General features: G+C 44.7%; 5 protein-coding genes and 1 long non-coding RNA gene across 10 annotated transcripts; 3 read left to right on the top strand and 3 right to left on the bottom strand.

Annotated features, from left to right (window-relative positions):
• Positions 1–41,210: 41,210 nt before the first annotated feature.
• Positions 41,211–46,951, bottom strand: ALG10 (ALG10 alpha-1,2-glucosyltransferase). Of its 3 annotated transcripts, none has more exons than XM_054187855.1 (3): positions 46,666–46,830; positions 46,151–46,348; positions 41,211–43,467 (listed from the first exon to the last, which is right to left on the bottom strand). In XM_054187855.1, the coding sequence occupies exons 1-3, from the start codon at positions 46,828–46,830 to the stop codon at positions 42,412–42,414; spliced, it is 1,419 nt and encodes a 472-aa protein (XP_054043830.1). In that variant the 3' UTR covers positions 41,211–42,411. The 3 variants fall into 3 exon arrangements, with proteins under 3 accessions (XP_054043830.1, XP_054043831.1, XP_054043832.1); XM_054187856.1 differs by lacking the exon at positions 41,211–43,467 and adding an exon at positions 43,478–44,222 and having other exon boundaries at positions 46,666–46,951; XM_054187857.1 differs by lacking the exon at positions 41,211–43,467 and adding an exon at positions 44,234–45,965.
• Positions 46,893–50,289, top strand: TPRKB (TP53RK binding protein). Its single transcript, XM_054187859.1, has 5 exons — positions 46,893–46,962; positions 47,183–47,363; positions 48,090–48,212; positions 49,147–49,323; positions 50,169–50,289. The coding sequence occupies exons 2-5, from the start codon at positions 47,223–47,225 to the stop codon at positions 50,253–50,255; spliced, it is 528 nt and encodes a 175-aa protein (XP_054043834.1). The 5' UTR covers positions 46,893–46,962; positions 47,183–47,222; the 3' UTR covers positions 50,256–50,289.
• Positions 50,290–55,039: 4,750 nt separating this feature from the next.
• LOC128917805 (uncharacterized) lies at positions 55,040–58,928 on the bottom strand. Its single transcript, XR_008469370.1, has 3 exons — positions 58,732–58,928; positions 57,061–57,158; positions 55,040–55,809 (listed from the first exon to the last, which is right to left on the bottom strand). It is a non-coding gene; the product is annotated as an uncharacterized LOC128917805 (long non-coding RNA).
• A 161-nt stretch (positions 58,929–59,089) lies between these two features.
• Positions 59,090–70,955, top strand: GTSE1 (G2 and S-phase expressed 1). Of its 3 annotated transcripts, none has more exons than XM_054215315.1 (12): positions 59,090–59,156; positions 60,115–60,198; positions 60,914–60,971; positions 61,052–61,670; positions 62,849–63,019; positions 64,393–64,540; positions 65,770–66,147; positions 66,342–66,414; positions 66,828–67,076; positions 68,272–68,452; positions 69,461–69,601; positions 70,583–70,955. In XM_054215315.1, the coding sequence occupies exons 2-12, from the start codon at positions 60,120–60,122 to the stop codon at positions 70,664–70,666; spliced, it is 2,181 nt and encodes a 726-aa protein (XP_054071290.1). In that variant the 5' UTR covers positions 59,090–59,156; positions 60,115–60,119; the 3' UTR covers positions 70,667–70,955. The 3 variants fall into 3 exon arrangements, with proteins under 3 accessions (XP_054071290.1, XP_054071305.1, XP_054071296.1); XM_054215321.1 differs by having other exon boundaries at positions 59,110–59,144; XM_054215330.1 differs by lacking the exons at positions 69,461–69,601; positions 70,583–70,955 and having other exon boundaries at positions 68,319–68,407.
• A 1,933-nt stretch (positions 70,956–72,888) lies between these two features.
• On the top strand, positions 72,889–85,560 carry TRMU (tRNA mitochondrial 2-thiouridylase). The gene is made up of 11 exons (XM_054185896.1): positions 72,889–73,010; positions 73,412–73,577; positions 76,569–76,675; positions 77,229–77,351; positions 79,194–79,366; positions 80,338–80,391; positions 80,936–81,002; positions 81,805–81,905; positions 82,971–83,115; positions 83,357–83,439; positions 83,795–85,560. The coding sequence occupies exons 1-11, from the start codon at positions 72,926–72,928 to the stop codon at positions 83,939–83,941; spliced, it is 1,251 nt and encodes a 416-aa protein (XP_054041871.1). The 5' UTR covers positions 72,889–72,925; the 3' UTR covers positions 83,942–85,560.
• Positions 85,561–99,648: 14,088 nt separating this feature from the next.
• CELSR1 (cadherin EGF LAG seven-pass G-type receptor 1) lies at positions 99,649–274,479 on the bottom strand. The gene is made up of 35 exons (XM_054218028.1): positions 271,244–274,479; positions 201,995–202,633; positions 179,791–180,013; positions 175,412–175,527; positions 172,272–172,360; positions 150,917–151,074; positions 149,611–149,774; positions 148,106–148,231; positions 143,062–143,228; positions 142,430–142,615; positions 141,989–142,102; positions 141,490–141,664; positions 140,636–140,777; positions 138,544–138,664; positions 137,129–137,312; positions 136,235–136,336; positions 134,318–134,412; positions 133,786–133,995; positions 130,385–130,568; positions 127,952–128,095; positions 126,566–126,767; positions 126,055–126,222; positions 123,536–123,662; positions 122,934–123,134; positions 117,833–118,007; positions 113,116–113,228; positions 111,740–111,819; positions 110,347–110,473; positions 108,229–108,354; positions 107,784–107,920; positions 107,170–107,273; positions 106,178–106,345; positions 105,051–105,293; positions 103,817–104,081; positions 99,649–101,897 (listed from the first exon to the last, which is right to left on the bottom strand). Exons 1-35 carry the CDS (start codon positions 274,428–274,430, stop codon positions 101,873–101,875), a joined length of 8,787 nt encoding a protein of 2,928 aa, XP_054074003.1. The 5' UTR covers positions 274,431–274,479; the 3' UTR covers positions 99,649–101,872.
• Between the last annotated feature and the right edge of the window lie 13,879 nt (positions 274,480–288,358).

Below are 288,358 nucleotides of genomic sequence, written 5' to 3'. Positions count from 1 at the left end.
GGGATAAAGTCACGGTGGAACTAAAGAAATGCTTTCAGGTGACGTACAGTTTGTTGTGTTTGTCTAGGAGAGCTGGGATGCCATGGACCAGGGAACCCTGGCAGTGTCCATGGATGGAGATCACACTGAGGGTTTCTGGTAACAAAACCACGGACCTAAATAACTCGGTATTACAAGTGGACGTTTTGAAGGTCTGCTTTTTCTGGGATTTCCATCAAATGTATAATCTCATGGCACCAAAACAAACTATTATTTACAAAACCAAACAATTTACTTTAAATAAATAGATGATAATTAAGTAAGAAGACAGTTAGGTGTGGTAATCCACGGAGTCCTCCTCCCTTCTGGCTGCTCATCAGTGCAGAGCCCTTTCAAATCAGTTGTCAGCTTGTCTCCCTACCAAAACCCCTCTTGCAGTATGAAGCGAAGGGCAAAGGGACTCATGTTGCACCATGGGAGAGACAGCAAATTCTGGAGTCATGGGCCTTTCATCAAACGCTGGGACCTTCCAGGTAAATAAGGTAGCACCATTTCAGATGCTGCAGCTCCTCTTCATTTGCTGCTTGTTGAGAGAAAGGATTCCATTTTCCCGATCATTTACTAGACCAATTCCACTTCAGGCAATGCCTGTGCATGTTTTTTCATACGGGGGTAGTGGGGCATGGCAGGTAAGGGTTTACAGGTTGTTCTATTTACCTCTGCAACTCAGGCTCTGAGATCAGAAATAAATCTTTCTCCAGTGAACATAAGCGGCTATTTCAGAGTTATTTTCTGCTGTATGCCTCAAAGTGTAGCGGGCAGGTCATTTTTCAATTTGTTTAGATTCAGTTGGCAGGGCTAAGTGAAATGTGGTTGATGATTTCAGCCTCCCTTTTGGGTGGTGTTCCAAAACCCTGTGATGGGATGCAACGGGTAGTCCTCGTGCAGAGAAACTGCCGTGATTAAGGCAACATATTGACTGAATTTCCTATTACCCTTTAGGCAGGTAAAACTGAGCATGTACATGGCACAGAGCATAGAAAAGCTCAGGCTTTGGCACTTACACTGTGCCTGTCTGGCTGTCTGCTGTAATAGTCTCTTGGCTTTTGTGAAAACAAATATTTTCTCAATTTGTCATTTTCTCCCATGAGCTGTGAACACATGCAAAATTAAGATAAACATCAGAGGGCAAAGCAAATTCTCTTTGCATGCTGCAGCACAAAGTAAACTAAAAAATGTAGCTGCCAGACTCAGAGGGACTTCTGTTAGTGCAACGCAGTTGCTGCCGCACTGACCATCTCATGGTTCACTTCACCGTACACCAAAAACTGCAAGCTCAGGTGAACGCCCCAGCTGCCATATGGCGTTAGCTCTCATGTGCTGCAAGATCGACTCTCGGCATGAAGAGATGGGATCTGTATTACGCTTCACTTCCCTGTACAGGAATGCATAAGAAGTCAGCCACTCTGTCAAAGCTCCCTTCAGCTGTAAAGAAAAAGGTTTTACTGATGTTTCCATATTTGCTTCTGGACACCATAGCACATGGTGTGGGCAGGAGCTCGACTGGCTCCTTGGTCGGACAGGATGGTGGCTTGGTCTCCTGTATCCCCAGGATGGCCATAGCTTTTATATCCCTCTCCCTAGCTTCTCCCCAGGATACACTACGTGGATTACAGCTGTCTTTCCAAACCTCTTTCTTTCTCTACCTTTTTTTTAATTTTCCTGGGGTCCTCAGCTGGGCTGACTCCTTGTAACAACCTACTCTGATCCATTTTTCAGCCAATAGCCCAGTACTTCTTCATCCCTAGATTTTTAGCCTTTTTTCCTACTAAAGATTCCCTTGGTCAGGAGAGTGACTCATTGCTGATCTTGCATCCTCAGGAAGGAAGCATCCCGTGCTTTCCATGCTGAGAAAAGGGAAGGTGTTTGCCCTTTTCTCATCCCAGATCTCTCCCTGTGGTGCTTCCCCAGCCCATCTCCCAAGGATGCAGAGGAGAGAAGTATTTAAGTATCTAATCTCCTTCCAGAAATACACTAAGCAAAGTGACTGGCACCTGTCACATCTCCGCACTTTCCTCTTCTACCCTAGGGAAGAAGTGTGTGCAAAGGAGTATCTTGGCTTTGAGCCTGTTTATTTTAAGCTCGATTTTCTTAACACAGGGTTTATGCATGTCATTTCCCCACCCCAGACACTACCAGACCATCTGCTCACTTTCAATCTAACTTGACTGAGGGACAATGGTCTTGAAGACAGGGTGCTATGATGAGAGCCAGGCAGAAGAGAGACATGAGTGTCTCTCATCTCTCATCTCAGGGAGAGTCTGCGGTAGGATTTCATCCCTGGTCAGATGGTGGGACCTTGGTTCCAGGACACCAACTCTTGGCAAAGAAGACTTCATAGATCACCTTACTGAGGTCTGTGACGGCCCTGATTCCTAGGCAAACCCTGTCTACAGTTTACCATGCAGATGAGTTCTTTCACTGCTGCCATGGACTGTCTCAGTTGAGCAGGGTCACTGCCGGCAGTCTTCATCCTGGTCCTCTAGCTCATCTGGTGGGTACATAGGCCTCCTCGTGGAGCAGCCCAAGGCACAGAAACTGGGAAGATGACGAGCAATTCCATGGGAAGACATTTCAGGGATGATGGCGGCAAGCCACGCTGTAGCCTTCTGTGCCAGATGGTGTGCAGGGATTGCTTTCGGCTTCACACCAGGGATGTTGCATTGATATAGGCAAATCAGGAGGCCTGAGGTACTGAGGCCAGGTCACTGCTGTGTAAAGTTGTTTGCTAATGAAAGAGGAGTGTGTTGCTCCTAAGCATTGCTGCAGAGCTGGACATGAACAGCAAACATGAGAGAATTGCTACAGCTGAGGCTCATGCCGAGAGATGTACCTTCAGACAAAGGCACTGTGTGTGGACAGATTTCTTTCAAAACACTGCCCTATGCCTGTAACCCCCATCCTGCTTAGATCTCAGAGAAGATGATTCCAATTGCATTGGCAATCCACGTCTCAAGACCTAAGCAAGAGCCTCAAGACCTAATTCCAAGCTGTTCTTCCTAACCTTGAGAAACAGAAACATATCGTTTTAAGGTAAAGCTGAGGAATGCAGCTAATCACAGAGCTCTGAGCGCTCCTTCAGAAATGCACCCGATGCTGTATGGCTCACTTGAAGTAAGAGAATTTGCCATCACCACGTGCTTTGTTTCTGGGTAGCCCTCTGTCATGATTTCGGCTGGGGCAGAGTTGACTGTCTTACTGGCAGCTGGTGCTGTGTTTTGGATTTGGGATGAGAATAGAATTGGTAAAACACTGATGGTTTTGGTTGTTGCTAAGCAGTTAAGGCCTTTTCTGCTCCTCATATCACCCCACCACTGAGTAGGCTGTGAGTGCACAAAAAGCTGGGAGGTGACACAGCTGGGACAGCTGACCCCAACTGACAAAAGGGATATTCTGTGCCATATGACATCATGCTCAGCATATAAAGCTGGTGGAAGAAGGAAGGGGGGACGTTTGGGGTGATGGTGTTTGTCTTCCCAAGTAACCGTTATGTGTGGTGGATCCCTGTTTTCCTGGGGATGGCTGAACACTTGCCTGCTGGTGGGAAGCAGTGAATTAATTCCTTGTTTTGCTTTGCTTGTGTGAGCAGCTTTTGCTTGAGTTATTAAACTGTCTTTATCTCAACCCACGAGTTTTCTCACTTTTATGATCCTTTTCCCCATCCCGCTGTGGGGGGAGAGTGAGTGAGGGACTGCGTGGGGCTTAGTGCCAGCTGGGGTTAAACCACGACACCCTCAAAGCAAAGTGCTGCGGTGGTGGGTGTCTTACTGCTGGTGTAGGACACAGCATGAGGACAACACTCTCACGTGGCGTTTTTGTCAGCTCGACCACAGCCGGTGCACAGCACACAGGGACCAGGAGCACCTCTAAGGCAGCCATCGATCAAGGCAACCCACACAACTGATAGCTCCTCCAGCTGCTCTGTTGTGAGGCCCAAACATTTCCAGAGCTTGCGGAGGTTGCAGGAGTGAGAGCAGAGGGGGGCTGCCTCCATAACACCCCTCCTTGCCCGTCTGCAGTGGGGAGAGGCTGCGGCTCCTCCCCAGGCTGATGGGGAAGACCCGCGGGACGTTAACTTAGCTAAATGTTTTCTGTCAGATCTGTTCTCCATTCCAAGCATTACTTCTGTCAGGAAGGATTAATGAAGCGTTTCATTTATTAAATGGGAGCATTTGGCTTCAGCAAACTCATCTAGTTGTTTACTATTTGTTTTTGACAAATGTTTCTGTTTTAATCTGTACATTTGCTATAATCTCTTCCTTTACCTCAACATTTTTCAAAGTTAACAGCATTAATAAACATTTATATACCACATGCTGAACAAAAACACCTGCCCACAAACACTATTTACTTAATTTGCTTAAGCCAGTGAGTTATTTATTTACCTGGCATCCAGCTAAAAGGGATAGCAGACAGCTTTCTAGCTTAACACAATGTTGGCAAAAAGTATTGACTTAAAACTTATACATAATGCATTTGATAGGAGTGAAAAGCAGCTCTCTGAAATAATTCTGAGCTCCCAAATACACTTATCACCTTATCTCACATTTTTGGTCATTTATTTTCTGATTTTTTTGTGTCTTGTTTTAATGTGCGTAGAGGATGCAGAAAAAGAGAGAGGAAAGGACTTGTTTTTAAAACTCTACCTGATTCTAAAGAACACTTAATATGTGGTGTTTTTTTTTTTCCTTGTGATATTCCTAAGAGCTGTTGAGAAGACGGGAAAGTGAATTTATTGGATACACCAGACTGTGAATACTTACCCATATTTTATTTGAAGAGGTACAATTCGTACTGCTGATGTGAGCAGACTAAGAGGGGGGCTGAGGTGATAACTGACTGATGAGTTACCTTTGCGCCCGCCATTTGGTACTTGCTTTGATTTAGGCTTTCCTTTTTCTTTCACTGTCTTTCAAAATTAGAAGAGGCTTATGAGGCCCAGGAACTTTGGGGTATCCACCTGTTGCTCGGGTGGAAAAATAACACTCTCTGAACATAACTTCTCAAGGAAGCAAAGTGTGGTCAGCATATGGATGTGCTGATTCTGAATCCTATATTAAGTATCTAAGAAAAAATATAAAAAACATGTAGGAGATAGCAAAAAATTAAAAGAAAGGTGGGTGCTATACAGCCAAGATGCTGATGGTCCTAGTGACAGAGAAGGTCCTCGAGGTGAGCTGCAGTAAAAAGCTATCTGTGTTATTCCCTAAGTGGCAACATCTTGCTCATCTGCAAAATACCATTTATCTCCGAAGTTCTGATTGTTTCTGTCCCTGGACATCAAGACTGTTCATGCATTTCAGACTTCACATTTAAAAAAAAGTCAGGAACTAATCGAGAAATCAAGGGCAAAGCTCTGGTCTGCTCTCTCCCAGGAAACCCCCCATCAATGAGGTTAAAGTTCTACCCCTAATTTTTTCCCATTGCATGTCCTGTTGCTGGATATATAGATTGGTCAGGCTGGCTCTTCCGAATCCTCTCGGTCACTACAGTTTTCCTTTCGGAGCTGTGTCTTTCCATAAGGAAGGCATAGGAAGCCAAATATCAGCTCTCTGAATTACCCTGCTGCGCATGGTTTCACACTCTAAGGCTTCGTGGAGAGCACAAAAATACCACAGTTCATATGCAGTGAAAAAAGCCTCTGCATTAAAATGTCTTTTAACTGTGTGTCTCATGTGGTTTGCCTCTCAGCAGCAAGGTAGAAAACACTTACTCTTCTTCCTTTTCTGTAATATTGAAGGTGCTAAAGGTTTCCCACGAAAATCAGACTGGCTCCGTGCTACTCAAACAGCCAAAAGACAGCTCTTGCCTGAAGAACTGGGCAGCAGAGGGATGGAGCTGGGGAGACCAGACAGGGGAAACAGCAGAAAGAAATAAAAAAAGATGGGGCAAGAGAGAGTTTCTTACCTTTTGTGTGAGGACAGAGGGAGGACAGGTCAGAGGCAAGTTTTGCTCACATTGTAAGCCTAAAGATTGGAGCTGAACAGAAGTAACCCACCAGCAAGCCCCGGAAAGGCTGGAAACCAGACCTTCTCCCACCTCTATCACATTGTTGGCCAACAGGATCGCAGCCAGCTTTTTGGAAGAAAAGAACATGTCTCTGTCATCTTGTACATTTCTCTTTTGGAGAATCAGATGGAAAGGCTATGGAAGATGCTGCAGGAATGGGGTTTCAGCCCCCAGCCGAGGAGATGCTGTTAGTCCCGAGGAGCCGGGCGCAGGCAGCCGTGCCTCCCGGCAGTGCTATGGAGAGCCTCAGAGCGTGACCCCGGGGCCTGGTCGTCCTCCCTAGATCTTACAGCGACAAAGATTTAGGCACCCACATCACTTTGATCTGGTCTCAGAATAGTGAAAGAGTGAAAAAAACCCTAAAGTATCAGATTAAACACTGCAGGTGGGAATCAGACAAACTGCCTATGTCTACCCTCGAATTTGTCACCTACTTCCATGACATCCGGAGATCTGGGAAACGGTTTTATGTCGAATAGTGAATTCATCAAGACACGCTAATTCTTTTTCCAGATGGAAATTGGCCTTATCAGAGTAAAGTCTTAAAAAATTACAGTTTTGTTTCTTTTTAATTTTTGTGTTCCAGCATATTCTGAATTTCATTACAGAATGACATTTCCATTCCAAAGGTGACCTAAGGTTTAAAAAAAAAAACCTCAAAGGATTCAGTCCTCTAAACCAAAACATTTGGTTTCCCATCAGATTAATTATTATTTACACAATTGTGTACCCAAGTTTTGATGATGACTCTTGAACACAGACTGTACTGGCTGTCACCTGCCAGAGAAAAGCTTTCCATAACAATCCGATTCCCTCACACCAACAATTTTACGCTTGAAATTCCAGCATTAAGGACAATTTTAATTAGCTTATGTTTGCCCCCATTTATTGCCTTAAACCAGAACTGCCCTTGTCTGATAGTGAACTTCTGAAATATTTGTTCTCTGAACTCTTTTCATGCAAATGTCCCTCCATTTGAAATTAGAATTTGTTTCAAGTGGAGATTAGGACACTCTTTTAGAAATGTGTTGGTTTGTTTTAACAAACTGTGCCATCTGGCGAGGTAATATGTCCCTGTCACAGTGCTTTTAGCTTTATTGCATTAGAAACTTTCCCAGCATCTAAGACCGAGTCTGGGTTGTATATTAATCTGTGCATATTAATTGCAAAGCTTTAAACATGTATCTTAATATCATGGTAATAATTTCTGAAGATCCTAAATATGCGTCTGGATGAATGGATTGATAATGAGTTACTTTATGCTGACATCAAGTGGTGTCTCTTCGGTCAAAACACATGAGCGGAGCTGCTGTATGCTGTAACCGATTTGGCATAACAGCAAAATATTTGTGTTCCCAGCGCAACTGAGGCAGCGCTGAAAACTCGCTGTGTGCAGAAGGGCCACCACTCAACTGCTCGGCAAAACCGTGGCTCCAAAGCTGACGCAATGTATTTTCCCCTTCCCTTTCCAGCACCGTACTGGTGTTCCGTGCCCTTTGCCAGTGGCCAGCAACAGTGGTCTGAGCAGGATGTCCCCCATGCACAGTTCTCGGGGAGCGACCTGGCTGTTCGTGGCTGACCCTGAGCGAGGCAGGGTGGGAGGGAGGACAGCTTCAACGTGCCCTGAGCAACGCTGATGCCCATTTGCATCCCTCGGTTAACGCTTCTTCTGCCAAAATCGTGCTCCACCTGTGTCCTGGTTTGAGGTAAAACAGAACCAACTTTCTGTTCAGTGATTTTACTTCTTAGCTAGGCCTCTTCTCACTCTCCGAAATTAACAGCATGTTGTGTCAAAACCAGTTCATTCTCAGAGTGATAAGACCAATGTTTACAGTTTGTGCCAAGGAGTGGCACGCAGAGGGGCTCTTGCTTATACTTATTACTATAACAACTAAGGTCTGCTAATTTCATTATTTGCCCTGTTGGAGGGTTGGAAACGGAAAAGCATAGAGGGGTCACACCTGCAGGGAGGAGCGGACAGGACAGGTGACCCAAAATTGCCCAACAGGGGTATTCCATCCCATGTTCGGTATAAAAGCTGAGGGATCTTTCTTCAATGGCCAATGTCCGAGGAGGACCCTGTCTTTTCAACTGCCTTTGATCCTGATCCGTGGGTTCGTGACTCCAGCTCTGGAATCTAGTTCCCACCCATCGCTGAGTCCAGTCTGGGACTTTCCCAGTGCCTGCTGGTGACGTCATCCTGGGAGCTTAATACGGTTTTGTATATACTGTATCTATTTCATTATTTTCCTTTTTATTTTATTATTAACATTTCATTGAAGTAGTTTAGTTTCTTCTAAACTTGTAAATTTCTTTATCTCTCCTCCTCCTCTCCATGTACAAGAGGTTGGGGGGGAGCATCTGTTGCTGGCCACTTGCCAATTTGGCCAAAACCACGACAACCTGGCAAAGGGGATGAGAGGAAAGGGAAGGGCGGTGATGTGCTCCCTCTGTGCCCATGCTGCCCTGTAGCTGTGCAGCGCAGGTGGCCCTGGGGCTTGGGCTTGGGGGATGGGTTCATGTTGAGGTCCAGCCACTCACTCCAGATCACGACGCAGCTGTCTTTATTCGTTAGATGGAGAAATACGACACGCTTGAATTTTCCACGTAGGCTTCATTTGATCAGAAGAAAATGGGTCCACTGTATCATCTTCTAAATGGCTCATTATGTATATCACCCCACATCCCGCTGTCTCCCTTGCAATTTAAAAAAGACAAATTTTTCTACTTTCCTGAACTTTTAGACCAGCAGATCTTTTGCAGCACAGTGATGAAAGCGTGGGAGCAGTCTGGGGTGACAGCATTGTCTGTGCTGCTCCTGCACCTCCGGCTGTCCCTGCAAGCTCCCACCACCACCACTCCCACCACGGGAGGGTGGGAAGATGTGGTGCTTCAGTGGGTGCGAGGACAACCTGGCAACAGAAAAGGGACAACCGGTGCCTCGCAGAAACACACTCCCTGTGCTTCCTTTTTTTCCCCCTCAATGCGATTTGTCTGTGTCTGGAGAGATGGGACCAGGGGCAGGTGGAGGTGGTTAACGGGAGTTTAACCAAAGGCTGTGCCTCTGGTTGTGAAGTCCTCTCATTAACTGGCAGGTTTCCTCGTGTTTGGTTCCAGCTGCCAAGTGGGTTTGAAGGCTCAGAGCCCTGCTAAGGGTGACACAACGTGCTCAGCTGGGGGGAAACACCTCTCCGAAAGCCGTGACTCAGGCGGCCTTCGGCACGCGCAGACGCGCTGAGCCACCCCGCGTTCATCCAGCCTCGTTAAAGCCCAACTTAAAAATAAAATCATTCATCATCCGTGATTAAATTAGCGCCCCTATAAAACTTTAATATGCCTTCTGAAAATTAGCCGCATTTAGAAAGCGCTCTCCTAAATATTTCATCAAAAGCTTCCCGTGGCAGTGGCCGCACAGCAGATCTTTTTTATTTACAAGGACAATGTTTTAGTTTAATTGCGGTGTTTAAAGACAATACGAGTTCTCCCCTGAATTGCCTCTCGCGCGGAGGCTCGCGCCCGCGTCCCACCCCTGCTTCCCGACGAACGCCTGTGCCTCATTGTGTTTTGAAACACACATCATTTCTTATGCAAAGATTCATAATTTGGGGAAGTTATTTTAAGGAGTCTGAACAAGACGCTGTGGGAGCCGCGCAGGGATGATTAAAGGCATTTGTGCGTTGCACAATGCCGTTACTGAGGCACCTCGGGCAGTCACTCCGTTTGCAGCTTAGACTGTGTAGGAGGACATAATTCCTCTCTGTGTGTCGTAATGACCGGGATTCGCAGTTTAAAACGGGGCCCGGGTTTTAAACCGGTCGATGGTGCAACTCAATGTAAAGAGAAGCATAAAGCGCAGGAGTACAATTGTTATCATTAGCGCTATTTGTTAAGCGTTAATTATATTCTAGGCTTAATGCAAGTCATGAAACAACAGTCCCTGCTCTGAACTGTTTGCAGACTTGGCTAATACGTGGTCTCCATCGGGTCTCCTTCACCTTCCTGACGTGGGGTTTGCCCTGCCTGGTGCTAGTGGCCAAACACCGACCGAGCCACACGTGCCCTGTGGGTCCTGCCAGGGAGAAGTCGCTTCTTCAGCAAGTGTCTGGTACGAGAGAGCAGGGATTTGGAGCTGGGGTTTTCACGTACTGGGTGAATACTGTCGGAAGAAAATTATAAGGTGATTTTAAAACAGGGATGTCCATTTTCTTAATAAATTCTAAAGAATCTTAAACTAATTCCCACGTGGAAAGGAAATTGTGGTATTATTAATTTGTAATGACTAGTGAGGACTCCGAATTGGAGAGCAAAACTTGATGTGCCTCTACACAGGGCACAGGAGCAACACTTTAGGGCTTTTTGTTATGCTGGTAACAGCAACCAGCATTGGCTTTTCTGAAACCGGGATATTCCCTGGGGTGCTGCCTTGCATTCCAACCCTCTGAAGAGCTAGTTATTCCTTCAGGAGTGCCTTTGAAATCTCAGACACTTTCATGCTTTTTCTTGCCTAAAAATATTAAAAATATGTCTCCTTTCCTGAAAAAAAAAAACAAAACTGTCTCCTGAAAGCTTCGTTATTTGTTATGCTCAGGAAAATACAAGTGCTCTCTGATTCATTTTTACTCTGGGGAACTCAATTACAGAGCTCCAATAATGAGAGGAACTTTTCAATCTTTTAATATAAATAGATGGGTTTCTTAGGCTCAAGACACCGACCAATCCTTCAACAAACATCCTACTGCCACCTTTACAGGAAAGAAGGGCTCTCAGTTAACAGGCAAAACCATATTAGCATACATGACACACGCAGCACTTGCATTTTTAAATGAGGTTAATGCGTGCTCAGCAGTAGGATGAAAAAGCCATTTTGCAGTCTCTCGTTTTCTAATTCGTCTAAAAATGCTCTCAGGCTGCCACAGTTTCTCCTCACCTTCAGGAGGGCCTTTGGGCAAGTCATTCCAGAGCTGAGAAGAGACAAACCAAATGCTGGTTCACTGATGACAAGTCTGGGCTGCCCCACTAGGTATGAGTTTACCTGGGGGACTTGGGTTTACCCAGAGACGTACCCCATCAGCAGCCGTGGCAATCGGCCACGTGCACGTGCAGTGAGGCCAATGCCCCATCTCCTTTGGGCAGTTCACACAGCTGCGGCCAGGCCAGGTACCACAGAGCTTTCCAAAAGCGATGCCACGCTGATGGATGTGGGTGAAACCATGGAGGAGGGTGATGGGCTCAGAGGAACTAGAAACATCACTATGTGCTCATGCAGGAAAAAATCGCTTTTGGGTGGTGTTATATAAAAAAGGTACATCAGCAATAACTCTGAGAAGCGAGAAAGCTTTAGGGAGCTACTGAGACAGGCTCTGCAGGGATTCATAACCCAGGAGATGGAACAGACCTTTCATCAGAAGGAAAAACAAAGTGCAAAGGCTTTGTGAAGCGCCAATAGCAGTGCCTAGAGACGGTGTTCTGTAGAGAGGCTGTGGTCCCAGAATCTCCTCTCATCACTTAAGCCATTACCATTAGTGCACCAGAAATGAAGAGGACAAAATTAACAGTGTGAAATACTGCAAAATAGGTCATTCAGTTTCTGAATATGTTGAAATAGAAAATGCCAAATGAAGAGTGGTTCCAAGTCATCAGCAAGCTCACTAACCTAGAGACAGAAGGAATGACTGATCTCATAACAAGAATAGTTGCATCTTTGAAGTTACATGAACACAGAGGGATTCAGCCATGAAGGATATGACTCTATGATATCTGTCGTAAGACAGATGCTCAATTTGGAGGTCTGCTCCCCATCATGCACAGATGATGCAAGGAAAAACATTTCAGGTGACCCAACCACCTACTGTTGCCCTGGCTAACTGACCAGCCTGCAGCGGATCACCAGGTGCTGAGAGCTGAACTGAGAGCAGCAAACAACCCGGCCTCTGGGCAGGCCCCGTGGCAGGTGAGGACACCTCCACGTATGAGACGGAGTGAGTTATCTCCTCGGAGCTCAGAGCTGAAGCAAGATTTGATCAATATGCCTCCTTGAGGCAGACGCCGCTTCTGTATAATTTCAGCAGTACAGAAAGAAGACTAAGCTCATTAGCCAGGCTGAAACAACTGATGAACTCCTCTGCCAGGATGCAGCCTTTTCAGTTGCACACAGGAAAAAAATCATCTGTCAAAGTGTGCTTAGGTGCCATGTGCTTTGAAGTCATCAGGAGTTAGCACGGATCTTATTTAAATCCCAGATAAACTGGGAGACTGCATACTTTGCTGAAGAAACTGCTAAAGCCCTTTTCCTCAAGAAGTTAAAATGAACCTCAAATCAAGATGTTTTCCTGCCAGTAGATTAACTCCTACATACACTAATGTTACTTGAGGAAACATCAATGAACAAATGAAAAAAAGACTTTTTGTATCATCTGAGTGGAATTACCCATCAGTCTGCGTTGCCTGGATCACAGGAAGATGACTGGGCATCTACCATGTGTGACATGAAGAAGAAGAGTCTGGTGTGGACCTTCCATACTTAAACACCAAACTGAACTCAGACAAGATGGGGTTCAATTTTCTAACTCAGAACTATGTCTTGGAGACCCTGGAGACATGCCTATGATCAAGTCCTTTTCACAAAAATGTCATCACCCAAGGAGATGATGCAAACCAGCCATTGCAGACCATGCAAATACAGTACTTCCCAAAGCACTTTTGGGCTTGACCCAGGTCTTTATCAGGAATGACACAGAAGGATACCTTGTGTTTCAAAACCTTATTTTCAGGGCATTGGCCAGCTTAAACCAACGCAACGCTTGACTGCTGTCCAGGATTTCCTCCTCTGCCCAGGTTTCTGTGGCTAAAAATTAACCCCACCAAAACCCTGCTAGATCAGAGGCGGAGGAGCCCCATGCACCAGCTCAGCCGGTTGAGCGGGGCGGGCAGCACACAGAGCCCTGGGGAAGGAGCACAGCTCAGTCCAGGCCAGCGTCAGCTCCCGGCAACGCAACCTCCCAGTGGAGTCTCTGCATCCTTCTGCCTGCCACTTCCAATGTTTCCAGGGCCGAGGTGTGGGACCACTATGGGCAGGATGCTGTAGCCTTGCCCAAGAGCTATCTAACAGATGATGAAAGAGAATCATTGTAACTGTGCAGTGAAGCTCCATAAGGTTTCTTATGAAGCCCTTCTTGCATTAGCATGAAAAGCATTACTTCTCTGGCTATGGGATAATTATGCTGCCAAGCATCCCATCGTCGCTTGCTGGAAGAAGTGTTTCAGTATTTCAGCGATGTTTGTGACAACATCTGCTGGGCACAATTCAACTCAATCCCTTTTAATGATTCATTTTCATGAATTGTACATCTATTTTAAGTGCACTGCGGTTACTTCAGAGGCAGTAGTAATGAAAAACTTAACATTTTGGATTTCTTACACTGGCATGGTAAGCATGAGATGCAGATCATTGCAGGTACCCAGGGTAAGTGCCTTACCAGAGCTCAAATATGCTTTCTTAGGAAATGAGCCAGATTATTTATGGTATAATTAAAGGTATGGTATAATTATTTTGTAATTCTTCACTTGCAGTAAGAATCTCTTTTTGATTAGTAAATTTGTAATGCTTAAAGTGCTATTATGTAAAAATATATTTATCATCAGACAGAGGGGGTGTCATCATTAAGTACATAATTACAAATCTATAATTATAGGAAAAGCTATGTAGGCAATGTCTAGAGACAGAGACGTCTTCAAAAACATCATTATAATTTGTGCTCTCAGGGGGCACAAACAGCTGAAACGTGCACCTCTGGGTGCCAGGCAAAGCGCCCTGCGCCCGTCAGGAGCTGGGGATGGCCCGTGGCACACGAATGGTGTTCAGCTCCCCATGACACTCGTCTTCTCCACTGGCCTGTCCCTGATTTAACTTGGAGCTGCCACCTGGCCCCGAGCTAGCAGAGTGTGGAGAACTGCCTAGAAGCCACCTCCCCTTCTGCTCTTCTCAGTGGCACTGGCTGGAAATTAAGCTGTGAAATGGGCTTAAAACAGAACGGCAGAAGGAGAGGACATGTCTGCTTGGAGAGCTCACCTTGCAGGTTGTGCAGTGATTTAAGTTTTGCACCAAGGAAACAAAATTGGTGAAAACCGCTTCTTCCTGAGGCAGGTCACATCTCAGAGCAACTTCGTCCTCCTTTTAGAGAGGCATAAATCACCTCAAGACATACAAAACAGTAGAAAATCAAGCTGTTTTGTTTAAATTCTCAGGGCCACACTTTTCCCCTCTGTAAGGTGGGTGTTGGAGGTGAGCTGCAGAGCGTGGGACAGATAGTTGAGATAAAAATGTCAGGTGCCAGACGGTTCTTTACCGTACGACACTGAAGTGCTTCTCTACTCCATTTGCTGCACACGCTTTGGTGCTCGTTCAGCGCGTGCTATCGGTATAGCTGGATAGGAACCTACTTCAGCCATTTGGACCTACAAAGTGGCCTCCAGACATTTTTTAAAAAATAACATTCAAATGCTTGAAACATAGGCACAAGAGGGTTTCCAGATAAAAGACACTAGCTGCTCTCCTAAGCCTTCCAGAGATTTCTGATACTTCTTTTTTAACATTTTGTCCGTCCATCCTTGCTGTTTGCGAGGAAGCGGGGATAAAGGCCATAAATAAAGTCCGTGGTGCATGAGCTGCATTTTGAGCTGGAAGCTCTTGCTCCGGCACAAAGAATCATTCCAACTTCTCTAGATAATATTGCGGAGCGCCATGTGTGTGACTAATGGTAACAAATGGCTCCCTCCCCTGATTTTGTAGAGCACAGAATTTATGTGAGCGTTCATGTAGGATTGGAAATGATTGATTTCTATGCAAACTTTCTAACTGGGCTTCTCCAATTAGTCCTTACAGAGGTATTGAAAATTTGTTCTTGTGTCATAACTGTTCAGTCCAGATATAAAATTTTCAAATGTTTATCAAGAATAAATTCTCATTTACTGTCTACTTTTCAAGGCTAATCTAGCAGAGCTGCTCTGCAGGTTCTGAAGAACAAACCTCACTTAAACTAAAGAAAAGCACCACAGAAATGTCACTGCGAGGGGGACGCCTGAGATACAGCCAGAGATGTGTGTTCCCAGCAATGAAGAGTCAGAAATTGCTTTTCTGTGGGCCAGCCTCTTGCAAAAAAACTCGGTCTTTGCTTTTATACCCATCATATAAGACACTTGCAAAGTAACGGGCATTAGACCAAATGTCCAATAAATATTTAAAATGAAGTCAAGCGGCCCTGACAAAGCGAGAAGCAGCTGCCGCAGGAGCAGAAGCAGCATCTCAAACCCAGTGGAGCCACAAGAACAGAGGACGACCAGGGGAGTCAAGGGCTTCATGTGCAGCAGACCTCCCCCGGCAGAGACTGCAGAGGCGCTGAAATAAATTTTCTGCCGCCTGCCTGCGTCTCTCCCCAAGGAGAAATCTGTAGCACTGCAGATCTCCACGTGTCGGTGCCAGGAAGGCTTTCACCCGCATCGCCTGGGCCTCCGCCAGCCAAAATGGGCATCGCCCACCATGTCCAAGCGTGTGATGAAGTGACCCCAACAGCTCTGGGGAGGGACTGCACCGTCAGATCTTCCCCGCCACCTACTGCAACTCCCGGTGTCTTGCTGGAGCTAGGGAAGAGCATTACTTCATCATCCGAAATGCCAAGCAAATATGCTTTAATTTGATTCAGTGCTGATCGTAATATTGATTAAAGTTGGAAGATAGCCTGTGCTTCTCTGTGCATACAAGCAAGACATATTTGGATGAAGAGGAGTCATTTGCAGATACCCAGGGGAGAATAATTCTAGCTATAAGTGATGCTTGCCAAAATACATTACCTGGCATTATAGACAAAGGGGATAAATTAATATCATGATTACCTTTTTTAAAAACTAATAAGTTATCCAGGGCTTGCAGTGAGGATTCCTTTATGCACAGTCACTGTAAATGAGCTCCAAGATATACAGTCCTTGGCGAAGTCCTTATAGCTAAGGAATGTCCCTGAAGTCTAGTCATAGGATATGCATTAACAGATGGGGTCTTTTTCATTATTTTTCTGTCTCAGGCTATATTTAGGAGTATGTAAGAAGCAGAACTGAATTTTCTTGCTCTCATTTTAAGTGAGAACAAATTTGGTGCAGTTACTACTGATATATGTTAATACAAAGCTCTGGAAATGATGGGTGGATAAGAAGAGACAGGTTTCTCCCACATGCTATTAACAAGCAAAACAAGTACATTCTCAGCACTGATCCTTATGGGAATACAAATTAACTCTGACATTGCAGCTATAAATTCTGAAGTGGTTTGCACCAAAAATTTTCACAAATATTTTAAGGTGTTTTAAGGAAACAGAGAGAAGTTTAAGGGCTATTATGCCCTACAAGGTGGTTAAAGACACAGATATTTGTCTGGGTGCAGGAATAGCACCATATACTAGAGGTTAGCCTTTCTTCCAAGGGAGGATTAAGGTGAAAGTTAAAGTTATTGGTCATTGTCTACCTCTTTTACCAACTAGCAGCCACATTTGGACCTCATCAGTACTGGGGCTGATCCTGATGAATTTAACTTGAGTTTAGGTAAGTTAAATGATGGGAGTGCCAATCAGTCTCTGCATGCAGATTCTTCTGGGTGGGTTCAGCCTGGCTGGCAAATGTCTGGGGCTGGGAAGAGACAGGGTTATCAATAACATTTAGACATGTGGTGGGATTCATCCCACCCCATTCAAGCTTCAGAAGCTGCGAGGGCATGTCTAAATTGCTAAATGAAAGCGGGTCTGATTCCTGGCTCTGAAGGCAGGTGATTCACACCTTGAGTATTGTGTCCAGTTTTGGGCTCCTCAATATGAGAGAGATCTCGAGGTGCTGGAGCGAGTGCAGAGGAGGGCAACGAAGCTGGTGAAGGGCCTGGAGAATAAATCTTATGAGGAGTGATTGAAGGAGCTGGGACTGTTTAGTTTGAGGAAGAGGAGGCTGAGGGGAGACCTCATCGCTCTCTACAACTACTTGAAAGGACATTGTAGAGAGGTTGGTGCTGGTCTCTTCTCACAGGTAATTAGCGATAGAACAAGAGGGAATGGGTTCAAGCTGCAGCAGGGTAGGTTTAGGCTGGACATTAGGAAAAAACTCTTCACAGAAAGAGTGGTTAGACACTGGAATAGGCTGCCCAGGGAGGTGGTGGAGTCACCATCCCTGGATGTGTTTAAGACTCGTTTAGATGTGGTGTTAAGGGATATGGTGCAGGGGAGAACTTTGTAGAGTGGAGTTGATGGTTGGACTCGATGATCCCAAGGGTCTTTTCCAACCTAAATGATCCTATGATTCTATGATTCTATGATGCAGATTATCTCAATTCATTTGCGTCGGGTCAGGATCTTCTGGGGCCACATCAGCTCCACATCACTCAAAGCCCCGAGTCTCTGCTGGACCCAGTGTTATGCATCTGTGGACCTAAAACTTCACTATTCTTTTGCGCTTGTGTTTTTTTCAGTTCAAAGGCTCTGAAGTAACGTGAGGGTTGTGCTGCTGCCTGCCTCTTTCGTGTTGCTATAGCCCAGCACCATTAACACATCTTGTATGCTCTAGGGTGCCATGAGACACGCGGGGCATTTGGGGTTGCAAATTCCACACAGATAGCACTGGGGAAGAGAGGAGGATAGCGCGAGGCAGGCCTGCTGCAGTCTTGTTCACTCTGACACCAGGAAGCCATTCCTGCAGGGAATTGTCCAGCAACCGTGTCCAGGTTGTCCATTAAAGAGCTGTCAGAGTGGCCCAAAGCAGAGCCAGGGAGCGAGCCAGCAGGTTGAGGAATGTGGGTGATGGAGAGTCAGATGCCAGTCAGTTGGCATCAAAGGCAGAGGATGGTTCTGAGCACATTCCGTTTGCTACCACAATTCACTCCCAAGTGAACCAGTCCTCATCAAGAAAGTACCTAAGTCTTTGCTAGCCTCCAAAGGAAGATGCTCTCCATCTAGGTTCAGGCACCTAAATGGCATAGACCTGGTCTTACTGTTATAAATAATACGAATGTTAAATAATTGTGTTTAAAGTTCAACATACTTAAGCTATCAAGGGTAAAATGTTAAGTTTATAAATAGCTTTTAAGTTTGCAATTCCTTTTAAAGTTGTAAAATAATTAAAAATATATGTATACATTATATAGAGAGGCACATAATTACAAATATTTTATATATATATATGCACACACACACAATGTTGCTGTTATTGTGGGTAGGTTAAGCACTGATAAAGTAGATTGTAGGATACCCAAACGGCATGGATGCCTTCTACCCAAATGTCTGAGTGTCTTCCAGATTCTGTTAGCTCATATACAAAGAAAAAGACAAAGAAGCTCTGTGCGTTGAAAGAAACAACAGATTTTGTTACTTACTATATGTTGAGTATTGACAACGTACTCATCTCTGAAAACCTTATCTCCAAGCATCTTACCAATGAAGGACTGTGATCAGAGCTGAATACAGTACACGAGAAATGAGTCACAGGGCTAAGTAGTAGTAACACACCAACCTGACTGTGTTCTGTTTGGTTTTTTTTTAATGTGAGAAGTGCTAGGCATCGTTATGTCTTGTTTTCCGTGTTTCTTGGTTAGTGTTCACCTGTTCTGCACAGCTTGTTTCTCTGACGCAGTTTTTTGAACAGTAACTAAGACTTCAAAATGAGTGCATGCTTTAGAAACAAAGTAAGCAAATGGCACATTTGTGCAGATTTCATTTGCCTTTAAATAGGCAGAATCATTCAACACGGTCTTTTTACAGGTCAGCATGGCGTACCTCTCCTGTTTATTTTGGTTTATTAATTAGTCTCCTATGTTCTTCTGGAAATCAAGATACACAGTCATCTGATTTTTGATGTCAGACAAAGCCTGAAAAAACCCTCAGATATTTCCTTACTTCAATCTCCTCATTTAAATGAAATGTAATTTAAATAGCATCGGAAATAAAGGTATGCAATTGGCTGGGAGTAGGTCATGATTCATAAGCCTTTCATAAACAGCAGGGAAATAACAGCTATTCTGACTGCTATTGCATATATTTTTGGCTTTAAAAACCCATCTACCATGCCAGTTAATAGTAACTATTTGAGCCAAAAATAACTGTCACTTTTTCATTTTTAATTACTGCATCTGTTATCCCATTTAATCTTGGCATAATAAGACAATGGGACATTACCAAAAATAACCCCACAAATTATTTCCAGGCTCATGAAGGAACTGCCAGTGCATAGCAAGAACGCAGGCCCACGGAAGGCTTTGCAGTGGTAAACAATGCTTTTTCGTGCGCGTGAATGTTTCCAGTGAATTACCAGATGCTTCTCTGACTCAATATGCCTTATTGGCATCCCTTATTTGACGCAGTCACCAGAGATATCCTGGTCCATGAGGGGAGGTGGGACAGGAGCTGGCGATGTGCCTGGGCAGCTCATGGTGGCAGACTCATGGCGTTGGCACTCTCCACTAACCTCCGGCACTAACGACACCAGTGGGATTGCCCAGCCCTTGACCATCTCTCCAGCAGGTAACGGTTGCATTTTCAGAAGAGGTCATACCCTGAAGTGCAAAAGGCCCGTTCACGTGATGCTATGTTGCGTGTACGTGGGGATGGTCTGGAAAGGCTGATGGGAAGACAGACACCACCAAGAGTCCAACCTGCCCGGAGGTCCAACCAGGCACTGATCACGAAGGGGTGCAGGCAACGGTCCTCGTTCTCCGGTCTGCTGTGGGAGAGACCCAGGAGACCTGGCAGAGACAGAGAGAGAAATGCGAGCCCTTGGGCTGGCATGGCAGACGCGTCTAGCAGCCTGCCGTCAGGCAGCGCTGAAATGCTATACGTGAAAGCATGGCACAAACGTGCCTCACCGCAGACGGACAGACTGTATAGACGGTGTCCTGTCCCTGGTCGAGTTGGTAGTGAAAACAAATGGCATGATTTTAGCAGAGGGCGAAGCTGAAGAGAGAAGAATTCATAATGAAAAGCAGCAGTTCAGAGGGCTCCTCCGATTTCTCTACTGTGCTGCTACTGAAGAGCTTTCTATCCAAGGAAAATTTAGGAAACCTTTTCCTTTGCTTTTCAGCACATGAAGACACAGCGGAGTACGCGGGAAGGGTAACAGCTGTCTTTCCTAGCAATTTGAAAAGTATTTTGACAGAACAACTAGCAAGAGTATTGCACAATTTTCTGAGCACAGTTTAGTTTATCAGTAGTTGCTGGGTTTTTATATCATTTTAAATGAAAAAATTCTTACAATAATTTATGGCACTTTGGTTTTGTCTGCCTTGGGGTTTTTGGAAGTTAATAAAATCAACCCGCATACCTCAGTAGTTGTTTTTACAGAAAGATAGGCTGTAATTCAGATTTCTGGCTTAATATTGTAAGATTACTGTCTTTGATTGCTCATTATCTATCCTAAGCATTTTCTTTTTGCTAGAAACTTCAAATAAGTTCACAGATTTATCTGCACGTATCAAATATACAGGATAAAATGTTTATTTTCCCTCCTATTAGGATAATAAAATCTCTGGGGAATGCTGGAAGCTGCTTTTTGAGACGTAGCAGAGCAGAAGCAACCAGGGGGGGAGAGAAAGCAAACATTGAGAGGGTGGGGAGGGAAAGAGATTGAGCTTCGTTCAAATAATTGGCTCCCAGTGGCAAAAAAAAAAATATACCAAACAGAACCCTCTTGCTGACAATTTAGAGGTAAAAGCTTTGAGAGAGTTGTGCCTTCTTGTAATCTTGATGTAGGTCCCTACGTGCTGAAGCCAGCTGAATTTTATGGCCCTATTTTTCACACAAGCAACACAGCTGTATCTTTTGCTGAGTAGTGAACTGTAATAAGTTGATGCTGGATTTGAATGGACTGCTGTAAGGTGGCAACATCCCAGGAAAATAAAACATCCACTAGCAACCAAGGCTAGTATGTCTGACCCAATCTTGCTTTTATAAACATTCTCCAAAAAAATTCTTGTCTTGATTTACAGCAATATGAAAGCTGCATTTTCTATTCATCAAACGAAATTTTCAGAAGGAAACTACTTCAGATAAACACATCACTTGAAATGCTGATGAGCGCATTTCTGGCATTCAGGGAGCATTTCAATCAGCGGTGAAAAACATACCCCTTTTGGGTATATTACAAGAGAGATTACAAAACTCCTTTACCATGTCATACCGAGAAGACAACTAATATATATTGGATCATCTTTGAGAGTAGTGGCAATGTTATGGACTGGAGATTAACTGGGAAAACATATTTAATAAATGCTAGAGGCTGTGTCTGTTTCAAGAGAACATCTTTGGAAAAACGAAGATGCATTATGGAAACAAGATGCTCAAAAAACTCATTAGTTTTGAGCTAAATTGATCACCTGCTACACTGCACAGTAGATGACTGGAACTATGCCATGGCCCACATCCTGGCCCCCTCGAAGCCCATGGGAGCTGGGCAATTCATTCAGCAAAGCAGGAAAAAACCCCCTTGTTCAGGCAGGGCTGTGACAGGGCTGGAGACCAGCACCCTACAGCATTGCTGGGGCAGGGGCTGGGGGGAAATGGGGGCCGGGGCCATGGGCAGGCTGTGGGGAGGTCCCAGAAGGGTGGGCAGGGACATGAGTGCCCTCAGGACCGTCACACATACTCTAAGTCCCTGCCTGTCACCGCAAGACTATAAAAACGGGATAGAAAACATGATCTTTTGCCTTTGCCATAGAATCAGCAGTGCCCGCCCTTACTTCCAGGACATGAGGGAACGCAGAGGATTATGGAGGATTTTGCAGTGATGCTACCTGACTACCTCTATTTTCTTCACTAAGTGATCCCTTTTTAAGCTACTACATTTCATTGATGCACCTTCACAATTCTATTCCTGCCTAAATCCGCTCTTCTGTGTGTCCCGCTGTTTCCTTTCTTCCTTCTGGCTGGACTGTTTGATCCATTACTCCGACAGTTCAAACTAAAGGGTCCTTTGTAGCGCCCAAGTTGAAAGCGTGGCTGCTCACAGAAAACGGCTTTGCCAGGCTTTATCCATGCCTCTGAGTTGTTATTTTTTCTTCTTGGCTTGCTAGTCTATTTAAGAAGGATTTTTAATCTCTCGCTTTACCAGGGTTGCATAACGGTTACTCGTCCTAACCCATTTCCTACCTGGAGAAATAGCAGGACTTGAAAGCCATAAGTTGCTTCTGTGGCCTTTGCGGGGAGACCAGAAAGCCCAGGCAGGTGGGTCCTTCTGCTACGAGACAGTTTCTCAAGACATTGACGACGACTCTGGGAAAAGCCGAAGTTTAGAAAAGAAAAGCATTAATAAACAGCAGAGAAAGCAGAGGATTCTTGACATAATGAAATCACTCCTTTCATTAACAGATATTTTTCTTGGTGACATTTCCCACATTTTGTCCAATGTGAGATAAACTAATCTAGAAGAGATGATTTTTTTAAAAAACTAACTAATGGGCTGAGGCATAAGAAAGTGATTTTTACTTTAAATTGTTTAAAGAACAACTTCTGCACTCAAAAGCTCAAATGCCCATTAAAACACTAAACTCCTGTTGTATCCTTACCAAGGACCTACAGTATAAATATTCTGATTACTTAAAGGTTGGCATTTATTTTGCTGGGAGCAGGGCTATGGAGGACATAAATATATCGCCTATTACCATGGCTGTCGTAGCAGAATGACACTGAACGGTGCAAACGTAGACCCATAGAGTATATATTTTCTGGTCTTTTCACCTCCTCAGCTTCTACATGGATTCTGTCACAAATGAATAATACTTGCTAGACAGGGTGAGCCCAGAAATACAGACGTCTTACCTTTTGCATTACGCGTCATTCCACCTGCAATTTTTCTTTGCTTTCATTTTTTTTTTTTATGAGTGGTTTGACTGAATGCCAGTTTGGCTTGTGGCCGTGAAAACACTGGTGCGTTTTCCCTCCAAGCTCACCCAGCCAGCCAGATGACCTACGGTGAATCAGTGCCATCACACCACAAGTGTTTGCACAAATCACACCATTCTCACCAGCAGTTAACATCAAGAGAAACGCAAAAGGGAGCTTTGAGGGGATGCCAGGTGCCCACCAAAGCCGTTCTGTCACTGCCCTCCTCGGCTGGACAGGGGAGAGAAAATATAACGAAAGGCTCATGGGTGGAGGTAAGGGCAGGGAGAGATCACTCACCAATTGTCACGGGCCAAACAGACTTTACTCAGGAAAATTAGTTTAATTTATTGCCAATCAAATCAGAGTAGGGTAATGAGAAATAAAACCCAAATCTTAAAACACCTTCCCCCCACCCCTCCCTTCCTCCCGGGCTCAACTTCACTCCCGATTTCTCCCTCTCCTCCCCCCGAGCGGCGCAGGGGGACGGGGAATGGGGGTTACGGTCAGTGCATCACAGGTTGTCTCTGCCGCTCCTTCCTCCTCATGGGGAGGACTCCTCACACTCTTCCCCTGCTCCAGTGTGGGGTCCCTCCCACAGGAAACAGTTCTCCACCAACTTCTCCAACCTGGGTCCTTCCCACGGGCTGCAGTTCTTCACAAACTGCTCCAGCGTGGGCCCTTTCCATGGGGTGCAGTCCTTCAGGAACAGACTGCTCCAGTGTGTGTCCCCCATAGGGTCTCAAGTCCTGACAGCAAACCTGCTCCAGCACGGGCTCCTCTGCACAGGTCCACTGGTCCTGCCAGGAGCCTGCTCCAGCATGGGCTCTCCATGGGGTCACAGCTGACTTTGGGCATCCACCTGCTCCGGCATGGGATTCTGCACAGGCTGCAAGTGGATCTCTGCTCCACAATGGACCTCCATGGGCTGCAGGGGGACAGCCTGCCTCACCACGGTCTTCACCAGGGGCTGCAGGGGAATCTCTGCTCTGATGTCTGGAGCACCTCGTCCCCCTCCTTCTCCACTGACCTTGGTGCCTGCAGGGCTGTTTCTCTCACATGTTCTCACTCCTCTCTTCTGGCTGCTGTTGTGGAGCAGTTTTTACCCCTTCTTAAATACGTTATACCAGAGGCGCTACCACCGTCGGCTCATGGGCTGAGATTTGGCCAGCAGTGGGGTCTGTCTTGGAGCTGACTGGCATTGGCTCTGTGGGACATGGGGGAAGCTTCTAGCAGCTTCTCACAGAAGCCACCCCTGTAGCTCCCCTGCTACCAAAACCTCGCCACGCAAAACCAATGCAGAGCTGTATAATACTACCATTAATATAAAATAATTTAAATTACAAGATACAGGTGCGGTAAGCTCTTGTATTACTAATACCAAGAGATTTAAATCAGGTTTTACAGGAAGCCAGACTAGAGTGCCTTTGGAATAGATGACTCCAATTGAGTGTGCAGACACATCTTCCTGGTCATCAGGTCACCAGCTTTTTTAACAAAAGATTGTTTTCAGACTTTAGGTAGAGGAGAAGGAAATTAAAGGCAATAAAAGGAGAGGAGAAAAGGCAATACAAGGAAAGGACTGGCCGTCAAAATGCTGATTGCCAGTCTGTGCAAGTGTACCAACATGAGTCCAATTGTTGATCTTTCAGGCCAGGGCGTCACATCAAGTTAAATTATTCCATGTTGTTGCACATCCCAGAACTAAATCCAAAGATAATTTTAAGATTTCTTGTATAGATCCCATAGACAGTTTTTTGAATTTGTTTTAACACACAGCACTTACTATAAGGTCTATGGAATCTTCACATTCTGTACAAACATGCTTAAGGGAACGCTTCTTCCACAGAAACGTGCTTGTAGTCTTAGATGTCTACTGGCTTGTCCAAAAACTACTTGTAAAAACAAAATTTAGAAAATCTTGGAACAAGCTGAGCATGGGATGTGAAAATTTTGGAAGCCTGTAGCTATTCAGGTTGCCACTGAGAGACCAAGCACCTGTGGCTCTTTGGGAGAAAATTCACCGTATGGACCAGAACTCAGTAATCGGGTGACCCTCTTCTTCTCTTGTATGCCCAAAGGCAGCCAAATATTTGTACAAATATGCACTGTGTGCAGCTATGCAGGGAAAATGTAGCACACTCAGGTTTTGAAAGCGTTAAGTGAGCAGGGTGAAACATCAGCACAGGCATCTTAGCGTGCTCTGCAAGATCTGCTCAGAAACTGAATTTTAGAAGGATTTAGAAGGATCTGGTAAACCTGAGAGCTGCCAGTAGCATATGACATCCTTTTAGGACAAAACACCCAGCTCCGAGTCACCAAGTCAAAGCCTAAGTGATCTGCTTTAAAGCGTTTGTAGTAGAACAAGCTGTTAGGAGGAGATGTCGAGCAAGTAGGGAGGGAATATCAAGGAATGGCAGGAGCACACGTTTCTGTCAAACACAAAGGAGTAAATAGTTTGTCTCTGTTGCAACAGTCTTGAGTTGAGTGATTAAATCCATGCTAAAAAACGTGATTCGTAAATAGATGGCTCCACAATCCTGCTGCTGCTGCCTGCACATAAACAACACCAAGTACCAACATCAGCAGGAATAAGTTTGTTTCTCTGGTCTTCTTAACGGAAGGTCCACTAGAATAATAACAAATGGCCTGTTGGTATATTCAGCCCTCCTTACCCATATTACTTAGAAATCTGATGCCACCCTTCAATTTGTTTATGTTTCACAGGATGACATGTAGCCTTTGATTCTAACTGGAAGAGAGGCACTTCACTACAGATCAAAAAAAAGTTGGTTTCAGGGTGCTTATTTTAGATTTGCAACCACAGGCTCCACAGGAGCAAACCAAGAGCAGGAGGAGTGGCTTTTAGCCGGCCTTGTAGGTAGGAATCTCACCCAGCTGAGCATCAAAATCAGGAGATGCGTACCACCACAAGAATGAAGGCAGCCAGATGTTCACGGTGACCCAGACGGTCTTAGAAATAACGTATGTATATTGAACACACTTTCAAAAATCCAGAATTTGCTGTAGTTCACTTAAACAAGGGTAACTAGGTCCCTGGCCAAAGTTGATCTGATTTCTTAGGTTTGCAGGAGAGAGACTGTCATTCCCAAATGCAGGTTGCCCCTTGGGACATCTCTCTCCTTTTTTCCATCCAACTCTTACAGCAAAATGCCACTTTCGAACTTTATAATAATCCAGAAACGCACTCACTGACCTGCGTGTCCTGATCGCCCCCAAGGAGGGATCGCCCTGTCCCCAGTGACCATACCAAGACCACCAAGACCAGCTTTCCATCTCCTTCTCCGGTTTGGGACCCTGAAGACAGAGAGCATGAAACCCTCCTAACTGTGCTGTAGACTCACACAAGATACTGACTCATTTTCCCAAAATGAAGGATATCTATGCAAGTAGATATTCTTCCTGACCCATTTCTCCTGTCAGTTTACTGTCTATCATCATATCTTCAAGCCAGTGCCCGGGGTCGTGGCTGCGTTATTCCTGTCTCAGCCAGCGGAGAACATGAAGCAGCCTTTAGAAATGAAGCAGCTCAAGTGCCAACATCAACACAGACTTATTTCATTAGTCTGTATAAGCTGTCTGACGCTATTTAAAGCTCACTTTGGCAAGACCTACGGACAACGGGCAGGCTGGCAAGCGGAGGTAATTTAGAAACACGTCTTCTCTGCTCTCCCTCTTTCACCCAGCAATCCTGCTCCAGGAAAGCCCTGCATCGCTCCCCTGTCCCCATGGGGCAAAGCCAACGCGTCCTTCAGAGCGCTGGCATAAAGGCCAGTCCTGGCACAGCCTTTTCGCGTGTCCTCTCCGTGGCCCATGGAGAGGATGGTGCCTTCTCCCATCCCAGTCAGGCCCTCACAGGAGGTAGCCCTGGGGCAGGAGCCCCAGTACAGGGGCGATGGGTCGCACCTCCTGCACCTAGAGGGGCAACTGGAATGCTCAGCAGGTAAACACTCATTAGCAAGAATACAAAAATGAAAAGCAAACTCCTCTCTACATCCTTATTGCAGAGATTGGGAAACGGAGATGTAAAATCAGGTCTCTCTGATACAGCTCCCCACCTTATTCACGCATTCTCGTCAAACCCAATTCTATTTTCCTCCACTTGATGCTTTTAAAAATAGCTCTGGGAATGTGGCTTTTAAGTGTCGTAGAGAAGATGACTCGATACAATGCAGGGCACTGTTTTCACTGTTTTCGCTGTTTTGTGGATGATTAAAATAGAAGATCCAAAGCACTACTTACTATAATTTTAATCTCCCACACAAAGACTATTTATCTCTCCTCCCCCAAAGCAAATTACAGGGTTTGTTACTAAAATAGTGAATCAATTTGTAGATGTACCAGAGTCATTGATCACTTTGCAATCTTCTAACCCAGTTAGGCTTATTTAGTGCGTATATATAGGCTCCCAGTTACTAGGCAGCATTTATATATGAATTCGTAGCTCTTGCAAGTCTTTGTTATTTTTTATTAGGAATACAATTTTGAAAGCTACCCAAGTCTTCCTTTGGGATCCTGATGCTATAGATGTATTTTTTATTATTTTGGGGAAGGTGTGCTCTGTAGAAAAATAATACTTTGGCAAAGTTTTGGCATACGCTATAGTAAAGAGAAGTTATAGTTTTGAAAGAGAAACAAAAAAATGAAAATACAATTATTTTTTAATTATAGAACATAAAGTTTCTCTTTGCACTATGATTGGTACTAGATTTAGGGGTCGCATAAGAACTTGCAATATAATAGATAAATTAGAATTAGATACAGTTTGAGCCAGATACAGCAATATCCTGTGAATCCTTACCAGCGAGCCTTCGGCAAATTGATTCTGATGGATGCTCAGAACATTAACAGTGAAACCCTAGGACTTCGTTGATCGCTGAGTGTGTCATCATCAGCTTCAGTTACAATAATTTGTCTCTGGTCAGGCGGATCAAAATCTGAGTGATTTTAGCTATGAAAAATGTGCATGCCTTCGACTAACTGCTATAGAGATTCTAATCAAAGCTGCACGGTTTGAATAAGACTATAGTCTTTTGGTTTAAATCCCGTGGGATCAGAAAGCTCTTTCTCCCCAAGCTACATAGTCACAATTATTTGTGAGAGACGGATATACTCGGAACAGCTTCTGATCCATTGACACGTCTAATGCATCAAAGGAGGAACTAAACACAAGGAGAAAGGAGAAAGCTAAACTATCCTTTAAGATTAATTTCAAATAACCTGCTATCTATTAAACAATTTCTTTAAAAAAAAAAAAAAAACCAAAACAACAAACCAAAGCTTTTGGAAACCCGTTAAGTCATCGGCTGTTATCTCTCCCTGGATTCTGACCAGAAGAACATGACAGACTTATTTTCTTTGCATCTTCTTTAATTAACATGCCTTTGGAGGAGCAGTGGCAGTGGCAGCAGGGACCACCCCTGACACTCACCGAATTCCAATAAGCATCTTCTGTCCTCCTGCAGACAGGCTTTATTTGACAAGCTCTTTCTGGCTGACTAATGCGCCTTGGGTCATGTTTATGGTTAGCATAGATACTTGTCGAGCAGATATGACTTATTACAACATGTGCCACTTGTAATGAAAATCTCATACTCTCCAGGAGAGGGAAAAAAAGAAGAAACAAGCAACAGCTTTATAAGGGAACATCTTTCAAGATGTTCTGCTTAGGCAGTACCGAATTCCAAGCATACCAGCATTTTATTTTCATTCAGACAGACAATGATTACTTTTTGAGGCAGGATTGCTTTGTGTGAGAGAAATGCCATAATAAAATGCAGTGAATTCCTAATAGTAATATACTTTAGAAATGCGGGGTATTTAAAAGCAACACAGCCCTATTTGCAATTAACTGAAAAACTGCAACAGCAGAGTCAGTGCTAAGGTCTCAGCGTTTTCCTTATTATCCGCGTTGTACAGTAATAGGTGAGGTGAAGAACGAAAAATGTCATTGTTTGAATCAGGAGCTCTCAGAGCTGTGGCTTTCATCAGCAGGTCACCTACCTGCTCTCAGGTTTTAAATTGTCAGCAATTATTTTAAGTTTCTGTGAAGGAAAATTGCCCCAGATAGCCACGAAAAAAGGAAAAGTTTACATTTGCTAACACCGCATTGTACAGTTTTGTGAGTTTCTTGAATTCACTTTGACTGGACATCAGATTTACGTTATCCCTGTATTGCCATTAAAATAACACTTGGATGAGAATCCTCTCTTTCACTGGTGGTTGTACACCAGGCTAAATAAAATCTCCACTTACACGTGAAGTTTCTCCCTGAGGGTCATACCGCTGCCATGGGAACACCACCCCCGTTACTGCCCTGCGCTGAAATTCCTCATTCCCACCCCATGACCGCCTGCTGCCCCTGGCCCTCGGACACAGCCCCTGTGAGCACAAGCAGAGCCATCTCCACCTCTCCCCACCACCGTGTTGCAGCGATTCCCACATTTCCACGCTGCCTTTCCGAGTGGAAACGCGTGCGTTTGCCCCTCGCCGTGCACAGCTGTAAGCCCGGCGTGGACGTGATGCTCCCGACCGACTGCCCGCACGCTGTGGGGTTCATCTGTGCAGTGCATGGAGGTTTCCAGCTGGTTTGCAGATGTTTTTCCAAGTAGTGTGTAAAGCACCTGGAAATCCTATCTATTTTTTCCAAATCCTCTAATCTAGGTAAAGCAGACTTTCAACTGCAGAAACATGATGTTCCCAGGAAAATTCAGACATGTGCCCTGTCTCCTTATTCATCTGGGCTCCTGCATGAACATCAGTCCCTTCCAAAAATATTTAAATTTCTCATGTATAACTTGATTTGTGGGGTGAGTGGTGGTAACAGGTAGATGCAGGTACCCTTATAGCAGCTACAGGGGTCGCTCCTGTACCCCACAGAGTAGCCATGCCCTTTTATCAGTAGGCAGCCAGCGTGCTCTGAGGGCAGCAGTTCAGGAGCTATTGCAGCATTTTTAGGTGATCATTGTAAGAAATCAGTGCCAGAGCTTATAACCATGACGAATTTTTTAACAGGGAAAGGTTGAGTAACAAATATTAGAGGAGAGGAGGAGCATGTGGAGGGAGCAGGACGTGTTTCTCCTCTCAAGTTGCCACCAGCAGCTTCAACAACATCTGGTTCAAACCACAGCACTGTCAGGCTCCTGTTTCTTCCCCTTTTATAGCTCCCATTTTTATGTATAGATATTAGCAAACATCAGCCGGTCTCTAAGTAGGTCTCCTTTTCTTTTAAATATTCAGGGTCTGATGAGGTCCAGTTACCGACTTATTCCCCTTGGTCTTTTAATTGCTGCTACATAGTCCCCTCACTCTGCCGCAGGCTGGTGTGGTTTGGAGCTGGGGTCTTCTGCTCCTCACTCAGCTGCAGGATACTGAAGGTGTCACCCATTTCTGTGACCCTCTGACATTCTTTAGCAACATCAAAGGTGCAAAGAGCAACTTTACTACCTATGACAGCCTTTTTCACTCATCTTTTGCCTCATTATACATATGCATTGTCTCCACTTGCAAGGACTTTCATTCACATGGGTATTTATGTAGTACATTTTATATTTGACCGTTACGGTGTTAATAAGAATTTTTATTGTCCATTTTTGCCACCAGTTCAAAAAGTCCAAATCCAAGCCTTGGAGGTGCTGACCTCTTAGCAACGTTCATTAGGCATTTTACCTTTTTTTAAATCTTCTTTTATAGTTGTTCTTTTAACAAGCCCGGGTAGCCCAGGCGCTCATTCGTTACTTTAAGTACTTTAACTTCTAACAGTGAAATCATGATTTACTGTCTGCCATCATTAAATGAATGTGCCACGCTAGTAAATACAGATTTCATTCTTGACATTGTTCATTTACTAGAGTACGTTCTATCAGTGTTATTTCTGAAAAGTAGGAATAACAATCCAGAATAACTGTATTTTTCTGTTAAAAAATACACAACAGCTTTGGTTTTGATAAATCTGGAATTCCCAACGGAGGCTGCTCCTTTTCAGTAGCTTCATTCACCTCTAAATGTGACCAAAGGCTTGCCTGAACCTTTCCAAAGGTTTGCTGTAGAGCCCTGATAGGAGCCCCATAGTGATATACGAGACCCCATCACCACCGAGTGACTTGTTTCCAGGTACTGGTTTAGCCCCAGTTCCAGTAGCAGATTGTGTAATTGACCAGTACTTAGCTACGATGGCGCAGTATGCCAGATAAGATCAGAAGCTACTATAAAAGAGCCAATTGGGTAATTTCCCCGAATCAGGGTGTTGGGGGAGCAAATTGGGCATATGGCCAGAAAAGCCAAAGTCCGGGCTCAGGTGGTGGGAGCTCAGGTCTTCAGGATACAGAAAGTATTGCAATGGATGCCTTGACTTCTTCACCACCACCACGGCACCACCACTCGCTCCTGTGAAGGACCTCTTCAGACAGAAGGAAGCAACCATCTTCCTAAAAATATGGAAACTTAAAGATTCCTGTTGATAAATACTTAGTACCCTGGCTTCTCCTCTTTGTTTGCCCACTTTGGCTTTTTCCTTGTCTAAAAAAGTTATTTTTATTTGTGTTTTATTTGCAAGTTATTTATTTAAATTGAACTATAAAGGGAAGGGTTAATAGGAGCAGCAGGAATTAGAGGATATTGACTCTTGCTGTCCAAGAGGGAAACCAATCTCTGCTTTGTGAGTGGAGCCAAAATGTAAAGGTTAATTTTTACAACTCTATTTTAAAGCAAAGTCTCTTTTATTATTAATGATAAAAGATTAATCTTCAGTTGAATGTTTTTCCTTCCATGAGGACCTGTATTTTTTAAAAAAACCTATAAAGAAAGAAGACTATTCAACACTTTTCCTTCAAAAACACTGGTTATAATTCTTTGTTGGGTTATGTGTATTATTGGAAATATATTTATCTGAAGCAATTTTTAAGTCTTGCAAATAATTAAATAAAGTATAGAATGAGAGGACAAGGCTGGTTCTACATAACTACCTCTTCTCTTCTCTTTATAAAAAAACCTTTTTTGCCATAAGACGCAGGGAAAAAAAACAAAGGCAACACATACAAAATTGAAAAATATCCTTATCCAATAAGAGGAAAGCCAATGAGACTAATTTGCCATATATCACAGATGAAATACAAAAAGAAGAAAGCTATTGGAAATGAAAGAAAACAAGTCATTTACAAGTGCCACGTGACCAGTAACGCCAGCTGCACCCATGCATTTGGAAGGACATCATACTGTAACGGGCCACCAGAGAACCTGTCTCACCAGCCGAAACCAGGATGAGGTCTTTTCATCTTTTACAGGGACACGTGTACATGGAAAGCAGCGAAAAGTTCATTTCATTCTGTAGCCACACATCTAGGGAAGAAATATCCTTTCGTGCATTACCTCATCCAGTCTCCGCTACCTTCATTGGGAAACCACACAACAAGAAGAATGGAACAGAGTGAGTGTTACAAGGTCAACTGGGATACTTCAGTTTTCCATACCCATTTCACTTCTAACAAAACTACATTTACTGTATCTCTGAGTACAAGAAATTAGGAAAGCATGACAGAAATTGCCTCTCCTTTGAGTTTAAATCTCAGGACTTTTGGAGACTGTATCATAATACTGAAGTGCTAGTGACTGGCAGGTCTGCATTTGTGCCTTTGAAAACATCTTCCATAGGTGACACAATTTATATTGGCTCTAATAAGAGTCAAATAGTTTATAAGTTCTGAAAACATCAATAAGACACCTTTGGCTGTTGGGTTGCTAAACAGCTATCCATTCCCAGGTTGATCAGTGCTGATACTGCAACATCTCAGACAAGGGAGCTAGGCTGGGCTGACGACTGATGTGTAGTTTTAGGGCTGTAATGCTCCTTGAGGATGGAGCGATGGAGTCTGCTGAGCTCTATCACTTTGTAACCGTTATCTCAGGACAAGGCAAAAGGGCTGTTAGCTCATCCTAGCTGAAATGAATCAATCCTCTGGAGAGGCCATACTACCGGTATGAAAATCAAAGCAAGCAAACCTCCCCTTGGTAAATTTTCCTTCTGACAACCAGGGTAGAATTATGACACACTCTTTCTTTCTTTTCCCAGGCAAGTCTTTTTGGTGCCATTCCACCAAGCTGATGATAAGTACAGCCTACTTTTAGATTTCTCAAAATCCTTGCCTGAATGAGTGCTGAGTTTTGTTTTTCAGCAGCAAGAACAAGGCAAAGGAACAGTCTCAGCTCACCAGGGCGGCCAGGACAAAGGCAGTTACAACTGCGGATAGTCTGCGGCACGCGCTTACGTGAAGAAGAGAGGGTGGCACCAAAGGAAGAATGGTCAAGCAAGAGGAATGGTCTACAGTGGGAGGGATGGGTTCCGCCACCCTAGAGAGATGAAACTGGGGGACTGAGGGGCCAGGGTGGAGTAGGGTTGCCATTACCATAGAATTTATTCCTGGCCCAAGCTCCCCGTAAACGCACACAGCATTACTTTCATCTTTCTTCTCCATAGGACCCACCAGGCACACTCCTCACTCTGTTCTCTCATTTGCTATCAAAATACAGAAGTCCTAACGAAGGTTCAAAGAAAAGGATCAGATTTATACAGGTATTTAGGACCATAAAAATGCAGATGAGCACCTGCACAACTAGATCCTACCTTTTCAGATATTGTGCACTGCTGCTTTCTACCTTACACAAGCTGGTAACAGAAAATCCATCACAAGAAAAGTCTTTTCAGCTTTGTATTTCCCTGTATTGCTTCATTGTTGTAAATATCAAGTGGTAGCTTTGCAAAACAGTAGTCACTGCTTCGAGTTTTATTTTATTTTTTATCATTATGCATTCTACTGTATATACCGAATCCAAGAATCTTTAAGGCCTTTATGCCTGTTCTTTCAGGTTGTAAGATTGAGAGCATGCAGCTGAAGTGTTTCAAGAGGGCATTATTATTTCTTTAGTCTGTAGTTCCTGTTGATTTAGATCCTCTCGATAGTGTCCTTGGAGAATGCAGTACTGAAATGAAAATAGATCCAACTCATGAAGTTGTATTTACTACTATTTCAATTAACTTAGTGTGTGGGTAATGGAAAAGAGAGTTAGATTGTAATTACCTTCTTCAACTCTGCCTTGGAAGTGTGTGTTCAAAGCATCAAAGAAATTGTCAATATCTATACATTTGCAGAGTAACATGAAATGTTAAAATCTGATACCAAATTATCCTGCTTATTTTATCCTAGGTTTAATGACAAAATGAAGTATTCAATGTATTCTGTCAACACGCACTGTTTCTGTATTTTGACTGCAGAGTGTGGGTCCATTTGGTCCAAGTACTACTCGCTACTTGTGTAAATGTATGCGCTTCTTTAACTTAATGAAGACGCTCAAATCAATTTTTCATCTACAAGCCAATAAAGCCAAGATCTAGAAAGAGAATCTTACATTGTAAAAGAAAACACAAAAAGGGCTGAAGAACATTTATCATGAGATCCATCACCGCAAAAACTACCAGAAATCTTTTAAAGCTCTTTACTAAAAGAAAGGCGTTGACTGCAAGCCGATTTTGACATGCTGGTTTTTGCCAAGTAACTGCAGACTATCAAGACGTTATAACTGACTTTAAAGGTTTTTCTTGTTTGTTTGCTTATTCGCTGACAAAATGATGGGCAAAAAAATTCAAGAGCATCATGTACTCTATTATGTGCGACTTAAATAGCAAGGTAGAATCTTTGCAGGTGTTTAACATCTTCGACTCAGAGTCAGTCACTAACGTGCATTAACTGATCTTTGACATAATTGTATGCTAAGGTTTATAGAAGCCTTAATTGCTCGTAGGATTGACATTTATTTTCCAGAAAGACTCTTTATTCACAAAGAAGTTTTAATTATAAAACTAGGATTCCAAATTGCAAGAGTAATGTGCCCACCAGTTTTGGTGGCTGTGTTTTTAGAAATCAAAGGCTTCTGGCAAAGTTAGCTGCTCTGATAACCTTATTAAAACAAAAGGTAAAGCCCTGTAAGGCCCTCAAGCAGACTGACTCCACGGGATAGAGAGTAGTCAGAGCCCCATCAAGGCAACCACAATTTGGTTTAGTCAACCTGAGGCAGAGGAAAGAGGGCCTCCTTCCAGAGCCACCCCATTCTCATAGTCTGAACACCTCCATTTCAAACCAAACAGAAGAGGAACATTCTTGTGCTCAACCTCCATGAAGAAATCATGTCTCAAGGCAAACATAGCCAGCTTCTCAATACAACAGCGAGCTACTCAACTTAGCCCTGCCTTTACAAACCAAGACTGTAGCCATTCAACTAAATTTACCTCAATAAGCATTTAACTTCAAGGAGCTGTAGGGGAAACAGACAAATCACAAACTGCTCGGCCAAACTGAAACTTCACATGCCCTAACTCTGCTTGCTCCTCCCTGGTTATTCCCATCAACTGATGTGCATACCTCTGGCCACTTCTCACTGACAAAGATGAAAGCAGTCATTATGGGAACTGTTAATATATTGATTTGGGACTGATTTTTCCATTAGCCTGACTTTAAACGTCAAAAAGTGGTGCTTCACCTACAAGATAGCTAGCACGCGTTTCAAACTAAGGGTAGCCATACAAGGTGCCACTGAGCTTGCTTTGGCTAAACGGAGCAAGGTACTTTATATCCAGGTAGATGATACTTTTAAAAAAAAAAAAAAAAAAAAAAAAGAAGAGCTCAAAAGTGTTGCGCAGTCTTCAATTCTGGTGACCTTACTTCTTTACATGCTGAAAAAAAAGCTGGAGGAAAAACAACCTGGAACACATGAGTGCTCACATCTCTGTAGGTCAGTAGGTTAAGAGGTTATTGGGTTCTGATCTGCACACACCAATATGACTGGTGCATACCCATGCAGGTGGAAGAGAAAGGCAGAAGGTAAAAGGTACCACGCAGGTAGAAGAAAATGGGGAGAGAGGTCATTGCACAAATGTAGCATAAAGCTAATCACTAGAGAAAAAAGTTTCCTAAGAGCACGGGTAATTAATCTCTGAAAAAGCTTGTCAAAGGATATGGCAAATTCATCATTACTTGATGGCTTTAAATAAAAGTGTATTTTCAGAAAATGTGCTCCATTTCAGCTACAAAATATTAAACTCTACAGGATTCACTTACATAATGTAGAATCTAATTCCCTCCTTGGTGAAAGTTCCCAGATAAAGTTTTGTGGCCTCCTGTCAGGCAAACAGCCGGATCGGGCCACTGTAATGCTACCTCCTCCTCCGCCCCCTCCAAAATTTAAGCAGTGTATATTTTATAAGCAGTAAAGGAGGGTGGAGGGAAATCACTAGTATTTATCTTGAAGGCAAACTTAAAGCTCCTCAAAGCTCCTCTCAGACAACAGATGGTTCCAAAATCCCAAACATATTTTCTTCTTAATTCCTAAGCAAAGTGCAAGCACTTCACTTCTTTTCTTTCCCTGTTTCAGAAAAGAATGCAGAAAATTACATCTCTAGTAATAATTAATTAATTGAACAAAACTCACTGTTATTGAAGCAAACGTGCACCAGTACATTTTTAGCAAGGACACATACAACTCTGCTATCGTCAGCAAATTCCTTTTCCTTTGACATGTTCCTGGTTCTTTTCCTGGGGGACTGGACCTGAACAGGGAAGGTTATTCCACAAAGCTTCTTGCGACTATAAACCAAGTTAACACATTGTACTGGGCTGAAACTTTTCAAATTTAGCTAGCAGAGTGGCTGCCAGGAAAATCAGCTCAAAGAGGGGCCGTTTTGGCCTAAATCTCTGCTGTGAGGCTTCCCCAGCTCACGCGAGTGCCCTGCCTGAGCAGGCGATGCTCTGGAGAGCAGACCGCACTAGAAGGTAGTTTTGACAAGACGTCTGGCAGATGAATTCCCATCTTCGCTACGGACTAATGACACAATATAATGCTCTTGGTAATGAAAGGTATATAGTGCTATAGCAGCACAGGAGCGCACGGGGCAGCGAGTGAGGAATCCTATATGCAACAAAGGAAACTCACATATAAAACACCCACGCTGCTCTTCGCCAGGACTTCAGCTGTGATGTGTTTACTCCCACGCACCAACGTTGTGGCATTCGCTCCGCACTGACCCGGAGGGTGAAGGCCTATCTCTGAAAGAGGTGATATTCCTGACTGCGTCTCCTTTGTTCTTTTGAAGCTTGTCATTTCAATTTCAATTCAGCCAGGCGATGCTTTGTTTGAGATTTGATGGGAATGCAGGAAAATGCAGCGTGATTTACATGTATTAAGTTTGCAGGTCTGAAGCGGTGGCCTAAAATTAGAGACTCTTGTCAGCGATAATCACCATAAGCATTCCTTTTGCATTGTATACTCAAAAGATTATTTCTATGACAATACTTTTAGGAGGGTTCTCATGAAAATGTGGCAATCTCATTAGAGAAGAACTGAAGGTAGCTAAGGACACAAACTCGTGCAATTACATCTTTGACAAGGCGTACACTGCTACTATTAACACGAGTTCATACCGATTTGAATCAAATGCATGGAATATTAATTTACATCTACTTAAAACCAGGATATAAAGCATGTGGGAAGACATTGTTTTAAAAGTGTTTATTTTTTTAAGATACAATTTTTGCTTTATAAAAACACTAGAGTGCCTGGGCAACTAACAATTTGAAAACGAAAGCAACCCCTTCCCTATTACTGACAGACAGCTGCAGACCAAGTAAGCTCACATTTCTTGAACACTCTTATCTACAGCAGCACCGCAATGGCAATTACCTGTACAAACCTTTTGCTTCCTGCTCCTCATATCCCAACTATCCCCGAAGCTGAAGGAACAGTGTGAGGTCCTGAGCATTCTGAGATAAAGCACAAAAACCTCGCAAATTAAGAGCATTTTAACTACAGACTGCTAGCTAGGTTAGCATTTCTGTCTCGTGGAGAGATTCTTTTTGTTTGCAAAATTTGGGTCGTTAGTAAATTGGTTTGTTAGTAAAACCAATTATCTGCATTCATCTAAAGCATGCTTCTAAGAAGGATGTTTTTCTACAGAAGATGCCTCAGCTGACATACAAATGTCACTGAATCAAAAATAAAAAGCATATCCTATCTAACAAGAGATAAGCAAGGGAAGCAAAGCTTTTCAGGGGGAAAAAATTAGGATGGTGAATACAAAGAATCTGAGATAATTGGAAGCAGTCATTTTCACGGACTCTGGCTTTACACTTTTTCATTACACAAAAACTAGACAACGCATTTAAAATGCAGTATGTCAACTACTATAGGCCTAACAGACATTTGAGCATTTATATTTCATATGTGCATCTTCCAACTAAAGAGTATTTCAGGAAAGCACAGTGTGTCAGTCTCAAAAGTATAATTACTTTGGCTTCCTCAATTTGTCTTCCTTTTTTTTTTTTTCTTTCTAGACAGCACTGAATAGAATGAGTATGTGAAGAAAATAAGAATGCTGTGAAATTTAGTAATAAAACAGCAGACAGAAATCTGTTAACTTTGTAAGCAACTACACTGTTTAAAACAATGACATCATTTCAACAGTAAACTTTTAAGTTTCATTTTGTTCTTTCTGACCAGACATGTAAATTCCACAAATAGCAAAAATGTCAAAACAAGACATTTTAAAGATGACTAAAACTTGCTCTTCTTCTAAAACTTAATGTACGATACACGTTTAAAATTACAGACAAGGACATTTCAGCTAAACCAGTTACTAAAACAAGCAATCAGCCATGCGAGAACTTGACGTTTTCCAATTCTCAGACACAGCCTTGCTAAAAACCCTGACTTTATGATTCCAAGCGGCAATTGCACGAAGCAGGTGGTCACCTCAACGAGATGGCACAAAACTGCCACCTTGTGGGAAAAAAAAAAAAAAATCGGATCTGAATTAACAAACAAAAATTGTCTGTCCCCAGAAACTACAGAATACTTTTTCCTACAATATTTTTAACAGAAGTAATCCACCGGGTTTATCTACTCACAAGAAAAGTAACAGATAAAAAAAAAAAAAAAAAACATATTTCAGGAAGCACATATTGCCTATGGTGTAAAATTCCAGCTAATTTTGAACATGAACACGTGTTGTCAAAGAACTTAAAAGGAATGAAATATAGAATGCTCACAAATAACAGAAAAGGCAACTCACAGCATATAGGATTATCAAACTTCATATCTTCCCAAATAACAACCTATTTTTAAGTAAAAGTAAAAACCAATGTGTTTAATTATTTGTGGGTTTTTTCCCCCACCTCAAAACAATTTGGCCGTGCTGCAGCTGTTCAGCTCTCATTTTTATTATTCTGATAGTTACTGAAAAATCATCACCTTTCTGTCCGAGAAAAACTGAACCTGAGCCTTTATTCTTAAACAGCGATTATAAAAATGTTAGCTACGCTATTTTTGTCCTCATCTTGGACATTTCAACAAATTACTGTGATTTTTTTTTCTAAATGGATAGCTGATTAATAAAATTTACAATAAATTATCGTTTTAATGCTGCTGTAAGTAATTTCATTGCCAAATGACATCTGCTGAGGAATTAACCTAAAGTAAGCAATTACGGTTCTACTGAAACTAGAAGACCTTGGCAACATAAACACAGTCCTTTCTGCATGCCTTTAAGACAAATAGCTAATAAATTACAAACAACTACAATGGAAACATTTCAGGAGCAAAATACTAAAATCAATTTTCCAAAAGATACTTGCTCCAAGATTATAAAGTTTGTTCAATTAATTCTTATATCTAGATTTAAACAATGCTACTGCTACTTGTTAAATTTCTAAGAGATGTTGATAGAATTTGGAGACCTACCTTTATGACTAATTATGATATCGTTACAACCATCTGGATTTCTGAGACTGAATCAGGCTAACATTGAATATTACCTACAAATTCCATGTGGTTCATCAGCAAAAGTGAAAACAGCCTTACTGTAAAAATAGATTCTCCTTTCATGTTTTAGTAATTCATGGACTTTCAGCTTTAGTTTAAACTTATATCAACTCAGCGTGCTTTTAAATTAGCAAAATACGTTGAGAATAATTGTACTCTTGAATTAAAATATATAGTATCCTGACAAATCCTGTGATAAAATATTACGCCGTCTTAGAATGCTGGTTAAAAAAGACATCTCTCTACATGTAATTTTTCTTATGATGTGGAGCTCTAAATTTTGGGGGACTTTTTTGCATTCACTTTTCTTTACAAAAGAAATACATTAACAGGGTATATATTTAAACTCGGTTCTTTTAACTCGAAACACAGCTGCTAACTCTGTTAAGAATAAGCAGGAAGCATAAACATTACCTCTTAACAGTGTTGATAATCGAAGGCATTCAGATACCAGTATCAATAGACATGCTGGACGAAACAAAACACCTGCGGACTACGTAAGCACAGGCATTTTTGCAACTTGTCAAGTGAATGAACACCTGCTCCCCTCCAAAAAGCCAGGGAAAAAAGCAGATCTAGAAGACAATTCCGAATTCTAGCCAGACCCCCGTCCCTTCCCGTATTACCGTTCCAACTCACTCAGTACTGATATTTCAGGATGCAAATGAAGTTGTACTAAAACATGCGTACGATCTTGACCTTGTTTACATTTTTACTGGCCTGGCATACAGAAAGAAAATTGGAAGCAGAAGGCATGCAAGACTTCCTCCCCCCACCCCCCCCAATACCAAATCTGTCACGCTAAAACCACAAGACAAGAGTGGTAATGGAACCCGGGGTCTTTAAGAGCCACACTGGATTCTTGAAAAGCGACCCATTTCTGGTTTCTTTTGTCCCTTCAACTTGATAAAGCAAATAAATAGGTAGTGATGGAAAATGGCTTTCCCCGTGGTACGCACATTATCAATGAATTACCATGCCGGCAACAGGCTAAGATGCAAACAGTGTCCTGGCAAAGGTCTTAAATTCAATACAAATAAACCTACTCATTGAAGAGTGGCTTTAAGGTTTCCTTAGAAGAAACAGGGTTGCAAAGACATTGGACAGGAGAATCTGAGTTAACGGCACTCTTCGCAGTGTTAGCACGGGGAAAGCATCAGAGCCAGGACATTGATCTGCATACTGTAAAAGAAAAAAAATAACCCTACCGATGTGAGTAAATAACTCCACAGTACTGACCTTTTGAGAAACAATTCCATTTCAGAGTGACTGGAGGGGCAATAATAAGATATGTTTGCATAGATTTGGCTGCAGTATTTTCATTACAGAACAAGAAAGAAGAGATGCTACACAGTATGTGAAGTTTTGGATCCCCCCACCACATAATTTATTTGTATTTATAAAACTGATTAACAGTTAACTTTAGACTAAAAAATATTGATCACCTAATTGAAGTAATTTACTGACAGGAACCATTATAGACTTCTTTTATTCTAATGATAATGCACTAGATCCTTTTAAAAATAAATAAATATACATATACACATTGCATTTTACCTTTGTAAAACAAAATACATACTCCCTAGTTCCACTAGATTTGTACATATATGAAAAACATTTAAAAGAACAATTCAGTAATGCCATTTGTATTTCTTTAAGATTACACATCAAAGATGTTAGAAACATTCGGCTGAACTCAGGAGTGCACTCATATCCCACTTCAATACAAAGCTGTGAACACAGAACCTCAGGACATAAAAGCCTGATTATTTAAAAGGGTATTCATTAGACTGCATTCCACTGTGCAACGACACATTTGGGTCTGACATACATAAATTACTCCCCTGCTAATAGGTCACATCATCAACTGCGATTTATCTTTTGTTGTGCAATAACATTTACTCCCCAAAGAAGGTACACGCACATAGCCTCCACTGTATTTTCTAAGTATCAGTTTGAAATAAAATTTTCAAAATGCTCTAATGATTTGAAAGCCTACATTGTGTTTGCAAAAGTAATGTAAGCATTTATTGACAAAAAATCATGAAAATTCAGTGGGATGTAGGAGGTTCTGAAAACATTATACTTCAGTAGTAGCTCATACCTTGACCGCTGGCAAATCTAGATGGAAGTGGCCTGATCCAAGAAGTAAATATGCACCCAGAGGGAACAAAAAGATTAAACACTGAAATACTTCATTTTAAAGAGAAATCTCTGAAACATACTTAGAAACTGTCATACCTTCAAGGCCATGTTACATAATGTTTTATTATAATGAAAAATAACTGTAAACATTTCCCTTATTTCACATTAATTACAGAAAGGTGTTCTCAAATTCCCCCTCATGTTGAATTTGTTAATTCCAGGAGCTCATAAATTCAATATATGGAATATCTTCACATTACAACATACCAGATCTGACATTCAGTTGCAAGAATACAAACAAACAGCTTACTTCCCCAATTCCAACTGGGGAAAAAAGTCTTCATGCAAAACATGTTGCTTCATTCCAGAGTCCACAGTCCTGAAAAAGAACTGGGTTTTCCAAAGGGTATGAAAGTATCAAAAAAAAAAAAAAAAGAAAAAAAAGTCACCACATAAACCTCTGGATTTCATCACTATTTGGCCATTGGAATGTTTTGTTTAGAAAAAGATAAAAAGTTACGGCATTCACAACAATATAAAACGCCAACTCCAGAAGCTGTCTATATAGAGATGGAAATGGAATATTGAGCCTATATATTAAGAATGGCAAAATAAAGTAACGAAATTCTAGCAATTTTTGAGGAACTGTGACTGCTAATAAACATACAAAATACATTAAGATCCAGAATATTGATTTTGATTTTAGTGTATCAGCAAAACTCCAGCCAGCAAACATATAGACTGGAACTAATATGTATTTTACAAGCTCATGTCTTTGGAAGATTTTTCTCCAGACATAGAATGTATAATGTCTGTTATCTGCTAGTAAATACTTATGAACGTAGGTAAATTTCCAGATCAGGAATAAAGAGATGACAGCGATTAAGCTGTACTGCACAGGGTGCTTTCGTAATGACAGAAGGAATTTCCTGATTTTAGTAGGGGTCAATAAATGAGGGAATGAAAAAAAGACAGTAAAGGACAGAAAATAGAACAGCTGAGGAAAGTGCAAACAGGCTTCATGGCTACTTCTGTCACCAACAACTATTCCATCATTGACGAAGACAAAAACAAAGAACACAGTTACTAATATGATGTATGGCCAAGTTAAAGCAGTAAGTGTAACTAAGTTTTTAAGTGATATGAGATATTTAATAAGAAACCTCAATATTCTCATCAAATCTGAAAGTGATCCTTTCCTGGAAGAAATCTTTTCATCTTTCTTTTTCTGTAACTCTGTCTTCCAGGCTTCATTTAGCTTCTCTGCAACAACGTTTCCAGCACAAAAAACTGTCCACACAATATTTGTCTGACGAAACATGAAGCCACAAAATCCAAGCAGAGCTGAAGTTTTATGGTTACCGTAAAGGCACATTAAATAGGCAAAGAGAGTAAAAAATACTGATCCCGGGTCCGTATAATAAAGGAATGTAAAAAAATAAAGGGTGGGAAACATTGCAAGAGTTAATGTAGACAAGATTCTCTGGAAACCAGACACAGCCTAGAGAAGAAGCAGAAAAATGTAGTTAGAAACGTCCAACAAAAATAAAAATAAATCACAAAAAAACACAAACACAAGCAAACAAAAAAAAAAGTATCATTCTTAAAAACGCCATTAACACAACACAACATCTCTTATGCTCTTTGGTTTTATTACTGCACAAGCACGCATGCTGTACTTTTGTTAACCTCCTGCTATGTTAATACAGAGTGTCAGACTATACAACATTAAAAAACAAATGAAAGTACAGAACATTATTGCAAGTGAGTTAAAAATACGGCAATGGAAATACACCAACTTCTTTCATATGTCAGGTGTTCACGTATTTGTGGCACTAGCATCATTGTGAGAGTATAATTGCTCCCACACCTAGGATAAAAGAGATACACTAATGGGAAGAAGGGGGCGGGGGGGCGGAAATCAATGTTTTATGCCCCTGCAATCTCATCATCAGATTCTGTTTATTTTTGAGACAGCAAAACACATCATTCTATGCTTTTACTATTGCCTCTTTTGAAGCCAGTCCACTGAGTGGCCAGTTCCAAGTTCCTGGTCTTTGGTGCAGCTTTTATTGTTTATCTTCTTTATAATTCATAAGTTAGAAAAGAAACTTTAAAGAAGGTGGGAGACCATGCAGTTAAAAACTCCTCCCAATTATCCCACTTGCTACGTGAGACAACACAATTCACAATGTTAAAAAATGTTGCATGATGTTTCTGAATGATGTAGCGTGGGGGGAAACAGCCAGTCAGCACCTTAAAGAAAAGGGGAACAGAGAAAACGCTGAGTTCAGAGAAGTGCCAACAATACAACTACACTTCCTAATGCTTAGACTACTGTCATGAAACCTTTTGTTTTCTTACATTTGTATTTCCACCTCCAAGCATAAAATTAAAAGTGTTCCAAAAGTGGAAACACTTTATTGAATTTGACCCAATTCTGTATAGTCTTATCATGTGCTTAAAAATGAAGTCTCCTGTAAGAAAATACATCAAAAGAAGTTTTCTTTATAGTAAAGGAATCCTTCAGTTATTTGGGAACAGGAAAAAATGTTCTTATGGTTAAAAGTGAAACTAAAGAACTTCACTAAGGTGAAAGACTTTGAATAGGCCATTAAACACTGAAAAAATTACCTACTGCAGTGGTGGATGCTGCATCACTTTAAACACACAATATTCTTGTATCCAAATTGAACTGTTATGGTCTGGATGGGTGGACAGAGAGACAGGCAAAAACTGGATGGCTAAGTGGTCACACTCCATCCAAAGGTAAGCATTAACAAGCAGAGTATCACAGGGATCTACACTGGGACCCGTCCTATTTAGCATATTTACCAATGACTTGAAGGCAGTAAGAGTACACCCTCATCAAGTCTGCAAATGACACTAAACTGGGGGGGGACAGGCAAGATGCTAAAGAGCAGAGCTGCCATCCAGAGTGACCTAGACAGGCTGGAGGAATGGGGCAACAGAAATCTTATTAAATTCAACAAGGACAAATGCAAATGCCTGCACCTGGAAAGGAAGAAATCCCCACAATGATACAGGCTAGGCATGGAGTACGGGAGGAGTTGCTGCTCTGTGTAAAGGGACTTGGGGGTTTTGGCAGATACGAGGTGTGAACATGAGCCAGCAGCATGCCCTGGCACTAAGGAACGGCCACAGCCTCCTGGGCTACATTAACAAAAGCATCGCAGCAGATTAAGGGAAAGATTATCCCTCTTTATTTGTTAGGCTGCACCTAGAATACCACACCCAATTTTGTGCCCTGTGATACAAAAAAGGCACTAGTAAACGGGAGCAATGGCAGAGGGCCACCAAGGCAGTTGAGGGCTGAAGCACCTGCTTCAGAGAGCACTCGAGGCTGAGGGAGCTGGCCATGTTCAGCCTGGAAAATAGATGGCTTGGTGGGACCAAACAGCAGCCTACCAATACCTGTGAGGATGTCAACAGGTAAAGGGACTCAGGCTCCTTGAAGTGCTACCCGGTGGGACCACAAGAGACAGCAGTCATAAACTGAGAGGTTCAGACTGGATGTAAGAAAAACCTTCTTCGCCATAAGGCCAGTCGGGTAAGGAGCAGGTTGCCCAGAGAGGCTGTGCAGTCATTCTCCATGCTTGGAGAGTCTTCCTTGTTCCAACCCTAAGCAACGCAATCTGATCTCAGGGCTGGCCTGCTTTGAGCTTGGAAGGTGGACATCCTAAGGTCCCTTCCAAACTGAATCACTCTTCAGTTCTTTCCAACTTGATTTATTCTCCAGTTCTAAATATTGACATCAAACCTGGTATCTTTCTAAAACATACATTTTAGTTTAAATGCAGCTCACAGGGCTTTACTCAGGATTCACACGTTGAAGTTTTGTGGAGAGTCTCAAGAAATTCCAACCAGATGAGCATTTGGACTTTGGATCTGATCAGTAGGTCTACACGTGTACTAACTTTAACTTTTATTTCCATGGGACTACTTATGCACAAGAGTAAATTTTTAGAAGATTGCACCCTGCGAGAGAAAAAGGATATTAAAAAAGATTTAGAGAAAAGGAATGTGCCTCCTCGGCTAAACTGGTAGTAGTATTTGCAGTTATACAAAGCTGAGAACAGCTCACATATGTAGTGAAGCAAACATACGCAGAGCCACCAAAACTGCTTGTACAAGCACATAAAATTATTCTACTTTGACCGTACCTTATTCTTCTGATGGATCTTGAGCAGAAGTAAATACAGTAGATAGAAGTTCCCGGCACTGAAAAGGAGGTTAATGAAGCGGAGCATTGCCGCAGAGCACACCACGCTTCCCGTCCACCCGAAGAGCCAGGCCGCCGGCTTCACGACTCCCACCGAGGCCAGGTACAGGCCCGGCAGCGTGGTGATCATGGGGTCCCACTGGGGAGAGAAACAGGGTTACGGAGCTGACACCACATAAAAAAGGGACCAGGGATGTGCGACAGGTATGACATACCATCCCCACCCATGCCCCATTTTGTTAGCTTGACATTTAGTGAATTTCTGGCATTATGAGACTGAAATTTTCGGAAGCTTTGCATCCTGCCTGGCGCACTACTACACCAGAGACGGCAGACACCAGCGCTTCGGACAACAACGCCCACAAACGATTCCCTTTTCAAAGCACCCGCGGTATGTTTATAGAAACCATCCATCCTGACTGGAAAACACCAGCTGGAAAGGCTCCCACCCAGCACCTGCAGGAAGCGGCCATGGCAGTAGGCCTGCGCCTGGGGGACGTGGAAGGCCTCGTCCATGTAGGGCCCGCGCTGGCGGCGGTTGATGGCCGCAAAGAGCAGGCACGACAGCAGAAAGGTGCTGCTCATGACGGCGGAGAAGCCGTAGGCCTCGCCCCGCTCCATGCTGCTCTCGCTGCTGCTACCGCCGCCGCCACCGCGCTGGCCGGGAAGGGGCCGCCCTTCCGGGGAGGGCTGGGCGCCGGGAGGAGGGGCCTGGCGGCAGCGGGCTGCGGCGGAGGCCATCGCCGGGCGGCGGTGAGGGATTGGGGGGGCATGGCGGTGGCGGCGGCGGCGGGGCCGGGAAGGAGGGAGGGAAGAAGGGAGGGAGGAAGGGAAGCGCGGCCGCTGGCGGGCGGGAAGGGGTGAGGAGAGCGGCGGGGAGGGAGGCGCGGCCTGCCTGCGGCCGTGGAGCCCGCACGCGTGGGGGTTTCCCCTCAAGGAACGGTGGGGTGTTACTAAGACGGTGTTTTAACAGGGGAGAGAGCGGGTGGGTGTCCCGCGGCGGAGGCGGCGGGATGGCCGTGAGGCACCAGCTGGAGCTGTTCCCCGGCTGCGGCGTGACCCTCCTGCTCTTCGACCGCCTCAGAAACGCCGCCGCCCTGAGGAAAAAGGCCATGGAAGGATCCATGGAAGGAGCGTTCATAAACCCGGCCATGGTGAGGGGAGGGGTGTGTTGTCCTCTTCGGGCGGCGTGACAGGGCTGAAGGGTGGAAATCCTTTCCTGTGGGAACTGCGTGAGAAACGGCCAGCGTTTGTAATCCCTGGCATACAGGCTGCTGTACACCTGCTTTGCTTTCTCTGCAGAAAGGCCCCTCCTTTGATTTCATTTCAGTGCCCTACAAGCGTAAGGGTTTGTCTGTGTAAAATTGCCTTGGCAGGATTGGCCAAAACAAGTGTCATTTTGATTCACTTCGCACCCTACTTGGTGGAGCTATTTAAACCTACTTCCACCTGAAGAAAATGTGGTACTAAGTGTTTAATACTCTGTCAAAAATCGCCGCTGTTTGGAGCCTTAGTTCTCATTTAAACCCATAACTGGTTTCTGAATGTAGTCTTTTTTTGTTAGAGTTAGCAAAGCAGTAGTTAGGGAAGGGGGGGTGGGGGGGCGGAAAGGAATCTATCACTTTACTGACAGAAGGTTTATTAATGTGATTCTTTTTTCAAAAGATTTCAGTAACCTGAAATACAACTTTATGTCAACTATTATCCCACACGGTGAATAACCACATTAACTTTGGAAGAGCAAGAATGACTAAAATAACTTGCAAAATACTGTATTGTTCACTTTTATGGTTGCAGACTTAAGCAAAATTAAGTAGTCAGGTTTTTCCGGGGTTCAAAATAGCATGTTAAATTTTAACTTCTTTTGTTGTATTTTACAGATTGTAGATCCTTTTCAAATTCTCGTGGCGGTAAACAAAGCAGTTCATCTACACAAGATAGGTAAAATGAAGACCAGAACTCTCTATTCAGAAATTATTTTCAGCCTTTCACCAAACAACAATGTAAGATTTACTGAATAAATGTCTTTTTTTTGCCAGGGAAGCTTGCAAAGATCCATGCAGCCAAACTAAATATATGTATGCACTTAGCCGTTTACCTGGCTACTAATAGAAGTTCCTGTTATTTTAGCAACACCAGTTTGCTGTAATCTCTTGTAGCTCGTCAGAATTCCATTAATGTAAAACAAGTGTCAGTTTATACTCTTGGTTTATTTGACCCAGTAACTGAAAAAGTTGCTTATATGTGGTAAGAAAATGACTCATTGATATGGTTTGAGAAACCCACAACAATTTATTGTCATTTAGACAATTATTCTACCACCTGATGACCCTTCCCCACCAGGGAAGGGGAATTGGAAAAAAACAAGTAAACCCAAGGGTTGAAATACAAACAGATTTAATAGAATAAGACTAGATAATTAACATTAATAACACTAAAAAACCAATATTGATCCCAATAGCCATATAAAATACAAGGGTTATACTCAGCCCATTCTATCAGTAGGAAGCTGTGCACTCCCAGCAGTGGACAGCAAATATGGGACACTGCAAGTGCTATGGCTTGGGGAGGAAGGGAAAGGCTCAGGGGTCCAGCACCGGGGCAAGAAGTTCTCTGGACCGCTGCCATTGAGGAAGAGAAGGAGTTTCGCAGCAAACTTTCTAATTTATATTGAATATGACATTCGTGGCATGAAATAATCCTGTTGGCCAGCTTGGGTCAAGTGCCTGGGTCTCACTCCTCCTCATCCCTGCCCCTGGCAAGGCTCGAAAACACTGAGACCTTGAAACCCACACACCATCACTGTCTATAAAGTAAATATTTTCACAAATGCAGACACTGGAGTCTTCTAAAAGTGCAGTTTTCCCAAGCATTAGAAGATAAATCAGTCCTGTGTTGCTCAAACCAGGACACTCATTTTACTATTTTTCATCTTAGATTTCTGATGCATTTAAGAAGTTTGGCATTTCAGACAGTGACACAGCAGTTCTCATTGTTCTGGTTACGGACGAAGGAAAAACTGTAAATGTGGAAGATATAGCATCTCAGGTAGAAGGCCAACAGGTTTCTCTAGATGAACTCCCCCGACTCGCAGACACTGCCAAAATTAAAAAGGTATGTAACCAACCAGAAGAGATAACTAGCATAGAAAAGGGATAGTTTATTTAGTTGTCTGATTAAATATCAGTGGACATAATTCACTTAGGGCTTGTGTTTCTTTAGCATAACTGGAAACTTGTTTTAAGTGAAACTTGATTATTTCTTTCTTACAATCCCTTTACTCTGGAAAAAAATTCCAGTTGTCACACCCTGATGTCACAAATTTTAAGTCATCAAATTCTTAACATTGTCAGGAAGTTGGAACATGAAAATAAATTCCATGTTGCTGCCCACCACTTAGTCACTTTTGCTTCCTGTTTTCTCAGGCAGATATCCATTTAATTAAAAATAAATTTTCAGTTCTGAACAGTTTCGTAATCTTAAGCACATAAATAGTCTCAGCATGGGCGGCTAAAATAAAAATGTGTTGATTAGCTTCTAGGAGCTGTTAGGGCATGCGTGCTTTTAACGGATTACCATATGCTAGATCGGTATCTTGAAGCATATGTGTTCCACTTGATAAAATTCAAGTAGCTTAAATCATCTTGATCATCTCCATCAAAGTAATGAGAGGAAACATGAATAAAATCGGACAAATCATAGCACATAACGTGGAGATAAATGTGCTGTTCTAATTCGTTTCTTAGCTTTCCTTTGTCTCCTGCAGTTTCAGAATTTGCTTGGTTCCTCAGTCCCAATTTTGTCTTCCAGGCAAGACAAGATAGGAATTTCTAATGTAAAAAGTGAGGGAGAGGGGGAAATCTTTTCTTGCTGTGTATATATTTTTAGAAGATATGTGATGAATTTTTTTTTTCCTGCTTATACAACTTTGATGTTTTTCTTGTTCTTTTTCTCTGCAGCTCTACAAAATTACTCCACAGGAAGAAAAAATTGGCACCTTACTGGATAGTATTGTTTGCAGAATGTCAACAAAAGATGTTTTATGAAAATGTGGAAATAAATTTTTTTTTTAAGAAAAAAGAGGGCTTTTTATGATGCGAAAACATTTCATTGCAATTCATACTGCGTATCAGAGAAAGTGGTGCAGTACTGAGTAGTTTGGTGACATTGAGCTTTAACCGTAAGTGAGCAAGCTTGGACCTGGGGGTGATCTGAGGCGTGTTCTAAGCACTGAGAGCAACTCAGCTGTGCAAAGCAGAAGTTGCCATTGGTATTTCCATTTTCTTAACAAGAGGGAAAAAAAAATCACTTTTGCCAGTACCTTAAGTAGATCGTAAACAGAAGGCTTGGAAATCTGTACTTTTCTCTTTCACCAAAAGTTTTGCTAGTCCCAGATAAGATTCAGACATTGTAAATAAGTTTTGTTAACTCTCCCCTGATTTGTTTTGTTTTGGCACCCTTGGTGGGTACCGATACTGCTGCTGGAAAAGGTGTCTCTGTAGTACAGAGTATTGCTGATGGGCTAGAAAAAGGAAAGTTTCCATAAATGATCCCTTGTTCTGCTGATGGGATAGAGTCTCCGCCCACCCTTTGGGAGCAGAAGGGCACAGGAGGGGCACCATGGCAGGCGGCACTGGGGACAATGTGGGCATCAGAGACGTCCAGAACGACGAGTAAGGTCAGTGCGGATGATGCTGTGGTGGTGTTAGCACCTGACCGTCTGATGTCATCAGGTGCAGCGTACTGCTGAGGTACTGGTGTGTTGCTGTGGTACTCCAGTGTTGGTGTTAAAAGATGAAAGGTGCTTTTACTGTATCACACTGAATTATGCCTGGTGACGCTGACTTCCTAGGGCCTGGTTCCAGGTGCAGAATTCACAGAGAAATTTCCACCATAGATTTATTCACTTAAATTGTTGATAGAACTTACATAGCATTCTGAAAGGATCACTGAACTCGTTTTGTTGAACCAGTGTTAGGAAAGGCCGTCAATGGGAACTAAAATGAATATTGATTTCCAGTAGTCACCAGGTCCAACAGCCTTGCGTGAGTATTATTTAATCACCTCTTAAACACATCCTGTTTAAGAAAAAATACTGTCCTAATTAGGTAGAAATCCATACTGCTCTTGTTATGCTGTATGGTTTTTCTGGGACGTGTGTAAAACTATATAGCTGTCTGCATTTTGGGGTTTTTTCCCTAACATTCTCTGAGATATTACAGCTTGTGTACTTACGAAATATATGGAAGAGTACGCCCCAGATTCTTACATGTAGCATTTGGCAAATCAAAATATATTTGAGGGGAGAGGCAAGTCTGAGTTGAAACGTTACCCACTACAGTCGACAGACCAGCAAACTGACATACAGACCTAGCATTGTCTGTCTTTCTGTATTTAATATTAAAATCCCTAGCTTCTGTTTTGCATTTTGATTTTGGTTAATTCTTCCCTCAATTAAAACACAGTAGTACAAATACCATCTTTTTCTTACCAGCCAAATCAATGGCAAAATAGTTACCAAGTACCGAGGGAATTACAAGGTTTATCAAAAGAAATGATTCAGGAGAAATGGCTGTGCTGATTTCTTGGTTTAAAGATGGGTTTACAGAATGCGTCATCCTCTCTAAAGGGAAATGCGAGGCAGTGGTAAAAAATGGAGCTTGGAAGGGCTTAAGTCTTGAAATAAAACGCGCGTAACATCAGCACGTGAGAATGACCATGGAAAATAAAAGATTTGTTTTCCTTTTCTGACAGTCCAGTTGGTACATGGAGTATATCATCAGATTTGCTGGCTGAGCCGCTGACATTGTTTTTGGTAGCTTAAAATAACAGCAGGCAGGTATGCTCAAACCACAGCCTTTTTTGAACATGTGTAAAACATCGGTCTGGTCTGTTTAATATAGGAGAAGTATTAATAAAAAGATTGCTGCATAAGAATTGATACACAAGTTCCAAGCTTGTGTTCCCAGTTTCTAGTTCTTGTCAGTCTATTTCATTGGTGTAGAAACAGTAAATAGTTTGTTACTGCTGACATGAGTTAAATTATGGAATTGTGATTTACTGTGAGACCTGAATGAGCTGTTTTGATGGGGGGATTTACTGGAAGTGAGTTTGGGAGCTGAAGCCTCCATCATGTCGTTCAGTCAGGGACATGGTTTGGGTCTGCCGGCAATGAAGACTATGCCATTGCCCTGCAAGACCACAGTTTTCCCCTAGTCCTAGTTGCATTATCTAAGGTAGCCAAATTATTTATAAAAACTGGTAATAAACGTAGATTTTGTTGATGCCGCAGAGTTACATTTATCTTTCTGGACGCAGTAAAAATCAGTAAATTTGGATCTATAATGTTACTGTTAAATCAACCACTGCTGTTTTCAAGCAAAGCAGAAGTTTAAGGAAAAAAGACAGGTTTTTCAAAACATTTAATGTTCTGTTGCGGCCTCCTCTGAAGTTCCGTACCTCGTCTCCTCTATCACAAGGTGAAACAGAAGAAGCTGAAGCATTTTCAATACCTTATTTGTGTCTCCTGTGCTTCAGAGGCAGGATTATACCTGCAGGATTTGTAAATTTAACAGCTAAATCTATAATTATGATGTGTGGTCAGTTGTTTTAGCTTTTCTTTTTTTTTTTTTTAAGTGGGGCCATTGTTGGGTTGGGTTTTTTTTTTTGCATGTTCTGCCTTTTAAACATTGTGTATATGACAAAAATTGAGAAAACCAGCAGCCCGTGCTTCTAAAAGGCGATGAACTAAAACCTCCTCCACCACAGAATTCACTTTCCTGCTTGAATGCTTTGCAATACATGAGTTTCTTAGGGGAAAAAAAAAAAGAGGGGACAGGGCAAGCAAGAAACGGACTGTACAAAGCCATCTTTTACACTGACCAGCGGGCTGTTGCTGTTTGAGTTGAAGACGGTTCCCAAGCTTTCATCTGCAGTAGATCTGATACGTGTCCAAGGCGCCGGCCTGTCACACTCATAGCAGGTACACCTCCGGGCATGCAGCAGGAATGCGGACATATACTCGAGGAAAACTTGCCCGCCCTGTCGTGACGGAGGTAGTTGTCCTCACCGAGGGGAGGATGTCCAGGGGCACACCAGGGCCTACCAGCAGCCTTCACCTGCGGGCTGGTGTGTGTGCAGGATCAGAGGTGTGCCCGTCTCACGGCAGGGGGAGTGCATATTTTGGCACACAGCAAATCTCACGGTGATGTGAAAGGGACAGTCGGGTTCTGCAGGGACAGAGAGGCAGAGGGCAGGCTGCCTCACATCAGGGTGACTTCTTCGGAGTGCTCTGCGGCCGCATCTGCAGGCCACCGTGATGAACGTGGCAGCACAAGCGATGCAGATTCACAGGTCTGGCAGCTCAATTTATGAGCTACAGCCTGTGCACCTCTCAACTGTGTCTTTGATATTGGTAAAATACGTGTTTCTAAAAGTATGTTAGAACAAATACCAATCTGATCTACAAAATCTTAAAGGAAAAACCCACATCAGCTGTCAGTGATGGGTTCCAGGAGTGAATTCCCCTCACACATTGTGTCCCCCTCCCCAGCTCCATTCACTGGCTTCCTCTCTTCTGGTGTCCTGAGATAGTTTCACCTGTCTGCTTTTACTTCCAAAGCCCTTCATGGTTCACACTGGTCTCCTATAGCCTAAGCTTGCCCTCTTGCCTTGTGTTTCCAAAGCAGCAGCTTGAGGTCTCCTGTGCCTGCTTCAGCTAGCGGAACCTCCCTTCGTCATTTTCAAAATGAATGAATATTCAGTACCGCTCTAACCCACTGCCAAAACTCCCTCTTCTGCAAAAGCCTTGATGAGGGTAAGCTTCCAGTGCACTGAGGCCATTGCCCATCACACAACCCCAGTTGCCTGGGGTCTTTTGTGCGGCTGTCAGAATGTCTAAATCCTTCTCTTGGGCGCTTCAACGGTACAAGGGAGGGACCACCCTTTTGCTTTCACTTGTAATATTAGTTCATGCTATATGGTTTATGACTGGGGCCCCTATGTATTTACTGCACTAATTACCTATTTTTGTATTCCTTTGTGTGCTGTTCTTGAGAGAGCATCATCAAAGCTTTGCTCCCATGTTAAAGCATGATGAAGTGGGAGTGCTGCGTGGACCCAGGAACACCGATTCCAGCACCCACAGCTGCCTGCTAAGAGCGGCCACAGGTGTCTCTGGTGCCGCACGGTGCTTTGTAAACACCCCTTGAGGTATGGTCTGCCATGTAGGTCTTCTCGGAAACACTTCAGTTTATGTCCCCCTCCTGATTATGAATGGATACCAGAGTGGGGTACACCATACTCAAAAGAATTCTGTTGTCTACGGGTTCTATGTAATTACAAACATGTATCTACCTGTTTCTAAGTATTCAAAATGTCTTGCAGTTCTTCTTTGTTTATTAAGATACTGTTTGTTAGTTTAGGCAGTGCTGAAATTTGGGGGTTAAGCTAAGTTTAAGTTCCAAAGTCTTGGAGTATGGTTCCCTCAGAGCTGCCAGTCCATTAACCTGAGCTCATCAGGAGTAGGCCACTATAAAATTAACAGCGAGTTTAAGGGAGGCTGCCAACTGGCTGCATTTCCAGAAGGTTTGCAGGTTTCCTGAGTGGAGTTACTTCCCTAAGAAAAGTGGGAGTGTGGAATGTCCCCCATCAAGGATGGGCTGGTGTATGTAGAGGTTAATAGTGCCATGAGGTATTGATGAATTACGGAAAAGCAAGCAGTGGCTGAAGATGAATTAAATATATTGGTACAAGGTTGAAGACTGAGACAGTTGGTTCTGCAACAAAGGATGCTTACAAATACACTTTATTTCATGGTTTTATTCCTGAGTTTACAAAGGCGTTACCATAAGTTAAAAATACGCAGATGCAAGTTCCCTAAAAACTCTCTTCAGCAACGGAGATGAGAATTTGACTTGTTGAGAGGTCTTCCTTTGCCTGCAGGATAGCTGGTCTTATTATTTTTTTTCCTGTGCTGTTGTGACACGGCAGATTATTTGCCTGCTTATAGTGTACGTTTTACCACGGGCTGGGACAGGTAATCTTAGCAGAGGTAGAGACTGGACAACTTAAGTTCAAAAATGGAAAGCTGGCGTGGACATACAAAACACTGACCAATAAAAACATAAGTTGAACTCTTCTCGCTAGCGTATTGTGCTTAAAGTAAGTTTCACATACATGCGACGGGTAACATGAACATGTTTACAGTGCAACCAGGTATATGTTATTCACAAAGTCACGTTCTGTACATTGCCTATCAAATTGCTTCACAGGTTCAGTTCCACAAGTAGCAACAGTTTAAGTAGCTTCAAGTAAACTGTAATATTCTGAGACCATCTTTTGTACCTCCTGGATATGGATAATTGACACAAATATTCCTTTAAATATTTGACAAAGAAAGCATATTGATGCTATAAGGATGAATCCTTTCTTGACCAGGCTCCCCAAATTGCCATTAGAAGAATCATGACAATCACTGTGTAAAGGGTATGGACTGTAGCAAGATCATCTGCGCGCTGGTGCTTGAACCCAGGGGTGCTGTGCCAGTTCTCGCTTTTGTTCACATTGGTTTTATGTCTGTGAGCACGGAGAGAATGTATCCTGCCATAACAAAATGCAAGATTAAGATTAAAAATTATTCTTTTTTGTTAACACTTCAATGGTGTTTATAATGAAGTTCAGAGTGTGCATTGTATCATTGACTAGATTTGGGAAAGAGCTCTTCAAACCGTATGAGGCTAATAAAGCAATTTCCATAATTGGAAATGCAAAACATTTACCAGCCATTTGGTATTTCTCTCCCACCGACAAGCAGAGAGACTGGGTATGGGTTTGTTAGAGGACGCACAGTGCTCTTGCTCTTCACTGTTGATACAGATCTGTTGTATGAGAAAAACCATACCCTTTCATTTTGCAATATTATGAAAGCAGCAGGGTTTTAAAAAAATTACCAGTTTCCAAAGATTTAATCCATGGGAATAAGCACAGCATGTGCTATGTGAGTTTCCCATCCTGCTCCGATAATGTCTTTCTGTCTCTACTTTTCGGAAGGGACTTCCCTCCGCAATCTGTGTCAAGGTATTAATTAAACAAAGATACCAATGAGGAGTAACTACACAAAGCGTATCTGCAGGATTCTCTGCAATAACATTTTACATTGCTTTGCCACCTTTCCCAAATGGTTAGAAAGCAGAAGTGTTAGGCTATGGTAACTGACTGCCAGTTATTGTTATCTCCACTGAAGATTGCCTGCTAAGGCCCCGTGGGCTTCCTTTGTTGTTTTGTTGGGGTTTTTTTTAAAGAAAAAAATGTTGAATGTCCACAGTTCCATCTGAACTGGAATGCCAAAAGGAAATCAATCGGCTTGTGATTTTCCCGTAGCTTAGGAAGGGGTCTGAGAAGTATTAGCTGAATTCCAGCTCTGGTTTACATATGTTCCTGCTGTTATTATCAGAAGAGTTCAAGTTACCAGAAATGTTACCACAGATACAGTTTACGAGTAAAGAGCTTTTAAACACAAAATATATTTATATACTTATGCACACTTGGAATAGAGCTATCAAAACGGATTTGTTAGAAATGAAAGACTAGGAAGTGCGATCTGCAAAGGTAATTCATCAATAAAACAGAAGTTCTGCAGCTGAGATTTTACACAAAGGAGTTCTAGAATTAGAAATACACATTTAACATTCATATTAAAACAAGGGCTACCTCCTGTCTTGTGTAACTGCAGATCAAATAACACAGTTCATGATCATCTCGCAGCATCATGTGAAGACCACGAAAGGAATATTCTGTCATTAGTTTGCTTTCCTATTCCTACCTGGGGGGAATGCAGTATGTGCAGCTTACCTCCTGGAAGCATTCATGGTGCCTTGGCGATTGAGTTCCCAATGCGTCAGATTTCTTCTTGCAGAGAAGAAAAAAAGCCTTTTTTATCCTCTTGATTCCTTACACAAAAAAAGGAAAATCTGCACTCAGTACCAACAAAATGAATCTTTCTTTCAAGCCCACCAACTTGACCAGCGTTAATCTGGGAGTGCTTGATATGTGTCAATCAAAGTTCTCAAATTACTGGTTCTCTGAAGCTGATTTTGACATAGTTCTTCAAGAAATTCCCTGGAACAGCTCACAAGGCAAGTAATGAGTAATCCCAACGACTGGCTTCTTTTAGCTGCTGGGATCCCGCCTTATAAACAGTAGCTCGCTGCTAAAGTGTTGCCAAATTCATAGCGACACAAGTAATGCACAGATGGAGGCTGCTGGTGATGAATAATGCAGGATGAGCTGTAACTTAGAACTACTTCTATTAGATCACAGGCTATTTTGGGGTAAAACTTAGTTCCTTTCTCCAACTGTACTTTGGTTTAACTTGCCTGGAGTGAAATTTCAAGCCATCATCACTTAGATGCGCTCTAATATTCAAACATTTTTATGAAAAAGTAGGTGCCTTCTTTAATAATCTGTTGACTTTCATAACACGATCATATTCAATAAGTGGTATATCAGCCCAAAAGAAAACATTTCGACATCGCTCTCTACAACTGCCTGAAAGGAGCTTGTTGAGAGGTGGGGGTTGGTCTCTTCTCCCAGGTAACAGGCGATAGGACAAGAGGAAACGGCTTCAAGTTGCGCCAGGGGAGGTTTAGACTGGATATTAGGAAAAATTTTTACACTGAAAGGGTTATCAAGCATTGGAACAGGCTGCCCAGGGAAGTGGCTGAGTCACCATCCCTGGAGGTATTTAAAAGATGGGTAGACACAGTGCTTAGAGATATGGTTTAGGGATGGTTTTTGTCAGAGTTAGGTTGATGATTGGACTAGATGATCTGAAAGGTCCCTTCCAGCCTAGGCGATTCTATGATTTAGGGTTAGTAACAAAGTCATATACATCCCGTTCTTCCCTGACCACCTGGAGCCATTAATTAACAAGCGGCTACACCAATGCAGAAGTTCTCCCAGAAGTTATGCGTTGCCAGTTATCTGGTTAATGAAGGCTTCAGTATAATAAATCCAATGGTCCAGTAGCTATTTGAAGGGCTCGTGAATAAACACATTTAAATTTGTAGTTTGGAAAAACAGGCCAAAGCCCTTCTTTCCCAAAACAAAATGTGAACGCCTTCTTGCATCATCTTTAAACTGTAATAAAAGCAAAACCCAAACCAAAAACCTCGTTACTCATTTAACTGTCACTTTAAGCTTATTGTCACATATAATTGCTATCAAGACAAATCTGTAGTTCTGGTGCATTTCTAAAGGCTTTTGCCTTTCCTTCACATAGCGTTTATGTTTTTATAGAAATACATTGGTTCCTTTAGTTTTAGTAAAACAATTACAAATTTTCAAATACGTCTTGAGATACCAGTCACGCTCCAGAAAACGAAGGCTGAGGTTTTTTTAACTCATACATTCAGCTGTCTTTAAACTCTTTTCCATAATTAACATTTATAAATAGAGCTCTCTTAATTTCATCAACACTGTGACTGTTTAACGGTAAGGGAAGATGCACGAGAAGACTGGTACCTCAGTGTGCCTTTCAACAGAGGCGCGGGTGCTGTTTACTCCTAACGGCCATTCCAGTAAAACCAGTAACCGGCAAGGAGATAAACAATCCCTTTGAAGGCTCTTGGGTGCCATGTTTAGGCACACCCACGCAAACGCGTTAAAAACTGACCAAGGCCAGCGGACGGAGCGGAGAGGCCAGGCCAGGCCCGGCCCGGCCCGGCCCGGCCCGGCCCGGCCGTGCACCCTCACCGACAGCCGTTGGGGAGCGCTGGCCGACTACAAGTCCCAGAATGCTCCGAGGGGAAGGGGGCGTCCGTTATCATTCGAACTTGCCAATGAGAGCGCGCGCGGCGCGTCACGTGAGCAGGAGGCCGATTTCAAACGTCAGGGCGGCATCGCTGCGCTGCTTTGTGCTCGGTGGCCCAGCGGCGGTGAGCGGGGCGGTGGGTACCGGCTCGGGGTCTCGGCGGTGCGGTGTCCGGAGCCTACCCCTGAGGCCTGGCTGGAGAGGGGCCGTTGCGGTCGGGGGAGCTGGGGGCGAGGAGGGTCGAGCCCGCCTGGCGTGGGGCGGCGGTATGGCGGCCGGGGCGGCTCCTCACCCGGCTCCGTGTGCGTTCTGAGCGGCTCCGCGCACGCCGGAGAGCTGCTCCTCCCCCGGGGGTGCGTGTGAGGGGTCCCCTCGGCTCCGGTGGGCTCTGCTGGGCTGCCCCTGAGGGACGGGTCCGGGCGGGTCCGTGCTCGGCGTTAACCCCTTGGGGCAGGCCGCGCCGCAGGAGGCGCTCTGCCGGTAGGTCTCCTGACCAACCTCTCGGCAAAGCCTCAGCGGGTTGTGTTAAGGCAGGGGCTGAGTCTGCGTTGGCTCGCAGGAAAATTGTATTTGGTGGGTTCCTGCGCACAAGCGAAAGGCGCCGTCTTAAGCACAGCACGCGTTTTCTCTGTGGGGCAGAGATGCGCAAAGTCTCGGTTATGCCAGTCTCGAATTAGTGGTGTAAAAGGCTTTTTTTTTAGTCTGTGGGTTGGCAGTGTTCTGCTGCAACTGTCCAGTCGTGTTGCCCATCGCAGCTGTATTCATATAAGGAGTTTAGTTCCTGAACACAGATTTTTGCGTTAAGGAATTTCAGAAATATTAGGCATCACTGCTGTATTTGAAGGCTTTTTATGGAGGTTGCAATGCTTTACTTGTACGTAGTCTCAGATAATTTCATTCAAGAGAGGATGGTGAGATGTGTGACATCCCATAAACCACGTTTGTGTGGTTGTCCCTAAGCATAACATATAAGAGCCTTCAAAGTGAATGTTTACCTCCTTGCTAATTTGTCAGCATCATAAAATTCTGTGACCTTATTGTTGTTGCTTTTTTCTTTTTTTAACCTACTGTATAGCTAATTCTGTATTTTACAGAGACTATGGAGCAAGGAAAAGAAATGGCAGCACATTGCTCAAGTCATGTGACTGAAAAAAACCTGGGTATTTGCATGAGTAATGGTAGGTGGAGAACGTGTTGGGATATTTACCTGGTGTACCCCTTATTAAGTGAAGACCATTCAGATCAATAGTCCTCCTGTACCTGCTTTATATCTTGTTCTGTGTGCTTGTTTCCTTGCATGTGCTGCTGTTGCCAGTCTCAGATTTACAAGCCTCAAGGGCTTGCGGAGTGCTGCTGCTAGAGCGTGTGTAATAGTGACGTGATGTCATCAAGCTCTCTTCTATATATCTAATATGAGCTCCTTCCTTTTCCTTATCTGTCTGCTGCGGATTCAATTACTATTTAGTGTATGTATTGGCTAACAGGACTCAGTGTCTTCTGTTACTGTCCTGTGGTGGTCTGAAGTGGAGAAGAACTGACTGATAGGACAATTACATTGTCACGTAGCTCTGGATTATATATTCTCACTGTTCTTGATTGGAGGCTGCTGGTACCCTTTCCCACAGTCAGATCCCATGTTCCTATCATGGATGATTAGAAATTAGCATTGAGATCTTTCATGATATTTTGGCATCTGTCACAATTATGATCATAATCACAGCTGTACCTTCAGTTTCTTTGACCTAAAATATATTTTTAGTTTAATTACTTAAACTTGTTTGCTAAAACTTACTTTGCCATTTGACATCAGCTTCACCAAATTGTCAAAGCACAATGCAATCATTTTTATTGGAAATCCCCACACTGACAAAATCCTTGGTGCTATGGTTTCAGATGTTCCTCTTCTGACTGATGAAAAGTTTGATTTTGACCTTTCACTCTCTCCAGCAAGGTAAGTGAAGGGTCTACAGGTAAATATACCTTTAAAATGGACACATGTAAGGTGTTGGGCTGACTGACTTTTCTTCATAGTGGAAATGAAGATGAAGTTTTTATTGGACCTTTGGGACACAAAGAAAAATGTATTGCTGTCAGCGTTGAAGAAAAAAGAATTCCTGAAAAAAAGCATGTGCCTGTTTGTGATGATAAACTCATGTGGAGCCCACTTACAGAAGAGAAATTTGTGGAAATTTTCAAAGAAGCTCATTTGTTAGCACTGCAAATGGAGAATGTAAGCAAGAATGAACAGACTAAAATAAGCCAATCGGAAGAACAGGAAAATAAGATTATAGAACAATTTGTGGAGGACTCAAAGTCAAAATTGAACATACTGAGAAACCAAAATACAGAGAAAAGTCCCAGGTCTGTTAAAAGGGAGACATACTGTGTGCAGGATCGTCCAGCATGTCAGCTGCCACCTTGCTTTCAGAAGGAATCAGATAAACCTTTGTCAGGTGACAAGACACATGTTCTTCATACTTCTCCAAACAGAAACCCTCTTAAAATTCATGCATCTCCTATGAAAATTGCCAGTTCATCTCTGACACAAGAACAGAAAACTAAGGAAAGAAATACAGAGGCAACTGGCAAACTGCCAATGGCAAAACCTTCATCTACTCTTGGAAAAAGCAATTTGTTGACTATTGAAAAGGTAAAGACAGCTTTTGTGAAACAATGTTTTCTTTAAACATGGCCTTTATGTGTGTTAGGAATGTCTAAGCTGTCTACAGGCTTTTATTTTTAAAAGTGGACTTTAATCTTCTGATGTTTCTCTACTTCATAAGATCCTTAGGCAGGAAGCATTATATATAAAAAAGATAAGTCAGGGCAGATATTATGGTATGGCAGCCAACTAGTTTATCTATTATGACAATGTAGAGCATCTGCTGGCAAATTTCTTTTCTAGTGTCTTGAGTTTTGTGAACAGCATCATCCCTGGCTTCCATTTAAACACTGTTTTGTTGCTGGTAAAATTAACTGCACTGTTCTTAGTGACTCAATGTGCAAAAATGGCTTTGTTTACTATTAACCCTTGTTGATAGAGGTAGGGGGCAGACTCCACAATTGTTTTGATAGCACAGGAAAACCTCTTAGCTCTAATTCTGTCCACAACTTGTCTCAAACATGAAAAGCACTGATTAATGGATGTGGCTATGTGACCAACTGAAAATGTGTTCTAGGACAGCAAGGAAACAGTTGTGTTAGTGTGTGTGTGAACCCCAGTCTCTAGACAGAATATGTTCTGGACTTCATTGCTCTACTCATTATGGCTTAGGCTCCAGTATGTACTGCAGATTTTACTAAAAATTATATTGGCTTCTTGAGAAAATAGCGGACCCTTTATAGTATAAATATATTCTTGATTTTGGGTGCTGTAAGAAAAGGCACAGTTTCAATGCTTTATCTAGCCAAATTGTATCCCATTGTCTAAACAGATGGTTTGTATGATGCAGTCAACTATTGTAATGTCTCATCTTTTAGAAAGCTAGAGTAAAGCAGAAGAATATGGATTAAATAGAGATCTCAGTTGTAAGGAACAGTTGTTATGGTATGTAGGTGAACATGATTATAGGAAACCTATGGTGATGAATTGTTGCAGAACTGTCCTTGGGTTGATGTCCAATGTCTGGATTCAAGCATGTTCTAGTACTTAGCAAATAGACTCACTAGACTAACTTTAAACTATATTAGCCTAAAGACTAAGGACTTGAGTGGGTTCAAAGGTTTCTTCATTGACTGTCTTGGTTTCTTTAGAAAATCAATTTATGTAAAAGTGGTTTTCTAGTGGTTTCTAGAAACACTTTAAAAATGTTGCATTGAAATTTGCAGCCCAAACCAGGAAAACATACTAGTATTTCTACAAAAAGAGACTTGAGCAGCGTGGGATCATCTGAAGATCTAATTTCTGATAAATCTAGTGTTGCTTCAGATGTCTTTGAGTCTTCGTTCAGCGGCAGTTCCTCTGTGCAAGACAAAAAAGCCCTTCCTCCACCAAGTAAGGTAATGGCAAGCATGTGATGTTCCATAAAAAGAAAAAACTGAATATAATTTACTTTCTATTTTAAAGCTATATTGTTGTGCATAATGGTTTTAAGGAAGAGTAGTCTCTCTTCTGTAATTGCCATTCTCGAATGTGTGTTTTTTAGTCTATAACACAATGAACATACTTAAAAGCAACTATAAATGTGTTTGATTAACAAGCATTTTCTTAGTTTTTTTAAAGCAGTAGCTGCAGGTAAGTGATCAGCAATTTTCTGTAAGAAACAAAGTTTTTGATGTGTGTAACTATACCATATGAAAAGGTTGCCATAACTTGTATGAAGGTAGAATACCTACAGCTGTCAGGAGTTGTTTTGAAGCTTTAGACACCTGCTTCAGTACTGCATGCCACTTCACTGAATCACAGAATGGTTGATGTTGGAAGGGACCTCTTGAGGTTGTCCAGTCCAACCTCCTGCTCAAGTAGGATCACCTAGAGTCAGTTGCCCAGGACCATGTCCAGATGGCTTTTGAATATCTCCAAGGATGAAGACTCAACCACCTCTCCAGGCAACCTGTGCCAGTGCTTGGTGACTCTCACAGTAAAAAAAAAAAGTCTTTCCTGATGTTCAGAAGTAGAACCTTCTGTGTTTTAAGTCTGTGCCTGTTGCCTCTGGCCCTTTCACTGGGCACCACTGAACACTATTCTTTCAGATATTTGTATATATTGATAAGAACCTACTTGAGCCTTCTCTTCTCTAGGCTGAACAGTCCCAGCTCTCTAAACCTTTCCTGAGATGGGAGATGCTCTGGTCCCTTAATCGTCTTAGTGGCCCTTTGCTGGACTCTTTCCAGTAGCTCCAAATCACTTTCATACTGGGGAGTCTGGAACTGGACACAGATCTTGAGGTGTGGCCTCCCTAGTGATGAGCAGAGGGGAATGATCACCTCCCTCGACCTGCTGTGGCCACACTCCTCCTAAGGCAGCCCAGGATGCTGTTAGCATCCTTTGCTGCAAGGGCATATTGCATAAGTTGAACTTATCCATCAGCACTCCCGAGGGCCTCCTCTGCAAAGCTGCTTTGCAGCTGGTTAGTGCCCAGCATATACTGGTGCCTGGGGTTACTCCTTTTATTTAATCCCTTTAAGTCCATACTCAAGTTTGTAGCAGGAATAAAAATAACAGTCCACCTCCTAGATTTGATGTTCCAGTTCTGTATAATAACCCAGATATAATTAACTGCTTCTAAGAAAATTTACTTTTTAAATTGTAATCTGAGGAAGGAGCTTCTCTAAAATTGACAACTAAAAAGCTATTGAAACAGGAAAAACTATGGCAAAAGAATTTGGTTTGGTTTTTTTTGCTTTTGAATAAACTGTTTTCTCTGATTCAGCCTGCCTTAAAGAAGATAACACATCTGAAACTTCCTGGTGTTGCCAGTGGTCTCACAAGAAAGACTATTTCATCTTCTTTGTCATCAGTTTCCAGCATGAACTCAAGTCTGAATTCAAGTTTACCCATTTCTCCCATAGGAAAAAATGGTAATCACTACAGACTTGTGCCACAAATGAATTATGAAGTAGCATGTCTTGGGCTGCGGGTTTGGGTATGTTTTAATGGTGTTCAGTACATACAAGCAGTAAGAAATATTTTGAATGGGGAATAAAATTTTGTAGGCTATCCCAATAAATCCCTGTGGACTAAAGATAAATCTTAGACTTCTGTCACTTGTAAAAATATATTCAGGTAAGCCTGATGCTTACATGTGCGAGGGTCTGACACAGCTAGAAAGTAAGTAATGCCTCGGGAAACCTATTCTTTTAGTATGTGATCGTCTCTATTATAGCCATGTACGTGAGCTCCTGAATGCTGGAAGCTTGTCTAACTTGAATTTAAAAAAAAAAACAAACAAACAACACCAGAACAACTGAAATATGGAAGGAAGGTGGAAGGCCTAGTTCTGAGTTTCTGTAAGCCTAATGAAAGGATGAGTTTTACTCAATCAGATTTAAAATAAATAAAAAAAAACCCTCTTGGGAAATAGCTGAATACAACTGAGATTCTTCTACTATAGTAAGAACATCAATTTGACCCCTCCAGTAAGCCTCAAAGGATCAGGAAAATAGCCTCCTAAAAATACTGATAGATGTAAGCACCACAGTTCTTGTAGATCTATCAAGATACCAAGTTACTGCAAATTTTTATTTTTGTACTTTGTTTCTGGATGGATAATAATATATCAGTAAAAGTTAAAGCTTAATAAGAATTATTTTATATGATAGAAGTGTCTTGACTAGACTCATCCTCTTAATTAAAGTAATGTACATACTAAAAGTAAGAACCATACAGGAAAAGCACTTGTGGGGTAGTTCAGCCCATGGTGTTAATCTGTGTAAGTTGAACTATTACCTTGAATGCCTGCTTAAGGGAACAGAGCCAACTATGCTGTGAGAAAAATGTTGAAAGCGTAACATTAATCTGCAAACTGTTTTGGCATTCCTTGAAGAATTTTGGCATTCCTTGAAGAATATTCTTTGACTTGATTGCAGTAATTCAGGAGTTTGGTGAGGAGACTTTCTAAAACAGACAAAACTGCTGGAGAATTCAGGGAGTAACTTTTCAGTAGCTGTATGTGTTCTCCTTAAACTTGAGTTGTTTGAACATAAATGCTGTAAACTCCTGGGTTTTATTTCCTGTGTAATTATTCTGCTTAGTCAAAAACTTAGCACTAAGCGATGATTCAGAAGTATAACTTAACTTTCTGTTTCAGGAAAAACAAGCATGTCTTCAAAAGCTAGTGTGAGTGGTTCCAAGCTTTCGTCTAGCACAAACAGGCTGTCCCTTGTCAGACCTACCAGAGTGTCATCTCTGCAGGCTGCCAATGCTGAGAAATCCAGGAAGCAAGCAAGATCAGCTAGTACTCCCAAAATATCTAGTGCTTTAAGCTTGGATAAATCTTCAGCTTCTGCAACCTCATCTGAGACTGTAGGCAGTGGAATTCAGAGGCTGAGCTCTGTTCCAAATCTGCAGAAGCTGTGTCAGCAGAGTAAAGATGGAAGTGCAACAAAAGAAAGCCTGTGTCCGAAGCCCAGGGGTAGAGTTTTGTCCATTCCTACCAGTCAAACTCAGGCTCCGGTGAAGACTGGAGGTAAGCACGTACTTTGCATGACCTGTCTTCTAGCTTGGCTACTAAAAGCAAATGTTACCTTGAATGCTTGTTATTTGATTCATTATGCTTCTGTCCAGCCTCTTGGAAAGAATTAGTATTTTAACTGAAAGGTATCTGTTTTTAAAAAAAAAAAAAAGAATGTGTATAGCAATTAACAAAACTTTTCTCTTTAGATACACCATCAAACAAATCAGCACCGAAAGCAACACCATCTCTTGGATTAACATTTTGTGGCACACTTGGAAGGTACGGCTTAACCGAAAACTGAATGTACGGAGGTATACTACTTAAAATGCAACATGTTTGGGTGTTGCAACAGTCTTTAAAACTTTTAAACTTCATTATCTGGTCCCTTGAGACCAGGTTAGCTGTGTTAATGCCTATTGGAACTGATTCAAAACAAACAAAAGTCTCAAACCCTAAACTAAACTGTCCCCCACTCTCTTAAGAAGATGTCTTTCTTTGTGGTTCTAAATAGACTAGAGTCATTCATGAAAGAATTCTTATGAAGTAAAGCCCTTATTATGCTGTGATTATCACCTTTATCATGAGTAATGTTCCCATACTGACCAAGGGGAAACTGATTCCTATTGTTCGGTAGAACAGTTTGAATAAAACTGTTTCTAGAAGCTTTTGGCTAATGCGTGTTCCTTTTCTAGTGCCATGGCAGTCAGCACTCCTGTGAAATCTTCAGAAGATGGGATCTTTCAGAATTCTTGTTTTCCTGAGAGGTCTGTTTTTGTGACTCCTGCCAGTCTGAAACGGTCTGGCTTACCAACACCTGCTCGTCGTATCTCAGGATTTCCAGCAGTGACTCCTAAAACTGCACCAAGAATGGCATGTTCTCCACATACTGCATCTGTTTGCCAAAGTTTCAGCTTTTCTACCAAAAAGACTCTTACAGCTTGGTAAGACAGAAATCTCCATATATGAAATAAGTATTGTAGGGAAACTGCCTCTAAATTAATTTTAATTATGACTTTCAGGTTTCAAGGGCCTCTGCTAAATGTTAGAATAAAGCACTTGAGCATAGATGCTGTATAGGCCTAATAAAGACTTATGTCTTGTGACTAGTAAAATACTATAAGCCTTACTGAAATGAGTCAATATCTAGCATAAAAAATTATAATCTCTAATAGGAAGTTATTTGTATTTCTTGAGCCAGTGGATGACTTCAGACTTGTATCTGATGCTCTGACTGAAAACATTCGGCATTGATGTTATTTTGCTATTGCCTTCTGAAAGGAAGTAGTTTGTTAAAATACATATTACTCTTAACTTTGTTTTATACTGTTGCCAATGGTTCTGTTAAAATTACACTTTGTTAAAGCATCAGTCAAAAAGCCAAGGATTTAGTTGATTGAACTTCAGTCTCTGAGCAGGTTTACCTATGTTTCATCTGAAATAATTGCTTGCAGAATGGGTGAATCGTACACTGTTGTTAATTATGTTTGTTTTCTGTGAAAATAACAATGCCGCCTTCATAATATCAGCCCAGTATCTTCTCACGAGGGCCACATATATGTATGCAAGCTTGCTTCATGGTTGGTCGAGACGAGCACTATTAAAGCAGGAATGATTCATGGCTAGAAGATACTTCCTATATGTCATGTCACTTAGGCTAAATGTCTGAAGTAGTCTTTTTCTCTCAAGGAAACAATTACTCTCTCTATAAAGACTTTATCATACTAATCAGATTAAACCCCTGGTCCTCCAGCTCATGTCAGTACTTCCTCTCAGCAGGGACTGAAGTGGTTTGCTCAGTGATATGCACTATCAGTTCTTGTTTGCTAGTTATTTCTTCAAAATCTAAAAAAAAAATAAAATCCCATGTGTGAAGTTGAGGCTGCATGTATATGTCAATTTAAGATTAAATTTTTCATCATTCTGAAGTCATTTGTTTGTTTTTGGCATGGGCAGGCTATAAATTTATTGCAGCATAAAATAACCTGTCTTTTGCAGGATGAAAATATGGGAAGCCTTTTGGCCATTAAAACTTGGGGTAAAAAAAAGGAGAAAATGAGGTTAGGGCACTAGCTTGCTGTATTTTAGTAGTCCATGCTGATTAAAGAACTCAGTTATTGCCAATGTTTTTTTCCCTAGTTCTAAACAGACAAAAGAGAGTAAGACACAGACATCTTCTTCAGAAGATGATGTATCTCCTCCACCTGTGCTCCCCCTTGCACTTAACTTCTCACCAGAAAAAAATGATACAGAAGTAGTAGACAATGAATTAAAGGAGGCTGAAGTACAAAATCAGATGGCTGAAGAGAAAAAAACTGAGGTAAGAACTGATAATATGTTTTTCTACAGAACTACTAAGTAAACTGCTTGAAAATAAATAATTTCAAGCTGAGGGATAAGTAGGAAAACCACTTCAGTACACACGAATTTAAAATGGATTAACTCTAAGCATGTGCGTCCTCTAGTGCCTATTTTTAACACTGAATATCTGTTCAGTGTTTCCACTAAGTTTGTTCCCATCTCAAAGCTAAATGGTCAAATACTTGCAAATTTCATGTGAAACTTACACTTCTGGATAAATGCTGTGAAATCCTTGTGGATTTGATTAGAAAAGCAATGTCACAGGGCATTTCCTATTGCAGCTATAAAGCCCTTTTGAAAAAAGTAAGAAATAAAAAAGGCATTGCTGTAGCTAAATTCAGTCACCTAACAGCAGTGCAAAACTGCACAAAATGAGTGAGGATTAAACCCCAAAGCCCGTGTAGCAGTGAACTTAGCTAAGTGACATGTACTTAGTCCAGGGAACACTTTTTCCCTCTCTCAAGAATCTACTGGCTTCACGTTGGAAGCTGGCACTCTGCAGGCGTTAAGGAGAAAGGAGTGAACTGGTAGTTCTGAAATATTAACCTGTCAAAGTGGCTATGCATTTACAAATATTCAGGTGTAGAATAATCTGTAGATTAATTACTTGATGGGTACTTTCCTTGTTAGCTTATTGATGATGTGATGTATCTGTTATAGAATTGCTTAGCATGTGTATAGAACTCTTAAAAGAGAAAACTTGTTTTATGCCCCAAGGAGCTCTTTTTGCTTAGTCTCACTGCATTTTCCCTAGTTGCGATGCTAGCCATTGGCAGAGCAAGAGCTGAGGTTTTTACACTGTGCACAAACAATCCTGCATGAAAAATACCCAACCTGTAAATAAAGCCTGTCCTGTGATTATTACAGCTGTACAAGCTAAATTGACTGCCTAAATGTTTGTGAAGGAAGCATGGAGAGCAGAGGGGAAAACCCAAGCTGTGTGTGTTTGTTTTTTTTTTTTTTTAAGGCCATACTGGTAGATATTGGAATAGACAGATCTCTCCCTTGCACTTTGGAATGTGAAAGTAGACCTCTGATTGACCTTTCCAATACTCCCGAAGTGAGTAAGATTACTCCTCTAAAGCCTACAATATCAGGGCATGTAAAGGTAAGTTATATTTGAGTCCTCTGGTGCAAACATGCTAGCAGAAAAATGTCAGCTGGCTGCATATGCTCGTCTGCAGAGCAGCTCCACAATACTGTAAGAATTACTTAATATTAGCTGAATATGTTCAATATGATGCTATATGCTTAGGTGCTCTTAAGTAAAGAGACTAGGTATTTAAAAACAAACAATGTGCTCCAAACTAGAGCTCGGTGAGCAATCTGCAAATAAGAAAAGGAGGAGGATGGAGAAAGAACCAAATGCTTAAAGCACTTAAAGAATGAAACTGTTCTGAAGCAGGGAGTGGATGCTGTCTTCAGTAGACCAGGCATGCTGACTTGTTTTCCTTGCAAATTTTTAGTTCTTGGCAGCAGCAGCTCATTTGCAGCAAAAAAGCAAGCCACTCTCTCCTGTTTAACTCCTAATCCCCTCCTTAGGTGGAAGATGTACATTGGCATCTACTCTAAATTTGACAAGCATTTCTGGGCAACTGATTTGGGTTTTTTTGTACACTAGTGGCTTGAAGGTAGGTATTTAGGCATTGGCAGATGAATGGTAGTAACTATGAGGATGTAGCCTTTGACATCAGATGTCATTGGGATCAATTTAATATTAGGTCCTTCAAAGTATCTCAAAAGAGGATCATAGAAGGTCTGGCTTCTGTGGGCATGTTCAGAAGTGCTCTGCCCTGCCTGGATGACAGTGTCAGTTGAATACGTATAGTCAAACTTAGAAAAGCCTTTTAGGCTTTTAAGGTGAGTACAGGCAATAACCATTTTGTGAGAAGCTCGTTCTTGACTAAGAATGAGCTAGATGTTTAAAAATCTGAACCTAGAAGCTTGAGTGCGGTGCTTGTATCTGTCTTCCGAATACTAATAGGAATCCTAAACAAAAAAAAAAGTACTTGAGAAGACTAAATGTTAATAGAAATTATAGCTGCTAGTAGTTATGTACCACAGCTGACTACTCTTGTTTTTCTTTCAGCTAATTGATTTGAGCTCACCTCTTATCATTCTGAGTCCTGATGTAAACAAAGAAAATCTGGATTCCCCTCTACTCAAGTTCTGAGCTGAAGTTGAAATGAAGGATTCTTGGCATCTGTGTTCTTTAGAGTCTTTAGGTGTTACTCTTCACTCATACAGTTTTTTTGAAGCTGGCTACAGACTATCTGAACTGAATTAACACAATAGAATTCTAACAGTCTTGATATAGACAAACATATTTGGTTATGTTTAATGGTTTTGTTCCTGAATGTGCTGCAATGGAGGTACTTAAGCTGTGTTGCTCTAAGACAAAAAGGGGTTAGCTTTGTATTGGAAGCCTTGTCTCTATTTTCTACAAGTTGTCCTTTGATTCCTTATTCCCCATGTGCAATGAAGATTTAATTTAAAATAAAAGTTGTTTACCAAACTTTTGTACAAAATAGTAACCTTTTATTACAGGCTTTGGTTATCCTATTTTAGTGTTTCACTAACAAATGTTAAGCTGTAGGTAAAGCTAGGGGACTTTGGGGTGGCTTTTCATACAAAAGTGTAGCAAGTTTGAAAATAAATATTTTACTATCGACTGATAGTGGACTACACTAACAGCAACAGCTGAATTTGTGTGATTCGAAGGAGAAGGCAACAGCTTGTTACTGTCAGATGGTTTGGTCTTGACATTTGAAGGTTACAATTGAACTTTCTTACTCTCAAATAATAGAGAAATGTTTTCTTAACCAAATTTGCCACACTTGGATAATACATAGAGATTTTAAATACAGGGAGGTGAATGGAAATGAAAATGCCCACAGTAGTAGCCCATAAATGTTGAAGCAACAAGCCTCTCTTGAAGACTAAAGACTTCTGCTGTGTATGTACTAGCTTAATGTATTTACGAAAGTTTATCAAGAAACGGGTTTTCAGCTCTTTGTATTAACTCAAAAAGTGGTGGAAGTTGGAGGCTGCAAGTGTTTAAGTGGGAAGAAATGTTCAGGTGAGTTTGTCAGACATTTTGAGGCTGAACAAGGCTGCTGCCTTGGCTTTATCTGAAGGCACTTGCCTACCTCTCAGCACAGCTGCCTTTTCTGTGGTTACTGCAGTGCCAGGGTGTTCTGAATGGAGGCCTTTGGCCAGACTGTGAAGACTCTTCTGAGGCAGAAGAACCAACCATGTTACCTGGTCCTGTCAAATGCGAACCATAAAAATGTGGAATTTGTATAACTTCTTTGCTTGTTCCTGCTTTCATTCTGTGAAAAGGAAGAGGTCTTCTTCAACTGAAGCATTTACGAAAACTAAACAAGCACATCATAAATGCAAGTGCTCATACTACTCACTGTTTAATATCTTCATGAATGACATAGATGGTGGCATTGAGTGCACCCTCAGCAAGTTTGTGGATGACACCAAGCTGAGGTGGCGCAGTTGATGTGCCTGAGGGACAGGATGCCGGCCAGAGGGCAATGGACAGGCATGAGGTTCAACAAGGCCAAGTGCAGGATCCTGCACCTGGATCAGGGGAAGCCCCTGCTATCAATACAGGCTGGGGCATGAAGTGATTGAGAGCAGCCCTGCTGAGAAGGACTTGGGGCTGCTGGTGGATGAAAAGCTGGACGTGAGCCGACAATGTGCACTTACAGTCCAGAAGGCCAACTGTATCCTGGGCTGTATCAAAAGAAGTGCAGCCAGCAGGCCAATGGAGGTGATTCTGCCCCTCTACTCTGCTCTGGTGAGACCCCATGTGGAGAACTGCATCCAGCGCTGGAGCCCTCAGCACAGGAAAGACATGGACCTGTTGGAGGGGGTCTAGAGGAGGGCCACAAAAATGATGGAACACCTCTCCTGTGAGGATAGGCTGAGAGAGTTGGTGTTGTTCAGCCTGGAGAGGAGAAGGCTCCAGGGACACCTTGTTGTGGCCTTTCAGTACCTGAACGGGGCCTACAGGAAAGATGAGGAGGGTAGTGATAGGACAAGGGCTAGCGGCTTCAAACTAGAAGAGGGTAGATTTAGATTAGACTTAAGGAAGAAATGTTTTACACTGGGGGTGGTGAAACACTGGCACAGGTTGCCCAGGGCTGTGGCAGATGCCCCATCCCTGGAACCATTCAAGGTCAGGCTGGACGCGGCTCTGAGCAACCTGACCTAGTTGAAGATGCACCTCCTCATGGCAGGGGGTTTGGACGAGGTGACCTTTAAAGGTTCCTTCCACGCCCAACCGCTCCACGACCCCGCCTGCGGAGCTCCATCCGCAGCGACTGCCGCCCCCCACCGCCCTTGGCTCTGCCCCCGGCGGAAGTGGAGGGGCGGGCGGCCGGAAGCGGCGGTGCCGCGGCCGCGGCGGGTCGGGGAGATGATGTCGGCGGGGCGACGGGTGGCCTGCGCCGTCTCCGGCGGGGTGGACAGTGCCGTGGCCGCCCTCCTGCTGCGCCGCCGGGGTGGGTGAGGGCAGCGGGGCCGGGCGCTGACAGCCGCGGGGCCGGGCGGCACCTCACGGCCTCCTCTCGGCCCTCCTACCCGACCGGGCCCCTCAGAGAGCCGAGCGCCGCGGGGGGCGGCGGGCAGTGAGGGGTGAAGTAGGCGATGGGAGAAACCCGGCGTTATGGAACATCATCCTGTTGGGCTGCCGGAAGAGCTCGCTTTTATGTGAGCTCTTAGCTATAGAAAAAGAAAAAGTCATACAAGAACTGTGCTATAAAACTTGACAGGATGTTTGCTTAGTACAGGACTCCTCACAGCTCTGAAAGAAGCAGTTACCCACACAAGTCTTGAAAACCAGTTTTTGCATCAAGGCTGTAGGAATTTCACTTTATAAGTCGTTCTTGACTTCGTTTCATAGGCTACCAGGTGACGGGTGTTTTTATGAAGAACTGGGACCCTCTGGATGAACAAGGAGCTTGCTCCATTGACAGAGATTGTGAAGATGCCTACCGGGTTTGTCAGAAGCTTGATATTCCTTTTCACCAGGTTTCCTACGTGAAGGAATACTGGAATGAAGTGTTCAGGTAGAAACACGTTTAAAATAGACGGTCCTTCAGTATATTATTGTAGTACCGTGTTATTGTGGAAAGTAAAGATGGACGGATTGTGGGCAACAGCAATTTATTGAAGTATTACCAGTGCTAAAAGAAAGTAGCGAAACCTCTTAAATAATGGAGGAATTCTTTTTCCTCTCATTCCTATTTAAGATCAGAATTTATATGTTAGTTTTAGTATGTTTGTTAATAGGAGATTTGTCCCTAGTTATTATCAGTGTGTAGCAATTGCTTTGTTGCAGCTTGTTTCTCTGCTTCCCACATACTGGCCCAACCTTACTGCAACTTGAGAAAAAAAATTTTTAATGGGGTGCTATTATTGTCTATGTGTTTGATTTATGCAGTGCATTTTATGTTAATATATACTGAATCCTGTTTACCACAAAGTGATAATGAACTTGCTTCTTTAAACTTAAAACAAATTTGAAACTGTTCTCTAAAGAGGGTGTTCAGAGTTTCTGTGAATTTGTTCTGCTTTAAGGGAAGAAAGTTCTACATAGGAAAAGCTGAGAGTTTTTCTTGGGAGGCAGGAGAAGAAGGGAAGTATTGGTATAATAACATAAGTTATCTTTTATGCACTCAACATAAGTGCATAAAATTTGTTCCCTGGTCTTCATCACCCCCCTTTAAGTAGTGCTATTGTTACTTTGTCCTAGAAGAAACTGAGGAATAACCTAGTCATGCTACTTCTGCTTCCTGTTGAAATGACATGAAGTTGAGCACAAAACTTTTGTACAGTCAGTGAAGAAAACAGCCCTGTTCTGGGAAAGTTCATGCCATTTTTCTCTCGTGTGAGAATAAATGAATAAATGTTGTCAAAACTCTTGAGGGGTGTGGGGTGACAGTGAATCAAAGGTCATAGAAGATCATCTTTTCTTTTGCTTCTCATCATTTATTAGTGCAGCGTTCACAAATAATCTGTTGCAAGTGTCTTGATTTGTTTCAGAATCCTTTTTTCTTTAGTGTCATCACTGACCTTGAATTTACTCCTCTGGATCTCTCTTTAAAGGGTTATTCATCACAACTCACCTTTTATCAAGAGAACTCTTCCAGATTTTGCCTTTCCCATGGTTTGTGCAAAGTGTGCTTCAGATCTTTACATCAGAGAGGCATCCTTCATTGCCTTTTCTCTGGTTCTGTACTTGAAGTTCTGAACTGATGCGAGCCTGGCTTTATGCTGAGTCTTTTATGAAGCTTCCAGTGTACTCTTGCAGTATTTACAAAAGAGTATTGTGTTATTGTAAAAGTACAGTGCTAAGCCAGGAAGAGCAGCTCCTGTTAGACCCAGGTGATTTAATTACTAGCTTGAATTGTTGAATTCAGAGCTTTAAAAAGGAGTTAGACAAAATAAAAGATAAGTTGCTTTATTTTCTATTAATGTATGTAATGTGTAACACGGTAAGGAAGAAGCAATTGATTCTGTTTCAGGTGGTTAAAAGTAAAACCAAATACCATGGTTGGTGGTGTTCTTTAAAATCCAGTCTATGCCCTCAGTTCCTCTTGACTTCAGTGACTACTGAGGACAAGCAAAATAATGCAGTGATCAGACCTTTTGATATCTCAGTGCATCACTGTATGCTGGTTTAATTTCATTAGTTATTATTTCAGCGTTTTCAAGCAAATAATGCTAAGCACTTTAATTATGTGACAGTGACAGAAACTACAATGTGACCTTGGGAAACTACCTGAATTTCTTGAAGGAAAAGAAAAAGACAGGAAAACTCTATAAAATTAAGGCCCATGACTGCTTATGGCGGTATTATTGCAGATTAACTTATTGTCCATTCAGATGAGATGCAGTAACTTCTGGTGTGTGCTGTACTGCACTGCACTGTCTGTTTGAAAAATTAAACGGTGTTGTTTAATTCTGAAATTAAGTATTTAATACGAGATGAGTATACACAGTGGGCAGCCATGTCTTCCCTGAGGGAGTATTAATTTAATAAAACACAGTTACAAGATTGTGAGTGATCATTTGGCCACGTCCTCAGTGCACTTTGGGGAAAATCTTCCAAGCGTTGTTTTTTCCAGTTGCCCTGGTTTGAGGTAGAACAGAAGCAACTTTCTGTTCAGTAATTTTACTTCTTAGGTAAGCTTCCTCTAAGTCTCTGAAATTAACAGCGTATTGTGCAGCAAACTGTTTGTTCTCAGAGTGATAAGACCAATGAATGGTTCATACCGTACCTTGGTTTCTACCAGGGAATGGTTCATACCGTACCTTGGTTTCTACCAAAGAATGGTACACAGAGAGGCTCTTGCTTATACTTATTGCAGTAACAACCAAGGTCAGCTAATTTCATTACTTGCCCCACTGGAGGGTCGGGAGTGGAAAAGCGTAGAGGGGTCTCACCTGTGGGGAGGAGCGGACAGGGCAGTTTTGGTGACCCAAAACTGGTCAATGGGGCATTCTGTCCTGTCTGCCCCATGCTCAGTATAAAAACTGAGGGATAAAGGGTCAGCCCTCTTTCTTCAATGGCCGGTGTCCAAGGAGGACGCTGTCTGTTCGTCTGCCTTTGATCCTGATCCGTGCATTCCTGAATCCAGATCTGGAATCCAGTTCCCATCCGTTGCTAAGTCCAGTCTGGGACTTTCCCAGTGCCTGCTGGTGACATTGTCCTGGGAGCTTGACACTGGTTTTGTAGATATTGTATCTATTTCATATTTTATTTTTATTATTAATATTTCATTAAAGTAGTTTAGTTCACTCTTAACTCGTAAATCTCTACCTCTCTCCTTCCTCTCCTTGGAGCGAGAGTGGGGGGAGAGCATCTGTCATGTGTCATTGGCCAATCTGGCCTAAACCACGACAACAGGTTAAAATCTAATAGGTATTTTATTTTTTACATAAAAGGCTTAGTATGACTGGGTCTCAAGTTCTCATGTTTAAATGGATCATTCAGTCTCAGATAGTATTATGCAGTGTTAATAATGTTGATATATATTTGAATCTTTATTTTACAGTGACCTCTTAAAAGAGTATGAATTGGGAAGAACTCCTAATCCTGATATCGTGTGTAACAAGCATATCAAATTCAACTACTTTCTTCATTATGCTATGGATAACCTCGGTAAGGCATTTTCAAGTGTGTCAGTACAGAGCGTGTGCTGTGGAAATGCTTAAAGGATACAAACTCTTGAGAAGGTGGGGAAAAACATGAGTTCATATGCATGCCTAATTCACTTACCTCTGTGGCAGTATTTCAATATTTGCAATGTATTTGGTTTTAAGTTTGCTTTTACATATAGAATCATAGAATGGTTCAGGTTGGAAGGGACCTTTAAAGGTCATATAGTCCAACCCCTCTGCTGTGGGCAGGGACATCTTCCACTAGATTAGGTTGCTTGTATGTAGGAACAGATTTAATTCAGGGACATACGTTGACCTGAGCATTAAGTTTTACATTCTTAGGTGGTCCTTAAAGCATGGAAGCACGAGTGCTGGCATGCTGATGAATAGTTCACATTATTTAAATAGCAGGAGTACAATTTTTGTCAGTGTAAGACTTCTCTATAGGTTTTCTTCCTTTGTTGCTTTCTGCTTTTCTTACTGGATGTTTATAATTCTGTTTTAAACTGTGATTTTCAAGTATGTGGCTTTTGGTTTTTTTTTTTCCTTGATAGGAGCTGATGCAATTGCTACTGGGCATTATGCTAGGACCTCACTAGAGGATGAGGAAGTGTTTCAACAGAAACATATTAAAAGACCACAAAGACTTTTCAGAAACCGTTTTGAAGTTAGAAATAGTAAGTGGTTTCTTCTTTCATAGTTCATCCTAGATATGAAGGAGAAATTTAAACTGTACTTGGTGTCACAGAATCAGGAAAGTTTGTTACCTTACATAATGATTACCATTTAAACTCCAGCCTATGTAGAAGGTTGATAGCACAAAACAGGGGATTCACATTACTGAAAATTACACTGACTCATTAAGTATTACATTTTCTATTTTGAGAGTTGTAATCCAGAAGCAGAGGTAAGAATAGGCATTTTGGTAGTAATCAACATTCTGCAGTAGCTGTAATGTGTATTGAGGAGACAGTGATATCTTCTATACCCTGGAGAAGTATTCCAAGAAATCTTTATCACATATTTCCATGACTTACATAAAGTTTTATTTTTTAATGTTTCTTCTATTTTAGGGAATGTATTCTTTGGCTATGCAGTATATAGTATAGATAGAACTCATCATGGGGATATGCTTAAGTGGATTTTTAGAATTAAAGCTTTGAAACAATAGAATTAATAACATACTTTTATACAGTAATTGGACTGTATATTATTTTACTGGAAAAAATCAGGTTCTCATTCAGTAATTAAACTATTCTGCCTTATTTCTCCATTCTCCTATAGAAGCCTGTTTTTTCCAGGTAGGTCAAGGTTCTGCCTACACTGCAATTGAAAAGTGCAGGTGTAGCATATGCAGACATTTTTAATGATACGATTCTCACGTCTGCAGTGGCTGTACATGATCAGAGGTTGATCTCCACACCACAGCAGTTCTCTTGTTATCAGTACCAAAGCTGGCTTGATGAATGCTGGTTTGGGTGTGTCTCTGCGTGGCACTACCACAGCTTGGATGGCAATGTAGAGATTTCCCAAATGGCTCTGCAGTGGGCCATAATGCGGTAAAGTAACTTGGATGAAGCTCTGATGTATAATGAGAAGCATGCTATACCCAAAGGGAAAGAAACTTGCAAACTACCACTATGCAAAGCTGCCATGGTGGTATTTTTGTGTTACAGCTTCCCTGCTTTCATTTTTTTGTTCTGGACTTAAAGGGGTTTATTTGTTTCTTTGTTTTAATTTTATTTCTGTAAAGTTGAAATGGCCCCAGCAGGACCGACAGTCTATACTTGCGATAGACTGTGATTCACAGTTGTTTTTTGTGATGTTCTAAGCAGGCTTCCTGCCCTGTTACTGAGATTTTTGTGTTACTAGTTGTGACTGAAGTACTGGCCTGTAGTTAGTGTTCATTTGAGTTGAGCAATGCATTAGTAGAGTTTGTACAACATCAGAGCTATTAGCTCTTAAAAGAGAATGGACAGAACGTGACTGAAGAACTCTACCAATTTTATTTCATCTGGGCAATTGGAAGACTTCATCTATTTTATAGAAAAAAGTCAAACTCTCTGAGTATTGGGGATAACTCTGCAGATTGTTCAAATCATCGATAATCATCGATTTATAGCAGTGTGTTTTCAGGGCAAAACTGAATGTTTGGGGTTTTTTTTAAGAACATTATACTCTAGGATATTTGAATGTTCATTCTCTCTTTCATGTGAAATGCGTATTTCATATTGTTGATGTTCTTCCCAGTGACACGTGCAGTAGTCTAATAGATGAGGCAGTGCAAGACTTTGTAAGATGCTGTGTTGTGCAAAATCAGAATCTTTCTAGATCTTTTTAGTGGTGAGAAAATACCAAAACATTTTTCAATTGGATTTTGAAAAACCTGAAAAATGCTATCTTTAACATGTATTTGGAAATAATAAAACTAAAATGTTGATTGTCAAACAAAACACTAAAGGAAGTTGAACTATTGAAGAGGTTATGTTGAGATGCTTTATATGCTTTTTACTTTGCAGCTGTGAAACTCCTTCAAGGGGCTGACCTCTTTAAGGACCAGACCTTCTTTCTCAGTCAGATCTCACAGGATGCTTTGAGGAAAACCATTTTCCCTTTAGGGGATTTAACAAAAAATTTCGTAAAGAAGATAGCAGCAGAACATGACCTTCATCATGTGCTAAAGAAAAAAGAGGCATGGTAACACTTAAACTCTCTTGATTTGTATTTCTCTCTAAAATAGACTTTCCTGAACTTTTTGAACTTTAATCTGTGACAGCTTCGCTGTTTCCGAGCACCATAATAGAATAAGTTGGGAAGCATTCTATAGCTGTCTGCCTGTTTAAAAGTACTTCTATGAGCTTGTGGTTAGTTGTGTATTTTAGCTTGTAGATAATTTGTCTACTGTTGTATCTCAGCAGAACTAAGGTGAAGGTGTTAGGATGCTGTGAGCCTTAAGGAAAGTATTCTCTAGTACAGCAGGTGAGAAGCTTTTGAGCTTTATTTTCCATAGCTTTTAAAGGCTTCCTCACTATAATTGTTTTTCAGTATGTCTTTATAGAAATTGGATCGTACTGTTTTCCACAGTTACTTTGAAAAAAAAATAAAAATCTGTTTCCCTGGCTGATAAATAACACTTCATGATTTGATCCTAAAAAAATGATGCAGGCAGCAATTGTATTGCTGATGGTGTCTTGATTGCTTTTAATGTTTATAGTCATCTGCTGTAAGTGGTTGTTTAAATGGTTGTTTGAAGAATGTAGGCAGCAACTGAATGCAAAAGGAAAGCCTATTTGTTGAAGAAAGTTTTTTTTTTTTTAAGGGATAAATACCTTTACTACATCATTTGTGTTAGTTTTGTACTTTAATCTGAAAGAGACTTCTGTGTTTAATATACATACAATGTAGTCACTAAGGTTACTGTATTTATTTATTGAACATGCATTCTATTTCTTATTTCTCTTCTGTGCTTACAGCTTTCACTGATACTGTATAGAATTAGTTTACCTATGCTGGAGCAGATGTTGTGGTTTTGTTTGTTTTATGAGATGCCATAGTTTGGGATACATAGTTGGGGAAAAAATCCATCTTGGACAGATTATTAATAGACATTATTTCGATGATTTTCTCTGCTTTTATGGATTCAGTACCACATTTCCTTTTCAGAGTATGGGAGTCTGCTTCATTGGTGAAAGAAACTTTGAAAATTTCCTTCTCGAGGTGAGCAACATTAAATCTATGACAATCTTGATGTTCTGTTCTGGTTTTCAGTAGTAATTTATAACACTGTCTACAGAAAAATCTCTGACAGCTCATGGCCCACCTGAATTAGCAATGTCCCATCTCCCTTTGCAGTCCCAAGCCTACCCAGGAGGTGATGCCAACAGCCTGTAAGAAGTGTCTTGCCCTTCCACCAGTGAACAGTCAGTCACTTTCTGTAGCAAAAGGAGCGTGTGAACTCACACTCCTGTGGCTGCCAGGTTCTGGGAAGTGGTTGGGATGTGAGAGGGGCACATTGCTGAATCCCCTGGCATAGGTGAGGATGGGGGGAGTGAAGCACAGAAATACTGCTGATAGGGGCTGCCCTTCCTACTTTTCTCTCTCAAGCAGCATCAGGGAAGAGGCCGTAAACTGCTTGGGCAGAGTTTGCTTCTTGAAAAGCTATTTTCCAACTTCAAGAGAACATAGTGACAGAAGCTGAAATAAACTGTGAGGGTTTTTTTGGGCTGTCTTGTGACTTAAACAGTCTTTTCCTATTTGGTAGTATTTAGAACCTCAACCAGGTAACTTTGTTTCCATTGAAGATAAGAAGGTGATGGGAACACACAAAGGTAATTGGCTAATTTACCTTAATAACTGCTTTTAAATAAATGGACTAATATTGCTTATATTTGGAGGGACAGATTTTGTGAAATTACAAACCAGTCTACAGGTTTTTCCCAGTTTGATAACTCCAATAATTGTGGAAAACTTGCTTTATACAATAGTAGAGCCTTGAACTACAACCGATTCTTGATTATTTGTTCCATGTTGCAAGAAAGTAAATGGTAATTATTAAGGTTACTTTGTTGATACTAAGTGGTTGTTAATTTAATACCGAGAGACTGTTCATTGAATTCTTTCAGAATGACTGTGCTTCAGTTCCAGATGCTTTAGTACCTAAACTTTGCAGAAAAAATACACCATGCATCTCAGTGATGCACAGTAGGACATCACCAAACATGGGCAGATTACCTTTTCCTTTCCTTCCGTGTGTCCTTCCTTTGCTCTCCCCAGTTCTAGCTGCCAGAACTGAGTTCCTCTCTCAGGTAATTTATGCAAGTAGGAAGTTCTACTATTACATAAAAGTAAGGGAAACTGCTGGGACTGAGTGGTAGCAAAACCACAAACTGAAGCTGAAATAAAGAAATATTTCACAAATGAAACGGATTAGTTTGAAATCACGTGCTTTGGGTACAGATGAAAACTTTTATGTAGATGTTAGTTTAGTTTAATTGACTCACTTCTCTAAGGCAGCGTGGCTCATTGTTCTTTGTTTACTGGTAAATTTTTGGGGAAATGATTTTAACATATTTTTCTGAAAGTGAAAGATTAAATGTTGATAGCAGCATTACTTTTTTTATATTTCTTTAGGTTGGTTCCTCTACACAATAGGCCAGAGGGCTAGACTAGCAGGCCTGAAGGATGCTTGGTTCATTGTAGACAAAGATGTCAGCACTGGAGATGTCTTTGTGGTGAGTTAATTAACACTGGTATTGCAAATGACCGCTGCAAGCGTTTTGTGACTCCTGCTGTATGGAATGTGATTCTAACGTGGGCAGAATTCTGGGCTTTAGTCTTGTGGGAAACAAGAATCAACTGGTACAGCATCGGCAGATTTGAAACGTCTTGTCCAAGCTGGCTTTTCTTGAGTAGAAAATTGTCTTAGATTTTGGCATAGAACTTTTTCAAACAAAGGGCAAATACTGAGAAGAACCACCCAATCTAGTGAACTCTTATTTTCTACTCTAAACCATGAGGTTTATATTGTAGTTATTGATAAAGTATATATAATGTGTATTAACTTGATTTACGATGTGTTGCTACTTTCTTTTTCTAGTAAAAGAAGTAGTAGCCAGTAATACAGTTTTTATCGTTTGGAAAACTGAGGCAGGATATATATGATACTGTGAATCATTGGTGTCTTGATGACTAATTGTATGAGATGACTGGGAGTTTTGCGGCTTGCTAGCATTGTTAATGTTTCCTGCTGTTCATGCAGTTGTTATTCTTATTTGACACTGATGTGATTATAACGAGGTGTTCTGCTACTTGTTGATATGCCTGGGGGGAAAAAATCATAATCAAATGAGAGTTGAGAGGAAACAGGCAGGACCACTAAGAATTATTTCTTTAGGCCCTACAGTAAGGTTGTGTGTGTGCAACGCCTTTGTAGGGGAGGTGTTGAGTTGAGAAATGGGAGAAGAGGGAGGTAGCATCTTGTTGAGGTAGGATAAGGAGGGCAGTGGGCATATGAACTCAGGCTGAAGAAGGCAGAAATATGATTGGAGAAAAAAGAATACAAGAAGTGTCATGACTGAGATGTAGAAGACTGACAAATAATTCAGGCTTGCTTTAGCCTAGTTTTTTCATTAAAGGTTTCCACCTGGAAGCTGATTAAGTGCTAATAAATGCTTGCTTTCTTACTCATTTTGCTTTCCTTTTGATATGGCTTGATGCTTCTGTATTTCCTGCTCTACTTTGCAAGTTATATGCTCTGTGGCAAAAATATCAGCATTAAGTAAACATTGTGTTTTAAGGCACCATCAACAGATCACCCTGCTCTGTACAGAGACCTGTTGCGGACAAACCGAGTGCACTGGATAGCAGAGGAACCTCCTGCAGAGCTCGTTAGAGATAAGATGATGGAATGTCATTTCAGGTTTCGGCACCAGATGGCACTGGGTAATCAAACCTCGGTTTGTTTTTTGTTTCACTCAGTTTGTGAAACTGTGGTAGTGTGTTCAGTTTAGTTTTGCAGAAATAGTTGAAATGTTGTGGTTTACCTTTCTATTTCTGTAGTGTCTTTATAAAACAGTTCTGTGTAGTAATATCTTGATTTACATCTATTTAACTTAGTGATTAAGGTTTTTCTAATGTAACATAAGGATTAACTGACAGGTGTTTGGACATTTTTCTGCTCTAGTGCCTTGTGTGCTGACTCTAAACCAAGATGGGAGCGTGTGGGTGACGCTTGTGAAGCCAGCGAGAGCTATCACACCTGGGCAGGTAAGCTATTAGAAGTGATTTTCTTTCTTTTTTTGTGTTGTAGCTTATCCGGCTAATAAAAGAGAATGGTTTATTAGCTGGAGGAAAATAGATAATTTATTTGCATGCGAGAGCAGTCAACTCTATTTTGACTATTCATCAACTATTTTGAAGGAGATTGTTTCTAGTTTTAAATCGTCTGTTGTTGTCCATATAGTCTGAGAAATGGGCTTGTAAGTTTTAGAAATACATGAAAACATCTCTGGTAATCAGATAAATGAGTACGCTCACAGTCCAGCAGGTCTTGTGCAGCCTGCAGTTGCTCACTATGCTGTTTTCAGCTGCTGGAAAGACCCTCCCTGTGTTTATCTCCTAGTTTGCCGTGTTCTACAAGGGTGACGAGTGCTTGGGCAGTGGGAAGATCCTAAGGATGGGCCCATCGGTGTATACCATGCAACAGGGCAAAAACCGAGAGGAGGGGCCAAAGAAGGAAGAGACTGACAAGATAGAACCAGCAACATAACACGTGGACTTGTTTATTGAAGGACTTCAGAGAATTTGCTGCCTAAGAATAATAAAGACAATAATAAACGGGGTTTTTTATGTGTATGCTCTAAAGGTCAGTTGACCGTCGAGTCCCAGCTCTTGACTGTTAGCATTAAACAGGTTTAAAACTAAAGCCAGTTTGGTACAATTTTACTGGACTGGGTGGTGATATTTATGTTAATACACATCAAGGGATGTCTTAAAGCTGTTCTGTAATAGTAGTTACGCATACAAGAATTTTAATATAAAAATCATGTCTGAAACCATAGATCTATTTTTTTTGCATAAGTGAAATACGTTTTTTTCTTACTCGAGGATACCTTTCCCTAGGAAAAGTACATATGTTGTTTTACAGTAAATACATGCTTGTGCTTTGAACTCTGGAAGAGAAATTAATGATATTTAAGTTCAGCATTTTGAATGAACTCCGAGCAACAGATATTTATTTTTCATTTTATATAGTTTTATAAGAAATGCTTTAGATTCTTAAGATGTATTAAGTAGTGGTTTTGAGATGTTTACGTAATTCAGAATTACAAATCTAGGGGCTTAAAAACAGTCTTCGTTGTTAAATTTTTTCACACAACTGACTAATTTTTTATTAACTGCTGAAGGCAGAGACTGTTTGGTTTGTCTCCTGGAGAAGAGAATGCATTGTTGTGCTTCAGAAAAATGCAAATTCATGTGCATTTCCCTATTATGTAGCTAACTTAATATAGACCCGAAAATAGTTGGATCTTGCCATGGGTCAAAATGGAGTGGAGAGCTGAATACCCATGTCAAAATGATGTACAATTATAAGGATTGGGTGCATATTGAGGTCACCCTAAGCTTGTAATGAAACTTTATTACAAGTCAACAAAAATTAATTCCTGTCTTTCAGCATGGTAGTAGAAGGCAACCGTCCCTGAAGTACAGCTGTGCAGGAGCAGGACTTTCCAGATGGGTGTAGGTTTTTGAGATTTGCATCCAATTTGGGAGACAGGAAAGCTGTACCGTGAACTTTTCAGCAGATCTGAAGGCTTGGATGGATTACATGTACATCCTTTTCTGTTGCCTTAGCATCTTCTAAGAATTCCTTTTATTACTTCTGGTAAGAAAAGTAAAAGGTAGTCTCTTTTCTTCAAAGTGTGGAAGTAAAAGGGTGAGAAGACACTCTTCAGTGTCTACTTGCTAGTCTGGCAAAGTTAAGCACAGAGTCCCGGGAGCCCTCTGGAAAAAACCTGTTAAAATCTTAGGTATTTACTTGACATTGCAGATGATCCACTTGAGAGGGGGGAAAAAGCCATTCTTTTTCACTGCTGCCAAAATCAGTTCAATTTAGAAGTCTGTCTTCAGAGTGTCTGTCCATGTACGAGTTAACTGTAAAGACTACTCCTGCTTCACGTCAACTCCTGATTTGTCTTAGGTTACTTGTGTTATGGGTCCTGGTCATTAATTCTGTGTGGTTTTTCCTAATGTTTTCCTTATCTTTCCCGAAACTTTTGTCTTTGCAAAATATGGCATTAACTACTAAGGAGTTAATGCTCCACATTGTCCTTATCTGAGTTTTCCTGTAAATGTCCCAATTAAACACTTCACGGTTGTTTTGTGTTATGTTAGTGTGGGTTTTATTACTACTTCATCTCGCAGCACTCTCGGGTATGGTTGTTTGCTACTGTACTGGTTAGAGGAAGGTTGAGTTGAGGACATGAAAAAGGACATAGCCATTTCTGTGTCTTCAGAATTCACTTTCTTTTAAAATTCACAGAACTGCAGGAGTTGGCAAGGACCTCGAGATCATCTAGTCCAACTCCACCACTCAGAGCAGGGGCAACTGGAGCAGGTTGCTCAGAGCTGAGTTGTCAGGTTTGGAATATTTCTAAGGATGGAGACTCCACAACCTGCACTAATAAGATCCCCCTGAGCCCTCACTTCTCAAGGCTGAACAGCCCCGACTCTCAGCTTCTCCTTGATCTCCAGTTCCCACCTTGTCACCTCTTCCATATCTGTGTCAGGAAGTTACCACCACTCCAGAGACCTCCTGGACTGCGTGTGCCTCTCAGTGTTGTCCTTCCACCAGGTATCAGAGTGGTTTAAGTCCGCCATGAAGAGCAGGGCCTGCAAACATGAGGCTACTTCCAGCTATCTTTCTTCCTGATCACACAGTCTGTAGCAGATACCTACAGCAATGTCACCCTTGTAGGTTGCTCCTCTGATCGTAAACCACATGCTCTCAGCTGGCTCATTGTCCACCCCCAGCCAGAGCTCCATGCTGTTGTGCTGCTCACTCGCATCCGGAATGACCCCCCCACCTTCCCAGGCCATCCTTGGAGATCCTGTACTCATCCATGGCAGCACTTTGGCTGCGTGAGCAATCCCACCATGTCTTCATGATCTCAATGCGATCGGCCCGTGCAACTGCACACAGAGCTCTAACTCCTCTTGCGGGTTGCCCATGCTGCATGTGTAGTGTATCGACACTTCAGAGGGGCATCTAGAGAGGCTCCACCTGCTTGTTTTGTTGTTCTCAGGGTCTCTCCTGCCTGGATCACCCTGCTGCCTTAGCTTGCCAACCCAGTCTACCACTGCGTCCCGGCACGCCATCCTGGATCAAAGTGCCTGGTGAGCTGCAAACCTCCTTAGACACCAGGTTGAGTCAGTGGGTGGAGCTTCTATCCGTTGTGGCAGGGAATGTCCTACTGCTGTCACTCTGCCTGTCCCTCCTTCACTATGGTGGCAGGTTTGGGCTCTCAAGGCTGCAGGGTTTTGGGGACGATCAAATTAATCTCTCCCTGGTCACCTCTGATGTGGCCCAGGCTGCTGGCCTCCTGCCATGGCTCCTGGTGAATCAGACCCTCCACCAGTGCCCACCTCCTGCAGGTAAGGAACCCAGCTCTGGTGGGCCCTGGGGGGCTGCACCCTCCTGCAGGAGCTCAGTCTGAGTTGAGGTCACTGTTAGCATTTCCTCATTCTTCAAAAGAACGCGAGTTACTGTTTTTTAAAATCCAGAAGTTGCTGAGTAGATACTGTTGTGGTTGCCACAATGAAATGTCAGGTCTTTAGAGCTGGTAGATGTCTGCAGAACCCGTGATAGCCCAGCTGGTAATTTTGTTTAGCTTAAGGCTCTATTTGACACTAGTCAAATAGAAACTAGTCCAGCCATTAACATTTCTCTTCTATAATGAGTCCTTAACTCCTTTTTACTTTCATGTTTCCACCAGGCAGTGTTTCCCTTCCTATGTGCCTCCAAGGATTTAAACGTGGACATTCTTTTGTCTCTAAAGCTCCAAAATTTAGCTATTGCGTAGCCACCTGTGACCCCTGGGCTTATTAAAGTGTCCACAAGGCAAGTTCTCAGAGCTGCCTAAAAACAACTGCCTCTGGGCCTGCCCAAAACCCGCTGAAGTCACATCAGTCTGGGGACGCTGCGGTACCGAACTCTGCTTGGAGCGCGGGTTGAAGGAGCCAAGATCCACACGCACCCTGGTTTTAAACTCACTCGTTCTTAGTCTTTTGAACCTGTTCTGAAAAAGTTTTCGAGGCAAAAAAAGTACTTGGTAAATTTGAATAGGCTTTGCAAATACTTTCAGAACAACAAAAAAATCACAATCCCAGAATAATTTTGATAAATTTGCCTTTTTTTTTTTTTTTTTTTTTTAAAGAAAACATTCATCCTGCCCTATAGGCTTGGTAGTTACTTGTGGTTTTCTGGGTGCGAGCGTTACTTCAGGGACGGGCGGAGCTGCTGGGTGGTGGGAGCTCTGCTTTGCTGCCTGGGTGAAGCCTTGCTGGCCGCCAGCAGCCGAGGAAGCACCTCACCCTGGGGGATGGCCCCTTCAAGCCGGGCAGGTTTTTCCCCGCCACCGGGATGTGTTTCCTTAACCTTTGAAGAGAAAAGGACTTTTTTTCCCCTCTTTCCTCAGCTTTTTTTTCCCCTTTTTCTCTTTTACCAGGTGAGCTCGGTTTTACAAGTCCCATTCTGAAGATGGATCCTCCCAGTGCGCTATCCCTAGGAAAGCTTTCCTGCTGGCTTGCTGGTACGACGCCGGGCGCATCCTGAGCCCAGGGGACTCAGGGTGTTCGCAGGCGCAGAAGTTGTAAGCGCTTTTAACATCGTTATGGTGAATTTAGGAGTTCTGGCCATGAGATCGCAGGTTTGCTGAGAGCCACTGAGCCAGTGCCTCATAGCAGGGACATTGAGCCGATGCTGCTTGTGCAGAGCTGGCATGGGCTACAACGAGCATCTGGTACAGCTCCTGTGGGACGGAGGCTTTTTAACAAATGCTCCACTTCCCTCTTTTTCTTTAAGCAACCTTAAAATTGGATACAGCAACAATCCAGGATGGCTAACGCAGAAAATTCATAAGCCGACATGCTGCTCTTCAGTGGAAACCTCTCTACCACTGGTCTCAATTCACTTTTGAGGGTCAGGGACTTTGATTTTGTCATCAGAGCATGGTTCTACTGAAGATGCTTCATCTGAGGAAGAGGCAAGTACGGACAGTGTTTGGTTAACAGAAAAGTTAGTCTGAGAAGGATGGAGGCTTCTTCTAGGCTTCTTCTCAATTTCAGTGCAGCTTGGCCTCTGGCCATGATGATGAGCAAAGACCTTTGAGATGACAAAGCAATTGCTGCTGTTGCTCCCAGTGATACGGCGAGACCACTAACTAGGAATTAGTGGGCACTTGTGAAATTGAAATTGCAAATATCTTCTTGCATGGGATGCTTCACAACAGGTTGCACACGTCTAGCAACTTGAAGCTTGTGTTGCGTGTTTAAAACAGCGTTTCCAAACGGCTTGTACTGTTCGGAGGGGGTGGTACGTTTCTCTTTCCATCCCCTGTGTTTCTCCTGGGTAAGGATCTTCACAACTGACCTCCTGTGTGAGAGCCTTGCTCTTCTCGTACTTCGGGTCCCTGACAAGGGGAATTTTGTTCTGTCCTGCACAGGGACCCAGCTTCTCAGGGGAGTCTGTCAGCATGGCCTATAGAGGCACGTTTCTGCCGCTGGATCTGGCTGTTACAGGCAAGACGAGCAGCACCATCACCATTTCTGACTGTCTTCGTAAAGAGGATGGTGCTTTCAGCTACTCCAGTCCTGCTCAGCCGGTGTGCGGTAGAATCATGGAACACCAGGTTGGGAGGGGACCTCAAGGATCATCTGGTCCAACGTTTCTTGGCAAAAGCAGGTAGTGTTGAGTTGAGTGCGGTGCTTGAATCCCACGCTCCAGCCTGCCCTGAGACTTGCAGCCCAGCCCAGACCATCTCGAAAGGGCTGTGAAAATGCCTGGGGACACAGCCGAGATAGCCCGGGGACACGGCTGTGAGAGCTTGGAAACGGGGCGGTAAAAGACGGAGGTCGGTGCCTGGGGTCGGGCAGCCGTGCTCCCCACAAGGGACCATCGCTGCCACCATCGCTCACGCAGCCTCTGCCAAGGCTGGAATTTGGCCAAGGTTTGGCTTGAACTGGGTCAGAGCAGTTTGGCCGGCAGGTGAATTTTCTTTTTTTTTTTTTTTTTCTCTCCTGCAGAAGATTAGCATCGACAGGCTTTTCAAAAAAATACTGGCTTTTCACTTCTTTGTCATTTTTCTCCCACTTTGGGCAACGAATTGCAAGCAGTTGATTTCACTTTCAAGTCGTCATTAAGCTTTTCAGGACTTGAAATGTTTGGTTTTAAAGACTCAAGTGAATAACTACTTAGGGGGAAAAAAAAAAAAAGGACTTTTTCCCTTCTAAAGTAGAGAACGCGATAACAAGGATTGGAGCATATAGCTGAAAACCCACAACTCATGTCAGCTAAAGGCTGGGACTGAATTGAAATCCCTGTTGTACCCTGTGACTGTATTTGAAACCTGTGTTGCTGAGTGTATAATGGCTGAAAAATTGTGCTCCGAGTGCTGTTTTATTCCAAAAGTGCTTATGTAAAACCTGTCGTAATTGCTCTCCTGGTTTCGTTCCTTCTTGGAATGCTGTTCCTTCCTTTCGTTCCTGCCCCGGCTGGACCTGCAGAGCTGGAGGACGGGGCTGTCCCCCCGAGCAAGGAGAGCGGGGTTGTCCTCTGACTCTGTGTTCACCTGGGTGGCGTCTTTGGAGAGGTGAGACGTCGCGCAGGCGTTGCGAAGGGCTTCGGTCACGCTGCGGCAGCTCAGGATTTATGGGCCGGCAGTAAAAGCGTCGGCTCTTAGTGTTCGTGTCGGCTTGTTGGGCTGAAAGAACCTTTCATCCTCCTGCTTCAAAATCAAGTGCTTTTCACGTGCTTTCTCTCCGTAGCTGCAAACCACGGGGAATAAAGCTGACGTTGTTTTTATGGAGCCGTTTTTCCCCCTTTTTAGAACAGATCCATCCTTTCAGCATGCTTGTAAAGCAAAAAAAAAAATGATAGTTTTTTTGGATGCAGCGTTTAGTTTGCACATATACGTATTGCCATTCAGCCCCTGGGGGCAAGGCTGAGCCCTCCTCAGGAGCTGGGAGATGACTGCAAGCAACCAGCTGTGCTGACTCGCCCCCTCAGGTAATGGGACGGGACCGGAGTGAAGATTCCAGCGCCGCCTCCGCTGCCTGGATTTCAGGGTTACGCTCTTTCGGACTTAAGGATACGACTTCCCCTTCCACCTTTATTCCCAAACTTGAATTCTCAAATCTCTCTTCGTCCAAAAAAATCCTTTCAGCTTGGAGACCTCAGCACAGGAAGGTCCGGTGAGGGTCCCTGGTGTCCCCCCTTTACACGGGGAAGCTGTTAGTTTCTGCAGCCAGGGATGGCAGAACCATCCGTGGAGGGATCTCTGCGCCACCAAACAGCCTTGGAAGGCCGTGGAAGTGTGCAGCACCATCTGATCAGAGGGTTACATGATCAGAGGGCTGGAGCACCTCTCCTATGAGGACAGGCTGAGAGAGTTGGGGTTGTTCAGTCTGGAGAAGAGAAGGCTCCGGGGAGACCTTATAGCAGCCTTCCAGTACCTGAAGGGGGCCTACAAGAAAGATGAGGAGGGACTTTTTACAAGGGCTTGTAGCGGTAGGATGAGGGGTAATGGCTTCAAACTGGAAGAGGGTAGATTTAGATTAGATAATAGAAACAAATTCTTTACTCTGAGGGTGGTAAGACACTGGAACAGGCTGCTCAGAGAAGTTGTGGAGTCCCCATCCCTGGAAGTGTCCAAGGCCACGCTGGATGGGGCTTTGAGCAGCCTGGTCCAGTGGGAGGTGTCCCTGCCCATGGCAGGGGGGGTTGCAACTAGATGATCTTTAAGGTCCCTTCCAACCGAAACCATTCTGTGATTCTATGATCTGTTCTGCAGCAATGCTTTCTTCAATCTGGACTGCCTTTAGAAGATGGAGCACATAATATGGAGGGAGCACAGCAAAGTGAGTCTCCTGGTTGCTCTCCATAAGCATGTAATTCCCTTATCAGTTGCATTTATGGTACTGTTCGAATGAAAAAAAAGGTTGAGGTTTCACCACAGCTGTAAGCCAGTCTCAGAGATGAAGCCCTTCCATCTCCTGCCTGCTGGTCCTGATACTAACGAGCATTTCTTCAGACGTCTGGTGAGCTGGAAGCCAGGAAGAAGCTTCTGAAGGCAAGAGGCTGTTGATGGGAAGGGGGCAAATGTGAAAAGCTGATGTGGAGTGAGGCCATGGTGAAAACATCGTGTGTGGGCTGGGGAAGTCGGAGCCAACTGGTCTGTCAGTAAGGATGAGCACGGATCAGAGAAAGTCAGGTTGGAACTGCAGATTTCTCTGAATGCTGGTTTCTTTAAATAAATCCAGATTGTTCAATTTCTCCAAGCAAAGAAAGACCAACAGCCCAGACTACTACCAAAGCCAAAAGAACCCCAAACGCAAACAGGTAAGCAAATAAAAAAAAATAAATTGTTTTCCATACAAGAAACAGGAAGAAAGAAAATGGATGAGGGGATTGGATCTGGCCTTCTGGCCTGGAAACCATGGGTGTTAAGCGCATCATGGTAGCACACAATGTTGGGAGACGCTGGTGACAGTAGGGGAAGAAGATGCCCCACGGATGAGGAACATACTTGCAACCGTGCACTGTTTGTGATTAGCATTTTAAAAAAAAATGCTTCCTCTGCGTTTATATGCATTTACATGCTTTAATGAATTAAACACAACGCAATTAGCCATCATAAATGCCATAATCACCCCGACGTGGCACGCCGGGATGGTGCAGCGAAGCGGCGTGTTGTTTCCAGCGTCAGCAGCAGGAGGCACCAGGGCACCGCGCTCGTCCCTCCCAACCTGCACCACTCACCCTTGGGAAGCGGTGGCTAGAGGAAGAGCATCCATAATTTGTGAAGTTTTTCCCCCCTTTTCTTTTCTTTTTTTTTTTTTTTTTTTTTACGGATTTTTGCTGAGCCAACACATTGGAATAATTGTCACTCGCTGGCCTTGCTCCAGGCAGGGGTAGAGCCCCACTGTCGTTTCAGCACACCAGTGAAAAACACACGGGTGGAGAAGGAGCAACTTTTTAGAGCCTGTCTCCCGTCGGGGCTGGGCAGCCATCACCGTGCGAGTTGGGCCCGTGAGAGCCCCGGCAGCAGGGCAAACACATACTTTTTATGTTTTTTATGTAGAGTTCAGGCCCTGGCTGTCCTCCATCCCCTGCGCCGTGCTGAGCCGGTCATTGGCTTTCACGGTCACCCTTAAACTTAGCTCTTGAATGGCTGGAGGTAAATAAGATTTTTTTTTATTTATTTTTTTTTTTTTGAGACCTGGCACCAGATTCTTACACTTATTTGGGTGTGTGGGGGGTCTGATGAACGCTAACTTCTGGGTTTGGTTTGCTGAATCTCCAGGATTTTTTTTCTTTTCTCAAATGTCTTGCATTTTACTACACATACAGCATCAGCTAGAGAAACTTGAGAATGGAAAAAGTTAATGGACTCCTCATTCTATGCAATTTTACAGCATATAGAGTAGTTTCTTCAATACAAAAGAGCTTCAAACTCCCTCCAGAAGTTTTGAGGTCCTAGAAACAATGAAATCCAAGGAGAGATTCCCCTTAATCACACCCTACCTGGAAAATGAAGTTTTCCTAGGGGACTGTCCCTGTCTGATAATTCAATGGCACTGTACCCATTCAGTAGCACCATCTTTTGAGGATGCCCCAAGGACAACCCCAGCCTTGTAATTGCAGCACATCAGTTCCTGGGGGGGAAAAGCAACAGGAGACCTACTTCTAGCAAGAAGGTTCATCAAGAGAAAAGTGACCCGACTGCTCCGTCCTGGATTTCTCCAGTTGTGCTGTGGAGACTCATGATGGAAATTCCACCGGTGCTTTGCATTCCTGCCAGGCTCCTGGGTTTGTGTCTGGAGTTGCCATGAGCTGGAGGTCCTCTGCAAGCAGTGTTGGTGGCAGCTCTCACCCAGCAGTTCTGGCTGGCGGCTGGGCCATCTGGGTTGTCCTAACAAACTTCAAGTTGGACTTTTGGACAAATGGTGAATTCTTCTTTTTCTTCTTTAGCTCTGAGAAAGCCCCTAGGGAGGAAAGAGGAGCCTCAGAGATATGTAGCATGGACTTGATGGGAGCTGTTTCATCCCCCTGTGCATCCAGTTCTCTTCTGATTTTAATGACATTTGGTCAGAACAGAGACAAGAGGTTCACCTGTATCCTCTGGAGCGGGGAAGATGCTCCGTGTGCTCCTCTCCCCTGGGGCAGGTGCTGTAGAGGTTCCCTCTCCCAGTCTGACGCTTTCTCCAGGGCTGATGAACACCAGCACAGCAGGAAAACCCCGGGCCGTGCTCACTGCAATGCGGGAGGAGAGACTGAGGAGTCAGAACCAGTGATGTGGCGTTTCTTCTCATATTTGAAGGACTTCAGGGAAATTTGCATCTAAAAAAAAAAAAAAAAAAAAGGGTGAGTAGTAGCACCGGTCTCTTGCTTTGGCAATCTGTACATCTCAAAGGCTGCGGCCCCAGCTCCTGCCTGGTGGCCAAGCAAACTCAGCCCGGCTGCTATGGCTTCGTTACGCTGCGTGAGGCTTTGTATAAAATTATAAGCATCAAAGAAGGATGGATTATAAACATAAAAAGGACTGGTATACAAAAATGAGACAACTGGATATGAGGCATCTGGGGGATTTAAGATCGGTGCTGGATTAAAGGTAGTTTTTATTTTAATCTCGTAATTTAAGGTGGGTTTTTCTACCGTTCACGTATTTTTAGCTATCACTCCCCTCTGGGAGTACCTGGAGGACTCTACAGGTTGTGGCACCCCAACCAAAGGAACTCTGTTAGCAAATTTGCTATATGCAGTAAAACTCTGTGATCAACTTATTACAAGTTTGAAAGGTTTCAGGCATGGCTTTTAAAGTGAAGATCACTTTATGTACTATTAGTACTTATTGCTATTGTAATACCTATAGAAATGAATCGTAATAGCCTACACTGGTTTTAAATATTAAAGAAGGTGGTTTACGGTATAAGATTTTTTACCCTGAGCTAGTTTTACACCTAGCTATTATGATGAAGGAGAGGACAGCAAAATCTCAGCAAAATCAAATCTCAGCAAAATCACAAGGAAAAGTCTCTGTGAACTGATCAGTAGCCAGGTGTTGAACCTCATTTAAGCCACGTGGCCGTTTCATGGAGCAGGGACTGTCCTCATCTGGTGTGTCTCCTCTGCGCTGCAATACAACAGCAGCGCTTGAATTACAGGGAAAGGGGGAGAATTCACTACTGAGAGGAGAGGATTTGAGACTGATGACTTTTAAGGTGGCTCCCAGCAAGTTACCTCCTTTCTGAATCCAGAGGCTGAGCATCACTGGTGGGTCAGAAGGAACGTGTAAATGCTCTCCAAGTGCAAAAGGTTGATCCTGGGAATCAGAGCAGGCAGCTCATGTGCTGCTTGACACAACTATCTAACTCCTTAATTGCAATGGGCATCAGCCGTAACTCGTCCCCATAGCTAATGCTGCTCTGCTGAGCACCTGCCATGGAAATCCTGCCCAGTTTCGTCAAGGATCCTCTCCAGTTAGAGAGGCAGGTTTAACATGGACGGAGATTGCAGCAAATCCCAAGGGATGCATGGCATGTATCTGAACCACCGGCAGAGGCAAACTAAATGCTTTGTGAGAAACAGGAGTGCTCTGCTGCTGGTCCGCTCCAGTGAGAGGAACCGGCATTGACAGAAACCTCTTTGGGATCACCTTGGTTGCGATGGCCCTGGCTCTGCCACAGGGAAGCCATGCGTGGGGCTGATGGCTACCCGGGAAGCTGGCGTGTCACTCGCATGAGCCAGAAAGGAAATATAGAAGCTGCTTGTGGTTTGTGCTTGGCAGAACCTAGATGAGTCCAGCCAGGAAAGTGTTTTCCCTTGGACAGCCGGGTGGAGAAGAACCGTGTGCCAGGTGTGCTTTGGTGGCACGGCGGCTCGGCGCCTCCTGACCGCCCACTCGCTCCCATTAGTTTGGCTATTTCATGCCGGAGGAATGGACCCTAACCCCTAACCCTAACTTTAAAAAAACAGGGTTTTTCCCTGACTCTTTCCACCCCCAAAACCTGTTCCCCATGCAGCTGGAAGTGAAGGAGTTAACCATTCCAGGCTTTCTCCTTTGTTTTATCCAGAAAATCGAAACGTAATAAAATGTACCAATTTTTCTCCAAGTCAAATGCCTGATTTACTGCTTCACCTGGAAACTTGTTCCCTTCGCTGGCTCCCAACCGCAGCTGCTGCTGTTTTGTACGGGATTCATCGGGATGTTTCTAACCTGAAGGGACCCTGTGGAACGGATCCAGGCGAAAGGGACATTTATTTCTTTAAAACCAGGTATTCTTTCCCCTCTTAAAACATGCTGGCCTTTTGGGATCTGCTTTTATAACTAATGAAATTACTGCTGTAGGTTCTTTCTTTTTTTTTTTTATAATCTGATGAGCACGCACTAGAAATGCAGCTGTTTTGATTGAAGATCGCTCTTATCTCTTTGTACCTTGAGGGTGCTCGCTCCAGCACAGCTATTCCATTATGGGTGACTTGCCTTGTGCCATAAACAGGGTTTTTTTTTCTCCTCTCTGAGTAATCGTGTCATTGCAGAACCCGCCGGTTCGCCTTTTCGCTGCAAACCCTCCCGTCGGCTTAGGCGAGCGCCGGTGTGGGCTCTCCCCCCGATGCTTTTCTAAGGTCTCCCCTTGTCCCACCAGTCACGTCCACCACTTGCCCACGCAGAGGGAAGAGCGGCCGGGCAGCATCCACTTGCGGGGCTTCGAGGGGAGACCTGTTCCTTCCTCTGCTGCTCACCCAGCAGAGCTGGTGCTGGAATCACTCGACCGTCAGAAATACTTTCACCGCATTTAAAAACACCATAGACAGGGACCCACTGCTTCAGTTGCCCTGTTTATGCACGTGCGGGACTTCACATGCTCATTATTTCCTTGAGCGTGTGAGTATCTAACAAAAACACAGGCCCAGCACAACGTTCTTCATTTGGAAAGTGTGATATGGGCTTCACGTGCGAACTAGATCATTCAAGATGGACTTCCAAAGAGCTGCCATCAAATGACAAAAAGCAAAAGGTTCTCCCTCACATTAGCTCAAGAGGCTGGTGTTTTTGCAAGCTGTTGTATTTGCAGCCGGGGGAAAACCCCCAACCTGTGAGAAACTGATGCTGGAAACTGCCCAACTGGACGCACTTTTTTGAATGGAAAGAAGAGTGGAAGCACCTGGAAAGCTGGAGCTTTGAGTTCATTTCTGTTTCACGAGTGGCTCTGGTGTAAAATGAAGGCTTTGTGAAGGCCAGGATGGGCTCCGGGAGCCTTAGGCCATGCTGGGCAGGGGGGTGTCCCCCGTTTTGGCCAAGGATGGCCCTGGGACACATGGTAGCTGTCAGAGAGACGGGGCACTTAAGCACAGTCTTCTCTATCAGGGGTGTCTCAGCCCCACTCCACCTCTGCGGTGTCTCCTGACCAGCGCAGGGGCTGGGGGGGTCTCACAGCAGCCTCGTCTCCCTTCACGAAGCAGCGGTTCAGAGAGACATCGGTCTGAGCTGCCCTTCAAACAGAAAATACGCTCAGAGTATGTAATATTTGAGTTTGAAGGGGTGGATACCCTATTCACAGTTGTCCTTGAGCAGAGGGATGGCAGCAGTAGATGTCTGACCAAGACAGAAGGGGAGACACCAGCCCAGTACAGAGCTCCAGGGGTCTCCTGGGGGCACTTACAAACACTTTTAAGTATTTAGAAGACAAGAATGAATTAACACGGTCTCTTTGCAAGACACACGTCAGATTAATCTGATTTTCTTCTTTAATACGGCACCTGGCGTGGTGGCTAAAGGAGCAGCAGCAGATGGGACGTGTCTTCAGTAAGTGGTTTGATACTGTCCCACGCTGTAATCTCACATGCAAAACACAGTCAGCGGGGGCTGATGTTAATCCACACAAGGTAGGTGCAAAACTTGCTTGGCAAGAAGGGAAGTTTTACAAGAGCCCTCTTGGGCTTAGTTGTATTTGGTATATTCATTCATAGTTTGAATGGTGAAATAAAAGGTAGCTTGCAAAGGCTGCAGATGCTGCCAAAGGGCTCCGAGCATCCCCACAGACAGGACTAAAATCCAAAACGAGTACGAAAAACTGGAGACTGGATCCAAAAATCACGAGAGTAAAATGGAAGATGAGTCCAGTGCAAATTGCTACCTACAGGGAGGAAAAGGGAGCTGCATACAAGGCTGCGGGGCCCCAACGCACCCCAGGCTGGCCCTGGCGCTGCAGAGGAGGTTGGTCTGGACGATAATAACATCTCACCAGGGCTGCCGGGGGATCTCCTGTCTGCAACCCCTCCCAGACCTCGGTAGGAGCATCCCCTGCAGCTGAGCGAGCTGTCTCTAAGCATGACGTAAGAATATGGTCAAACTAACTCCTCGTGCTAGGAAGTGCTATTACAGGCTATTTTCAAATCTGCTGGAATCATCACTTTTAGATTTTTAAGAACATTAGACAAATCCCCGGGTATCCTGGGTCGTTGGAGGTGCTGGGCTATGTGAGCCCTTAGGTTACTGCAGGCTTCTGGTGCCATGATGCCGCCACTGCTCCATCTCTTCTGGAGTCTTTTTTCTTACAATTTGCTTAGGCCCAATGTCATTGTAAAGATTAGGACAGTAAAAGGGAATGAAATGGAGATTTTTTTTATTAGTAATTCTTTTTTTCGGTTGTTGGTAGGCCTACCGCTTGCATTTTGTGGGCTGCTCTGGCCTCTTCTTTCTCTCTGCCATCTCCAGAAAGGCCACATTAGACCTGGGAAGGGGCTGAAGAAGGGCAAGAAGGAAGGCTAAAAGGTACAGCGGCGTTTCTGCACAAAGAACAATTAGAGAGGTCTGAGCTCTTCAGGTGGAAAGAGACAACCCAAGTGCTCTAGGATGAAGCCTGTCTTCCTCTGTGACCTGGAGAAAGTGACTGAGAAACCACTGCTCGCTGCCTCTCACAAAGGTGTCCATCGCAGGGGACAGGACTAAAGCTGCAGACGAGTAAGAACTTCTTGCTGCTTGTGACCGCATCAGGCAACCCACTGCGTACCAGAAGTTTATGTGGGGCCAAAACACAATGGGACACGTTACTGGAGAAAAAAATGGGCTGCTGGAGACAAGCACAACCCCTCCCGCTGGGGACCCCTGAGCTGCAGCGTGCTGGGGGCTGTGGGCCCTGCTGGGGCCACCCGGACGTGTAATGTGTGGCGGATAATCCGCTTTTCCTAAACGTCTGCTGTTGGCCGTTACCGGAGACAGGATGACAGGCTGGCCTGTCCCGTTAACTATCCCGCTGATGTGAAAGCCTGAGGCTCTTTTCTGCTTTTCCACATTAAAGGCAACTAATAATTGAGAACAAACTCAAGTATTAGTGTTCCACCAAAAAAATGGATTTGTATAATAAAATTTAGAACAGTTTCCCTTTGAGCTAATTGCTTGGGTTTGTTCTGGCAGAGCTGTTTGCAAATCGAAGATCCTGTCTTTGATTTTGCCCCTAAATCATGACAATAACCAGCCTCTCTCCCCCTGACCTCACACCCTCCCAGTTTATTGCTTAATGTTTAGAAACATTTATGGAAAAGCTGTCCAGATGATACTGAGAAACACTTGCATTTCCAGAAAGCTGGCAGACACGAGCAGGACACTGCTGTGCCTCATGAGACGCGTGAACGAAGACTTGCACAACAGCCTGAGAAGTACAGAGCGAGCAAGACCACGGCTTGGTCTCAGTTGGCTTGGGAAAGACAAGAACGTAGCCAAGAAAAGTCCAAAAAGGTCCTTCTCACTGCAGACTTTTGTGGGCCGGGCTGGCTGCCTCACCCCGCCCAGCTCCTCTCCAAACCCTGTATTCTAAACCCAGCTCATTGCTGGCGGTGATCTTCGCTCTGGGTTAGCAGAGGGTGTTTGTCTTCCACGTGCTGTTTCCCAGGTGTGAGGAACACTGCAGGTTTGGACCGACACGCCATGCACGTGGTGGTACCCTGGACCGCATGTCCACCGCGAGCAAACCCCGCCATGAGACACCACCCGGGGCTGGAAGCATCCCGCAGGGAGCAGCTGCTGGAGGCTGATGCTTTACAGCCTCTTCTTCCTCAGCGAGAGCGATGGGCGCCCGTACGTCTCCCCCCTCCTGGTACTTTCTAAACTCCGGGAAGTGCCATTTGGATCCTCAGCATCTGTCCTGCACTTAAAATAAACCACCAGAGGAAGAATACAAGTTCAAAAAAAAAATTCTTAATTTATTGTAAATTCTCCTTTCATCTGTGCTGCAATTCCAGTGTTCTGCACATTAATAAATATACATTTGTTAAAAAAAAACAACAAACAACCTCCAGTGTCTAATCTGCCATAAAGCTTTTTAAAAGTCATAAAAATAGGTTTTAATTTTTTTTGTCATTAATACAACTGACCCTCATTTACTGCAACGATTCCGATCGCAATAAAAACTACCTACATCTCACTGGGACAAAATATACATACACAGATGTAAAAACAACTAGCGTGGGTTATACACAATGCCTGAGCACACTGCCAAGTGCCAGACCCTTAAAACATTCAAAACTTTTTTCAGTCAGAAAATGTCACACAGTTAACGTTGCATAATTTTTAAAGGAATAGCACCCTTCCTCCCTCTCCCCTGCCAAAGGCCTCCTTGATACATTTGAAAATGCATAGGAATCCAGCGAAACCAAGATTACTCTATATATTGTTTCATTTTTTTCCTCAACTCCAGCAGCCTGGTTTTCTCTTTGTTCCCTTTCACGCACACAGTTACACAAACGAAAGCCCATGTTTTCCCCAAAGGACTGCTCCGGCCAGCGAGGGGCTCCTGACAGCCTTGGTGACAGGGAGCAGGTCGCGGCCACGCTGTTGCCACCCTTGGAGTCGCGTATTCCCTCCACGGGGAGCCGCCAGCAGAGCTCTGCCCCGCGCTGCTGGACGCAAACTTTTTCACATCTTATTTTTCCTTTCTTTGTAAACACTGCAGGAAGGCGAAGATGGCGGACGGACCACGCTTAACCTTCCTACACTTGTGAAACCTGCGTATTTTTGCTGGGAAACATAAAACCTTAAGCCTTCCATGTGCTTTTTGAAACACCGAGAAGGCCGGGGCTTTGTCAAAGAGCTGGGCGGTGAAACCTGGGCATCCTTAAAGACTCCTATTCCTGCTTTGATTAGCAATGTGCTAATCAACGTGCTAACTCCAGTGGGAAAGAAATTAACAGTACAATAAAAAACCCGCGCCTGAGGCAGAACTTGTCCCACGGGAGGAGGGCCCTCTTCTCGGGACCTGCAGAGCGCTGGTCTGTCGCAGAGCCCAACCAAAGTCAAAACCTACCACACAATGACACCACTTGTTTTCTTGTTCTTGGTAAGGGAAACATTGATTTGACTTCTTCCAGACAAGAGCCGTGTCGAAATCTTAGACGAAGATATGATTTATTTTTAGACCTGAAGTTCAGTTGCTGAACATTTCAATGCACTTGAGAGAAGAGGTCAAAACACCAAGAAATGAAAAAATAAAAACATTTTTTGTAGGTTTTAGAAGAGGTTACGAAAAAAACATACCGTGTCCTTAAAGTGTTCCAAAATCTGTCAACAAAACTTATAAATTATAGTCGTGGATTTTGATGTAATCTTTACTGTATTACTTTGAAAACTGCATTGCATCTTAAGGTGGCTTCCATGCAAACCTCAGTTACTTTATCAAATGCCAAATTCAAGTAAAATTGTGCAATGTTCATATAAAAAATATCAAAACCTCTTTTAATTGATTTCCTATTATCAAATTAAGAAGATCAGTATAAATGTAAAATATACAAAGCAACTTTTTCTTTAGCAACACCATACAAAATATATAAAAGTATCTACACTTTTTATATATATATAAAGGATTTTTTTTTTTTTCTTAAGACGACGTGTCCATAGGGGGGTGGATAGAGATGCTGGCATAGAAACGAAAGGACACTTGTTGGGATATTCCTCCCCAGAGCCCAGCAAGCCGAAGGGTTCGCCCTGTAGCCGGACAAAACTCCGCAAGAGATGTCTCCTGGTGCTTGTCTTAAAGCTGATGGATTGACTTACTGTAGGTCCACTGCGATAATAACGTGTTTTTCCGCGGTTCTCCCCGGTAATAAGCAACCCCTGCAGCACTGTCCGCACTGTGAGCAGGCATCCGTCCCTCACAGTGCATCCCTGTGGCCATTTCCATGTGTTTTGGCATGGGTTCATGCCGCACGGAGCGTCCCACACAGCAGCCTCATCGCAGGCGCATCCAGGCGCTGTGTTTCCGCCGCGAGCGGTGCGGAGTCTACCATAATGTGAAACCATGCGGGAATCGATGCCCACCTCATCCTCCTCGCTATGTGGCCGCTCCGACAAAGTCCGAGGTGGGCAGGCGGCGACCCCGCGGCGAGGAGTCCAGAACCGTGCAGCAGCGATCACAGTCTCCTGATGGTTCAAATTGAAGTTTCGTTACTGCCTCTGTTAGCGAGAAGAAGTAATCACGCAGGCTTAGGGTTAAACAGGCACAGGCAAACCGCTCCACACAAACCCACCTAATCCTTCTTAGCAAGGGCTCATGCTCCCTGAAGTTGCCACGCCTTGCCAACCCAACGCTTGCGTGGAGATGCTGCCATGGGGAAGACCAACTGGGAGAAACAATTCTGGGTAGTACACCAGAGACGTGCTCTTGGAGGAAGCTCTACAGAGAGCTTGTATTTGGCTAACGTTTAGGTGAAGATGTGAGGTTCACACACACGCTGTTAGAAACCTGGTATTTCAGACGGATTCATGCATTCTGCTGTCAAACAGCAGAGTTTTGCGGGACGTAAAAGGTGTGGAGATAAAACAGTTGCTTAGCACAAGTTGGCTAGTTATCCTCCCGTGATGAATGTCTTACCTCGTAGCAGCAAGCAGTTACTGCTTGTTAAAGACACCTCTGTTTCCTGGCTAACCAGGGTATATTCCAACAGCCAGTTCCCAGCAACCCAAAGATGTACTTTCATAGTGAGCTGGGAATGGGCTGTGCACCCAGACAACATGGGTGTCTAAAGCATGGTGGGACAACATCAGAGTTGAAGCTGGGTGAGAAATTTTCTCTTGGTTTGGAGAAAGAATGAGGCTATCATTTGTGTTAATATAAGGGAGACTATGTAGTTAAAATGTTTGTGCCAACTTTATGTATGGCTGTTGTCCTCATTTTAAATGCGAGAATTATGATGAGTAATGAAGTTTCTGATGAGTAACGAAGTTTCTGAGAACACCCTTTGGCTGAAAGCTCGCTCAGGCTTTTGTTAATGTTTGGTATAGCTTACAATGGCGAATACACCGATCGCCATACAGCAGGTGGGAATCGCGCACCTGGTAATTTAGGGTCGCTAGCTTGACACGGCACTTTCTCTGTAGCCTTTGGATCTCCTGCCCCAGCAATGGTTTCCCTCTGCCCAGCTGGAAACCCACCCCATGCTCCCCCCAGCCTAGCACCTTTTCCCCCGCAAAACACTGGGCGTCCTCAGGGGTCCTCTTCACTGGGGTCTTGCCCCAACCTGCCCTCCTCCATGCTGGCTGCCAGACACCCACAACAGCTCTTGCTGGTCTTACTGGACATGCATCAGGAAGGGCTGCTCTACGCACTTATTCTTTTTCTTGGGTGCTTGGTACTGGCCACGATATAATTAACTGTACCCCATTAGTGATAATTCCTTAATGGCCCTAAGCAGTCTCCCCACTGCAAAAGGGGAGGACAGGTGAAAAACAGAGGAAAAAAACATCTGTTCCCATGGGCCAAGGAGGGTGAAGGTGAGGGGTTGGGGCAGAGGAGCAGGAGCAGGGGGCAGCCCTGAGCAGAGCACCCCTGAGGGCACGCGTGGCTCCTGGGGCCACAGGTGGGTATTGATGAGCCATCCTGGATGCCTAGCAGCGTGAGAGAGTGGAAAAAGCCCGTCCTTGTCCTTGTGATGGGCTGGAGAAGGCGATGACCTCAGCAGCTCACCAGGCAGGGAGGGGACAGATAATTCGTGTGGACGTGGGAGCCTGGTTCGCTATGACCAGGGGTCACCACACCACAAATCCCACAGCAAGTGGACAGGGCAGAGCTAGGTCGCTCTAGTCCCTAGCGTGCCAGTAACACACCAGCTTGCCAATTCAGAGCATGCCAGGGTGGCCAGTGACAGGTGTCTGTCGTGGCACCTTGCTCGTGATACTTGGGTTCGGCCTTCTCACCAGTGAAACACCATGGCTTGAGGACATGGTATGGACAAGCACTCAGGACAGTCACTGGTGAAGGACTCTGGTCCAGTCACCAAATGAAATCCTTGCTCAGGGGGAGTCTGGGTCTGGAAAGTGGAAGGAGAGGCCAGACCCACAGGAGGTCTGCCAGGCCATCCTGATGTGGCACTTACTCCGAGTCTGAGGTGTCAGCATGTCCTGTTCCCACGTGGAGGTTCATGGCCATGCCGTTGAGCTGGTCTCGAGACTGCTCCCTCCGAGCACTTTTTACTGTCACCCCCGAGTCTGAGGGAGAGCGGACCCCATCGTTTGTCCCCAGGGAAGTAGTCCTGGATGAGATCGTGGTCTGATTGTAATCTGACAGCTTTTCCCGCAGTCGATTCTTCATATTCTTATCCACCAGCGGGGGAGGGTAGGTAACTTTATTTTTTAAGATGCCTGTTACAGAAAAAGGGGAATAATGAGAATTTTGAAACGTATCAGTACTTTCATTTATCAAGCTGCACATATCCAAGAAGTGACATTTTCTATTTCTTAACCAGACTTCTAGTTTGCCGCTTTTCTTCAAAACCAAAATATTAGACTTCATCAACTACCTTCTAGCTTCCCATGGCATGTCACATGGGCCAGCAGTGTGCCCAGGTGGCCAAGAAGGCCAACAGCATTCTGGCTTGTATCAGGAATAGCGTGGCCAGCAGGAGCAGGGAAGTGATGGTGCCTCTGTACTCGGCACTGGTGAGGCCTCACCTCGAGTGCTGTGTTCAGTTCTGGGCCCCTCTGTTACAAGAGGGACATGGAAGTGCTGGAGCGTGTCCAGAGGAGAGCTACCAGGCTGGTGAGGGGTCTGGAGACCAGGTCATATGAGGAGAGGCTGAGGGAGCTGGGCATGTTCAGCTTGGAGAAGAGGAGGCTGAGGGGAGACTCCATTGCCCTCTACACCTATCTGAAAGGAGGTTGTTGAGAGGTGGGGGTTGGCCTCTTCTCCCAGGTGAATAATGACAGGACCAGAGGAAATGGTCTGAAGCTGGGGCAGGGGAGGTTTAGATTAGATATTAGGAAGAATTACTTTACTGAAAGAGTGGTCAGGCACTGGAACAGCCTGCCCAGGGAAGTGGTTGAGTCACCATCCCTAGAGGTATTTAAGAAAGGTGTAGATTTGGCACTTCAGGGCATGCTCTAGTGGCAGAGATTATAGGGGATTTCTTTTGTGTGCGTATGGTTGGACTCGATGACCTCAAAGGTCCCTTCCAACCACTAAGATTCTACGATTCTATTCTATGATCTGGTTACACAGGTTGAAGACATTTGGAAGGTGCTCTTCCCTGATAGAGCTACCATATGAACTAATTCAGGCTCACTAGTCCCTGGTCTCCCAGTCCAGCTGTGAGGCTGGGTTGGCCATGCTACCTTTCCTCTGCTCCGGCTGCTGGTTATTCTGGTAGGACAGAGGTCTGTTCTCCTTCTGCTGCCCTTCGTTCTCCTTGTCCTGGGGCGCTTCGTTGCTGTGGTTCACCTGGTTTTCCCTGTGAAGCTCTACGTTGACCTTGGTCTCGACTTTGAGTTTCTGTTTCCCGCTGGGGTCCTCACTGTCGCTGGCCATTACGCACTCTGTGGGCCAATAGGGTTTCACATGATTGGGAAGGGTATCAACTGCAATGCAAAAAAACACTAGCTCGAAAACCACTTTTGATAGGTTTTCTCAACCGCTGCCCAGCCAGTCTGGTTCCCTGTGGATGAGGAGGAGTTGTGTGTGAAACCAGAGCAATGCTTCAGATGATCCTTGCTGGACGGCACTGCCCTCGGGGTGCAGCAACACCCACAAAACACGCCCTGATGGGATGGCAGGGTGTCCAAACCCTTCCCAGAGCAAGATCACTGGCTCCATTACAGAGACGTGTGAGTCAAACCTGCTCTCTCAGCTCTGCAGAACTGGTGATCCCACCAGCTCCCTGGGGATGCTGGCTTCTGAGGGGTGGGGGCACCTGAGGCACCTCGTGCTGTGTCTGTGTAGAGCACCAGCACACAGCCTGGACATTTGTCACTCTAAGCTGACTTATCTTTAGGACAAGATGAACTGTGACAAGAAACGCCTGCACTCTCCCACACAGTATTGCTATCAATGGCCAATGGTCTCACACGCCTTAGGTCCACGACCTCCCCAACCCCACTAAATCCGTATGCCTGTATTGCATGAAGACAGGCGGGTATTTCTTCCCCCTGCCCTCAAAATAACCAGCTCCTTCCTCCTCTTCCTCTTCCTTCATACGAGACTTTCCTGGCTGCATAGCACCTGCCTGCAAACCCCACTGCCTGTTGCCTGTCTGAGAACCCTAAGGCACAGATTTGCTCCAACATCCTTTTACTTGCACTCAGTCACCCCTGTGAACGAGCCCTTGGGAGGAAGAAAAAGCAAGGCACGGTGGTAGGAATGCTGTCCCAATTGTATTGCTTGTCTGGAAAAATTGTCCCATCTACTCTAAAGCTATTTCAAAGAAGGGAATAAGCCCATTGCTCTCCCCTCACACCCGGAGTACCTTTGGGTGTGCTGTGGAGCGGGCCACGTTCGTTATTTTTGGAAGTGGACGTGTTCCACTTTTTCTCCGTCTCGAGCCCATCTTCCTCGCTGTCTGATGAATGGGAGGAGGCGTAAGAGCTGCTGTGTTCATCGAGGGACAGTTCGCTGTCGGAGTCTGAATCGTGCTCTACAAATGCAGAAAGGGGAAACACAGCGATGAGAGTGCGGACAGGAGTTGAACAAATCTATGTGACAAACACACAAGGAGAAAGGAAAGGCAGGCATCTGATTCAGGCCGTGCCAGGGATGAGCTCTTACATCCGTAAGTGTACACAGGATTAATTCCCAAGGACTGTGGCATCCATCTAAGTAATTATGGGAAGCACAACTGCTTGGCTCAGCTAGGAGGCAGGACCTTTTACGTGCATGGGAGGTGCAGAACAGAACAGGGACACTTTTTACCCTAGTCGATATGCAGAACAGTAACTCCACAGTATCTCACTCAACACAACACAAGGGCAAACCATGGTACCTAGAAATATCAAGGATCTGCAAATGCACTCTTAAAAACTGCCACAAGGCAACAAAATTTAACATCAAGACCCCAAACGAAAGGAAGTCAGGCAAGAGACACTTTTCATTTTCTTGTACAAAACACATAGCAGTAAAAGAGGATATGCCTCAAGGTCTCAAACGTTAAAAGATCTCCAATTAAAAATCAAAAGCAATGGTACATAATTCGTGAGAAAGAAAGGGGACACCAGAAACTGTCAACAGCTGTGACAGCTGTCAGATTAAAACTGAACCATCACAAGCAGCAGATATATGATATTTCCATTCTGGGATTCCCTAGTAAAGCAGCCATTGCATAGCTCATTAAGCCAAGAGCATAACGAGAATCAAACACATCGAGTTAGACTAACTATTCTTCCTATTATAGAAGCCTTTGAAAAAACTGCTGAGAAGGAAAAGATGCACAACAGGGTCAAAGCATTTAGAAGTAATTCTTACCATTGGATTTTGATGGATTCCTATGAAAAATGGAGGAATCCGCTTCAGTCTGACCAGCCCTTGCTTGACTTGAGGATCCACTGAGCTTATGAGCAGCCTCATCCCTTAGAGAATAAAAACAGGGGACAACTTTCTTGGTCACTTTACTGTTCTAAGCAAGAAGGCAGAGATGCAGATGAGATTCTTCTGGTCAAACGCAGACAGCTGCAGTGGCCGCCAGCCAGCCCGTGCGTGATTGTCAACGTGGTCACTTTTACAGCAAGACATAAGTTACCCTAATGTAGCTGTCTGCCTTTGGCCACGTGAATCGCACTCTGAAAAAGCCTGAAGTTAATAAGCTAAACCCCGCTCCTTGAGACACAACTGAATTTTAACAGGCAAGCAGCACGGCCCACATAGTTAACCTAAGAGCTATGTTAACCACCGCACTGTTGGAACCCCCCACCGAAGACGCATGCAAAAGAAAACGCATGGAAGAAAATGACAGTCACACAAACCAGACCTGTTAAGACATAAAACAAGTAGCATTTGAACCAAAACATTTCTGTTTTCCACAAGAGCAACGAAAAGGGAAAGGCAAGCACCTGAAAGCCATGCACCTGCCACCTGATTACCTGAGAATATAAGCAAGGTAGCTATTGTGGCTCTTGGCTGACCTGACGGTGCTTTCTAGGGAGACTGTGGATTCCCCAATAGTTGTGCGATACATATTTGGCTCTTCTATGTATGTGTTGTTACAGTTCAGAGATCGCTGAAAGAAAAGAAAAAGACAAAGCAATAGCGAATGATCCTACCAAAACCCCACATTACCCACATGTGCATTAAAAGTCTTGAAGGAACCAAGTGGTTTTTGATGTCGAGGGAAAAAAAAATTATTTCCTCTCAAAAGTTGTAATTAAAACAGTAATCAAAACTTTTGAGAGAGGCCATCAATAATCTTTGTACAAATCAGTGAAATCAATCAGACATTCACTTAACTATGGACAAGCCACCTTTAAGTGTATTTAAGTAACTTCTACCAGCAAGGGTATGTTTTTTCCCCAGTGTTTTTTTCCTTACAGTTAATAGCGTAGCTCTTGTAGCCGTGGAATCATCCGGAAGAGGCTTCTTTCCAGTTAAAGTGTTCTTCAAGTGCTTCCTGACTTCTTTGTTAAATACGCAGTGGAAGAAGAAAATGAACAGCCCCTGGATCATTTTAGAGAGAGGAAGAATAAATCTAAATGATTCATTACTACCAAACTGCAAATACAAATAGATATTAGAGAACAGCCCTTTTGAAATAACCCCTGAATTCTAGTTTGTAGTCCACAATTTCAGTAGCAATAACTATTTTCTGTCTTTGACTGAAATGGCGTTGATTGATCTCCTAGGACTTCCTTCATAATTTGCTTCCATGTTCAAATGTGCATAATGGGCCTGGGAAAACATACACCATGATGTGTTCCTCCAGGATTTGCACAGCAGAGCTTGTGGTAGGTGTCACCCTCCCTCGTTGTTTGGGAGGGGACGTTCTTCTCAAAATACCTAACGGGGACCTCAGTGTCCCGCTGGAAGACGCTGCAGGGGTCTTTCAGGACGTTTCAGGGTTGCACTTGCATTAAGATTTTAGAGCGTTTACACCGATGATGAGACAAAATCAATAGCAGCACATAAAAAATATCATAGCCTTTAGTGAAAACCTCTGGAAATGGGGAACTTCTGTGATAGGTGTTCTTAATACTGTTGCTTAGAGAACTTGAAAGCTTTGTGAAACGTGGAGAGATAATGGGGTTAGAGAGGTCCCAACTTTTGCCCCATACGTTCCTCGGTTCAGCAGTACCTCCTGGTGGGACAATCATTGAAATCCTCAGGGCTGGGCAGTTGTTGGCTGCCAGGAACACACATTCGCAGCTTTCGCTGGGGGCAGGGAGCACACACGTGTGTGCTTCAGATGTATTTGCTCTGAGGGAATTCATGCAGCTGCCAAATTGTTATCAATTTTGGTTGGAGATATAGTATGTAGAAGCCAATCACTCATGAATTTGCAGCTGTACCAACATCACAAGATGCCTGCATTTCATGATTTCAGCCAAAGCAATTGACTTAGAGAAACTTTAAACTTCAAGCTCACTTTCTAAACATTCAATCAAATGCGATCTTAGCTGGCATTAGCACTTTGGGATTATTCATTAATAAAACTCACATAAATGTCTCTCTAAAAATACAAGTTCAAAGAAGGCAATGACGTGAAATGCCACATACATTGTGCCTCTCTGGGCAAGTCTGGAGAATTCCAGCTACTGAACTTCCTTCCTTTCAACAGGTTTGTATTTAATTTAATTTTATTTTAGGCTGGTGGAAGCCTCGTTTTACAGCCTGAGTAGGTGTATTTATGTAAGAGCGCACCAGCTGCAGTGGCAAAATAACCTTTCTCCAGGCTGGCCTGTCTGGGGTGCTTGCAGGGCACGGACAGTCATCTCTGGAGGAGACCCATTGGACTTCTTTTTCTCTTTGGTTGCGATTTGTGGCTGTTGTGCTGCAGCTGACAAGAGTGGCCTGCTTGCAGTAGCTGTTTTAATACTGCAGGCACTTGCCATGGCAGTTACTGCCATCCTTGGTCACATTCAAGTTGTGACCAACATGAAGCTTCATGACTTCTTCTGTGCCAGGTCTCCTACAAATAACTATGTTCTGCGTCTTTAATCAAAAAGTGTGCACACTAGGACAGGCAACCTAGTAAATCCCTAATGCAATGAGTTGTATTTGAAAATCATTATTTGGCTCATTTCCTTAAACAGTAATTTAATTTGTGGAAGCCTTGAACTTGGAGCCATCCACTCTGGGTGAAAGAAAACAATCTCTTATTTGCCGTAGCAAACGGATCAACTGGTAACAATGAGCAGGCAGAAGACGGTAACAAAGATTTTTGTCTCTAGAAAGACAGGGGTGTAATTGCCTTCTGTTATTTATCTGTCACAATAGGTTACAATAGTAGAGCACTTTAGAATGGCTAAAAGTGAGAGATGAGAATACTCAAAGTTATGGTTTTGGTGAAAAGAACCCTCTCTTTGAGAAAAGAGAGCAAAAATCGTACTTGACATCTCTGTTCTCCTTAAGTTGGCTCATGTTTAGGTGGTTTTTGGGGTGCAACAGTGTGCTCACCAAGGTCTGCCATGGACAAGACGCCATCCAACTTACCTGCAGGCAGCTGAAAATGGCAAAGAGATAGTGAAACGTCATGACGTCGCTGTTCACCGCCATCAGTCCCAGCAGCCACGTGGCGCTGATGAGCAGCAAGAGCAGGAACGCCGTCCGCAGCACGGAGCTGTAAAGCAAAAACAGACAGGCATTTGCAGTGATATGAGAGAACAGCCCAACTTCTCCGCACGGGCAAGTGCCACGTGCCCAAGGATTCACCCCCTGGAAAGGACCTTTGGGAAAATTAGAGTGTTCACCACTCCCAGTTCCCAACTCTCCCGTTGCACTACTCAATGACTTAGCACATTCAGGTAAAAAAAAAGGTATTTTCATTTCAAGTTCGTTTCCAAGGTTTTCTTCAAACAAACCAGGCTGTTCGCCAAGCCCATGCTGTTCAGCCTTGTTGACTCTGAGGAAGAGATCTGGGCAGTAAATGGCCACGTCCGTCTCATTTCTGTTTGTCAAGTTCACTCTCACATTCCTTCTCAACATTACAGCCCAAGGGTTTGGATCGAGAGCACTCAGGGGAATATCTGTTTGCTTAAAAACATTACTTCCACAGACACTTTGAAAAGATGGTCATAGTTCTAGTGGCAAAAGTTTTGTATTACAAGTGAAATAGCTGCCATTAAGTAGCAATTATACTCCATTTGTTTAGGGAGATTTAAAAAAGAAATGTAAAAAAAAATTACCCAACAGCCAGGGATGAATAAATAGCTAGAAGAAGCCTTTTGAAATCTCATACAGCTACCTATTTGGAAAAAAAAAAGGGGCTGTCTTGCCACTAGCTAATCACGTTTCAGTTCACAGGTAAATTCTGAGCTTTGGGCAAAACAGACGTTAATGGGAACAGGCTGCCACAGCAGCTCGGGAAGGCGGCAGGTTGCAGCTTGTGAGGCTTTCTGCTCATCCCAAGGGGTGCGGGATGGGGGGAGGCTGGTCCTCAGCACGGAAACCTCAATGGGTCTCTGCCACGACATGGCCGGTCACCCGGCCCATTCGTGAGGGGAGACCCTTCTGAGCCATGGGCGAGCATGGGGAGACCCAGAACTATGTCTCCTCGGGTGGAGGTGAAGTGACAGTGCAGTAGGGAGTGTGATGAAAGGTCTGGAAGGACTGTAATGATACCGTCTGAGGACCAGACCCTTCCCTCTCTCCTCCCTTCTCCTGCCTACGCTTGGTGGTGGTGCAGAGCACCATGGTGGAGGTTTTATAGAGCCTCCAAGGGAACCCCAGGAGTAGGTGCTGGTTAAGCAGCTCCAATCGCCTCTACCAACGCCGACCGTCTCCTTCAAATATTTATTTCCCAACCCAACGCTTGCTTTTAGGCAATTCTGTCCCTTTATTATTCCTGGCCAGAACTTTGTCTACAGGTTTTTGAACCCAAACTTACACAACTCCAGTTTTTTCAAATGAACGTTGCCTTCGTCTGCACGATGCTTTCATTGCCAGTATAAAGATGACAGTGTTTATCTGAAAGGGAAATTGAAATAACAGCATGGATTCTTTCTATAAAGTTGTTAGGGCTCAGTTTTCAATGACAGTGCAATTTTTATCCTAAAACGGTTTGTGGTGCCAAGAATATTTTTCCTTCAATTTACACGTCTCAAAGTTCCAAGATTCATCTTGTTTCAAGCCAACATAGTTAAGAACATTCTGGGACTTGATCTGGATGAAACCCAGTGAGACAGCCCTATGCAAAGAGGCTCGAGTGAAACACAAAAACTCAGGAATGGCTGTCCTTGTCCAGACCAGAGTTCACTCAGCCCAGCATCTTGTTTTAGCTGGGCCAAAGCAAAATGTAATAACAGAGCACGCATATAGCGACAACTCCTCTGAATACTCCTCCAGCCTCCACTGATTTCCATAGCTGGGATGTACTCGGGTGGGTGGTGCGTTTGTACTTAATCATCCATTATGAACATCGATGCTGGGAATTTGTCCAGTTACTTTCTGAAACCATGCAGAGCTTTACCACCACCATTGTCTTGGTCCTGTGAGTTTCTATCTTAACTCCTTGCAGAGCAACGATGTAGCTCGTCCTGTTTGTTCTGAATCTGCTGCTTCCTACTATGAACTGTCTTGGAAAAGACACTCAACGGTTGGCTCCATGGCCATATTCTCTTGGCCACCATGCTATTACAAGCTCCTCCCCACCCCCTTCTCTGCAGCTTTCTCTTCTCTAGGCTGAAGGCTCCTCGTCCACTTAGTTGCTCCTCCAGCAGGGGCTGTCCCACGTCTCTGATGACTAGTGACCCAAATCTACACCACTTCCAGGTCTACTTCATACTTTTTGAGATGAAGAAACCAGACTTGGTATTCAAGATAGTCATACCATGGATATGTATCTTCTGTTGCTCTGTTACTGAGGGATGTTTTAAGGGAGAAGTTAAACACCAGCCAATTCTTTTAAATTCCTGAAATGGGAATTATTTAATATTCCTTCAGGACTTCTGGATGAAGGGACTTCTTATGGCTCATCAATCAACCCTTCCAACACGGAATAAAGCGAACAGGAAAAAATAAACAGGTGTCTGGCCATACAGCCATTGCTCCACAAGCAATCTCTGCACTGGCAAGCAGTCCTCTGATTTACAGGAACTTAGCTCATGTCTTATCTGTTTAAGCAACAGAAGCAAGCTTGAGTACACCAGCTTCAAATGTAAAGAATACAGTTGCTTCACATTACGACCATTGGTTGACAAAACACAAAAGAACGGGTAGCAGTAAGGAAGAGACAGCTCAGGACGCCAATGCCACCATACTTACAACTACAACAATTACGATGGGCCCAGCAAAACTCCAGATAAGGGTGTCATGAACAGACAACCAGCAGAAATCAGGGTTCCCATAGCCTTGTGGATCCAGACCAACAGCAAGCCCTGGGTCACAAAATGGAGAGAAAGTATATCAGAAAGGTGCTGTTGAGATTTTCTATACAACCAGGAACATTTTCAAATCACCGTCTGACAAACAAAATGATAATGGCAAAATGTGTTCGATAGGACAGTCCGGGAAGTCAAAATTAAGGCAAATACTGAAATAAAACTTCTGTGAATCAAAACCTTTACGCTGGTCACTCCATATCAAATGATACTATGAGTTTTGCCTACCAGAACAAAGTTCAGCTGCATAAAACCAACAATAAAGGCAAGTCCCAAATTAATTCTGTTTCAGCACAGTTTTATAGTCAAACTCACACAGTGTGATGAAGCCTTGAGGGTGAGTGACATGTTGAGGAATTTCAATAAGCCTATGCAGCAGAATGACATGAATCATAACTGAGGAGATGTCTATACTACAAAAAAAGTGCATTCTTAACTGCCGTGAGCTTGCTGTCACTAAAATAACACCAGAGACAAAGGAACCTGGGAACTCCAGGGAGTTAACCGCTTGAGCTCAGGTGGGATTCATTTGAGCTGCCATCCCAGGTACCTCACCTTGCTTTCAGCGCTGTTTGAAATGGAGCTTGCTAATGCCCCCAAGGCAATTGAGTTAAGAACACACCTTTTATTGTTTTATTTTTCAAAGCCTGGACAATTCCAAGGGAGTCTCTGAGTCCAGCCTCCACCTCCTGATTTACAGCGCTTGCCTGACTTGGTGACCTACACCTCGCCCATATGGCGACAGACTGGGATTGCTGCCTTTGACCTGCAAAGTACTGCAGAGGTCTTCCTTCTTCAGGACACAGACATTGATCCCTACGAGGCCTATGGCCAATGACATATGGTAAATGCTAGCAGCATGTTGTCTGGGCATCGGGGGCACCCATGGCGTTGGGCATATGTCCTGACTCAAGGAGGTTGCCAAGGTTGACGGCAGTGCCATCCTCCACAAGGAGGATTCATGTGCATTAATAAACGCCCCCTTTTTTTTTTTTTTTTTTTTTTAATTGAAGCCTGTGTGCTTTGATGAAAAGACACTGAAAAAGGGAGAGGTAGATGCGTTTCACTCTCACTGCTTAAAGCTGGCCCACAGCCAATACTCACATCTGGTACAAGCCTACGGTCTACGAAAATTAAACTGGCTATTTGGCAAAGCGGTGGATATTGGATCTGTTCTCTCTGAAGTGTGGAATGAGATAGGACTGGTCTCCCTTCCCTGCTCCCATTGGCCCTTCCACCACCCCCTTCTGCAGTTGCCATCCAGAAAGAATTAGCCATAAATGATTAAGGGACCATAAAATATTTTATACAGATGTAATTCTATAGACACAGCCTGTTTCCCAGGACTTGATTTCCCCATTAGTGGGACTTCAACTACATTTTGACCAAACATCTGGCTCTAAAAGTAATTGGCAGACAGCAACATTTTTTCACTCTCAAAATCCTACCCTAAAGTCCTTCATTAAACAAATGGGGCGAATTGCAGTCTTCAGGTACGCAGTTCAAATTTTACTGGAGTCAACAATATGTGAAATAACGCTTTACCCAAAGGCAGAATTAAGCCAATGCAATGTAATAGAGAGAGTCATTTTGGCACATCAGTTAAATGCTGCAGCCTGGTCGTCCTGAGCAGACTAAGCGTGTGGGCTGCGTGATAGCTCGCTCGCCTTGGCAGAACCCGGCGCTGGTCCTATGGCTGAGCTGAGCGTCCTGCGGGGACCAGCGCCCATCCTGGGAGCCCGTCAGGAGCACGCCGTGAGGAGGTGCTGCTGGAGGGACACGTTTTGAACCTTCTGAGCTCCCGCGGGCTCAGCAGCTGCGCGTGACTCAGGCAATTGCAGGTCAGCTTCACCTGACTCATCGCCTCACTTAGTATTCACAGCAAATAGCAGATTCAGAAAGTGCCATTTTCTGGGGGATATTGGTCTTAGGGCTACGTAAGAACCTGTTTTAACATGAGCGCTGCAGTCTCCATGGCAAAGCTGTTCCAGCACACACATGCCAGCCGGTTAGCGTGTTGCCACGAAGACATGCAGAACTGGAGGGTTCTTGCTGGGTGCCAAATCCAGCCCTGTGCTCCTGAGGCAAGGAAGTTATAAAATCCCTTTCCTAGATGGCTCAAACTACATTTTAAAATGAGCAAGCTTAAAGTAAATTTAAAACGTTCCACTATCACTCCCCATGGAGGAATATTCCAGATCCGCACTCTTTTGATGGCTGTAAGCCTTCTCCCAACTTCCATCCTACTTTTATTCATTGCAATTTGCTTTTCTATGCTGTGATTAAATGTGGTTCTTCCCTGCTGGAGTGTTCCCTACATAAACATTTTGCTACGTTTTTTCCCCCCCATAAAGGTCAAGGTTCCTTTCTGCAAGTAGCCTGGTCCCATCACAGATGCCTTAGGACCACTATGTCCCAGCTTGAAATGAATGTCTGTTTGAGCATGGAAAATAGAAAAAATAAATAAACATTAAACAGAGTAAAGCCACTGCTACTATAGGTTCTTTTTTTTTTATCAGGATAGCTATGAGAAAGATGAAATGGGTTAGATATTTATCTTTCAAGTAAAACAAGAAAGTCCTTTGGATGTCCAAGACTAAAATCCTTTCCCATATCTAGACTTTTCCACTATTAAGAAACATACACAATCCTTCTCTCATAAGGCAATTTAAAAGAAATTGCATTTAAGATCATGTTATGATGTTGGAACCTTTTTACTGTTCAGATATTAAAATTTAAAATTTATAAAATAAGCTTATTTAAAATATGTACAGTAACAAAGTTTTCCAGGGGTAAAATATCCCATATTGTACTATTTATGATGAAATAATTTTCTCTTCGGATGATTCCTAAACCTGGAAGGGCAAACTGAAGGCTTAGTTTCCTTTATCCTTCATTTCACAAAATCCTCTGACTTCCTCAGTAACAGACTTTTCATTTACGTGAACTGCAAATTCAATAGATTCAGAATTTAAATTACAGGAGACAGCCTGGAAGCGTAACTCAGTTTTAAAAGTGCAAAATAGTTCCATATCACAGAGAACAATATCTAATTAGAAAAATGTAAAAATGGTGTACTTGTAATATTTAGAGCGCATGATACTGCTGTTGAAAAGGTCTGAATTAATTCATAATTCAGGACAGAAACTAAACACGAAACAGAAAATCCTTCGCACAAAATTCTTCTGAAGAGTTATGCCTTCTGAAACACAAACTGTTTACTGCTATTTAATGATGATACTTTTCTACCAGACACGAGGCTGCCAACTATGTGATGGCACTTAAACATTCCTAAATACATTACAGTAGTCCTGTATGTAGTCATAAAGGTTACACAGGCCTGAAATGCTTTAGAAGTTCAAGGATGATATCTGTTTAAACCGCCAGATATATGTCTAGAGCGGCAGAGCCTTCTGGGCTGTACCTTCCACTGTGTTCTGGATAAATTGAGAGAAGCAGAAATTATGCACAAGGGGATATGGAAAAAACTTACCAGCTCTCTAGAATAAAGCTAACTTGTACTAACCTACGTTATGTTTCTGTATTACACTTTCTTAAGTCACACAGGGAAAAAACCAACACCCGTATTTTTAAAATTCTAACTTGTTCCACGGTATTTTTCCAAGTGTGTATGAGTGATAGCTATTTGTTTGATCTGATAGACATCTAAACCTCTGCGGTTGCTGACAGTATGTTGCTATCTGTGAAAATAAATGTAATTGGATAAAAGTTAACTGTCTGCCTCTGATCTGATTTCCCATATGGCAACAGATACATGCTGAAATAGTTGAACCAAAAAAACCTCGCTCCAACTGTTCTGCGAAGCGCACTTCCCAAGGAGCTGTCTGCCTGAATTAAGGCAGCGCCATGTGCTCAGGGTAGCACTGGAAATGTCTGGGTGCAAAAATAGGCATAGTGAGGGCGGAGATGGACACGCTCCTGTGGATCACCCTGGAACAGTTTAAAAAGATTACTGCCTCCAGCTTTTCATGACTTTTCCTCAACTGGAAGTTACTGCCTTTGTATCTGAAACGAAGTAAAAGGTTGCTTGAGTATTCCCAGCTCGTTTTTATGCCAAGTAAAACAGAACTGTTGAAATCCCCTTCAGGGAGCAGTTACTGCTGGTTGACGGCAGGCAACAGGAATGTCCAGTGGAAGGCAGTAATGCCCCGTGGGCAGCATCGCTGCTGAAGCCACTGCAGCCACCTCCCCAAGAGACCGTGTGTCCATATCCCGAGGTACTAGCACAGGGCAGGAAAATTTCTGAAGGCTACAGGCAAAGTTGTTAAAATGAAAATACCGTTATTCCCAAGCCATGTTATCAAGTCCTGTTTTAATCTAGGTACAATTATGTTTATGTTATTGTAAAACCCTCAGTATCACTTCAACTCGGGCAACAGACATTTGGTACACAGATCTGCCAAATTCAGGCTGACTTTTGCTAGACGTGATTTGGTGTTGCCCTCATTCATGAATACACTGAAGTGATACCAGTAGTTGAGTGCACCCATAGCTGTCTTGGATGTGTCTACTTTCATGAATCTGGCCAGTGAAGATGTCAAGGAAGGGAAACGAAGTGTTTTTGGGGTGGTTGAGGGTACCTGTTATAATGGCAGGAATGCCCCAGCCAACAACGTAGTAGAACCGCATGTGCCCGAAGTTGATGTTCCTCACTTCAATCAGCATCCGGTAGATGTGGAGCTGCTCCACGAACATCCATGCAAAGGTGCTCATGTAGAAATAATGCAGGAGGATGGCAATCACGGTGCACACAAACTGCAGAAGGGAAAGGGCAGGGAAATTAGAGTTGCTCTTCTGAATCACAACCTGGTGAGTCACTGGCTCCTCCATGCAGCTAAAGGCAAGTATAATAAGAAGGTTTTGGCAGAACAAATATACTGCCATTAATTAAGTTTTTCAGAGTTTCAGAAAAGCTGTTAATATTGTAAAAGCCCCCTTTTTTTTTTTTTTAATTATGTGGCTTGTTCTGAGTCTGGTTCAGCTTTACCCTATCAACCCAACATGCTTTTGGTCACTGCTCTTACCCTCCTAGTTCTGTGACTAATTTCTCCATGCATATTTGCTGCACAGGTGAGGCTTTTGGCTATTCTGACCAAATTCCTTGTGCTCACAGGAAGGGCAGGGATGGCAGAGCTCCTGGCTCTTTCTCCTGGAGCCGAGCAGGAGGTGGGGATGCCCCTAGGGAGGCTGCGGACCCCCTGCCCTACCTCGTGAATGAGTCGTGCCTGCACAATGCCGCTCCAGGGAATTGAGCCACAGCATGTTTAACTTCACCAGCTAAACTGGTCTCACTGCAAAGCCAACAAATTGCTCCTGAGAATGGCCACCCTCAGCCTTGTACTGACTTAGTGTCTCCCATTCCCACATCGAGGGCCATCCGATAGGGTTTTTGCGCTACTTCACTCCTTCCAGGGAAAGAGATAGCTTTCTTTCCAAGGAAGTGTGCTATTTTTGTACAGTTTTGTTTTCTCTTAAAGTAGACACTGTTTTGTGCCTGATACTAGTAGATAAAGAAGTACAAAGAAACTCTCCTTATGTTTGGCAGAGGAGAGGTGTGAGACAGATCTTAGGTCTTCAGTTTAGGACCAGGCGCTGAAGAAGTCCTTCTTGCTCTGAAAAACTTCACTTCTGTGGACAGAAATCCATGCAGCTTCAACCCACGAAAAGAGAACATGCTGCACATGAGTAACAGATGATCTATAGACCTTAACCAAAGAAATCCAGCCTTTCTCTGAGGACTTACCAGTTAAATGAAATGTCTGTCTCATAAACAGGCAAAATTTGACATGATCCTATGATCTAGCATAAGATCAGCAGACCATTTTGCCCCTATGTGACTGTGTCATAGGTCTGAAAAGGTCTGTTCCATCTACAGGCCCTTTTCTGGGACTCTTTTTTAAAAAAACCTGAAAAGCATGGATGGATCTATGGGGTAAGGCAGTGGCCATCTCTTTTGTCCTTGCAGCTCTGCCCTTCACTGATGAACCCTGCAGACCTTGTACATCTATACTTCAACAAGTCATGGAGGATGCCTGGCCATTATCATTGGACTAAAATGATGCAGCCAGAAGTAAATCACCACCTACTCCACAGATCAACCTTTTACCTGATGCCAAAATCAGAGTATTTGACTACAAAGTGGGAGAGTGGCTTCTAGGTTCTACCCATCTTGAGCAGGGGGGGTTAACCCCCTTCTTGTCCACTACAGAAAACCGCCCTAACCACCAGGCTGCAGGATATTCTGGGTCCAGAAATGCTTGGCTCTACCCTCCTCTTGAGGCTGTGCTACTTGCAGTCAGACACAGAAGCTAGTGCTGGCTAGGTAGTTCACGCCTTTGTCTGGCAACAAGAGGATGTGGAGCTTCTAGACCCAGGTCTGGATTTGGCTTTTATCCTATGTCAGCGGTACAAGGTGGACCACTCAGCTCTGCCAGGCCGAGAGCAGCAAAAATGAAGGACCTGCTGAAACTAAAGAGACCGAGTCCTTAGTGTGACTAGGATAAACAGCTACAGTGGGCAAACTAGTTGCTGAAGTCATCTTTGGGACCAAATGGCCACCTTGAAACCTCTGACCCTCATAGACTTCCATTTCTGTAATATCTGCTAACCAGCTTTCCTTCCCAACTTCGCAGTTTGATGGGTGAAAACAGGAACGACCGCGAGCATTGCACACCTGAACTGAAATACTGCAATTAACCTTCCCCTTTCGGAAGCAAAGCAAAGGATTTCACTCAGGATCTGTTGATAAGCTTGAATTAAGAGCACTTCGTGTAACCGTTCAATTTTTGTTTCACAATGTTTTACGTTGTGTTCTGCATCCTTTTGTTCCCGTGCAGCACTGAGCCTGATTTCAGATTTTGGCATGACTTTTCAGTGTTTTTTCATGGTATAATGCTCAGAAACGTAAGTTTCCCTGTTTAACTTCGCTGAGTGAAGGAATCTTACAAAGACCGCCAACTTTCTGGATTCACTTACTGCATCAGCTTTATTATAACACCAAGTGTTATTGAAAATGTTACCCACCAAATAAAAGACCTTTCTTCCCTCTATGTAAGCAGGGCTTTTTTTGTTCCTACTGGCACATGCACATGAGTAGACTGCTGCCCTGAACATTACCTTTTTCAGGTAAGAAAAAAAGAAAGAAAATAAATCACTTTCTATCAATAGTGCAGGGAAAGATTAAAACCTCACCCAGAAACGTGACTGTTAATTTACAGAAACCCATAAAAGCCAGGCTGGGTGCCAAGCAGCGTAGCATTATTTGTGCTCCAGCATTCTTTCCCTCTTTATGTTCATCAGTGCATGACTCGTTAGACAACTCTCATTCCATACAGACAGATGAATAATTGTCTCAAGCAGACATGGCTTACAGCCCTCCTAACTTCTCACATGGACTAGGTAGGCTGTAAGGAGCGGCTTTCTGATGTATGAAATATATTCTGTAACTTAAAGATTTTTGTAAGTGGGCTAAAGGTTTGGGGTGTTTCATTGAGTCCTGGTAACAATACAGGACACGATCAGACCATGAACCCCAAAGCCTGAAAATGAGAAGGAGCAAAAGAGAACAATCTCACCGAGTACAGCCATTAGTGTTTGTGGTATTGCTGTAATGAACTGTTTTACTACTCTTATAAACCTTTTCTTGGCGATTCATGATTCCATGAAAGGGATCTGGAAATGAGGAGCCACCACTTACAGCATAATTCTTGGTAAGATCCTGCAGGGATGTGGGCTTGGTGCCCTGCTTTCCAGTATTCCTGTCGGAGAGCCGAAAGAGTATAAACTCCTCACTAGTGAAATGCAGTGAAAAACTGAATGGTGTGCTCAAGAAGGCACGGGAAAGGTCAAGTTACATGGAGCGCTACGGATCAGTTGGCAAGGTGAGTTCATTTGGGCAAAGCTATTTTAATATGCAAACTCGTATATTATGAAACAAAGACAACATGGGTCACACATGATGTGAGACCATATCCCAGAGGGCAGGTCACTGCAGAAGACCTCACCACAGCGGCAGATAACTGGAGTTCCTGGTGCAGGGGAATATTGGAATGTGGGACTGGAAGCAACACTACCAGCTGGAAAGCTTCATCCAGTTCAACATTCACAACTTTCCAAGAGGTAAAGTGGGGGAAGAAAGCCCAGAAAAAAAGGCAACAGAATAACCTGAATCTTCGAAATTTAAGAATTTAAGCAGCTTAATTTTATTTAGTTCTCCAAAAGAAATACGATTGGACAGAAGCTTCCTGAGAAGACAATTTTTATAAGAGAGGTCTCTCAAATTTACTAGGAAAAGGTTTTGACAGCACCCAGTTACTGGAAGTTGAAATTAGACAAAATCTGACAGTATATTTAACTGGCATGAGACACTACAACACCTTACACTACCAGAAGTAAGGGACTCAGACAACACACCAAACCTCTAAGTCAAGGTCAGATTCTAAAAGCATGTTATAGCTCAAATGGATATCAGAATCCAGGGTGACACTTTAGACTTAAGTTATATACTAAGTGAAGCTACAGGGTCAGGCACAACAATGTTGTTACCATAACGGTGATGATACCCCACTGAATGTAGACATTTCCCCCATTTCTGCTGCTTGGACAATGTGGAATCAGTGCAGTTAAATTTTTTTTGTGTGTGTGTGTTTTCATCTCAAGATTGCACTTCCCTCTCAAAATTTAGATTGAAACATGTACAGTGAAAGATTTCCAGAATATAAATTTTCTTCGGAGCGTTCGGATAATCCCTACACTAACATTTTGAATATTCTTTGTATCTGTTAAGGACGTACTTTTTATTGCATGTCATCCCCCATCTGTCTACTGACTGGTAAAGGCGACGGAAGCTTGGCAATGCTGGAACCCTCACCTGCTTGTCTCCTACCTGACCGCATGGTAACCATGACTTTGGAGATGGATGCTACTAAGAATTAGCAGCAATACTACATATAATGCTACGCAGTTAAGATAGCAATGATGTACAGAACATACACACTTCATGTGTGGTGTGTATCTCATATTCAGTCCATTCATAGCGTGCGTTTCTTGACAAGCACATTGCTGGAGGTGCCTGCACTAAGCTTTGGCAACAGATACGATGGGCTGAAGCCAACAATCACTGTGGCTGGAAGGCACAAAGCAAAGCGACAGGTTTCCTTCTGATTCTTGGATGTAGCAAGCCATCCCGTGCCTGGCAAGTGGCTCCTCCAGAACGGCCGTGGTGGATAGGCAACATGCATATTAGCACCTGCACAGTAACACATGATTGACAACCTACGGGTCAACACCAGGAGCCGTTTGGGCTTCTGAGGTACCTGCTGCAGGAGAAACTGGAGAGCCTCCTACTGAACAGACAAAGCAACACAGAAAACATACTGATGGAAAGGAAGGAAGAAATCAGCATTCAGGGTTCAGTTCCTGCGATAAGCCTTCAACAGTGCTGCGGTCATTTATTCTCTGAAAATAAGATATAGTTCTATCTCCTGGCATTGTTATTCATCATGTAAAACACACAAAAAAAAGATATTAAAAGTCTGATGTTTTCTAGATGACTGATGAGGCCAAGCACAAGTGAAAAAGAAGAGGAAGTGAAACAGATGGGAGCAGGTAAAAGTCGCAATGCGAACATCCCGATTTAAAGCTTGACAACAACTCCGGCAATAAGCACAGAGAAATTCTTACCGGGTTTTCAGTCTGGTTGATTCCAATAAGAAAGACGAGCTCAGAGAAGAAGAGGGCAGCCACAAGGTTTTTGTGGATACTATGCAAGTTGGAACGTAGCGTGCGGATCAGGACCAGCAGTATGAAGGTGATCAGCAAAGCCACCAGTGAGATGGATACGGTTGTGTAAGTGACGATCTTCAGAGGAAGCACCTCCCCATTCTGTAGAAAGACAGATTGACAGGACCTCTGGGAGTTTTTCCTTCCTTTTCCTCCAATCAAATCTACTCCTCGGATTGTCCGTGTTTTTCATTTCTACTGAGCATATGTACAGATTTGCTTTAGGACCAACAGGAGTGGACGATGCCACCTCTTAAGTCACTCAACACACTGAGTGCGTATGGGCAGCACCCAGAGGGTGCACCAACCAGGTAAGAAGCTCCTTTCAGCAGACCCAACGGCGGGGTGCTGTCAGGCACAGGACAATGCACTCCTGACACACTGCAACATGGGATCCACCTGCTGACGATGCTCTGAGTCATGCTCAAAGCTTAAGCTCAAGCTCAAAATCCAAGCCCTTGAAAACCAAAGCCCTCAAAACTCATGAGCCTGTCATCACCCACCTCTCGTTTCGAAATGTCCATCAGGACGGCAAAGCTGGTTATATGGTTGCACTGGCAAGCGATATGGCTCTGGTTTCTGGAAAACAGCTCACATCCTCTGGAGGACCAGGCACCCATCCCGCCAATCCTGCGGGGGAAAAAAAGGCATTTGCGAGAGCCGTCTTCTGATCTCCCCTCACCTCCTGCTGCTATTGCTCTCTGGGGCAGCTCCTGCTCCACAACCAGAGAGGACTCTAAGTACCAAGACAGAAATATTTATTGCTGTCACCTGCCTGAAAGAATATCATCAACTTAAAAAGCCTTCAGCTGAAGGAGTTTCTGATAGGACAGCTGGCTTTGCTGGCCAAAATTTTGTGGGTTTATAACAATCTGTTTTGAGTTAAAAAATAATAAAATAAAATTTGCTTTTGGGTCAGTGACCACACAAGCAATATGCAGAAGTGATTGTACAGAACAAACTGGCTGTAACAAAGGTGAAAAATACCAAAATCACAGAGATACATGTTTTTGAGTCATCCCCGTTTCCCTATATTTAGACTCTGCTTGTAAAGCTCTTTTGTGAAATAACTTTTCAGCAGCAATATGATTTTGTTATAGCATTCCTCTAAAAAGTATTCCAGAAAAGGTTAAAACCAGTGAATAATATTTCATATCGGAAGACGTCTTGTGCTAACACTGGGGAGGAACTGCTCCCTTAAAAATTCTTTCCTGTGCAGCCTTGGTTAACTCCAGTGACTTCAGAAATTATTTTGTATCAATATTAATGAGCAATAAAAATACTCTTGTAGTTACTGCAAGAGTTTGTAATTAGATATTACAGGAGATCTTTTTCATTCAGTAATAAAATACTCGTTAAACAGTTTTAATATCGCTTTCTCTTAAAAAGTACTAACTTTTAAAAAACTCTTTCATTACATGCAGTTTAGAAGCTGCTTTTTAACTGTGGCTGTAGGAAGACGTAACGCAGGCAACAATACCATTGAAGCTGCCAGCAAATAGCTAATAGATGAATCACTTTAGAGCTAATGAGTTATTCAAGCCCATACGATGTTTAAAAATTTATGAAAAAGAATTTGCCATTCCCTCATAAATTGGCAGAATTATCTGTACACAGCAATAATTACACTACTTCACACGCAGGCAAATTAAGTAGTTTATTAACAGATTTCTGTTGCCTCTTCGATCCTTTCAACAATACAATCTCCTGAAGCTTTTGACCAGGAGGCAAATATTTCCTAGGTTAGTTTGCTCTTTTATTTCCAGCACAGGATATTGCCTTTTAATGATTTTTTCCATAGGTTCACTAGAGCTTTTGTATCATTAGGAAACGAGTAACAGCTATTCCTCTTACCCGGGCAGACAAGATCACCCTCTCACAATACACCTGGTTTTACGGTTGAAAATTGCATTATATATGTAGTAGCCACAATATTGTGATATCATAACAGGCAGAGTGTGTAGTTACCTCTCAACACACTTACTTTTGTTTTACCCACACTCTTGAAATTTCGTCAACAGGACTGTGCTGTTTCCACAATGCCATAAACCCGACAAAACACTTCTGAGCACATGCAGTTCTTAACATTTTTCACATTTTCAAGAAAAATAAGTCTGTATCTTTAACTTTACTAAGTACAAAAGACCTAAACGAGCCATTTTCAGAGTATTTCATCTTTGCCTCACACTTCCCTTCTAGAGAGCCGAATACTCTCTGCTTATGTTCTGCTTATAGATTAGGATTCCTTCCTAACAACTGCAAGAGGTCTGAGGTCCCAAAGAAGGTATTTTGTCTCCCTCCATTTTTTCACTAAAACAAATGAAAGCAAATCCACAATAGCTGATGGAAGGAAAGGTAAGTTGCTTCTTATCAGTGCAACTGTCTTTGGGTTGACTTTTGGTTCAAAAATTTATAATCTCTACTCTCATAATCTCATCTGCAAAACCTCAGGCCTCCTTTTTACCACCATGAAGACTTGGTTTTGTAATTTTTTTGCACCGGCCCTGGCTGAGGCATCAAGGGTTGGTGCCCGCTTGCCATGTACTCTGTCCATAGCCCCTGGAGTGTAACAGCAGAAGATGCAGCCCATGTAAGAACTGAAGCGTCTCCTGGGAATGCCCTCCTAAAAAGAGGGCATGGGGCACTGAGAGTCCCAACTTAGGGACCTCAGATGAGCCATGAATTCAGGCATTGGAGTTGGAATATGCATGTCCACATATACATCTGTGGGCCAAAAGCATGAGCAAATACAAGGAAATTGTGAGACTTATTTTTGCTGGGTGAAAATGAACCCTGCAGAAAGACATGATGGCACTGTGTTTGTTACAAACCACATGGCTAATCCTTTGTTTGGGGAGTTATGATGATTATTTAAGTGACTACATGGCTCTATTCTACCAGGAATCCATTGCCAGTTGAATAAGCTGAGCAAAAAGGGTTCTCCTCCAGAATTGCCTTCCTGGGCGGAACTTCTCTGCTACTGAGACATTTGCCAGGCACAGCCCTAAAGCAGGAGACATACGTGATGGAGTGATTCCAGAAGACACAGACAGGCTTCGTTCTCTCCTCCGTTTCCAGCATGGAATACTCCACAATGATGGGCTTTTCCACCAGGTTGGGTGGAAGGTCCCCGTCACTGTGAATGGCTGTGCTCACTACAGGTGTGTTAATAATAGGGCGATTCGGCAATCTGCGGAAGGAGAAAAAATGCACAGTGATCCAAATGTTGAAATGCAAAGCACTGATTTGGTAAGGTTCTGCAAATAAAAGATTTCCAGTCACTTCCACTCAGAAAGTGAAGCCTTCTGAGGCACCATCAGCCTTCCACGCAGCTGTGTTTCCGAAAGGTGCTGGCACTACTGACGTGGTTATTCTCCCACAGTGCGCCAGAGGAGGACAAGAGACAGTACTGTGGTGACAACTGCAGCACAGGTGGCATTTGGTCACTATAAGAAGCAGCTCTGCCTCCCCCGCACACTCAGAGCAAGTGGAAGAAGGTGTCTGCACAATTCACAAACAGGTTTGAAGTTTACCTCAAGCTCCTGCGGTCGGGATCATAGTTTTCAGGGAGGAGGTGTCCCAGGGATCGGTATATGATGACCATGGCAACAGTATGATGCGGGGAGTCATCCGGGTGTCGCTTCTTTCTCTTTGCAAAAGCACTCTCAGGGCTTAGTGCCTCACTGTTCACCTTAGAGGATAATTTTTGATTTGAAGGCTTCATTGTAGGCACTGCTATGGAATTAACACAAATATTAAATTCTTTCCACACAACTTCGGCGTTGCCATTTAAACTGATAATTTTGCTGTGCAAAGATACAGAGAGGTTACTGTTGCTGGAACTCCAGGCTCCTAATGTTATATTTGATATTTTTTAATAAGGTTTTATCACATTTCATAGTTATATAGCTGATAATCAAATAACCATTGAACTACAAATTACCATTTAGTCTAGCTAGAAAATTAGCCATTTCTAAGCTAGAAGACCCACAAGTATATCAATACTCTGTGCATGATTTAAGGAGAACGTTAAAACAATACACATGCTATTAAGTTGTATATATGGCAAAGCTAGTGCTATAAATACAACAATTGGTCATAAGGGCTTTCTCCCTGCTAATTCTGTTATATAATGAGCTTTCAGTTTTGGCAGTATCTCTTAAAATTCACATTGCCTTTTTCCTTACAGAAAAGATACAAGTCATACAAGCAGGTGTTCTCCTTCTGAGGAAAAACTTGTGAAGATGTATTAGGTTATTCATTATTATATGTTATTTTCACAAGTGTTACTGTTTCCCCATTTGGAGGACATTTAGCCATGGCACGTGCATAATTATTGCACCTTGAGCCACCCTCTCTCTCTTTCCTTGCCCAAGGGAACTTGCGGTGCCTCTCAGCAACCTCCAGGTCTTTCAGAGATGCTGGGAAGCAGGTACTTCCCCACGTATTCCCCCTCATCACCCATCTCCCTGCACAGCTCAAGACTTTTTATTTGCCGCCTAGCTCTGATAACACGGCTCTGCTCCCAGATTGGGATTCTCCATCTCTCACACCTCCGACTCTGCAGGCACCGGGGGAAGGTGGCTGTGGGGCTGCAGGCTCCGGCTGGCCATCCTGTCCCATCCCGGTGGGAACGGAGGCAGAGCGTTTCTCCCGCATTGACAGGACGGTTCGAGGGGCCACGAGTGAGACCCGACAGACAGGTACAGCCAGTTACGCAGCCCCCTGTGCTCCCATCACTGCTGCCGGCAGGCAAAATGCCTCAGAAGTATGCACAGCTGCTCCATCCCTAAATAATGTTCGTTTGTGTGGATGGCCGCCCCGCTCTCACCCTAGTACCACTCCGCTTCACGAGGATTAATCACCCTCCTTGGGACCTAGTCAAAATTGCCCTCCAAATGGCAGCAGAAGGGTTTTACCTTTCCTGTCTGAAGGTCTGAACAAAGTATCAGGGAAGACAACAGCTGACTCCAGATCTTTTGGATAATCTTCTTTAATCTCATGAAATCGCGGTATTCTAGCTCCCGTGAAATTAGACTTGTCAAAGATGTCAACAGCAATAACTGAGTGGAGAGAAGTTTCCCATAAAATTAACTTCAATGCTTTCAAATACGATATTGCGACAAAATGAAACATGATTGAAAGGTTAAAATATCTGCACGACGCAGAGAAGACATTTAAACCACAAAATATAAAGTCAAATTTAATTTTTCTCAATTAATACCTTAAATTACAACTAAGGGCTTATGTGTCAGCATCATGTTACATTTATCAAATTATAAATTTATTTTGCAGTGGAAAGGAACTCACAAGACAGTATCGCATACTAGGAAAACCCTACTGCCAACACTGGAAATACAGAAGCGGCATGTTCCAATTTCAGACTTGCTTCTTGTAGGGAAGGCTAAATCTGCTGCTTCAGAAATAAAACTACTTCTACATCTGTTAAACTGCAAAGTCAGCTAAGCAGAGAAAATAACCTGGATTTTACCTGGGACTACTCCTTAGTCCTCCAGTTCTCCCTCCTCTACACTAGCAGTTCCTCTCTGGCTCACCTCATCAGCTCTGCCTGTTGTCTAATTGCCAAAATATTTAAAAGCAGCTGAGTCAGCTTGAACTTTCCCATTTAAGAGAAGTCATTGAGTGCCAATTTAGATGTTCTAATAAAAGTGAGAAGCTGGAAGTCCTGGGGGTAACCCTACACCGAAAGCTGTGATCCACTGCAAGTTTCTATACGAAGAAATATACAAGTTAAGATCTGCAAATTCCCATTCCTTTCCCAGTCTCTAAATAACTCCCAGATGAGCCATTAGGAAACTCCATTAACACCACGTTCACCTGGAAAAACTGTTCAAAAGAAAACAGACCCCTTTCAGGCCAGAGTCGCCTCGTCCCTCCCAAGCTCACGCCTTTTTACTCTGGAAGAGCTGGCTGAAAAAAAATCAGGATTTACAACCTGCAAGAAATTCTGGTTTTTGTTTTCATCTCAGTTCAGTTCGGTTAAAATAATGAGTGTACTTTTTCTCTGAGTATGAAGATAAAATCATCTTGATTCTGGTAGTCCTGAATCAAAAGGAAATATTTCATTTTTGGTTTATTAAACAGAAATCAAAGTATTTCAGTTTGGCTTAGTTCAACAATAATCCTTCCCCCCTGGAGCTCATGCAGGACTTCATAAACTTTGTGGCTTGACTGTCTCATGCCTTTGCTTTTTATGTCCCTGTGATGATGGACATGAAGCACTTTCAGGACAACGTTTGTAGGAAAGGCGAATTCACTTCTTATACCAATGGGTGTAGTTGGGAAAATAAGACAAGCTTTTGGGCACATGAGCCCTCTTCAGGTCTGAAATAAAAGCAGCAGCTTGAAAAGCTAAATACAAGTTCAGGCTGATAATAATTTAGACCACCTCTGAAAGAAAAACCAGATAGCAGTGCTGCTTGGGAGGGACCTCTGAAGGTCACCCAACTCGGTCTCACCTCCCACCCAGAGCAGGACTATCACCGACACCCCATCAGCTCAGACTGCTGGTACCTGGGGAGAAAATGAAACAGAGACGGCAGGGGGGAAATGGGGAAAGAGGCCGAGCAGGCTGTGGTTGCTGTGCTTCACTCGCACGTGTACCACGGGGACATCTGTGAAGTACGGCACAGTCCTGCAAGTGCAGGAGCTGCTATTCGCTTGTCAGAGGCGGCGTTTACTGCGATGGGTGAGGAAGGTACGTCTGATGTTTCCTTCTCAGTTTAGACACATTCTCGGTATTCTGGACCCCAAGGATTTTGCTCTGACGATGGGTTTTGCGAGGCTGGGAGGGGTGTTAGAAGGCTTGGATGGGTGATTCTGAGAAAACACCTTTCAGCACAGGAATTTCTACAGACGATGATTTTCTGGATAGGCCCCAGGCTAGGAAGGCACGTGAAAACCAGAGGTATATGATCAATAGTAGGTTAGGGTTTTTTTGTACTGCAGTAATTCTTCAGGTGGTGGTGGTGTGGTTCTTTCAAAAATGTGATCTACTATGTTCAGCCATACTAGGCGGTCTCAAAAGGCATTACCTTTACTTACAAACTTTGTCCTTCCTACCATCTGTACACTACTGTGGCTGCCACAAAATGCCACACAGAGCAGTGGCCCAGAGGGAAAACAGATCAGAGGTCTTCCAGGAGGCCCCCATGGCAACTGAGAGATACGGATCAAGGCTCAATTGACTTGAAATGCACGCACCGATTAGATTAGAAAATCCATGTCTGTTGTTTCTCAGTGGGTACTACTAAAACAAATAGCTACCACCTCTACCCAGCACATTTTTAAAGCTCTAATACAAAATGCCAGCTTTCAACAGAGATACTCACTCATGTTAGCGGCAACAATGACAAAAGGTCTCATGTAGGTTTTCTTCATGTTCTGGGCCACATTGTTGAAATATTCCTCATAGTGTCTGAGCAGGTGAGCGGTGCCACCCTCCGTTCGCTGAATTTGCTCCCAGTGCTCCTTATTGCTGGGGTCCAGTAGAGCACTACCCACTTTGATAATATTCTGGGAAACAAAGCACAAGCCTAAATTACGAAGCAAATGAAGCGCTGGGTTTCAAGTGAGGACTATTGAAAATGATTGGCATTACTGCCTCAGGTGAGTGCATAATGAAATATTTCAATGCAGGCATGTTCTACGGCAGCCACATGAAAAGAGGCACACCAGTGACTCACCCACAGCTCTTTTTGTTACATAAAGCAAATCCTTCCAAACTTTTTATGAGCAAAGTAAGCCAAAATTGGAAGTTGTAATAGAACTGCCTACTTTCTTTCCCCTTTATGACAGGAAGCCTAGTAAGAAAACACCGAAGGAAAACCTAACCATGTTTTCTTTGCCTTGGAGAGACGAGAGACAAGAAAAGCAGAGCGCTTGGCATGTGCACGGAAGAACTCCCCCAGAGAAATCAAAACAATGTGATCTGTTAAAAATCAAAAGAAAGCTATAGATAGCCATATCACTTTTTTTTTTTTTTTTTTTTGATTCCTGGATAACTAGGAAAACTTACATAGTAAAGAATGACAAGAGGAAATATTACCTTGCATAAACTTGAAAATACGTAAGAAAACTCAGATCATGTTATTCTCCTCCTGTTTTTATGTTGCTTACAAATGGTGTTAAAAAGGAAGTTCTACCTGACGACCTGCCTCTTCTGCCCTTTCTTACAAGAATATGCAAAGGGACCCTCAGGCAGAATGGAAAAAGACCCCAAAAGTGAGTATTAAATGGCTTAAATGGGAAAGATGCTAAGAAGTTTTTAATCTTGGTGTACATATGAACTACACTGTTGTGTCAAAACCTAACTCCTAACTAAGGTAAAATTTGCATAAATGAAGGTAGGAATTAATCACCTTAAGCTCTAAAATAGACAAGGAAAATATTTAGGCTTCATTTAGAAGCAGACGGGGAAGATGCTACATTCTCTAAGTTGTCTGCGGCTGCGAGTGCGTACCTGAGACAAAAGAGGCTGCCAGCGTGCCTACCTCTGTCTAGGGTGAGAAGCACTACACGGTTCCCCAGGAACACAGGAGACACATGCTGTACTTGGTATCAGGCCTCCTCGGTGTTTGTGAATGTTATTGATGTTTTTTAGTTATCTATTTTTCAGGCTTCTACCTGAGACTATTAAAAAAAAATAAATTCCTTCTCCCCTTGTGCTCCCTCAGCCTAGGATATTACCTCCTTTTTCTCATGAGCTTTGCTCATTAGTTTTCAAATTCCTGACCTATCCTAAAAACGTGTAGGCAGTTCTTGAAAACATCATCTGCATGAGTTTCAGTGCCAAGTGCAGAGAATAATACATTAAAGCAGAGGTTTCCAAACCTTTTTTTTTTGCTTATTCTTTTTTTTACTTAACAAAACATGATAAAAATGAAGTTTCTCCTCAAGATCTGGACGGGGGAATTCCCTCACTCCATAGCCTGCAGGTACAAGTTTGTCAGCACAGTGTCTCCTTAGGAAAAGTAAAACTGATTCTCTTAAAATCTGGTGCATCTAAAATGTTGAATGTTTCTGAAGTTCCCCACTTCCTGTTGACTGCACAGTCCAAGACACTGAGGAATTTTCACAGCCACATTTCCTCCTGCTCCCACCTCCCAAGGGATGACCTCTCCTGGTGCAGCTTGGCCTTGCTCAGAGTCTCCAAGTTCACCCTGAAGTCTGCCTGACCTCCTGCAGTACTGTGAGCAGTGAGCTGGGTGCGGCACACCTTCAAAGGGAGCCAGACCACCTTTGGCCAGCACAGGGGCCAGTCTCGGCCCACGGAGGGTTGTTCCAGCATTCCTGCCCTGGTGCCTGAGCTCTGGGGTCTGCTAGCACAGGTCCAGCAGGGTCTTTTGGCTTTGACTCTGTGCTGTGCTACGCTTGGGGTCTTGGAAATAGTATTGGCAAGCATGGACAGACATACCCTGCAGGACACATGGCAACGAGGAGAGCTCGACCAGCCTGACATGGGTCATCCAACCTTCACATCTTCAGACCACAGAAAACTCCAAACAAGTTCTACAGCTGGTTCTCCAGACTTGGTCAAGTCTTTGGTAATAACTGGGTCTTTCATGAATGCTCTGACTAGCAGAAGTCCTCTGGCATGTATTTTTGTATGTGCCAGCATCATTTAAAATATCAATACAGTATGGAGTGTCTTTCAATGTATCAACTCTTTAATAAACATGACTCGAGTGTTTCTAAACTGAATTATAAGAAACCTTCAGAGTCAGTAACTCAAAGTTAGTTCACTGCACATTTAAATGAAAATGATCACATCAGGCAGGTTTTCCAACAAAATGGAATACGGTGCACAAAGATGTTTTATCCAGGAATAACACATCAACTTGATTATTTTTTCATTTGCGGAATTTTGCTTTTGGTTGTTAGTACGAGAGGCTCGACATGAGCCGTCAGTGTGCACTAGCAGCCCAGAAAGCCAATCGTATCCTGGGCTGCATTGGGAGAAGCGTGGCCAGCAGGTCAAGGGAGGTGATTCTCCCCCTCTACTCCACTCTCGTGAGACCCCACCTGGAATACTGCGTCCAGTTCTGGAGCCACTACTACAAGAAAGATATGGACGTGCTGGAACGTGTCCAGAGAAGGGCCACGAGGATGATCAGAGGGCTGGAGCGCCTCTCCTATGAGGACAGACTGAGAGAGCTGGGGTTGTTCAGCCTGGAGAAGAGAAGGCTCTGAGGAGACCTTATAGCGGCCTACCAGTATCTTAAGGGGGCCTACAAGAAAGCTGGTGAGGGACTTTTTAGGATGTTGGGTAATGGTAGAACTAGACGGAATGGATTAAAACTAGAGATGGGACGATTCAGACTGGATGTTAGGAAGAAGTTCTTCACCATGAGGGTGGTGAGACACTGGAACAGGTTGCCCAGAGAGGTGGTGGAAGCCCCATCCCTGGAAGTTTTTAAGGCCAGGCTGGACGGGCTCTGAGCAACCTGGTCTAGTGGGAGGTGTCCCTGCCCACGGCAGGGGGGTTGGAACGAGATGATCTTTAAGGTCCCTTCCAACCCTAACAATTCTATGATATTTATTATGTGTGCATACGCACATGCGTAACCAACTTCCCATTCTAAATTGAGAAGACTGACTCATTTGTGAAACATATTAAGCAATTACATGACATTCGCTCCACTTTGGTCAAAGACAAATGTAATTATCCATTGCCATAAAACTGTTATGGGGAACTGTAAAGGCTCAGCACAGTATATAGTATCTCTCTTACTTCATTGAATTCCACGTCCCTTGTGGCTGCCAGGTCAAACCCTTGCTGCTGGCTCTCATATTGGAGGACCCGGATCATCATCTGGTAAGCTGTCCTCACATCGTTGCCATACAAGCTGTGTGTGTATTTCGTGGCATTCTGCAGCGCTCTCGCGATCCGTATGGTTTTGTCTCCATCCAACTTGGTCTCATTGTGGTGTAACTTCTCATTCTGAATCAGAGACAAGAAAGGAAGAAAAAATCCAATGATGTATCTTTTTTTTTTTTTTTCATTCTAGTTACAAAGACAATCACCATTTAGGGATTTTTGGCACAAAGGAGTTGTTCGATTAAAATGGTATTTGTCTTGAGAATGGGTGGACAGGACAATTCAATGGAAAATGTAACTGAGAACCAGAAAAGCACAGGGGCTCTGATGGGAAACAAGGGAGTTCAAGGACTCAGTAAAAGAGCAGAGTGCACAGATATCAAACTGGAGTCCAAACTGATGTTCCTTTATAAAATAAAGGCAAAACCGAGAAAAGACAGCTTACCATGATTTTTAGATCCACAAAGGTGTTGGTGGTGCAGTTGAAAAGCTCAGGAGGCAGCCAGCCCTTTTCAATGTTACAGTGGCGAACCGCGTTTCCTGAAGGAAATGAAGCGTTAATCGTAAATAGCAATGTTTTGAATTGTGCTGGGCAAATCTTCACAGATTTCAAATATCCTAGACAGATTTCCTACATTTTCAAGTTTCATAGAGCTACGCACATATTTCACTTTCAAAACTGGGATTCCTGTCTGAGAAAAGTCGGACTACTAACCTTCATGAATCGGTTTCCCCAAGCTTTAGAGAAAAGTTATGCAAGTGTCAAGATCTGCCGAACCGCCCTCGGCCTCGCTGCCCTAACATTCTCAAATTAATTCAGCAACTTATTTGTAGCAAATATGAGAAAGACTGTGCACTTCCTAAATATTTCTGAAAACATACCAGATTTCTGTGCAATAGCCTACATAGGAAGACCTCCCAGATAAATGCTGTCTTCATGTCAAAACACGCCGGCATCTTTGCACGTGGAACGTGGTAGACACTTCGGCCAACATCTATAATTGCCTTTTGCCTCTTGTGAATGGTCTGTGAGCAGCCTACCGCTCCATTTAGCCTATTCTTTTTGTACTATTTGTCAAACCATTTTAAAATGTAATTCTCGGCCGTGGATCCTTCACAGTGAATCGCAAGTTATCAAATTCAAAGTTCACATTGTGCTGGTTAACTTGCACATGACACACTGCACGTGCCTAAGCCATTTAATTACTAATATCTAAATAAGAATTATAATTAATGAACAATACCTAATTATATTATTTCTCTTCCGTGACTAGGTGAATACAACTAAGCCTCAGGTTCTTAGTCTGAATAGTCATTATTATAAAGCTTACTTTTTTTGAATGTTCTGTAAATCACTTAAAACGTACAAGTCCTGTAAGTGCCCGTGCCTGCTAGCCTATTTGCTAGAAGAGACACTGGGGCTATTGACAAGAACAGTGCAGAAAACTTATTTTAATTCATCTTTATACTGTTTAATAATGTAAATATGCTTCACTTACTTAAAAAAAAAAAAAAAATCAATTCTGTCTCCTAAAATCCTCAGAACAGAAGCTTGACTACAGAGCTGCTGCACACTTACAGGCAGTGACCTCCCCGCAGTAATATCTGGGGAAGTCACATAACCATTTTTAACTCATTCAGCCCGCGAAGGGCCCGCAGCAGAGCTACCAGGCCCAGAAATCAGAGAGATGTTTCATTTCCCACAGAACAGCCTTCAGAAAAGATTGGGAACTCCGTTTGCAAAAACCTGATAAATGTTTTCAGGGAACACGTGTGAAAAAGGAGGTTGCCATTTGCCCGCTGTATGAAACAACACAGCTCACGTGCTTTATTGAATGCGTTTTTCAGCTGCCTGACTTACGGGTTAGAGAAAAGATGCTGGGTGAAAAAACGCGAGTTCTGTTGTAGCTCTTAGCTTTATTAGCCTGCAAAACTAGTAAACCAATCATCACGTAAAGGATTTGCCTCATTTTATCTTTGCCCAGAGGAGCTGTATCGCTAGAGAACATGTACAAGTCACCAGAAACTAAAAGTTACGTGCGTAAGAATTGCTTAATAGAGTAAACAGAAAATAGAAAATTGGACTGTGCCTTCTTGAAAATACAGATACAGAATTTCTGTTCTTTATATGTGTTTATCTGCTGCACTTCTGTGTTTATTGCTGCTATTCCAAACGTATTTTAAAAGTTCTTGAGTTTCAGCTAGCTCAACTTTTCTGCCCGTGCTATGCATGAACTATGCTGTAATCTCTAGACCCAATGAATTAATGCCATTCCCTATGTACACATTTTTTCATTCCTTTTTTTTTCCCCTCAAACAGGCATGTAGATAAAGCAGTTAATGTTTTACCCAGGCAACTTACCCACTGATCCCTTAGGACATGGCACAGCAGCTGGCTGGCCAAACTTGGTCTGTGGCCACCAAATACCAGCCTCGAAAGCTTTGGGACAGCCATTATAAATTACTGAAAGCAGAAAAAGAAATTATGCGATTTTCCTGACACGATAAAAATCACAACACGGAGGTATTTCAACCTGCCTGAAGGACCTCCCCGTAATTCCCAAGCCCCGTCAGGATACCTGCCCTCTGCAGCGCCTTCCAAGCTGTAAGCCATCAGCAGCGCAGGCAGACAGGTACAGGCAGAGGAGAGCTCGGGATGATTATGGGGCTCCGGATTTTGGCTCTGCCTATCTCTGCCTGCTCCTTTCTTGTGGGAAAACGTTTCTCCTTCGTTTCACCCACGCGCTGTGGGGGGATGGCTGGCTGCAGCGGCTTTGTGCTGATCCCAGGAGGAGGATGGGTGGGTGAGAGGAAAGGCAGGATGGGCAAGACGGAGAAGAAAGGGAGAGGGCACTGGGTGCACGGCACAGCCTCTGCAGGCAGAAGGCTCTTCAGCTGCAGCACAGCAACACACTGCCGCCCTGCCAGACGAACTCAGGTTTCAACTAAAATTAGGATTAGTGTTTTGCTCTGGCCCGTCCGCGCCCCCCCCCCCCCGCCCTCCAAGCTAGCTATATTTCCGTTTGATGAAAATTAAAGAAAGATGAGCTTTTTTCTTTTTTCCCCGTGAAGCATATTGGCACAGACTCGGGAGGAGGGGTGCAGGTTGAGGCTGCCGCAGCTGCAGCCACCCGGCCGGGCTGACCAACGCCCCGGGACGCAGCTGCCGTGCCCGCCGCTCTGCACCCCCCGTCTCCCCACCGGCCCTGCAGCTACAGCCCGGCCGGCCGGCAGCGCTTGCTGGACAAGGAGGTACCTTCACAGCCCTTCCCAGTCACTTCAGCAAAGGGGTTGTCACAGCGGTTGCACTGCCGCCCTATGACGCCAGGTTTGCAGGGACACTGTCCCGTCTCCATGTCGCAGGCGCGCGTGTGGGAGCCGGATGGGAAGCAGTCGCAGGGGTAGCAGGTGTCACTGCTCTGGGGCCTGTAGTAATTTGCCTAGAAAAAGCGAAATGACAGACACGAGGTATTTGACCTGTATTCCACATTACTTGCTTTTCTGAAATCCTGCTCTAGCAGCGTGTGCATCATAAAAGGGCTAAATTTGCAAAGCACAGGATAATAATGATGATACTATTAACAGAAAATGTAATATCTATGTGAGGTGTGCTGTGCTGGCAATGCGGAGAGGCAGAGCTGAGTGCTGGCAGGATGGCTGGACTGCCCTGCCCCACGGAGACCCACGATTTGGACCACCATTTGCAGTGGGGGCAGAGGGACCACATTACTCCTCGTGCACTTGATGCCAGCACCCAGCGGACGTGTTCTTGGAGGATCTGCAGTTTTCTCTGCTTTGCAATTCCACTCTTGTATGGCACGAACAAGCCAGAGAGGAAGCTTCCTGCACTGCCCATTTGTTTCAGGTACAGGGAGGAGAGCAACCACTGATCACGTATTCAAACCACATCTGTAAACGCTTTTGATCTGAGGCGTTACGCGATTACACAAGAGCATGTTGCCGGCACCCCACTGACTCCATTTAACGCAACAGTTGCTGTGTGTCCTGCAAAAAGAGTACGGGGCCAGATTCGCGGCCGCCGGTCTGCACAGGCGCAGCTCCTCTGATGTAATTCAAGCCTATTGTAAAACCTATTGTGAGAAGTCCTTTGTAAAACCTTCAGGAGGGAGGCGTCTCCCCTCCCACGTCCCCCCGGTCTGTCCCTGCCTGTGCGTGGCCAATTCCTCTTCAATTCGACAGAGCTGGCACTGAGGACAGACAGCGTTTCGCCTCCTATTATTTCCCTCCCTCCAGCTGCTATGCCTTTTGCTGGCCCATGGCAGAGGGGAGAGCTTCACCCAGCTGGCCCGAGCTGTTTCACGGCTATTACTCACTTGTGATACACAAAACACCACCAGCACTCCTCTGCACCCAGGCCTGATCTCCCCCGATAAACCAGGCTGCGCTTCAGAGAGATCAGAGCCAGGCTTTCATCCTCTCAGTTTTGCTTTCCAAACGCAAATAAGATAAGAGCTGCACAGTATGATTTTGTGAAGGGCGGTGCCAGCAAAATGTTTTAGGCAAAGATTAACTACACTGCACTGCATATATGTCATACAAAGCACAACCGTGTGTACTCTGTCTCAGAAACTCACTTGTTGTAGTTATTAGTGGTATAGTTACTTTTTAAACTAAAGAAATTTTGACTTAAGACAGGTTTTTCTTGCTTACCTTACAGTGGCATTCTCCATTGGTCTTATTGCAATCAGAATCAAACCCTTTGCTAGTCTCACAATTACACGGACCACAGATGGGATTTCCCCACCAGCCTCTGGGACAAGGGAGGTCGATCCTATAAAAGAATGTCACAATGAAAGAAAGTTCTTTTAAGCTTCCTCTTAGAAGTTGGGGAAAAAGGCCTTTGGGCCAAATCTGCACAAAACTCCATCAGCTCAGAGAGTGTCATGTTGAGATACTTGCAGCAGTCAAGACTCAATACATTAAATATATATACACTGTATTAAAATGATAAAGAATATCAGTGCTACGAAACCCTGGTGGTTATCCTTCTATAAATGTTTTCAAGACCAGCTCCTCTCTATAAGGAGTATACATCTATATGAGCAAATAAAGTGCTCTTTCCCCTGGGAGAGGGTGATGGGGCACACATTGCCTAGTGGAAACAGTCCTGGTCCCACCAGCCCCAGCCCCGTGCCGGGGAAAGCGCTGATGGGGACAGGCTGGAGAGCCTGTGCCGGGCTGTGACAGCACTTCAACAGCTCAGGCAACTGCAGACGCTGCTCAGCCCGTGCCTTGGTTTACCTGCTGCCACAAGCGGCCTTGGGGTACAGCTCCCCAACGCTTTATACCCCACCTCCCACCCCTGCGGGTTCCTGTCCCACCCCCGCCGTGGGCAGCACTGCTTGTCCAACCCACGGGGACACGGGCTCAGATGCAGAGCTGGCTGCAAGCTCACCCTATGAAGAAGAGTCACTACTTTCAGCCAACCTGGCTTTCTCAGCCAGCTCACCACAAGGTCTGAAAAGCCCTGGTCTGCAGCAGGGGAGGAGCAGGAGGACACATGTGGTTGGGGACACGGAAGGGGGAAGGGTGACAGCTTTGATTCAGACTATGAACGGAGCAGCACAGCTAGTCAGAGGCTGTGCATCAACCCAAAAGCCACCCCTGCTGCAGAATAACCCTTGTTTTCACTGGTTCTTTTTCTGCTGAGTGGGCTTCTGAGCAGGTTTGTCCCACAGGTGCCCCAACACTAGTGTTGGCAAGGAGAGCTCTGGGAAGGGGCCAGGGTCTCTGCTAGCTGAAAGTCTTCATCAAGCAACCGCCTGAAGGACGACACTGCTGAGTCTGTGATCAGCATAATGCACAAGGAATCCCCTCCCTGCTGCTCATTTTAGGGAAGAAAAGCTGTTTGCCGTCTGTTTCAAAGACCACATCGAATTCTGTTTACGGTAATTGCCAGGTTTGTACTTCCATGCTTTATAATACGAAAAACCACAATGCTGCACTTGACATGATGTCGGCAGATAATGACAAGGGACAACGTCTCTCTGTAGCTAATCCAGAGGAATGAAAGATGAATCTGGCAACAGCACGGCCAACATTTGCAAGCCCACACAACAAAAGGTGGAGGAAGAAGCTTGTGGTTTTCAAAGGGAAGGAAACACCACATGAGCTATTCCTAAATGGGCAGACAAATGCACTTCATTTGCACATCATGAATGGCCCATATTACAGTAAATCAAAGTGCTGTCTCTGGGATAAGGCCGGCCGCTGAATGCTTATCTGAGACCAGGAAACCAGTGGTGAGGGAATCAGCACGTTTCTCCACAGAGCTATATAGGACATAGGCCTCTCAGACGGCCCTGAAGAGACGGCTTTTTGCCAGCCCAGGGAGTGGATCCGAACTGCAAAGCCATTTTATCTGGCCACAGGCCACCTAACGGGATGCATCGCTCTGTGTGTGTGTGTGTGCGTGCTGGGGGAGCTGAAGGAGACACAGAGCAAACTCAGGCCAAGCCCACCACAAGGTGCAGGTCAGACGCAGTGCTGTGTCATGCATCACAGTTGGTCGAGCCCCTGAGCTGCTGTGGAAGCAAAGTGGTTCCTCAGCATATAGAAGTTTGCCTGGTCTCTGGGAAGAGAGCTCAGGAGCACCAAAGGGCATGGAGCCTCCAAATACCATCTACTACGAGCACTCAAATTGTAACAGGAAAGCTAACCGAAGCAGAAAAGGAAGCAGGAGGACTGCTGCCTTAGCAGAAGAGGTACTTGGAGGGATCAAGAACAAAAATAATCCTCTTACTTGCTCTCACAGTACTGTCCATAGTAGCTTTGTCCACATTCGCAGGTGTAGCCATGGGATGAGCTAGGTTTGTGCACGCACGTGGAGACATGCTCACATGGGTTCAGGTTACATACATCAACACAGTCTCTCCCGAAGTACCCTGGGGAGACAAGGTCATAAAATTACAGCAACCGTTGTAATTTACGATTTGCATGTCTCCAAAAGACCATCTATTTTAAGCCTATACACTAATAACACATCTTCAATAATCAGTAGATTCCCCCTGAGATACTGTCAGAAAGAAGGCACCCTTTTCCCTCTCAGCAAAAAAGATAGTGGGTTGCTCTTTTCAACAGTCTGTTAACATGCTTGAGGCACCCTTGTGCCTTTGGTTCCCAGTTTTATATTCAGGGCATGTGTTCCAAATAGTTTTGTATTCTCTCCCTGCGTGTACGGGAGGTGACTGCGCTGGGTGCTGACAGCATGTGCTGGCTACATGCACCAAAACAGAGAAAACATTCAAAGTATCTCGATTAGGATGCAGGGTGTGAGACTGAAATCCAACAGCAGAAAAGGCTGGGAAAGAAAAAGAAAACAGACAAAAAGAAAAAGGGGAGGTGCGTGGAAAGAGCCCTTTGGACCAGAAACCGTCTTTCTGTTTGGTTGATATGTTGCCTAGAACAAATGATCCTCAGTCCATGACTGCAGTTTCAAGGGTGCTACAGTAAGGCTTAGAAAGATAATACTGACTGGATGAGGAAGAATCAGAAGATGTGCGCTTTGCAGGCATGCTGCTGCTGCTGCTCTTCTGACGAGCACATGAGGATGTGATCCAGCTCCTGGATGAGTGCACGCGACGGTCGCTGGTTTACCTGGGTCACAGACACAGGAGTAGCTGTCCCAGTCGTCACTGCAGTAGCTGTGCTGGGGACACGGGTTGGAATCACAGGGGTTATCCACTTCGCAACCCTCCTTCACGTTGATCTTGATAGCCTGTTTCATGTTGAGTGTAGCTATATTTGTAGATGTCTCTCCCATTCTTACTCCCTGGTGACAAAAGACCATTATTTTTAAATTAGAGTCTTCATTCAGAATACAGTAATATGTTTCACTACTTCCATTAATCCATACGGCTACATTTTAAAGAAATAGCACCTGATGAGCCAAACCCATGTTTTTTTTCAAATGCTGTTCCCCTGTGAGACCAGATCCATACCTGGGAAAGTGGGTGGACTTTAATATTTTGATTCTTAGATATTTTGATGGAGGAAACAGAAATGTTTGCAGATGGATGAAAAAGAAAAGCCCACATTTTCACATGGGTATTTTCTTAAAAGTTCCAAGTTTGTTGCTACACTTTTCATTTCATACCTGCATACAGCCATAAAATCCCTGCTGAACAGAGATCTGGTCTCCAGAGACACCTCCCACAATGATGCTTTTCATTTTCAGTCCAGGTAGTTGATTTCCAATTTGCACAGTGCTCTGTTGAGGAAAAGGACAGTCGATAAGAAGCACTATCATCCTCTGTGACACAGACAGCCTACTTTCTGTAGTGACGGAGTCAAGCAGTAGCTGACAGTCGCTGACAGAAAAAATATCAAAGCAGCAAGGAGCTAGATATCTGAATGTGGCTTTTTACAGACTTGTTCATGAGATACCTTATCATTAGGCTAAATAAATTAATATAATTTCATTAGACACTACAGAACATGGCTCACAGCGTTAAGTATTTGTCCACAATCCTTTATCCTACTTTCTCCTTAAAACATTTCTGTAGCGCTCAGTTGCAAAGTTATGATGCTGCCTTACCTGGTACATCCCGTAGTCCAAGGACATGACAGCGAGGTACTTGATGTCTTTACCATCTTTAGCACTCTTCAGCTCTATTAACAAATGATGCCATTCCCCGTCACTGACTCGTGACTGGGTCATCTTCAAACGAGCAACCTGGCTCAGGCCACTGTACACTTCAAACTGCACGTAGTTGTTCAGTATCTGTTGAAATAAAAAATCATGTCTATTTTTTGCTACATATTTGTATTTGATGCAGAAGGGGGCAGAGAGAAAGATAATAACATTTCCTAAGACAACTCAAAAGGAAAAAAAAACCCAACAGTAAAGAAGGGAACGCTTGCAATAACTCCTCGCGTAACTTTGGACATTCAGAAGCTAACTTACCCTACTGACAAAAAAACCCCCAAAACAACCAAGAGATACATTTTTTTTGGCATCTATATTAATCCAGACTACTAATTCTGTTAAAAAAAAAAATCTTAAACCAACTAATCTCAATTTTACAATGATCACAATGATGACAATAATTTGCATTTATTAATGTGCATTTAGCTGGGTGGACAAAGCTATGTAGTTCATGTGGCCATATCCACTGATGGGGGGGAACTTCTTAATTCTTTTCTATCCAAAGGCAGCCACAATTTTACCTGAATGTTGATCTTGGATGCAGTCCCAGCGTTGGCTTGCATTAACATGCCATTGACTTTCCGGGTTCTGAACATCAGCCCGATGTACCATGGCACAGAGATGGTAATGTCAAGGTCACTCCAAATGATAATGCTTTCACCGCTGAAACGCTGGGGAGAAGGCATTGCTGTAAATCAAAAGCCAGGAGAGAAACAGGTTGATATCTTTCAGGACAAAGGTGACGAGAAGAAATGATGCTATGTCACAGCGATGGTGCGCGGCAGCCAGCCCCTCATCCACTGAGCTATTTTTAATCTAATACGGAGTAAGAGCTGGCCTAGGGGAGTTACTATGAAGCAGCTGATCATACTGCAAATTCACAAACTACGTTGTTGAGGGGTAGGCGCCTTGTCTCGGTGCCTGCCCTCAAAGGCAGCGTCTCCACGCTGCTATGGCTTTACACAGGTGAGAGGTGTTCCTAGCAAGGTAAGCTCAGGATCTCTACTGATACAGTTCTGCTGATGAGTGGGTAGACAGAGCAGGAAATATGAGGGCAACACTTGCTGCAGATGTTTTCAACATATCCTTGATTACCTACTTCTAATTAACAGATTAAACACAGAGGAAAAGACCGGGAGGCAACAGGAAATATAATTAATTATAAATACTCCAGGGCCAGATTATTCATCCATCTCAGCTACGCAGCCTTTTCACAGGGAGAAGCCTCGTGTGGAATTGCCCAGGTCATCTGCCTTAAATATCTCGAGGTGACAGCTGAAGAGCTGTCCTCCTCTCTAACCCTGCACAGACACAGCTCCTACAGGCAGACTCCGATGACAGCCTTCGATGGAAAGCACTCTGCTCATGGAAAATAGGGTAACACCCACCCTTTGGACTCTTAAAGTAGTTACCTCAGGTAACAGGAGCTACAGTACCACGGATTAGTGGATCCCACTGATTAGAAGCACAATTAAGTTGTGGGAGCTCTGTCCTATTTGCAGCATCCCATATGGCACCTCCACCATGCATGGCACCTTGTAGTGGGATCTGCAGTCAGCGCCTGCCTGACGTCCTCACTCATGAGCATGCTGGTGAAGTCCATGGCAGCTTTCTGCAGGTGGAAGTAGGCCCTAGAGACTGGGTACAACCATCACAGATTGGCACCCAGTGTTGTATCTCATCATATGCTGAGCCCATGTGGATGGTCAGCAAGATGACAGGGCTTAACAGTCTCCTTCCCCTTCTGCTCCACACTACCATATCTGCTGGCTCTTCTGGATGTTCTTGTAGTAAGAGACGTCATGTACACAAACAAATGTGTTACTATAAAATGATGAGTTCTTAGAAAAAGGACTGCAACATCGTTGCAGAAGATGGAGTCGAGTTGATGTGAAGTCGCATTTTTTGGAGGAAAAAACCCAAACCCCAAATTCGGATCCGTCTACTTGCCAGTCTCACTATAAGGGGAAAGGCTGTGTGGGGAGGAGCGCCAGGGTTGGAGGGAAGTGCTGTCTGCAAGCCCTTCAGCTCCCCATTTGTGAGAAACAAGATGTCAGTGACGAGCGGACTATCCCTAGCCAAGTCAGAGGTGGAACTTGACTTGCCCTTCTCTAAGATGTGGTTACCCAACCACCCCACCCCAGGGTAAGTGCAGGCAGCCCCAAAGGGCAGCCCCTCTTCCTCCCGCTCCAGGCTGTGCTCTTCCCCTTACAGTCACATTCAGTCCTCCGTGAAGGCTAGTGGGGGCGTATGGTGGAACAACTGAAGCTTAGCCTGCTCTTGAAACCCAGACAGCAATTTAAAATGGTCCACCACCAGACATACATGTTCCCAGGTTCCTCAAAACTCTAATCCAGTGCTTGAGCTCTGTGGTCTGGGCCAGGACACAACTCATCAGCCCGCACTGCACCACATCAGTGTAAAAGTAACCGGGACATCAGTGTTGAGAATGGTCATTTCCTCCTTCTGCTCCACACGTGCAAAAGTCATCCCTCTCCTTCCTCCTCTACCCTGCCAACCTTCACAACGACCTCAACTGCCAGCTTCTTTGCTAGTGGTTTTCCAGACCGTTCTTGAGATTTTTAAGTCCGTCTGCCTCCGGAGAGTGGAGCTTCCCACCTGCTGGCTGCTGCTTGCAAGCATTTCAGCTCAGCTTCTGGGAGAACTGGACTGGCATGGCAATTAGCCACCTTCCTTTTCTCACCGGTGGTGACTTTTGGTGCTTGCAAATACCATTCCCTTCCCACACCTCCTCCCAACTCCCCTCCCTTCCCTGGGGCCAGGGTGCATCTTCCTCTGGTAGTAAAACAGAAATCCCCATCAGTCAGCCCTCTCTGACCTCCCTCCTCTCCCCAGCCCTTCCCCACGCCTGGGACCAGGGGTGTCCGTGGAGGGGACAGGTGGGACTTGAACACCCCTGTCACCACAGAGGCGAGCGCACATGCTTTGAAGCACAGCGTCTCCCTGCCATCGGCGATGCAGTGATGCAAACTAATTGTTTTCTCGGGGTTTGTCACTTTGAAGGACTGTCTGTGTATCTACATGCAATTTTAAGAATCTCCTACATTTAAAAGGCCATCAGAAAGACATGAGGGCTATTCACTGTGGAGACAGAGGGCCTGGGGAAACACACTGCCAACACTGGATGTCACCCGCAGTTTGGGTGCAGGACATATGACAGCTTATGTTTTGGTGCAAACCTGTGGTGTTCAGCTCAAGGCCAGTGCAATGACAGTAGCCAGTCAAGAGCAAGGCGGGCACAGCTCCTAGATCTTCTTCAGAGCATTGCGATATCTCAATTTTCAAAAGAATTAAACTACAACAAAGGTGAAACTCATTTTTCCCTAATTTTATCTCTCTTCTATATGTCAGCAGAGGGAGATGGGAGCTGCCAGAAGGTGAGACAGCATGTCCTAGCAGGGTGGTGAAGGTAAGACACCCCATCCTCACTACTGCAGACCAGATCCAAGAGTTTATGAAGACTGGGTAACTGAAAAAGTTGAATTCTTAACCTGCAAAGCCATTGCTGTCTGTGAACCTGACGCAGATCCAGCACTGTGAAAGGGACTGAAGTAATGCATCAGCCAATCACTCCTACATAAGAATGCAAATATTCTAGCTAACTTTTTAAAAAAAAGCTTCCTATTTATAGCTAATGCTGTTAGGATCATATCTGAGCACTCAAATGAACAACCTGAAAGCCAGGAGGGTAGTGGTCAATGGCTCCATGTCCAGATGAAGACTGGTGACAAGTGGTGTCCCTCAGGGGTCCGTATTAGGACCAGTACTGTTCAATATCTTCATCAATGACACAGACAGTGGGATGAAGAGCACCCTCAACAAGCTTGCAGATGACACCAAGCTGAGTGGTGCAGTTGATATGCCTGAGGGACGGGGATGCCATCCAGCATGACCTGGACGTCATCCAGAGAGATGTGGACAGGTTTGAGAAGTGGGCCCGTGTGAACCTCATGAGATTCAACAAGGCCAAGTGTAGGGTCCTGCACCTGGGTCAGTGCTACTCCTGGTACCAATACAGGCTGGGGGTGAAGGGATTGAGAGCAGCCCTGCCAAAAAGGACTTGCGGCTACTGGTGGATGAAAAGCTGGACGTGAGCCAACAATGTGCACTCACAGCCCAGAAAGCCAACTCTATCCCGGGCTGCTTAGAAAGAAGCGTGGCCAGCAGGTTGAGGGAGGTGATTCTGCCCCTCTACTCCACTCTGGTGAGACCCCACCTGGAGTACTGCATCCAGCTCTGGAGCCCCCAGCACAGGAAAGACATGGACCTGTTGGAGTGGGTCCAGAGGAGGGCCACAAAAACAACCGGAGGGATGGAGCACCCCTCCTGTGAGGAAAAGCTAAGAGAGCTGGGGTTGTTCATCCTGAAGAAGAAGGGGCTCCAGGGAGACCTTACTGCAGCCTTTCAGTACTTAAAGGGGACTTATAAGAAAGATGGGGACAGACTTTTTAGCAGGGCCTGTTGCAAAAGGACAAGGGGTAACAGTTTTAAACTAAAAGAGGGTAGATTTAGACTAGATTTAAGGAAGACATTTTTTACTGTCAGGGTGGTGAGACACTGGAACAGGTTTCCCAGAGAGGTGGTAGATGCCTCGTCCCTGGAAACATCCAAGGTCAGGCTGGACAGGGCTCTGAGCAACCTGATCTAGTTAAAGATGTCCCTGCTTATGGCTGGGGGGTTGGACTAGATGACCTTTAAAGGTCCCTTTCAACCCGAACTACTCTCTGATTCTATGATAAGTGTCACAGGAGGATAATGGAAACAAAGATCTACCACATCTGCATCAGAGGCCAGAATTTGGCCTTCTGTTTCTGGGAAAGCCATGTCTAGTTTAAGCAGGTTTTCTTTCCTGGAAGCCTCCAGGAAGACTCCAAATGAGCAACCCTCCACTAGACGTGGAGGTGCCACCTTACAGCGGGCAGCCTGCTGCTGCAGTAACCCCATGGGACTCCTAACGGAGACGACTCCTCACTTCCTTGGAAAGAAACTAACTGCAAGTTCTTCACGCCCTATAAAACACACCTGCTGCTCCTTCCTCATCCTTTATTAATGAGGTTTTACACATATACTCACATTGTGTTCAATCAAAGAAAAACCCAATAAAACTGAAAGTGCTCGTACTCAGCAGAGACTGCCTTCTTGCCAAGAAAGTGGTGATTAAAACTGCACATTCATCCCTGGTTTGAGTCAAAGCCCAATAAAGTCAGCGGGATTCTTTCCACTGATTTAAAGGGGCTTAGGATCAGGCATTTTTACTATAAACAAATTACTAACTACTGCCAAGTTCCGTGGAACTGCTTTGCTTATGTAAGTAAATCAATGAAAGCTGCTGTTATTCACGACAGTATGTCATCCATCATATTTACTATACAGGCGATCTCTAAAATTGTTTCAAAAAGATAATGGGTGATTTTTAGTCTTAATTGCAATCTTCTGTTACCTATCCTTTAAGCATTACAGTTTGACATACATGCCATGAAACGCTAACGATGGGTAGTGAAACCTGCACACATGACTATGCACAGAGAGGTCTTTGCGTCCTACCTTGCTCGCAGTTTTTCCCTCCGTAGCGTACGGGGCACTCGCAGATGTACGTGTTCCACTTGTTGACGCACGTGCCTCCATTCTGGCACCAGCTGGTTTCACAGTAGTTCCTCTGCGCCGCACAGCCTGAGTTTTTATGTAAAAAGAAGACATGACCATTATAAATTTGTTTTTTTTTTTTTTAATATCCTTGAAGTCAGCGAAGCAAAATGTGGATGTTTACATGAACCGTGCAAGTGTCACATTCATAAAGACAAATCAATCAAAGGCTATTAAAAACAGTCACTGAGCTGTAAACCTCTGGGGACTAAGAGAAATTTTGGGGGAAATATCACTGCGTGCTTGTCCTGTTTTTACACTCTTCTCCACTGCTGGAAACAGGCAGATTGACTGGTGCTGTGACTCAGCACCACTGTTTGCAACTTACTGTCATCCAACCAACAGACTAACCAGGGAAAGCCAATGCGCAGTGTTACACCGCGGAGTAACATGACTATATATCATTGTTTTAAGCTATAGGGAAACACTTTTCCAAATCAGGAAAAAAAAAAATCCATCCTGAAGAAAACACTTCATGCCCCTCCTGATGTATATTTCCATCGGATAAAAACTTTTGTTTAATGAAAATTAGGGACATAACTGTTAAAAAAGGGCTCCAAGACAAAACAGCCATTTGAAGCTTATGCTACGACTCCCTTCTTAATCCGTGATCAATGCAACATACCTAAAAACTGCAATTTAGCTCTTACACAGACCTTCAGCAGGGTGGAAGGAAGGGATTTGCCACTTGTGTGTGGAAGAGATGATTTTATGATGATGAGAACATTTTGTACACCCAAACTAATCCTGATCTGGGATCCAGGGACTGGAAACCAAATCAGAAACTCCAAAAGGCTGCTTCATGCAGCAGGTTTCATATTTGGAGGACTGCGGAATTCGATTTACAGGACAAACATAATTTATGAAGAAGTCATTAAAAATGTTGTCTTTTTCATGAACTAATCCCACCGGCTTTCAGAGCAAAGTGACATTTAAAAGGTAATTAGAAAAAAAAGAAAAAAAAGAAGAGGGAAAAGTTCACTTAGGAGTAAATTCCTGGGTGAAATTCATAGCAATGCAGAAGATCTAAACAAGCCCCGTCCTTTTTTGCAAGCTGCTTAGTCCTGTACGTGTGCGCTGTGCCACAGGCCATTGTGTGTGTCCCTGGCGCGGGTAGGGACTGCTCCTTGTTCAAACAAACGAGGTGTGCCGAGCAGGCTGCAGCCATGCCAGTGATGTGGTGGCAGTGCAATGCCCAGCCGCGCCTCGAGCCCCTGCCACACGCAAACGCTTTGCACTCAGCAGTGCTAACAGAGGGACAGGAGCTATTTCACACCCCGCTGTCCCCTGCCCCTTCCTGGGGTTCCTCCCAGCGCCGGCCCCTCGGACATCCTAAGCCCTGTAACACACACAGCTGCGGCAGAGAGCTTTCTCGCATTGACTTTTGAGGTGGTAGCCACTCATACCTGGCAAGGTGCCATTATTGGCGATGAAACTAGCCATGTCGATCGGCTTGCTGTCAATGGAGAGGTTCCTCATGCAGCCGATAAACTGTCTGTTGTGCACCGGGAAATCTTCAGGCAAGTTTGGAACACCCCCAAGGAGGAGAGGGCCAGTTAGGTCCAAAGATCTGAAAAAAACAAAGAAATGCTCATCATTTCTTGCATATAGATTGTTTTGTTTGTTTTGTTCTTTATCTTACTGTATCCATAAGCACACTTGCGCCGTTTAGTTCACTTGTGTTGCCATGCGCATCCCTCTGCTACATCAGCACTTCCAGAGTTTGTAATCAAAGGACCTTCTAGAAACATCGTAACTTTTAACTTAGGAGCTGTCATACGCACACAGAATCCAATGACCTGTCCCTACCAGTGGCCAATATGAAGAAAAAAAAAAGAAAATTATGGAAAAATGTCCAGCCACAGGACTCTTGTGACTCCAGTCACTCAGTCTCATACTCCACAGCACAAGGGTTGAGATGCTGTAGATTTTGATATGACTTAATTATTACACATTCCCAACCTTTTTTAAATCCTCTGAAGATCTTGGTCTTAATAACATTTGGTGGAGGCAGGTTCCACTGAGTGACTCCACACTGTGTGAAAAGTATATCACCTGGTCAGTTTGAATCAACTCTAATTTTTATGGTCCCTCCTTCTCTTGGGATTTTAGAGCAGCATGGGCATCTCAATGGTCTTTGTGCTATCACTCATTATTTTATATCCCCACTATGTTTCTTGCTGTCCATCTCATCTTTAAACTCAACAGTACTAACCTTTCTGGTCTTTCCTCACAGGAAAGTTTCTTTTAATACCTAATCATTTTTCGATGGCCTTTTTTGTACCTTCTTTATTTCCATCTCCTTTTAAGATAGGACTATTAACTTAAATGATGGAAGTAATAAGCTCTTCAGCCATCCTCTTCATTAATAAAGTCGAACATTTTATTTGCCCTTCTAACTACGTTTTCATACTGAGTAGGTGCTTTTCGGGAGCCATCCACGCTGACCTTCAGGTCTTTTTTTTTATTTATTTGCATTTTCCAAGTAATTTGGGCACATATCTACACGGAACTCCGTGCATTCCACCCGGCGTGCTGATATTTGCAGTAGCCTCCAACAAATTTCACCTACCAAACTAAACCTTGTCACTTTTTCTTGTTAAATTGTATCTGCTTTTCCAACTTAATTTGCTTAGTGGTTAATCAACATACTCTTGACTCTCGTCTGGAAGAAAAGAATGAGTGGAAAATGCAGACATAGGGAAACCTTACTTCTTTGAGCCAGTCTGAGTCCCCTGGGCAGCGCAGGTGTAGTTTCCAATGAGGCTCCCGAAGCGCACAGCCACTGCTGTGTCACAGTCGTCCACGGTCACCACGGCCACCTTCTCTCCCGAAGGCCCATGAGGAATTCCTAATCGCCCAATGTTGGGCTTCAAGAAATACACGGCACGTGTCATACAATGCTACATACACAAGGGATTTAAGTGCTGGTTCACCCAGCTCAAAGACAGACTTCTTCCCACCCTCCAACGGGCACTAAAATAGGATATATAAACAAAACAGTAGAAGTTAAGTTGACCTATGACATCTAGGCAAGAAAAAACCCCAACGGATGACTTCAAAGAGAGTCCACACATGCCCAGTGTGATACAGAGCATGGTCAGAAGTGGCTTTGGTCTTTTCCACTGCTGAACCATTTTGGCCCATGTACCTTCAAAGAGGCATTTTCTTAGTTCTGCACAACAAACTAATAAATTTTGCTCATTTTGCAGTTCTTCACCTCAGGTAAATGAAGTAACTTGAATTGGTACATCGTTTCTGCCCAAAGACAGAAAACCATAAAATGATGTAATATCACAAATGAGGCTAAAGGCTTAAATCAAATTTTCTCTGATAGGGGTAGTCTGTCAGGGCCACCAGAAACTGAGTGCAGGTTCTTACAAAGGTTGTAGTGAAAGGTTGTCTGATGACTAGAAGGGAGCTTAGATGAAGACTGCTTATTCCGGGGCACAGAAAACCACTGACCATTGCTGACCTGTCTGAGAAGCCCCCAGTTTCCAGTCATGGGAGAACAGAGATCAGTGACCTGTAGAGTTGGACAATCGAAAGTAACGGATGGATCTGAGCTTGCTCACAGAGTCACTTCGGTCCAGGCACACACACTGACACTGTGGGTGGTGCATGGAAGATGGGAAGAAAGTGTGTTTTAGCGTGGCAATAGATGCTCCAGCTTGCGCTGATGTCCGACTTCACCCAGGCAGTAGGAAACTCCTGCCCACCCAATCACAATGTGCCCTGGTGAATGTGGGCCACAAAACTAGAATTATCACACTCAGCTTCACACCTCCACTGTTACTGGCTTGCTCTGCCATTCATCCTGCTGGCAGTTGTTGTTCTCCCCACTTCAGCAACTACCAACAACTGGGGAAATTCAGTGATCCCAACAGACAGGAAAGCCTATGGGACCACTGGGAATCCAACCACCAAACTTCTGTGCCTCTACCACAAACGTACCCTTCACCTATTTCCTATCTCATGAGATGGACCCCAGTGTGACCGACAGGAGGTGACACCTGCTACGCAATAACTGAAGAGACGGATTCCTCCAGTGGAGAAGTGCACCGTGACTGCTAAAAAAGGGTGTGTGCATAAACAGCAGCATATCAGCCTCAATGAAGAACTAGCAAATTATGTAAGAAAGCCGTTTTCCGTGTTTAGTGTTCGTAGGGAGCTCCAGAGTCCTGATCTACCACTGGTGCAGGATCTCTGAGGACTTTATGGGTACAAGAGAGGCAATGAGCTGAGCTCCCCTGGCTTTGCTGCCATTCCTCTACAGGCAAAGGGACAGCCCACAGGAGTGAAGTCACCAGGATCTGACCAGACACGCGGCAAAACCGAAAGCCAAGAGGTATTTTTATGATGTGTTGATCAACAATAGTTGTAACCATATGAAAATGGAAGATGGCTGGGTATCACGCTGTAGTTTGCTGTACACTTGCTTTAAAACATATATTGCTCAACTGCGTACCGAAATCCCTTATTTGTACATCAAACAAGGAAGCAGTAAGGAGATAAATGCCTATTCTTTCTGCTTCGCTTGTACACACATGAATTTGTTAAAATACCTAAAGCCACTTTCATCATGCGTAAAGAAAAACAGATTTATTTCTAAGGATAATTATCCCAATGTATAAAAAACATTTTTAAAACATGTTTCCTGGTGTCAATTCCAGTTGGAAAGTATTTTCCATTTCCTCTACCAAGAACTAACGTGATCACATAGTTTGGCAGTTACACAGTATAAGGTTTTGACCTCTCTCGAGTGATATTAAGGCAGATTTCATTTTTTCCGATACTCCCTGGGCTTTGCCACTGCCCAGCTTGGAAAGACAGGAAGCATACGTATTTGCAGTGATGAAAATGTTATTGTACGCAATGATGGCGATGTTAGTGAGCAGCTTTTCAAAGTACATGAAACAATACATAGAAAATTAACCAACTGACAGGCAGACATTCCCTTCCAAAACTAAAATGTTTACATTCTGGGTGCTGCTTCTATTCATTTGGAGGAATGATTCGATTAACATTTACGTGCTTTTGCTTCACTGAAACAACCTATTGTTTCTTACATGGGAGCCTTCACAAAGGCAGGGTATTTATTCTCGCAGCAGGGGGGATCTGCCCAATGTTAATCAAGATTGCAACCTGATGAGACTCAGCAGTCTGCAGCTGCTCCTTCACAGTCAAATAGCTGCAGTAGCAAATTGATTTCCCCCCCCCCCACTTTTACTTAACGTAGAAATTGCGAAGTGTTTCTCTAGATGTTGACTGGTCATTGCTGTGCAGACCTCTGGCATCTCTTTGGCTCTGATGACCACACAGAACTATAAACTGGTGAAGAGGAAACGGAATATTCCGGTGAATGGGAAGAGACTGATCGTCAGTTCAAACCATACTTAGTTCAAACACACATTCAAACAGTGATTTTCTGACCGCGTCAAAAGGCTCCTTTGACAGAATAGGCTTTTCCCAAAATGGAATAATATGTTGCTGGGAAAGGAAAGAGATTCTCTGAGTGATTTAATGTGACATGGACTCTTTTCTTCGCTTATACGTGGCAAGTACTACACCACTCATCTCCATGCTTAGTGCAGGGAATACTTTATAATTGAAGTAATGTGAAATAAATAAAAGACTGGAACTGAGGGAGCCTAAGTTAGGAGTTACTTCAGAATTGAATCATGAAACTGATTTTAGTAATTTAATATTTTGATTAATAGTAAATATAGTTTGCTGGTGATGCAAAGGATATTTAGAGTATCATGCATTAAAATAAAGAACCACTTTGAGTAGCTGAGTCCTAGAAAAAGAATTAATCACAGAACATGAAACTTGGGATCTAACTACCGGAATTTGTATTGCAGGATCAGAGATCATCAGCTGCAAATTATGAAAAATGAGAAAAACAAAACTGTATTAACTGACTGCAAAACAATTGTGAACCATGGTGTGATTAAAATATATAAAACACAATACTACAGTGGGTTGTTGTGAAGTATGAGGGAAATGCTATGACACTGACTAGGACAGAATATTGTGAACAATGTTGATTTCATTTATTAAAAATAACTTCCAACTAAAGCAGATGTACAGGACTGCAGCCAGGGCAATGGAAAGCTTACCTTATATCAAATAGACAAAAAGGACTTGCTGTGTTCAGTCTAGCAAAGCGAAGGCTAAGGAAGAGTTTTGGAAATGAGAAGATGCTACTACTGCAACGGACGTAGTACCAGAAAAAAATGGGGATAAGATGCCCATGAGTAATGTAAGGTGGAAATCAGCAGGTGATACTCAGCTATAAGAGGAAACCTTTGGGAAAGCTGCAGGGACGAAAATTATAAAAAGAAGAACTTTGTTTGTGATTATAGAAGCTGGTGTTAGCAAGAGGACTAGTCTATGTTCAAAACAAAGTAAGTAAGTAGTACTTGGAAAATACACAAGAAAGTGAATTGCCAACGCTAAATGATAGCACACACATTTACATTTCAGGCACCATCTTCGCCTCTGAGGAATCCTACTGGAGCAAGACTGATCCCTAACAGTAGGAACAGCTAACACTAACCAGCATTAATTCACACTATTATTTCCTGGAAATACGTTCAAGGAGTTAAAAGCCAGACTTTCATCTGGGTACTTAGCCGTCCTTTCTGCCTGTCAGACTCATCTCCTGAAACACCATGCTACCCGAAAGGCAAGTTCCATTAGCTGTGCCAATTCTGCACTCATGAGTAAATGTTCAATGTGGTGTACAGGAATTTACCAGCATGACCCCCATTAATGGTAATGCAAGTAACTGAGTTCCTGCTCATGGGGCTGAAAATTTACCGTGTGCTGCCTAACCCTAGAGGCTGCCTTTTTACTTAGCGCTCGTCCAGAGAGGGGCTGGAATTCAAACTTCAAAGACCACATGCTGTAAAACTGAGTAGCAAGGAGAGGTACCAAACAGCACCAGAGAGAGGACTTGGCCTCCCTTAAACAAACTATGAAAGAAGTTGATTCATCCTGGACGGAAAAAAAAAAAAAAAAGGAAACACAGCAGCCCTAAGCGTTGCAGTGTGTTATCACCACCACATAGTGATTCTTCAAACATTCTGTGCCCCCCGTATTATCATAGAATCATAGAATCTTCATGGTTGGAAGGGACCTTTGAGATCATCAAGTCCAACCATACACACACATTAAAAAAAAAAAACAAAACCCACCCTACAATCTCTGCCACTAGAGCATGCCCTGAAGTGCCAAATCTATATGTTTCTTCAATACCTCTAGGGATGGTGACTCAACCACCTCCCTGGGCAGGCTGTTCCAGTGCCTGACCACTCTCAGTAAAGTAATTCTTCCTAATATCTAATCTAAACCTCCCCTGCCCCAGCTTCAGACCATTTCCTCTGGTCCTGTCACTATTCACCTGGGAGAAGAGGCCAACACCCACCTCTCAACAACCTCCTTTCAGGTAGTTGTAGAGGGCAATGAGGTCTCCCCTCAGCCTCCTCTTCTCCAAGCTAAACATGCTCAGCTCCCTCAGCCTCTCCTCATATGACCTGGTCTCCAGACCCCTCACCAGCCTGGTAGCTCTCCTCCGGACACGCTCCAGCACTTCCATGTCCCTCTTGTACAGAGGGGCCCAGAACTGAACACAGCACTAGAGGTGAGGCCTCATATTAAACATATTAACATATTAAAATATGTTGTGTTCATTATATTGACCCTTACATGTTCTTGTTATAATTGCATACAGAGTCACTTGGAGAAAAGAAACAGCCCTGATTCAGGATCTACAGGTGAGAGCAGAAGCCACCTAACTTTCTCTGTAACACAAGACGAACCACATTTATATTCCTCAAACAATGACAATTAGTACCTAAAATTATACACAATGTTATGAGACTTAACTTTGCCTCACTGAGCTTTCATGAAGGACATTAGCAGTTCTGATCTATGGGTGGACAATCTCAAATCTTGTGTCTAACCCAAGACATTCTCCCTTGCCCGGACAGAGTCACAATTACAAACTGTAATTGCAAGAATGACAGTCACCCAGGATGTCTTTTGAAAACTGCAGCTCCCTTTCTGACCACAGCGGGGTTAACAGTGAGACTCCTATTGTCCTCAGTGGTGACCTGGAGGAGTGACCATCTCACGCTGCAAAGGTGCATGTCACTCCCCTTGGCCACCTGCAGGGACTTTCTCAGGCTGCAGTGAGGGGACGCCGCTGTGAAGGTATTTTACTAGCGATGCCGAATCTGATTTTCATGAAACCCAAGTACGGAGCAATGAACTGTTTGGACTTCTCCCCACAACTTCAACAGAGAGAAACACATGTAGATTCTCCCAGGTGCCTGTAAAACCCTGAGAAGCTTAATCTGTGAACTTGTGTTTTATAAATGGAGACCAGATAGAGGAGAGAAGGTCATCAAAACACATCTGTTTATAGTTTGCAAATCTGCTGCACAAATCTACTCCCATTCCACTTAAAACATCAGACACGGATATTCTCATGTATCTCAGTTTCATTTGGATCCTCTATTATTTTAAAGTAAATATTTAAACTGCGAGAGCCCATACAGTTACTTATTAAAGACACAGATGGTCTAACGATGCACAGTGAACAGAAAAGACAGGTTAACGGACAATGAAAGCCTTGTCTTAAATACTTAACGTTTTTACATTATAAATACTATAGTTTTCAAGAGTCACAATGCAAAATTGTTGGAGAAGTCTAAGCAAATAGTCCAATCTTTGGTAGATTTATTTTGAAATACAAAAGACTAGACACTGTACATGTAATAGCAACACTATAAAGTACAATGTTTGTGTAGTTAATCAGCAGCAGTGATGACACTCATATTCCTGGATCTCACCCTTTTATTAGTTAATCCGCAAGATAATAGGGCTTTTCCAAAGGTCCCACAAGCATTTCCTCTACCAGAAACACCTTTATCCAACTTAGATAAAAAAATCACCACTTGAGTTTTTGTGCAGATGGAAAGAGGGAGAGCGTTTTTGGTCGGCCACGGGAGAGGATTCCAACTTCACGGACATTCCCTGAACTCAAACTGAAAGCTGTGCTCTCCAGCCCCAGCCTTGGCCACGCGGACTTCCTCTGCTTTAGCCACCCCATCGAGTCTTTTGAAGGAGCTGGCAGCCGAGGAGACGATTCAGCAGCAGACTGTAAGTATGGCCAAGACTTTGAGAACACAAACTGGGAACCCTCGCAAATGGGACACAACTCTTCCCTTTATGCTTGGCACGAGGAGACCTGTTTTCTTGGGAGACAGATGGAATGTTGCATATCGTGAATACTGCACTTGCTCAGGTCACTGTACACATTAAAAAATTTATTTATTTTAGAAAGTTGGTCTTTTCGCAAAATGCTTTGTGTGGCATGGCTTAATATGCAGAGCTTGGTTTGTTTGTCTTTTTAATAAGTGCAAATGTGTAAAATGAAAAGCCATCCTGAAGTCAGTGCCAGCCTTTCAGTGCTTCCAAGAGTTTGCTTACTGGACAATAAGTTACCCTTCTGTTTTTGTTAATCAGTAGCTAATGATTTATTGACTGTTTGGAGAGGCTAAAGGTTAAAAAGAATCTGTTTCCTAGTTATTTTTAATACAAGAAAAGCACTCCACTGCACTGTTAATGTGCTGGTTCAGACCCCACCACCCCCAAAAGTGCTGGGTGGAAAATGCCTCACGTTCGTACCCTTTGGGGCTTCCTAATGCTTCCAGCTACAGTAATAATGGGAAAAAATGGAGCAACTGGCATCAGGTCCCACTGTAGGCTGCTGCCGGGGCTCCGGCCGCCAGCAGGGTCCCCCCTTGCCGGCTCCCTGGCGCTCATTAGGCAGCCTGCCAGCCGCCCCGGCTCCTTCGTTAACCCGCTGGCCTCTGCTCCGCTACCTAACATGGGGAAGGGAGAAACCCCCTCCGATTCCCAGGCGATGCTGTGCTGCTTCAGTGGTCAAAAAGCTCATTAAGGGTCTGCGGCGGCGGCGGGTCTCCCTGGGCAAGCGGACGGAGCCCAGCCCCCTCCCGCAAGGAAAATAAATAAATAAACAGGAAAAAACAAATGTGGAAAGCACCGTGCTTGCAATCCCAGGGGAAGAGACTAGGAAATGCTAGAGAAGCTTAGCACCGTGGCATGGACTTGCAGGCTGTTCTGATCAATCGGGAAACTCCACATTAGGCAAGATTAAGAGAAACCATTAATGGTAATCTCTGCTTTTCAAAGTTTCCCCCTACAGCTTTCCAGAGCACCTTTAAAATAAGGCAGTGTGAAGAACTGAGAATCTTTTACACATCCTGATTAGTCACCAGGGAAAGGCAGGACAAATCATTTCACATAAACCCCTTACTCCTTTGATGTATGTATCCCCTTTATTCCCTGAATATTTTAATGGCATTGCTTTATACAAACTTGGCTTGAGTCTGTAGAGAAACATGAGAGCCTGTGACAGTGAAAAGGAAAACCAAAAAGCTTCTCATCGGTGAGTCAAAAATGCAAATCCTGAAAAGCCACCAGACCAGTTCCTTTTCCGAGACAAACTGCCTGAAACACCCATCCTCAGGATCCAGGCTTGGCTACAAAGTTGAGCCAGTTTTACCAGCCTGATTCTTTATCTCCTTCACTGCCGCATCCAGAGGCTAAACTTTGATATTCAAAGCAGGGGCTTTCGGCACAGCTATGAGAACTGGCACACGTGAACGGCGCTGCCCCCATTGCTGCTGCTCTTTCGGTGGTAGGACAGAGATGGGGAGCAGCCCTCCTGTCCCACCATGTGGCAATGGCATGGTGAGGCTGCAAAAAGCCATGGCTACACATGCACACAGTGTCCAGATGTGCTCCTTCCCTCCACAGAGCCTGACCAGCATCTTCACAAATATCATCCAGCTCCTCCAAAGAGTATATTCTTGGATTTGACTAATTTTGGCAAAGGCTGCTGCAGCACTGATGGGAAGAATGGGTTTTCCCCCCCTGCAAATGGAAATTTTATCCTCACATTTGTATTCACAGATGCTTCTCAGCTCTTTGTTGCTGAATCAGTGACACAGCAAGAAGGACCTGTTTTGGCTCTGAGAGACCATGCCCACTCCTCAAGACAACATCCAGCCTTCCGCGTGGGAGACATCGCTCACCATGGCGCTCTGCTGCTGCGGGTTCCCTCGTCTGCCCTCTGCAGCCCTCTGGGGTTGGACTAGATGACCTTTAAAGGTCCCTTCCAACCCAACACATTCCATGACTCTTCTTCCCTCTGATCTGCCCCTGTGGCTGGTGCGCTTTCTCCCTGCCGTCTCCTGCCCTCTGAACCCTTTTTCTGCCTATTTTGCTGCCTCCCTCGCTTCCGCCAACCCTTCCACCAACAAGGATGTTCTTCCTGGATCCTTGGAGAATTGGGAGAGGAGAGTGCGTGAAGAATGCTGGAAGAGCATCCGTGCTCTCCTTCACATATTCTCCTTTTCCAGTTCAGCAAACCCTTCTCCCTTCACCGTTTCTCCCTATCTACCTGCCAAAGCACCACTCGTTATAAGTCTTTTATGTTTTACAACTTAATTTTGCATCCAGGATGCAAATGCTATTGCTGTCAGAGTCCAAGAAATACCTAGAAATAGCACAACGTGACACTTATTCACAGCAAATAAACTCCTTCTCCTTGGACTCATCCCTGGTGAGACCTTGCCAAGCAAAACGCTGCTCAGCGTGGGACACAACGGAGTCTATAAAATCCAGGAATCCCACACTGCTCTGTGGGCTACCCCCCTCATGGATGGGTCTTTGCAAGGGTTTCCTGGTACACACAGACCCCTTCGTGGCCAGGTAATTGCAAAGTGCTGCTTCCCCTCACTCCACAGACAGATGCAAAACACCCGAAAAGTTACTGTGAATCAGCGAGTTACTGTAGATTTAGTGTGTGATTAAATGGAGATAACAGTGCACTTCAAAGCACTCGCACCAAATTCCTGAGGTGCCAATTCAATGACTCTAACAGCTTTGCAGAAGCCCTTGGCAGGCTGGGCTGCACAGCACAGCCTTCAAGCACCATCCTCAGGGCCTTATGGTGAGCCAAGGGCCATTCAGACTCTGCCAGCTCTCATGGAGGTCCCTTGCATCTCCTTAGCCTTCAGGAGGTGCTGAAAATCAACATTTTGGGAGGTGCCATTAAACCTTTGAGGAGTTTTGCGGAGTGGAGGTGTTAGACAGCTCAGCTCGAGCAACATCATGCTCAAGGAGTACCACCAGGTGCCACCTTCCCCAAGGCGACCTGAGAGCCCCACACCATGGGGAAAGCCACGCAGCCGAGACCCAGCTCAGGCGTGGGGTGGGCACAGACATAGAAGTGGCAGTGCTGTAACTGGGCATGCAAGTTTTAAAAACTTTTAAAAACTGTGAGGAGTGAGAGGAGAAAGCACCGAGCAGTCTTGCTGAGGATGAGGCTTCCAGAAGAGTGGGATCTCGGGTTGGTTTTGACACGACCTGGTCCCTGCTGTCACTCGCACAGCGAAAACCCTGGGGACTATTTCTGAAAAGTTACTGTTTGCATTTGTGTATAAAATCACCGCCTCAACAACCAGTGTTTTCAGGTGGTGTTTGCAAACTGTGCAAGAGCAACAGTTCCGAAAGCAGGCGGGGGAGAGAAAGAGCCGGGCACTGGGTACGCGCCTGCCCTCCTCTTCCCCAGCCCCCCCGAGAGATTTCTCAAAGCTGCTACGGAGAGCTGAGCGACTCCGGGCTGGGGAGCAGGACACACTTTGCCTCTCAGTGACCTCCAAATGACTTTCACTGCTTTACACTTTCATTTCCCGAGACACAGATTTAGAGGCGAGTTATTTGTTATTTTGAGTCAAGACAATGGAATGTCGCTCCACCGCCAAATCCTGATTTCCTTTCCCAGATATCAATCACTTTGCACTTACCCTCTACCAGAAAAAAAACACCAAAAATCAACAAAACCAATTACTACTAATTGAAATCCACATGAATAAGTATCGGTGGAATTGCAGGGAGTGGCTTTTAAAGTCCAGGCTCACGTGTGCCTGTTCCGCAAGGGCAGGCCAGCTGCCCCCCGTTACACCCACTACCACCTGCAAGGGCTCCGCAACCACATCCAAGCAGGACCAAGAAAGAGTAAATATTAGCCAGGTGGCCCTTCAGTGCTTTTCGGGACATGTTAGGAATGTAAATGGTAGTCACAGGCCAGGCCAAAGCCCCACTGAGGGAGTGGCAGATGCTGTGGAAGAGTAAGAACAGGGCAAACGTGCAGCAACACTTCGCCTGTCCTCCTGGCTCTTGGCTTCCCACCTCCAAGACTGCTGGCTGAAGTTCGAGATGGGTTTTTACAGGATCCTGTGATATTTTAGGGATGGAAGGGACTCATGTTACCATCTAATCGGTGTTGTGCCTTCTACAACCACAGAACGTCACCCAGTGAGTCCTGCCTCAGTAACATGGCTTGCACCTGAGTAAAACCTTTCCTTTAGAAAGGGAAATACTGACATGATTTAAAGATTTCAAAGGACAGCGAAACCATCAGAACTGTGGGCAGATTATCATGCCAACTATACACCTTCACTATTAACGATGTATATAATTTCTAATCAGAATCTGTAAAGCTTCCGTTTCTATATATCAAATCTATGGTCTTATCTAGACTAGGACTTTTATTGATGATCCTGTGGATTTAGGTGGAAGAGGATGAATTGGGCCTCAGCAACAATGGGAGTCTGAATCTTCAGTCAGAGTGCCAGGAAATGACTCATAAACTGAACTATTCTTGCAGGGATTACCTTTTTTTCGTGGCATTTTAAAAATTGAGTTCTGAGCATGTAGGAAACAATGTTTTGCAGTCAGACACGAGCAACTTATTTTATCTGTTTGACTAGAAAAACATTTTGAACTTTAAATGTAAAACTCTGGCATGCATTCAGCAATGGAAAATCTAATTTCTTTCCCCTCCTTCAGACGCTTGTAATTTTAATTGCTACGTTTTTTGGGTTGTTTGTTTGTTTGTTTTTTAACAGTCATGCCCACTAGCACCAAAAATACACAGTACGGATAAATGATGCAAATGCATAGCTCTGATTCTAAGGTCATACCCTCATGTACCCTCATTGTATGTGTGCCCCCACGCACTACCTACCATCCTACTTCGTAAGTATAAAAGCCAGCCCACCCAAAAGCACAATAATCTGCTGATACAGATCTTGTAAGAAAGTTGTGAAAAACTATTTGTAACCTGCATCTGGCTAACAATATTGGTAATCCAGTAAGAACTCCCTGACCTCTTGAGTTGGAAAGTAAATTAAACATATATGTCCCTCGGGATGCTCATTAAAAATTTTGGTTGCGGCTAGCAAAGAAAGTGCCTTTTCACTTGAATTGCTTTTCTTCCTCATATAACTGAAGAAACCCTGGCAACTTTCTTTGTGAAGAGGCCCAGCACTTCCACAGGTAACCACAGATAAGTTCTAAGTTCTCAAAACTAGAGCTAACGACTTGACTGTGGTCATGCTCTCTGTGTTTTTGGTGTCCTGCAAGCTTCCCCATGCTTAAGCTACGGCAGAACACTTGATCCCATGAAAATGCTGTAGAAGAAAAGGCATCCAGCACAAACTGATGATCTGGTGAAGTATACCATCAGCGTTCTGCTGGAAGTTAGCACTGTCCACTGATGCCTCCTCATCATGCCACCACTGACCTCCACAACCCTGCAGTACCTTCTGCTATTAAATATTAAATATTCAATACTCACAATGGGATGGGTGATAAGGAAATGATACAATTAGAAATATGGCTAAATCTTAAGTAAGAATAAGTGATTTGTTTTAAGAGGAAGCACTAAATTTTGATACGCTTTCTGCCTTGCACACTTGAGAGTGCCTTTAAAAACTATATTGGCGTTTCTTGGAGATATTATGAATTTAGGTTTGGAAATGCAGATCCACAAAATTGTATTTCTTCCTGGAAAAATACGCCCAGAGAAGTAGGTTGCTCCTAACTGAACGACGTTTTCAGTATTTACAGCACTGCCCTGCCCACCCGCCCCCCAGATTTGCTTAAGATTGCAATTAATGTTCTGCATCTTTACCAGACAATGCCAAGCAATGCTAGAGCGGGCTGTGTTGATCATGAACACTGTAAACACAGCAAGTCACTCTGAGCCAGCAAAATCCAAACTCTGGCCATGCCCACATCTGATCAACAGTGGCATTATCATAATCTTCAACAACTGCATTGTTTATTTAGAAAATCTCCCTCAATCCCTTAACAAATTAGTCTGGAAGCCACCGGGAGGATTAACTTCAGGAATTCTCCCTCAGATTGCAATTGCGTCTGCTCAGATGTCACGAGTGACAGACATTTGCATAAGTCATACCCAGCCTTTATTACTAATTGCATTTCCAGTGATTTGACTTCTGTTGGGGTCTGTCTTCTCCAACTGAGTTAGAGAACGCAGCACTCGGCAGGGGCAACCATGCCCCGGTGCGAGAGGTGCTCCTCAGCACAGGGTATAATACCTAATACCCATCTAAGAATTTAATTGCCAACCACTTTTCCTGACCATTCAGATTAAGAAGTAAATGATACCGGATGGTGTCCTGCATACTTTCAGGGCAAAGTCTTTCACCTCGGGTCCAATGACTAGAAGTTATGCCTAGCTGGTGGCAGCTATGTGGCTTTTCTCCAAGGATCCCTATTCAGCTGCAGGCATGTGCCTGCCTCATCAATCACCCGGGGTGCTGGCAGCCTCCTTGGCAGGCTCGGCAGGGAGACCGAGGGCTGAGCAAACACAGTTTTCATGCTGGAACAGGAGCTTCCCACCCAAGGGGCAGCGTGGTGGCACGGTGGCACTGGGAAGCCTGTGCTGAGCTGCTGCCTGATGCTCCTGTTTGCCTGCAGATCTTGGGGGGACGGGGCACCACGAACCCCGAACTTCTAAGAATTGGTTATAGGGAGAAAGCAGCAACCAGTGTCATCCATGTCTTTTGATGCAGTTGCTACAATCTAAGTGTCACTTAAATGTTGATATCTACCTTTTCTTTTTTTTTTCTCCCCATAGGCAAAGGGGTGAGATCAATTATCCGTCTTGAATAAAGAATAACTATATTTCCATAACAGGTGAATTTGCCATCATCAGAGAGGGCCTGTGTTTTCAGAAGGAAACGAGATAACCTATCTGTCAGCTCCGCAGGCACCCGGCACAGGGGCACGTCCACCAGGGCTTGTGCTCGTCTCTGCAGCAGACCGTCAGAGGTTGCTGCATTTCACCCCACCCTTTTCAAAACAAAGTGCTACATTAACCTCTCCAACAGGGACCAGCACCACTTCCACCGCCTGCGACTGCCCGTGCCACTTGTGCTTATGCAAGCGTTTGGATTAAAGGGCAGGTCCTGCCTGCCCACGGCAAGGGAACGCAAGTGGTCATCAAGCTTCCAGGTGCCCACGACCGCACCAGCATGCAGCCCTGTAGGTCTTGACTTCTATGGTACAGCTGTGTCACCCTCCCAGTGACTAGTGTCTGGATGAAATGTGGTCCCAGCCATCTCTTGGGTGGGAGAATGGAGATGGACCTGAATTTTTAAAAGGGAAGTTTTGCATACGCATCCTCAAGTCCTTCAGAAGTGCTCTGCCTTTGGCCACTGCTGGGCAGTCGTGCAACACAGGCTCCCAGAATCAAAACAGAGGCTCTAGTAAAACAAAGGCCGTGATGAATGTTAGAGATTTGCTATAAAGATAATCCTAAAGATAATTCCGCTGAGTGGCAGGCACAACGCATGTAAGAGTATGAGCAAGTGCAGGGGTTGTACAAGACTGAACCCAAGAGCTTATGCTTGCCATGTGGTCACCTGAAGCAGGTTCTCCAGCAAGATACACCATGTGTCTAAGGCAAATTTGTGCCACCTTTTTGCTCCAGCGTGCAACTGCCTCCTACACATCTGCTGGTGGGCTCTGCTGACCACTGAGCACTCCCCATTCCCAACACCTCTGGTGCTGCCCCAAGAGACTGCTGCTCCCCAGCTCATGTCTCCCTTGGGAGCTCAGTGGGTTCATCCGGCTTTCTGTCAACTCCAACCTTTCTCTTGCTAGACCAGAAGCTGCCATTGGACTGGAGGTCTGGAAGGCACCTGTGAAGAAAAGCCTTTCTAGCAAAGAAAGTGGCTTAACTTTTCTGTTTCATTTAGAAAATGGGGGTAAAACCCCCAAAACTCAACAACCTTCTCTTTACATCTTCAAAATGGCCAGGTAAACGTTGCAATTTTTATCTCAAGCTGAGGGTCCTCCAGACCCTCAGCTGCCCCCAGCTCCCTCCAGAGCCCAGCAGGGCACACAAGCTCTGCCCAGCAGCACTGGAAAGCTGCCACTTAGACGGCACAAGCGATTGGAGATCACTGAGGTCTCCCCAGAAACGGAGCTGGCTGGTTTTGCCCAGACATATGCTACCGCCCGGCACCAGCGACCAGTCTGTGGGGCACTACTAGTGATCCACGGTATGGAGGATTTGCGGACGCAGACTCTAAATGGTGAGCTCTGCTGGCGCCGTAGCACAGCTGTACAGGCATGGTTAAATAACCCTTTGGGATCAGCTTTGTCCAAGGAACCCACAGGCGAGGGAGAAAGCCACTCCTGCCCGCTGGCTGAGCCAGCACAAGGGGAAAGCTGCAGCATATACCTGAGGCACAGAAAATCAATTACAGCGTGGGTCTTGGCACTGAAACAGAGGGTGTTCTGGCACCTGGAAGCAGCTTTCAGCCGGTGGGTGAGGGATATGACCCAGGCTCTCCAGGAAGGAAAGGTACTGGCAAATTCTAGTGCGTGAGTGGGCTGAGAGCTAAATCTCTACAGCATTAGCTCCAACTTCGTTGATACTCAAGCTCCAACTTGCCCCAGATGAAGGCCAGTTAATTCAAGAGAAGCCATCACTTACCACAGGCAGGAGATTTTTGAAAGCACATGTGAGTCTGATTTAGAGCAACGCACGCAGAATGCGCTTTGAATTCACAACACACCGAAGATCAGCCTAAGCAGCCCTCGTTTCTTTTAAGTTTATCTCTAACTGAAGAATTCGCCTGTTTTCTCCGGCGGTTGTCTTCAGGCTAAACGCAGGTCTGGGCTTTGCCGGGTGGGAAGCGTACAGGGACGGAAAGCAGCAGGTCCCTGCTAACTGTAACCCCTGTGAAAGGATGGCCGAGACAGTCAAGCATCTGAAACAACCACCACGGCACTCTTCAGTCTAAAGACATGCAAGGAAGGAGTGAAAGAGTCTCAAATAGGAGAAGAAACCTTATCCCAGTTATGGAAAAAGGGTAATGTTTGTCCTGAATATCTCATCCCAGGAGCCTGCAGGCTCAAGTGACCAGTACAGCTGGGACACCCTCCGAGGCACCCATCATTTTTGCACCTCCGGACCGCGGAGGAGAATCCCACGCACACACGCTGCCCAGTCTCACTTTACTTTTGTGAGTCATTCTGTGAGTCATTCGGGGATTTCTTCATCCCGTTCCCCAGAATGACTGTACTGCACATCAGTGATAGCATGTTTCTCTCTGCTGTTCTCAGGCTTTTCGACATTTAGGTAAAATTATCCTGTGCTCCCTTAAACAAACGCAGAAGGAGCTTCCACCTACAGAATAGTAATGTCCTTAAGCGACTTTGATGTCATATATGTATAAGTAACATATAAGACACACAGTATATAAATATACATGTACATGCCCTCTGTAATTAAAGGAACATGTCCATACGTAAAACATTTTTATCTTGTGCCAAATGATGAATTCTACCCTGAGGTAATGAGTCAGGTAAAACATTAACATAAATTTGATGGTAGATCTTAAATTCTGAAAAAAATTGTGTTTCTATCAGAAGTTTGCGAGAGCTGCTTGAAGTTTTCACTTAATTAAAAACACCACCCACTACCGGGCTCATTAAAATCCCTGTCCCAAGCACAGCTTACAATCGCACACGATCCTGTATGTGCAATGAACACCATATAGTCCATGTGATATTACTGATACTAAGCATCGTTATCATCAAACAGCCTGGTGGTTTTACTCCTATTCTGAACAAATATCAGAATGGCTAAAGCTATTGATTGTCACTCATTCCGGCAGGCTCCAAAGACCGCGCTCTCATCGTGGGGAGAGGAGGCACGTTACCAAAGCAAAGATGGCAGTTCCCATCGCTGCTGCCCCTTAGGCCAGCTATCCTGTGAACAAGCAGCAGGTCATTCATGCCATTTTTTACCAGTTTTATTCGCCGGGCTGAAATCTTCCCCCTTCTCCCACCTTTCCTTCAAAAATAATTTAAAAGATCCCACTACTTCGGAATTTTTTATCAATATCTATTGCCTCCTGAGAAAGCAGGTCACACGGAGGCCCACTTTAATTTAATACCTTCCATTGATTTTAACGGCTGCGAGATCAGGATCCCAGAAGGTAACTTGTTCGAGCTAACAGAGTCAGTGAGCAGCTTCCCTCCCTGCTTTCCCCCCGCTGTCAGCAAACATCTATAATGGCAAGTACCATCGCTAACAGGTAAACTGATACCTTGCTACTGGGTAGCTGACAAGACTTTTAATGTATAACTGAAACTAGAGAATGGTTATAAAACACGCCTAGTTCACTTCTGCTCTCTTATAGCTACTAACTCCTTCCCCTTGGTGTCTTCCCTCCCAGAAATTCAATACAGAGCCAACATTTCCTTAGTACAACGTCCGTGCACTTCCCCTTAGGCACCTCCACTGAAAGCAAGTATACCAACTGTTACCAGGGGAGGAAGCACCCATTGCCACCACTACATGGTACATGAAGTGACACTGCTTCCCCTCCTCCCCTGATACAATCTGTGTCATTATTGCAATGTTTTACAGTGCCTGCACATACCAGGCTTTGTAAGAAAGCATCAAACACTTGAGCTGATAAGAGAACTGTTTCGATGCTTCTCTGCAAACGCGGTGGCCCAAAGCCAGGTCCGGACTCACCTCTTGCCAACCAGGCTCCAGTGTTTGCCCCCAAGAGGCAGGTGACCCTCATGATAAGGAGTTAATTATAAAACAACACTTTTCAACAACAGTAAAGATAAATATTACCAAGCACATCGCTTCTGAGCTGAGTACAGAAAATAATTTACAGAAGTCACTTCTAGGCTTATTTCTTATTTCATTATCATCATTACCAAACTGACTTTGCGCAGGATGGCAGCGTCACCACGGTGCTGCAGAACCATGTGCCACGCTAAGGAAATAGCTGCTGCAGAGGTTTCCCATCAGAGTCGCCCCCCGCATCCACGTCACCCACCCCTGGAGCCTAAATTCCAGTCATGCCCAGCCAAATATCATCCACAGAGCTGCAGGTGCCAAAAACCACTCAATCTTTGCTCGTATCTGACCATCATCAACTCAGATTGCAAGAACAGCCTTCAGAGCTGTGAAAACGCATCTAGGAAAGTGATTTAGATTATGTACCAAAGTCTGTTCGTCACTCTCCTCAAAAACTAAAGATGAAAAGTTAACCTCGGCTGTCATGAAATCTAATACTCCTTATGTGCACTACAGCATTATCTGAAAGCTCCAAAGAAGACCGAACCCTTTCTTTTTCTTGACAGATGCTGTACAAATGTGGAAAGAAGGAAAGAAACTGAACAGTTTCTAGCTTAGTTGTTAAAAAGATACTTCGAAGAAGCTTAACAAAAAAGGAACTGGGAAAGACGGACGAAACTAAGGGAGCACCTCACCGCACACGCTTGCTGTGAGCACAACAGAAATTTTTTGAATTGCTATTTATTTCAACCTGCACCACAACACGTCTCACGTTTCCAAGGCAGGAGGAAAGGGTCCAGCTCGAAGAAGTCTGTCACTGCCCCAGGGCGCAGTGGTGGGTAGAAAGAGGATGGGCACAACTGTAATGACCCCGGTAGCAGGACGAGCAGCCTGGCAGCACTCAGCTCTAAGAGCGTGAATGATAAAAAAAGTTCAAAGTGTCTGTACGGGTTTTGCTGTGCAAAAAAAGGACAGAAGTGACACAGGGAAGGGACTGACCAATGGATAGGCAAAGGTGATTATTAAATAAAGAAAACCTGCTGATGGAGCAAAAGGCAGATGGAGGGAGATGAAACTCAACATGAGTGAGGGATAGGAACGAGCAGCACTTCTTTGAGGAATTTTTAATGCGAGACATAGACAAATGAATAAAATGGATCTCTTTGGGTAGCTGGGACGATGGATTACGCACTTCCCATGGACAGCATTGGGAAGAGATCTCTAAAAAGGAGCAAAGACCAGAAGCTCCCAGGGCAAGCGGCTGAACAGAAGAAGGGACAAGGAGCCCTGGGGGGATGCTGGTGGAGGCGGTCCCTGTGGCCCCGCCGCCAGGGATGGGGTGCTGCTGCAAAATGCTGGAGTGAGACGGAGACAGAGAGGAAGGAGGGGAGTCCAGAAGGGGCTGGAGGTGGGGATCAAACACGATCCAGAGGCAGGGAGGAGGGAGAGGGCTTGGGGGAGCTCTGCCTGCTCAGGGGGGCTGTGCAGTGTCTCAGCAAAGGGGCTGAGCCGTGATGGGACAAGGACCTGAAACCGTGTGGTAGGATTTTGGCAAGAGCGGAAGGATGCAGTGCCTGCAAAATAATACGACTGCATAATTTAAGCAAACTCATGAGTTTTGGGTACTCTGTTATTCAAACGTGTCTTAGCCATGTCAAGTTTAGACATAGCATCCCATTTATCTTGGCACAACTCAAATCCCTAAATTATCTCTGTCTTTTCAACCTCCTCACAGGAACTTTTCTTCCAGCTTTGTTAAAACATGAAGTAGCCAAGGAACTGCTTTACAAACAAATACCAGCTGAGGCGAAGGTTTAATCCTGCTGCAGGGCCCTTCGGGCAGCCCCTGCAGTGCTGCCCCCGGCTGCCGCTGCCCCCCAGCGCCCGCTCCTCCTCTCGCTGCCGCAGAGCCGGAGCAGCACAGGCAGTTCTCAGACATGCTGGGAAGCCCTGAGAGCACGCCAGATATATATAGGTTAGCATTTCCTACTTCTGACGTTTGCTCGGTATTGTGAGCTCCCCTCCGCCAGCCCAAATTTAACCGTTCTGGAATAAATGAGGCTATTGGGCAACCTGGTCTAGTGGGAGGTGTCCCTGCCCAGGGCAGAGGTGTTGGAACCAGATGATCTTTAAAGTCCCTTCCAACCCAAACCATTCTACGGTTCTATGAAATACTGCTAAGGGGAAGGTGATGACCTCGGCCTCGAACACGGACAGCAAGGGCACAGCTCTGCTCCCCACACAGTGACCCTGCTTTGCATCACTTCTAGGTCACGCGAGTGGCAAAGGCAGTGAAGTCAGAGGTATTTCCTGGCACAGCCCCTCTGCTCTCCCTCTCTTCCCTGAGTTTCCTTCCGTGCTTTTTCCCTTCAAAAAACTGGGGCAGAAGAAGAAAATGATGGCGGGGCCACGTGTTAACAACAGGAAAACACCAGCTGCTAACACGGCTCACCTACCAGCCCGCTCGAACAGCAGCAAGCCCTGAAAATGAGGCAGGGGTTTATTTTTAACACCCGTGACAGATCTCTTTGCCTTTTAAAGAGTGTCCTGGGGCTGCCCGGGCCCCTTATCTGCTTGGCAGCTCTTCAGCGAGCCACTCCAGCGGCTGTCCCCGTGGCTGTGCCCTCCCCTCCTCATCCACCGAGCAGCTGGAAAGCCGCAATGTCCCTCCGCTGCCTCAGCAAGTGCCACTTACTCTGCTCAAGTGATCCACTAAAAAATACGCAGACTACGGAAACACGGCATGTTGCAGTTTGTAAGGAGCGTCCACAGCCGTATGCATGCCAACACACCAAGTTTTGCTTCTACTTCTCTGTGCTCCAGATCGTAGGGAGTATATTAAATATATTAAGTACAAAACTTATAAAATAAGCATGGTGGTTGTTTTTTAAATAAAATAACTAATAAAAAAGGCTTTTATTTCCTCAATAAAATACCCTTAGGCTAGGAGACCCTATCTAGGAGTCCAAAGAAAATTTTAATCCTCCCATTCAAACTGCGACACAAACTGTGATGAAATGATGCAGCGCTGGGAAATAAAGAACTTGCTGATCATATTAATCCTTCATCTTCCATTCAGCTTCCCACACCGGTATCCTGTTTCCTTTTTAACAGCCAACAATGCTCCTCTATTTCCTTACGCGATCCCCCATAATGCTATCATGTCAGACTTAAAAGCAATGCTTCTCAGTAACTAAGTGAATTCTCTAATTTTTATTATAGATTACAGAAGAGCTCTGACATCTATCTGTAAACAGTGACACCGTACACCCTAAAAGCCTGCTTTTTTGGTTCTTCACAAAATGGCTGGTTTGCACAAAGCCCCCGCCTTTGGTTCAGTCAAAGTGAACCTGCTCTTGACAGCTACCGAGGGCGCAGCTGTGGGACAGGGACCCCAGAGCCCACCTCTGAGCGCCACGGACTGCGTGCAACGACGCTTTTTGCACTTCTCTTGCGTATCTTCTTATATAGCAGACAAAAAAAATGATTTAGTAAGACAGCCCTTGATTACCGAAACGCATCAACCATTTCATAACCAAATTTTCCAAACCAGAGAAGCTTGCGCGAGCTAAACTGGTCATTTTACGCACAAAAAATGGTTATAGGGAAGAATTCTGCTTTGCTTCAGAAAACTCTACACTACTGGTTTGTAGTTACTACGCTGAAGGCTCCTGCACTGCACAATTGTTTAAAAAGATCCAAATCAGGGAATCAGTTGCTTTAGACACTTGTGAGGGTTTAAAGAACTGAAAACTAAAATAGTTATGAGCACTTGAAGGTTTCCCTGGTAGCACTTCTGAAAAGGACGTACTAGGTCCGATTTTGCCTTCCGGAGACAAAACTCAGAAGCCCTCAGAGGGAATTTTTGTCCCAGGCGAGGTGAAGAAGAGCAGGACCATTTGTGCAGAGCTGTAGCAATGTGTCCGGTTAAATAAATAAAATTCAAGTCACCTGCATACACCGGGTCAGAGCTAGATGACCCATGCCTCTATTACTTTACAAAAATAATAGGTTAATCGCCAGCACAATTAGTCTTACCTTATTGTAGTACTGCACCTGGACCGAGTGCCACTGCCCATCGCTGACCCCTCCCGGAACGAACGGTGCCACCGTAGTGGTTGTCTCCCCTGCAAGGGCAGGCAGAAGGGAAAAAATGAGTCAACGTCACTGGAAACTGCGCTCCGCACTAAACCGAAACACGCGGAGACCCTCATCAGGCACAGAACGTAGCCGTCTTACTTCACCATGAAGGAATCCGGGGTTTCGTCCTGCGAGACAGTAAATAACCCCTGTTTCATGGAGTTATTTCAGTGCACAAATACAAAAATAGCTTCTGGCACATTCAGGTGAATAATGTTATTTTTTATTACGCTTCTGCAGAGTGCGGTAGCAGACGCATTGGGTACATACAGGTATTGCTGAAATGGTCAACTGAAGAAAAAAAGTACATAATTTCCTCTGCATTCTGCTGCCCAAAAGCAGCACTTTGAGGGTTTTTTAATATGATGAGTATTGCGCCAGGATATTTTGTCAGGGAAGTGAAGCCCACTCCTCATCAGAGCTGAAAAAGTGAAATCCAAAATATTATGCTAGCATAAAACCCATGGTAACCTTGGTCCCAGCAAAATTTTACTAGTGATTAATTAAATTATTGGTGGTCTTTCACTATTTAAATTTGAAAGCAAGTCCTTGCCATTGCAACTGGAAAGCTGAAGCGTTTAAGCCAGGTCTGAGTCAGCAGAACCAGCTCAGTAACCAGGCATATCTGTTCCGAGGTAGCAGCAAAATAAACATTCGTGTTGAAAGCACATAAAAGGCCTGGCACGGAGAAGGGATTGCTAGGTTTCGACTTTTTTTTTTTTTTCTTTCTTTTTTTTCTTTTTCTTTTTTTTTTTTTTAACGGCTGGAAATTTCTACATAATAAACCACAGGAAAAATAACTCCCTTCCGTAAGCCAACAAAGTTCATGGTATTGTTGAGCTTAAAATGCACTTTCAGCTCTCTATTAGCAACAAATGCTTTACCCCGTGTGAAGTATTATTCCCTTGTCCCCTGCTCTCCTTCAGCTCCCATCCTACATACTTCTGTTATTTAAACAATACACATTTCGGTTTAGCGTGTTTGACATCTTGATGTGGTGTTTTTTATCACTTAGTGGTAAAAAATCTGCAGTAAAAATTGGGCTTTTTATTCAGCTAGCAAGTTACTGCAAAAGGAATATCACCCATCTCCAACCCTTTTGCTTTGCTTTCTGTGAGAAAGTTGTTGCGACAGGTAAAACAGTCAGATCAGATGTCCAAAACTTGTGCTGTTCGTTAAAAGCCACTTAAAACCATAAAACATATACCATTCTCCTTCCAAAGAAAATACCATTTGTAAATATACAGGACCAGACCTGCTCCCAGGTGCAGCAGTGCAAATCTAAATTTAGTTTCATGTATTTTAAAGGAGTTCCTCCGCATTTAAATGCATATAAGTGCAAGTAGAATTTATTTCTCTCTCATTCATCCTCAGGGTGCCTTCCAAGCAATTTGATTCAAGTTTAGACAGGCGGAGCAGAGCTACAGAAGAAAGCACATCTCTCCGACGGCAGCATGCTATTTCATTACACTAATCCATTGAAAAGCCTGCCTTGAAAGCTAATTTGGACAACTTTGAGGTAATAAAGGGGAAATGAAACCGGATATCTTCAACCCAAAGGGCCCAGATATGCACTTAAGCATCGCTGGTAAATCGATGGGGTCCCATAGGATTTATCGTGGGGTCCGAGGGCAGTGACCATCCCTGGTGGCGAGATGAGATGTGCAACACCAGCGTGGGCTGTCCCTTCTGCTTCTACTGCTCTACTGCTTGCAGCGTCTCACTTTTCACAAAAATAAAGTGAGAGTTGACTAGAGCCCGCATGTCTATCCTGAATACGGATAATGGGAAATAACAGGATTATTTCCTGAGTTATGCGCCTGGTACAGAGCTACAAATGTCTCACTTGACCTACGCGTAACCCCACTTGACCTACAGGACAGCAGCCCTTCCCAGATATTTGTTTCTGTCCCAATGGAAAACATTCCCTCAACCTGTGACAATTAGAGGTCGTCTGCCCTGTTGAGATTTAGTAAAGCCACCAAAGCCTTCCCACCAAACTCACAGACTGGGCTGAAGCAGGAACGCAAGTGGTCCACCAAGAGCCCCAGCAAGCCTGCTGAAGGCCAGGGGGTGGTTCCTGGTGGCTTCAGTGTGCTTCAACCATGCTGTACAGCTTCACCTGCTACCCTTGCCACAGCAATAAGCACAACTGGGCATGAGGTTCTGGATGAAACTTGGGCTTTTTTTTTAATTCAAAAACACCCATCTGCTGAGGCTGAAAGGGCAGGGGTTTCTTCTGATCACACTTTCATCAGGAAGAGCTTTGCCATTGCCAGGGCTGATTTTCTGGAGGAAAATTCTCCCCTAGGAGAAGACCACTGTGGCAGGGATATGCGTCACCCTCAGCTTCGCCTGTTGGCCTTCCCCTCTCTGCTCCCAGAAGCACCAAAAGGTGCTGGCTTTGTCCCAGCACAGAAAACAAGCAAATGACAAAGCCTCCGTTTCTTGTTTCCTAGCCCACCGTAGCAACGAGCCCGCAGCAAACTCCTCCTAAATTCGGTGTTGTTTACGGCTTCTTCCAAGGGGAGGTGCTTCTACAGCACAAAAGCGACTGCATTGCTTGTCAGCAATCCCTAACGAACGGCGGGCATTTTTCACTTGTCTGCTAGCTTGTGCTTTGGCTCGCGTGTATTTTTTAGATAACATTTATGCACCTAGCTTCACTGATGGCGTAGTGTAAAAATGGATAACCACACGACGTTTATCACAGTGTGATAAAACGAAGTCTTGCTTAAGCAAACATTGGCTCGGAGGCCAACTTTCAGGCTAGCTCCAATCTTTTATAGCAGTCATAAACTCCGGCTTTTATAACTGGTATGTTGATAAGCTCCTGCCTATGACAGAAAGTGTAACCACCACAAACCGCTACATTCTGGAGTACTTTGCGACAGCCGGCATCAGTTGTTCACTGTACAATGTTACTCAATTAATGAGGCAAGCAAATAGCCATATAAAATCATTAAAGTGCGTTTCCAAACAGCTTGAGAGGATCTCCTGACCACGAGCAGACTCGCTCGACGCCAAAGAGAGCTCACCTGCAGAGAATGTGAGCTGGATCTGCTCCTCAATGATCTCCAAGGCAATGAAGTCGTGCTTCTCGTTAAAACGCCCGTTGTAAAGGAGGAGAGCGTTCCTCTCCCTGGTTGCAAACCTAGAACGCAGAGACGAGGGGTTAGTTCAGGCTTAATGGCTTATGAACTAAAGACTGAGGGTCAAGTCGCCCAGAAGAAAGGCGGCATTGTATTTAGCAGTAAAACAAGCCTTTGAATCTTTCTTCAGACAGAAAATTATAAAATTGGGGAGTCAGCCGCAGGATAAATCTGCTCTTTCACAATCGACAGAGGCAAGCAAGACGGAAATCGCAGGAATCCGCTCTGCAGAGATCTGCTGTGGATGGTGACCCTCACAAGGGATGAAATTGGGCAGAGGCACGACGCAGCGTGAGTAGCCGGCACTCCCCAAACAGTAGCACTTACTACACTTCGCAAACAGTCGGAAAGCTAGAAAGCATTTCCACATCAAAGGGGGAGATACTTGCTGCCTGCTTGCTGTCTAAATGCTACAGGGCACAGGGAGAGTCATCAACTGATTAAAAAGACGTGATGGGGAGGCAAGAGGAAAAGAAAGATAAGAGTTACTTTAATAATGCCATGTAGACGATCAGGGGTCATCAATCAACAGGTCAGTCAATTGGAGGAAGGAAAATAAACACTTAAATGATTCCACTAAATCAGCGCCAATGGGTGTTTTTTGCTTTTATTTTTCTTGTACTTCTAATATGGGATGTATCACACCTTTCCTGCAGAAAAAGAGGCAATCCCACTTTTAAAAAAGCCTGTTTGTTTTTTTTTTGTCAGCACAGAACTTTTTTCTTGCAAATTTCTGCATGTTGTGTGTGTGTTATCATTTTTAATTGAATCCTATTGTCTTTAGGGATTTACACACAGCTTTCATCTCCTTAGAAATGCAAAAAAATTATTCCACTTTACATAAACATTTTTACAAAGATTAATATTATATAAAGCGAGAAAGAGAGAGAAACCATGGGAATTTCTTGTGTTTCCAAATGGCAGTGTAGTTTGATTTCGTATGTTGAGTTTCAGGAATTATGCCTGATTTAAATTAACCCACTTTTCTTACAAAAGAATCAAATGCTGAACCCAGCTGATGGAAACTGCCTTCCACGGACAGAAGAAATGACTCTTGTGCCTGTCATGTCACGTCTGCTAGCAAGATTCTCATGCAATGCAACAAAACCTGCATGCAGAGAATGTGAACGAAGCAGTATTTTAGAACATCAAGGTCTGGTATTTGAAACCAAAAAAAAAAAAATGTCAAAGCCAAAGAATATTTTTTAAAATAAGTTTTTTGTCAGAAATATGTATGTTGCGGATCACAGCGAGTAGAGACCTTTCAGAAGCAGGAGCCTGAATATGAGCTACATGGAAATGGGAATTTTTATTCCATACATTTAAAAATATTTTTGAAGGAGAATGAATTGTTCTGGTTCAAAAACCAGAAGTACAAATTTTGACATTTTCCAATAAAATACAAATTCCAAAGAATATCTGTTATAGTCCCTAAAAATATTACATTACTGCTTTGATTGCTTTTAATCAGTTTTGAAATACATCTTTATTTCTGAATTTATTTAAGATAATATAAAACAATATTATAGAAGTAAAAGGCAAACGAAATGAATTAAGAAAATACCATTGAAGTACTTAAATATTATCAAAACACTGATTTTAGTTTTCACTTTTCACCATCAAACATTTCATCCAAAGGAATACAGTTTCTGTAAAACATTTCCCAAGACTGTATTTTTCCGTGGATAACTGCTTCGCCAAAACATTTTGATCAGATCTATCCAGAATATATACGAGGAAAAGAAATGAGAATATTAGTGATGCTTCTTTAGTGGGCAGAAAAACTTAGTTTGATCAGCACCAACAGGAACCTTAGTTCTGTTTGAATATATTTTTCTGATACGGTTACAATTCTATACTCTAATTGTTAAACTATTAACTTATTACACTACCTTTTCTATTTCTTTACTCTGTGTGCTCAGTTCCATCCTTTGACACTAATCAAAAGCATCTTTTGTATCATACTAATAGTTAAAGCACTATTGCTTTTCAACTTGTCTGGTTATCACCAGCCGGGGAAAAGAAATCCTGTTATTTAATAAAAGGGATATTTTTCATCTCAGGACATAGGAAACAAAAGATACTTTCTTAGAGAATTTTGAATAGTGAGAAAACCTCTCCACTGACAGCGTCTCTTGGAGTGAAGGAGTAGTAAGCGTTGGAAGGAAGCAAGGAAGATGTACAATGTTGGGTGCAGAAAGTCATGCCTGGTTGGTAACCTAAACACTTTTTTTTTAAAAATTGCATTTTAGTTATGAGACTGGACAATGCAAATATCCTGCTCTTTGCCAGGAGCAGGTCGTGAGTCACTTGAGGCTGAGGGAAGCTAGACACCCTGGGATTTTATGAATGCTCCCAAATCACAAAATATGTAATGGGAAACCATTGTCTAGTCAAACTGCTAATTCTTGCTTATCCTCATGCAATGTTTTCCATCTGCATTGAAGGATAATAAAAGCCGAAGAAATAACAAGTGCAAATAAAAGTGAACTTCAGCTATGAAAAGTTAAATGTGTCATGATTCTATGATAAGTGTTATCCCAGACAGTGTGGGATGAACCCCACGATGGTCTAGACTTTTTATAACCATAGTGAGTGGACTGAGGAGCGTTTCGCTCACGACTAAATATGCCATTTTGGTTTTAAAGACGGTGAAGAAAAACTGGTGTAAGCAATACCTTGCTACAGTAGTTTGCTGTTTCTCAATAACCGCTACCAAGAGCATTTGAGTCACTTTAACTTGAAGCACCCTACATGTCAAAAGATCTCTTCCTGAAAGCCTGAAAAATGACACCACGTGGCTGTGGGGACAAGCCAAGGGTAGCGCAGGTAGTTGACACTGGCAGCCAGCCCAGACTGCTCCTTTGTTTGCACTCACTGTAGGTCTCACAAGTCCAACAGAGCCTTTTGCTCCTCAGCTTTTCCGTGTACTCAGACCTGATGCTCTACATTGATCTTCACAGGCGCATCTCTTCCCTGCCTCAGATGATCACACGCAAACTGTGCCTGCGCTGTCTGATTTAACCAAAATGTCAAGATTCCATAAAATTTCAGACCTTGGGATTAAGGCAGATGAAGGATAAAATGGAAGGAAGCTGCCCGGCTCCTGACAGATGTAAAACCCTGGGTAACTGCCTGGGGATGTGGGACGTGTGCCTGGTGGTGTCCTCCCGGAGCACTTTCTCTGGACAGACACACAAAGATGTCTGTCATTGTTGCTGCTGTTGTACCTATCAACAAATCCCCAGCCCTGCTCTTTGGGGTCAGGGTTAACACATTTTTGTGCTATTTACTCACAGTCAACCGTGAGGGAGAACCAAAGGTCAATCCTGACTGGATAAACCATGGGGAAGCTGCAAACCTGCACCCTCTCGGGAGAAGACACATGTGCGTACCGTGAGCTCTGGCTTCACAGCAGGTGAGCCCTACGCTATGACCTGACCCCAAAAGTCTTCTCTAGAAGAGGGTTTTTTCCCCAGGATGTGTGAGCCAGGGGAGGAGAGCCCTGGTCCACACAGTACAGCTGCCACCATTGCTCCCCAAGCTCCAAGAGCTCCTCGAGTGCCCTTGTGGGAAAAGTGACAGCCATCCGAGGAAAAGACTGTCCAACATGGAGATGTTGGAGCAGATGCAACAGGGAGGGGGCTGGCAGCCAGGATGGGACCAGAAGCAGGACCTGGGTGTAAAGGCCAAGAAGAGTGAGGTGAGGAGCTGGGACAATTGGGGTTGTTCCAAGCTCAAGGCTGGGAACCAGCAGAGAGCAAGGACCTGAGGAGGACCAGCCTGTGACTGTGAGGAGACCAGGTCCTCTCACAGTCAGCGGAAAAGGAGAGGGGAAGAGGATTCCCAAACAAGCAGCATGAACCAGCAGCTTGCACCTGGACGTCAGGAGGCCACAGACACAACTAGAAAAGCACCTGACAAGCTCGAGAGGTGGCAAACCCATCACCCAGCCTTGCGCCTCTCCGGCGGAGGGCTGCTGAGAGGTGGCCAGAGAGGGGGACACCACCCCCTTCCCCGCGCCACCACCCTGCCTTGCAGCAGAGGAAGGTTGGGAGCTAGCACCTCAGCAGCATCCTCAGCAAGGCAGAAACCAAACGCTTTCAAACAACACGATGGTGTTCCACCCGCAGGAGTCAGTGTCAGAAACACCCAGAGTGACCTCTACACATAGATAATTCACTTGGTGAGAATATTTAACACACACCCCCCAAGCTCAAGCGGACAAGCCACCAGCCACAGAGCCCTTCCCTGTCGGGACTTACATGAGGGAGACGGTGAAGTGGAAGCGCTGCCGCAGCCCCTTGAAGGTGATGAAGGACTGTGGTGGGAAGCTCCTGGTGGTCATCTCACAGTACGGCCGCTCGTACTCACCCGGGGGACACTCACACTTGAAGCCCCCGATCAGCAGGTTCACGCAGGTTCCTCCATTTTTACAGACCCCTGGAGCGCAGCGTCCGGAACGTGCATTCACCTCACAGTACTCTCCTGCAAGGGGAGAAGAAGACGTCAGGGAAGGTGACACCTCACCCCATCAGCAAGCTGTGACACTCAGCCACTCACGTGTTTCTGAGAAAGGTTTAAGCTGCTTCCCAACTTCTGTACCTGACCCCCTCCACAATCAAGGTACGAGCCTGTAATTGCAGGGGGGTAAGGATGCTTCATCGTCTTTCAAGTATGAATTTTCAGGGGGGGCACAGGGTATGATTTGCTGAGCAATCCTCTTGCAAATATCCAACAACGTTGGCCCCAGTTTTCAGATTCCTTGGCTGCTTCCAGACCCGGTGATAAATACAAAGCTGGTGACAGACAGATCTACACGGGAGGAGGTAACGCCACCAGTTAAAAACTTGCACGCTCCCTTGTCAACCAAAATATGTGTAAATTGTTGCAGTGTTTCATTATGGGTTGGGAACTGTGCAAACAGATAAGTGTTTGCATTTTGCCTCCAGTGGAATTTGGCTTTGCTGCCCATGGCGGTGGCAGGGCACAGCTGAGCTCGCGACAAGGCTCGCAAAATGTTTACAGGAAGAATAAGCAGGATGCTGAGGACATACGGATTGCTTCCACGTTTTCCCACGTATCCTGCAGGTGACAGCCCATTTTCTGAACCTTTCAGAGATGCGCACAATAACTCTCCGCAGAAGCTATGGATTCTGCGTACCGCTTGCTGAAGCTGTTTCCCCCCAAATACTTCGACTTTATTCTATTCAAAAGCCTGTATCAAGATCTGTTAAATGCAAGTACTAAACAATCAGGCATCTTGCTTTGTACGTACGCCATAAATTTTCCCGCTTTTGCCCAAAATCTGAAAGTGAACTGCAATTCATAAAAAATAATTTGTGATAACAATAATTTGTGTTCATAATGTAGAGAGGATATCCACTTAGAAAATCTGCGGCTGGGACAAAAGCAGCTGCTGAATTAATCATTGTACAGAAAGCTAAACCCTCTATGTGAGTTAATTAGTTAACATTTATGTTTTGGCATGTGTCTTCCTAAGATATAAAGCGTGTTCAGATCCTGCACGTAAAATTGTTCAGAGAAATTGAAGATGGCATACACAGCTGAATTTTACCCAGCAACAATGTCTGAGAAATAAATATAGAGCAAAACTACTCAACACAGCCAGCTGAAGGAACGAATACATTTCCAACAGTTTGATATTTGCATGATTACTTGTTACCAGATTATACAATTACATTAATTCAAGCACAGTTAAAACCGTGCAAATGCATTCCTGGAGGAAAGTAAAAGCAGCAGGAGCCGTGGGCAGTGACTCACAAACAAAGGCAAATTAAAATGGAAAGTTTTGCTGCGGTCGCTGCCCCCGCAGCCCAGCTCCCACAGATTCCCACGCCGAAGCCGCCCGTGCTGGGCAGTATTGCCACATCCAGACCTGGGTCTGCACCTCTGTTCCATGCCAGGCTGGAAACCGCCATGGTTTGCAGCTAGTGTGGCCACTGACCCAGGGGCAGTGATTTCTGAGACAAGGTGAGGTGGAGAGCTCAGCCATTCCCGCTCTCCAGCTTCGCTGCCTTTCTCCTCTCACATCAACATCATGCGCCTTTCAGGCAGGTACGATATTACACCGGCAAAACGCAGGATCAAAGACAAGAGCACCACGATCATGCAGGCAGCCAAATGCATGCCCCACTCAGGTGGGCTCAGCTCCACAGGATGTGGCCAGCAGGTCGAGGGAGGCGATTCTGCCCCTCGACTCCGCTCTCCTGAGACTCCACCTGGAGTACTGCATCCAGCTCTGGAGTCCCCAACATAAGACGGACGTGGACCGGTTGGAGCAGGTCCAGCAGAGGGCCATGAAGATGATCAGAGGGCTGGAGCACCTCTGCTATGAGGACAGGCTGAGAGAGTTGGGGTTGTTCAGCCTGGAGAAGAGAAGGCTCCAGGGGGACCTTATAGCTGCCTTCCAGTACCTAAAGGGGGCCTACAGGAAAGATGGGGAGGGATTCTTTATTAGGGAGCGTAGTGATAGGACACAGGGTAACAGTTTTAAACTGAAAGAGAGGAAATTTAGATGAGATATTAGGAAGAAATTCTTTACTGTGAGGGTGGTGAGACACTGGAACAGGCTGCCCAGGGAAGCTGTGGATGTCCCATCCCTGGAAGTGTTCAAGGCCAGGCTGGATGGGGCTTTGAGCAAGCTGGTCTAGTGGGAGGTGTCCCTGCCCATGGCAGGGGGGTGGGAACTAGATGATCTTTAAGGTCCCTTCCAACACCAACCATCCTGTGATCCTATGACTTCTGGTCCTGCTCTCCACGATGAGCTGAGCCATCGTACAACTGCCTCCTGACGAATGTGTTTGTGGGTATTATCTCCTGGCAAAAAATATACAGAGGCATTTCAGTAAACTGAAAAAGGATGTAACACAAAGCACAGGGGAGAGGAACATTTCCCTCTATAATAGTAATTCTTACAGTTAACAAATTATGAAATAAATCTTCCCCGTCATCCTAGAGGGAGTGCAAGCCAAAACCTCTCAAGTAATAAACTGTATAGCCAAGGGTTCGACTTCAAGCCTGTGCTCACAGCTTTTCTGATTCAGGACTGATGTTCCTATATTCTCACTTTAATACATTAAGATGAAAAGCTGTGAAAACCACTTGATAAATGTCTTCCTGTTTCCATTCATCAGCTGTGAGTACCAGGCAAGACTACATGAATACACCTTCCCTAGCACTTTAAAATGCTCTACAACATGTTTCTTTGGAGAAAAATTGTATGTATCATCCAAAAGAGAAAATTCCCCCAGTGTACTGGATATGCCAAACAAAGCGCACACACACATCAGATGCACCGAGAGGACACTACTGAAGGCACTTCTTGATGATGTGCTGGATAAGCGCAGCCAATTCCCCTAACACACACACATATCTTGTGTCAAAAACCCTCAAAAAACTGGAAAAACACAATTCCTATAGAAAGACTGAACAAAGGTTTGTCGCTTTAAAGAAGTAATAGGATATTTCGTCAAATAACTCTCCAACTCGGAGAGGAATGTAATCTGCAAGGCTTTCTGAAAACAGGATGATATATTTGGCAAAAGCAAATAACGTGCAGGCTTGAATACACAGGGAGAAAAAGGAGGGAGCTAAAAGGAGAGATTCCTGGCACTGTAGCACACTGTGGAAATGCCATGGCAATATGGAAATAAATAGGCAAAATAAAAAAGCCTAAGCTGGAAGTCACTGGTGGTTCTGTATTAATTCTGTGATATAACAAGACTTTATAGACCGTTTAGCTACCTATACAGGCATAAAAGTATTTAAGAGAAAAGAAAGCTTACAGAAAAGTTCTACTGAATTGCGGTTATTACTGCTTTGCATTGTGATGCTTAAAGGAGTGGTTTTAAAAAACTGTAGTTCAACTTTGAATAAGATCCTTTGTCCTATATTCATTCAGCTGTAGCATCACTGATGTCCCAGTTACTAAAATTATTCTGAATTCTCTTTGGTCTGTAATGTAAATGAGAACTGCATTTGATGCATACTCTTTGATGTTGTATTTTCATATTTTATGTATATTTAACAAAATATATTAAAATAGCGTTTTTTAAATCTCTACAGTACCTCCAAGACATCACTGTGCTTCAAGGCACAAAGGTCTACCAAGAAACTCGATAAATCCTTAATCACCCTTTTTTTTCCAAAAGTGCCTGGAATTCTTTAGAAAGATGGCATCTTTGGCTCTACGGAGCAGCCATCTGAGCAAGCGTTCGAAGCACGGCTTTGATCAGGACTGGAACGGAACACACCTTTGTGTGGCTCTTGGGTTTGTCACTTCCAAGGGCGGCCACCTCATCCCAGACACACTGCTGTCCCTGCGGGAGCTTTGAGGCACAGCCTGAAAAGCATCCTCAAAATTTGAACCAAAGCCCGCACGTACTTGAAGGACAAGCTGGTTGCTGGCTGAAGCCGGAGTTGGAAGCCCCTAAGGGAAGAGCTACTTGAGGAGCTGAAAAGGAAGGGATCTGCATCCGCCAGCCTCTGGGATGAAAAGCGCCTGTGTGCCTGCTGGCAGCTGAGGGTCGGAAGGGCTGGGACACGCCGTCGGAGGGGATGTCTCGCAGTCCGGTGGGAAAAAATAGTACAGAAAGGAGGGAGAGCTGCTGTGCAGTGAGGGTCTGGAGGGGCTCAGGTGATAAGAGCACAGCCCAAATAGCTGCCACACACAGCCTGGGGACAGTCTGTGACACTGGCAATGCCGGGATGGCTCACCCCCTCAGCCAGCCCGTGAAACCCCTTCGCTCCTTGTGGCATTCCCTTTGCTAATATAATTCCATTTTTCACACTGGCCAGTATTTTAGGGATCGCTTAAAGAACAAGTTACTTCTCACAACTCCATGAAATCCAAGCAGGAGATGTGAAGCTCCCTACAGCTGCTAAATCTAAAGCACGTCAGATAACACGGGCCACGGCTGCCTGTTATCTGCCGGCAGATTCCTGGGTTTTGAAAAAATCCTGGCCCAAGCCAGCAAATGGTTTACTGCTACAGGACAGCAGCTGATCTTACAGGCTCTCAAATTAATATCGATGACTCTGAAAGCTATGAGCCCTGTGGCTTTTACACAGCCCTTCAAGTAGTGCTTCCCGGCTCTAAAGCACTTCAGATCACAACGTGATAGTTGCCTTTGACACTGCTTCCTACTCTCAACCATCATATATCTCTTCTCCAATTTTAGGACTAACTTTACAAAGACGTTAATCATAATTTTTTTCTTATTAAATTTATGTAAGTGAGGACACCATGGTATCAGGCATAATATAATAAGAACAAGCAACGCAAAAGACTTGGTCTGATGACTTGCTCCAAGTAAAGTAATGGAAGAGTTTAATGAATAAACAATAAATGATGATAAAAAAGTGAAAAGAAGTAAAAATAAGCTATCTGAAAAATGAAGAAATAATCTCACAATTGGAAATGCCTTGTGAGCTGAACGTTATGGGTTTCAAAGAGCACAATGGAGTGCATCAATGAGCTGCTCTTTGCAGGAATCTGCCTGTGGTTTTGCTGGCGAGTTGCTTGACCTTCCAACACAGACAATGTGTAACGTTGGAGAGCTTGCTGGAAACAACATGATGGCATTGGAATAAATACAGAATAACTCTACGCTTCAACTTACTGCAATATGTTTCCACAATATCCCCATTTAGGGACTAGCCCTCAAAAATTTGTAGTATTCTCTGATTGTTTTCAACTGAAACAGTACATTAAATGTATATTTACACGAAGCAGCAGACCTGAACTCATGTTCTTGTTTCTTTTTTTCCAGTTTCCCTAGACTCGTTAATTTTTCACTCAGTATCTGTAATTGCTCGACTTCAACTGATTCTTCTCGCCTTTCCCCCATCCTGCCATTTGCTCCAGATACATATTAATCTTCTTCTCTGTGTTTGTAGTTGCTTCACCAGAAGGGAAAGCGTTTTGAGAAGCTGATATAAGCAGCCAGCCTAAAATGATGTACTTTAAAGTGGAAAGGAGAAACAACAAGAAATACGGCAAAAGGAGAAACAACAAGAAATAGGGCAACTAAATTCTTCAAAGAATTCCCACTGACCCATTGCCCTACTAAAGCATCAACTGTCATTAAAAATGTATTTGCTATCTTGCACATTATGGGAAAATCAATCCTCCTCTTCCTCTAGTAGCTAAAACGCTACTAACCTGAAATGACAATCGGCACTAAAGCAATCAGTGCACTAAGTAATAAGAAGGTTGTTAAAAACAAGTTAGTTGCAGAATCAGTCTGGAAATCTCTACTGGAACAAGAGATAAAGAGGTTGGGATACAGGGCACCCACTTTAGAGGTGGTGTCACCATAGTTTAGGCTGAGTGGGAGTTACCATAGTATCACCATAGTCCCCTCCTTTCCCCAAACTCATTGCACTTTCCTCCCCCTCCCTTGTGTTGGCAGTCATGTAATCCCGCAGTTGCCTGATTTGTGGAGCTCAGATGGCAAAACACCATTCGTTTTTTTATTGTAGGGTTAGTGATCTTCGATTAGGTCCCTCCTAGGATTGATGGGATGAATAGCACAGCAGGCACAAGGGAAGGAGGCAGCACCACGCACACAGGAATAAGAATGGTCTTAGAAAGGTTTAACTGTTATGGAAATACAGCTTTAAGCCATTTTAGATGGCTCATATGTGAATGTAGTGGCTTGTGCTTGACTTAAGTGAACTGGATCAACACCTTCAGTATATACCCACCTCTCTCCGCTGACTGTGCAGGGATATCCTGTAGGTAAATGTGCCTGAAACGTAGGTGCAACTCAAATAATAAAAATGAATATTGGACTTTGCCCATAAAGGGAAATTCATTACTTCAGTGGCTCTGCGGTGCACAAGCCCACCCTCAGAACCTACTGGGAGAAGTTCGTCTTACCTCCCAGCAAATGCCACTTATTACACAAACAAACAAGCAAAAATCTACCGGTTTTATGAGAGAAGTTAGAGAGCAGTTACCCAGAAAAAGTAACCAAGGAGAAGCTGGATCAAATAGAATTTAGAATCCATTGATGTACTAGTGACCGTGAATAATTAGGGGATGACTATATTAATGTATCATTTTACGCAGATGACTCAGAAGTGCTATTTGAAGAGCAGAGTTAAAATCTGGGTCCCTTAGAAATCAATGGCCAAACCCCTACTGCCACTTCAGAGAGGCCATGCAGACACGCTCGTTAGACTTAATACTGATGCTGATGGTCATCACTGCATGAGGTTTCTATATTACACTGCTACTAAACGTTCACATTTGGAAACATGCTGTGGCTTTTCCTTTTACCTATTCATATATGTTTTTAGAATTGGGACTGATCTAGGAAAATTAAAATTGGCCCCAACCCTCTTACAGGGAGAAATACCAGTTTAAGGTCCAGTTTCCCCCCTCCCCTTTGCTTTCCCCTTTGCTGCTCACTGCACTATAAAGGCATATTATGAGAAACAGGCTAAGGTAAAAAAATACATAAATATATACATAAACACACGGAAGCACACACCACACATACACTCACGCTGTTTAGAACTAAATCCCATTGACTCGTAGTGACAGCTGTCCTTCGTAATTTAAGGTGCTAACCGTTCCAGATTTAACACGATGTATTTGCGAGAGAGTAACCTGAATTTAAAACACTAAGCAAAATAACAACAAAAGCATTCCTCTCACACTATATATACACATATAGCTTGCCAAGTAGAGCTCTGAGGTGACAGAAAATGATCCTATAATAAGATACTCGGGAAATCACTGTTTTATCTCTAGATGTGATTTAGTTTTTTCATGGGCATAAGGACTAAGCTCTGGACTGGTGGGAAGAGAGGGCGCAGAATTACTGGTGCGCTCTTGGCTATATATGTCATCCCTCTCCTTTACCATCACCCTTCTCCCTTCCCTGTGCCTTCTTCCACAAGGTTCCCCCCAGGCATCCCTGAAAACTCACAAATCAGATTTCCAAAAATCATGAGACTGGGCTAAATAAAGATCATGAGAGCTTTAATCATGAGATGCTCCAAAATAATGAACATGGGAGGCTTTTTATCTTCTTTCATTTGCCTCTGAAGCTGCGGGTGGCATCTGCTGTCCCCAAGGCATGTGGTGGTCAAATTCCAGCCTGAAACACAGGACCGAAACAAGTTGCTCTGAGGGAACTCCCATTCCCACTCCCACCCCAACAGGAAGATGCGACTCGACCCTTCCCAGCTCTTCTTCCCACTGGGGTCCTTGGAGACAGCATCTGCACGCCAGCTGCTACGGGGTCCTCCAAGCTCCTGGGAGGAGGAGGACTACAATGAAAAACTCCCCATGCCAAACAGGCCAGGGGGAGGCCAGGACCCCATCCCACCTCCTGATCTTTTCCGCCTAGCAACCAAGCTAAATTGTATTTTAAAAAAGCAAGAGCAGGGAAAGGTCAGGTCTCTCAAGTTGCTTTGGGCTGTGCCCGCTGAGGCGCTGCACCTGCAGAGCAGCCACTGAAATGGTACCCGGCCCATCAACAGCCCAAAATCAGGCCCAGGATCCTACACGCAGCACCAGCCTGAGCAAAGACGTTCCTCTCTTCCTCACCTCCTCCCCTTTCCTGGTCACACGACAAAGCAAAACGAAAGACACCCTGCAGAGACGGGTGGATGGATGGATGCACGGATGATTTGGGATTTGGGGTTTTTTTTCTGTGTTTTTGCATTTAAATGAGAAGGAATAACTGGGAAAAAAAGAGAAACAATACTGAGGAGGATTAGTGATATTTGGGGCACATCTGTTGGAGAAATGAATTAGTCTGTGGATTCCAGAAAATTATGAGCATGTTCTCAAGATGATATATGCTCAATGTGAACGGTCACTGGACCTTGTCGTCCCATGCAACTTCCAGCAGTGCTGGCAGGAACAGAGCACAGACAAAAGTCGTGACAGTGCTGGCAGGAACAGGGCACAGACAAAAGTCGTGACTAAGTCTTTAATACCCGGCTTTCTTCCTCATATATTTGTTGAGGATTAAAAATTCTCAGTCATTAAGCTTCCACTCTGTCTACACCAGAGAGCTCGCCTTTCACCTTCCAGCAAGAAGGCCAGGAGTGGTGCGAGCACCAGAAGCGCTAACAACACTTACCGCAAGGAATGTGATTTTTTCCTGAGAGCACTCTGATGAGCAAGGAGCCAGACACTACAGCAAAAGAAGAGGTGCATGCAACGTGCCTGGCTTCTCCCCACTGCCTGCTCCCATGGCACCGGACACAATCACCCCAAGCTTCTGAGGAAATGCTGAGGAAAAGCACTTTTTTGGAATGTGTTATCTGGGGCGGAGGAAAACAAGAAATAAAACATCCATGCCTTCAGCCTGCCACAGCTACTTAACAACAATTTTTGCTCTATGGGATCCAATGGCTAATTTCTTAATGTCTTAGTCTTTACTCTTGGCTGATTTTACAACTATCTCTAAGCTCTGTAAATTATCAAACCATTTGTTGTAATGTATCGTGCCCTCACAAGGTGTCCTCTCCCTCTGCATTTGACCTCTAAGTTAAAGCTTGAGAGAACTTTTTAGGTTCCGACTCTCACCCAGGGCTATACTCAGCATAAATCTACACAAGAGAAAAAAGAAATGCACCAAAATTTCCAGTTTATTTTGAGTTCTGTGGCAGGTTTATACGTAAGACAATTTATCATAATGCAAATTATGATTTGGGGTAAGATATGGTGATGAAGCAGTGCCTTTCAAAAGCCTAAGCTTTATCTCTGGATGTATTTAGTAGGGAGAAAACATTACCGTAGATGTCAAAGATAAATCCCAAATTAGATTATGCCATTGTGTCTGCAATTTGCATTATGTCTTACTTGGAATATATCTCTTCCTAAAAATCCCACCTTAAAACCAATGAGAAACCTGGAGGTGTAAGAACAAAACACACGTCTGCATAACATACTTATATTCATTTACAGAGGGATATCCCTCCCTCCATTTATTTTTAAGAGAAACAATCATTGTCTATCTTTACTATATATATATGGGATATTATTATTTTTTTCTCTGCTCTCTATGCCCCTTGATTCATCTCCAGGAGCGTTACTCAGGGGGCACAGGGAGGGAACCGAAGGTTGGAGCAGCCACGGTGTCCTGCAGGACACGTTCCCTTCGGGACAGCCTTTGCAGCCTGCTCCGTATTTGCATCCCCGCACACCTGCAGGCACTTCAGCATGGGAACCAGCCACCATGCCTGGTTCTCACCTCCTTCCGCCAGCAGAAGTGAGAAAGAAAAAGGGCACTCATAGGCTTGGCATGCCTCTGAGTGCCTCTGACTATTTCGTCACGCAAAGTTGCAATTTTTACCGGGCACCAAATGCCACCACTGGCACCGTTAATTCCCCAAGGCTGTCGTTCCGCAGGCCATTTTGGCCTCACACTGGGCTTTTCAAAATATATTACACTATTTACGTGAATGAGGAAAGCAAGTAAGGCATGGTGGCTGTGCCAGGGGCGTGTGTGCAGTAACATCTTTTATCAACAGGAACTCAGGAGCTGGAAAACCAGACGTGCTTCCAGGCACCACCAGGCATCCCGCTCGCCTTCAGCCTGGTTTCCCTAAGCTGCTTTCCACAGAGGAGGACAGCAATGGGCTGCAGCTCCCAGTTCCCAAATTTGTAAGGAAGGGGAAAGCTCTAGCACTTATTTTTGAGCAAGGTAACATCTTGACGCCGCTGAAAAAGGGACCATACCTGCAAATAATTGACCTCAGAAAGAGAGGAAGAAAGAAAAGGGCTCAGGAATATGGGAAAAAGGTGGTCGGGGTCTCCCTTTCAATGGCAAACATACTATTTTCTTCAGAAAATCCGGCCCATATTCCACTAAGATCCCATTTAATTTTCTCCATGTAGCTATTACAGACTTGATGTTTTGGCTCAGAACAAGGGACAAAGCACAGAAGAAGCCATCTGCCCTGGGATTAACTGCCCAAGCAGCTAACACTGCATTAACTGCACAAGCAGCTAACGCTGCACATCTCTGTTAAAGGAAGACTCTTGAGAGCCTGCATTTTGCGTTTTCCAAACATTAGAAGTTTTCACAGGAAAATCTCACTCTCACATCTTCTGCATAATCTAACACAATGGTAAAAACGACGGCATTTAGAAATAGGCAGACCTCAAACCAAATCATGCTCCTTAACATCCTAGGTGGTCCCAGAAGCTCTGGTGGAAAGAAGCATAATGGCCAATTAGTGAGAATAATTGAAGAGAAGCCATAAAATATTAATAAAGCAACTGAAAAACACGCTTAAAGTAAGTCTACTATTGTAGTTACATTTTAGGAAGCTGGGATTTCAGAGCTTTATATTTTCATTTTATAAGAGAAGTATTAGGCTAAAAGAAAGTTATACTTAAAAGTACTGTATAGTTGTTTTTACTGTGGATTGTATGAGTTCAAAGGTTTTGCTTGATGAAGTAGACAGAACCGGCAAAAATAATCTGATGCTCATCAAATTTCCACTGTTATACATTGAAGGCAAATTTTGAAAAAAAACCAAAAATTACCCTTTGCTTGTCAAATTAAAAGGATTAGGGTTAAAAAGATAATCCCATAATCTTATGTTTTGATAGTCTCAAAAATATTTCCTACACAGGTCAGTAAACATAAACTGAAAACAAAAAGCAACTTAATCTTAACGACTCTTGAAAAAGCCATTGTAATGTCTCATACAACTAACACAGAAAATCTCAAAATCAACGTATTTTTAAGTCTACAGAACAGGTAGAAATTTAAAAATTACATTTTAAAAAATTTTTCAATAGATTAATGAAAAATTAATCCAGCCAGCTTCCCCATTTTGAACTTAACTCTTGTTACAACAGTTTAGTAGATTAAAATTCAACCTTTTTGTAAAATATGGCTTCCTTTTAAAGTCACTTTACATGATTACTGTCTTGTTAAAGTTAATATACTTTACTGTGTCATCTATATTGCGTTAAGATATTAATACAAAGCACCCATCTTAATAATATTTCTTACAATATGCACATCAGTGTGCTGACCCCTTGAAACTGGGTGGCCCTACCTAACTAAAGTATGTTTTTTAACTATTACATTGGAAAATGCAGCATAACAGCTCTCATATGCTTAGCTGTGGAGAATTTGAGAGACAGCCTGAAGTAAAGTATCGTCATCTTGATTTTTAGAAACTGAAAACGGAGGCCGACTACTGCTGGGGAAGCTGCGATGGGGGGGGACACCGTACAGTGCGGGTCGCAGAACAAAACCTGCCCCAGGAGGAGCAGAGGCTGGGATGCAGGCACTCAACCATGATGCTCTAAACAAAAGAGCATTTGCAACAACAATGAAGTTGTGGTTCCCACCATGCTCCGCACAACTGTATTGCAGAACTGTAATTATCTTGATGTTCAAGGCCAAGTGCCCCAGTCTGGCGCTCAACTGTCGAAACTTTCCATCATCATAACACAAAGAACAGACACACAAGAAACTACTTTATACTTTTCTCCTCCATAGCCGGGGGGGTGGGGGGGTATCCTGATACCCTCGTCTCTGCACCCAACCCTCCTTCCTGCCGCTTTCCTGTTGTTTATCTACTGATGAAAATTAAAATGTCTAACTTAGGAATTATAAATATATACAGAAGCCAAACATGTTTTTCATAATTCAGTCTTATTGAACTGTAAAGGGCCTTCCCTGCTTTGTTTCCCATTTTCGTATTTACAGCCAGGTGAAAAGGAGCCCCGCTACCTTGCGCCTCAGAGGTTAGATTTCTTTTTTGTTTTGGAAGATCTAAAATATTTCATTCCAGCCTTCCTGGAATTTCTTTTTTCAGCCTTCATCTATGAACTGCTGTGAACATTGTGAGGGGCTTTCCAGAACATGGGGCACATTGGAAAAAATACTATCTCACTATGATTTTATCTTCCCCACAAATAACTTAAAGGCAAGTTGTTGAGCTTTTTCTCCTCCTCTCTCTTCTCCTTTTTCCCTACCTGATTTGTTTTCAGTGAGAAAAACACCAACCAAGACACCTACCCATTGGCAAAAAAAACCCACTTAAAGGGTAGTCTAATATACGGGCTATTTTGACACTTAGTAAGTGTATGTTTTGACGTATCAGAATGCATTTGTGTGGCTTACACGAAGTTTAAAACTTTACTCGGCTAACCTATCTGACATTAAAAAACATCTACGAGAAAAAAACCCCAAGTCTTACATTACACAAGGCTCACCTTGGCTAAATTAATAAAAACACAACTGTAAACTATGGCTACTGAGAAGCCGGCTGCTGTTTAATAAACTGCTATTTAAAATATTTTAATTAAAGCAAACCTCAGTGTGTATAGTTTCTTTCAGATCAATGTTCTGCAATGCATACATATGTTCACCATTACAATAGTGTGTGAGAATTTAGCTATGTCAGCGAGGAGGGGTTTTACACGTACCTATAAAATTATAATATCAAATAGCTCCACTTTGTGTAATTATGCTCCACCTTCCACCTTTTTTTTTTTTTTTTTTTAAATTAGACCAGTGAAGATAAGCAAATTCCTTATAACACAGGTTTTCAAAAAGCCTGGGAGAATTGTGACTCTCATTTAGGTGTGGTAACAGAAACCCCGTCAGTATAAAATCAGGAGTACAAGTCAAAAGCCTAAAACCTGCTGAAAACTGATGGAGCAAGATAATTCAAAAAAGAAATACAGGTACAACAGGTTAAAGACAATAAAAAGAGAGATTTCACGTATGCTAGAACAAAGAGAATCCTAAATTCAGACTGGTCCGTTACTGACCGGAATGCCAGTAGGAAACCCAAGGTGCTCAACAGGTCTCTCTCCCCCATCAAACTCGACTAACCACTAAGGTCATACTCATAGGACCTTTTCTTGGCAAGAGGTGGGAAGGAGAGGTCAGGTGCCAGAGGCAGGTGGGTACCCACGCCAGGTTAGCAGTCTGCCTTGCTCACACAGACCCAGCTGCCTGACAGCAAACATGAGCTTAGCTTGGCCAGGCTTCAGGGCCAAATGTGCCATTTTCACATCAGGCATTTAACAAGATTTCACTTTAATGAAGGAGACTGAAGCCAATGGCAGGGGGGTTGGACTAGATTATCTCTAAAGGTCCCTTCCAACCCAAACCATCCTATGATCCTGTGATTACACCTGGCCATTAGGGCTCAATATTAAACACCTACACGGTGGAAGAGCTGGGGCAGCACTTGTTCAACAGCAGCAAAACCGTCATGCCGCAGTGTGTGCTCGCGGCCTCTCATCTCTGCAGGCTCCTCGACTTCATTCCGTGCAGCCCACAATTAAGAACGTACCTTCTCCCCATATTGTACCATAATCATAGGATCACAGAATGGTTGGTGTTGGAAGGGACCTTAAAGATCACCTAGTTCCAACCCCCCTGCCATGTGCAGGGACACCTCCCACTAGACCAGGCTGCTCAAAGCCCCATCCAGCCTGGCCTTGGACACTTCCAGGGATGGGGCATCGACACCGTTACCCCTCATCCTATCACTGCACTCCCTGATAAAGAGTCCCTCCCCATCTCTCCTGTAAGCCCCCTTTAGGCACTGGTAGCCTGCTATAAGTTCTCCCCAGAGCCTTCTAACAGACATCAATGGCATTAACAGTAAGTAGGTGTAAAAATGTAAGCATGGAACCATCCTCAAACAGGTCGGTTTGGACACAGGCCCTTTGGACACTGATTTTTAGCTACGTGCTACTTGAAATTATCAACAGTGGCAGAGAAAGTGTAAAATCATCAGTGATAAATTCTGCAGGGGACAAATGAAGGGAGCAAGTAAATGGAGAGAAGAACAGGCCAGCCACACAGCCGTCTCAAGGAGAAGACAAGCTGTAATCAGTCAGGGGGATTTTGTAGACCCTGAACTGTTTGGAAGAGCTAAATTCATAAGTATATTGGAGATGAATTGCTAAGGTAGCTTCTGAGGCCGGGGTAAGTGATTACATCGGTGTGTGATCTGCTGCTTGCTTTTACAAAGCACCCATCACACCTCCACTGCGGGAGCGCCTGGTAAGAACAGAAGTCTTGTCAAACCGTTCTAAAACTAATTAAAAAGAAGAAACACAACATTAAGTCTGTAGCTAGGTTTCCACATGACAGCAAAGGGCTTTGATCAGCGCAAGTATTTCCACGGGCGAGGAGGATAAGACGCGAGGCTCCAGAAGAGGCACTTGCAGCAGTTCAGCTGAATCAAAGATCATCCCACGTGCAGCATCCCGGGATGGGGGACAAGGGAGGGTTCATATATGATTGGGAAAACTTTCAAACTTTAAACAGTAGCCAGTTTATGTGCATCAGGATGAGGGTAATGCGATAAAACTCTTTGCTTGGGTTTAGGAAAAGGCATAGCAGATTGACGTGAAGGCTGCAGGCCATTTACACCATTTGAGAACTACACTGTCAACAAATACACCACAGTAATCCAACCAGAAAAGGCTTTTCACATCCTGACAAGTGAGCATAGGTTGAACATTAGCTGAAGAACATATCCTCCAGATAAAAATCCACCTACAGAAGTGGCAGACCTCTGTGACTCCTGTGAATCTGATATAAACTCCAGATTTTCAATGTTCACCTCCTGTGTTTTAGTGACATGGACAGAAATACAGTCAACAGAAATATGACAATATTTAAAAGTTTCAGCTTTTGACTGTAATATATGAAAGTGTAATTTTACTCTGCTGTTGTTATTTCAGCTATCTGTGGAGGCAAGCAGTCGTGCAGTCATGCCATCTGGTCCAACCTAGCACCACTTGAGTCCAGCCATAAGGTTGTGGCGTGCTGGCCCCATCCCTGCACGCATTAACAGTGAGCCTTGCTGCAAAAACAGGCAAGGACCCATTTTAACATGCACAATAAATCTCTGAGTTAAACACAGTGGGCACAAAGGCTTCTGCTGAGAGTCTGTGTCAGGAAAGAAATGTTCTTCCTGGGGATCTCACCCAAGTTTCTAGCCATGGGCTGCCCAGGAATGGCCCAGAGGAGCTGCCACAGCTGCTCCGAACTTTGCCACTGACTGCTTTTATGTGACCTGGAAGAGATGAAGATACTGTGCCACAGCTTCCCATCCCTTTGGTGAGGGGGACAGCACCTTCTTGCTCAAAGGGATGTCCCACAGGCTTCCTTTGCTGTTGGTAACTTTTGCAGAGTCTACAGTGATCCTTAAATGAAAAGTGTTTTGGACAGGTACAGCATGTAATGATCTGAAGGCGTCGTGCTCTGACAATACGTATACACTCAAAAGCAATGATTCTGCCTGGTAATACCTCTTAATTTGAATACCCAAAACTAATACTTATTTTCAGGAATCCATGACACAAAATGGACATTGTGCTAAAAGAAGAGAAAGGAAAGCAAATATCACAGCTGACTGCTGTGCTCTTCAAATGCAGCATACACTGCCCAAGCGTCAATGGAAGACTTATTATCCATGGCTAATTGCAAAGAATAGGTTGTATGGGTTCCTTATATGCTTAGATATTAAGTCAGCTCATGAGACGACATCTGGGGTTCATTGCTCCTTGGCATGGGTAAATGCAATGGTCAGATGGGGAAACTTCAAAGCACCAAGAGTAAGATTTATGAGACGGTATGTCTCATAGTACATAGCTGAGTGGTGAAGACCATAAAAAGAGAAAAAGATAGGCTTTTGCACCAGTCATGCTCTGAAAAATGTTTGGAGGAGTTAAGCTCTGCTTCTGGACCATCCACTGCGCTGCGTACAGAGTCCTCACCAGCTGCCCAAACGCTGCGAGCTCCTGGGGCTTGGAAGGGGCCACGGGCTGTGAGGAAACAGAAGTACCCGACTGTAACCGACTGCTGCCAACTGCAGGGACACAGCTTGCCACGTCTACACCCACGGAGACGTCTGCTTATTCAATAAAGGCAGAAGAGGGCTTTTCTCTCAAAAATTTCATGCTGATGAGACAGAGAAAGTTGAAGATTGACGGAGAAGACTCTGATGGGACATCTGTGCAGGGAACAAAATTGAGGAGTACTAATCGTAAAGAAGGATCTTGTAAGCCTACACTCATTTCTCTCTCCATCAGAGTGAAAAAGTTCTCTCAGCTGCAGAGAGCGACAGGTCCACAGCAATCAAAGGGAAATTGTGTTGCAGTTATGAAGACCAAGTTTCAGTACAAACACCAACCACAACGGCATGGATAGCACTGCTGAAAATGGACAATTTCTATACCTCCAACGTTATACAGACCTTCACCGGGGTGCGACCGCCCTACAGAAGCTTTCTCACAGTGTTGCCATATGGAAACTGAAAGGAAAGGCAACCAGGTATTCTCCTCCGAGAAACATCGACAGTTATGAAAAGGCTGATAGTCAGCACTCTTCCTCAACTTTTCCTGCATCCCAAATCAGCAGAAAAACTGTTAAAGACTTTTTGGAAATGGGACAATCTACAGCCCTTAAATTCTGAAAACAGTGCAAATCAACCAGCACCCTAATAACTGCAATTACATTTAAACCCCTCAAAACAAATATACTATTTTTCACAGTATTAGACCTTGCCTAGGCTGTTTTCATCTCTTTATTATACAAATGCATCTGGAATCCAGTAGCATAACTTTGTAGACCTGGACTAAGGGACATAGTTAAGGCAGCAACGATACAAAACATTTTAGCACCTTCACTGCGTTGCCTTAACAAATGAATAACATTTGAATGAGGTATCACAAAGAGATGATCCATGAAGCTGACCTATACCACCGATAACGTCCCTACTTTTACGGGAGTGTTTGGGAACCACAGAATTTCTTATTTGGTGTTTTGTGGCAAAGACAAACTTGGTCACAGCTGTTTGAAAGTGCTGGCAAAGCCCCACGACCCTGTGAGGATAATCTTTGTTCAGCCTTGCCGTCACAAAACCATGGCCTTTCATAAGCTAAACAAGGAGTTAAAGACGCAGCGAGAAACTTGAAGGAATCAAATTAAGGTTTGCTGTACAGGATTTGGCTGTTACACGCCTGTGATCCCACCGCTCCAGCAGAGCTGCAGAAGCGTAACCCAGAGTGGAATTTCAGACCTTCTTGCCCAAGATAAAACACTCATTACGGCTACCCTGGCTGCCAGATTTCTCTACTTGGAAGTTGAAATTCTCCCAAATAAATCTCTCTGGCCTTAAAAATGAGAATCTGGTATCAGACTGAACAAGGAAATTACTATCTGAAGAATGGATATAAGTAAAGATAACAAGAGAAGCAAATCTTCACATTTACTTTTACGTGTTGTTTGCAAGAGCCAAAAACTGAGAACTTACTAAACAATATGAATAGGGACCTCTGGCACAACGCTGCGACAACAGCTATAATTACCTTCTCCTGACACAAAGTCAGAATTCATGGTGGCCAAGTTAGATGTCATGATTCCTCATGTCAATATGGTATCACAAAAATAAATTAGGAGGAAAAAAGTGTAACACGCAAAAGATCTCTAATTGCTGTATTTGATTACTGGAAGATTTACAACCACTTAAGATTTCTCCGCTCTCTGAAGTGAAATCCAAGGAGAGATGCAGAGGATGTGGGAAATTCTCTGACGATCTATTTCCCTAGAAATTGCTCCTTGCTAGGGGTTAGGTAGCAAAGGAGGCAGAAAGAATGCCCTGTGCTAAGGAGAACTGTGGGAACATTACATCTCTCCTTACTTCAGGGGTTGGGTTTTCTTTTTTCCCCTTGGAGTGCTTTTGTTCTGTGCAAATTATATCTTACTTTTTGGGAGCATGACTGCAGAGGCGAACGGTCGCCGTGGCTGTTAAACAGAAGAGACCACAGGCATCAAAGTGCGGCGAGAGCTGTGGGAGGACCCAGGGATGTCAGGAGGCTCCTGCTCTCGGCAGGGCAGGAATCGTGGGAATTCACACCCAAAAAGGTGGAGACATGGCCGCAGCGATACGTCCTACAGGAGGGCCCAGGACTGGGCTGGAAGTACAGCTCATTCAGGAACCGCTGTGGCAACCATGCCTCCAAAAACAGCGCGGGTGAGACGATGCATTTGCCCTTCATGGTTTTGCCCCTGGGGGGCACAGATAACTCTACCTCTGTCCAAGCCTTCACCTGGAGTTCATCTCAAGCTGCTTCTGCAGCTCTCGAAAGGTTCATGAAATACAGCTGGAAAAATCACACAGGCTTTCCACAGTGTTCAAGTTCATTAAATTTGTTTGCTTAACTTAAATGACATCCTTTAACCCTTCAGCCATGCACATAGCTCCCTGCCATCAATGGCACGACTGTTAGTGTGTACATTGTTCGCTTCTCTACGCTAGTTCGTATATAAAGAAAAGAGGTTAAAGGGGTCGCTATTCTGAAAAAAACATGATTAAAAATATATGCCCTTCTTCACTCACCTCCTTACATCACAGGAAGTGAAGCTAATCCCAAATCACCCCAAACTAGCCAGTAATCGGGTTTCAGAAATATCTTGTAGAAGCTCAGTTTACCTTGGTGCCCGTAACAGAAGACTCCTGAAGACAGAGAAACTTTCATCATGTATAAATGACTAGCAATTACACCAAAACAAATGGAGGGCTTCAAAGCAGGGTGGAAAAATGGGAGGAAATTCCATCCGATGAAGATAGGACATAATTATCTTCTACAGGAAATAAACGCTATATTTTTAACAGGTGACCAGTCGGACAGATTCAGTACAGGGTTATGATTGTGTAGTGATTTCTCATCGAGTCGCAGCATATCTCCCCAGACAGATGACAGGTTTTAGCATTTTCTTCTCGTTATTTTTCTACGTAGGGTCTTAATTGGGAATTGGAAACATGAGAGCTCCCAGAGCAGGCTGCATTTCATTGACTATTACCATTCGTATTTCATTTTTTACAATTAATTCCAAGATTCCTAAGTACCTCATACTGGTATGTTACTACGCTGAGTTAATACCATGGTAACATTTCAGACTCTCCCAACTTTCAGCCCCAGCAATTCTCGGCTCATTCTGATTTACGATCGCTGCATTCCGTGAGCCAATACACACTGCTGCTATTGAAACCAACCTATGCTGTTTACATATTAAATAGATATAAAATCTGGATTGTTGTAAACAATAAATATTTACATACAAGCAGAAAACACAGCATTATGATTAATAGATATAAACTGAACTTGCAAATGGATATGAGTGTATTTAAAGAAAGGACAAAAATCATAGGTAAAATAACAGCTCTTAAAGGAGACTGGGACAAGATTCAACAATGCATCTTCATAAAATATTCCTGGTAATAGATTACTCGTTGATAGCATTTTCCACCGCATTCTGCAAAGGGGATGAAAATCAACCAACTAATGACCACCATATGTGGGTGTGTCAGGTTTGACGGAAAAAACCACTGTCGTGCAACATGGAGCCTAAAGGCACTAATGTAACGTAAACCAACCACAGAGCAGACAAGAAATTTCTGCTGCATTCGTTCAGCAATAAACCAGAAATATTCAACAATATTTGTATCAATCTACAGGATAAGGGATTCCAGAGCCCTTTTGATCATCGTTGGGTGTGTTTTCCCCTGGCCAACCTGACTGCAATCATGACCCAAACTGCCCTTCCAAAGAACAGTGTTTCACTGAAGTTCAGTTAACTCTGAAACCTAAAGATGGCAAAGCTATAAGCAGTGCTCTCCTCTTAACTTCTGATCGCTTTAATATCCCGGCAGCTGGACAGTTAATTTTTAACTCAACAACTATGCACAGAAAATACCGTTACAGATCAAGTCTTTCTTTGCGTATGAATAACATAGTGCCTCTCCTCTAAATATGTACCGTGTCTGTTCTGACTACAGCGTTAATTATTAAATATGTCCATCAATTATTAAGATATGATTATTCTCTTTCATTTTTGAAGTATATTTAGCCTTTTTTTCTGAAGACTTCTGGCAAGAGACCCACAAAATGTGATGTAGGAATGCATGTCATTCCAAAACTGAAGATATGGATGAATTAGCCCTATTTATATGCATATCTTTCTTTAACGAAACTTGCAATTTCTAACCATTCCTATTTACAGTATAATAGTAGATAAACACGTTAAATGAAACCAACCAGTCATAAAATCTGTTTTGTGATTCCCAATGCCACACGTATTTTGCATTAGCTGTACGCAATGGATAACGGACTTTATAATGTATTTCACTGTGGAAGTCATTCATGAGAAGCCTGGCAGGAAAATCACTCCTGAACAAAGACCAAATACCCCAACCATCCCACGGCTCTATTCAGGGCTTCACCGGTCAGGCAAAAAGTTGTCTGTATCTCCTGAGGAAGGTCCTGCTGCCCTAAGCCCTGCTCTGATCTCGGGGAGCATCTTCTGCCCCCCTTGCTGGGGAAAGCCCAGTTCACCTGCTGCTGCCATGTCCCAGCTCACCAACTCCTGGCTCCTTCCACCATCTCATTTTTAATTACAACCCTGAAGCCAAAAGCCACAGAAAGTGAAGGAAAACCCTTCCACCTACAGGGCTGGATCCAGCCCAGTAGACATACACATCATCTAGATTTTTTTTACATGGAGACTTAAATAATTTATGTTTTCAATTTTTTATAACTTCAGCAGCGAGAGGCAGCATTGGGAACAGCCCCTTCTGCTTCACCCCTCGTTTGCAGGGGTCATAGCAGACATTGCTGAGCCGTCAGCATAAATTACAGCCAGCAGCACGTCAGTGCAGAACGCTTAAATGCGTGTGCAATTTCAAATACATAAATAATCCCACTGACTTTACTGAAGCACCAGAAAACATTCAGTTAATATTTTTTCATAACTTCTCAGGAGTATTTGAGAAGCAGCACTTTGATCTTTATTAGCTGTCAAGTCCATGATGAGGCAAAGTACGTTCCTCAGCAGGCTGCTGGAGACAGGCCTGGAAGCAGCTACGTCCTTCTGGAGTTTGGACATTTACAAATTGTAGCTAGCTTGCAGTACTTCCCATAAATGTGTGCTAATGCAGTTTCTTGGGACCATGATCCATCCTCATGCTCTGTGCTTGTTGACAACCAACGGCTGACGACCTTCTACCGAGGCTACACACTCCCACTATACCCTGGTAGGAGGGGACTGCTAAGGGGCCAGGAAGGCTCCTTGAACCACAAACCAGGGGATGCATCCCACCTTTTTCCTTCCAGACAGAAGAAACACATTTGTATAAGGCATTTTGAGCAGAAACACACACAAAGCAAATTGCTTCAGCAGCTGTTGGGCCCCCTGCATGACCTGGAGCAAGGCATGGTTCCTACCACCATGCACGCAGAGATACGGGACTTACCCTAAGTGATGTGTGACACTCACAAGCCTTCTCCCGACCAGAAGGCAGCGCCAGGAGTTTTTCTTCCTTTGACTAAGAATGTCAGCAATTTCAGCTTGACACAGAGCTGGCCTGGTTGATGGTCTAACATATAAATCATGGGTCAAAGATAAGATAAACACATACCAGTGTAGTCCTCGTAGCATTCACAAGTGTAGCCCCCTTCTCGGCTCCGGCACAGCCCATTGCTCCCACAGGGGTTGGAGTAGCAGAGGTCAATCTCCGTCTCGCAGTAGTCGCCCGTGAAGCCCGGGGGGCATCGGCACCGCAGCCCGTTGATGGGGTGGATGGGGCGGAACAGGACGGTGTTGGAGCTGATGAACGGGGCCGAGCTGTCGAACTTCAGGACGGAGACACACTTCATGTAGTTCTCACAGGGCTCGCGCAAGCAGATGTTGTCGTCGAAGGGCAGCACCCTCTGCGTGGAAATCATGGTCAGCAGGGTCCTGTTGAGGTAGATCTGCTCCTGTAGGTCCTCGGAGGGGAAAAACTTGTTTCGAATGCCACCCGGGAGCAAAGCCGAGAAGGTCACGTTCAGGATATTGGAGCTGACGTCTGTGTCATTTTGGATGTTGAAAACGAAGATGCCATCCTTGGCGGTGGAGAGGACTGTTGCCACCCCCTCCACGAACAGGGACAGGAGGGGAGAAAGGAACCTCTCCTGGGACATGTTCTCCAGCCGCACTGTGATACTGTTGGTGAGCATGTCATCCGTGATGATGGTGACGCGCAGGGTGCAGACTGCCGTGACACTATGGACACCATCTGAAGGGAGGAGAGAAAGATAACAGCGATGTCAGAGAGAAGGCTTCAACCTACGGACAAGGAGGCTTCTGCAGTCTCCTGGAAATAAAACAGACCTGCGAGACATTTCGGGGCACCGGGATGAGAGAGGGAAATGTATCCACCTTCCACAGTGATTACCAATGCCTTTACTCAGGAAAACAAAACAAAATCTCGTAAGGACTGTAACACAAAGGACCAGGGACATCTCAAGGAGTCCAGAATACCTGGAGAACGACCCAGGCAAATGATTGGCAAGAGCCAACGAGCAAATGGACAGCCGGAGAGCCCCAGGACAGCCAAGGGGAAGCCAAGGGGAAGGGGCCTCTCCTGATAGCAACTGAATGGATCTTCATACAAGTCGCTCACTGCTAGCCTAGAACCAGTGCTGGGAAGCTGTCACTTTTCACAGCACAACAGCAAAATTATCTTCTCCCGGCACTGTCTCAGGCTTAAGGAGCCAGAACAGACAGAGACTTGTTACCACAGCTGTAGAGAAAAGTCACCTAAGGAAACAAGTCTTCACATCTGAACACCTGAACTTCTTTCATTCCTCACACCTAACTTCTTCAAAATACTTTTATGAAAATAAGAAAAAAAATTCAAATAAAATATGTCTGTGACCAAAAAGCAGACATTTAAAAACTATTCCATTTATCCTTCCTTTAAAGCTTTTCTGCTATTTCTGTGGATGTTTTGCAATAAAACCTGTAAATCTATAAATATAGCACTAGAACCTAACACTGGACTGAGAGATGCCACTGTAAAATCTCAGTACACCCTGAGGCTTACAGTAGTGCTGTGAATGTACGAACTCTAGAGCATTCTATCACTATGAAACATAATTATGACACAGTGAGTGCTATAATTAATCCAAATTTGATGCGAGCATGGAACGGGAAGTTGCATCATCACTGAAACCAAACCACTTAGTTTAACACTGTCTCCGTGCTAACATTAAGGGCTCATTAAGAACATGCAGACTGCATTACAGAAAACGTGTCTAGAACTCCAGGATCACCTAGAAATGCCAGGAGAGATCAAAACTGGCTTCTGATAGGAAATGTTCCTTCTCAAAGATCTCATATTGTAAATAAACAACCAGAAGTGGTTGTGTCTCTCATGAGAGAGATGGACTAGTTTGAGTGGCCAATATCAGGCCCACAGGGGAATTAAGAACTGAATCAAGTTACCCTAGGTTCCAGCTCAGTGCCATAGTCTTGGCTCAAAGTATCCCAGAAATAATCACTTCACAAGTGACCTGCTACTACATTTATTTCAATTAAACCATAAAATATATTCAGAAATGGTTTTTGGATCCCATCAATGTAAAATTGCAGCAGAAACTGCATTTGAATCAATCTAAACCCCAGGTGAGAACAAAATTCTAATAGATGGATTGCTAAAGATCATTTTCCGACACTTTATTATCTCAAACTGTAAGTTTATGACCCGTGATGGGCTCTTATAAAAGGTCTGTCAAGAACAGAAGAATCAGAACGGCTCCTTTCCTTATTCACTGTCACCACTACACCTCAAGTGCTCTTTTGTTTTAAAAATACATGTATTGTTGGAAGGTTTTTCCTCCAATAGTACAGCAGCAATATAGTAAATTATGGCAGCATAATTAACCAAATGGCTTTTGACTCCCTCCTCCGGATCCGGTTGCCTGTAAAAGCTCAGCTGTTGACTTTTTTCAACACTGAAGCAGCTTTTAGGCAAACAGAAAAATCTTTTCTCCTGTGTGCTACTTTACTACTGCCTCGCTAAAACCAAACAGTCAGAAGAGGTCATTGTTCAGGTTGATCTGTTTGACGTGCTCCTCACAGCAGCTGATGTGACGGCTTTCCCTTTCTCCCAAGCCTGCAGAAATCTTTCTCTCCTCTTCCTCAGACTCTAGAACCACGCGGTTTCAGCCTCCATCAAGACCCAAAGCAACCTTGGAAAATGATCAGTAGCCAAAATCCTCACTTCAACCTCCTCCTCCTGCGTAGCCTGTGGATTTCTGGCCAACGGACAATAGAGGATGCACCATATTTTCATAAATGACATCCTCAGACTAGTCTACCCACTTCTGTCAACTGGAGGGCTCACTCCCCTGAAAGGCCAGAAGCAGAACAAACTATTCACTTTTTTTTTTCCTACAGCAATTGACATTTGCCTGCCTGTCCCATAGGGTGCCTGAACTACTTTGCTATTTGTTGCACAATATGCTACAGAAGTTCTCTCATACCAGCGAGAACGCTGGACAATGGGTCCTTTTCTTAAGCAAACACTATGATCTATAGCCCGTGGTATGTATAGTAAGAAGACAAAATACGATCCACTGTCTGACAACGCACTAGAGTCTACAAACTGTCATAATCAATATCAACTGTCACAATATGCAAGAGCTTCCCAGCATTCACAACAGCTATTCTGACACAGTTAATAAATCACTGGAAAAAGCCTGGTGTCAGATACCACACAGCCTCCTTGTTCCGCAGGCAGCACAAAAGAAAACCGGGCACAGACGTATAGCTGCAAAATGAAGTTGTGTTTTAAAAGCCAGTTCGGCTTTGTGCGGCCCTGCTGCAGAGCATTAAAATAAAAAGAGAGTAAAAAGGAGCCGAGCATGTGTCCTATAGGCAACAAAAGCGCGGCAGGGCTATACAGCCTGCCGGACAAGCGCCTCTTTCATATCACCAGCGAGTCTGAGAGCAGCATCACGGGATCCGATCATCTATTCATTCAGAAATTCGGGGAAAGTTGAAACAATCTGTGGTTTTATGGGACCAAATTAGTATCTATTCTACTTTCAGCAGACAACATTCGCTTTGAGGGATGGAACAGGCGCAGTAAAGAAAGCGGAAATTTTGTCCTCATCTTTATTGGGAATTGAATTAAGCCGTGAATACATGCTATTATATGTATTTTGAGATTCGCAGGTGAAATACTCCATGGAAGTTTCAAATGTTTCCTGCCAGAAAGGTGAGAAAAATAATATTAGGAAGTACTATTTTATGGAGCAGTAATACTTTATGTCTTTTCACTGTCTGACATGCCTACCACGTGCAGCTATCTGACACACACACACACCACCCATCTGTTGTTCTGCTAAAAAGGCTCTAACAACCTGAGTTTTCAAAGGTCTTATGACACAGCTATAAAGTGTCCCTATCGTGTTTTGGCAGATGCAAGACGGCTTCAGTCAGGGGTGTGAAGCACCCTTCAAGTGACGCCACACGGGAGGAACTCCGGCTACACTTTAGTCTTTGGAGCAGACCTTCGCACAGATGAATACAGACACACATGCAGGGCTTAGCTGTCACCAGTTCTCACAGCCGTCATCTGCTTGGCTTCAGCAAACTGGCTGCATGCAGGAGTCTTCCTGATGGAGCTCTAAAAACACGAGCCATGCTGGCAGAAGGGACATATAGACATCCTGCTAAGAGGGGCTTGGGCAGACAGCCCGGATTGGAGCAGCCCAAGCACCTGAGAAAAGGGAAATGCAGGACGGACCAAGGAGGAAGACAGGATTCAGTCCGTCCTTTTGCAGGGTTGGCTCCTAAAACCCTTGTACCAATGGCTTTTGTCACTCTGTCCTCAAGTTTCTCTTCCGTAAAGTGGGGATAATGGCACCTACATGCACATTGTGGAGTAGTGGGTGCAGATGCTGAAATGCGGAGATACTGGGGTAATGAAGGCAGCATAAATATCCTAAACAAATCATAAAAGGTTCTTTCAAAAGCTGTTATAGCCATGTTTATCAAAAACAAGGTGGGAAGATTAAAATAAAAGACTCTTAGCGACTAACATGTCAGTGAATGGACAAAGAGGATTCCGGATGGACGGGTGGCCGCACAGGAGAAGAGGTGTTCATTACAAACACAGTCCCTACACACTGAATTTATATCCTGGTGATATTATTTTATGTACGCTTTCTACAAGAGAAATCTCCAGAAGGTGGAAATCAAAGCAGACTGCTGTCTTTTGTGTCACTGTCGTTACTTGAATAGGCTCCTTAAAAACATAACTACCCATCTTCATCCTCCATCAAACTAATGAGAAGATTCAATAGCAATCACATACCCTGATGCATTACAAAGAAAAAAGAAGACAGTAAGTATGACAAAAGCTTGAACCTCTCTAAAATACACTAGTAACAAAGAATTGATGAAATAGTCATTGCTTCATGCTTATTCTTATTTTGTGACAAACCAAATCAAATTCAAGACTCTAATCTCAGCTTTCCGTCTTCTGGCAGTCCATAAACCAAAGAATTTTTTTATCTAGAAATGTAAACACAGCAAAGTTTAACTGAAATGCACATTTGGCAACAGCAGTACCTGGCCAGAAAGGATCTTTTTGTTTGCTTTTTAAGTTGGCAGAAATAAAATAATTAACAAATTTTTTTTGGTTTATTATATACAAAAGTCTTAGGGCTGCATATCAAAGCTGAATATTTTATATAAATACTTTAGCATCAGAGCTTTTTTTCTTAGATAGCCCAACCCGCGTCTATTCTAATTTTGCTTTATAATGCATCTGGAAGTAACCGGTATCAGTTTCCGACAGCCACGCAAACTCCTTGGCCAGCAAAACGTAGGGTAAGGACACTCCATAGGTTCAAAGAACCTCTTGCTCTGCCCAGCTCATTAGAAGCAGGCATGCCCATGGGTAGCAAACATCACTTGGTAACATGCCTTTGAATGATCAAACCTCCATCCCCCATTGCTTCCAGGCGTGTTTTTACATACGGGAGTTAATACACACCTAGTCCAGTGCTAAGCCTTGATTTAATGATGAGGATGCCATATTTTTAGCGTCCTCTCCACTGCTTGGGTGGCAATAGCACGTAAGTAGCACCAGCTCATAGCATTAGAGACCTCAGGCAATACTCGACTGCTTGAGCAGAGCTGGAACCCAAACCACGCTGCCCGCTGAGCAAACAGCAGTAAAAAACCGGCAGACGTCCATAAAAGTGAGATGCACAGTCCTGCGCTAAGCTTCAGCTTGCCTCAGAAAGTCTGAAAGCCTTGCAGGGCCGAGTCCCTTCCTTGCATTGTGCTTCCACCACCATGGAAACGGATTTAAAATGTATGAAATACCACTGTACTAATATCACCCCTTCCAAACCACTGCTCTAGGCACTACAAAGCTTCACTTCTGTGAGTAGAAATGAGAAGTCTACGAGCATCCATAAGAAAACTCTTTAAAATACTTTCTACATTATGGAAAAGTTCAGGGGCTTATAGCACAGAGAAAATATCCTGAGAGAAAGTAAGCTGCACAGGAAATGGCGGGTGGGAACCCAGGTAAGATGCTTTGCCAAACAGCAGAAAACATTACCAGAAAGGAAAACGAAAACAGGCATAACTGTGAATTTACAGAGACCCTACCCCGGGGTCTTCCCAGTTAGCGAGCAGCCTCACTGGAGAAGTGTTTCAGGACAGAAACTGTGCAGGTGACCCCATTTTGAGGTGCCTTCAGGGCACCTTGGCAAAGGATGTGGGGGCTGGTGTTGGCCTTGGATCTCTGAAAGGCCAGAGCGATGGGCAGCGGCGAATGTCCGACGGGCACCCCTAAGTAGTTCCTGGTTTTTGGTAGGAACAGATGAAAGTATGAATTTCTCTTCTGCTAGAGAAAAGCGACACTAAATGGTGCAATAACAGAAAAGTAATGTCCTTGGGATATACACCTCCTTCTGGAAAAAAATAAATGTATTCTGTATAATGCTCTGTAATTTCTTAGACAGGCACTAATGGATTCTGTCAGAGTCTCCCTCTCATTGGGATCGGAAAAGCTGCTGATGAGCAATTCCTTCTGTGTATCAAGTCGGATGAAATGACACAGAAATGATTCTCCCTGGCCACATGAAGCATACGTCATTGCTTTTGTCCCTTCGTTTCAGACTGCCAGTCTCAGCTTCGCACATTTAGGAGCACCAACTGCCAACACAAGTTGTGAGCTTTGGAAAGGATATATAAAAATAATTATCTATTATTTACACAGTGCCAAAGGCTCACATTGGAATCACTACTCTGAAGAACGTTGAAGCCCAGGCCTGCTCCAAATTCCATTACCTCAACAGGAAGATTCTCATTGACTTCAGCGGGCTTCAGTCCCGGCCAAAATTGGGCCTAGAGCCTAATTCCCTGAGTCCCTGCCCAGGCACTCATGCAGAGCTTCATTCCCGACCCAGCAGCCCCAAACAAGAGCAATTGTCTGCCCGGGAAAAGGATCGGAGTTGAAAATCAAGATGGGAAGAGCAGAAAGCAAAGGACGAGGGATGAGCAGGGCAAGCACGCAGACAGTAGAAGCACGGAACATGGAATGCACAGCACGAGTTGCAAAGGTTTTCCTAAAATCAGGTGTCTGAATCCACACCTCAACATCTCTAAATTTGCAGGAAGGACAAGCAGCTGCAGCCCCCCTTCTGCAGATGCTCTGTTTTGAAAACCCTGGCCAGTGTTGCCCAGCATCCTTTGGGAAAAAAGAGGGTTCGGAAGGGCCACCGGTAGGGGGAAGAGAAAGATGTGTTACTTGGTGCTATGGGGGGATTTTAGATGACAGGGCGAGGTAAAACAGAACGTGGCTGAGCCGCAAGGGGTACGCGAGCACACCAGCTATGGGGGTTCAGTCCTGCCTGAGCTACATGGGAGGGGAGTGTCCTGGGGAAAACACCTCTTGTGGGGGAAAAGAAGGTACCTGGGATTAAACAGTCCAAGGCTGGAAGCTTGTCAGAGGACAGGCAATGGTCCACGCTGCCACAGAGTGAGTACCAGCGACAAGCTCTCCCCAAACCAGTGTTAACCACAGTGCCTCCAGCACCATCCCGCTGCCACCGCAGCAGCTCAGAGCACCCAAGGGGTCTGCCCCGGCCCACCCAGGACACAGGGTACCCACCTGGGTTGTGGCGGTGCCAGCCTGTGCCCTGCCACTGCACTGCCCTGTGATCGCCTCAGCCACAGCCGTGCTTGGGAAGTGATGTCGGGGTCAGTGCAAGCAAAGGATCCCGACAAAGTGTCCAGACGCTTCCAGGCAAAGCCACCTCTTAATGCTCACAGGCTGCAGACACTCTTAAAAACACTCCAAGTTAAACTTTCATGTACTTCTTTTTGCAAGACGAGTCACCTCTTCATCCTGACTGAGATGGATATCTGGGATGCCCGGGGAGGGTGGGCAGTGGGGACTTGGGGCTTGCGACGTTCCCTTGGCAGCAGCCATAGCAGTACCAGCTAAATCAGACAGCTAAAAAAAACCCCAACCTGTGGGAGGAGAAGCCGTGCATAAAGCAACTGTGAATTCCTGATGTGTGTAAAGAGAAAAAAAACAGACTAATTTTGGCATCATTATCGTTAATGTAGCCTGTGCTGTTCAGGATTATTTACTTTGTACACAATACTGAAAAGAAAAAATACAACATATTTTGGTTTGCAGCTTGAACAGGGGATTAAGAACAAATTGATGCCAACTGGATTGCTCAACATTGTACAAGATTGCCATTAGCTTTTCTGAAATCAGCACCTGCAAGCTGAGAATTTTGAAATGCTAATTGGGTTGATAACACCAGTCTGGGGGAATATTTCCGGAGGGTGGGAAGTCAGGCAAGTTGGATCTGCTGGCAGGAATAAGCACTCTTGAATTCTGACGGCAGCGAGGTTGAAAAGATGCCTAACTTCCCCCAGCACCCTCCCGCAGCATCACCCCTTGCTCCTCAGGTACCTGGTGCGCAGGGGGTGTAACCGCTGGGGGGGATGAGACGCAGGCAGGGGAAGCTGGCAGGGATGCAGCAGTAGCAAAGTGGAAACAAGTCCCTGTCCCGAGCAGAAAGCACGAGGGTGAAGCCGAGACTTGGAGGGAAGTACGATGTGTGGGAAGATAGCGTGAGCACGCCAATAACCAGCTCCTTCCAGACCATTTTACTGACAAGGCAATTTCCCTGCTAGCTAAAATGCAAACTGATTTTCCCTCCCAGGCTCTGCACATCTCCGTGTACCTCAGCTGGTTCTCCTCGTTAGCAAGGACCGACAAGACTCCCCTGCCTGGCCACGCTCTGCAGCGGGGCTGAGCCTGCTCCAGCATCGTGGCTTGGACCAGTTCCCTGCCTGCCGACACCGGCACCGGCAGCACTCCCTGCCCGGCTCCTGGCCGCACCGCTCCTCGGAGGGATACGCAGCCCCTCGGAAGGGACACACAGCCTCTTGGAGAGATGCACAGCCCCTCGGATGGGATGCACAGCCCCTCGCAGGGATGCACAGCCCCTCGGATGGGATGCACAGCCCCTCGTAGGGATGCACAGCCCCTCTGAGGGGATGCACAGCCCCTTGCAGGGATACACAGCCCCTTGGAAGGGATGCACAGGCCCTCACAGGGATGCACAGCCCCTCAGTGGGGATACGCAGCCCCTCGGATGGGATGCACAGGCCCTCACAGGGATGCGCAGCCCCTCAGTGGGGATACACAGCCCCTCAGATGGGATACACAGGCCCTCACAGGGATGCACAGCCCCTCAGTGGGAATACACAGCCCTGCGGAGGGATGCGCAGCCCCTCAGAAGGGATAGCGCAGCCCAGGAGCCCACCCTGCTCCTGCTCCACGGCCATCACATGAGCTGAAGAGATGTGTTTCCATTTCATGCTAATGTCCATGGAGACTGTGTGTCTTATGGCACCCATCAGACCTGTTCAGATGAAAAACCCCACTCCAGATCGCTACACCAGATAGATTCACAGACTGACTTGCTGGGGGCTCCGTCACCTCTCATAAAGCTTGATCTCATTTGATGTATAATCAGAACTATTGCCTAATTACTGCAGTAATTTTTAAGCCTCTCTGAACTTTAAAGGGAGAGGTTTTTAATATCATTTACATTTTCATTCTAATTAAATGCAAAGCTAAATGTCCATAGCTAAAAGGCAAGCACTGGTTTCCCAAGAGGCTTGCATTGCCTGCAGCCACATCTCACAGGGCACCGCAGTGGTGGCCGCAGTGGCTTGGACAGGACACGGCCGGGCAGGAGGGGATGCCGACGAGCATCGGGGTGCATGGAGCCCAGGAACGGAGAGCCCAGTCACCCACTCATCCCACAGCCAAAGGGCTATGGCCATCTCTGCCTTCCCAGCTGTAGCCAGTTGTACAGAGGACTCAAAACAGGTTTCTCAAAGATCCATGAAAGCATCAGACAAACTGAAGTGCAGTCATGGCATGCTCCAGCGTTAACCTCCATTCAGGGCATGGTCTCCAAGTAAACGTTGTATTTTGTACAGAGTAAGATAACAGCAGCGCGTTTACCCCGAGACATGCCTTTACGTCACTTAACCCCACTTCAAAAGAGAGTCCCTGCTTTCCCCCATGCTGCCGGGGGAGCAACCCATGGGTCCCCACAAAAGCTCTCATTCTCCTCCTGCCTACACATCCCCTGCAAACGTTTTTACTCACTTGGTCTGATTAAAGCAAGAACTTCCCCAGGCAAGCCAGGGCACCGCTCAATCTCTCTCTGCACTTTCAAAGCAGGAGTGGATGAAAACTATTTTGGGGACGGCAAGGTGGGGTGGGAAGAGTTGGGGTGGGGGCCTGGGAGTTTCAAAACAGGGAGCAGCGACAAGGAAATAGCCTCTCTGCCTCAGTGTTTGCACCCATACTGTGTATTAGTGACCTCAAAAGGATCCTTCCAAAACAGTGTCAGCAAAATGAAATCCATCACTTTTATCTTTCTAAATGTCTCCATGTTCCCGTGTTCCTTTTGCCTGGAGATACGGCTCTGCTCCTTGCAGTGACCCACAGTGAAATCATGGGGATGCTTCCCGCTGGACGGAGTTCAGGTTTGCTATCTTGACTGGAAAATAAAGGAGGGAACAATGAAAAAAGACGAAGGTCACGTTTTTCTGATGTCATTTCTGTTTACAGGCAGGCTTTCCAAACAGCTACGTATCGGCCGAAAAGAGTTATTGATACACTGGGCAAAGCAGAAACTTGCCCAGCTCCCTGAAACAGAAAAAACACCAGAAAAATTCACCTGTGGGAGCTCAACAGGTTACAGGCTGCCCTTGTGCTCTGCTGAAGCAAAGCTCGGGAAACTAAGGGCGTTCTTAGACATATGTGTATTTTGTTTTTAGTTTTCTGTAGTTTCGGTCATCATAAGACTATTTGCAAATTAATACAAAGAAAAAACAGAGGGTTATCCATCTGGGGAAGGACAAGCAGTGCACCGGGTGCAGGAGAGGTTGGTTCAGCTCCTCCTTCTGCCCCAGGAGATTCCAACACGCTCAAAGACGAGGGACCCACACAAGCAGGGTAACGCTCTTGTGCTGCTTCAGTTCACATCAAATTTATTGATGGGAGCGATGACTGGGGCACAGATGTCCCGCCTGTAACATGCATGTCCTAAAGGAAAGGTTTCAGAGCCTTTGTAACGCTCTCTTTTCTCTCTTTTCTCTCTCAAGTTCAAGTAACGTTTAAGAGTTTTTAATAAGAAGTCAATCAAAACAGAGAGAAGTGATGGGGAGCATCAAGGTTCATCCACCGGGATCCAACACAAAATACATCCATCTCCCACAGTCTGAAGAATTTAGACTTTGCATTAGCTTAACTTGATCAGAAATACCCAGAATGAAAATATTTTCTTCAGCAAAATATCACATATTTCCCCATTTTTGGTTTCAAAGGGAATAGGTTTTCTTTTTTCTTACTAGATTTTCAACTGACCGGTTTTGCTGATCTTTTCTGTTGACTGAGGTCTTCTGAGTTAAGCAGCATCAGAAGCAAACAAGCAAATAAGAAACTTGAGGAAATAAAACTTAAGCAAATAAGAAACTGAAATAAAAAATATTTGCTTGCATCATGTGATTAAAATAAAAAAAAAAGAACAGAGAGATAAAATAAACAGGCAAAAACACCTTTACCAAACTTCAGTAGTTTCGGGAAAGACTCACCGGGCACTGGCAATATTTATAGAAAAAATGTATGTACTTTGTCCAGATTCTCTGCTGATAGGCAACCCACGCAATCTTTTGAAAACGCAATGTAAAAACAAAGATGATCTTTGCTTAGCTAACCATCTACGTGTCACTTGCCACTGGCAATGAGATCATGGTATTTTTGGCCACACGGTCAACTGAGAAGATTATTCTTGGATCCCTGCCGTTAAAACTAGTATGCTGGACATGAATCAAAAGGGACAAAGCACTTGTTTCCTGTTTCTATAATCCTGAACCTGCAGTGGGTATTTTTCTCTCCAAAACTTTCCCAAAGAGAAAAGCAGCGCCACAGACAAAACCGGGAGAATGCAAGAGCTTGAGTTCTATCGCCGAACGTCATCTTGGGAAGCTGATGCAGAGAAAAGGCAGGTCAAGTTATGACAGATTAAAGTGGGTAATAGCAGTGACTGGGAGCCACTGGTGGAACACAGAAACTACGCTGATCTTCAGAAACGATACTGCAATCTCAAATGCCTATCTAATGATTTCTATTCAGCTGAACTGTAGGAATGGATTCAGAACTACATGATTCACTTCGTTAAGAATCAGATAAAATTTTCTGCCAGGCACTTTGTAAGACACAGATCACGAGCGAAACAGGTATTTTGCGTTCTAGGACTAACATAAGGCTTTCCAACCACTTCCATAAGCAAATTATCTTTAAAGGAATTTACTACACTGGATAACAGAGGAAAACACTGGTGCTCTGAATACATCCTTGATCTTACCACAGCATTAGCTGGGCATCACCAGGAGGGCACCAGGCTAGGCTCTGCTCATCAGTCCCGTGCCTTTGGCCAAGGGCAGGGTGACTGCTTCTCTTCTGGGTGATGGTTCTGTCCTTCCTACTCTGCCAAGGCTGCAGATGATCCAGACAAGCACTCATTACGGGTGAGTGCCAACACCCAGCAGGCACATGCCCACCACCGAGCCATCGCCTCGGCAGGGCAGGACGATTCCTCACGCCGCCTGCATCACGCACAGCACAAAGTTTTACCAGTGCGGTGACAATTTATCCACCACTTCCAGACATCCCATCGAAACTATTGCTGCTACCAGACCGCAGGACATCCTGACATCCAGGAGCAAAGTCAACCCAGGCAAAAATTCCAAGTGGAAAAGAGGACATACCCAGTGAAAGCTGGACATACGATGACCTTAATGGTGCCATGGAAGAAGCACTTTTTGACTCCCATGGAATAAAGTGCCCATGGAAAAAAGCTTCATTGTACACTGAGTGCTCTCAAGGCTGTTTGTATTTTCTACAAAGGCTAATGAATATATATATCTTTCCTCCATTATAGTAGCAGTAGATTGCTAGCATTATTTTTCATTGTTTTGGTTGTATTTTATAGAAAAATACAAAATATTTGCCTATGAAAAATATCCTCAAAAACTGTCACCGTTAACAGTGAGCCTTAAAACGAAAATCATTAAGGGAAAACATGAAAATCCTCACTCTATGAATCCTTACCCATATAGTCCCACTGATATTAGCAGAGCCTGAGTGTTACGTGACTGCTGGACATGAAGCCTTCAGCCCGAGCTCCCAGACTGTACTTTGGTACGACTTGAAGAGAGCGCAACTTCCCGAGAAACCACTGAGTCAGAAGGGTGAGATTTCACCAAACATTAGTAGGGGTCTTATCACCTTCCCGTGAAACACACCAAACCCCCGTATCAGCCATTTGTATGCATGCACTATAGGATAAATTTTATCCCTGAGTGAGTGTAAATACTAATTTTATTTTTAAAAAATTCTCCTTTTTAAAAATTTGGTACTGCACACTGTGAAAAGCAGTTGTCTGTAGATCAGGATTTTCTCTGCAAAGAGCTTATCTGAATTCCTGCAGGATGCTTCATACTGCGGCGTCATTTCCCAAGAGCTCAGATAATTGGTGAAGTTTAATTAGTAGAAAGGATTTGCTGTTTCAGTGTCCACAGCACACTTTTTCACCACCTGATCTCCTGGGCCATCTGTATAGACAACACATCAGAGCGTGCCCTTGAGCACAGCCACTTCTCCCTCTCTCTCTCCACTGATAAAATTAGGTTTATGTCACGGCATCAATTGAGTGATATAGTTCTCAGCCGGAAAGTGTATTTTAGGTATTTTCTGAAATTTCCTCAGTTTTCGTAAACCTCTTTAGCCCTGTTTAGATCTAGCCTGGTATTACTTGGCCAGTGCTGAGCATCCTCACGAAGGAGCTTTCTAAAGGTTGACAGGACACCCCGTTATAGCACCCACAGTCACCACACTGGGTCAACAACGCCTACAAACGTCCCATGGGCCAGGGAGAAGACCCACTCCTTCTCTCTGCAGGACAGACCAGAAACCCCTCTCTGTTCCAGTGTGCAAGAAAACCTGATGGCCAAGGTGGCCAAATCCTACCCATGGTGGTCCACAGCTGCAGGAAGGACCTCACAGTGCTGGCTGCTCGAAACATTAATTTCCTTGAATGTCTCACAGGTGGACCCTTGGTAAAGGGAAGCAGAGATTCAGGATTTGCAGGAAAGAAGTATTTCTCTCTGGGCGTGACAGCTGGTGACGGGGAGAAAGGCAAAGCAGCTGCAACCCAGATCAGGAGAGGTTTATAGGGCTGCTGGGGCACAGCATGGGGCAACCTTAGTGGAAAGGACAGAAAAATTCCCATAAACATGTGCCGGGAATGGAGAGGACTTCGGCATACTCCAGGTCAGAGGCAGCACAGGCAGGAGGGCTGGGGGCAGCGTGGGGCCAGCGGTGATACCTGGCCGTCACCCAACCTGGCTCCAGAACTCGTCAGGCAGACGTGATCCCTCTTGCAAGATGCACACAAAGGTATCACGACAGCTGGCTGCAACATCTGCAGAAAGCGCCTAGTGGAGGAAAACCATTTCTACCAGAAATCTCCCAATATCATGTCCCTGAAAATAATACAAATTAACCAAATCACACCCTTTCCGCTGAAACTTTCATCGGGAATGACTCAGGTAATTGCTACCACCCCATACGTTATTTTTTTTTATATTCATATATAACTCAAAATCCTGTACTGGTAAGGAGGACTGTATGGAGTCCCTGCTCTGGACCTCCAGCTCAGGCTCTCCCCATTACCGCTGACTCCCATCACTGCTAACGAGAGGCGGAACCAGCTCTTCCTCCAAGACCCCCACAAAAGCAGAGAATTACTCCAGAGAAGCTGGATTTTACTCCTCTTTTTATTTTCTTCCCTCCTTCCAAGCCAGAATGAACTTCTGCCTTTGTACCTACAAGGAGGTGAAGGTGGAGCAGGACAGTTCACAAGGGTGAGCTACCCCAAGCAGTGAAGCAGAAGCAAATTTTGATGCTACATTTCGGGGGGGGGAGGACGATGACTGTTCACAGGCATGAAGCCTGCGAGCCCAGACTTGAGCCTTGATGACCTCTAACTTACTTTAATTTCATTACAGTAAAATTGAAAAGGGCTTCCCCACTTGCCAAATGTATCTTCTACTTCAGTTTCATAAAAAAAAAACCCAACCGTTCTAATTAAGGATGGATGTATAATTAAAAGTAAAATAAAAAAAAGTAAAGCTTTTCAAGCTCAAAATAAAATATCCCAGGCCTGAAAAAATTACCATTTTGTCTTTGCCTCTTTTTCAGAGACCTGTTTTGCAAGGAAGACATTTCACAGTCTCCTCTTAGGGAAATCCAACTCCACCTTCTCACTCCAGGACTGCTGCCGCCTCCGTGTTTAATGGCTAAATCCTTTCGCATTTGTCTTTGAAAGAGGCTCCCGTGAACAGGAAACTGTGCTATGACACCAGGCTCCTGTGCCAGGCAACTTACTCTTTAAGACAGCTCAAGGTCTGTAAAATGACCTCTCTCGACTCGCTTTCTCAGTTGGCTCAAGACATCTCCTGCATGTTGTTTCTACAGCAGTGACCTGAGGCTTCAGAAAATGCTGTAACAGGTGGTTAAAGTTAAGTCAGCACCCAAAAAGAGGAAACATTTTCATATTACCTACCTAATACACTTTTTTTTCCTTACATCCGCACTCGCAACCAGAATTTGGGGTTTTTTTTGTACAGGTCCACGCATGACTCATACCCAGACACTACTCAAGGCCAATGGATAGGATATTGCAAATTATTAATATATAGTAACATATATATAGTAACAACATAGAGTTGTCCGGGAAGCACAGGATGCTCTCTCTCACAAAAATTTTAACTTGCCAACAAGGCAATGATGTTTCTGTAATTACTTTTAAAAGTACTGATCTCATTCGTTGCATGCTGTGCACCGCTGTGGAAGCGGTGGGATTTGAGTAATTATACTGTCCTAGAAATAATCCCAAATTACCAGCGGAAGCTGAGTAGTAAGAAATAATGTGACACCAATGAGGCTGTACAAGCATGAAACACAGAATAGTTCTATATTACCACTTATCACTGTAAAATAAATATGGTGTTTCCCTCTCTCCTTTCCGAGCAGAGTGAGGTGCTCAGCAGCACTGAACTCCAACAGTCTCTACCTGAAGGAGCAAGTGGTGAAGGGACAGGGATGCTGAACTGCCTCAAGCAAAATAACTCTGCTCTGCAACACCTTTGGTGTACTGGGGTTACTCCAGATTTGCACAGAGGTACCAGAAGGCAGAATCTGACCAAATCACTTTAAAAAGACTGAACTGCTTGAGATATTAAGACCTGAGAACCCACCTCTTAATACGCCATTGCTCTAATTTCTCTTCTTAAAGCATTTGCACCAGTAATCAGAGGTGATCACTGAGCTCCATCCTGCACCTTTAATTACAGTCTGTTTCTGAAAGCCCTGTCTAGAGGCTAATCCCTCTCCACTCAGCTGCTAGATCTGCAAAGCAGGGCGAGGAGGCAGATGCACGTTTGGGGAGGTGAACAGGGCCCAGTTTGGCATCCCAAACTGTCACAAAACATCTCCTAATACTGAAGCCAACTACTTCAAATGCAAATTGTCAACAGTCAGTAAAGAAGTGGGGCACAGAAGCACAAGCAGGGGAAAACCACAAATGAAAATGCATCATTCAAGGGTAACTAAATATTATTTTTGTTCAGTACTACTGGTGCGGGCTCAGGTTCTGTCAGCCCTTGTCTGGAGCAGATGCTTCTGTTGGAGCAGATGCAGAGACCTGCAGAGCTTGCAGAGAAGAAAACCGGGAACTGTTGGAAGTCCTCCCTACAAGAGCTCAAAGGAGACAGGAAAGAAAGGAGAACTGGCACACCAACAAGAGCAAATTTAATTCTCAAGGCAGTAGCGTAGTGGCTCAGAGGATCCTCATGAGCTGAAGAACCGTGTCAGAGAGCTCACATTTCACTGTAGGCATGGCATTGAGATTTCCACACCGTTATGGTCACTCTGCTGCCTCTACCATTGCCACCTACCCTCCACTCTGCCAACGCAGCGGGGCTCCGTCTCCCAGTATCAGATTTCCCCTATGATTCATCTCCTCTCATGCGTCTGCCCCTTCCTCCACCTCCCAGAGTGGGCACAAAGTCCTCCATCCTATTCTCACTGTAAAATTCTCTCTTCTGAGGCACCTATGGGAAACTGCCTGCCTGTGATGGCAGGGGACAGCAGGCGCAAGTGGCTTCAGTCACTGATGTCTTCTTCGTACGCTAAGGTGGGTAAAGAAAGGTCTCAATTGCAAACACAGACATAAATGTCCACGTCTGACTGTTCTTGCCCTTCCACCACCCCTCACCCTGAGTGAGTCTGACAAACTTTTACCATCTCTTTTCTCAGCCCTGAGGGATGGACGCCTGTTCTGTGTTTGTAGATCTCGCTCTGGCTCTCAGCAGGCTGCCAACATACAAGATAACAGTAACACAGCAGAGGAGTCTCAGCAGAAAAGGATTTGTGGTCCCAGTGCATATGTTTGTGGAGAATTTGCTGCGTGGGCTTAGGGACTGCTCAGACTGACTGAGCTGCAGCTCCCACAGAGACCGCTGCATGCACACAGAGTACCCAGACTCCGAATTCACAGTCAAGAAGCAAACATGAGACAGGGGGATGAAATAAGTGACCGCGACTGGTAGCTTCATGTGGTGAAGAGCCAGACCTGTGGTCTGCAACAAGGAGAATGGGATGCTATGTTGCCTTCTGGGAGCCAGGATGGGATTAATCCAATAAACGTATGGAGGGAAAATAACCTCAGGAATACAGAGGAATTTTCTGAGTCACTATTACCAAGTGAAAACTAATGAGATGAGCAGCAGGCAAAACAATGCTTAACAGGATCACGCTATAAACATGAGACTAGAAAAGCGAAGGAGAAGCCCCCTCCGAGACTGCTTTGGTACCCACCACAGGTCAGCAGAGACACCGCGCAGCAGCCAAAGGATGCAGGAGTGCTGCAGAAACGGCCCTGCATTGGCAGGGCTCACGGGTGCCTTCTGCGATGAAAGGTTAGTACTAAGATTAAATGGTCTTAAGCGAAGAGGGTGCTAACCTCCCTGTGTTCACAGCTGACAATTCAGAAGAGCTTCAAGATAAGTGGAAAAAAAGAGGGGAGGCACTTGGCTCAGAGGTCTCATCACTGGCTCCAGCATAAAGCATGAAAGAAAAGATAATTATTTTTCTTACTTTCTGAATATATATTCTTACTTCTCAATTGTACGCCACAATACATATTACAAGAAGCTAAGAGACACATTGTGTTCTGATGGCTGGTGTTTGCTTCTGCTGCGGTCAGCCCCACAGAAAGTAAACATCGTCCTAACACACAGGTGCCTCTCGGGTCTACGTAATCAGGGTTTTCTGCAAGGCTGAGACAATGGCCAAATAGGTGACTCTGCAAATCCAACCCTCCGTTGGCACGTTTTATGGCTTCAAAAATCCTCAAAAGTCAAAATACTAACTAAAAGCGTAAAATATAAGCACTCAGTGCCAACAACATGAATGTACGCACACACAATGCAGAGGGTACGAGAAACAAGCAAGCTATGGTAAAAATGTTAATAAATGATGCAATCTGTGACCTAGGCAACATCACTAAACAGAGAACGATTCTTGGACTTGTAATGGAGAGAGAGAACAGAGACAGAGGTGGGTGATGCAACGCTAGACGTTGCTAACAAAAACCCCCAAGTGATAATGCAGAAGCATAAGGAGGTGAAATGTTATGGGAGGTGAATAAACAGGGTGAAAACCAAAGCAACTGTAAGAGGCAGCTGAAGTCAGGCATCAGGAAGAGATCACAGCGCAATATAAACTTGCTTGGCTTTTCACACCATGCAGAGATGCAGGGAATTTTAACACACTATGTGTTTCCACGCACTGTAACCAAAATATCTGTATTTTCTGCTAGCAGAGCTAAAGAACAGTTCTGTGATACAGAAATAGTAGAATCTAATGACAAAAATAAAGAGACTTGAGAGGTCTTAAAACAAGAACTGCTGGCGTTGCAATAACAGGGTAATTTTAGTAATCATGGGCTAGTAATGAACACAGCAGCCAGCATATTTAAAAGTGATTTACCAAATAAAACAACAAAATATTTAATTCCAGCGACGCCACTATCTGCAGGATTCAAACGTGACACAAGCTAATTTAACCCAGCACAAACTTTGCGGGCTGCACTCTCCTTAACGTAGGCTAGTTACTGATTTTAGTGATGCCTGATAAAAGTTGAGTATCGCTAGAATGTTTTTATTTGAACTGCAGAAGTAATTTCCAGTCCACCTGGACCCAAGAGATGGCCACAGCATGTTGGGTTCGCAATGGCTGCATGTGCAAATCTGACTGGGGGTGACACACCTACACTACACAGCTGCCACCTCCTCCCGTTTAATTCCTCCCTCTCGCTGCCGACTGCGGTGCAGAGCACGCGTTTTTGGCTCTCGGCACTTCATGAAGTCATCCGGAGAATGCACATCCGACTCTTTAAGCCGGGACTCCTCGCCGAGCGCGCGTTTCCCAGCCCATCCAGCTGCCCTGCAGGCCACTGCTGCTCTTCCTCCAGCAGCTCCCCCCGCATGACACGGCCCCCCCAAGGACTGGTTTGTTCAGCTCAATTAAACAGCCCCCCGTCAGTGTGCCTTGGGAAGGGAGAAGCTTTCCCTTCCAGTGAATGACGGAGATTGAAGCTCCTGTATTTATTATATTCCGGCTGGTTTCAGAAGGACGTATGCCTGTATTTAGCCTGGTGACACAGCGACAGGCACCAAACGATGTTTGGGGATTTTAGAGGTGGGAAACCAGTTGGTTTCTCTTCTTGATACCCTCACTACAAAGAGATACTAAGTGTTCGTGTAAACAAATCCAGAAACACCAGACTTCCTAGTTAATAATCTATTTGATACATTGATAAAAGCAAAATAATAGATGGCCTTTTAAAAATATTTACTCAATTTCTGATTCCTCTCTAAGGTCACCTCTCCAGCCATCTGGTAACGCTTTCAGATTTTAAACTGCATTTTATCAATAAAGGGTCTTTTTAAATGATGCCCACCAAAAGCAACACAACATTTTGCTGTTCCTCGAGCAGATACACCCCGCAGCCGGCAGAGCAAAGATCTTCTACCTTAAACTAAATCCCAGCCACCCAAAAGGCTCCATCAGGCACCATGTGCTTGGCAATACGCCGTGCTGTAACCCCACTGCCGCAGCGGGGTAGCTCTATCCTCATCTACCGTCCTCAACCAGGAGAAACCTTCTGCCATCCTACCTCCTACCTGACAAGCTCGGGAGCCTGTTCGTCTTGACACTGCCGCCCCAGAGGGAAAAAAAAATGACAAACATCGGCTTACAAGCTGGAAATTGTTTAAGTATACTCCTCCTCTTTGCAGAGCTGAGAGCGAGGAGCTGCAAGATGATGTGCATGAGAGTCCCTTTGATAAGAGGCCAAGAACTGACACCAACAAGATAATCAGGCCTTCAAACCAGGCGTGCACATCTGGGATGACTATCTCCAGCTCCCATCTGACAAGAGAATAATCCTATTAATATGAGTCTTTGACACCAGGTTGAGTGCCGCAGCAAAAGACAGAGATTAAATGAGTTTAACTTGGCTTCTCTCTGGCTTTTACTGGTGTCCCAAACACCGACTCATGCAGCATGAGGAGGGGGGGATTTTACACCAAGGGTTTTCTCTTGGATAGGTTCAATCCCAGCTCGGTCACTCTGGGACCTTTTGCACTAAAATTCCAACTGCAGAAATTTCTGGGGGAAAAAAGGTGGTCTCTCAGACACGACTGTGGGACTTTACATGGACCATCCAAAAAGCCAAGCCCTGCACATTGATCCCCGGATGCCCATAGGGAGGGAGAGCAAGGCTGTCCCCACGCCATGATGAGTAGGACTGTCCTCGACACCCTGCGCGGTGCAGGGTACTACATCTGGGTGAGAATGCCACCAAGGCCACAACACAACGCCTCTCGCCCAGCATTATGTCCAGCAACAGGAGCATCCACCCGGGCCTCTCACTGGGCTCCCACATGGTGGGCTCTGCGTGAGTGACACAACGAAAGATGTATGTAAAACATCTGTCCCCAGCTCGTACGGGCAGGGAGGGATGGCTGGAGACAGCCTCTGGAGCAGACTGGGTCGGTCAGGAAATGCGCTAACCCCAAAAGAATGAGCCACACGGCTCCCGCAGCTGATGTCAGCTGCTCCTGCCTTCTCCTGCCTCAGGTGAGTTGATTCATGCATTTTATAGCCATGAAGCATGAAAGATGCTATTGTTCCTCGAAGATCCCCACAAGATGCAGCTTCCACCCTGTTTGGCCCTGTCCTTGCCTCCTTACCAATGGGTCTGAAACACAACTTCGCAACCCAACACTGCCAGCTTTGGAGAAGCTCAGCCCCAGCTCATCCCTTGGCTAGCCCTTATTTTCCTTCTCCTGAATCCATACCTCTGAACACACAAGATATGGGAGAAAAACTGAACACAGATGAGGCTCCACCTCAGCCCTGGGTCTTTCAACTCCTTTCCTGATCTGTTTTTCGCTGCCTCCCCCGCTGTCGTTTTTTTCTCACCAGTCTGGTGTGGGTAATGAAGAGAGAATATGCATTTTGCCTCGAGCAAGAGTTTTTTTAGTTCAGATCAGCTGCCTCTGAGTGGAGTAGGTGATTCTGGTACAAGAATGGGATGCAACCCACAGCAGGCCGAAATAAGAAAAACCTGATGGCTAATTTACTGGCTGCTTCAAGAACAGACTATACCCTGACCCTTTCTTGGCTACAACAGCTACAGTGCTTTGACGTGCTGCAGCTCTCCTGCAAAGCGCAAGACCGTACGTGCACCTACAGCTGTTCCAGAGGTTAATCTGGGGCTGCGATGCACAAAGGTCTGTGCTGCTGGAGACAGCTGGAGGCCTCCACACTGACCTGGTGAAGGTGACGGTCCCGCAGGCCACCTGGCAGCCGGGCAGGACACTGTGCCTGGCCTGGGACACCCACCCTGAGCAGCTCCGCCAAGCCCCGGACAACGGCTGAAATCACAGATGTGTACCGCAGCCTCCTCGGGGGAAAGCCAGCATTCAGGTGAAACCCATTAAAACCAGCCCAGCAATTAACATCCCACAGCTCTCAGTACAAGAAAATCAACTACGGCACCACTTGAAGTGTAGCACATGTACCTACATGAAAATACTAAAAGGGAGCTTCAAAAGACAGGCTGAGGAGAGAGGAGGAGCTGGGAGGCTCAGAGCTGCCCAGAAAAGGAGCCTACAGCAGTTTTTGTCTCACTGCCGTTGCCAGTTGCCCTTCATAAACAATGTTCGGGAGAAAAAGCCTCCATAAATGTCAACAATTGCAGTTTATTACATGATCCATGACCTATTTGTAAACTGACTCAATTTCTTAATTATATTTGCCTTTAGATGGTAAGAACCATACAAAAAATTGGTATCTTTTGTGGAGCTTTAAGTGAGCAAATTACCAGCTTCCGGAGCCTTCCCAACAACTCAGCGACTTCTGGCACAAGCTCATTCAAGGAGGAGTATGGAAAAAAGAATACGTTTGTGAGAAAGAATGTATATCATCTGTTATTCCCTTATTGCTGCAAACCGGAGCAAACAGCCGCGCTCAGGTAAAGCTCAGACACACACAGCATGCCTTCCTATGGCACCGAAGAGGGAGAAGATTTGGCTGGTTAACCTGTATAGACCAACATCGGGAAGGTTTTAGCAATCTTTTAAAACAGGCTGGGAGAAGCACGTGGATCAGTCCCCACTAGATTAATGCAGGCGAGCTCAGGGGTCGGCAGCCCTTCGAGGCTGGCACCCAGGGGATGTTCTTCCTCCTGGCATCAGACACTACCTTTGCCAAGAGAAACGAAGCAAGTTCTTGGAGAAGCTGCTTCTGCAAGGGACAACGTGCCGCAGCGATCAATAGCATTTAGGTCTGGGCAAGCCAGTGGCATCCTGCTCCCAATAAATTTTATTTATCTTTACCCTATGTTTCTTATTCCTCATTTCATTCAGTGCATTTCAAGAGTTATTTTGAAGGACACAGAGAATTAGCAGAGCTAAGCTGCGAAATGTTGGTCACTGAAAGACTTCTTAAAAGCATAGTTAAATAACTAAAAATCATAAAATATTTGTGAGCTGACCTTTTGGCACTGAATTAAAAGTTGACCTTGCAAATTAAAGAATAATAAATTGAGTAAAATAATACCTTCACAGAACACAGCAATTAGGCAATTTAAACAATAAAAAGTCACGACAAACATATTTCAACTGAAGACAGGAAGAAGCAATGGAACATCCTTTCCTGTATAACGGTCATTTCATTTGCCACTCCAGCTTATTTGTCCGATCATCGTAATTCTACCATTTATAACAGCGTGTAAAAAAGGATTAAAAAAAGAAAATTAAACAGCTTGCAGATTTTTCATCTAGTCTGGTGTATCATTTATTATTAGGAGGTGAAGTCTGTTCCTAAAATGCCCCTCACTCTCTGCCTCCAACACTCCCTCCTCCTGCTCAACTCCTTTACACTCCATCACTAAACTTGGCTGTAATGTCCCATGTATGATTGTCCCCAGGCAGGGCACGGGGACACCCCTGTGGTGGCTCCCGCTCCACTCCCCATTGCCTGCCCCGTGCCACGTCACCCAACGCTGGCCACGTCCCGCTCCCAGCACGCCGGGGGCTGCCGAGCACTCCCTGCCTTGGCTAATACCTCTCAGAGCCCCCTCTACATCAGATTTGCAGAAGCATTGGCCATGCATTTTGGGACACCGGGCTTCTCTGAGCACCAAAATGTGACCTCAAGAGCAAATGTTAAATTGAAAACACTATACAATTTCCCAAGGGCACCAAAGGGTCCCTCTGTGCTGTTTTGCAGACCGCTATTTCAGAAACAGGCGCCGGGGAGACTTCAAACAGCCTCATGTTCTGCAAATGAAGCCTCTGCTGCAGATCTTTTCCAGTGCAAGGAAGGAGAAGACAACCAAGCGTTCCTCTGCTCTGCATGGACACGGAGAGAAAAATGTTCCTTTCTGGGACTTTTGTTTCATGTGGTGGAGACCCACAGCTGCAGTTGGTGCAGAGCTCAGACAGCCTACTTGCTAACATCTGAGACACCTCCCAATTCATACCAAGCCTTATTTTTAAAGAAGCAAAAAGAAAGCTAGCCATATTGAAAAAAATAAAAGTAAGCAACTGGACAAATCATTAAAAGGTCTCGTATCCTACTGCAAGATTTCAAAAATGCTGGAGAGGAATCTCATCTTATATTCCTTCCCAATTCAATTTACAGTTGAATTTATACTTCTAGGTCTCCTCAAATAATTTTTTTTCCCCTAGAAAGATACACACACACTAAAAACGTCCATTAAAAATGTGGGGATGAAAGGTTTACAAGATTTTATTTTTTTTTTTAATGTGCTGAAAATCCCACTTGCTGCATTCTAACCTTTCAGCATTTTAAAGGGTCTTGTTACAACCTGTTCATGGTGCACCTTTGGTTGCTTGGGAGGCAGTAACTAACGTGTACAAAATATAAGACTGGTGACTAACCAGCACGGGAACGGGTATCTTCGGTGCACGAGTCAGGTATAGCCAAGCATCAGCCTTCAGAAGCTAAGTCCCCCATCAGCAATCTATGCGGAGGAGCTCTTTGAGGTGTCAGATGGCATTAACCTCTTCTCAATCCTGTTTCAGAAGTGCGCTGGTTTGGGAGGTGGCTGATGTGCAGACTGGCCCCCCAAAGCTCTTCTCTCCTGCCTTCGTGCTCGGCTCTGCAGAGCTCATGAAGTCACCAGACATGTGTTTGCAACCACAGAAGGAATAATGGCCAGAACTCTTATTTCCATCACGAACAGGGTATTTTTACCCCCTTTTTTTTTTTTCTTTCTCTCTGCTCTATACATGGCAAATGGCCTTTCCAGTAAAGCCATTGTTTGTGAAGGGTGGAGACATTTGTTTTTACAGTCCTTACACAGACTATTTAAAAAACCAGCTTTCTTGCGTTATGCTGTGCAAATAGAGAGAAAAGATTCGCCTATCACTACTTGACTTCAGCTGTTAACAAGTAACCCACACCTTGATGAAGCCTTTTGTGAAGAAAAGGATAAAAAAGTATTACTATGCAAACAACCACCTGATTACTATTTGAGCTTTTCTGTTCTACTAATCTTGTGTTCACCCACCTGAGAGGCCTTGCAGAGTGCACACAGGACCAGGGGATTATTTTTTTTTGGCAGGTAGGTAACACTCCACACTGGCCACAGAAAGTGTCTCTCCTTTGAAAGGAGAAAGCAGAAAGCCACCGGCAATGGCTCTGCTGATGTCCCTGCAGCTGCACCAGCCTGGATCACACCTTCTCCCCCGGCATCCCTCCTTAGTGAAATCCCTTTGCATAGCCCATAGACCTACTGCCGTCCGAACAGACACAGATCTTTGTATATGTGTGTGTATGATGATTAAAAAAACCCCATGAAACTCTATTAGAGAAATTCAGTAATGCCATTTCGCGCTGGGGACACGGTGCTGGGGCAGAACTATTTGATGCCTTCAAGGGGTATCAAGCGGGAGCTGCCCTTCCAGCCACAGGTGCAGAAGTCACCCCGGTGCTGCGCAACACCTAAGATTTGTCACCACACGCCATTAAGTAATGTAAATTTAATTCAAAGCAGAGCCGAGAGATCTTCCTAAATCTGCAGGAAAAGGGCAACTTTATCAGCAACTTTTGAGTGTAGTGTTAAAAGACCCTTGAAGAATGAAATCACGTTGGTTGGATGTGTATTTCCAGGCAAACCTACCCATCCGTGAGCACATGAATAGAGCTGCTGCAAAGCAAGGCAGCACGACAGCTCGAGCAGAGCACCTTCGCACCATGCTTCTGCATGAGGAATGCAAGATGCGGACCAAAACTCACTCAAATATGGTTGGAGAAAAGATGGTTGGTTTGTAGCAAGGCAAAGGAAACCAGTTCCTTTTTATCTGTGTATCTGAAGCCTGGTGGGAAGCTGAAACATCACTGTCCTCGCCTCCAAAGAGGCCAACACAAAGTAACTCCATCGATTTTCATGAGGTTTACACGACTGTTACTGAAGAGAGAACCTGGCATCCCTGATTTCAACAGTAAAGCTGACTTAGCTTTGTGAGTCTCAACCCAATGCTGAAACAGTAATACACGTACCCTGGGAATATGAGAATGATCTGGAATACCCATCCCAGCAGGATCCATCCCAAAATTGCTCTTACAGGTCAGATGGGGATTTGCATGTGGGCCAGCCTACCCGGCCTGGCACCCCGTGAAGGCTGCACCCCCGGCTCCCAGCCCTCGGCAGGCTGCGGGCTGCCGCATTCAGGTCTCACCGTCCCCACACGGCGCTCGTTCCTTTTGGCAGTTCTCATTCTGCTTGACATGTATGTAGAGTAGAATGTATGAAAAGAAGGGGAAAAACCTAGGTATAACGTGCCTCTGATCTTCCCGTTAACGGGTTTATCTCATCTACTCTTCTTTTCCTGGTTCCAGACACACAGGAAAAATGTGTGAACATGCTCATGCTCCCCAATAGCCACCACAGAGCCAGCACTGGGTGAACGTGACAGGTGCACTAGCCCCACATTATCCATGTTAAAAAACTGCCCTGTCATAAGGACCGACAAAAGTTTTGGAGGCCACGCACATCTGCTTCATTAACCAACATCTGTACTGGCCTGAGCTTCACAGGGAGCACCAGGCTGCCGGGGCTGGATTAAGACTCTGCATCTAATGCTTGGGTGCCCGTCTGTACAGAAGAGGCAACGATGCTTCTTACAGTACCACTATTCACTCAGTGCCTGTGTGTGGTACCCGGAGACCCTGCTCGTGTAGATAAGCAGTGGAAATGTCCCCAAATAGATTCAGCTCGTGGCAGCTCCCAGGGAGTTGGCACTTGCAGAACGTCCCTTGTCTGCGTCAGGCACTATTGCTCGGTGTAATACGAAAGCTGTATTGCATATTGACGGTGGACAAGTCGCAAAAGCTCTTTCAAATCTGAAAAACACAGTCATTTTTCAAACTGTCTTAAATTGTCTGTAATATTTGCCAAATGAAGTGGTAAAATAGTACAGCAATGCTCCTACAGCTATCCTATGCAAAAGCCGGAGGCAAATGAACTCACATCACGGAGACCCGCAACTGAATGGGAGAAAACGCTTTAGTTCTCCACTGCAAACATTTTAAACACATTGCTTCAAACCATATCTTTGTATCTTATCTTCAAATTCATATCAAAACCTTATAAACAAAAATAAAACATGATCAGTCTGAATGACAGCAAAGTTGCACTGTGAAAGCCAACAGCAGCTCCAGTTAATATCCATTTATTTCTACAGCCAAATTCTGAGACAATAGTCTTTAAAGTCAAGTTTATGATTTCTCAGAATTATGTAAATACATAATATGGAAGATCGCCATATTGAGGTCACCTGTGACTGAATTTACTACATTGATACAGACTAAGGGCTATTTATTTAGATCTACATATGGTCCCAAATTAGACACTTCTACCTCAGTCTTGGGAAAAACGCCAAAGCGAAGGAAGAAGAGATGTAGCTGACTTGTCATCCTCTGACACCCGCAGCCTCTGCCCTGCCCCTGCTCCCAAATCTCTGCTGCAGGACCTTCTCCCGGGGGAAAAAAAAAGGACAGTTCAGTCTTTTTATTTTTGCTTCCTTGTGGAGACTCCCTAATAGCAGTTCTGGCTGCTGCCAAAACACAGAGGCCAGTTCTGTGATCTGGACGGGGCTCCGTCGGTTTGGGGCTGAGCGCTGCCAGGCATACTCCATAGAAGCCACTGAATAAAAGCCACTGAATAATAATTAATTGTTTTATTAAAATACAACATGCATAATCTGTTTAATTTTTAATTATCCAAGCACCAACTGAAAGAGCAATTATTTTTGATTATTTTGATACTTCAGAAGCCCGTGAAAAAAAAGACAGTGAACCAAAAATTGATTAGCAAGTGAAAAGAATGAAGTTTGGATTCTATTGTTCGGCATAAAGAGACAACTGCAATGATGTGAAAGAGTTTAAATTTGTATCCATTTGCATAATAATTTAGGTGCATTAAGTTATTTTTTCACTGAGTTTTATTATACTGTGCTTTAAATCTCTAACAGAACTGTAATGGAAAAAGTGATTGTCAAGATCAAGATCAAGAATAAGAGAAGGAATTCAAACTGGCACAATATCAATAAAAGTCTTAATCCAGCTCCCAGTGAAAACAACAGGAGTTTTGGCATTAGCTATAATGGAAGCAGATCTCAGCCTAAGTCTCTGCGTTTTAGGTCTTCGCATGACTTCTCTTTAGCTTTCAACTTTAATGATACCGTTCCACGCATTCATTTTTCTTCCCTTGTGAATTCACACTTTCACAGGAAAATATCAGCGTGTTTTACCTGTGGATCTGAGTCCTGGGCAGAAGCTAAAACACCAAGATCACCAGCCAAACATTATTCTCACTTTCAGAGATGCCAACATGAAGCGATCCCAGTGGCTCTGATGAGGTTTATACTACTGTGACTGAAAACAGACACACGTGTAGGTATACTGCAAAAAGACAAATGCCTTCACCTTTCTTTGAGTACTAAAGCTCAAATTTCTGAAATGGAATGTACATTTCTGGCTTTTTTATTTTTCCCAACTCCTTCATTTTAAGGAGTTTTCTCTTTCAGGTTTGCAAGTGAACCACTTCCAGCTGCAGATGCTGAATATGGCAATTTTTCATTTATAGGAATGGGGTTTTTTGTTTTTGCTTTTTTTTATCTCGAAGTATTTTTGTTCTCTGTTTTCCACCTAGTCCAAATGCTACTAAGCAAATATGTAGCAACGTAGTCAATTTCTCACGCAACAATCTCCTTACAGAACTGAAGTTGCATTGCCCTATAAAATACATGCCATATAAAATCTCAATACATGACTCTATTTTACACAGACACACTATTTCACAGACATACACACACACAGATAGATAAATATACGGATGGATTGAGGACAAACACATATATTCACAGTCATATCTTCAAAGCAGTGAGTTTAACTGCCGTGTCCTTCACATGCTGGGAAACACAAGACGTTCCACAAGACCCATCCATCGTATATTCCTCCTCTCCCAATCTCCCCTTCCACCTATTCCCTCTCTTAATAAAGCTGTAAACAGGAATCTCTACACCTTCAGAGATGGACGTTTTGCCAGGTCCGGGGTACCAGATATTTCTCACCCAGGAGGGCTGGGAGGGAACTCTGGGGCAGCGGGGAAAGGAAAACCTTCAGGATTAAGGAAGTGCGTCCAACACCAGCAGCTTCCCTTTTCCTTTTTCTTTCCCTCCCACTTCCCCCAGTTCTCACCCTCCCACCTCGCGGAGGCGGGGGGGGGGTGGGCACTTGGCTTCGTAGCCAGCTCCTGACTCTGCCATTATTCCTGTCTGAAGGAAGGCTGAATTAGACTGACTTGTCTCTAAAAGAAAATGTACTTCATTTCTTTTGGAATATAAACCCAAAGGCCCTGGGACCTCACCTTCTCAAGGCCCTGTGCATCACCGCTCTTCCCTCCAGGGCCAGACTGCTGTTTCTCTCCCCATTCGCTAAGCGGCAAAGGTTTTCACTACGTTATTCAATACCACTTTTGCGAACCAGAACAAAACACACTGCTTGATTTCTTTTAAAGAGGCTTTATCATGACCCAGGGCTGGAAACACTTCATGCCTGTGTTTGTACAAAGTAGTCCATCACAAACTTCAAAAGACTATCACCCAGAAAACTATGTACCTAAAACCAGACAAGTCTTCACAGTGGTGTTATCTTTAAAGCCAAAGTAGCAGCCGTGCTAGTTACTGTTCTGGTTCAGGCCTGAAGGACACAAAATAAAGTTTTCATCCTTTTAAGCAGCTCTTCTTCTGACATGACGGTCAGAATGTGGAAGGTGGGTCATTTTGCATCTCTGTTGTATGGAAATGTTCAGTGCCTGCTTAAAGCAAGAGAAAAAACCTAAGAAAATCTCAGAGCTGTACTTTATGGTGAGGTTCACCCTTTATAATTACTTCTGTATTTCTTCTTGCTCCTATTTCTTTCTTTCTCTTGATACAGAGAAACAACTTCCATAAATATCTTTAGCAAATCTGCCCCAGTGCTTTCTTCTAATTAGCCTAATTATCAAATATCTCCTTAGGCAAAATTTTCACACAATTAAAGTACATATCTAAGGGCCTGACATATGCACTTTCATTTAAACAAGTCCTGTTTTTCTGCCTGGACAAACTTGCTGGGAAGAGAAAGGAGACTTGTCCAAGAAAACCTAGAAGTGTGATGGCTTTGTAGATAATTCTTACTGAATTCATAAGCAAATTAAAACAATTTACTGCCTATCTGATTTGCTAGTGCTTTCCCAGAGCGAAGCTGAGACAGCACTCGACATATTCCTCTTACAACTATTGTATTTAAATTAGCCGATTTCTACTACACAGTATATACAGTAGAATATGAAAGGGGCTTAAATGCAAGGTTTCTGTTATGAATAACTCAGGAACATAAGATCAGTTGTCCAGTAACTGGGTTTGGATCTAATAAAAGGGGACTTGCAGTAAAGTAGGCTGTTTTCTTTCTCTCAGCATCACAGAAAGGGAGTTCTTCATTCACCAAGACAGCACATCAATGAACTTAAATCCTAGGTTGGAGAAGACCATTGTTATGAACACAAAGACAAAGACCTCCCGCACTGAACAAAGTACCCAGTATTTTGACATATTAAGCCTTCACAGTCTTAATATTTTTCCCGAAAGCAAATCTCTCCTGCTTACACTTTCCCCCGTTACTGCATTATCAAAATCGACATGCAAGTATATAATGCCTGTGGTTTTAAACAAGAGTGCACCTCCCTAGTACGCAAGGCAGTCACTATTCCTATTTCGGGCTTAAACAACCCTGTGTGAAACAACTCTCCGGGCTTACACAGCCAGTAGCTGTTTAAGGTCTTGTGTCCCTTTTCTGGTGGAACAATGATAAATCATCTACGTTAGCTCACGCCTTTCTGCCTGATCACTTCCCAAAGCTAAGAATGCGTGGAATTGCTTTCCCCAAAAACACCCAACAATGCTAAGAATGCGATCCTGCCCAAAGGTTTATAAAAGCAGAACAAAAAGAAAAAAAAAAAAAAGAGGGCTAACATTGCTAACATTTTGAGTTGAAGACAATGAGCTGCCACCAAAGGAGACAGTTACGTCGACCCACGCGCCACAGCTGGGAGATTGATACACAGCTCTAACTGTGTAACACATGACATTTGTGGTCACTGTAGTCCTTAAATATCCATCTCTACGTGCAATACAGAAAGATCAATCTCCATATTAAACACTTTTCTGTTAATCTACTCTTTCGATCCTAGAAACTTCACACCTCTGAGGAATCCCATTGCAAGGCCTAAACTGCAAGGAGCTAAGGTCCATGCCAGAGGAGTCAACTCAGGTTCACCCTTGTAAGAGTTACTTCTCAGAGAAATGCTCTGCAATGACCTCTCGTCTTGGTCTAAGATGACAAATCTGATGAAGTAAGCCTTGTATAGAATCACAGAATGGTTTAGGTTGGAAGGGACCTTAACAACATCTAGTTCCAACCCCCCTGCCATGGGCAGGGACACCTCCCACTAGACCAGGTTGCTCAAAGCCCCATCCAGACTGGCCTTGAACACTTCCAGGGATGGGGCATCCATAACTTCTCTGGGCAACCTGTTCCAGTGTCTCACCACCCTCACAGTAAAGAATTTCTTCCTGATATCTAATCTAAATCTCCCCTCTTTCAGTTTGAAAGCCATTACTCCTCATGCTATCATTACACTCCCTGATAAAGAGTCCCTCCCCATCTCTCCTGTAGGCCCCCTTTAGATACTGGAAGGCAGCTATAAGGTCTCCCCAGAGCCTTCTCTCCTTCAGGCTGAACAACCCCAACTCTCTCAGCCTGTCCTCACAGCAGAGGTGCTCCACCCCTCTGATCATCTTCATGGCCCTCCACTGGACCCGTTCCAACAGGTCCATGTCCTTCTTGTGCTGAGGGCTCCAGAGCTGCACACAGCACTCCAGGTGGGGTCTAACCAGAGTGGAGCAGAGCAGCAGAATCACCTCCCTTGACCTGCTGACCATGCTTCTTTTCATGCATCCCAGGAAAAACCTCTTACTCAAAGCAATATAAACCAAGGTTTTTTACTGCAATATTCCTCAAAGCAACATGGCTGCCACCAGGATAAGAAGTCAAACAGTGTTTTCCCTCCACACAGCTCCCACTGACACCTCAGGAGCAATGGGCACCTACTTGATGAGCTGCCCTGAGCAGGCGCAGGGCCATCCATCTGCCAGAGAGATGTGCTCTGACAAAACTTCCATAGCTTTCACTCATCGTCTTCAGGTGAAAACACTTACTCATCAAAACAGCAAAATACGATTAATGAAAGAGATCTCTACTAACAACTGAAAGCAGTACATGGCACATCATTAAAATCTTTACATAACTTCCTGTATTATGCTGTTCAAATAATCCTATTTTAATAGATGGAAGTTTTAAAATGGAATTTATAGATTAATTCTTTCTCTGTTTACTTTTGTAGAGATGGTTTCCTGCTATGAAAAGGAAGGTATTTTTGTCCTCCCTTATCTTCTACTTTTCAACATGTCAACTCTGTCTGAAACAGAGTCCTCACTCCATACTTTGGAGAGTGTAAAAGTAACAAAATAAGAATTTTTTTTTCCCTTTTGTGGGAACAAGAACCACCAGAGATCCATCTGTGGCACAAGGAATGAATCCTCTGCCTGACAGTCGCACTATGCAGAAGGAATGGGAGACTTGGTGTCTAATGTATTCCAGCAAACTTGCCCACAAATTTGGTCATAAATACTGCAAAGCAAACATGCCAACACTGCATACAAATCCAACCACATCTGCAAGTCAAGCAGTAAGTCGTCTGAGCAGATGTTACATGGTTAATTATGAGTACATTTTTTCTCTGCATTTCTCTGAAGGCCAAGGTAAAACCCTGGTAAAAACGCTATCCAAAAAGGTATAGCATCTATAAGGCATTTATGGTCTACAGTTTTGCAGATAACTATTTGCCAAGATAAAGTCAGAGAAGTTCAACAAAATTAATGGGCTGGTATTTATGAATAAACAGACCATGGATTATGCACTTCCCTACTTGCACAAATCTTTTAGACAATGAACAAAACGATACACTGTGTAACCCTCGGGATGTGTGACTCGGGAAGCAAAGAAGACTCTAAAGCTGGACAGCTAATGGCTGCCCCCACTCTTAGTACGTCCTGCAGGGGCATTTCCAGGCACCCTTTCTTCACCACAGCACGTGCTACAAGGCTAGCTGCAAGGCAGTCAAGTGGAGAAGACAAGACAGGCAACCCGGCTTGTTTCCAACCAGAAAGGGCTCAGTGAGGAAAGGAGGCAGATCCTGATTCCTCACCCCATGAAACCAACTCTTTAACTATTAGAAGATAAGTTGTTAAATTCTGTTGGCTAATGCTGATGCTTTAAATCTTTTCAGTGGACCAAATGAGTTCCACTAACAGAAGCAAACCACACGTAATTTGTTTTGTTTTGTTTTTTTTTTTTTAAGGAGAGGGCGCTCTTCCCTCCCAAGTCAAAACCTGCTTCCTACAATCCCCACGTCTCGCCTCTCCCAGGTTGGCTTTCTGTGGCTCTCCTGACCTGAGGTCAGTGTAACCACCACACCAGGGATACACCCAGCAGCCGTCATGTCAGAGCCAGCCCAGTCTGTGTCAGCACACACCAAGACCTTCTGCTCCCCTGGCTTCCAACTCAAAAACCACCATCTGAGAACATGCGCCTAGAGAATCAGAAAAGAGCTTAGCTGAGAATTCAGCTCAACAGCTTTATAGCAGGAGAGCATAGAGAAATCTACTGGGCAGCAAAACAAAACACTAAGATGCTCAATGAAAAACAACCAAAAAAATGAGGAAAACCACGTGGGCAACAAATGGATTTTCTTTACGTCAGTCTGCTGAGAATAAACTCTATGGCATGGAACTCCCTCCCTTTGAGCTACCTGCAAACGCAACACACCAAGATGAGTTTTGTCGTCAGACATTCTTGCCGCTCCCTCTGAAAGAAATTCTGATGAAAAGTGATTAGTGTGTTGTATGTAAATAGACTTGAAAGGAGAATTCTGCTAATAAAGCATATACTGATTTATGCCCTATTAAGAACCCTAAAAGTACAGAATATGTAAGGTGTGCTTGCAGGCTGTTGCTCTCCCTATTTGGAGTCTGCTCTTCTGTTATAAATCTCTTCAGATCCCAACATGCTAAAACATGGCACACAACAGACATTATTTACAGTAAAGGATTATGTTAGTTAATTTATCAGTGTTAATTTAGAGGCTTTTACTTGTTGAAGTAGTTGCACATTTAGTCCATTGGCTTACCATGAGAACACGACCAACACCAGAGTTGTGTAACTGGTCCCTCAGAGCTCAGCAAAACTGATCTTTATCTTGCTCTCCACCAAGTCAAAAGGAAAAATTCCCATCCCCAGGAACAGTGCAGGCTCCAGCCCGTACTGCACTTCTTACGGAGCTGTGGCCAACTTTTCCCATCACATTTTTACAAGGAGCTCCCGATGTTCCATGAATACTCTTGGCTTTTAGATAGAAAACAGCTTTATGTAGTTTTGCTCAACTTCAGGTATTAGACTTCGGAAAGGTCAGTGTTTCTTCTTACGCTAATGAGAATCTTCCACCAGGTAATTTAATCACATGCTTACTCATGGTGTGTAGTAACATACTCCTGGTAATGACTGCTCCTGGAACAAAGTGTTGCCTAATACAAACATGGCAGAATTAGGCCCTAGGACTCTATTAAAATGCAGCACAACTGTCAGAGTATGGCTTTTTCATAATAACACGTGATTTTAAAACAAAATTGCAGCAGATTGGGAAATCCTGTATTAAAGTTAGTAAATGTTTGCTCATTAAAGTGGTTTATTTTTTTCACCTAAGCTTTCAATCGCATGACAGTCATAGTCTTTCTTATAAAGGACCACAATAGCAGTAATACACAGGAACAACAGGCAGAGATAATGATGCCAAATCCTCTTGCTTTTTGAGAGCTTAAGTTAGACCCTTAACATTAGCTTACCACTGTTTTTTTCTCCTTTTTTTTTTTTTAAACTTAGTCTAAGATGCTCAAAGTGATCTAAAGGATTAGGATGCGCAAGCCCCATTAGCTGTAACAGAAGTACTTCAAATTGTCAGAGGAGCTTTATGGCCAGGGTTAACCCAACTCGCGCTGTATGCGGAGAAGAGGGGCTGCAGCAAAGCCGGGGAGTGCTCCAGCAATGACCGAAATTACTAGTTGCCACCCAGCCTGTCATCCTTGAACCTGGTAAAGTCCCCTGACGTTGCTGAACAGTGCTTGCTGTAAAGGGATGTACACTTGTAGCGATACCCACGTAAATCACGTAATTCTACAGTTTTCCATGAAGAGAGGTGTCAGCTGGATGGGAGTAAACTGAGTGTGATGGCTAATTAACAATGTCTCACCCATATAAACCCAGACTTTATGAAGCTAGAACCTGACTCCAAAGAAGCTTCAGATGATATCAATAAAGGAGAAAGAAGAAAGGCCTAAGGCGCTTCCATGCTAATGTAGGAATATTAGCTCTCCCTGCTTGCAGGCTGAGAGAATTCATTTACAAAAGTATTTGAATGTTTATGATATTTTTTTCCAACGCTGTGTATTTAAAAATCAGGAGCTAAGCCTCAAAAAGAACAAGGAGGTTTACCAAATAAAAATAAGTATTGGAGTCTTACTATTTGTGCTATAAAGTGAAGCCATTAAATGACACTGAGGGATCCTGAAGCTTCTCTAGAAAACCAAGTTTCTTCAAATGAGAAACAGATTCCTGTGAAATCGCAGAGCTCCAGGTGTCAGGGCATTAAGAAAACCAGTAAGTGTGCTTGCTTGCAAGATTTTCATGCCAGAAAAAAGAAATGGTAATGTTGTCTCCAGTGCTGTCCTCCAGCTAAGGAACCTGTTTTACCATCCGGACCGTGCTGCAACTGCTGGAGCAGCGAAGAGCAGCTCGGAGGGAGGAGGAGATGCACAGCCTGTGTGTAGGAGGCACCCGCGCGCGGCCCTTTGAGGCTGGACAGTGATTTGTGCCAATGCAAATCCCCTGGAAATCTGAACAGCAATTTTACCAAGAAAGGACAGGAAAATGCTAACTAGGAGTCTACAGCTACTAAAATGATTTTATAATATGAAATGTCCGTACTTAGAATGAAAACAACTTTTTAACTATTAGCAAATTCGACCTATTTAAAAAAAAAGGAAAAAGGAGTTGCTGAAAGGCCAATAATTCCTATACTTCATGAATTTGCTGGCTCTGTGAAATCCGCCAGACTAACTCAGCAAGTCAAAAGTCCTTGTGCACGAGTCAAGATTTGATTCACAAACAGATGTTTTAAGACTGCTAATGCACTCATGACGTCCTCAAAGCCCTACTAAATCGTTCTCCTCTCACCGTAATTTAGGGTAAATATAAGAACAAGGCACTGTGTTCATGTCTTTTAATAACACCACAGTTTATGTTATTGCCTTGAAAAGCTCTATGGAATTTTAAACTTTTTATAAGACAAATATATAGAGATGTTGATACATTCACAAATACATACAGAGAGGTAATTTATACAGAAAAATAAAAAAAAAAACCAAACACAAAGAAAACATACAGAAAATACAAAGAATCACAGAATGGTTTGAGTTGGAAGGGACCTGAAATATCACCTAGTTCCAAGCTCCCTGCCATGGGCAGGGACACCTCCCACTGGACCAGGTTGCTCAAAGCCCCATCCAGCCTGGCCCTGGACACTTCCAGGGATGGGGCATCCACAGCTTCCCTGGGCAGCCTGTTCCAGTGTCTCACCACCCTCAGAGTAAAGAATTTCTTCCCAATATCTAATCTAAATCCACATCTAATGGGAAAGAGAAAAGTCCCACGAGGGCGCACCGGTCATTCAGTTAGCAAGAGCTAGGTTAGCACTGGCAGGTTCAGCAGAAGCACGGGAAGGAAGTTTAGGAGAGTATTTGGGATGTGAATTCATGGGAGAGAGGTTTTTGTTTTAACTGCAGTTAACTAGTGTGTGTCACCTACCCTAAGGGAAACCATAGTCAAGATAAGACACCCATATTTCTGTAAGGTCAGCTCACAGGGCTCAGGCAGGAAAACTCTACTGACCTCAGCAAATTTGCAAGAGGATTATAGAAGACCCTCATCTTCATGCTCCTGTGCCTTGGGTAACTGAAGTGAATTGTTTCAGTGAAGTCAGAAAACACAACATACTTTCCATAGTGAAAACAACCCCAAGAAGTAGGTATTTTAGGCAGAGAAACTACACCTGCCACTGGACATGATTTGGAGGAAAAAATACATAACTCATCCACTAAAAAAGTCTTTGCATCAATCATTTCTGAAGCACAGGTGCCACACACAAACGGAAAAGATCCACCCCAGACGGGGCAGCTCTGGCTCCTGGCTGCCCTCTCTTCACGCCCTCCCTGAACTGTGTCTGAGAAGCGAAGTACTAATAACAGCTATCAATCACAGGTTATTTGAATTACACTCAGCCCAAGGAAACTGCATTCCAAAAAAAAGAAAAATCCCACCCCAACAGGGAAAGGAGACCTGGTATTTCAGGGCAGCTCTGGCTGATGCACAGCTCCGTCCATCCCGCTCCACATCCACTCTGCAGCCCAAGGCCCAGCGATGGCCAACCTCCCCCCGCGACCTCTGCCTTCCTATCCCTGCAGTGAAGGGCTCATCCTCCCCTCGATGGATCTCCCGACTCGAAGGCACATTCCATCAATGCACCTTTCAAAAAGTAATTGTACCCTAAGGAAGGATTGTGCCTACTACGTTTGTTTGCTTTCTTTTTTTCACATGGCCACCACTGGAAATGTCACCTGAAGTGCAGGTACCAAGAACAAATGGCACCTCTGATCTGTCTAACAACCTATGATGCAAGTATAAAATAAAATTAAGAAAAACAAAAGAACTCATTGATCCCCTCAAGCTATCACACACCAAAAAACCCTCACCTAAGTAAACAAATAAAATTACCAGGACCTCAAATAACTTTCCACCAGTAAACCACAGTGCAAAACAGGACCTGGGAACGTCCTGCAATAACAACAGCCAGTGGGATAATTCGGCCTTTTTAAAGTAAAATGGACATTCTGGCGATTAAAAGCTTGACGTGGAAAAGTTCTCCCTACCCCAACGACCTTTGTGGGAGAGGCCGGTTCCCAAACCCTTCAAAATGAGACAATGAATTTTGTGCTTGTTATGAGTACTCACACGGTATCTGTGTCATTATTGCTCAAAACCGTAGCTGGTTAAGCACTGGCTAAACGCACTGCCTTGGCCAAGAGAAAAGTCAGAGACAGCCCCAGCCCCAAGGTGTTTACATGCGTTTGGAGATCCTTAATGAAGCTGCCAGACAGCGCAGGAAAGATTGACAGATGTTCCTGGTGGCGAAGCAAGAACGGTTAATCCGCCAGGGAGACAAATACGCGAGACACGGAAATCTAATGGCATCACTGTACAAGCAACCTCAGCATTTTAGGTATGCAAATCACTGCAAGGGCACAGCTTTAACTAAAATAACGATTCTAAGAAGAACAGATCTCAGAGTAAAAAGGTTACAAAATCCCCAGGCAGGCAAAATCCATACGGAAAGAAGACAAGCAACTGGGTCTACACTGCTTAACAAAAATATTCTGTCCTCTTAAAAATTAATTAAAAATGGCAAAAATTGATTTGTTATAATAAACTCTAGCACCCTATGGGAAAGGAAGTCAAACTGTTGGCCTGGTCTTGCAAACCTCTTCCTACCCAGGCAGTCAGAGTGAAGGTAATGAAATTGCTCAAGGAAGAGAGGAGAGCTCACACAGGGAAGAATTCGCAGTGTTGCTGCCTGGAGAGATGTTTACGAGGGACAGACAGAATTTTTAGAACTGAAAATTATTGTAATAACCTTCTGTGTCTCTACGCTCTATACTGAATTGACCTGTTTATACCTGAAAACTTTTACTGCTTGCAACCAAATTATACATATTCTAGTAATTTAGGCAGAAACAGCAGAGGCCATCATTGCTGGCCGTGTTGAATTATGCCAAATATCCCTGCAAATTTATCCTCATTACTACTGCTCTAAATTGCCTAACTGCCACAGTCTATTTGCTGACAGTTTCTCTAAGCAATTTATTTTGAGAGTCAGCATTGGAGAGTCCACTTTCTGCAATGATGTGCGATGGCAGGACCAGTTATAAGCCATTAGTATCTACACGGGAACTAAAAGAGCTCCACCAAAAAGTGAAATTAAATTAGAACTTACCTCTCACAGCAGAAGGACCACTCAAATGTAATTCAGCAAGATTATAAACAGTTTTAAGATAGTTTTACACATAGATAAAAGGTTTTTCATAGTACGGGTCTCCTCTAATGCAGAGGAAGCTACAAACATAACAGTTATATTGCTTTACTATTTTAATTTTTATGATATAAAACTGGGATATTTTGAGTGCTCTTTCCACTACAGTAATGAATAATTGTTCTCAAACTCCGGTTCCAGAGTGATGTGACATTATAGGAACTAGAAGGTACACACAGACAGTATTGTAACATGATTTATGACACAGGAAAAGAGTTGCTTTCTCAGTGTATTCACGAGGAAGGGGTGGAGGATTTCTGTCTTTAAAAATGGTATAGATGTTGTGGATGCCCCATCCCTGGAAGTGTTCAAGGCCAGGTTGGATGGGCCTTTGAGCAGCCTGGTCTAGTGGGAGGTGTCCCTGCCCGTGGCAGGGGGGTTGGAACTAGATGGTCTTTAAGGTCCCTTCCAACCCAAACCATTCTATGATTCAAAAATTACAAGAAAGGAGCAAAATATTTCCTGCAAAATCAAACACCTCACAAAAATGTCATTATAGTAGGCTCTAAGGCATCGCAGCCCAGAGCACTTGAACCTCTTCAATACATTCAATGCTCCAAGTCACACAGACTGTGCTGAGCTGGCTGTGGTCACCCCAGCAGCCAAAAACCCTGATCCCCTCCCCGCTGGGAACTGACCCATAGGGTCAGACAGGATACCCTCCGTGACTCAGGCTTGTGGGAGCTGGTCCATGAGGCAATGGACTTCACTGCAATAGGAGGAAACGTAAAGACATGCATTTTATAGCTAAACCACATAAGATGCACTGTATGATGCTAGGTAACCAAAACGTACTGCCAATGGATAGGAGACAGGCTGTGCAGGAAAAGAAAAGGCTAATGTGATTCTTGGCTGCACTAAAAAGAACCCCTTATGCCACGGTATGAGCCCTGGTGAAACCGTACCTGGCCCATCATGTCCGTCTGGGGCTGTGATCCCGCAGTGGCATGCAGCCCCTGCCTGCTACCCCCCGACTGCCTTGACCCGCAGCTCTGCCCTGGGACATGGCCCCCGGCAGCACCCTCAGGCTGTGCGGCTGCAGTGCCCGACGTGGCACAAGGAGAGCATCCTCAAAACCCCACATTGCTGGGCCCCGCTGCATCACACCTGCTTTGGGAGCTTCCCACAGAAGCAAAGAGGAAACTGAGAAAAAACTGGATACAGGCTTAACTGCATTGATTCCTTTGTTTTCATTCCTAACAGCATCCAAAATGGACCGGCTGTTCACTCCCTCCCTGGGACCAGGAGCCAACACAGCGTGCTACTGTCACCCCTTCTTCACCTCAGACACAGGGGCAGGACCTCCGCTGCCGGCAGCAAGCTGCCATCTTCCCACGGTAGGGCTGGGGATCTGCTCAGAGCCATCACCCGGATTTTAAACTCGGGCAGGCAATAATTTCTTGGGTGTTTTCATTAACCACACCGGCGTATTTTCCACGTAAGCACTGAAAGAATAAAGACGGTGAAGACTTGAACTCATAGGTACTAGGAGTGGTAAGAAGCAAGGCCCACTCCTAAAATCCTAAGCAGAGGTCGGAGCGAGCGTCTCAAACTGGTAGGAGAGGGGCAGAGACCCGGAAAGGGGGGGCAATCCCAACACTTGCACGCCTTGAGCTTCCCTTTCGGCCAGGGCGATGCCCAGGAACACCCGCCCCCTCCCCTGTTAAACCAGCGCTTGGAACTAAATCCTTTAAGTAATTCAAGTAAATAATGATGCAACATGGAATAGATGCATATAGTCTACGGATACAAACTCCTCTGAAAAATGAAGTCAATAAAGTAATTTAACAGTGAATGTAAGACAAGGTACAACGGTAAATGAAGCAATATTATCGTGTCTGCAGTGCTCTGGCCCTGATTTATGTTATCTAGTGATACATCTTTTTGCAGCAGATAGGAACAAAATAAAAAAAGTCCTAACTGAGAACACCCTCCCAGAGGCAGGTGACTGCAATCTTTCAGGCTAAAGCACATTTATTGTCAGATCCTGGAGAAACGTACAGTTCAGCCACGGTTTTGTTGCTGTGACCACGCAGACAAAGTCTTGAGCTCCTTTTCTGCAGGTTCAGCCTAGCTTGGGGCATTTAACGTGTTAATTCTGCTGGGGCCAGATGAGAGATACCCTGGAGCAGACACAATCTGGCTACTATCTATGAAAGACTCATTAAAGTTTTCTTGCTGCGAGCACACGAGAGCAAGAATAATTCTGAGTGACCTTATACCTCTGCAAACAGCCAGCGACCAAACCCCCACCGCCGTGCACGACCCTTTTACCAGAGAAAACAAATTTAACAAGACCATAGCTGCAAGGGAATACGCCTGAAACTTAGGAATCTTCTGACGTTTCCCCCATCGCGAGGCAGAGGGATTCGCTTTCCAGCAGAACAAGCCTCCGCTTCATCCGCCTTGTATCAGATAACCTTTTACATCCCAGCTCCCGGAGTTTTGTCTTCTCTGGGAGCTGTGAAAATTCCTCCGGAGCGGTGGCTACGGTCAAAGATCGCATTTACAAGCGGAGCGCGATGCCGCCAGTCACCACAGTAACCGGGTGCCCCCCTCCAGCCCCTCCAGTTGATGAGTAACTCGGGGACAAAGGCGCGTACCCAGCGCTCCCGCCAGGTCCCTAACGCCGGGAGAGAGGGATGAAAGGCTGCAGCACAGAACCAACCCCGGGGAAGGCGGACCAGGAAAGTTGCCAAGCTGAAACTGCGGCTGGAGAGACACCTGTAGCTGGTGGGAGTCGCTGCAAAGAGAGTATTAAAGCAAATTTCTCCAAATGCCTTTATTATTCTTCCTAAAGGATTTCTGAATGAGCATTTACAGCAATTTCTCATGTGGAGAATAACACGTAAGAGGAAACTTCAGCCGCAAAACTCTGAATTGGATCCAGATTTTGGGCCTGCTTAACTTCGGGCCTTTCAAGAAGAAAGGGCAGACAAAAAATTGTTCATAACATTGTTTCAACTGCCGTTCACCTGTAGCAACGCCTTTGCCAAGCGTAACTCCAAGTCCGACCATGTGGTGCTGCTTTAAAACTTCTATTACCAAAAATATTTCAATTAGGCCAGGAATATTTCTTAAGTATTCAAAATCAGCTGCTCACATAAACAGAAAAACTTTTCTGTGAAAACAGTAACCCAGCGCCTGCTGCGGCATCCCAAGAGCAAGGGAAGGCAGACACTGGGTGAGCACGGCTGTGTACTGGAATGACGAAACCTGTCTCCTGCGAGCTCGGTGACCCTCCTGTGGATTTTCCTCACCTGATGAGACCCCGTGGACTTGCTCCAGGCTACAACCTGACACCCAGGCAAGGATGGACACCCAGGCAACCCAGGGTTGAGCACGTATTGCCCTCCAGGCTGCCGTGGCAGCACCGGGCACGCAATGCAGTGCAACAGCATCTGTGGGGTGAAAGAGTGGGGGTTGACAACCTTTCCATAGGCATTTCAGGGTTCCTGGTCTCGCTTGCCCTGGTTCAGTCCTGAGGACGGGCTGACGGTGGTTAGAGCACATCCTCTGGACCAGTTTCACCCAGGAGGAGCCCAGTTTGTGGGCTCCCAGGTGACTCCAGGATGCACATCAAAATGAAGCAAGTGGGAATGATCAGCAGATCTGCTTCAAAAGGCCGCTTGTGATCTGAACTGAAGTGGTAACGTAGATGCTGCCATGGTGAGACAGATTTAAACTACACCGCAGCTTTGCCCAATTCCCCGGACACCCTCACGCAATATAAAAAAACCAGCCCTTTTCTCACTCAGATGGGTTTTCCCATACCCACAAACCCCGAAGTCACTATTTTGGAACTGATGAACTCTCACTCAAGGGATGAAAGTAAAATAAATGGCTCCCAGGTCCTGCTCCTTTCAAGTCGATTGCAGAAGTCCCTTTGACTTCAGAGAGAACAATAAGAACAATAATAGGTTCTCATTAGGCCCCGTTCCCAGCGGGGCTTTGGGTACTTCCAGAAATAACAAGATCTTCCCAAAGGTCTCTTTCTTTGTCTCTTCCTTTAATCCCAACAGGATTGGAATTTGAGGTTAATTTTGTTGCAGGAGCAGGCATTGAAATCCAGTGCAGCTCACATCAACACCTCTCATTCTGCCACCGTCTCTACAAACATCTCAGGATTAGACCTTTCTTGTTGGGCAGCCAGGTAAAAAAAGCGGGTTTCTAACAGATGGCTCTGGGCTAGCCACGAGTTTAGTTTTCATCTAATTAATATTCCTTGCGTGTGCATGTGTTATGAAAGAGTTGAAAGTAGGTGTATGGAATAAGGCACGTCCAGAGACTCCAAGCACTGAAAGATATAATTGCCAGGAGACTTCTACAACCTCACACCAGCCCCTGCGCGTATTTTACTCCTAGCTTAATTCTCTTCCAGGCTTTTCCCGCATTATCCATCATATATTTCACTTCATTTTATATAGTGAAGACACGATCCTAGAAACACGTGCCTCCACATCTTATTTTGGTAAACAGAAATACAACACAGACATATCAGTGATTCAAATGAATAATTACATCTGTATATAAAAACCATACTGATTAAATGCTACATTTCCAGATTTAGTATAAAAGTGATTTGTTCATATTCTCAGTTGTCTCTTTTTTTTTTAATCCGCACACAGTTCTGCCCAGACCCAAACACACTGGTCATACACATGGATGTGCCTGCTCGGGAGGTAACAGTGAAGTCCTGACCTTGTTTAGGTCTTTTCAGGCAAAAGACCAAACTTCTACAAGGACAGATTTCCCAGGCTGTGCTTTTCAAGCCTGCTCAGAGCCGGTCACTCAGGGCTCAGTTTGAGTGTCTTCCTCCGATCTTTTCCTGTTAATCTAGGGAACCAAGCTGTGATCCTGGTTTAGACCTAAAAAACCTGGAGCCTTGCAATAGTAAGAAATTGGAACTTAATTCCCATTGAGCCATTTCTTGTAGAAACTAATTAAAATAAGCATTGATACACAAACAGCACTCCAGAGTCCTATTGTTTTACAAGTGACAGAAATCTGCATTCAGACAATGAAATAGGCTCTTCAATTTAAAGGGTCCCTTACTTAAAAAAGGGACTACAAAGGTGCATCTTGCAGCCTACTTTTCCTGAGGAATGTCTATGAGGAGGTTTCAATCACTATGACAACCTCTTTTTAATGCCAATGCTTTTCTAGCCCAGACAACTCTTTCCTGAGAAAGGGCATGTTTCAAGGCTCTGCCAAAACTGTGGTTAAAAGCCTTACTGACAAGAAGATAATCTATGAGGTTACCGTTTTGGCAAACATCAGCTTTCGAAAAGAACTGGGAATTTTGCATTATTGCTGGCCAAAAGATTGCTGCCGTAAAGGGAAAAAACAACAGAGAAAATAAGGAAAAAAGAAAAACCAAACCAAACCAATCTGCCATAAGCATCATTTGTGTAAAACATGGGCGTTCTGGGGTCTAACGGTTTCGGTACCTCGGGAATTTGCAAACCTATAAAGATGCATGGTATAGGGACAGATAAGGAGAACATAAGGTACCCTCTCCAAATTTGCATTTTATTTCCATTCGCAAAGATCCTTTAACATTTGTCAGTCTTTATCCTCTTAAGTCTCTGCTATGTCTCCATCAACAAATACAACCATTCCTGGCAACTCCTATTTACAGAGCATTTCTTGTACTATATTGCCATCTCTCTCTAGAATAAGCAAATAAAGAGTTTCCCTTTCATCGGTGATTTGATGTTATTCCATAAGAATTACCTCATGGGGAACGCAATAAAAGAGGCTCTTCAATATTCACAGTGCAGTTCCAGCCGGGTGTCAGTTCAGAGGCACATGAGCGCAGCCCCGTACGGGCTCTGCATTCCCGCGGGATGGTTTCCAGCCATGCGGCCGCCCAGTTTGCCCTTTCAGTGAGGATTTGCACCCACCCAGGTTCCAGAGAGCTCATTTACCGCTCTGATTTCTGACCTCTTACTACTTTCACAGGGAAATAACGCAGGCTGCGTGGCACGGCTAAGCCAGCGCGCGGTAAATCAGCGGCAGATGCCGGAGAGCAAAACGAGGATTTTGGAGCCTCACCCCTGTACAAAGGGTCTCGCTGCCCAGAGCTCGCAGGCAGCCTGCCGCAGGGGTGGCGGATCGGCGCGGGAAGAAACAGGCAGGGAAGGGTTTTGCAATCGTAGCCGGCACAAAAGCCCCGGCAGCTGTTGCTATTGAATGTGAGGGACGGAAAGGCTGTACGCGCGCTCCAACAGCTGCCTGCACGGGCGGCTGACCGCCCCAACAACGCGTGGCGAGAACTGTTCGCTTCTACCGCAGCGGTGCTCTTCACACGTGGTGGGTATGCACACAAAAAACCAGAGGGTTTCAGTGTTAGACAACAACAATATGGTGTTATACAATATACAATAGTTAAAAGAAAGGAGGTAATTTTACCTAAGATGTAGAATGCACCCCTGCAGGGTAGTCTTTGATTTGCTAAGAGTACAATTACTGGACTGAGCCCTCTCCTCCAGACGCAGCACATACATTAGAAGAAAAACAGATGTTACAATAAGAAACACAACAAATAAAGAGGTGGGGGGAAACACCTTTGGTTCTGGAAGAATCGACATAAACCTGCATATCTGTGCCTGTGACCGTCACTAGGATCTGTTGCTTCAGAAAGCCACTGAAAGGGTCAAACTAATACAAGCTCTTGTCTCACGCTACTGCCACTATTTATGGGTTAAAATATTGGAAGAATAGTGGATGTCTCAATATTTTGACCTCGGAAATAGTTGCAGTGATATACTGGGATATGGTCACATAAAGACACATAGTAAACATGAAAAACATTGCAATATAAGGATATTTATAGACCTCTCCAAGTATATTAGCCAGCAAGAAACTGGTAATACTTGTGTCTTTGCCATGCTATTATCAGAGGAAAAGAAACTAAGCTCCGAAGTGTTCAGCCGAGGGGTCTGAGGAATTTTTCTAGAAAACACTTATGAATGCCTATACATTTGGCTAATGAAAATAAGCTTTGTCAGAAAAATTACATCAGTAAAGGGACAGGCAGCCAGATCCCGCTTCAAGACACGACACCCAGTTAAGGCTGTGTGTCCACAGCCCCCCAGGCCGAGCAAAAAGGCCCTTTAGTGAGGACCTCTGGGAGCGGGCAGGAGATGCCGACAGGGCAGGACTGGCGATGCTGCTCTCTGCTGAATGAGGAGAGTGACAAATTCCTTTCCCAAAATGCAGCCTCTTGCTCCAAGGGCAGCAGAGCTATGTGAGCGTACATTTAGCCCTGGGCTATCTATAGCTTCTGTACATAGATGACATTGTCTCTCAGCTAAGACAAAGGCTGGTCCTTGTTCTAGTCCTCCAGGATGGATGCTGGCCGAGCTGGGTGTAGCTTGAATAGTGACAAACTCGTGCATCCATCAAAGTCAACGGAGGCACAGGTGGAGAAAGTCAAGCACAGCCCCACCGATGTGCCGACAGTGATGGAAAAAAGTCAGCCCAGAAGGCAACACCTCCTAAGCTAAAGCCGAAGACACAGAAGACACTAGAAAAGAGGCAAAAAGGAAGAGAAGCCAAAAGCCACGAACTTTGCTGGCATAGTGCCACTGACCAGGTTATTTCAACAAAATATGTTCACGTCCTACCCACAGAGCACCAAGCTCCCTTGGCAACAAGGGTGTGCAGCTCCCCAGCTGGTCCCCTCAGCGTCCTCCAGGAACACGTGGGAAAGCTGTGGTCACACACTCCAGGCAGCCACTGGCAATGCATGGCTTTGGTAGATGTGAGCAGTTGGAGAACTGACAGAAACCCCTCCAGTCCCCACCGCTCTCCCCTGTAACTGGCCTCTTGCAAGGACCACTTAGATGTTTCCCATTGCAAGGTACAACAGTACAACAGGTTTCAACACCCTCCAGTTTCCTGGAGGGTGATCTCAACCTCTCCAGGAGCTGACAGTGAAGAACAGTTCCTGGTTCTGCTGATATCACCACTTCCTCTGTCTCCAGGAGTTTGGCAACCTAGGCAAGTTCCTCCTGAAATGACCTAAAATCCAGACGTTGCAGATATTGGCATCAAGAACATAATTTCTACAGTGGAGGAGTGGAGGATGCTTTCAATGACAATATGAGAAACAGGGGTTGTCCAGCCTCCCAACTCCAGTTCGATTTGATAAAAAAGGTTTGGCCACAATGCACTGAAGACCCTGTTCCTCAATGCAACTGATGGCATTTCAGGCTCTTTTGCTCCACAAGAACTACGGTGGTGCAATGTCTAGATCCCCCAGAGCAACAGGGGCTGTACAGTGGAGGAACGTACAATGGAGAGGGGAACTGCTGGCCATGGAGACCTGTTCCCCACACCTCAATCACACATGGGGCCTTGCAGATGTCTCCATCACAGCATTGCATTGCTTAAGAAAAGACACAGAGCCTCACCTGGACTGTGCAGGGTCCAGAGTATTGCTCTATTTCAATGCTATATCAATCTGGCAGGGCTCAACATCAGCAGAGATGTCCAGTTAGGCACCGATGACCCAGGTGCCAGCCACATGGAGGGGTCAGCCAGCAGTATTTGGTCAAAAACAGGTTTTTTGATTCAGGTAGAGGTGGAGGCAGTCCACAAGACTGCAGGAGCTTTGCAGTAAGTTCCCATTAAAGCTGGGAAGACTCGAGTCACACCGCTGCCAGGTTCCCTCCTGGAGGCTTTTGGAGAGACACTGGTAATCTGTTTTAATATCCCAGACACTGATGTAGGGGAAGGTAGCTAGGCTGTAACTCTGGAGCACAGAGTTTAAACAAAATAGGCTGTCTTTGTGAGCCCTGCCTGAGGTGGTCAGCGTCTAACAAAAGACCACTGACAGTCCTTTGGCACGATCTCAAGCAATTTGAACTTTCCACAGCTTTTGCAGTAACACAGTTCACTTAAAGCTGACACAGACAGGAACTTTCCAGTAATCCTCATGTTAGCTCTTATGCTGGGTTAATAATTCCCTGCTCAATCATCTGTGACCGAGACACCACCAGTAAGATTCCAGTCAAGTCTCACCTACTAAAATGGAGTCAAAAACATATACGGAAAATTTTAAAAAATTAAATAAAGCAAATGCTCTGTCACACTTGCATGCAAGTCAGAGCAGAGTTGCTGGCTTTTTTCATTTTATTGGAGTGATTTATAATCCAAATTAGGACCAAGACCCTACACTCTGCAAACATAAACACAAGAAAAACAGCAAGCACTTTCCTTTTGATGTCCTTTGAACAATGTTGCCGAAGATTTTCTGGGTTTTGTTTTTGTCTTTTAAAACCAGTAAATAGACACAAATTTAAACCTAACACCTAAAAATAACACACATCCAACGTTGTTAGCCTCAAGGCAAGCTCTGAGCTCCCATCTGGGGTAAAGGTGTTCTCCGAGGAGCTGGTGACGGGGTCCCCATGAAAAGCCTCTCCCCCAGCACCATGAGGCTCCCAAAGCGCTGAACTCCGTATGCTATCTACATAATATTCTCACTGCTTTGGTCTTTTTTTTTTTTTGAAGCCTATGGAAATCTTCTTTCCTGAACTGATTTTGGCTTAGTAAAAAAATTCAGCGTGTTCTGATTTTAGTGGAAAGAGCTCTTGTAAAAAAAATCTGGCCACGTACACTCACCTCAGTCTTTCTATCACAAAGGGGTCAGCAAGGGGTCTAAGAAACCAGATAGCCGTACCTGTCCCACCTCAAAGCAAAATCTTGAACCAGGAAGGCACCATTAATTGTTAAAGGAAAATACAGGGATTGCCTTAGCGATTCAAAGGCAATTCATACAGCAATTAAAGTATCAGGTTCAGATATACTCAGAATCAACACGGTTATAATAGCGGAAGTATCCAGATACATGAACTGAACAAATAAATAGTGGCAAATGGGGTGAAATGTTTAGCTTAAGTTGAGCTCTTCCCCTAGGGAAAAGAGAGCCATGATGGTCCCTGCGGCATAGGGGTCAGCTGGGATGGTGTGAGAAACGAACGCTGGCTTAAGGCAAGCAGAGACCCCAAAGTCACTGGTATCTCCCACCCGCCCCTTCTCCTGGAGACGGGCCCAAATGGAATCAGAAGTGAAATGCAGACAAACATCTTAATTTTGACAAGAAACCCAGCCCAGGTCGCGGCTACCCTGTCCCACCTGCGGTGCGGGGAGGAGAGCAAGCTCGGCACAGCTCTCCTGCGCGCGTTTGTGTTGGCAACCTGCAGGCTAAAAGGCTGCCAAAAAATACAAATAAAAATGTAAAAATACATTCGCTGCACCTGGTTCTTTATTCTCTGAAATATATGACGAAGCTTTGCTCTAACACGAGTGGGGAGGCAATATAGCTACTATTTGTGTATCGAAATGGGTATTAGCTGTATCCAAAACACCCCAGTTAGAGGGATGAGCAAAGAGAATAACAAAAAACTAGATGGGGCACCCCGCTGCTTTTCAGACAGTAGCCACCAGCAGCTACCCAGGGACAGGTGTTTCTATGGCCAAAGCTTCGCAAGCTTTGCAAAGAATGCAGTAAAAATTTTGCAGACAAAAATAACACTCAAGCCATCCGAGAACATTGCAGACAGTTACCAGCTCTGTAATTTGCCCTTTCCCTGGAAATGGTTTGGGCATAAGTACACTCATTTACAGTGAGATGCTCTCATTTGCACCCTCTTGGGCACATCAGGCACATCTGGAGAAATCATCTTCACAGTACGTTACAAGACTAGGAGCACCCCTTGTGGGGTGGGAAGACAGATGGCTAAGGGGGGGGCATGGCAAGGAAATACAAAATCACAACAAGAAGGGGAACGAGGAACAAATAATCCCAGTTCCTCACAATATAAAAACTAAGGATCACCCAGGGAAATGATCAGGCAACATGTTTTAACAGAAAACAATTTCTGCAAGTGCCTACATCTGAACGGTGGGGACTGTGATCGGGCAGAAACCTCAGAGAGGGATTAAACAAATTGAGAGATGAGTGGGCCACGGATTGTGGCACTGACTCGCCCCATGGTGAGTCAGCACCATGATCTGGGGGAAGCCTGTAGCCCCAAAAGCCCTTAAACATTTGTCTGCCGGGAGCTAGGACAGCGCAAGAAGGGAAGGACCAGTCTGTACTTGTCCTCTTTCTCATATTCTTCCCTTAATATTTGTTACTAGTCAGAGCTAGAGTGGGGATATTAGCTCAGACACCCCTTTGGCCTCATCTAATTTAGCACTAATGAGGTGATGCTCGTCAAAGCACTGAGAGGTGATGCTTACGGTAGTAAATAAAGCACGGCGCCACATATGATCACCTGCAGCAGTGTCAGCGCTGGACCTGGTGCCGTTTTGGGCCGGTGCAGCAGTGCCCTGCCAAGCTGGCTGGCTTGCAGGGATGGATCTTGGCCACGCCAGGATGGGACGGAGCAGAAGGGAGCCGTGCCGGCCCGGCCGGGCTCTGCCGTTTAGCCTGCGGGGCAGGCAAGCATCCCTGCCTTGCTTAATGAGCTTCTGTCAACATCAGCAGGGCAGGTCTGCTCTAACTTTAAATTACTTAAACATGCAAAACAGTGGTTAAAATCATCCAGACTGTTTTCTGCTATCTGTATGGCAGTTGGGCTCATTGATCTCACACATCAATAAAAGGGCCGCTTAAGCTAATTGGAGGGTATACCTTAATTACCTACCCGTGGCGCTGAATCAGGCCGCCTGGCTAAATCCCAGTCCCCGTGCGGCCTCCCAGCCCCAAAATGAGCCGTGCCAGGGGATCCTCTTTCGCTGTTTGCCTGCTTCTCCTTCAGACTCACTTCTCCTGAAACAGAAGGAAGTCAGCGTGCTTTTTGACTAACAAACACATCCAAAAAGGGTGTGTTATACACAGAAACCCTAACTCGCTCACAGAGCAGGATACACCAAAAAAACTTCTCTGGCAAGCACTGGCTTTTCCCAGAGGCTGGTTTTGTGCATATTCTATTCAAGACAACACTTTATGAGGGACTGTTCCTGTCTGCAGAGATGGGTGTGAGCCTGGGGCTCCTTCCTGCTGAGCGCAGCCCTCGGGCCCCGGCACCCAGCCCCACCACCGGCTCTGCCTCCGCAGGAGCTCTCATCTCTCATCTGCAGATCAAACCAGGTTCTCCTCCCAGGGCTTCGCAGCTGGGTCTGCCTTCCAGCTCGCCCCTTAAGGAGGGTTCCTCCCGCAGGAGGAAGGCGTCCCTGACTGGATTTCTTCTGATAGATCCCAGGGCGAGGGGCAGGGTAATCCTGGTGTCCATCTGGCCATGCTCCCTCTGCCTCCTCCGAGTCCATTAAGACGACGAGCTGTGACTTTATGCCACCAGAGAGGTGGAGATCTCAGTGTGTGGTGAATATCTTTAACACAGGGACGCCTGAGAGAAGAGGGAACGTGCTTTCAAATCAAAAGACAGCTCAGGAGACAGGAAAGCAGCTTTCTTCATCACGCTACGCAAGCCTGGCTTCAGGGGAGCAATGGCCACACTTTCTAAACCAAACCGATGAATAATTACAGACCAAACACTCCCTATTGTGCAAAGTCATCCATAGAGGTTTCCACCCACAAATGAGTGGTTTGAGCTTTTTTTGGTCACCTTCCATGATGGAGATGGCAAAAAGGGAACGCCGGGTGCAAGGACACAAGTGTAGTCTCGGCAGCTGCCTTGCAGTCACATCAGTGTCCCTGCCCAGAGCCCGGGGGAATTAGATGTCAGCCAAGCACCGTCACCTTTTGCTCTGACTATGGCTGACATGGACTTTACAGGTCTTCTTCAACAGCTCTTAGAAGCGGCAAACCAAGGGGAGATAACGATTTCACGACCATGACAGCCCATTTCCCAACTCCGAGCGTTTTTACACACACAAACCATTGCATGAGCCCGATTCTGATGAGTCACCCCGTTCAGTTTGACTCATCTCCTCTGCTCCTCACCGAACGCAAGCCAGTACAGGCCAAATCCTACCCAGTTGATACTGTCTCGTGAAAGCAATTAGAGCAAGCCGCTTCTCAGATTTGTAAGGCCTTTGGGTGCAGCTGCCCAGCGCCATGAGGGAACGCATGTGGACATATGCCACACACACAGTTTGTCTCCATCCAGGTGGTTTTTTCACCACCCTCCATCTTTTCTATAAACGCTGATTTCCAGCCCTGTGGTTCTGAGGAGACAAAGCAGAGGGAAAGAGAAAAAGGGAAGAAGTGTGGACAAGGCTCAAAGTAGCTCTAGGTAAGACGGTGCCTGAAATCCCAGCAGCCTCCCTGGAGCCACCTCTCTCTTCCCTCCTCCAGCAGTGCGCCTACTGGCGGGGCTGCACCCGTCTTTGCGAAGATAGAAGCTTTTTTTTCTTTTTTTGAAGCGTAGCCAGAGTTATGAGTACAATCCTCTGAAGCCAGCAAGGTTTCCCAAAGTGTGAGAGAGGCCAGAGACCAGCCTTTTCTATTCCCCCTCTTTGTTCGGATCGGGAATTTGCAATCCAAATCGCAGCCGCACCAGGGCAGGCAATGAGCCCAGCTGCTGTAAGAAGCATCTTAAAGAGTTCATGAGGCCGCCTGCCAAGGAGCTGCTGCGAGACAAGGTGAACAGAGCTCAAAAAAACCCGTATGTATATAACACCATTAGGATAGCAAATAAAAAAACCTGTCCTGCAACGCAAAGGAATGTGATAGTTACCGACTGCTCCCCTATAGTTGCAAAGAGTCCTTGAAATATTAACAGGGTTATCAGCATTCACTTATCAGTTACAGTAGTGCCTAGACAATTCAAAGGACTGAGCCACAGCTCATAAATACATACACTTTCTCAATGAAAAATCCTCACAGCTCATAAATACATACACTTTCCCAATGAAAAATCCTCACTACCAGGGAATTTCTTACCTTCTTTTTAACCAAAATTTGTTATTTTTTTTTTTTTAGTTAACAAACCTAGGGAGGCAGCAATCTACAGGGAATGAAGAACTAAAATTATTCAGTTGTTTATTTTTGCATTCATTTACTACAATATTTTCTTGCACTCTGTGTGTTTCCAAGACAGGTGTTTTTAAACATGTTTACTGAATCTCCTATGGTTTTGATGCTAGCACAATGCAGCTGCATTTTGCACCACAAAATCTGTGGTAGGTTCAAGCTGTAGAACTTGTAGGTGGCAGAACTTCACACAAATGAAAGCTGGGGGTTTTGTACCCACAGAAGAGAGTGGCGAGTGCTGACACACTTGCCTACGTGGATTAGGTGCTGAGTATTGTGCGCAGAGCACTGGAATGAATTCTCCCCTTAGTTTGAGTCAATGTGGTCACACAGGGACAGCATAACCTGCTGAAAGGACTTTCTAGAGACTTTCTGCCTTCCAGAAGGAACAAAACGCAAGCATAGACAAACGCATATAATCTTCTACAAGAAGCAGCAGCAGAGAACCCACCAAGACAAAGGCAGATCCTAAATCCACCTAATTACTGCCTCCTCTTTTACACCATCCCTGGTACCTATCCAACCATGCTGAACTGTTCCAGCACAAGGTAATAAAAATCTTACTCAAAAAAAAAAAAAAAAACCACACAAAAAAATGAATATTCTTCTTTAGGCTTTGGTTGCAAATGCACAGCAGCCCTGAGCTAATCCAAGGGCTGGCTGCCACAGTCCCCCTCCTCCTCTGCGCTGGCACTCATCTCATACTGCATTGAACTGCTGCTTCACACTAAGTAAGAACTTTTTTGTTTGTTTGTTTTTTACTGGTAATTTGGCTTTTTATCTACATTCATCCTCCCTTGCACTGTCTCCTGATAGTTGTTTGATGGACTGAGCTGTTTCTTCATGCTAAGTCAGAAGTTTGTTTGGGGGTTTTTTCATGGCAGGTTGGCTCTTCAGCAACTCGGTGCATGGAAACAGCCCAGAACAAGGTCATACAGGTGCTGGGAAGGGAAGGACTGTAGCAGCCAGAAGCAAGATTGGCTCAGATTTGCTGCAACTTGCAGCCTGTGACATTTGTGAATAACTTCCAGCCCCATTCATTTACCTGCTGAACCACACTGCCTTGTGGATTCTTCATCTTCTTTTGATACCAAGTTCAGGAGAAGATAGCAACGCTCTTATCAACACACAACAACTTACACAAGCTCAGGCACTTCAAAGGGCTAATGCATTTACGATTTGTTAATATGTGTGTTTAATTTCTGCAGCAAAAAGAGAACGGGAAATAATTTTCCCACCAACAAGTTCAGTTTTCTATTCAAGGAAGCTTCTCAAGGAAGTGTGTTGTATATACATAATAGTACTTATAAACTATCAAGCATTCATTAATTTATCAAGCTTCATCTTAAACCCAGCTATACTTCTTTGGATCCCTTCACAGAGAGGTTGTTCCAGAAATTTGCTTCCCTAAATATTTCAAACTCCCTTCTAACATCCCACCTAAATTTATTAAGAGTCAGTTCACTTACAGATTTTTTCCTTTAAACTGCCTTGCTCTTAACTTTGTTTTCCATAAGCACTTCAGAGAGGTAGGTCGCAATCATTGTCCTCTTTGGGTTTCATTTTGCAATATGAAAGATGCACTCCTCTACCATAAACGATGCCTCCAGTGAAACAAATTCTCTGTTCCCCAACTTGTCCTCTTTACAATATAAATTAACTTTTCTTGACTGGGAATTATCAGAATAGTACAGAGCTGAGATATTTGCGGTGCCTGGTACAACAGCACGTAATAAGTCACTTTCTTTAATAAACCCATCCCACTTAACAAACCCCTGTGGTGGAAGCCCCATGTGTCGAACCATTTTTCAGCTGCCATCTTTCTGAACCAGCTCAAACACATAGGCAGTGGCTGGACAAGAAAAGTAAGTCACCCAAATAGCATAATTTCAGAAAATAGAATAATTTTCCACCCCAGTATTTGATAAGCACTTTAAATACTACGTAAGGAGGTGGAGGGCCCGTCTCCAAAGAGAGGGCAGCCTGGTCCTGGCACATCACAGCCAGGTAACAATATCGTGCTTTTCTCGGGGAAGTGGCAGCGTCGCCTCTAAACAAGCAGCAACACACGATCCAACTGAAGGAAACGCAAGAGGTGCTGAAACGCCATCACACAGAGGCTAACCTGTTCCAAGAGATCTCATGACTCATAAATTATCATAGAGAAAATTAAATGCTATGAAATGCCTAAGAACAGAAACTGAAAAGAAATTAAGATGTCTAATAAGGAACAGAAGCAGTAGTGATTTCTCAGTGTGGGTTTATTAACTACTGTGCTTTCCAAAAGCAATTAAATTATCCTGAAGCTCTAATGGATCAGCATCGCATTTGCTACAGGACCAGGTCTCAGCTGCGAGCTCGAGCCCCCGTCCCAGGGCCTGAGCATCTTCGCAAGGTGGCTGCACCCATCGGCCTCTCCTACCACACCAGGAGGAGGGAGCAGGTGTTCAACAGCGAAAAACCCATCCCCAGGACGGACCACCAGCTCATTAGCTGCTGACTGACAAGAGTGGGAAGCAGGGAGGGATGACACTGGTCACAAAACCAGCCAGAGCCCTGCTTTTAATTATCACCACATCATAAAAGGGAAAACTACTGCAAAAAGGAAAAAGCACTGGAAACGCAGACACGTGGCCATAAAATCATCAAGCCGAGCTCTCTGCTGAGTACATGGAGGGATTCAGTGACCCTGAGGGAGCCTTACCTGCTGAATGAGCCAAGAACACGCCTTGACGGGTATTAGGCAATGTCGTGTAATACGACTACAGCAGTAAGCACAAAGGCTCTACAGTGCAAAGAACAACACTGCAAATTTCACAACTGCTGAAATCTCTGACTGATTTCTTCAAAATTCAGTTTCAGCACAGGAATAAAGTTTAATTAGTCTCTTCTTATCATAAGTAATTTGTATAAGTTCATTTAAATACCTGAAAATGCACAATATCCCAACTTTACGCAGCATTAAGCCAGTAAAACACCATCCTATATGATCAGCATGGGATGTGTAAAGTTGTTTAGGCCATGGGATGCTTTCCAGTCTGAGAAAGCTTTCAAATTGACCATCAAAGCTGTCACTTCACTTTTCCTTTAGGCCTTGAAAAGACCAATGGGATCTTTTGACAGCTAAAGGGTGATCAAGGAGACGAAGAGCAAAAACCCAGGGAGTCACTGACACCACCTCAGAGCAGGAGAAACGGCCTCTCCTGGAGGACTTTCCCCCAGGAAAAAAAAAAAAGGGATGGATGCTCAACTGCCGCCAGTGAGTGAAGAATTTTATCTGATCATCTCAGCACTTCAGCTTCAGCACAGTCTGTTGCATGTTGGCTGAGCCAAGGAGCGAATCAGTCATCTCAGCTTAAGAAATCCTCAACCACTTGGCAAGGGACATACTTTAAAAGCAGATCGTACACAAGTTCATAAAACTCATTCATACAAAACAAACAAGTTCACTGCATAGAATAGAAAAAAATGTCCTTGTCTCTCAGTTCTCACCTGAGTTTATTGCCATTAATTGGTCCTGTCCATCAATGCTGTTGGTAGTAAATAGGAATTTCTTGGTTTAAAGCCTCTTAAAGCTGAATAAAGTCCCAGACACAGCTATTAGCTGAGCCATAACAGAGCTGAGGCATGCAACTTGTCACAAGGGATAGGAAAAAAATATAGTCATCGTCTATACCCAAACTGGGCCAGTTTGGTATATAGTTAGGTACATACCAAATATATATATAGGTATATATTGCTGCCGCCCCATGGGCAAGCACTGTGCCTGGTGGGCAACTGCCTGCTGGCTCCCAGTGCCCACTGGGCACACCATCGTCCGGGCCCGGGGCGGCCCCCAGTGCCGCCGTCCATATCTGCCTATCTTGTGGGGCAGTCGGTCAGTCGGAGTCTAGTGGTTATCCTAATTATTTACAGCAGGTATTACAAAAACAGCCCCTGCGAGGTCTCTGCTGTGCACAGCCCTGTACAAACTTGCAGCAGGCAAACTCCGCAGGCACGGCGCCTCGCTGCAGAACAGCACACGAATCCACGGAACGGTGGAGAATAAGATAAGCAAGAAGGAAAGAGGGACAACAGCACGTTTCGCGTAACAAGTTTCAGCATCCACTCATGTCTTAAAATGTACCCAGGGTTCCCACTTCGCATAACCAGGGCAAACAACCAGTGCCTACTGTCAGCAGCTTGGTCAACAAACCCATGTGTGTTAGATGGCCAAACTCAATGCAGAATAACGTTGGCTAGCTTAGTAAGCAGGATCTAAAAGTTCACCTGTCTTACCTAACATTTCAAAAAACTCACAGAAGTTTGCCCACATCACATTAGCTGGTAACGAATCCTTTTGCAAACAGCCTGCTAAACCAGCCAGGAGGCACCAGCAGGTTTTGCGATCTCGAGAAACTGAAGTTAAGATGGGATTTAAACTAGCAGGCAATTATCTGCCAGATGGAGAGCTCATCATGCAGAGCACACACTGCTGAAGTAGACTGTGTCAATAAAAAGAGGCCAACATCAGAAATACACCCCGTGAGAAGGAAAACCGAGTCAACCGACGGGAGAGTTCAACCCAGTCATAGCTGCCAAGAGACCTTTACCGAATGTGTCAGGACAACGTCGGCTAGCTGTAGCGTCAGCGAGCACATTGCGGGAAAAGCCACAGGATCCAAGCGACGAGCGGCAACATGTTGATAATTACTAGCAAGTCTATCATCACGGCAAACTGCAGTGGGAAAGAGGATTAAACAGTAGGCGAAGACGGGTTGAACTCTGGATATTTAGCAGCGTAATTTAAGTCTGAGCCCGTGAATCCTCCCATAACAGACCCTTTCACCCATCTGGGGGACGCTCCACATAAAAGCAAAATACATTTCCAAATAGTTAAAGCCAGAAGGCAAACGAATGAGCTCTGATCAATAGGAAAGTACTCCCTGGAAAGCCCCAGAGTTCTTGTTTATTTTACCTTTGCGTTCCCAGATGGGAAGAGCTAAGTCCCTGGCTACAGCCAGAACTGACCTAGTCCTGCCACAGTTCACCATCCAGCTTTTATTATGGCCTAAACAAAATCCAGCAGCTGAGGGTCAAAGCCAGATGGCCCACACCGCCGCTCGACTGAAGCGGAGGTGCCCACATACACGAGCATCAGCCAGAAAGCCTCTTCTCCAGCGCCCTGCAAGTGTGAGCGTGACCCTGTAGCTTATGGCACTCACCAAAGAGATGGGAAATGTGAGTCCCATGACAGCTTCTGTACCTTATTCGGCTCCTCTTTAATGTATAGCACAGTAAGAGCTTTGAGAGTAAGGGCTGGAGCCCAGCCCATCTCTGCCCTCGCTAAGTGTCCTGATCGCTATGCTGAGTGAAGTGCCCAAGCTGCAGCGGGATGGTATTTCAAGTACTCCCCCTTTATAGGACACTTAACTGCCTAAAACAGGATACCGCTGCAGCGAACAGGCACCTAAAAGTGAGGCGCTGTGGCATTTGATGGTTAGATAGGAGTCCTCTGCTGGACCTCAGCTGTGAAAGGTGCCAAACGCCTCTTCCGAGCCACGCGGAGCTGCGCCTGCAGCGACTGGAGGCTGGCAACCACACACTGCTAAAACAAGCAATGCGTTCGTGTGGGGCAACTTCTACATGACTGAAACTGAATTCAGACAGCTAAACAAACAAACAAACAAATAAATAAATAATTCACAGCTTAGATGTTAAAGGGTCTCCTTTAGAAATAGACCCGGCATAAACATCACTGCAAGCACACAAGTAAACGAGGGGCTGGGCTGGTTCTTGGAAAGTCCAAAAGTGCTACCACAGGAATTCAATCCAATAAACTCAATGACTTGCTAACATCAGTTTTGAATAGGGTCAAGGAGTCAGATCGGCAGCTAGTGAAAGGAAAGTGCAAACCCAAGTGATGCAGCAGCTCTGTGCACCCATGCTGCGTGCTCCGGTGGCACGGCAGCTACAGGGAATCACCTTGAGTACATTTGCTTCCAAACCTAACAGCCTCTTGAGATTTAACAGCAAAGACAGATTGCTAGGTGCTGGCCATCACGTCTGGGAAACTCAAATCCAGTTAAAAAAAAGTCCCTGTTTTGCCCCTTTTGGTGGGGTCCATATGTTTTTGCTTCTCCCCAAAACTGGATCTAGCCCACAGACTCCACAGCAGGCAGGAGATGTTGTGTTGACAATGGTTGTTAGCGATGGCCTCTCCTTCCCCCTCCTTCAAAAAGTGCTGAAATATTTTGACCAGATGCGTCATTTCCAAAAGTGCTGGAGAGCGGACGGAATGTAGCAGCTATCATGCGTTCAGCAATGGTGTTGAAAACAGATTACTTCCCTTTGTATTTGATAAGCATAACATGTCTATGTTTATTATGTGGTCCCCTGAGAATTTATTACAGGTTTACCATTTCATTTATTTGCTTTTTTTGTGCTTGGCAAGTGTAAACACTGGAAAAAATACGAAGGTGGTTACAGCTTAGCAGCATTAATGACTTGTTGAAACAAAGTCCAGAAGTTTTCCTTTCTCTCCAGCAAATCCTACTTTTCTGTCCAACTGCTATTTTTCAAGTGCAAAGATCATCTTTCTGAAGTATTTTAAAATTTTATTTCTTTGTTGAATGCCAAATCCCCGTAAAAGCATGCCTTCCCCCTTCGTTCACTCAAACTCTTGACAATACTTAAAGTCTCTCCTAACATTATTCATGGCAAAACGTTTTCCTGTTTTCAAATTATCGCCTCCCCCTTCCATCTAGTCTGCTAAGCCTGTTACTACAGGTAGTTTGCTGAAACAGAAATAAGTACAATCATTGCCACAAAAGAAAACAAACCCTCCTGTCCTGGCACACACATTCAGGGTGGGTTCATCCCACTGAGCTTTAGCCACCTGACAACAAAGCAATTAGCGCAACTCCGTCACTTATGTTCCCTCTTTAAACAGTGGCGTGAGATGGGCATCTCCATCCAGCAGCCCACCTGCCCACCAACTGATCACGGCTGCAAGCTACACGACCACCTTTGAAGAGATACCCGATTTCTTGGGCAGATCATGGTGGGTGATACAAATCCGACCATCAGAGCCAAGCTGCACCTCCGATAACGCTGTCTCCATCAACGCATTGCAATGAAATCTCAACCAAAGCGCACGCAGCCGGGTCTTACAAAAAAAAAAAAGGTGTTAGGCAAATCTCGCCAAGCAAACATGAGATCGCTCAATGGCAGATTTCAAAACTTTCCATGAAGATTACATCCTGCCCCTTTTGGAAACTTGTGTTACACCTATAAATAGTTCAGTGTTTTTTAACACTGGAAAAAGAGCCTGCACTGGGGGGAAAAATAATAAAGCTGTCACTTGTCACAGAAACACAAAGTGGCAAAACTGAATTTAATTGTGTCTCAGATGTTCTTTCTTTCAAGTGGACAACCACTGTGAACAAGGCTTTGAAGAACTGAGCCCCTCATCAACTTGTTCTGTATTCTGATTTATGCAATCTCTTGGCCAAATACTCTTAAAAAAGCATCAGACGACAAAAAAAGCCTATCATTCATAAAGAACAGCACTGTCTTACTTCTATCTTAAATGGCAAAGCTGATTTCAGAGTAGCTGGAGTACTATTTTACCTAAAAACATCATCTTTCCCACAGAAACCGGGATCGAAAGACTGTAACGTGGAATATTGCCAAAAAGGGTCATTAGATCTGATCTGAATATCTTCAGCTCTTCTAACCCTCCTACATTTCCTAGAGACTCTCCGTAGATATTTTTGGAAATACAAGTCAGTATGCCAAAGGAAGCCAAGAAAGACAGTTGCCCAAATCCTGCACATTAGGCAATACTGAGGTAAGCAGATAAGTTGTCATCTCAAGCACTCAAACATAGCGAGTCTGTCCCCACCAACTGGCTCTCAAAATCCTGAGGGGTTATAAAAGAGAGGTAGAAGGGATGGAGAGCATGGATCTTGTGTCTGACATTTGATCCTCCCCTTACTCATCTTCCATGCATGAGCGTTACAAGGTAGAGTGTCAATAGCAGCCTATGCTGCTAAATATTGACAAGGTATTTGTAGCCCGTAGGTTTAGAACAGGCTTCTGCTTCACGTTTGTTTGTTTCCTGCCCAGAAAGTAATTCTGCTCCCAACTTTTAGAGCGGTCACGTTCCCACAGTCTTTGTATCTGTCTCACCTGATCCTCGAGGGAATCGAGGGACCCGGTGGAATGGCAAGCCGAAGCCATGTTACGGTGCAGTCATTGCTGCCTGAACCCAAAACAACCAGATGAAAGTGACCTCAGCTATGCCAACGTATGCAGCAGCTACACATCTGGCTGAACTGTACACACCGTCACAGGTGTTGCGTGCTATCACATGCCCCTGAACCCATGGACCCCGAGCACCCAGCCAGCCAAAACGCTGCTGGAGACAACCCGTCAGCTGCAAGGGAGTCTGGCAGACCTGCAGCACACCCTGAGGAGGAGGCAGGAGACCATGGATGAGTCTCCCCAACCTTTCTTTGAAGATGCTGGGAGACACCAGGGCCACGCTCTGACCAGACTGGTGGAAACGTGAGGATGTCTGGGTTCCCATCAAAGTATCTGCTAATGGTCCCACCAGCAAGAGCCCTACCAGAAGAGTGGTTAGCACGCTACCTACCTTCACCTAATGTCATACTTTAAAACCCAGCATTATTTTCCTCAGTCATGGGATGTCTGAGAAAATCCACTCAGCTCAAAGATGGGAGTCCACAATGAAAGGGAGTTTCAAGATATTAAGTATATACACTGAAGGAAAATGGACCATTCAATGAGCAAATGTAAAATTATACACTTTATCAGCAGCCAGCCACTTCCTCAGGTAGTGCTTGGGATGTCGGAGATAAAGAAGTATAAAATCCCACTGCTTCACATCAGCTGCTTTCCCCACCACTAATTCTACTGCAGATTTACTATCATCCTAACATCCAAACCTAGAAAACTGTTCCTGTATTCTAAACAAAAGGTTCTTTTGTCATTACCCTTGACAACAATTCGATGTTTATTCTGTATTTGGCACATAGCAGCAGGGTCCACAACCCCAACCTAAACCAATTCTGAACTGCAAGGAAACGTGTACCCAGAGCAACAGAGGATCCTTCCCAACCCGAAAGTGCAAGTCAGAAGCAGGAGCACTTCAGTGACTTCTAAGAGGGAAGCAGGGAATACACAACAAGGGAATACACAACAAGGGAACTGATTCATTACTATACCCTGAAGCTTAAAAAATAATCAAAAAATATAAAACAATTACTAATCCAATTTAAAAATGGTTATTACAACTATGTCCCCATTTGCAAATAATTTGAAAATAGGGGGAAAAAAATTTCCTGGCAATCCCGCCATCATACTTCTCTAAATTTAATTCCTATCCCTGGGGACTTGATTACCAAGAAAAATCTAGTAGATCTTTCTCCCTCTCACATCTTCAGTCTCATCCTTCTCATACCTTCTGCTTGTTATCCTAAAGTCTCCTTCTTCCCCAGAAATCACCGGAAAAAGCATCAATATTTAGGCAATAAAAAATTAAAATAAAATTATCAGTACAAAACCAGCCAAAAACCCCTGTAACCTCAGTAAGCCATTTCTCAAACCCTCTCAATCAAGGTAACCCAACAGCTTGTACAGAAATCTTAACAAAAAGATGCTGCAAATACAAACACTGCCTTGGGTTTTTAAACAGCGTTGCTGACTTTGGGTTTATGTAGGGCTTTGATACACAGTTGTGTTTTTTTTTCTCCAGGAACTGACTGTGACCTCTAGTATTTATGGTTCAAAGTTTCACTTTGTGGGACAAGGTTAAGAGGTGCCATCTGTGTATGCTTCAACCACCAAGCCATGCTAAGGTAGAAATATCTTGTTAAAAACTGTAATAAAAAATAGGAATATACAGCCTGCGCCGCACACAGACAGAAACAGGGAGAAACAAACATTTTTAGTGACAGCTACATTGCACAGGAGCATTTTCTGAAAGAAGCTGACTGACAAAATAGCTTCTATCTGAGATAAAACATCTCATTTACTTTCTGAAGTGTGCTGTGATAAACATTTCTTTTTTTTTCTGGGGATAACTATTTTAGCAAAGACATTGCTTATTTACAGTAGCTTGAGCTGCAGATAACTCCCTATTTTATTTATTTCCATGCAGAAGATAGCTTTTATCTCAGTAAAAAGTTATTTTGTCAGTCAGCCTTCCACTAAATATTTTCCTCTCGTAGCCATAGACATTTTCCTGTCTTTCGAAAGAAAAATACACCACTCCTATGAAATCCAGGGATGAAGTGGAAGGAAGCACACACAAAAGCAACAAGGCAGGGACAGCTTTTTATCGGCTGGAACAGGTCAATCGGCTGAAGAGGGAAAGTCAAATTCCTGCAGGCTGGAGGGACACACATCTAAAATGCATCTCATTGATGGGATGGGATAGAATAGAACCTATATGGATGCAGTAAAGGATTTAGGTAGCCACACGAGATCCAGGAGACACCCTAACTTCAAAATGATGGGCACTACTCTTGCTTTGCTACTTTAGGAAAATAATATGTGTTAGGAAAATAAACAAGCATTCAAAACCACCGCTACTGACCATTATGGGTCTTCCTTCACTACAGCTCCCCTTAATACACCAAGTAACAACCCGGGCTGCAATCTCACAGCTCACAGCATCACACCATCTTTCTAAACAAGGTCCTGGTCCTTGCAGCGTTCGAGCTGCTTTCTCTCTCGGTGCAGGATGCTCGTGTGAAGTGCAAGCGCCCAAAGCCCCCGGGAACACGAGCGTGCACAAGCCCTGTTCCCACTCGGAGGGATGGAGAGAAGCCCCTGCCCATCCGTTTCCATCATCTCCCAACTGCGTAACCCACAGGGATCCCACCGCAGCCGCTGGCGAGAATGTGTTTCCCTGGGGGGTGCCCAAGGAGAGCAGTTTGGGCACTAATTGCCCCTGGCTGACCCCGAAAGTAAGTCCTCGCAGGCAGCCAGAAGCATCACCCCTAAAAGAATGGGTCACTCCGAAGATCTGCCCCCCAAAACTCACAAGGCCCCAGTAGCCCCCTCCACCCTGCTCCCCAAAGCGGGGGCTTGGAGCCTGGCGCTGCCGAGGCACCCAGCCGGCATCCCTAGCACTTGCCCTCCGTGCCCAAAGGTGCCCTGAGCTTACAGAGATGCCTTTTCCTTCATTTTCCTCTTTTCCCTTCAATCTCAAATCTTCTCCACATGCCCAAACAACCCCCCAGTGCCTCGCATCTCAGGCACAGCTGTGGCCTTACCTTTATCAGAAGGGCTAAACCAAAGTATTGTGCCTTCCGTTCCATTTATATGGAGAAGGCACAGAGCTGGAGATCCAGGGTCATTAGCATAATGACTTCTAAATTACAATAATAATGAAGATCCTTTAACAAGCCTTGAGTAAAAATCCCAAGTTTATTGCAGCACAAATGAGCTCTACCTTAATTTGTATTTGCTGATAGTCAATAACCTCGCTAAATGCCACTGGAGATTAAAAGCCAAAGAAATGTAAAAGGCGACACTTGAGCTTGCACGCCCTCAAAAACACCTGGGTGTCTATCCTGCTTTCCCCAAATCGTATATTCTATAACGTATTTTACATTTATCTGAAGCACTCAAAAGCTGCGGCATACAGTACGGTTGGGTTTTTTTCTGCCCGGGTGAACCAGGCTGGGTTCCCAGAGGCGTTTGCCCGCACATCCATTGTATCCCAGCGAGCTGTCCTGGATGATAAGTGGGATTATGTGTGGCCGCGGAGCTGAGCAGGTGCCAGCAGCGTTTGCAATGTGATACCCGGGCAAACTTGTGCAACGTTTGTGCAAAGCTGAGGCCAGCACCAGCCTTCCCCCCCCCCGGCACCGGCGGGGACCACAGTATAATGTTTAACAGGGGCAACTGCTGTGTGACTCGAGCAATGTTTAACCCATTATTTGACCAAATAAATCCCAACCTAATGTTACTGTGAACATCACTGTGGACAAAAAGTAATGTTTTAAATGATGCTGTCAATGCAAGCCATGTATTTATTAGTAATACTAAGAAATCACAGACTGATGGACTCTTGACCACCTGTTTCTGAAGCCCAGGGTAAAATCCCGCCCCCCTGGAAAGCAAGGGCAGGATTTCAGCAGGGTCCAGGTTTCACCCCCGTTGTTAAAACAACATAAACCTAACAACAGAATGTGCAGGCATGGGCAATATAAGGCCAAGCTCTGCCTTTCTGTAGGAAAGCCTTGAAGGTACAACGTAAAAAGGAGAATGTGTCTTTTTAAGGGATCCCTGGAGCACATTGGGATTAGTTTCATCCCAAAGGGGTCTGGGTTGTTCACTCAGAGGGCTCTGCATGCCAGGCACAGGCAGAGGGGCACCCAGAAAGATTCACTTCAAAAGAGACAGACTTCAAAAGCTCCCTCCCGATCCACAGCGAAATGCTAATATCCACACCACCCACATTCCTCATTCCCCTGCTTGGGTCGGTTCCTGGCCCGCTGCAGGGGCACAGCCGAGCCGGTACGTTGGCACCAGGGCGAAGGCAGAGCCTGCCCAGGGCTGCCCACCGTCCCACCCCATTTCCGATGACATTTACACTGTTAGAGTAAGTTTTAAATCCCAACTGTGCCGTTTTCAGGTTTTACCAAACCGATTAGCTCCATCAGGAGTATCAGGAATAGTGTGGTGAGCCAGACTAGGGAAGTGATCATCCCCCTGTACTCGGCACTGGTGAGGCCCCACCTCGAGTACTGCGTTCGGTTTTGGGCCCCTCGCTACAAGAGGGACATTGAGGTGTTGGAGCATGTCCAGAGAAGGGCTACAAAGCTGGTGAGGGGTCTGGAGGACAAACCTTATGAAGAACGACTGAGGGAGCTGGGGTTGTTTAGCCTGTAGAAGAGGAGGCTGAGGGGAGACCTTATCACCCTCTACAACTACCTGAAAGGAGGCTGTAGAGAGATGGGGGCTGACCTCTTCTCCCTGGTGACAAGTGATAGGATGAGAGGGAACGGGTTCAAGTTACGTCAGGGGAGGTTTAGATTGGATATTAGGAAACATTTTTTCACTGAAAGGGTTATTAAACATTGGAATAGGCTGCCCAGGGAGGTGGTGGATTCACCATCCCTGGACGTGTTTAAAAAAAGGGTAGATGGGGCACTTAGGGACATGGTTTAGAAGTGGCTTTTGTCAGGGTAGGTTAATGGTTGGACTTGATGATCTTAAAGGTCCCTTCCAACCTCAGCAATTCTATGATTCTATGATTTTGTTTATACGCAGAAAGCCAAAGTTACCATGCTTATTTGAATAATCCCCGAGTCAAATGAAAGAATGCTGGTTTGAGCCAAGTATCAAAGTCTCAAAGTAATTTAATTGAGGAGCGCGGCTCCTCGCTAGCCTCACGCACGCTCCCATGCAGCACAACACAGCACCCGGTGGAAATACGATTTTTATAGCAGCAGTGTTACTTCCGACTCGTGTACGGATCAAATTCCCCAAGTTCATAAAGAGCTCCCTCCAATGCTCCCCTGACCCGAAGAGCAGCTGGGAGCCGGGCAGGACTTTGTGTTTGTCTGGGTTGAGAGGTTAATGGCTACTCCATAGACACGTTTTTCAGTTAACTGGCAGGTCATTTTAGCAGATGATTTGCAGGAATTTTGCAACACTTAGAGATAACCCTGTGAAGCACTTCTGTCTGAGCTTCTTCTCTGTCTTTTTTTTTTTTAAAAGACTGCATCAGATAAACTGGAGAAAGCAGGCAGGTGAGAGATTTTCCTGGACACAACCACATGCTGCCAAACTCTGCCCTTTCAATTTCCAAACAGCAAACTTCTCCAAATTAACGTCAAACGGAGTTCAGCGCTTGTCAAAATTATTTGAAAATCCTATCGACAAAAAGCTTTAATCTTTCAAATATCTCAAGACACGCAGCAGACAGCCAGTTCTGATCAACATCACCGCAGAGTTTCAAAGTTCATACCTTCACCAAACATGACAATGATGCCGGAATGACCCAGCTCCTATTACTTAAGAAAACAGAGGTCTTCATTCCTACCTGAGATTTCATCCACTTAAACTGAGTAAATCATTAGATTGAGAAAGGAATAGTTCACGTCATCTTTTTTTCCGTCCTGAGCACGCTCTTCATCTAGTCTACCCAAATGACTTTTCCAAGCTCCTTGCTCCAAGTTGAGTTCTTATCTTCTGCTACCAGATAAAGAGCTACTGGTTCAGGCAGACAATGACCACGCAATCACCTGCGCCTTAATCCAAATGTTTTTCTTTAAGGTCACAAGCCAACTGTCTGTTTTTTCTGCAAGTCCTCACAGGACATGGAAACGGCCTTTATGAGCTAACTTACCACATTAGCTGCCCCCCAGCCTTTTGGAAGAACCAGGAGTGGCTTGTCAAGTGATGCACCGCAATAAATTCAATCAGTTCACTTAATATCACTTTCATTTTCTTGAAGCAAAAAGGACCTCAAGCCTGCAAACCCAAGGGAGAGCACGGCTCGCTCCCCCAAGGCCCCGCTGCACACCCTGACTACTTACAGTAAAACACGCGCTGCCAGGATTATGCCACAGTTTGATTATTACTATTTTTTTTTAATACAACCATCCAAAAAGAAGCATCTCCCAAAATGTCATTTTATGTACCTAGTACTTGCAGCTATTTTTTTGCGGAAAGAATACAAATATTAGCTTTAGGTTGCGGCGAGAGGCAGCGAGGAATGGATCTGGTTAAACCTCTGAAAGTCAACAGAAGTATGGGATCAGGTCCACGGTAAACTTTATAAAGTGGCACCTGCAGAGGAAATTACTCATTGCATGATTGATGCCACAATTAGAGGCATAAAAAGTAATTCCATGATAAACAAGCAACTGAGCAGAAAAAGAATAATATCCTAAGAGCACGTATGTGCTCATATAAAAGTATATATTGGACAATATCGAACAGGCTACACACACAAATTAGGAAATTAATGGTACAGTGCCCCTGCCTCTTCCCTCCTCTCCCTCCCCCCAGCAGTGCTGATTTTGGGGCTGTATTTGGCCAGTATCTGCCCCTAGCTCTCCTAAAGCAAGCCCAGTGTAATTAGCTGCGTTACACAGCCGTTACACAGCCATAACTCATGGCTTTCCGAGTTGCCATCTCCCACAGGAACACACGCCAGCAATGCAAACCCATCCACCTCAGGCCACACCAGGCCTGGGCCTGAGGTCTGCAGATCTACCAGCCAAAGCTCCCAGTATGCAGAAGGGAATAAACGTGTTTTGTTACTAAAAAAGCAGAGATACCAAATCTCAACTCTTCTTTTTCTAAGAGAGGAAAAAAAAAGAGGGAGAGGAGGTGGCGTTAGAGCTCCATGTGCATTCCCTACATCTTTGCAAGTTACATCATTTATTACCTTTGTGCAACCACATCAGAAAAGCTTCAGACGAGGTACCACCTAAACCGAGGGAGTATATACCCTTCCACACACCCTCGTTTTTATTTACCCTTGTGATACACGTTTACTAAACAACTTCAACGCACCACTTCAATCCACAGCACATGGGCTTGATACATTTTTGTGGTTCCTCTCCAAAAACTTCACAGATAAATTGCTGCCTCAGGAAAGCCAAAGCTGCGCTAAACTGCAAGCGAGTTATTTCTGCCCATGCCCCCGCACTGGTCTGACAAGCAGAATTACGCGCTTTATGAACCTCAAACACTTGCTTACCTGAGACCGACACTTTCATGAGGGCTTCCAGGGGTCTGTTGTTGTCCAGATCGCGACTGAGTTTGAGTTCCCCAGTGGCAGAGTCCAAAAGGAGCAAGTTTAATTCATTGCCTTGCACAAAGGTGTAGGCCAGGCTGTCAGACACATCGGGATCATGAGCCGGGATCTTGCCAATCACGCCAGAAGGGAAGCTGTTAGACTTGTTGGTCACATAGTTGTTGAAGAGGATCTGGAAGTCCTGCAGCACAGGTGGGTTATCATTTTGGTCCAGGAGGCGGATGTGCACCGTTGCCCGGCTCACGAGAGGGGCTGAAGTGGCCTGCACCACGATCACATACTCCGTCCGGCTCTCGTAATCCAGGTCCATGAGGGCTGTGAGGTCTCCATTGAGCAAGTCTAGTTGGAAGACCTCAGGGATGTTCCCCTCTACAATCTGGTACATGATCTGTGCGTTGGTCCCCTCGTCGGGGTCAGCTGCACTGATGCGTGCCACAATAGAGCCCACGGGGCTGTTCTCCTCCACAAAGATGTCAAATTCGTCCTTCTCAAAGACAGGGGGGTTGTCGTTGATGTCCAGCACAGTCACTTGGATATCCACAGAGGCTTTCAGCGGTGGGCTGCCTCTGTCCACTGCAAAGGCCCGCAGGCTGTAGACAGCCACGTTCTCACGGTCCAGCTTGCGCAGCGTGCGTATCACTCCAGAAGTGGGTTCAATGTAGAAGTCTCCATCTCCATCGTCACCGCCTTGGAACGTGTAGAGGAGACGGCCATTGAGGCCTGAGTCGCGGTCGGTGGCAGACAGCTGGAGGACACTGGTGGAGAGCGGCACATCCTCGAAAACTGAACCCTGGTAGCGGTCGCGCAGGAAGCGGGGTGCATTGTCATTGGCATCCAGGATGAGGATCTCAACGTACGTGGTGTCTGATTTCTGAGGGATGCCATTGTCATGGGCTGTAATGGCCAATGTGTAGGAGGCCTGGTCCTCATAGTCCAGCTCCATCAGGGTGGTGATGGTGCCTGTGTCAGGGTCGATGCGGAACTGGGGGATGTTATCATCCAAAATGTAAGTGATTCTTGCGTTCTCCCCCGTGTCTTCATCGGTGGCACTGATGGTGACAATAGAGGTGCCAATGGGCTTGTCCTCGCTGACGCTCACTGTGTAGTGGGAACTCTGGAAGACTGGGCGGTGTGTGTTGGCATCTGTGACGTTGATGAAGACCTGGACGGTGTCAAAGCGAGTGCCGTCAGAGGCAGTGACTGTCAGCACATACTGCCTTTCCTGCTTGTAATCCAGGGGCAAGGCCAGTGTGATCAGCCCCCCTCCGCTCTGACTGGTGATGGCAAAACGGTTCCTGGTGTTGCCACTGGTGATCTGGTAAGTCACAACGCTGTTAACGTCCCTGTCCACCGCTGTCAGCGTCAGGACACTGCTGCCCACAGCCGCATCCTCGTTCAGTCTGAGGTGATACACCTTCTCCGTGAAGGTGGGGTTGTTGTCATTCACATCCAGGACAGTAATGGACACACTGGCTGAGGAGGTCATGACTGGCACACCATGGTCCCTGGCCTCCACCCCAAAGTGATAGTGCTCCACAGTCTCTCGGTCCAGCTCTGCAGCCACCGTGATCCACCCCGTGCTGTTGTTGATCTGAAAAGGAAATGCAGAGTCACCTGCTACGGGGGCCGCTCCAGTGGAGGGTGCCATCTCTATGAGTTTGTACTCCAGGCGGGCGTTCTCCCCAGAGTCAGCATCCACAGCCTGGATGTGCAGCACCGAGTAGCCCAGAGGAACGTTCTCCAGCACTGTGGCCTGGAAAGGAGTGCTCACAAAGATGGGGGCATTGTCATTCACGTCCACGACCTGCACTGACACCATGCCACTGGAGTTGATCAAGGGAGGCCTGCCCCCATCCTGGGCTTTGATCCGGAGCGTGTACTCCCGAATAGTCTCGTAATCCAGAGGGTTGATCAGGTCAATGGCACCGGAGAAAGAGTGGATGTAGAACTGGCCTTTCAGGTTGCCACTCACGATGCTGTAGTGCACCTGAGCATTGCTGCCCCGGTCTCGATCTGTGGCCTGCACCTGCAGTATCTGGCTGTTCACTGGGGCATCCTCTGGCACCTGGACCAGGTAGCGTTTCTCGCTGAACTGAGGGTAGTTGTCATTCTCATCCTCTACAGTGATGTGCACCATAGCCGTGGCGCTCCGTGGTCCTGGATCCTTGCCCTGGTCATTGGCTTCCACCACCAGGTGGTATTCGGAGACCTCCTCACGGTCCACCGGGGCTCGGGTCCTCACAACCCCGGAGCGCGGGTCGATCTCAAAGACCCCATCGCCAGCTCCCGGCTCCAGCAGGCGGTAAAGCATGTTGGCATTGGCTGGGGCATCGCCGTCGGTGGCGCGGATGGTCAGCACCTCGTAACCCACCTCCAGGTTCTCCCGGATGCTCTCCCGGTACTCGGGCTGCTCAAACACCGGCTCATGGTCATTGGTGTCGCTCACCGTCACCGTCAGGTAGGTGGTGGCCGAGCGGCGGCGTGGGGAGCCGTGGTCGGAAGCGGTCACCTTCAGTACGTGGGTGTCCTTCGTCTCCCGGTCTAGGCTGCGGGCGGTAACCACGCTGCCTGTCTCGGCATCAATGGAGAAGTAGTCATTGGAACGCTCGTCGAAGAGAGCCTCCATGGAGTACGCCAGCCGGCCGGCTTCCCCTTCGTCGGGGTCCTGTGCCCGCAGCACGATGACCGCCGTGCCGGCCGGCTCGTTCTCGGGGATGGACACCTGGTAGCTGGGCAGCTGGAACTGCGGGGGGCTGTTGAGGCTCCGCGCCCGCCGCGCTCCCCGCCGCCCGCCGCCCTCCTCCTCCTCCCCCGCCGCCGGCGGAGGGGCGCAGCCGGCGGCGGCTCCGCGGGGCTGGGCGGCCGCCCTCCGCCGGGCGCTGCGCGGGCACGGCCCGGCTCCGCGGGGCCCGGCGGGCGGAGCGCGGCGCAGCGCGGCCCCCGCCGCCCTCAGGCGCCCGGCGGGCGGCAGCACGGGCGGCTCGGCGGCGGCGCGGCGCTCGGCGGCCCCCGGGGGCAGGTGGAGGATCGGTGCGGAGCGGGGCGGCCGCAGCTCGCCGCCGCCCGCCGGCGCCAGGGCGCAGAGGAGGGCGGCCCAGGGCAGGCAGGCGGCGGCGGACAGCCCCAGCATCTCCGGGGCTCAGCGGGCAGCGGTGCCGGGCAGAGGGCTGCCGCACAATCCATCCACCCGCCGGGCTGCCCGCCCGCCCTCATCCATCAGCCGCCGGCCCGGCTCCCCCCACCCCGCCCCCGCCGCCCGCCCGCAGCCCCGCGCCCCGTCGCCGTCCCCCGGGCAGCGGGGCTGGAGAGCTCCAACTTTTCCACCTTAAACTTTGAAGTGAGTTCAAAATGGCTCCTCTCCTCCTCCTCCTCCTCCCACTGCCGCTCCCGACAGGGCGATTAGCATAAACCTGCTGCTCCTCTCCTCCGCCAAATAAAAAGAAAAAAAACCCCAACAAACAACAACAACAACAAAAAAAACCAAACAAAAAAGAAAATTAAATACCGAAGTCCCCCCCCCGCCCGCGGCGGGGCTGGCCCACGGACGGCGCGGTCCCGCGTGGCTGCGCGACACGGCGGGGCCGCCCCGTCCCGTCCCGTTGCTGCCGCCCCGCTCCGCTGGGTTCCGCGGCGGCCCTGAGCGGCGCAGGCTGCGCGGAGCGCGGCGGGCGCTGCCCGGGGCGGGGTTTCCCGACGGCCCCGCCCGGCCCCTCCCGGGCGGCGGCGGCAGCGGGGGCTGGGCCCGCTCCGGCCCCGGGGGGCTCCCGCCCCGCCGCCCGGCAGCCGGGAGAGCCGCCCGCCCCGGCTGGGGGGCCGCGCCGGGAGGAGGCGGCGGGGGGTGCCGCTACCGCTGCGGCGGCCCCGCTCCCCCCCCGCCGCCTCGGGGGCCGGGGTTGCCGCGAGAAGGCACCTAGGAGCCACCTGTCGCCTCGGATCCGTCGTCCGGAACAAAGTTAAACTGAATTTTGTTTATTTATTTATTTGTTCGTTTATTTATTTATTTAAAATTCTCCCTATGGAGGGGAAAAAGAACCCCAAAAAAAGTACTTTTCAGGGCAAAATCAGCACCATCTGCCTGGCTCGGGAGTGCCGAGTGGCCCGGCGGTGGGCTGCTTTGCTGACATGCTCTCACGCTTTGCTCCCAGCCGTGCGGAACAGCAGGTAGGATCTGGAATGAAAGATTTCTTGGGGGCAATTGCAAATCATTACAGACGAGATGCAAACTTCGGTAGCTTGTGGGAAGACGCAGAGCCAGACCCCGCATGTAAATGTTGCGCTGGTGATTATAATGCCAATTCTGTGAATTTATGCTAGACGCTTTATACCGTTTTCCTTTTTTTTTTTCTTTTCTTTTGTAATGCGTGCGTGGAAGCGGTGCGCCCAGGCTGAGCCTTCATCCCTGCGGCTGCAGTGTCCCCTGGTGGGTACGGCGAGAAGGACGCGGGCAGCGCACCCTGCGGCTGCCGGGGACAGCCTGCCTGGAGGAGAACATCCAGGTGCCCACCGTACCATCGCTGGCAAATATCATAGAATCGTAGAATTGTCTGGGTTGAAAAGGACCTTTCAGATCACCGAGTCCAACCATCGACATAACGCTGCCAAAACCGCCACTAAACCACGTCCCTCAGCACCACGACTGCTTGTCTTTTAAATACCTCCAGGGATGGTGACTCAACCACTTCCCTGGGCAGCCTCTTCCAACGACTGATAACCCTTTCAGTGAAGAAATTTTTCCTAATATCCAATCTAAACCTTCCCTGGCACAACTTGAGGCCATTTCTTCTTGTCCCATCCCCTGTTACTTGGGAGAAGAGACCGACCCCCACCTCGCTACAGCCTCCTTTCAGGTAGTTGTGGAGAGCGATAAGGTCTCCCCTCAGCCTCCTTTTCTCCAGGCTAAACACCCCCAGCTCCCTCAGCTGCTCCTCGTATGACTTGTGCTCCAGACCCCTCACCAGCTTCGTTGCTCTTCTCTGGACACACTCCAGCACCTCAATGTCTTTCTCGTAGCGAGGGGCCCGAAACTGGTCACAGCACTTGAGGTGGGACCTCACCAGTGCCGAGTGTACAAGAGCTTTACGTGCGAAGAAGACCAAGGGGTGGCAAGCAATATGCCGCCAAAGGTGGCCGACTGGGATTTTGCAAAATGCTGTGCCTTGTAGGAGCTGTAAGGCAACTTTTAGAGCAATCTGTTACTGTCAGTTCAGGCTCTTCAGCACTTACAAGACGACTGTGGAAAAAAAGCCAGCTTCTTTAAATTGTTTTCATCTCCGGAACTGCATTATTGCAAGGGAAAAAAAGGAAAAAAACCCACCTGGATTATTGCCAATGTGTCTGTCACAGGAAAAAAGGTTTTATAAATTGCAGTTTTGGAAGATGTTTAGCTGATTCAGCTTTACTCATTTAGATTTTTTTTTTAATGGAATTTAGAGGCTTAGTTGGCTTTTCAGATCCTCTGATAAAAATAATAGTTCATGAAAAGGAAGAGGAAAGAAATAGGTTAAAAAAAATTAAACATAACCTCCCCTTTATCAAGTTTGAGTAGATGTAGTGATCTGTTTTATACTCTAGAAAACAAGCAACTCACTCTCTAGCTGGTTTAAATCATATCAATATTAACTTGCGTTCTGAGTAAGAAAACCCAAATTTGATTCCACACTTTTATTCTCTCTACATTTTCCTGATTGAGATGCTTAATGACCACGTTTTGAAAAATTAGGTTTTGTTACAAAATATTCCTTTCTTATGGATTTTTAAAAGTGAGGTCCAAGTACACGTTTACAAAGTTTTTATTAGATAAAATAGATCCCCGAGAAAAGACAGTTTAAACTTTTTTTTTCTTTCAATTTTATTGCAACAAAAGGCAACATCCGTGCGTCTGGAAAGGGAAGATATTGTAAAGGCATCTGTATGAAATCAATTACGTGCATAATTACACAAAATTCTCCGTCTTATTCATGTTCGTATGACTTGCCCTTTATTTTCAGTTAATTTTGTCTTGTTTATCTAATGCGTTTCACCGTTTTCTCATTAATTGTATAATCCCTATTGTTCCTTTCACGTGTCACACTGCTTGTCGTATCCTTTTACCATAAAAAAAGATTTCAAATGCAAAATGGTGCATAAAGTATTGAAATGCAAGACCGACTCGTTGCCCTAGTGAAAGGAGCAAGTTATTTAGCACATTGGCAAATCACAGAATCAGAGAGTCACAGAATGGTAGGGGTTGGAAGGGACCTCTGGAGGCCATCTAGTCCAACCCCCCTGCCAGAGCAGGGTCACCTAGAGCAGGTTGCACAGCAACGCGTCCAGGCGGGTTTGGAATGTCTCCAGAGTTGGAGACTCCAACCACATCCCTGGGCAGCCTGTTCCCAGGGCTCTGCCACCCTCAGGGTAAAGAAGTTCCTCCTCAGGTTGAGATGGAACTTCCTCTGCTCAAGTTTGTGCCTGGTACCTCTTGTCCTGTCCCCAGGCACCACTGAAAAGAGCCTGGCCCCATCCTCCTGACACCCACCCTTTAAGTATTTATAAGCGTTGATAAGGTCCCCCCTCAGCCATCTTTTTTCCAGACTGAAGAGACCCAAATCCTTCAGCCTTTCTTCATAAGAGAGGTGTTCGAGTCCCCTAATCATCTTGGTAGCTCTTTGCTGTACCCTTTCCAGCAATTCCCTGTCCTTCTTGAACCGGGGAGCCCAGAACTGGACACAGTACTCCAGATGCAGCATCACCGGGGCAGAGTAGATAAAATCCATTTTCAGCCCCCAGCATGGTGAGGTGGCTCCCACTGGTCCCATATTGCTCCATACGGAAACGGGGGTCGCTGCTTGGTCAGCGGTCAGGGCTGGTGGGATCCATTTCTGCTGCTGCTTCTGCAAGTCCAGAAGAGGCAGAGAAGGCAACGGCGAACCCCAGCAGTTGGTAAAGGCAACTCAAGGTGGGGAGGAAAATCAGCATTACATCTGTCTCCTGTTTTAACTGGCAAGTTTTCAGTGAGGGCTGATCCTTCTGAGAAAATCAGATATTCCCTTTGCGTCTGATTCTGCAGATTTTCTGGTATAAGCTGCCCTTTTTCTATAGAAGAAATCACACTGACATCGCCATGATGGGCAACGGCCATAAAAATATGCAGGTGGGCGAGGTTTTCCCTGACCCTTTGTTTCCTTGGTACCTATTGATGACATATTCATTTCACAGTTCAAAAAATGCTCTGTTTCAACTTGCCCGGGAGTGAAGTATTTCAAGTTTCTTTCCAAAGTGAATTTAAAACAAAACTGAGAAGCTAAAAAAAAAAAAAAAAAAAGAATAGTATTGTTGCTCATCACCCTTCAGCGCTCAGCTCTAAAAAAAATACAATTAATCTTCAAGTGATTTTCTTAAAACATGAAGTTTACGAATCCAGGGAAGAGACCAAGAATCACTCCTTTATTGAAACTCTGCTGTGAGATCTGTAGCCCAGAGGAAGAGGAAGGCAGAGCTGGGGCTGCCTGCATCCAGGTCCAATAACGATTTTTAAGGTTGGGAATGAAGCGATTCAGTGTAACATCCATCCCTGCGGAGGAGGTGGTTCTCTGGGAGGAGATGGAGCTTTTTTCACCTCGGCCCATCCATACTTTAAGGAAAGGCTTAAAAATTCATGCTCAGTAATGCCGTGTTACAAATAGTTCACTTTTAAAAAAAAAAAAAAAAAAGAATAAGCTGTGAAAAGCTTTTTGCCATGGGATTTGTGAAATATATTGCAAAAATATATTGCATATATTTGTGAAATATTTGCAGTGTGTCCCCCACCCCACCAGCCCGTGGTTTTATCTTCTAAACCCTTGCTGGGTGGGGGGGTTATGCATGAGAAGAAAAATTATCCTCAAATTTAGGCATCCGTGTAACACAAACTGTATCTTGTATGGGATCTCTATATCCATAGTGTTAAACCTGAATTGATACATCTCAACGTGTATTCATAACGGCATTTATTTACTTCCCAAATGCACCAATGATCTGTTTCTGCTAAAATAATGCTTTGAGAAAATAATCTTTGAAACCACAAGAGGCAGTAATAAAGCAGCCTTTAACCACACTTTATTCTTCAACCTTCTGATTTTCCGACACCTGGAAAGAAACTAGAAGTTTTGTGCCATACATTAGAAGTGAAGAAAACTGGGTTCTGGAGGGGAACATAATTTATTATCCATAATTTCAAATAAACTAACAACATACTAGGCATGAAAAAACACCCAAATAACAAACAACTTGCTAGTTTTCAGACTACCCGTGCTGGCTGCTGTTACATCCTACCCTCAAGGCTGGGTCTCTTCAGAGTCTGGGACCGCGCATCAGCAGAGATCAGTCTTCTGTGATCCCAGACAACACCTAACATAAAAGTAGAGACGAAAGCTAAAAGGAATTCCTCACTTTTGAGGGCCAGATGTTGTTCCCCTGCCCGTGGCAGGAGGCAGGTGGGAGCTGACTCTCCCCTGGTGCTCTGGGACTGGGCACCGCAGGGTCTCCATCTGCCCGAAGCACCCGATGCAGCGTGACAAACTGATCCAAGTGTTGGAGCTGAGTCCCAGAGTCACTTTAGTGAATTTAAATTGGATAAAACCAGGATTTCAGGTGCTTTCTCCGATCACTAGAAAGAAGCATGATAACAAGTTGCTCTATGAACAGGCATTTGGACTTCCAATCCCCATACAAATCTGTTCCACCTCCAACTCAAGAAAGCCCAAATAAGCAAAAGCCATTACTTTTTTTTCACGTTTCATCTGAGTTTATTTTAAGAACAGAAGAATTAGTTCGAGCTCCATAAAGTGAAACTTGAACCCTCACCTATTGCAGGAACCACACGGGTTTGGAAATGTTTCAGAAAATACTTTTATTGCTAACATTCATTATTCTTAAAGCCAAGAATGGATTCCAAAATGCTGGGATCCTTATTGCAGGAATGATGTTCAAGGCTTCTTGGCTGTACATAGCTTCTCTTCTGTAGTAAGAGGAGAAACAATGTAGAGCTCTTAGTGAGTTTGTTGTAGCCAATCATACTGTTGCTTCTTTTAAAATCCTTGGTGGAGATAGCAGCGATTCGGTGTTGGAACTTGTTTATTTCCTTAGACTTAATACCACCCATTTATAATTTACCCTAAGGAGCTCAGCTCCACCCTCCTCAAACACTGCCTGTGAATTTCCTCACTCTAAATTGGTTTGGGTATTTTTTCCCCTCCTCACTTACGTTAGCTAAAGGCTCCACTAGTTACGACATGCAAGGAGACAAAGAAACCAATAGAAGAGCAAATTTCATGCCCCAAAGTTGCACGGTGGCCAAGAGCAAATAAAAGCTGAATATGGCTCGACTTTCATTTATGGGAAAAGTGATGCAGAGGCTAATGTGTCAGAAATGTAGTCGTACAAACTAACACGCTCTGTAACAAATTCTATAACAAACTAGTATATAAAACCCAAGACTAATGCTCCAATTCAAGTAAGCAGAGTAGAAGGCCCAGGGCTACAAATTCATGTGATTTTCTTCCCTTTTCAGGTGTCTCCTATACATTAACACAGGTACTGAGTGAAAAGCAAACCCTTGGGAATTACCTTTTACCATTTGTTTTGCAGGACTTGCCCTTTTCTCTCTCGCAGGGGATCACCCTATGTTGTACAAACAGATTAAAAAATCAGCTCCTGTGGCTTTGCCCAAGGGGTTCAGGTGAGTTTGCTGAAAATTTGCTGCCAGCCCATCAAAATGAAGGTGCAGCAGGACAGGTTTCCTTGCTTTGCCAGCCTCTGTTATTTAATCAGGGGAAAGGGGGCATACAGGAAGGATGGGGAGGGACTCTTTGTCGGGGGTGTAATGATAGGACACGGGGTAACAGCCTCAAGCTGGAAGAGGGTAGATTTAGATTGGATATCAGGAAGAATTCTTTACTGTGAGGGTGGTGAGACACTGGAACAGGTTGCCCAGGGAAGCTGCGGATGCCCCATCCCTGGAGGTGTTCGAGGCTTTGAGCAACCTGGTCCAGTGGGAGGTGTCCCTGCCCATGGCAGGGGGGTGGGAACTAGATGATCTTTAAGGTCCCTTCCAACCCGAACCATTCTGTGTGTTTCTGTGTGTGTAATTAGTAAGGAAAGAGTGCAAAAGATGATAGACACGTCTAGCTTGTTAAGAGACAGGTTAGGGACTGGAGCAGGCTGGACTCTAACACCGCATTACAAACAGCCAGGGGCAGTTACCGAGGGGCAGTTACTGATGGTGGTACAAGAACAGGTGGAGTAAGGAGATGACATGGAGCATGAATAGATTGAGTAGCAGGGTTCAGGTACTGATAGACAGGCTTCTGGCTGTGGAGCAGCCTCCTGCAGGACTGCACAGCCTGCTCACAGCGTAGGCATGCTCTGCATTTACAGGGGAGTATGGAGATAACGTTCTCTTACCACCATCAGTAACTGCTCCTTAGTGGCTATGCCTGGGTGTTTGTAACGTGCTGTTAGACTCCAGCCTGCTCCAGTTTCTCCCATAGTAATTCCTTAAGCTCTCTCTGCTCTTTTGTCACCCCTTTAGTACTGAAACATCATTTTCCAGGGATTTTAATGGCTCCAAAATATTATTTTCCAGAGCGAACTAATATATTTCTGAACTTTTTATGGTTTACATAGAGACAGGATTATGTTTTTTCCTCCAGTCTCTGTTACTTTTTGTTTATCAGCACGGAGCATCATCTGCCATTATATTGCCCACTCACTCAGCACCACCAGATTCTTCACCCCTCCAGAAGACGGTTAGATTTGATGTGGTTAGATTCGATGTGGTTAGATTCAACAATCCTGGCTATTTTTGTAACATCTACACACTTCGGTCACCTTTCTGTTCAGCTCTTTCCCAGCAGTGGGGCTTTGTCACCTGTTTTCCATGACCTTGCCATGGGCTTCTTGGACATAGCAACCTTTGCACAGGAAAACCATCAAGGGAAATTCTTTCAACTGCTTATAAAAGAGTATTCAAAGGGCTTCTGGTGGACGGGCATGAAGGCGGAGTGAAAGCAAGGACACCGTGACTTTGGTCTAAACTGTTTCTTTACCAGAAGTTCAATCACGTTCAAAGACAAGGCATTTCAGACTCTTGGGGCAGGAAGCACGCAGCCGTAATGAAACACTTGCAGGCAGGGTATTAGTTGACCTGTTGGAAAAATCAAATGTTAGCTGAAATGCTTCTTGTGGGAATATGAAGTCAGCGTAGCAGGTTGCTCGGTTAATGGTGGGGTTTGAGGCTTTGTGACTGTCTCAGCAAAAAGACCAAGAAGGTGATATAGGTGTTCAGCATCTCTCTTAATCACTGTATTTTTTGCAGATGAGGTATTATAGCTAACGCTATTTCCTCCTCTTAGTGATATTTCATACGTAGAGTTTGACGGGAAGACACTGTCTTGGTTTCTAGTCCTGTTCTGGGAGCACACCATGCACCACCATCACTTTTCATCTTTTCCCAAGAGGCCTAGGAAGAGTCATTTTTTTTCTTGTAGATGCATTTCGTCACATATTTCTGAGGATTTGTCATCATCCCTGGGGCTTGGCACCTCTGAGTGCAAAAAAATAGAAAGTGTTTGAAAAGCCAGTACACCAAATTGCTTTAAAAAGCATCAGTAAGACTGTGAGGGGCCCCGTTTTAGGCTTTCTCTGTCTCTGGGAGGGGGATGCAGAGGCACCATGTCCTTCTGCAGACCCCACAGGAGGTGCGTGACCGGTGGGTGTGTTGCACCGCTGCCAGGCTCTCAGGCTGAGCTTTGCCCCATGCCAGCTCACCCCCTGGGCCAGCCCATGCCAGGCTGGGCTCAGCACAGCCCTGGGACCGTGCCCAGTGAGAAATTTGGACGTGGTTACCCTCTGTATGTCAGGAAAAGCAAAAGAGATTTTCTCTGGGTGCAAGCCATGCTACACCATTTGGCCTCTCTGCCAAAGAACAGCCCCCGCCCTAGCTTATTTCCCAGTATAAATTAAATTAAAAGTTCACTTTCACTTCATGTGGATGAAACATATTATATTTTCAAAGTCCAACGTTTTAACTGTCCACTTTTCTGCTCCTCTACTAGTTATGTAGCACCAAGGCTCTTCCTGGGGGGGAGAATCAATTGTCCTGCCTCCCCACCAGCCTTCACCGGGCGCAGCACATATTAGCAGATCATGTCGCTGGTTGCTGGATTTCTTCGGGATCACTCAGTATTGTTTCATAAAAGAGAGGATGGACATTTGCGCTCGTAACGAATTTAGTTGTCATCACTTGTCAGCTTTGTGCTCTGAGGTCTCGGTTAGGTAGCCTAATTATCATTATATTTGTATGTAGGTAATTATAATCTGGGAAACATTCCAAATTCTGATTTTAAGTAAAATTGGTCAAGCCTATTTGCTGGAGCCCCTCTGCAGGCAGCAGCCCCACGGGCAGCTCTGCAGCGGCTGTGGGAGGATGCGCTCTGTGGAAACAAGGGGACCCTCTTTCTTGCTCAGGTACAGCCAGGGGACATTTCTTATTCTGCCTGGCATTCCCCCAAAACACCCTTATCTTCAGGTATTCTAGCCCAGAAGCTGCAGTCAGGAAAAAGGACAAAAATAATGAGCAGTTACACAGGCTGGGGCGGAGGAAGGGGATTAGGCTCTCAGGCTTGTACTCCGTCCCTACCCTGCTGCCAAGACATTTTTCCCGGTACCGACAGACACAGGTCCCACAGTCCCCACGGTAACGAGAGTCACACCAGGTGGTTTCTCGTGGAGTGGCTTTGGTTTCAAATCCCGCCGTCACTCTTGCCCCAGCAGCAGTTCCCGGATGAACAGCGCTGGGCTCTGCAGAGCCACAACGGCACCACGTGCCCCCTGCCTGCTTCTCCAGACCTCACCTACAGCTACGAATGCCGTCTTGATGATGTCTTTGTCCTCAGAGGCACAAAGTACATTTTCAGGTGCAAAAAAAATCACCTGGGAATACCTCTGGACATTCCTAGTGGGGCGTGCAGCATCACCCCTAGCCATTATCTCCACAACTTGTCGCACCTTCTGCCACGTCAGGTTAGGAAAATGCAAAGGTGCCCTTGGGTTTTGCAGGCCATGGGCAAAGCATCGGGACTCCCACCGCCTCCTCTGCTACCCATCCGGGGAGCATCGCTGTACCATCAGGAAGCGCTAGTCTCCGTTTCCACTCACAGGGCAAAGAATGAAATATTTTCTGAACTCTGAGGAGGCTGAGAGACTTGTAACTAAAAATATTCCTGTAGCTGCCACTGTGACTGATGAAAAAGGTTGTCAAAATTGACTTATTCTGAAAATTTTAATGAGCAAACCGTGCTATCAGCATGGGCAGGGGCAGAGAAGAATCCTGGGTTATTTATGGGACGTAGCACTGGGATGCTGGATTTTTCAAGCGTTGAAATAGCTGGGCACTAGTGGGTTGCTTCTTCGGAAAGGGGGTGAAGGGAAGCCTTCAGTCTTTTTGTTTGTAAGAGGGAATTTTCCTATTCTCCCCTTGCTTTCTCACCCAACTGCATGTTGCATATACCCTGCAGATGCCAGAGCATCTGGGAATAGTAGGGCTGGTGGAGGCATCTTGCCCTGTATCTGTGTTTTATTCTAATACAGCCAGGATTGTTCCCTGTCCTAATCCATGGTCCCCATCTGTTGCACTGCCGTATGGCTCTCTTAAAAAATCCTTGCTTTTCTCATATACTATAACTTCTGATCAGATGGTTTGCTCGCTCCCAAGACAGCATTTTTCTAAAATACAGAAAGGGTCAGTCAGCCTTGCTAGTCCATTAGGTAGGAACTTGGTGGCTATTAGAGTACATCCAGGGTCATCTCTCTTCTCAGGGGAGCTCCACAGCATTTTTCTGGTCCTGTGCAGTGGAGGGATGTGCTGTTTGTCAGCTTTTCTGCTTGTTACTTTGCGGAGTGTTTCTTTGCCTCATTTTCCTTGCTGCCTCTGGTGAGCAACATTTTGGTTTTGATGAGGCTGCGCAAGCCTTTTCAGCCAAAACACGACACTGAATGTGTCTGCCACTGACGAGCTCAGAGCAAAATCTCTGCTTCTCTACCAGCCCTGTTACACTGACCTAGCTAATGGAGCCAAACTCAGCCTGATCCAGAAAATCCTCTTAAACCATGGGAATAGCTGAAAGCAGAATTTGGTCTATTGTACACAGGGCCTGAGTCAGGGCCAGGGCTCCTGAGCCAGCGATGTGCCCTCACCGCAAACAAGCTAACAGCATCCTGGGCTGCATCAGGCAAAGTGTTGCCAGCAGGTTGAGGGAGGTGATCCTTCCCCTCTGCTCAGCACTGGGGAGGCCACAACTAGAGTGCTGGGTCCAGTTCTGGGCTCCCCAGTGCAAGAGAGACATGGACATACTGGAGAGAGTCCAACAAAGGGCCACAAAGGTGATGAAGGGGCTGGAGCATCTCTCCTGTGGGGAAGGACTGAGAGAGCAGGGAATGTTCAGCTTGGAGAAGAGAAGGCCCAGGGGGATCTCATCAATGTATTTAAACACCTGAAGGGAGGGTGCAAAGAGGATGGAGCCAGGCTCTTCTCAGTGGTGCCCAGTGATGGGACCAGAGGCAAGAGGCACAAACCGAAACACAGGAGGTTCCCTCTGAACTTCAGGAAACACCTTTTCACTGTGAGGGTGCCCAAGCATTGTCACGAGTTGCTCAGGGCGGTTGTGGAGTCTCCATCCGTGGAGATGTTGAAAAGATACCTGGCCATGGACCTGGGCAGCCTGCTCTAGGTGGCCCTGCTCAACCAGGGGGTTGGATCAGATGACCTCCAGAGGTCCCTTCCAATACCAACCATTCTGTGATTCAAAACAGGACAATGAAGAGTGGACAAGGGGCAGGATAGAACAGGGAAAGAAGAATGGAGCTAGGAGAGTTACTGAGGTGGTGCAGAAGAGGAGGAGACTGACGGGGGGTGATCACCAGTCACCGTTCCCTCTCTTCTGGCCCCGTCTGAGACCAGTTTCTCTTAGGACTTGTTGAGATATAATGCTGCAGTAGAAAGTGGCTGCAAACTAGAAAATGCCGATCATCTCACAGCTTGACAGGCTCCCTACCTGGTACCGAGCTTCCTGGGACGATTGTCAGTGGTCTGTATTCGGCCTGTGTCAAGCCAGCCCGTCCTCCCGTGACACCGAGCCAGCAAAACCTGGAAGTGCCGGAAGAGCTGCCCAGTGTCTGCCTCCTCCCTGCTGCTCATCACCTGGGTACCAACACAGAGGTTTCCTGGGGATGTGCAGAGGTGATGGTGGGGTCATCCAAGAGACGTGGCACCTAATCAAGCATTTTTCTGTGCTTTTCTCTCTCCCTTGGAGTCTGAATCCCGGCAACAGAAACTGCTTCGGGGCATGAGCCTGCAACGCTGCAGCGCTCCGTCAGAAGCAGCTGGCATGCCAAACACACACGGCGCTGTACGGACCTCCCCGGCAGGACGCGTTCATTTAGATTGCTGAATTATCCGCTGACAGTTTTGCTAAGTGAGGTAGGCCGGGATGTGATAATCATAGCTGACAGGTTGTCTGCTGGCAGGTCTGAGCCCAGCTTCCTTGCTTGGGCGGGATTGCCACTGTATTACTGTTATAAGTACTGTCATTGCAAGGATTTATCTGGCACCCATCAGCGTATCTGAAAGCCACACAGACCTGTCTTTTCATTCTTAGTGCTGTCAGAGGCTGGCCATGCAGTGAGGACCATGCCCACAGGTCAGGTGGCCGTGGCTGTGGGTGCTTAGCATCTCTCAGGTCCATCGAGCGCTGGTGCTCACCATGGACCTCGTTCAGGGTTTCAGCTCTGCGGGAGCACTGGCTGCCCTGAGACACAGTCTGCCCGAAGGATGCAGGCGGACAGGACCCTCCACCGGGTCAATGTCCACGTCTGGCGTGGGCTTTGCCTGCTCTTGCGGAACAGAGCAGGCAGCTTGAGCCACACTGGGCCTGACAAAGGAAAGTCATCTCAAAACAAGTGCAAATGTGAAGCATTGCTGATTTTATAAATGATTCATGGTAATTATTCTGGCAAAACCACACACAGAGACCAAATTAAATGAACATTACTGTCTTTGTAAAGTCAAGCTCTCAAGAGCCAAAGTATGCCAGAATTAAGGTGCCCTATGCATGCTATACAGCCTCCTTAAGTACGCTTACTATAGGAGTATGTTGCAGTTTCTCAGTGTAGGATTTGTATGGACTTAATAATGGAAAAGATTGTAGCTCTCTTTCACATTTAGTTGAGGCTTTTCTGGCTATCTTTCTCCATTCCTATCATGGACTCTGAAGATAAACAACTCCTGCTGAGGTTTTAAATGCAATCTAGTGGGAGATGAGATGTGCTCCAGCAAAAACTTAGAAGCCTTTGGGGTCTCTCTCAAATGTGGAAGGTACTGGTTGCGAGTGATACATAAAAATCAAGAATAAGCAGAGCAAAGGGCTGCCTGGCTTGTTGCCCTGTCTCTGACAGTCGCCAGTAACAGGTCCTGCAGGCAGAGCGTAAGGAGAGGACAAGCAGATACTGGTGCTTCCCGAAAGCGCTTTCAGACTGCGACAATTTGCGGTCCGAAGACTTCCTGACCAGAAATGACGCCTTCATTTTGGATGGTGCCAAATGGATTTTTCTTCCACAAATTTGGCTGATTGCTTTCTGAGCTGCGTAAACTTTGGCATCCTCCTGCAAGCTCTTGTGCAGCTTCAGCAGGTGTTGTGTGAGGAGCCCTCCCCTGCCCTCCCCGTAGCATCTGCCACCTGCTCGGGGCCTCACACGCCCTCGGGCACTGCCTCTGCTCCCTTTCTTCATACCGCTCAGGACTTTGTGGGCAGCCATCATAGTCCCCCCTCAATTATTTTTTTTCAGGGTTAAAGGCTGTAACTTTTTTCCGTAACTGTTTTTTTCCATCATATTTGCCTTGAGATGGGGGGCCAGAACCGCGCATCATGTTTCGATTTGCAATAGCTGGTTCAGGTTGTATCTCTGCATATTGGAAATTTGAATTGGGTTTGGTAAAGGGTTTTACTTAAACTTATTTACCTTTTATCTGAAATTTTCATCTGCTAT

This window comes from Rissa tridactyla, chromosome 1, assembly GCF_028500815.1.
Source record: "Rissa tridactyla isolate bRisTri1 chromosome 1, bRisTri1.patW.cur.20221130, whole genome shotgun sequence".
In the NCBI taxonomy this organism is placed as follows: Eukaryota; Metazoa; Chordata; class Aves; order Charadriiformes; family Laridae; genus Rissa; species Rissa tridactyla.
This window is presented reverse-complemented; position numbering and strand designations above follow the sequence as displayed.

Coding starts and splice junctions, on each gene's coding strand:
- TRMU (XM_054185896.1), top strand. CDS start 72,926: ATGATGTCGGCGGGGCGACGGGTGGCCTGCGCCGTCTCCGGCGGGGTG. Junction 77,352..79,193: donor CCGTTTTGAAGTTAGAAATA/GTAAGTGGTTTC, acceptor TTTACTTTGCAG/CTGTGAAACTCCTTCAAGGG. Junction 81,906..82,970: donor GCACTGGAGATGTCTTTGTG/GTGAGTTAATTA, acceptor TTGTGTTTTAAG/GCACCATCAACAGATCACCC.
- GTSE1 (XM_054215315.1), top strand. CDS start 60,120: ATGGAGCAAGGAAAAGAAATGGCAGCACATTGCTCAAGTCATGTGACT. Junction 63,020..64,392: donor CCCTTCCTCCACCAAGTAAG/GTAATGGCAAGC, acceptor TCTCTGATTCAG/CCTGCCTTAAAGAAGATAAC. Junction 66,148..66,341: donor GGCTCCGGTGAAGACTGGAG/GTAAGCACGTAC, acceptor TTTTCTCTTTAG/ATACACCATCAAACAAATCA.
- ALG10 (XM_054187855.1), bottom strand. CDS start 46,830: ATGGAGCGGGGCGAGGCCTACGGCTTCTCCGCCGTCATGAGCAGCACC. Junction 46,349..46,665: donor GCCATGGCCGCTTCCTGCAG/GTGCTGGGTGGG, acceptor TTCTCTCCCCAG/TGGGACCCCATGATCACCAC. Junction 43,468..46,150: donor AGATCCATCAGAAGAATAAG/GTACGGTCAAAG, acceptor CTTCTTCTCTAG/GCTGTGTCTGGTTTCCAGAG.
- CELSR1 (XM_054218028.1), bottom strand. CDS start 274,430: ATGCTGGGGCTGTCCGCCGCCGCCTGCCTGCCCTGGGCCGCCCTCCTC. Junction 172,361..175,411: donor CCAGCTCACATTCTCTGCAG/GTGAGCTCTCTT, acceptor CTGCCCTTGCAG/GGGAGACAACCACTACGGTG. Junction 113,229..117,832: donor CATTCCTGCCATTATAACAG/GTACCCTCAACC, acceptor TTTGTGACCCAG/GGCTTGCTGTTGGTCTGGAT.
- TPRKB (XM_054187859.1), top strand. CDS start 47,223: ATGGCCGTGAGGCACCAGCTGGAGCTGTTCCCCGGCTGCGGCGTGACC. Junction 47,364..48,089: donor CGTTCATAAACCCGGCCATG/GTGAGGGGAGGG, acceptor TGTATTTTACAG/ATTGTAGATCCTTTTCAAAT. Junction 49,324..50,168: donor ACACTGCCAAAATTAAAAAG/GTATGTAACCAA, acceptor TTTTCTCTGCAG/CTCTACAAAATTACTCCACA.